This window comes from Mustelus asterias, chromosome 7, assembly GCF_964213995.1.
Source record: "Mustelus asterias chromosome 7, sMusAst1.hap1.1, whole genome shotgun sequence".
Lineage (NCBI taxonomy): Eukaryota > Metazoa > Chordata > Chondrichthyes > Carcharhiniformes > Triakidae > Mustelus > Mustelus asterias.
The window spans coordinates 111,209,679-111,498,036 of NC_135807.1; the positions used below are offsets into that span (position 1 = coordinate 111,209,679).

Below are 288,358 nucleotides of genomic sequence, written 5' to 3' on the forward strand. Positions count from 1 at the left end.
CCTCCCTTGCTGACAGGAAACAGATCTTGTATTATTTTTTCACAGAGTGAGGTAAGATTTGATTTTTGACTCGCCCCCCCCAAAAAAGTGTGATTCTCTTCTGTTTTCACGCTTGTTCGGTTCTTAGAAATTTTTTGGTAAGCTCACATCCTCCCGCCCCTCCAGGACTATGCAATGGAAAACAGTTTGCTCATCTGGAACATGTTCAAATCCCACCTAGTCAACAATAAAGTCTGTAATATGATATCAACCAACACCGACATGGCAGTTATTCCCAATCGTCTTACAAGTGTTGGATGTGTGTATAAATAAACCTCTCAAGGACAGTATCCAGGAGATATGCAACAATTAGATGTTGGAATGTGAATTAACATTCATTAAAGGTGGAAACATGCCAGCACCTTCACTCGCACCATTATGCAATGGAATCATGAAATTAACTTGATCCCAATATTGTCAAGAAACACATTTTTAAAATGTGGAATAGTGAATGCGCCCAACAGCACCAAAGACAATTACTTGTGGAATGATTATGTTGAAGTTACTGGTGTTACAATGATGATGTTGAAGATGAGGAAGATCCATAAAATATTATATTGTGATTGATTTTGAAGGATTTCAATATGAAATTCTATAGTTAATTTGTTATGGTATATATTTATGCTCTGTTGGATGAAATGCATTTAGTTTGTAATGTTAGAAAATTAATGCAAATCCTTTCGTGTTGTTGATTTATGCTTTATTCCATTGTGATGAGCTTTTTTTTAGGCCCAAATCATGCACATATACCAATATCTCAAAACATTAAATTAATTAATAGCACAGGTAGAAATAAATGTGTTTTATTTAATAACTATTACTGAGATGTGGACACATTGGGAAGACCATAAATCAGGAAATAAAAGCAATCATTTTCATTTAGACTGGACAAACTATATTTGCAGCACTCCTTTGGAGGACAAAGATAGTTATCTGGAATACTACACCAAGGAACCAAATAGGGATCAAGCTATTATAGATCTGATATTGTGCAGAGATAGGGGATTAATTATTAATCTTATAGTAAAGAAACATCCAGGAAGCATGATCATAGTATGATGGACCTCCAAATTGAGTTTGAGAGTGATTTAGTTAAGCCTGAAATGAGGGTCTTAATTTTGAATAAACCAAGCAAATATGAGGGTAACTAGCTTTCTAGTGGCTTTTGCTACCAAATAAACCTGTTGGACTTTAACCTGGTGTTGTGAGACTTCTTACTGTGTGAATAGAACTCCCACTCACCTGACGAAGGGGCAGCGCTCCGAAAGCTAGTGGCTTTTGCTACCAAATAAACCTGTTGGACTTTAATCTGGTGTTGTGAGACTTCTTTATGTGATGAGTCCAGTTGAGTTTCTGGTCAATGGTAACCCCAAGGATGTTGATAGTGGGGGTTTCAGTGATGGTTACACCACTGAATGTCAAGGGGCAGTAGTTAGAGTGTCTCTTATTGGTGATGGTCCTTGCCTGGCATTTGTGTGGCGCAAATGTTACTTGCCAGTTGTCAGCCCAAGCCTGGATATTGTCCAGATCTTTATGCATTTGAACATGGACTGCTTCAGTATCTGAGGAGTCGTGAATAATGCTGATCATTGTGCAATCATCGGCGAACATCCCCACTTCTGACCTTATGATAGAGGGAAGGTCATTGATGAAGATTGTTGGGCCTAGGACACTACCCTGAGGGACTCCTGCAGAGATGTCCTGGAGCTGAGATGACTGATTCTCCACAACCACAGCCATCTTCCTATGTGCTAGGTATGACTCCAACCAGCAGGGAGTTTGCCCCCAATACCCATTGATTCCAGTTTCGCCAGGGCGCCTTGATGCCACACTCGGTCGAATGCGGCCTTGATGTCAAGGGCAGTCACTCTCCCCTCACCTCTGGAATTCAGCTCTTTTGTCCATGTTTGAACCAAGGCTGTAATGAGGATCAGGAGGTGAGTGACCCTGGCGAAACCCAAACTGGGTGTCACTGAGCAGGTTATTGCTGAGCAGGTGCTGCTTGACAGCACTGTTGATGACCCCTTCCATCACTTTACTGATGATCGAGAGTAGACTGGGCGGTAATTGACCAGGTTGGATTTGTCCTTTTTTTTGTGTACAGGACATAACTGGGCAATTTTCCACATTGTTGGATAGATGCTAGTGTTGTAACTGTACTGGAAGAGCTTGGCTAGGGGAGCGGCAAGTTCTGGAGCACAAGTCTTCAGTACTATTGCCGGAATTGCCCATTGCCTTTGCAGTATCTAGTGCCTCCAACCATTTCTTGATATCACATGGAGTGAATCGAATTGACTGGAGACTGTCATCTGAGATGCTGGGGACCACTGGAGGAGGCCGAGATGGATCATCCACTCGGCACTTCTGGCTGAAGAATGCTGTGAATACTTCAGCCTTATCTTTTGCACTGATGTGCTGGGCTCCTCCACCATTGAGGATGGGGATATTTGTGGAGCCTCCTCCTCCAGTGAGTTGTTTAATTGTCCACCACCATTCTCGACTGGATGTGGAAGGACTGCAGAGCTTAGATCTGATCCGTTGGTTGTGGGATCGCTTAACTCTATCGCTTGCTGTTTTTGCCCTCTGGCATATAAGTAGTCCTGTTTGGTAGCTTTACCAGGTTGACCCCTCATTTTTCAGTATACTCTCCATTGAACCAGGGTTGATCCCCTGGCTTGATGGTAATGGTTGAGTGGGGGATATGCCGGGCCATGAGGTTGCAGATTGTGCTGGAGTACAATTCCGCTGCTGTTGATGGCCCACAGCGCCTCATGGATGCCCAGTCTTGAGCTGCTAGGTCAGTGTGAAGTCTGTCCCATTTAGCACGGTGATAGTGTCACACAACACGATGGAGGTTATTCTCAATGTGAAGGCGGGACTTTGTCTCCACAACGACTGTGCGGTGGTCACTTTTACTGATATTGTCATGAACAGATGCATCTGCAGCCAGCAGATTGGTAAAGATGAGGTCAAGTAAGTTATTTGGTTCCTTCACCACCTGCTGCAGACCCAGTCTAGCAGTTATATCCTTTAGGACCTGACCAGTTCGATCAGTAGTGCTGCTGCCGAGCCACTCTTGGTGGTGGACATTGAAATCCCCCACCCAATACATTTTACACCCTTGCCACCCTCAGTGCTTCCTCCAAATGTTGTTCAACATGGAGGAATACTGATTCATCAGCCGAAGGAGGACGGTACGTGGTAACCAGTAAGAGGTTTCCTTGCCCATGTTTAACCTGAAGCCTTCATGGGGTCCAGAGTCAATGATACGGACTCGCAGAGCAACTCCCTCCTGACTGTATACAACTGTGCTGCCACCTCTGCTGGGTCAGTCCTGCCGGTGGAACAAGACATATCCAGGGATGGTAATGATGGTGTCTGGGATGTTATCTGTAAGGTATGATTCCGTGAGAATGACTCTGTCAGGCTGTTGCTTGACTAGTCAATGAGACAGCTCTCCCAATTTTGGTACTAGCCCCCAGATGTCAGTAAGGAGGACTTTGCAGTGTCGACAGGGCTGTTTGTTTTGCCGTTGTCTTTTCTGGTGCCTAGGTCGATGCCAGGTGGTCCATCTGGTTTCATTCCTTTATTGAGACTTTGTAGCGATTGATACAACTGAGTGCCTTGCTGGGCCATTTAAGAGTCAACCACATTGCTGTGGCTCTGGAGTCACATGCAGGCCAAACTAAGTAAGGACGGCAGATTTCCTTCCCTAAAGGACATTAGTGAACCAGATGGGTTTTTCTGACAATCGACAATGGTTTCATGGTCATCAGTAGACTCTTAATTCCAGATATTTTTTATTGAATTCAAGTTCCACCATCTGCCGTGATGAGATTCAAACCCAGGTCCCCAGAACATTATCTGGGTTTCTGGATTAATAGTTGAGCGATAATATCACTAGGCCATTGCCTCCCCTGCTTCAGTACCTGAGGAGTCATTGTGTAGTCATCAGCGAACATCCCCACTTCTGACCTTACGATGGATGGTTGGGCCTAGTTCCCTGAGGAACTCCTGCAATGATGTCCTGGAACTCAGATGATTACTATTACAATCATATTCCTTTGTGCCAGGTATGACTCTAACCAATGGGGGATTGCCTCCTGTTTCCCATTGGCTCCAGCTTTGCTCGGTGTGGTAGTGTGCCCTTTTAAGGGGCAAGCTCTCAGATGGTCATGTGATCAGTTTGACCAATTGGGCCGAAGCCCACGACCTGGAGCTAGGCATGGGTTTTCCTTGCCAGTTAGGAGTCTGGAGCCATGGCATACAGCAGCTTTTATACCACTTTCTACATAATTATTTACATTAATAAACTGTTCATTCGTTAATCTACTTGATCTTTGCAAGATACTACGTTTGGTGACCAGGATCAATCGGAGTGCCTTCCTACTGCTGCAGAAATCAGGAAGCAGACCCCGTATGGAAGTCCTTTTGAAACAAACTTGTTCAACAGTCTGTGAGAGTCAAAATGCCGCTTTTTGGGTAATTAGAGCCATTTGACCCTAACACAAAGCAGTGGGTGCAAGATGCGAAATGGCTGAGCAATTTCTGTAAGGCCACTGAAAGTGGCATTCATGGTGCACCTAAGACAAACAGCTGAAGAGTGCGTGTTCGGGTCTGCCCACAACGACATGTTGAGAAACAGGCCAGTCTGTGGTGTTAACAAGGCTACTATACAAAAGTAATTATTAGCAGAGGCAAAAATTACTTTAAAAAAGGCATCAGAGGTTACCCAGGCGATAGAAAGTGCTGAAAGGGTGGCAATGGAACTGCATGGCAAGCAGGCGAGGTCCACCAAGGTTGGTGGATATCCACTGGTAGTTGTGGTGACAGGGAGGAGGGTGCAGAAAGTATTGAGCAAAGAGGCTCAGAGCAAAAGAGAATGCAGAGGTATAGAGAATTTGGTCCACAGACCATGAGATATGAAGAATGCTACCGATGCAGAGGAGATTACCCCCTGGAGAGATGTAAATTGAGGGAAGCTACATGTTATGCCTGCATAGGAGGGGGCACATTAGGAACAATGCAAAATTAAGCAGAGCCTACAGGAGAAAGAAATTCAAACGCCAGTACACTGTGAATAACCTGAAAACGATTCTGAAGTTACAGGTCAAACAACATTGAGGTAGACAAGACAATCCCAGTTATGATTGTATTGATGGTAAATGGTCAGCCACTTAAGTGTGGTAGCATGCCCCTTTAAGGGGCAAGCTCTGTCGGAGAGTCAATGTACTCTCAATGGGCCAAATGACCTCCTTCTGCATTATAGAGATTCAATGATTCTATGAATTCTATGAAAGGGCGGCACGGTAGCACAGTGGTTAGGGCGGCACGGTAGCACAGTGGTTAGCACTGCTGCTTCACAGCTCCAGGGTCCCGGGTTCGATTCCCGGCTCGGGTCACTGTCTGTGTGGAGTTTGCACATTCTCCTCGTGTCTGCGTGGGTTTCCTCCGGGTGCTCCGGTTTCCTCCCACAGTCCAAAGATGTGCGGGTTAGGTTGATTGGCCAGGTTAAAAATTGCCCCTTAGAGTCCTGGGATGCGTAGGTTAGAGGGATTAGTGGGTAAATATGTGGGGGTAGGGCCTGGGTGGGATTGTGGTCGGTGCAGACTCGATGGGCCGAATGGCCTCCTTCTGCACTGTAGGGTTTCTATGATTCTATGATTTCTATGAATAAATACCCACAAAGATTTACACCAATATACTCAGCTACTCTTCGGAGTCACATTGGTGTGTGCAATTTTCCAGTGCACGATGGAAAATTTATGACAGAACGTACCAAATTTGGTCATCTATTTAGATGAGGTACTGATTACAAGAGCATCCAAAGAGGAGATCTGGCAAATTCAAAGAAGTTTTAAGGAGAGTTAAGGGCCAGAGTGAGAATACAAAGGGAGAAATGTATATTCCAGGCTCATACAGTAACATACTTAGGGTTCAAAGTGGACATAAAAGTGTTGCACCCTGTGGAGGAGAAGATAAAAGCGATTAAGGAAGCATCGTTCCCCTCCAGAATTGAAATCATTTTTTTAGGAAAACTGAATGACTATGGAAAATTTATTCCTAATCTTTCTACAGTGTTGGCACTCTGACAGACACTGCTCAAGAAGCACAGATGTGGCATTGAAAAGAACATGAGAAAGAAGCATTGCTTGAGAAAGCTTATTCTCAAATCGAAAAACATCTTCAGAGTGCAGAAGTTCCATCAGTGTGTTTATGGACGGCATTTCATAATAGTTACTAACCACAAACCACAAACTTGGGCCTATTTAAGGAGGGTCCAATGTTGGACTCTGTTGCTGGCAGCCTACTAGTACACTTTCCAATGTAGGCCAGGCATACATATTACCTTAAAAACCATTCATTTTTTAAATCTACTTGTTGGTCACCCTTCTTGGCTACATACTACAAGATATTACTGTTGTAGGGAAAAATCCCTTGTACCAGTGCATTCAAAGAAGTCGAGTCGCAAGGCAACGTTCAAAGTGTTTTTCTTTATTGTACAATTACTGGGAACCCAGGGAGAACCAACGTAACCAGCTCCGAAACAGTGGCTTGGCCACGTTGATCTCAATCCTTTCACATCAGCTCTGGATCTTTATAGGGATCCAAATTCGAGCGGGAACATTTGATTATGCATTTTTACAATATGTATAAAGTGGTCTGTCGGGTCAGGAAGTTCTCTGGGAGGCTTGTCAATTTGCATTTGTATGGTGTGTGTTTGTGTTAATGGGACTACCTGTTCTTGCCCCGGTGTTTTAATGTGTTTCCCATTATCCCCTCTATGTGTCCCCTTATCTGAATTGACCTCATTGTTTTGTGTCTGTGTTCCCTGCTTGCGAGATTAGGTGTTAATGTCATTTTGTCCTGCTGTGTGTAGGGAGATTTAATCTAACCTTTTATTCCTTTAACCCTAGTTTGTGAAGTTTCTTTGCCTGCCTTGGCCATTTTATTCCTGTAATATTTTATTGATAGTCTGGTTATGCCATATAGCCCACTCTCGGTCTTGACTCGCAGATATCCCGATCTTCCTTGGCCAAAGGCCGGTTTAAAATGCAGCTTCGCGCTGTTGCTGGGCAGAATAAGGATCTTTCGTTGGCTTTGAAATTTAAAGGTCTCTCAGCTGTGCAGAGGGGGTTTGAACAAATATCCATCCGGGTGTTCCCCTCTGCATTGTAGGCACGTTATGAATGGTGCCAATATGGCTTTTGGAAAATTGCCTACTTCATTACAATAGGGCTCTTTAATGCCATGATCAATCAAATGTGGTCTTGATGTCAAGGGCAGTCATCTCACCTCACCTCTGGCATTAAGCTCTTTTGTCCACGTTTCAACCAAGGCTGTAATGAGATTAGGAGTTGAGTCACCCTGACGGAACCCAAACTGAGCATCCGTGAGCAAATTATTGTTGCTGCTCAATAGCTCTGTTGATGACCCCTTCCATAACTTTGCTGATGATTGAGAGTAGACTGATGGGTACGTAATTGACCAGGTTGTATTTGTCCTGATTCTTATGTATAGGACATACCTGGGACATTTTCCACATTACTGGGTAGCTGCCAATGTTGTTGCTGCACTGAAACAGCTTGGCTCAGGGCACAGTGAGTTCTGGAGCATGAGTCTTCAGTATTATTGCTGGAATATTGTAAGGGCTCATAACCTTTGCAGTATCCAGTGTCTTCATCCATTTCTTGTTATCCCATGGAGTGAATCAAATTGACTGAAGACTGACATCTGTGATGCTGGAGACTGTCGGGGGAGGCCAAGATAGATCATTCACTGAGCAATTCTGGCTGAATGTTGTTGCAAATGCTTCAGCCTTATCTTTTGCACTGATGTTCTGGGCTCCTCCATCATCGAAGATGGATCCCTCACCATTCTGCTTCAATGCCAGTCTAGTAGCTATGTCCTTTAGGTCCCACCCAGCTCAGTCTGTGGTGGTACTATAGAATATTACAGTGCAGAAGGAGGCCATTCAGCCCATCAAGTCTGCACTGACTATAATCCCAACCAGGCCCCACCCCCATAACCCCATGCATTTACCCCAGCCAGTCCCCCTGACACTGAGGGGCAATTTAAGCATGGCCTATTCCTCACATGCTTGGAGTGTCTCCTCCAAAGAGTTGTTTCATTGTCCATCACCATTCACAGTTGGATGTGGCAGGACTGCAGAGTTTAGATCTGATCTGTTGGTTGTGGAATTGCTTATCACTGTCGTTACTTGCTGTTTTTAGGTGTGCTTGATATTGTTCCTAACATGGCCTCCTACACTCTTCATTGAACCAAGGTTGATCCCCTGGTTTGGTGGTAATAGTAGAGTGGGAGATATGCCAGACCATGATGTTACAGATTGTGAAATACAATTCTTGCAGGTGCTGAAGGTCCACAGCACCTCATGGATGCCTAGTCCGAGTTGCTAGATTTGTTCCAAGTCCATCCCATTTAGTATGGTGGTAATGCCACACAACACATTGGAGAATATCCTCAATGCGAAGAAAGGGCTCTGTCTCCACAAGGAGACACTGTGCATTGACAGATGCATCTGTAGCAGGCAGGTTAGTGGGAGTAATGTCAAATCTGTTTTTCCCTTTGTTGGATCCCTCACCATTCTGCTTCAATGCCAGTCTGGTAGCTATGTCCTTTAGGTCCCACCCAGCTCAGTCTGTGGTGGTACTATAGAATATTACAGTGCAGAAGGAGGCCATTCAGCCCATCGAGTCTGCACTGACTATAATCCCAATCAGGCCCCACCCCCATAACCGCATGCATTTACCCCAGCCAGTCCCCCTGACACTAAGGGGCAATTTAAGCATGGCCTATTCCTCACATGCTTGGACTGTAGGAGGAAACCGGAGCACCCGGAGGAAACCCACGGAGACATGGGGAGAATGTGCAAACTTCACACAGACAGTGACCCACGGCCGGGAATCGAATCCAGGTCCCTGGTGCTGTGAGACAGCAGTGTTAACCATTGTGCCACTGACTGAGGCACTCTTGGTGATGGACATTGAAGTTGCCCACACAGAGTACATTATGTGCCCTTGTCATCCTCAATGCTCCCTCCAAGTGATGTTCAACATGGAGGGATACTGATTCATCAGCCGAGGGGGGACAGTACATGGTAATCAGCAGAATGTTTCTTGCCCTTGTTTGACCTGGTGCAATGAAACTTCATGGGATCTAGAATCAATGTTGATTCTCAGGGCAACTCCCTCCCAACTGATGTACAAAGGGACCTGGTGTCCTTGTCCATAAGTCACTGAAGGTAACATGCAGATGCAGCAAGGTGTTAGGAATGCTATTAGAATGTTAGACTTTATCACAAGAGGATTTGAGTACAGGAGTAGGGAAATCTTGCTTCAATTATACAGAAGTTTGGTTAGATCACACCTGGAGTACTCTGCGCTGTTTTTGTCCCCTTTCCTCAGTAAGGATCTTATTGCCATAGAGGGAGTACAACAAAGATTCACCAGAATTGTTCTGGGAATGGCAGACCTGTCACATGAAGAGACATGGCGGCACGGTAGCACAGTGGTTAGCACTGCTGCTTCACAGCTCCAGGGTCCCGGGTTCGATTCCCGGCTCGGGTCACTGTCTGTGTGGAGTTTGCACATTCTCCTCGTGTCTGCGTGGGTTTCCTCCGGGTGCTCCGGTTTCCTCCCACAGTCCAAAGATGTGCGTGTTAGGTTGATTGGCCAGGTTAAAAATTGCCCCTTAGAGTCCTGGGATGCGTACGTTAGAGGGATTAGCGGGTAAATATGTGGGGTTAGGGCCTGGGTGGGATTGTGGTCGGTGCAGACTCGATGGGCCGAATGGCCTCCTTCTGCACTGTAGGGTTTCTATGATTTCTATGATTGGGCAAACTGGGCCTGTATCCTCTAGAGTTTTGGGGAATGAAAGGTGATCTCACTGAAACCTACAAAATACTTAAAGGAATAAACAGAGTAGATGCAGGTAAGATGTTTCCTTTGTTTAGAACTAGGAACAAAGGAGACACAATTTCAAAATAAGGGGGAAACCAATTAGGATCGCGATGAGAATTTTCTTTCCACAGAGTATTGTAAATCTTTGGAAATCTCTGACCCAGAGAGCTCCGTAATTGAGGATGTTTAAGGCAGAGGTTGATATTTCTGATTAACAATAATGTAAAAGGTTAGGGTTTGTGAATAAAAGGCAGTGAGGCGTTCAATCAGCCATTATTGTGTTGAATATAAGAGCACTCGACGGGCCCAATGGCCCACTATTGTTTCTATAGAGGAGGTTTATAATGTTGCCAAAAATCTGAGGATTGGGAGGATTTTGCATTCAGCAAAGGACGAGCACAAAATCGATAAAGAAAACAGAATGAGAATAATCAAAATTAGACAAAAAACACTTTTTAAAAATTCCACTTAATGCATATAAAGTCATGTGGCACAAGCGTACACACGTTGTAATGCATTATAAAAGGGACTCTGCAGAAGGGTCATCAAGATTCGAAACATTGACTCTGTTCTCTCGATGTGGAGATGCCGGCGTTGGACTGGGGTAAACACAGTAAGAGTTTTAACACCAGGTTAAAGTCCAACAGGTGTATTTGGTAGCAAATGCCATTAGCTTTTGGAGCGCTACCCCTTCGTCAGATGGAGTGGATATCTGCTCTCAAACAGGGCACAGAGACACAAAATCAAGTTACAGAATACTGATTAGAATGCGAATCTCTACAGCCAACCAGGTCTTAAAGATACAGACAACGTGAGTGGAGAGAGGGTTAAGCACAGGTTAAAGAGATGTGTATTGTCTCCAGACAGGACAGCCAGTGAGATTCTGCAAGTCCAGGAGGCAAGCTGTGGGGGTTACTGATAGTGTGACATAAACCCAAGATCCCGGTTTAGGCCGTCCCATCTTAGATCTCTACTGCCTTCCGAAGATACACAAGGCAAACACACCCGGCCGTCCCATCGTATCATAGAAATCATAGAAACCCTACAGTGCAGAAGGAGGCCATTCGGCCCATCGAGTCTGCACCGGCCACAATCCCACCCAGGCCCTACCCCCACACATTTTACCCACTAATCTACACATCTCAGGACACTAAGGGACAATTTTTAACCTGGCCAATCAACCTAACCCGCACATCTTTGGACTGTGGGAGGAAACCAGAGCACCCGGAGGAAACCCACGCAGACACGAGGAGAATGTGCAAACTCCGGGCAATGGGACCCTGTGCGAGAACCTCTCCGGCTATGTCGAGGGCATCCTGAAACCCATTGTACAAAGAACCCCCAGCTTTTGTCGCGACACTATAGACTTCCTACAGAAACTCAACACACATGGAGCAGTTGAACCAGGAGCACTCCTCATCACAATGGATGTCTCGGCACTCTACACCAGCATTCCCCACGATGATGGTATTGCTGCAACGGCCTCAGTACTCAATGCCGACAACTGCCAGTTTCCAGATGCAATTTTACAACTCATCCACTTCATCCTGTACCACAATGCCTTCACCTTCAACAACCAGTTCTTCATCCAGACACATGGAACAGCCATGGGGACCAAATTCGCACCTCAATATGCCAACATTTTCATGCACAGGTTCGAACAAGACTTCTTCACCGCACAGGACCTTCAACCGATGCTATACACTAGATACATCGATGACATTTTCTTCCTTTGAACTCATGGCGAACAATCACTGAAACAACTATATGATGACATCAACAAGTTCCATCCCACCATCAGACTCACCATGGACTACTCTCCGGAATCGGTTGCATTCTTGGACACACGCATCTCCATTAAGGATGGTCACCTCAGCACCTCACTGTACCGCAAGCCCACGGATAACCTCACGATGCTCCACTTCTCCAGCTTCCATCCTAAACACGTTAAAGAAGCCATCCTCTACGGACAAGCCCTCCGTATACACAGGATCTGCTCGGATGAGGAGGATCGCAACAGACACCTCCAGACGCTGAAAGGTGCCCTCATAAGAACAGGATATGGCGCTTGACTCATCGATTGACAGTTCCGACGCACCACAGCGAAAAACCGCACCGACCTCCTCAGAAGACAAACACGGGACACGTGGACAGAGTACCCTTCGTCGTCCAGTACTTCCCCGGAGCGGAGAAGCTACGGCATCTCCTCCGGAGCCTTCAACATGTCATTGATGAAGACGAACATCTCGCCGAGGCCATCCCACACCCCCACTTCTTGCCTTCAAACAACCGCACAATCTCAAAAGGATCATTGTCCACAGCAAACTACCCAGCCTTCACGAGAACAGTGACCACGACACCACACAACCCTGCCACAGCAACCTCTGCAAGACGTGCCGGATCATCGACACGGATGCCATCATCTCACATGAGAACACCATCCACCAGGTACATGGTACCTACTCTTGCAACTCGGCCAACGTTGTCTACCTGATACGCTGCAGGAAAGGATGTCCCGGGGCATGGTACATTGGGGAAACCATGCAGACGCTACGACAACGGATGAATGAACACCGCTCGACAATCACCAGGCAAGACTGTTCTCTTCCTGTGGGGGAGCACTTCAGCGGTCCACGGGCATTCAGCGGGTGCTTCAGGTAAGCGTTCTCCAAGGTGGCCTTCACGACACACGACAGCGCAGAGTCGCTGAGTAGAAACTGATAGCCAAGTTCTGCACACATGAGGACGGCCTAAACCGGGATCTTGGGTTTATATCACACTATCAGTAACACCCACAGCTTGCCTCCTGGACTTGCAGAATCTCACTGGCTGTCCTGTCTGGAGACAATACACATCTCTTTAACCTGTGCTTAACCCTCTCTCCACTCACGTTGTCTGTATCTTTAAGACCTGGTTGGCTGTAGAGATTCGCATTCTAATCAGTATTCTGTAACTTGATTTTGTGTCTCTGTGCCCTGTTTGAGAGCAGATTTCCACTCCATCTGACGAAGGAGCAGCGCTCCGAAAGCTTATGGCATTTGCTACCAAATAAACCTGTTGGACTTTAACCTGGTGTTGTTAAAACTCTTACTCTGTTCTCTCTCCACAGATGCTTTCAGACCGGCGGAGAGTTTCCAGCATTTTCTGTTTGTGCTCGAAGGCATGGTAAGAAGTCACAAAACACCATGTTGATGCATGGCGCCCTCATGCAAAGTCCTACAAGTGTGCACATGCGTATTGTCAGTCAGAACGGCAGAGGTGGAGCAGGGCACATGCGCATTGGAACCACTGGCGTCTGCAACCCTCATGCAGGCAATGGGGCGTGTGCTGCAATGAGGGTGCGTGAATGCATGCGTGAGCACGCGCAGTCTACACTTTCACTGTTGACATCGTCGCGAAGGCGGGACCGTTTTAAAAGGGGCTAAGTGGAGTCAGGGGAGCAAGTTCAACTGTCACCAGTGCGTCCGTGAGGATAGACGTGGCAATGAGTGCCGGCAATAGGATCCTGATTCGTGGCGGAAAGGTGGTGAATGAGGACAGCTCGTTCCTAGCTGATGTTTATGTTGAAGACGGGCTGATCCAGGCTGTGGGCAGCGACCTGTCGCTCCCTCAACTGGGGAGAGTGATTGATGCTACTGGCAAACTGGTGCTGCCAGGGGGCATCGACACCCACACTCACATGCAGTTCCCCTTCATGGGCTATCAAGCTGTGGATGATTTTTATCATGGAACCAAGGTACAACACTTTTTCCTCGCAGCCTCCCACCCTCAAAAAAGATAAACTTTGTTATAAAAAAAATAAAGTCACATTGCACAACACTTCATATTACCGAAGGTGCAATATAATGGTTCAAGTTCTTGGTGCCTCAATATAATTACCCGTGAAACTAAAGTACAATTCTACATGTGAAGATTTTTCTGTGCTCTTTGACATTGTCTTTCACAGTTATTCATTTGCATGACTCACTCGTCCTTTTTAATCTTGTTGATGGATTAATCTTGAGATATCTTCTTCTTGAAAATGTCACCTCTTAATTCTTAAAGATTTTAGTGTTAGGAAATGAGTGAGATCAGCACAAAGTTCCTGCGCTCCAAAATTGCGCTGCAATAATTTCCTAATTTTCTGCTGAATATGTAAGCATATTTACAAACTTAAATCCTTTATACACCAGCACAATCTCTTGCAATATAATGACAGTTTGTATTTAATGAGTTATTCTTTGGTGTATTTGGGAGTTAACCAGGTACAGCTTTATTCATTTAGCTGAAAATTAATTTGCCACCAAAAGTAATTAAAAGCAAAATACTGAGAATGCTGGAAATCTGAAATGGGAACAGCTGGAAAAACTCAGCAGTTCTGGCAGCGCTTGTGAAGAGAGAAACAGTTAGCAAAAATAATAAATCCACAAATGACTGACCTGATTAAAATGATTGAAAATGGCTTTAAAATGTATACACACGTATTTAAGAGTTTCATTGATGTATGCTATTTGTTGATATGAAGAAACTTTTTGGTGGTTAATGAAAATAAATGCCTTCTCCAACTGGCCGAATCTCTCAATTTCCACCTGGGGTGTGAATTTTGTGGCAAATTGAATCTTGAATCTCCACTCCAGCAGTGGTCCTTGATGTAGGGGGGTTAAATTAGGCTAATAGAAAACAGAATCATGGTTTGAGAACACTAACACAATACTGATTTAAGAGTGGATAATCTTAGACGATAGAAAATGCTGACAAGAGGCTGTCGCTGTAAAAGACAGATCTGACTGAATAAGTATTTCTCATTTAAACATGTATGTAAAATGGATGCAGTTTGCTTTTAGAATACATTTTGTAAACTTCAGCTGACAGCAAGATTCAGCAGGGCTTGATGAGATGAGGTAGAAGACGGAGCATTCATTCCATAGGTCAATGGTTTTACTGAATGTGGCCACTTTATCAGCAGTTGTCGGGAACAAAATGGCTGCCAATGCCAACTTGATGAATAGAACTGTACAGCTCAAAGCTGATAACACAAGTGCAAGACAGACATAAAAAGTCACCTGGGTTTGAGTCTGTGGGAATATTAACTTTAACCTTTGCTGTTTTGCTAGGCGACCAAGGGAGTTAACATCCAAAATTAAGGACAAATAAGCTCCCATGAGATCAGGATGTAAATTGTTATTGGTTGGAGTTGGTGACAGGGATAATGATTGATTTGTATTAATGTTTACTGAAGTATGCCTACCAGAAGGATGGGAAAATGATTTTGAAAATGCATAATTGCCCTTGCAGAGGCATTGTATTTCAGAATCTTAGAATCAGTACACTGAGTTTGTGAGTCTTTGTGTTTAGCTTAAGTTTTAGCAACACACTACCTCAAGAAAAAAAAACTCCCGTCAAAAGTCCTTATCACATGTTGCCATGCCCCTTTATTGCCCTCTCAATCATCTAACTGATAATGGGGCGAAGTAGAAAAGATCGAGAGCTTCAGGTTTTTAGGTGTCCAGATCACCAACAACCTGTCCTGGTGCCCCCCATGCCGACACTATAGTTAAGAAAGCCCTCCAATGCCTCTACTTTCTCAGAAGACTAAGGAAATTTGGCATGTCAGCTACGACTCTCATCAACTTGTACAGATTCCACGTAGAAAGCATTCTTTCTGGTTGTATCACAGCTCGGCATGGCATCTGCTCTGCCCAAGACCGCAATAAAATGCAAAGGGTCATGAATGTAGCCCAGTCCATCACGTAAACTAGCCTCCCATCCATTGACTCTGTCTCGGAAAAGCAGCCAGCATAATTAAGGACCACACGTTCCCTGGACATACTCTCTTCCACCTTCTTCCGTCAGGAAAAAGATACAAAAGTCTGAGGACATGTACCGACCAACTCGAGAACAGCTTCTTCCCTGCTGTCAGACTTTTGAATAGACCTACCTCGCACTAAGTTGATCTTTCTCTACATCCTAGCTATGACTGTAACACTACATTCTGTACTCTCTCCTTTCCTTCTCTATGAACGGTATGCTTTGTATAGCATGCAGGAAACAATACTTTTCACTGTATACTAATACACGTGACAATAATAAATCAAATCAAGATATATAAATGTTGACCTTTGCTCAGTCACTAACTCTGATGATGCATTTTACAGTATCACAACCATATATAGAAAAAGTTTCTCCTGCTCTCTGTTGTCCTATCTGTTGTTCTAGATTTCACTCTAAGGAAATCATCTGTTTCTGCCCACAGTTCCATCTTTTCATAATTTGAAGCACCACTTAATCTCCTCTGTTCTAACAAAAATAGCCTTTCTTTCAACTATTTCTTTGTATTTCCATTTCCTGATATTATGGTTGTGAATCTCTCTATTGTCTCAACATGTTGATCCCAAAACTATGCACAATTTCTTTCATGAAAGAAGGTGGTTAATTTGTGCCATCTTGTCCATTCATCCAGGAAGATACTATGGATCTGCCTATCTTAGTTGGTCTATCTATTTAGGTATTAACAAGTACAGAGCCGGAACATGGTATTTGGTTTGGCGGCCAGGCCAGGTCTCTCAAAAGTAATTGAAAGAAATTATATTGAGATGTATCACATGTACAGTTCACAGACTGGAATCAAAAATCACTCGTGATCTTTTCCTACAAGGCCATGGAAACACCTATATATGGATTTATTTGAGTATGGAGGGAAAACGTCCTCCAGAGTGGAAAACGTCCATAGTAATAGATAACTACTCGAGGTGAATTGAAGTGAAACAGTTATATGGTCACACATCAGAGGTAGTGATACTGTCATTCGAAGAAATTTTTGCAGGTCCACAGTTCATGAACAGTTTCAGGAGTTTACAAAATTATTTGGATTTGTCCACTCAGGTTTCCTGAAGCTAATGGAGAAATAAAGAGGTGTCAGTGTGGTAAAGACATAACTGAAAAAGAATGAGGATTTTTAACTAGCGCTCTCAGTTGTAGATTCTCATCCTTGCAGAATGGATTGGCTCCACGTGAGTTACTCCTACCCTTCCACATACATTGATGTCATAAATGTTACGATCCAAGTTGCTATTACTACTGGATGGGAAGGTTCAGGAATGGCACCTTGGTTCAAAAGGTTGTAACTTTTACTTTAAATAAAATGTTGAGTAACAGAGTCACAAGACCACTAATTAGTTTTAACAAGAAAAACATGAAACATTAAATATGAAAAGTTTGATTACTCCTCCTTAATTTCACAAATGTATTTCTATTTTTAAAAAAAACCCAACCTGAAATCAAATGGCTAATTCATTCAACCAATCTTCTGTGGATTCCTCTCACATCATTGTCATGAGAGTTTCCAAATTCCACAACTAAAAAGACATGCTTTATAAATGTTTTTCAAACAATGCTTTCAATCAGTTGTTTATATTAAAAATTCCACTCCAGCTTTTTCAAATTATTCTTTTAAACAAAACTTCTGCTCCACTTTTAACAATGAGTCAAGCATTCAGGTTTTCCATCACTCCTTTCAGGTTTCCTTTGTCCTAAATGGTTTCACGCAAACTCCAATATCCAGCCACTGATTTCCACAATTATTTGAACTCGCGTTCTACCAGCTGTCGTAAAATCTCACAAACCTTGAAATCAGTTCCAATATCTTTTGGACTTTTCACTAGTCAACTTCTCAGCTCTGTCTGTCTTTACTGAACAGTTCTCTGTTCTAGTACCTTTAATCACAGACTTCTTGGAAACTTCTCTTCATTTCTTTAGTTTCCTTAATTAGGTGCTCTTTGTTTTTATGGTTTTTATGGTTTTTTATGGTTTTTCTTCCAGCAAAATTGAGAGAAATATTCCCTCTCTAGCCTTCTAAACCACTGTTTTTAGCAGGGCTGCCTTCTCTTTCTCTACCTATCTCCAACTGCTATATCCAGCTAAAACTAAACTCCAAAAAGCTTTCTTACCCTAAAGTTGTCCCAGTTGCTAAGCAACAACTTTTACTTCTCCAACCTTTTGTCTACCATTAATCTAACTCGAGGTTTGCTCTTCCTTACACAGAAGCATTCAATTAAACCTGCTTAAAACTATACCTTATTTCTAATATTTAACAATACAAATATAGATCACTTAAAATTATCTCTATTTCCTTGACACCATGAAGATCTCTTTACACTGGTGTTGCAACCATTTTACATGAACTTAACATCGTAAATATCTAACCACGTAACTTATCGCATAGGATCATAATCACAGAATACCTACAGTGCAGAAGGAAGCCATTTGGCCCATCAAGTCTGCACCGACACCAATCTCACCCAGGCCCTATCCCCACTTAATTACCCTGCTAATCCCTCTAACCTATCACATCCCGGGACACTAAGGGTTAATGTAGCATGTCCAATCAACCTAACCTACACATCTTTGGAGTGTGGGAAGAAACCAGAGCACCCGGAGGAAACCCACGCAAACACGGGGAGAATGTGCAAACTCTACACAGACAGTGAACCAAGCTGGGAATTGAACCTGGGTCCCTAGAGCTGTGAGGCAGCAGTGCTAACCACTGTGCTACCGTGCAGCATCATTCAAGTAGACTTTCCTTGGTTCACAATTACACCTGTCATCTTAAATAATTACAATGATTTAAGCAAAAACAACTTTCACAGCATCATCAGAATCCATACATGGTAACATTATCACAACTCAAGTCTTGTCTCCTTTTCTTCTGATTTCCAGTTTTCAACGCGGAAAATGTTTTATTTAAGTCTACAATGCAATTGTCCTTTTCATCATTTTGAAGGCATAGTTCCATTCTCATGTCCACTTTCCAAATTCACTTGTGCTAAATTCTCATCTCAATTCCGTTATGCATCAACAACTGATTTCTTCTCTTGTCAAAATCTCTTTGCTGTTTCAAGAACGTTGATGAGATGCTTGTTATGTTCACTTAAAATGGTTTTGTATTCTTGCTTTCCTTGTTCTTTGAACTTTTGAACACAGTGACGTGGTGGCATAGTGGTTAGCAATGGTGACTGTGTGAAGTTTGCACAATCTCCCCGTGTCTATGTGGGTTTCCTCCCACGTTCCAAAGATGTGCAGGTTAGGTTGATTGGCCATGCTAAATTGCCCCTTAGTGTCCCAAGGTTTGCGAGATAAATGTGTGGGATTATGATAGGGTCTGGGTAAGATGCTCTGTTGGAGGGTCGGTGCAGGCTCAATGGACCAAATGGACTCCTTCTGCACTGTAGGGATTCTTTTTCTGATCATGTTGTTTCTCCCAGTTCCATTTCAAACAAGTTCTTTTTAATTTTGTTTGAACAATCTCAAACATTTCCTCTCTTTGAAGTTTCATAAGTTCGTTCTAACCCTTCAGCTTTCTTGCAGTTTCTGAACTATCTCAGACCAGTTCTTAACAGATTTTGAAAGTCTTTGGCAAACTGTTCACTTGCCTTCCTTCCAGCTACTACATCTGGTGTAGTATCATTAACAAGCATTTTAAAATCAGTGTCTCTGGTCTTTGACTCAAAGAACATTTTTGCAATTTCTGTACTCATGGTTGACAATTCATAATTTCTAATTTTTCAGGTAATTGAGTTGTTTTCTTACTGTCCATTGCTCACTTTGATTCATCAGTAATATTACTTGGGTCCGTTCTTTGCTCAAATGTATCCATATTCAACAATGAGTTTTTATTCACAGGAACAACTTTAATAATTATGACATTCCATAACAACCCATCTTCTTAATTTCCTCCATTTCACTTTTAAGTTTAAAAAGTCTCATTGTTCTTCTCATAACAAAGTTCTAACAGTTCATTAGTTTTCTTTTTAATTCCGTATTCAGCCAATTATTGGCGACCAGGGGATTTTCACAGTAACTTCATAGCAGTGTCAATGTAAACCTACTTGTGACACCAATAAATAAACTAAACTTAAAATAAGTTTAATTATTCATCAGAACCTCCTTTACTTGTTCAAGGCATTTTCACAATACTTAATAAAAATTTCTGATGCTTGAAGTTCACCATATTTTAACTGAAGACCAACTTTTGTTAGATTTCTCTTTTCAAGTTTATCTTTTAGACAGTTCAAGTCTCCAGTCAAATATTCCACTTTCCCTCACTGATTCTCAATTGTTCTCGAGTCTTCCTACCCTAAAGGTGCCCCAGTTGATGAAGCAACTACTTCTGCTTCTCCAAACTTTTACTTACATTTTTCATGTCAACCTCTCCAAGCACAGTTTGAATTGAAACCAAAACCCCACATATACATACACCTTTGTCCAGCATGAATCTAACTCCACTTTTATCCTCCCTTACACAGAAACACTCAATTAAACCCACTTAAAGCGATACCATTTTCCTAACACAAGTCAAAGACCCAGACTTTGAGAAAGAGAGGAGATTTGCCGAATTAAGCAGTTGAAAAACTAAGAGTCATGACAGAACAAAGACATGATCAGATCTTCAACAGATAGAACAAGTCTGGATGAGTGATCGAAGTCTGGAGAGATCATCACATCAAGGACCTTTAATATCCAGACAAAACAGGGCACAGTAAGCAGAAACAGAAGATGTTTGATTGGAATTGGGCAACAGTGTGAAAATCAGAGACTGAGGGTTGCAATAATCAGAAATGAAAGAACATTGTGTAACAGGTGATCTCAAACCAATCCATTAGTTCAAATTCTGTTCAATATCCAGAGACCAACGGCAGAACGAGAAGGCCTTATTCCCGACAGACAAGGGGAGAATGGGGTACCTTGAACTAGTGAAGGCACCACAACTTATATGGTGTAAGAGAAAAAAATGGAGGAAGGAGAGAGAAAAAGACATTTACCTATGAGAGAAAACATAGCTACAAGTCTTGTGAAGACTTCAAAGCACTGAAATGGCCAGGAAACTGGATCATTGGGATACCAGGAACTTCAGAGAATGTTCATAGAATCATCATAGAAACCCTGCAGTACAGAAAGAGGCCATTCAGCCCATTGCATCTGCGTCAACCACAATCCCACCCAGGCCCTACCCCCATATCCCTACATATTTACCCACTAATCCACACATCTCAGGACACTAAGGGCAATTTTTAGCATGGCCAATCAACCTAACCTGCACATCTTTGGACCGTGGGAGGAAACTGGAGCACCCGGAGGAAACCCACGCAGACACGAGGAGAATGTGCAAACTCCACACAGACAGTGACCCAAGCCAGGAATCGAACCCAGGTCCCTGGAGCTGTGAAGCAGCAGTGCTAACCACTGTGCTACCGTGCCGCCCTGTTGAAGACTGAACAGAAACTTTGGGGGAGATGTAGTGTAATGGAGTATGTTGGACTATGTCCCACAAAGGGTTAACTGTAATAGTCTGTGGTATAGAAAGAAGCGGTGTGATCTGCGTCTAGGAGAAAACAGCATGGAAAGAAGCTAGCTTAAGAAATATTCTTAACTGTAAATATGTTATAATGAAGTTAGTCCTTGCAGCTGGCAGTCTTTGAGTTATTGAGACTTCTCCAACCCAATAACACAATATTATACTGCGAACAGGGGGAGAATTTGTAAGGTTAAAGCTGAAGGTCTCTGAAGTGGGAGTGAAAATGTACTTTATGAAGGATAAGGTTGACTAGTGGGAATTGAAATTTTGAAATATGGATGTGTTCAAATATTTATTTTCTGTGCAATATTTTTTGATTTGAAAACAATTATGGAAAAAGTTTTTAAAATTAAAAAGCAGCATCAATTTTAATGCAAGGTTCCTGATTTTTGTGACTGCACACCTCAAATCCATCTTTTGTCAAGAATGTTTGCACCAGTGGGTGTTTGGCGGAGTTGTGACACTATGAGAAGGAGTTAGTATATTGAATCATAGAGTCATAGAGGTTTACAGCATGGAAACAGGTCCTTCGACCCAACTTGTCCATGCCGCCCTTTTTTAAAACCCCTAAGCTAATCCCAATTGCCCACATTTGGCCCATATCCCTCTATACCCATCTTACCAATGTAACTGTCTAATGCTTTCTGAAAGACAAAATTGTACCCGCCTCTACTACTACCTCTGGCAGCTTGTTCCAGAAACTCACTACCCTCTGTGTGAAAAAATTGCCCCTCTGGACACTTTTGTATCTCTACCCTCTCACCTTAAACCTATGCCCTCTAGTTTTAGACTCCCCTACTTTGGGAAAAGATATTGACTCGCTGATCTGTGTCCCTCATTATTTTATAGACCTCTACAAGATCACCCCTCAGCCTCCTACTCAGCTCCAGAGAAAAAAGTCCCAGTCTATCAAGCCTCTCTTTATAACTCAAACCATCAAGTCCCGGTAGCATCCTAGTAAATCTTTTCTGCGCTCTTTCTAGTTTAATAATATCCTTTCTATAATAGGGTGACCAGAACTGTACACAGTATTCCAAGTGTGGCCTTACCAATGTCTTGTACAACTTCAACAAGACGTCCCAACTCCTGTATTCAATGTTCTGACCGATTGAAACCAAGCATGCTGAATGCCTTCTTCACCACTCTGTCCACCTGTGACTCCACTTTCAAGGAGCTATGAACATATACCCTAGATCTCTTTGTTCTGTAACTCTCCCCAGATTTAGTAAAAGTAAGAGCATATACTGGTCAAATGCTTATACCCCATCGTGACCCTGACACACCCTCAAGGACCTGAGATCAGCAAAAACCCTCCAGCAAGACCGTGGTTGTTTGCTGTTAGAAGGACAGACACTGAGTTAGAGCGGAGTCCATCTCTAGTTAAAGATAGGTAAAAACAAATAGTCTCTAACTGGGAGGAGATAACCCTTCTTGAGTGCAAGTTTTAATAAACCTATATGTGGACTGTGCAAGTGATTAATGGTGTATAAACATAGTGGAAATCTGTGACTTGGTGAGAGTGTTGTATTAGGTACCTCTAAGACATACTTGAATCTTGAATAAAATATTGTAACCCGAGTCTCCTGTGGTTAGTTTGCAGAGGTCCACCACAACAGCAATATTCAATATTTCCTGCTTAGGACTTCGTTTCTTGGATCTGTGGATTCGTACATGACTAATCTTTGAAACTACTGTCTAAGTCTGAACGACGGTGTTGTATTTGATGCTGAGTTGAGCTTCCAACTACACTGACTCCATCATCAAGATTACTTACTTCCAGCTTTGTAGCATCCATCCCGACTCATCTCACCTCTGCTGCTGTATCTTGTATCCATGCTATTTCTATATGTAAATACTTCATGCAAGTTCAAATCTTTTAATTTTTTTTATTGTTACCTCTTGATTTGACCATGCTATTGCAATCCTGTAAGAAGTCTCACAACACCAGGTTAAAGTCCAACAGGTTTATTTGGTGGCAAAAGCCACTATCTTTCGGAACAGGCTGTTCCTTCATCAGGTGGGTGGGAGTTCCCACCCACCTGACGAAGGAACAGCCTGTTCCGAAAGCTAGTAGCTTTTGCTACCAAATAAACCTGTTGGACTTTAACCTGGTGTTGTGAGACTTCTTACTGTGTTTACCCCAGTCCAACGCCGGCATCTCCACATCATTGCAATCCTGGCCAGCTTCCCATCATCTTTAAGTCATCTAAAACTCTGCTGTTTGTATGCAAGTCCCATTCACCCAGCTGGCTGACTTAAATGGGCTCTCATTCCAGCCTTGGTTTTTATCCTTGTTTCTCACCCTTGTTGTCAAATCTCCCCCATACCTGCTGTGGCCCCACTCCTTCCTATCTCTAACCTCCTCCAGCCCCCAAATCCCTGCTGCCTTGATCTCAGTCTCCTGTCATGCTCGCCCCTCCAGGCTGGCCCTGACCCCGACCAACTAGGGGGCCTTCAATGGCCTCTGATCCCCCTGGCGAGGCCATGACGTCTGGAACCAATTGGTAGGGACCATACGTGATTCTCGCTGATGAGGACCTCGACTGGCGAAGGGGTAAGTCCAAGTCACTTTCTGGACGTGAAACCGATTTCACCCGTAATATTGAGATGCAAAAAAAACAGGCGTTGTCCTGATTTGTAGCCTGTCGCGCTATCTTACCAGCATGTCTCGCCGATAGGCGGCAATCTACCGGCTCGTCCTGTCAGACTAAGTGTCATAAAAGTCTGAAAACAGAGTATTCCGCACCTGTTTTTTGGGGAGTTTGGCACTTAGAAAAACTAACAGCAGGGAGATTTGCAGAGGAAAGAGGGGGTTGGAAGGAGACTAAGTGAAGCTAGCTTCAGACATCTCAGGGTGCCATTGCGCAGTACGTACATCAACACAGGTCGCCAGCATCGGGGAATCAGGACCCTCCTGATGAGCACCCTCCTGCCTCCCTCATATGTACCCTGTCATGTGCCCCACCCCCATTCAGGCCACACACCTTGGCAGGATGCCAGGTGGACAATACCAAGTGTGCACGGCTCAATAGGCACTGCTCAGCCATGCCCCTGACCACCCGGGGGCTTCAATGGCCTCCGATTTCGCCCCCCCCCCGCCACCGGTGTGGTGATGGCACCTGGCCTCAACTGGTGGCGACCAACACTGATTCTTGCCGGCGTGACAGGAGAAGATTTCTGGAGACTGGAGGATGCAGTTCCGGATACGCTATTGGGATTGAAATACATTCAATCCCATGCAAAATCTCACCAGCAAAATAGAGCTGGGAAGATTGCATGCAGGGCCAGATTTCTGGCTTCGCATGCAATCTTGCTGGCGGTGCAGTGAGCTGGTGCGATCGCACCTTGTGTTTTAGATTTATCATGTTCCATATGGGCAACACTCTGCAAACATTTACCAGGAATTGCAGAAAGGCATCGTCATTAGGCAAGAAAATGCAGTGTTATTTTATTTCAAGGCCGCAGACTATGTATGATCTTTTCTATTATGGTGTGCTATACTTTAGGTGGTACTGCCTGAAAAAAGGCATCCTACCAACAGTTAGCATGACTCAGCTGGTCATAATCTTCCAAGATATCATGAACCATTCTTTCAGGTATTGGAACTACCATGTGACATCTCTTCACAAGACCTGAGTCAGCAAAACGTGAGAAGAAAACTATGCCATCTGCTGCAAGCACAGCTGTAGTTATGTTACATCGAGCTTCACGTACACTGATATTAATAATAATATTTAATTTATTAGTCACAAGCAGGCTTACATTAACACTGCAATGAAGTTATTGTGAAATTCCCCGAGTCGCCACAGTCCGGGTTCGGGTCAATGCACCTAACCAGCTTGTTTTTCAGACTGTGGGAGGAAACCCATGCATACACGGGGAGAATCTGCAAACTTCACTCAGACAGTGACTCGAGCCGGGAATCGAACCCAGGTCCCTGGTGCTGTGAGGCAGCAGTGCTAACCACTGTGCCTCCGTGCCACTTATGGTCAGCTGTGGCTTGCAACTTAACTGTTGGTATGTTGAAATACTGATATATGGGAGCTCACTGTGGAATGGCAAAGAATGCGATCATTCTCATAGTTTTCCATTCTAATGCAGCACTGTCTTGACTTTAACAACCATCAAACCAGTTGCTCCATCACTTACAAACTAATGCCTGTCGTTGGGTTCCCTTTGTTGCCTGCCACATATGCCCCACTCCCTTTCAGTCTTTGCAATAGTTAACAATGTCTTTAGAGATTCTTTAAAGACTTTCAGAATTTTGCTCTTAATATAAATCTATGAATAACTGAATGCCTTTTAGTGCTTTTCTATTTTTGCAGGAATTAGACCTGTTCTTGGCTGTTTAGAACTGACTTGTACTTGTGGTTGCAAATTAGCTTCTTTTAATCCCTGAGAAAAAGTTTTACAAAGTTTCTCCTTCCACACTATTGTACAAAACACTGAAAATGTTTTTCACTTTCCATTTTGAATTACGTTTTGTTGGTCCCAAAAGTTCAGGATTCATCATATCCTAAACAGTATTCAATTATCTCTGTTTTCGTCCCCCGCTTCTATCTGATCCTAAGTTGATATTTGTCCACTCCTTTTCAAAGCAGATCATTAATGCAATGTAAGCTGCTTTGCCTTTCCACAGGTCGATGACTCTGGTGGCAAAAAACATTCCTCTTATGTACCTCTTAAGAGATATTGATTCTGGGCTGATGTCCATCAGTTAGGCAATCACAGCTCAAGTTAAATGACCTGTTTACAATTATGTTCTAATGCCTCTCAGCATTTGAAACATTTCAATAACATTCACTTTCTTCTGATAAAAACAGTTCCTCACAATTACACACATTTGGGCAAATGTTACAAGTAAGCACACCCAGTATAAAGCTTTGTTCAACAGGATGCAAGATTGGACAGTTAGGTACAGAGGACAGCATGTCCCATTTCCAATTAGTTTGAGAGAGTTGCTAGTTGCATTCACAGGCCTCTGTGTCCCATTGTGTTACCTTCAAAGAGCTGGCATGGACATGATGGGCTGAATAGTCTGCTGTGCTGTATGATTTTCTGATCTACCTTCCCATCAAGTGAGAAATTTGCTGTGGCTGTAACTTATAAAATTAGTGCTGCTATTCACTGCTGATTTTTCAAATAGAGTTGACATTAGAACAGTGCAGTATTACAGCGGAAAACATGCATAAAATTGGCGATTAAAAATGCCCCTGAAATGAAAGATGCAAACGTGTACGAATTAGGAGTAGGCCACTCAGCTCCTCAAGCCTGCTCTGCCATTCAATAAGATCAGGGCTGATTTGCTTATAACTTCAACCCCCTTGTTAATCAAGAATCTATCTAGCTTTGCCTTAAACATGTTCAAAGACTCTGATTAGGTGGATTAGTGGGGGTAAATGTGAGGTTATGAGGATAGGGCCTGGGTAAGATGCCCTGAAGAATTCGTGCAAACTCAATGGGCCGAATGGCCTCCTTCTGCACTGTAGGGATTCTATGATAAAGATGCATTGCAGCAAATCACCAATGTAGCATAACAGCACTTCTCCTGCTACCAGTGAGAAGGACAAGAAGAGCAATATAATGGGGAAACATCATTTCCAAGTTCCCCTTCAAGCCATGTATCACCCTGACTTGGTTGTGCCATTTCCTATTATCACCTGGTATATATCTGGAAATTCCTTACCTGACACCATTATGGTAGCACCATCACCAAAAATGTTACAGTAATTCAAAGAGAAGGCCCTGCACCATCTTTTAAACATAGCTAGGAATGAGAAATATATGTAGTTATCCCAACATGATCCGTATCTTGATAATAATGCAAAATCACTCAAATCGCCATTTGGGCTGTTCTTGACAATATTAAGAAGTTTCACAACACCAGGTTGACAATATTGATGAAGGAAAAATTCTGTTTAGGAAGATTCCCATTCTACAAACAGGGCCTTGGAATAGTGCAGAAATAAATAACGAGGCCTAGTATTTCCATGTTTTTTTTGATTGGGTTGCTTGAAAGGGGAGGTAGGAATTCCACCACTTTGAAGATGTCACCCTGTACTAGACAACTTCTATCCTTGTCTTCAGCTGGTCATTCAAGTTCTTTGAATTTTGGGACTGTTTGAGTCAATCAATCCTTTTACCCTTTCACGCCTGACTTCAAAAATGATTCAAAGTGATACCTTTATCTTACATGACAATGTTTGAATAGTAGTATCAAAGCACTACAGCTTTACATTATGCCTTGGGTAGAAATACGATCTCCAAGAAACTACTCCCTGCCGTACCTCGGGCACTGTGACATCAGTCAATGTGACACGTAATACCTCTACAATTTGTGCTTGGAGGACCCATTCTTATACTCATGCTAGCGAAGCCAGTGGAGACTGATTTAACATGTTCATTACCTTGCTACTATTTGTTTAGCCCAACTATGGCTATCACAACTGATCAAAACTGTTTGTTTAAACGAGTTTAAAAAGGCACTGATATAGTCAGTTTCACTTAAATCCACACATTGTTAGGTTAAGTGAACTGCAAGGATCTTGCTTGCAGAAGGTCATGATGAGAAAAGATGGTAATGGTTGAATCTTTACTCCCAAAGATGTTGACGTCGTGTCAGAAGTTTAAAAATTGGGAACATGAACCCAATCTGTTGACTCCAGTTTTAATGACAGACTGCCTATCCCTCAACAGGCAATCACTGGTGGAAGCCTGTTGGTCATTTAAATATTGTGATGAGGTTGCCTACCTTTATTTTAACAGTAGCTTTATTTTTAAGCACAGCTGAATGGGTTTTCTGTACCTCAGCAAAGCCAACAGCATAAAAAGAAAGTGAATATAAGTGAAGTGACAGCAAGGCCTGTGGGCCAACAAGTGCTTTCTCCTGGCCCAGCAGACTACCTATAAACAACTTAGTGGATCAGCAACAGACCCTGACGCCCACTGAAACCCTGCCAGATGACCATTGGATACCTGCTGCTTGAACTCCAGGAACACCACTGGACCCATTGTTTTCACTATAGGGGACCTTTTGAGCACTTTGAACATCCTCCCTCTCCATAATCAGGGTTCACAGAGGTGCCATTGGATCCTACTCAACTCTCACACCCCTACTGCCTCTGCAATCTACTTCTCCCACTCCCTCCTCCCCCAGCGATTTGGACTCCTTGTAATCCCATTCTCCCCTGCAGTTAGACCTCAAACTCACAACCCACCTTTGCTACCTGCTCATGATCTCTCATTTCCTCAAAGCAAATACCTGTTCTCATAGAACCATAGAATCCCGAACATGTAGAAAGAGGCCATTTGGCCCATCCAGTCTCCTTTCGTCGACTTTCCAAAAAAGCATCTTGCCCAATACCCCACACACACAAACATACAATATCCCTATAACTCTGTGCATTTACAATGGCTAATCCACCTAACCTACAAATCTTTGGACTGAGAGGAAACCAGAGCACCCGGAGATAACCTACGCAGACACGGGAAAAACGTGCAAACTCCAAGGCCGGAATCAAGCTGTGAGGCAGCAGTGCTAACCACCGTGCCACCCTATAGCCTGTAAATCCACCTGTAAATCAGATTGCCCGGGACCTCCACTGAAAGTTGTTTAAGTTGCTGTCAAAGTTTGCAAGACATTTTAGAAACATGTTCTGCAGCTTTCCTGTCCTCCCAATCACACCCTCCATTTTCGTAACAGAACTTGCCTCCCCTCTAAAATGCAGCCCTAACTGGAAGTAGGTTGCAGCCAGTGATCAATAGGATTTATTTTGAACACCACTAAATCCTGCAAATGAACCGACTTTGTTTAAAACAGCAATTGCTTACATCAGCCAAAATTTGATAACCATTAGGCATTTGTATAATGTCAATTTCAAAGTTACCGGTTCTATCATTTTTGGTGATCCATTCATTTTGGGCAGTAACAGCTGGACTGATGAATGAGCAGGGTTCGCATTCAGCTGTTGGCGAGAGTCATCACATTGCTGAAGTAGTATTGGGATATTGTTTGAAGTACACATGGAAAAACTGCTGCATGCACAATAAAATATATTGAACAAAAGTAGCACTCATTGCCCAAGATTGATAAGGTTCCCCATGGTCGGCTTATGAAAGTGAGGAGGTGTGGGATAGAGGGAAAGTTGGCCGATTGGATAGGTAACTGGCTGTCTGATCGAAGACAGAGGGTGGTGGTCGATGGAAAATTTTCAGATTGGAGGCAGGTTGCTAGCGGAGTGCCACAGGGATCAGTGCTTGGTCCTCTGCTCTTTGTGATTTTTATTAATGACTTAGAGGAGGGGGCTGAAGGGTGGATCAGTAAATTTGCTGATGACACCAAGATTGGTGGAGTAGTGGATGAGGTGGAGGGCTGTTGTAGACTGCAAAGAGACATAGATAGGATGCAAAGCTGGGCTGAAAAATGGCAAATGGAGTTTAACCCTGATAAATGTGAGGTGATTCATTTTGGTAGGACTAATTTAAATGTGGATTGCAGGGTCAAAGGTAGGGTTCTGAAGACTGTGGAGGAACAGAGAGATCTTGGGGTTCATATCCACAGATCTCTAAAGGTTGCCACTCATGTGGAAAGAGCTGTGAAGAAGGCCTATAGTGTGTTAGCTTTTATTAACAGGGGGTTGGAGTTTAAGAGCCGTGGGGTTATGCTGCAACTGTACAGGACCTTGGTGAGACCACATTTGGAATATTGTGTGCAGTTCTGGTCACCTCACTATAAGAAGGATGTGGAAGCGCTGGAAAGAGTGCAAAGGAGATTTACCAGGATGCTGCCTGGTTTGGAGGGTAGGTCTTATGAGGAAAGGTTGAGGGAGCTAGGGCTGTTCTATCTGGAGCGGAGGAGGCTGAGGGGAGACTTAATAGAGGTTTATAAAATGATGAAGGGGATAGATAGAGTGAACGTTCAAAGACTATTTCCTCGGGTGGATGGAGCTATTACAAGGGGGCATAACTATAGGGTTCGTGGTGGGAGATACAGGAAGGATATCAGAGGTAGGTTCTTTACGCAGAGAGTGGTTGGGGTGTGGAATGGACTGCCTGCAGTGATAGTGGAGTCAGACACTTTAGGAACATTTAAGCGGTTATTGGATAGGCACACGGAGCGCACCAGGATGATAGGGAGTGGGATAGCTTGATCTTGGTTTCAGATAAAGTTCAGCACAACATCGTGGGCCGAAGGGCCTGTTCTGTGCTGTACTGTTCTATGTTCTATGTAAGATGTTTAGCAACTGAAATGTAATACCCTGCCTTGGCATTTGGATTGTTTTAAGTCATCTTTGAATTAAAAAGTTGAAATTTGTGTGTTTCATACATAACAAATCTTGCATATTGATTGTGGGAGAAGCAATTTCAACGTAAAAATTAAGCCTCACTTGAGACAAAGAACAAAGAAAATTACAGCACAGGAACAGGCCCTTCGGCCCTCCAAACCTGCACCGACCATGCTGCCCGTGTGAACTAAAATCCCCTACCCTTCCGAGGACCATATCCTTCGATTCCCATCCTATTCATGTATTTGTCCAGCCGCCCCTTAAAAGTCAGTATTGTAGCTGCTTCCACTACCTCCCCCGGCAGCGAGTTCCAGGCACCCACCATTGCCTCATACATCTCCTTTAAATCTTGCCCCTAGCACCTTAAACCCACGCCCCCTAGTAGTTGATTCTTCCAACCTGGGGAAATAGCTTCTGACTATCCACTCTGTCCATGCCTCTCATAACCTTGTAGACTTCTAGCAGGTCACCCCTCAACCTCCATCGTTCCAGTGAGAACAAACCAAGTTTCTCCAACCTCTCCTCATAGCTCATGCCCTCCAGACCAGGCAACATCCTTGTAAATCTTTTCTGTACCCTCTCCAAAGCCTCCACATCCTCCTGGTAGTGTGGTGACCAGAATTGAACACTATATTCCAAGTGCGGCCTAACTAAGGTTCTATAAAGCTGTAACATGACTTGCCAATTTTTAAACTCAATGCCCTGACCGATGAAGGCAAGCATGCCGTATGCCTTTATTGACTACCTTCTCCACTTGTGTTGCCACTTTGTGACCTGTGTACCTGTATACCCAGATCCCTCTGCCTATCAATACTCTTAAGGCTTCTGCCATTTACTGTACACTTCCCATCTGTATTGGACCTTCCAGAGTGCATTACCTCACATTTGTCTGGATTAAACTCTAACCTACATCTCTCCGCCCAAGTCTCCAACCGATCTATATCCTGCTGTATCCTCTGACAGGCCTCATCGCTATCTGCAAATCCACCAACCTTTGCATCGTCCGTAAACTTACTAATCAAACCAGTTATATTTTCCTCCAAATCATTTTATATATATATACATTACAAACAGCAAAGGGCCCAGCACGGATCCCTGAGGAATGCCACTGGTCACAGCCCTCCATTCAGAAACGCGCCCTTCCATTGCTACCCTCTGTCTTCTATGACTGAGCCAGTTCTGTATCCATCTTGCCATCTCACCTCTGATCCCGTGCAACTTCACCTTTTGTACCAGTTAGTGAGACAAGACCTCCCCTTCACAAAACCATGTTGCCTCTCGCTAATATGTCCACTTATTTCCAAGTGGGAGTAAATCCTGTCCGAAGAATGCACTCCAATAATTACCCGACTACTGATTTAAGGCTTACCAGCCTGTAATTACCTAGATTATCCTTGCTACCCTTCTTAAACAAAGGAACAACATTGGCTATTCTCAAATCCTCTGGGAACTACCCTGTAGCCAGTGAAGGTACAAAGATTTCTCTCAAGTCCCCAGCAATTTCCTCCCTTGCCTCTCTCAGTATTCAAGGGTATACCCCATCAGGCCCTGGGGACTTGTCTACCTTAATGTTTTTCAAGGCCCCCAATTCCTCCTCCTTGTTGACCTCAACATGACCCAAACTACCTGCACACCCTTCCCCAGACTCATCATCCATCAAGTCCTTCTCTTTGGTGAATATTGACGCAAAGTACTCATTTAATGCTTCGCCCATTTCCTCTGGCTCCATGCATAGATTCTTTCCCCTGTCCTTAAGAGGGCCAACCTTCTTCCTGGCTATCCTCTTGCTCTTTATATAAGTATAAAAAGTCTTGGGATTTTCCATAATCCTGCTGGCTTACTTTTTGTGACACATTTTAGCCCTCCTGATTCCTTGCTTAAATTTCTTTCTACTTTCCTTGTATTCCACACTCGCTTCGTGTGTTCCTATCTTTGACAAATCCTTCCTTTTTAACCAGGCTCGCAATATCTCTTGTTATCCAAGTTTCTTGAAACTTGCCATACTTATCCTTCATCCATACAGGAATGTGCCGGTCCTGAATTCCTATCAACTTACACTTGAAAGCCTCCCACATGCCAGATGTTGATTTGCCCCCAATCTCCATTCTTCAGTTCCTGCCTAATATTGTTGTAATTAGCCGTCCCCCAATTTAGCACCTTCACCTGAGGACTACACTTATCTTTATCCATCAGTAGCTTAAAGCTTACTGAATTGTGGTCACTGTTCCCAATGGTTCTGAAATCTCAGGATCTTTATCAGCCCTGTTTCACTAGGCTGACTAGACGTCCTGGTTTGGCTGGGATAATCTGGGTTTTTCACAATGCATCCCAGTATCCCTACAGTTTTCTCCAGAATACTCAAAAATCCAGGTTTTCAGCTCTGCCAAGGCCCTCCCGTTTAATTCACGTCTCTTGTTCAGTTTCCTATCCATTGGTATCATACTGGTAGAATCAAACATAACCTTTTTATGAATAGATTCCTTTTAAATTGTAAACCAATGAAAGGGCTGGTTGATGACTGGAAATTGACTAATCAGAAGGCCTCCAGCAGAAATCTTCGATGAATCTTCATTCAGTCAGAAGTGTGTGCGCTGATTGGTGCATTGGAGTTGCAGCAGTTTCAAACCTGGGGGCGCGATTAGTGATTGGTGGCTACAAACAGACAAACACCAGCACCGTTGAGCCAGGTCCCACTGACAGAGAAAGAGATCAGGAGGTCACCAATCAAGAAGAAATTCTTCATGCCTCCCAGCAGCATCCTGGAGCTGGTGGATAGTAGCAGTTGGTGAATGAGTGACAGCTGGGAGGAGGAGCAGCAGTTGCTTCCAGGCACAAAGGACGCAGCAAAGGCTTGGACAGGGCTGTACCGCCATTGAATATATCTTGTGTAGAGGGAGAGCTAAAGTACACTCCCATTGGGAAAGTGCAGAGCCATTTACACGCATACTGTGGTCTCGGTGGGTGGCACAGTGGTTAGCACTGCTGCCTCACAGCACCAGGGACCTGGGTTCAATTCCAGCCTCGGGTCTGTGTGGAGTTTGCACATTCTCCCTGTGTCTGCGTGAGTTTCCTCCGGGTGCTCCGGTTTCCTCCCACAGTCCAAAGATGTGCAGGTTAGTTTCATTGGCCATGATAAATTGACCCTAGTGTTGGTGATTAGCAAGGTAAATAGGTGGGGTTGCAGGAATAGGGCCTGGGTGGGCTTGTGGTCGGTGCAGACTCGATATTCCAAATGGCCTCCTTCTGCACTGTAGGGAATCTATGATTCTATGACCTGTGTAACTTATCACTACATATAATGTGATTTTGATAATGGAGGGCTGTTATCTCTAAGGTGTAGAAATAAGCATGCAGAGAAAATGCTGATGTCTGCTTAGAAGATACCGATTTGCTATAATGCTTTGAGGGCCAGAAGAATGTTACAGAGTGAAGCAAAGATCCACAGGTATTAGGGCCTTTTAATGTTTGTGTTAAAGTTTGTTGTTTGTGATTTTCATTTGAACAACAGCAGACCTTTTTAAAACCATTATGACAGAAACTCACTGAAAGCTTTTCATTACGATGCATTATGGTATATATGCACAATGAATCTTTTATGGGCAAATAGAGGAATGATGGATTGGGAGGAGGGTAGGGGATAAAGTTACCTTTTTACGGTTCACATCAAGAATACACCTTTCACTGATTTTCCGCTCCATCCCCTTTGAAGTCCCTCACTTTAAATACAATTACATTGATACCAACCTCATAATAAAACTACACCCGAAATTATAATAGCTAAATTCAGCAAAAATTAATGTAAGCAGAAACAATTATGCCAATTTGATCATAAGCTTTTTTCACTCTTTATTGATTATTTTGAGCAGCATGTATGTATGTAAGTAAATGCTTTGTGAGTGTGTTACTGGTGGGATGAGAGATTGTAACAATTTTTTTGTTATGGGCGGCACGGTAGCACAGTGGTTAGCACTGCTGTTTCACAGCTCCAGGGACCTGGGTTCGATTCCCGGCTTGGGTCACTGTCTGTGTGGAGTTTGCACATTGTCTGCGTGGGTTTTCTCCGGGTGCTCCGGTTTCCTCCCACAGTCCAAAGATGTGCGGGTTAGGTTGATTGGCCATGCTAAAATTGCCCCTTAGTGTCCTGAGATGCATAGGTTAGAGGGATTAGTGGGTAAATATATAGGGATATGGGGTAGGGCCTGGGTGGGATTGTGGTCAGTGCAGACTCGATGGGCTGAATGGCCTCTTTCTGTGCTGTAGGGTTTCTATGATTCTATGGGTAACAATATAATTTTTAACACTTAGTATGCCAGCCCCTGCTGACACAACTCAGTTCTTTTTCTAAATTGACATCAGCAACATTTGCATGCTTTTTAAAGACTGGACATCCATGGCATGCAATTGCTTATTATTTGGCCACAATTGAAATCAAGTATTGCTGGCAACTTAGAGCCAGGAAAATCCTGAAATGCAATGAAACATGTGTGTGCAATGTTTCGTGACACATTCCCTAAATTCCACAGTGGGATGGGTGAAACTACAAGATCATTGAGAATTGTCTAAGGTTTTAACTTTGCAAAAGAAGCTAAATGTTAACAATAGGAGTTGTGATTTTGCAAGTTTAACACTAGCTTGTTGTGAATAGAGGCAGTAATACCATTCTAACACTGACAATGCGGTGTGGACTGACAGCAAGCATATCTATTGCTGTTGAAGATTGCAAAGTACGAATGATCCTTTCTCTGTTAGGATACCAGATCAGAAACCCCAAGGTACATTATGAAGTCAGACCAGACCCCAACCATTTGCTATTTTGGCATTAATGTGAGGATATGAAGTTTCACTCCAGGCACAATTCTACTGAGACACTGGGAAGCTTTTATCAAAACAAATTTTATTTAACAACACAGTTTAACTATAACATTAATTAGCTTAATTGACGAGGAACATCTCTTCCCATTAACTGTTGGGTCAAAGATTAAGACGTTTTAAGATTTCGGGTGGAGAATGTGGATGTGAGGAAATACTTTTATTCGGCAAGTGGTAATTTCCTGCCTGGATCTCGCTGTCCACGAGGGTGATGGAAGCGGAGATGATTATTAATTTCAAAAGGAAGTTGGATGAGTGCTTGAAGGAAATAAACATGTATGGATATAGTGGTGAAACAGGGCAAGAGCTGCCCTATATTATTAGTGATCCTCTGGCTACCATTTGATTAATAAGACTGGAACCAAGTGAGAGTCATTCCATCCAGTGGGGAGGAGTTGGAGGAAGGTGATGTGGTCAGCCACGTCAAAGGAGCAGAAGGAGAAGAGAGAATGATTTACAATATCAGGTAATGTGGAGGCCAGGAAGGGAAGTTGAGTGATCAGGTTTAGTGGGAATAGAATGGTGGGAACAGGAGGTGGGTCTCATGGACATGGATCTTGAAGGGCTGAATGGCCTCCTCCTGTTCCTATCTTATATGTTTCTATGACATGAGCTCAGGTAAGGTATGAGGGGAGGTAGGAGAGAAACTAACGAAAGGTGCAGGATCAGGGCTAGGGCATAGGACGTTTGGTTAGGTAGTGGAAAAAAGAGATATGACGGGCTGACTGGATTGTCTCGATCTTTGTTACAAAATTGATGAGTTCCTCACACTGTTGCTGGCAGTGAGGATAGAAGTGAGCAGGTTTTAAGAAAACTGTTTTCAGAAGAGAAAGGAAGCCAAGGATTATCATTGCATTCTAGAATATTTTTCAAATAGGTGAAATCTTAACAGACAAGAGCATCTTCAATAGTTTTTTAAGTGGCCCAAGCAGAGCAGGTGGTCTAAACCAATTGTCTGGCAGAATCTTTCCAGTCTGCTTCCCTTGGACTTGAGGGATGATGGCTGTACCTGGATGAGAGAGAGTAATGGTTTTATTGGGGCATTGAAGGTTGACATAGGGATGTGATTGTGTAAATCAGCTGCAAAAATGCTGTGATAACCAGAGGGCCAAGGGCTAAATAGTTAGGATTTTGAAAGTGCAGTTGAGTGAATTGGGGACAGCGTGTTTTCCAGGAACGGATACAGAAAGGTTAAAGGTGAGGCCTGTGTAGCTTTATGGGTATTTATAAAGACACCAGCAAAATCTGATGGTTAAAAAGGCTAACTCTGTATCAGGCTAAGGACTGCGGGAGCAGCAAAGAACAGGATGTGCTATGGGACAAACAAGGGAATTGATTGGACAGTGGCTGTTGCCATGCCTTGAGCAGACTGATAAAACACAGATCCCTGCGTGTCGTGTTCCTGAGGGACTTACAACCCCCCCTCTCAGTATTCATGACCAGGAAGACAATGATTAATGCCTGTCCTTGGTGTACATGACTGGAAGCATGATCAGTGCCAGTAGGATCTCTATAAGGAGAAGAGAGATGGAGACATCGGCAGCAATAACCTGGGATCAATCACTGTAGAAGCAAGACTACTAGTCTGGGACTTGGAGACATCGGAACAAAACCCATCAGCAGGGAATCTGATCAGTTTGCCTCGCCACAGATAGTATCTCTGAGTCCAATTCGTGAGTTTGGATATTTTATGAATTTTTGATACCTTTTCAATATTTGTGTGTATAACGGAGTAGGTCGGAGGTTAGTTACTTTGTGTGTAACAAAGTCAGTGTTTAAATACTTTGTGTTTAATGCCTGGTGTAATTTTGTGATAACTTGGTACACTAATTATACTATATGAACTATAGTAAAGGAGATTTGTTGTACAATTATTCAAGAGTTTGAGTGTCTTTATCCATGACGTCAGTTGACCCGAGTTCGAGAGCAACACTTGGAAGTGGGATATGGATGCTAAGGGAGTCATCAGAGATGGTCTTACCTATAACTGATGCGTTGGGACTAGCAAGACCATTTGAGATGGCACGATCAAGGGGTGAATGTGAATATGGGTTGGGGTGTTTACATAACTGGAAAGATTTAGGGAGGGTTAGAGGACAAAGAGAGAGGGAGCACGATGAGCTGAAATTCAGGTTCAAATCACTGAGGATGAGAAGTTAAGTGCAAAGGTTGAGGGAGAAAGCAGTGAAGAACCCACAGTGAGAAAATTTATATTGTATCTAGACCAGTGGCTCCTAACCTTTTCAGTAACATGGCACACTTCAATGAGACAAACAATTACACAGCACACCCACTTTTTTTCAGCTGAAATGTTTGCTCATAAATGTCCCACGGTGAGCTTTAATGAAACATGGTTTGCATTGGCATCACAAGTTTCACTCTAACTCTGTTACATATCCCTGCTCTGTGTCAAATGATAAACAATATATTTAATATTGGATAATGACCACATACTTTACAAAGATTGTTTTGGGTACTTGAGTGGGATATAGTATCAACATAAAGTTTTACTGTCGCTTTTAGATTGAAACGTTTGTTTTTGACAATTTATGAAGCTTAAATGTAACACTCTCAACATTATACCACAGGGTAATCGTGAACTGGGTTCTCCGTTGCTTCACGGAGATAGATTGAGACTGCAATGTTCAGCAGATCTATGAAGCGCTCCATACCTAAAATTAACCTTTATACGTGAGATAACTTGCAGCAGGCAGTACAGGCCATAAAAAGGTCAACGTTTATTATATTTGATATTGCGCAGAGGGGAAATGAGGCTGCGTGAGGGGCAAACTTACCTTATTGTATTGTTTTTCCTGGTCATATCCCAGAGTGAAAATAACAGACAAAGACTCCCAGGAAGCAGAGGAGTAGCTGTAGTTTCTTGCTGAGTATTTTCTCCAAGTTGAAGATTTGGCTGCCTCGCCTGGCGCCTCTGACTCCATGACAGCAACCAAGGCCGATCCTTTCCCTCCTCCCCAGGACACCTCACTTACCCCAGCTGGCTCCAATTGGACCGTGAGCACGTTCACCTTTTCAAAATTAATGATTCAGCTCGGTAGTGAGCTGCACCCATATTCTTTTCCCCACACCAGTCTAACTTTTACACAGCAGATCCACACTCTGAAAACTTGTTAGAACCATAGAAAATTACAGCTCAGAAACAGGCCTTTTGGCCCTTCTTGTCTGTGCCGAACCATTCTTTGCCTAGTCCCACTTGCCTGCACTTGGACCATATCCCTCCACACCCTTCTCATCCATGAACCCGTCCAAGTTTTTCTTAAATGTTAAAAGTGACCCCGCATTTACCACTTTATCCGGCAGCTCATTCCACACTCCCACCACTCTCTGCGTGAAGAAGACCCCCCTAATATTCCCTTTAAACTTTTCTCCTTTCACCCTTAACCCATGCCCTCTGGTTTTTTTCTCCCCTAGCCTCAGTGGAAAAAACCTGCTTGCATTCACTCTATCTATACCCATCAAAATCTTATACACCTCTATCAAATCTCCCCTCATTCTTCTACGCTCCAGGGAATAAAGTCCCAACCTATTCAATCTCTCTCTGTAACTCAGCTTCTCAAGTCCCGGCAACATCCTTGTGAACCTTCTCTGCACTCTTTCAACCTTATTTACATCCTTCCTGTAACTAGGTGACCAAAACTGTACACAATACTCCAAATTCGGCCTCACCAATGCCTTATATAACCTTACCATAACACTCCAACTTTTATACTCGATACTCCGATTTATAAAGGCCAATGTACAAAAGGCACTCTTTACGACCCTATCCACCTGTGACGTCACTTTTAGGGAATTCTGTACCTGTATTCCCAGATCCCTCTGTTCAACTGCACTTTTCAGAGTCCTACCATTTACCCTGTACGTTCTACTTTGGTTTGTCCTTCCAAAGTGCAATATCTCACACTTGTCTGTGTTAAATTCCATTTGCCATTTTTCAGCCCATTTTTCTAGTTGGTCCAAATCTCTCTGCAAGCTTTGAAAACCTTCCTCACTACACCTCGAATCTTTGTATCATCAGCAAATGTGCTGATCCAAATTACCACATTATCATCCAGATCATTGATATAGATGACAAACAACAATGGACCCAACACCGATCCCTGCGGCACACCACTAGTCATGATGTGGAGATGCCGGCGTTGGACTGAGGTAAGCACAGTAAGAAGTCTCACAACACCACGTTAAAGTCCAACAGGTTTATTTGGTAGCAAATACCATAAGCTTTCGGAGCACTGCTCCTTCGTCATCGGACACCACTAGTCACAGGCCTCCACTCAGAGAAGCAATCTTCCACAACCACTCTCTGGCTTCTTCCATTAAGCCAGTGTCTAATCCAATTTACTACCTCCCCATGTATACCCAGCGACTGAACCTTCCTAACTAACCTCCCATGAGGGACCTTGTCAAAGGCCTTGCTGAAATCCAGGTAGACAACATCCACTGCCTTCCCTTCATCCACTTTCCTGGTAACCTCCTCGAAAAACTCTAATGGATTGGTCAAACATGACCTACCACGCACAAAGCCATGTTGACTCTCCCTAATAAGTCCCTGTCTATCCAAATATTTGTAGATCCTATCCCTTATCACACCTTCCAATAACTTGCCCACCACCGACGTCAAATTTACTGGCCTATAATTTTTCGGATTTCTTTTGGAATCTTTTTTAAACAACGGAACAACATGAGCCACCCTCCAATCATCCAGCACCTCCCCCGTGAATACTGACATTTTAAATATGTCTGCCAGGGCCCCTGCAAGTTCAACACTAGCTTCCCTCAAGATCCCTGGGAATACCCTGCCCAGTCCTGGGGATTTATCCACTCTGATTTGCCTCAAGGCAGTAAGCACCTCCTCCCCTTTAATCTGTAAAGGTTCCATGACCTCCCAACCTGTTTGCCCTATTTCAATAGACTCCATGCCCGTTTCCTCAGTAAATACGGATGCAAAAAAACCATTTAGTATCTCCCCCATCTCTTTTGGTTCCATACATAGTCTACCACTCTGGTCTTCAAGAGGACCAATTTTATCCCTCACCAACATAGAAGCTCTTTGGATTTTCCTTCACTCTGTCTGCCAAAGCAACCTCATGTCTTCTTTTAGCCCTCCTGATTTCCCTCTTGAGTAGCTTCTTGCACTTTTTATACTCCTCGAGCATCTGATCTGTTCCTTGCTGCCTGTACATTTCATACAACTCTCTCTTCCTCTTAATCAGTGTTGCAATCTCCCTCGAAAACCAAAGTTCCTTATTCCTATTTACTTTGCCTTTAATCCTGACAGGAACATACAAACTCTGCACTCTCAAAATTTCTCCTTTGAAGGCCTCCCACTTTCCATTTACATCCTTACCAGAGAACAGCCTGTGCCAATCCACACTTCCCAGATTCCTTCTCATTTCATCAAATTTGGCCTTTTTCCAGTTCAGAACTTCAACCCAAGGACCAGATCTAACCTTATCCATGATCAGATTGAACCTAATGGCATTATGATCACTGGATCCAAAGTGTTCCCTCACACTCACTTCCATCACTTGCCCTAACTCATTTCCCAATAAGAGATCCAATATCGCCTCCTCTCTAGTTGGCACCTCTATATACTGATGTAGAAAATTCTCCTGAACACATTTTACAAACTCTACTCCGTCTAAACCTTTAACAGTATGCGAGTCCCAATCTATATGTGAAAAATTAAAATCCCCTACTATCACAACTTTGTGTTTCTTGCAGTTGTCAGCTATCTCTCCGCTGATTTGCTCCTCCAATTCTCGCTGACTATTGGGTGGTCTATAATACAACCCCATTAATGTGGTCATACCTTTCCTGTTTCTCAGCTCCACCCATAGGGCCCCTGTAGACAAGCTCCCTAATCTATCCTGCCTGAGTACCGCTGTAACATTTTCCCTGACCAACAATGCCACCCCCCCCCCCACCTTTTATCCCTCTGCCTCTATCCCGCCTGAAACATTGGAACCCTGGAACATTGAGCTGCTAGTCCTGCCCCTCCTGTAGCCAAGTTTCACGAATGGCTATAATGTCATATTTCCATGTGTCTATCCACGCCTTCAGCTCATCTGCCTTCCCCACAATACTCCTGGCATTGAAATAGACACAACTCAAAAGGTTATTTCCACCGCACTCAACCCTTCCATTTGTGATTTTGCTTGAACTAACCTGTCTTTTTACCCCTGCTCCACTATCTGCTCTGGCATTCTTGTTCCCATCCCCCTGCAAATCTAGTTTAAACGCTCCCCAATAACACTAGCAAACCTCCTTGCAAGTATATTTGTCCCCTTGTAGTTTAGGTGTAACCCGTCTCTCTTGTACAGGCCCCACCTGCCCCAGAAGAGGTCCCAATGATCCAAGAATCAGAAACCCTGCCCCCTGCACCAGTTCCTCAGCCACGTGTTCATCCGCCCAAGCATCCTACTCTTACCCTCACTGGCACATGGTACTATCCTGAGATTACTACCCTCGGGGTCCTGCTTTTTAACTTCCTTCCAAGCTCTTTGTACTCGCTCTTTAGGACCTCCTCACTCTTCCTACCTACGTCATTTGTACCGATGTGTACCACGACATCTGGCTGATCACCTTCCCACTTTAGAACGCTGTGCACGCGATCAGAGACATCCCTGACCTAGGCACCCGGGAGGCAACAAACCATGCGGGAGTCTCTGACCCAACCACAGAACCTCCTGTCCGTACTTCTGACCATTGAGTCCCCTATCATTACTGCTCTCCTCTTCTTCCTCCCACCCTTTTGCGCTGTAGAACCAGACTCAGTATCAGAGTTCCGGCTGTCGCAGCTTGTCCCAGATAAAGCATCTCCCACAACAGTATCTAATTTAGTGTACCTGTTGTGGAGGGGTATGGCCACAGGGGAACCCTGCTTTGCCTGTCCTCTCACATTTCCATTTCCTCTCCTTACAGTAATCCAATTTCCTGTGCTCTGCTGCTTAGGTGTAACTACCTCCCTAAAGCTACTGTCTATATACTCCTCATTCTCTCGAATTAGATGGAGGTCATCAAGCTCCTTCTCCAGTTCACTAACACGCTTTGCTAGCAGCTGCAGCTGGATGCATCTTTTGCAGGTATTGTCGTCAGGGATACCGGAGGTCTCCCTGATCTCCCACATCCTACAAGAGGAGCATTCCAACATCTTGCCTGGCATTTTTTTTTACTCTAAACAAGATAACATTCTGTCCAGTGCAAACCACCAGCTGCATCATTCCTCACCATCATATCGTTGGGAAGTTATGCAGAGTTTGCACCGTACCCTCATGGCAGGAGCAGTGACGAAGGGTCATCCTGACTCGAAACATTGGCTCAGTTCTCTCTCCACAGATGCTATCAGACCTGCTGAGATTTTCCAGCATTTTCTGTTTTGGTTTCAGATTCTACCAGTATTTTGCCTTGATCTTAGTGCATATTGCCCATTCAGAATTACTTTTTAGGAGTCTTTCCCCTCGTATAGAATAAAGCTCATTCAAAGCACCGAAAATAAAGCATGGTGTGAAAATGTTGCTTTATTTCAGTGTGTTGCAAGTGAAGCATGTTTTTTTTTTTAAAAGGCTGCAGCATCGGAATTGGTTGTTAACTGTCTGGCTTTCAATCATAAATTATTTTATGCTTATAGCAAAAATTGTTGCAGTGCTAACTGTGGGGGGAGGGGAAGGGGGGTGCAGGGTGTGCAGCAACTACAGTGGGAGCCAGGTAGTCGCTGAGAGAAACTTCTCAGGTGGCTTGCTGCAAGGACATCTGTGTGGGAGTGTAGTGGCTGCACTCGCACCCTCCTCACAGCACACCAGTATACAGTGGCTGGGAGCCACTGCTCCAGAGCACAATACAGAACGATGATTTGAGGTGACAAATGCGAGGTGATGCATTTTGGAAGGTCTAATACAGGAGCAAAGTATACAGTAAATGCCAGAATAGTTAGCATACAGAGGGATCTAGGCATACAGGTCCACTGTTTCCTGAAAGTGAAAACACAAGTGGATAAGTTGGTCAAGGCGAATGGCATTCTGGCCTTCATCAGTTGGGGCATAGAATGTAAAAATTGGCAAGTCATGTTGCAGATGTAGAGAACATTACTTAGGCCACATTTGGAATATTGCATACTTTTCCGGTTGCCACACTGCCAGAAGGATCTGGAGGCTTTGGAACAGGGTACAGAAAAGTTTTACCAGGATGTTGCCTGGTTTGGAGAGTACTAGCTATGAGGAGAGATTGGACAAATTTGGTTTGATTTCACTTGAACGTTGGAGGCTGAGGGGTGACCTGATAAAAGTTTACAAAATTGAGAGGCATGGATAGAGTGGCTAGTTGAAATCTTTTTCCTGGGGTAGAAATGTCAATTACTTGGGAGCATAGATTTAAGGTAAGAAGGGGAAAGTTTAAAGGAGATGTGAGAAGCAAGTTTTTTACACAAAAGGGTGGTAAGTGCCTGGAATGCGCTGCCAGAGGAGGAGGTAGAAGCAGATGCAATAGCAACATTTAAGAGGGATCTTGACAAATACATGAATGGGCAGGTGATGCGCGTTATCACACACGAGGCTTGAGATGCTCAAGGAAATAAAGGCTTTTATTTACTGTTACAACGAAGCTACCATGTATAGTACACGATCCCAGACTGAGGGGTCCCAGACAGAGCAGTGACCTTTATACCTCTCCCAGGAGGCGGAGCCCGACTGGGATGTACCATAATAACTATAATACAGGTGTAACAGCCCAACCCTAACCCCAACAGCAACAAGTAGAACAACCCATCCCTAACCCCAACAGTAACATATATACATACTCGTAGTACTGGCCAGACCCTGGCTCAGTACTATCTAGTGGGAACCAACGATGGTTCACCACATTCACCCCTCCTTTGAAGACAAAGGCCGGCGGGGTACAAAAAAAACCAGAATAATTTGTCATCAGTCTATAAGTTCAGACGGTCAGGGGGACCGCATTGTCGTTGTGACCTCCTCAACACCGGTGATGACACCGGAGTAGGCACTCGCGGTGGCGTTCACCCCAAGGTGATGTCCAACGGTTCCTCCACAGTCTCACGGGCCGGTTGACCCCGAGGTGATGATAATCCGTTGAGTTCCGACACGCCCTGAAGTGGTGACCATCTCCTGGACTCAGGCAAGCTGTACACGGGAGTAAAAGGGTTAAGTAATGGTCCCGATGCTGCCCGCGCCGTGTCAGGAGGGGAAACAATAGTTGGGGGGTTTCTAACAGGAGGTATGGGAACGACAGGGGTTTCTACGTCCCCTGCTGGCGCCAGGTCTCGGATCGAGTCCGTGTCCTCTCGCCCGTCAGGGTATGCCACATAGGCATACTGAGGGTTGGCGTGGAGGAGATGGACCTGTTCGACCAACGGGTCGGACTTGCGGGCCCTTACATGTCGCCGCAGGAGGACAGGTCCTGAGTACGTCAACCAAGACGGTAATGAGGTCCCAGAGGAAGACTTCCGAGGGAATGAAAACAGCCTCTCATGGGGAGTAGCGTTGGTTGCCGTACACGGGAGTGAGCGTATGGAATGGAGCGCATCAGGGAGCACCTTTGCCAACGGGAGACTGGAAGGCTTTTTGACTTCAACGCCAGTAAGACAGCCTTCCAGACTGTAGCATTCTCACGTTCCACCTGTCCGTTACCCCTAGGGTTGTAGCTCGTGGTTCTACTAGAGGCAATCCCGTATGAGAGCAGGTATTGCCTCAAGTCATCGTTCATGAACGACGAGCCCCTATCGCTGTGAATGTAGCAGGGGTACCCGAACAGAGTAAAAAGATCACGGAATGCCTTGATAACCGTGGCAGCGGATGTATCAGAGCAGGGAATAACAAAAGGGAATCTCGGGTACTCATCAATGATGTTGAGGAAGTACACATTCCGATCTGTCGAGGGAAGGGGGCCCTTAAAGTCGACACTCAGTCTTTCGAAGGGACGAGTGGCCTTGACTAGTTGTGCCCAGTCAGGTCGGTAAAAGTGCGGTTTGCATTCCGCGCATACCCGACAGCTTCTCGTTATGGACCTGACATCTTCCACCGAGTAGGGCAGATTGTGGGCTTTTACGAAGTGGTAGAGCCGAGTGACCCCAGGATGGCAGAGGTCATTATGGAGAGCCTGCAAACGGCCCTCCTGTATACTGGCGCATGTTCCACGCGACAGGGCATCCGAGGGCTCGTTGAGTTTCCCTGGACGATACATGATGTCATAATTATAGGTGGAGAGTTCGATTCTCCACCTCAAGATCTTGTCGTTCTTGATCTTGCCCCGCAGCGTGTTATTGAACATGAACGGCACGGACCGCTGGTCCGTGATCAGGGTGAACCGTTTTCCCGCCAAGTAATGGCGCCAATGCCTGATGGCCTCCACAATGGCCTGGGCCTCCTTTTCCACCGCTGAATGTCGAATTTCGGGGCCTTGGAGGGTGCGGGAAAAAAAGGCGACGGGCCTGCCCGCCTGGTTAAGTGTGGCGGCCAGGGCGAAATCAGATGCATCGCTCTCCACCTGAAAGGGGATGGACTCATCAACAGCGTGCATCGTGGCTTTCGCGATGTTGGCTTTTAGTTTATCAAAGGCCAATTGAGCCTCTGGTGTTAGGGGAAAAAAGGTGGACTTGATGAGTGGACGGGCTTTGTCCGCGTAATTGGGAACCCACTGTGCATAGTAAGAGAAGAAGCCTAAGCATCTTCTCAGTGCTTTTGCGCTAGTGGGCAGGGGAAGTTCAAGGAGGGGACGCATACGGTCTGGATCAGGGCCAATGACCCCGTTTTCCACCACGTATCCAAGGATGACTAAACGGCGCGTACGAAATACACACTTCTCCCTGTTGTAGGTCAGATTCAGGCGAGATGCAGTGCGTAGGAACTTAAGGACATTTGTGTCGTGGTCCTGCTGGTCATGGCCGCAGATGGTGACGTTATCCAGGTACGGGTAGGTAGCCCGCAGCCCGTTCTGGTCCACCATTCGGTCCATAGCACGCTGGAAGACCGAGACCCCATTGGTGACACCAAAAGGAACCCTGAGAAAGTGATACAAGCGACCATCCGCCTCAAAAGCCGTGTATTGTCGGTCCTCTGGGCGAATGGGGAGTTGAGGTCTATGGTGGAGAACACCCGGTACTGCGCAATCTGGTTGACCATGTCAGATATGCGCGGGAGGGGATACGGATCCAGCTGCGTGTATCTATTAATGGTCTGACTATAGTCAATGACCATCCGGGGTTTGTTCCCACTCTTGACCACCACGACCTGCACTCTCCATGGACTAGCGCTAGCTTGTATGATCCCTTCCTTGAGGAGCCGCTGAACTTCAGATCGAATGAAGATCCGATCCTCAGCGCTGTAACGCCTACTCTTAGTCGCAATGGGCTTGCAGCCTGGCACAAGATTCTGGAACAGGGAGGGTGTGGTAATCTTCAGCGTCGAGAGGCTACAGGCGGGGCGCGTTGGGCAATTTGGAAGCTGCTGTTCTCCCACTGAAAGCGGAGGGAGTGGCCCACCGTACTGTAGGGTTACACTCTTCAAGTGGACCATGAAATTTAGTCCGAGGAGTATTGGCGCGCAAAGGTGCGGCAACACCAGGAGCTTGAAGCACTCGTAAACCATGCCCTGCACCGTTAAATTTACCACGCAACTCCCTAGTGACAGACCGGGACCTTGATGCCATCGAAATTGTCTGTTTGACAGGTTGGATCTGGAGGCCACACCGCTTCACAGCGTCTGGGTGAATAAAACTCTCAGTGCTCCCGCTGTCAAACAGACAATAAATCAAGTGTTTGTTCACCTGAATGTCCATCATAGACTTGTCGAGTCTGTGAGGCTTGGCCTGGTCCAGGATGATCGACGCCACCGTTGGTTCGTGAGCGCCACTGCAGGCAGCTGAGATAGACGAAGATGACCCCTGCTGATCGTTCGCGGTCGGTGCCGACCAACATGGCCGCTCCCATAGGTCGCACGTGGGTGATGGCGCCACAATCAGCGACCCCTGGTAGTCACGCATCTCCGACTCCGTCGACTGTAATGGCGTCGTCCTGGCCTCGCACGTGGACGAAACCCTTGACGATGCCGACGATGAAGAACCGGGCTCTGGGGAGTCGCAGGCCGCACTGCTGTTCCTGGAAGTAAGATTGGATCGGCATACCTTCGAATAGTGCCCCTTCTTACCGCAGGCGGAGCACAACACAGCTTTAGCGGGACACCGCTGCCGAGTATGCTTCGCTCCCCCACAGAAGTAACACCGCGGGCCGCCCGGAGCTGCTGCCGTCGTCAGGCCCGACTGAGGGCACGCCATCACGCAGCTTTTCGAACCCAAGGGACGAGGAGGGATCAGCGACTGCTCCTGCCACGTTGTCTCCACGTGGTCTTCGGGGATACAATACTAGGCTTTTGGAGGCCGTCTCCAACGTATCCGCTAGTTCTATCGACTTAGTGAGATCAAGATTACCTTGCTCCAACAGTCTGAGTCGGATATAAGATGATCCGATTCCCGCCACAAACGCATCTCGAGCGAGGTCGTTCATGTTCTGGTCTGCCGACACTGCTTTGCAGTTACAGCCCCTGGCTAGCTGTAGGAGCTCGTTCGCATATTCTTCCGTCGTTTCGCCGGGCTGCCGTCGTCGAGTGGCTAAGAGGTATCGAGCATGCATCTCGTTTGGCGGTTTAATGTAACGCTTCTTAAGAAGCTCGAGGGCCCTTGTGTAGTCGGTGGCCGCACGGATCGCGAGATATACGGTGTCGCTTACCCTCGCGTGGAGGACCCGGAGTCTGTCGTCGTCTGTGGTGACCGCTGCGGAGGCTGCAAGGTAGTCCTCAAAACATTTCAATCAGTGGTCGAAGGTGTTAGAGGCGCCCGCCGCACGTGGATCCAGTGTAAGACGTTCGGGTTTTAACATTTGCTCCATACTCTCTGTATCGTTTTCTTTTTTTTTAACGACGAGAGTTTAATTAACAGTAAATAAAATTGATGCGCGTTATCACACACGAGGCTTGAGATGCTCAAGGAAATAAAGGCTTTTATTTACTGTTACAACGAAGCTACCATGTATAGTACACGATCCCAGACTGAGGGGTCCCAGACAGAGCAGTGACCTTTATACCTCTCCCAGGAGGCGGAGCCCGACTGGGATGTACCATAATAACTATAATACAGGTGTAACAGCCCAACCCTAACCCCAACAGCAATAAGTAGAACAACCCATCCCTAACCCCAACAGCAACATATATACATACTCGTAGTACTGGCCAGACCCTGACTCAGTACTATCTAGTGGGAACCAACGATGGTTCACCACAGCAGGGAATAGAAGGATATGGACCACGTGGAGCAACAGTCTTTAGTTTAGAAAGGTGTCATGTGTTGGCACAGGCTTGGTGGGCTGAAGGTGTTCCTGTGCTGGACTGTTTTATGTTTCTTTGAGTAGGGGGTCAGGCCGAGATCCGCTCCAGTAACGAGTGCCAAATTGCCACTGTGATGCTCTTGGTGGGGCAAGTGGTGGAAAATGTATCAAGGCAGGCTGACTTCATTAAGTAACAAGGCATCCTGTCTTTTCAGCCAATTTTCCATTAAGCCCACAGTGTTGATGCAATCGTCCAGAATAAGACAGATGCAGTTTTCTATTGATTGACCTGATCCACATGTTTGTTTTTATATTTTATTTGTTCTGGGCATATGAGAATTGCTTAGATGGCCAGTATTTATCGTCTGTCCCTAATTGACCTTGAAGGCAGTGGTAAGCCACCTTCTTGAACTGTTGCAGTCCATGTGCTATAGGTACACCCATCATGTTTTGGGGAGTTAGTTGCAGCTTTTTGATCCAGCGACAGTGAAGGATTGGCCATATAGTTCCAAGTGGTGGTGGTATGCTTTGAAATTTAAGATCAGTCCATATTGGAAGAATGAGGTGATATAAACTGGAAAGTACAATTCTAAAAGTGGTGCATGAATCAGGGGACATCTTATCAAATCATGAAATGTGGCAGGGCAGGTTGTGAAGGCAGTTAAAAAGGCATGTAGGATCATGGACTTTTAAATAAGGGGCATAGAGTACAAAAGCAAGGAAGTTGTGATGAGTCTCTATAGTACTGGTTCAGACTTGTGTCCAGTATGAGCACTGCACTTTATTGAAAGAATATACAGGCTTTAGAAAGGGTGCAAAAAGGATTGATGAGAATTGTTCCAGCAATGAGACTTAAGTTGTGTGAATAGGTTGAAGAAGCTGGGGCTCTTTAGAGAAGAGACGATGTAACTTAATAGAGATGCTTAAAATTATGAGAATTCTAGATGAGATAGCTGGAGAAAAATTGTTCACATTGGTAGAAGGGTTGACAACCAGAGGACAGATTTAAAGTGATTGACAATAAAAAAGGCGACCTGAGGAAAAATATTTTTTATGTAGCAGTTGCAACCTGGATGCACTGTCTGAACGGGTGGTGGAGGTGAATTATGTCATGGCTTTCAAAAGTGAGATGGGTAAGGAAAGAGAGTGCAAGGCTATGGGGCAAGTGCAGGGAAATGTGACCACCTAATTTACCCTTGCAGAGAACTGGTAAACGAGCTACTCTATAATTTTATGATTCAATGATTCAAAAGGCCTTTTGATTGTGACTGGTCTTTTAGATATAATAGTGTTAAATTTATTTGCTTATTCCAGCAGACAAGTTCTGTTAATATTTAAATGGGCTCCAGATATTTACCCTTTTGTTCATTCTAAACACAAGCCAAGCCAATTCAAACTATTGCATGTCAATGAGTCCGTTATTGGGAAAGAATAGTTAGGAGGGCCAGAATTCAGACCACATTTGGGATATTGTGAGGAATTCTGGGCCCCATATCTAAGGAAGGATCTGCTGGCCTTGGACAGGGTCCAGAGGAGGTTTGCGAGAATAATCCTGGGAATGAAAGGCTTGACGTATGAGGAGCATCTGAGAACTCTGGGTCTGTATGTGATGGAGTTTAGAAGGACAAAGCGGGATCTCATTGAAACTTACAGAATACTGAAAGGTGTGTATAGAGTAGTCGTGGGAAAGATGTTTCCATCAGTAGGTGAGACTAGGATCCGAGGGCACAGCCTCAGAGTAGAATCATAGAATCCCTACAGTGCAGAAGGAGGCCATTCGGCCCACCGACCACAATCCTACCCAGTCCGTATCCCCGTTACCTCTCATATTTACCCTGCTAATCCCCTTGACACTAGGGTTAATTTAGCATGGCCAATCAACCTAACTCGCATATCTTTGGCAAGTAAAGGGACAATCCTTTAGAACCAAGATGAGGAGGAATTTCTTCAGCCAGGGGGTACTGAATCTGTGGAATGCATTGCCACAGAAGGCTGAGGAGGTCAAGTAATTGAGTATATTTAAGACAGATAGATGAGTTCTTGATTGGTAAGGGGATCAAAGGTTACGGGGAAAAGGCGAGAGATTGGGTTGAGAAACATATATCACCCATGATCAAATGGCGGAGCAGACACTCTGGGCCGAATGGCCTAATTAGAATAGAATAGAAACCATACAGTGCAGAAGGAGGCCATTTGGCCCATCGAGTCCGCACCGACCACAATCCCACCCAGGCCCTACCCCCATACAATTCTGCACCTATATCTTATGGAAGTGTCTGAAATCGCAATAAGAAGTATGAAGGAGATCTCGTTTGAAACAGTCCCGCAGAAGTCCACTTGGGGTCCACCATGTGTGAGGAAATCAGCAACATGCCTATCTTTGGCACAATAACCATAAGAATCTTAGTGATAGAGGAGTAGGAAGTTTAAGAATAAGTCTGATAGAATTGTCTATTAATTCTGATCTAAGTCATTAATTATAAATTTAAGAGATGTCAGGAGAGGCCAGCCAAGCAGATTGTGTAGCCTGTTGTATGTGGAGAGTCCTGGATGCTGCCAGTGTTCTAGATGTGACCACATGTGCAGGAAGTGCTCCGAGCTGCAGAAGCTGGAGCTCTGGGTTTCGAATCTTGAGCAGCGGCTGGAGACACTGTGGCGCATCCATGAGGCTGAGAATTATGTGGATAGCATGTTTAGAGAGGTGGTCACACCACAGCTCAAGGGACTAGAGAAAATAAGGGGATGGGTGACCACCAGACAATCCAGAAAGAACAGGCATGTATTGCAGGAGTCCCCTGAGGCCCCACTCACTAACCGGTATTCCATTTTGGAAGTTGATGAGGGCATTGGTACCTCAGAGGAGTGCAGTCAGAGCCAAGCTTCTGGCACCACTTCTGGCTTGACTGTACAGGGAGGGGGAAGTGGAAGAAAGGAAGAATAATTGTGATAGAGGGTTCTTTCGTCAGGGGAGCAGACAGGCATTTCTGTGGCCGAAGACATGACTTCAGGATGGTGTGTAACCTCTTTGGTACCAGGGTCAGGGATGTCCTGAATGGCTGCAGGGCATCCTGAGAGGGGAGGGTGATGAGTTAGAGGTCATAGTTCATGTTGGTACCAACGACATAGGTAGAAAAAGGGATGAGGTCCTGCAGAGTGAATATAAGGAATTAGGCAGGAGGTTAAAAAGCAGGACCTCAAGGGTAGTAATCTCTGCATTACTCACGGTGACACGTGCTAGTGAGAGTAGGAATAGAATAGGTGGGGGGGGACCAATATACTGGGGGGGGGGGGGGGGGGGGCGGGGGGTCCAATATACAGGGGGGTAGATTTGCTAAAACAACTCGGGAGGGTTTAAACTGGTTTGGCAGGCGGGTGCGACCCTAAGCAGTAGTGAGACAAAAGGGGATGTTGAGGCTAATACAGAATTTAAAGAGAGCAACTTAAATAGACGAGGCAGGCATTAGCATGGTATGGAACGCTGGAAAACTGATTAATTGAATTGCATTTATGCAAGAAGCCTGACAGGTAAGGCAGATAAACTCAGGGCATGGGTGTGTACATAGGACTGGGATATCATAGCTATTACAGAAACAAGACTGAGGGAGGGACAGGAATAGCGGCTCAATGTTCTGTGGTACAGATGCGATAGGAAGGATAGAAGGGTAGGCAAGAGAGGAGAGGGATTTGTGTTTTTGATGAGGTGAAATGTCACGGCAGTACTTAGGATATTCCTGAGGGAATCGTCCAGCGGGGTTATATGGGTGGAACTGAGAATCATAGAATCCCTACACTGCAGAAGGAGGCCATTTGCCCCATCAAACCTGCACCGACAACAATCCCACCTAGGCCCTATCTCTGTCACCCTGTATGTACCCTGCCAGTCCCCACTAAGGGGCAATTTAGATGGCCAATCAACCTAACCTGCACGCATGTCATTGGAATATGGGAGGAAACCAGAGCACCCGGAGGAAACCCATGCAGACACTGGGAGAATATCTGTGTGGAGTTTGCACAGTGACCCGAGACTGGAATTGAACCTGGGTCCCTGGCATTGAGGCAGCAATGCTAATCACTGTGCCACCGTGCCACCTCAAAATTGAATTCAAACTTCACCAGCTGTTATGGTGGAATTTGAACCCAGGTCTCCAGTTGTTGCTCTTGGTTTCAGGATTGATAGTCCAGTGACATTACCACTACGTCACTGCCTCCCCTACATAAGAAATAAGAAGGGAATGATCACTTTGAGGGGATTGTACTATAGGCCCCTTAATAGTCAGCAGCAAGTTGTAGGGAGATCGCAGATAGCTGCAAGAATAATAGGGTTGTAATCATGGGCGATTTTAACTTTCCAAGCATAGACTGGGACTGCCATAGTGTTAAAGGCTTAGATGGGGAGGAATTTTAAAAATGTGTTCAGGAAAAATTTCTCAATCAATATGTGGATGACCCTACTAGAGAGAGGGCAAAACTCTACTTCCTCTTTGGAATTGATGTGGAGATACCGGTGTTGGACTGGGGTGGACAAGCTGAGAGGTCACACAACATAGATTTATTTGAAATCACAAGCTTTCAGAGCGTGAAGGAGCAGTGTGCCAAAATCTTGTGATTTCGAATAAACCTGTTGGACTAAATCTTGATGTCGTGTGACCTCTCCTCGTGGGAATTAAGGCAGGGCATGTGACTGAAGTCTTAGTGGAGAGCAATTTGGGATCAGTGACTATAATTCTATTAGTTTTAAAATAGTCATGGAAAAAGATAGGTCTGGTCCACAAGTTAAAGTTCTAAATTGGGGCTGGCCAAGTTTGATGGTATTAGACGGGAACTTTTGAAAGTTGATTGGAGGAGGTTGCTCGCAGGAAATGAATCATCTGGCAAGTGGCAGGCTTTCAAAAATGAGATAACGAGAGTTCAGGGCCAGTATGTTCCTGTTAATGTGAAGGGCAAGGTAGGAGTAGGGAACGCTGGATGATAGAGATATTGAGGCTCTGGTCAATAAAAAGAAAGCAGCTGGGTTAAGTGAATCCCTGGAGGAGTGTAGGAGTACAAAGGGAAATCAGGAAGGCAAAAAGGGGACATGAGATAGTTTTAGCAGTTAGGGTAAAGGAGAATCCAAAGAGATTCTACAAGTATATTAAGGGTAAAAGAGTAACTAGGGAGAGTATAGGGCCCCTTAAAGATCATCAAGGTCATCTGTGTGGAACCACAAGAGACGAGTGAGATCCTAAACAAATATTTCTCGTCCGTATTTACCATGGAGAAAGACATGGAAGCTAGGGAACACGGTCATAAATAGTGATGTCTTGAAAAGCGTTCACATTACAAAAGAGAAGGTGCTGGAGGTCTTAAAACGCAAAGATAGATAAATCCCAAGGACCTGATCAATTGCATCCCAGGACATTGTGGGGAGCTAGGGAAGAAACTGTGGGGCCCCTAGCAGTGATATTTGTATCTTCAACAGCCATGGATGAAGTGCCGGAAAACTGGAGGGAGGCAAATGTTGTGCCAATATTTAAGAAAGGCAACAGGGAAACAACAGACCAATGAACGTAACATCAGTGGTGGATAAGTTGTTGGAGGGGATTCCAGAGACAGGATCTACATGCATTTGGAAAGGCAAGGACTAATTATGGATACTCAGCATGGCTTTGTGCATGGGAATTCATGTCTTACAAATTTGATAGTTTTTTGAAGGGGTATGACACTACTGTACCTTTAAGAATTTAAATTTTAATAATGTTTTCTGCTGCTTTTTTAAGTAGACCTGGCATTTTTGGTTTTGGCATTGTGTTGTCTGTACTGGTGTCCTCTAAAAATAAACAAGATGCCCATTATATTGCCCCAGCAACAATTAATTTGGTCTAATGCGGTGTCCTGGAGTTTTATGACCCTTTTTGAATTGTTGGGTGAAGAATGATTGACAGGTCAGGTGGTTCCTTGGGGTAGTTTATTTTAACACAGGAGAAATCCAAAGTTTTACTTTCATTTTGGCAGAAGCTGTTGGGACTGCAGACTTAAAGCAGAGTTCTCTGTCTCTCTGGAGTGAAAATTTTGCTGTCTGTGAGGTGAAGCTAGAAACTATAGGCAAGCAATATCTCTGTGTATCTCAAGGTGTGCAAAAATTTCAAGACTGAGAAGGCCTTGGCGTTTTCAATTCAACATCCAAATGAGTAATTCATAGCAGGGGTTGGAAAGCTGTAAGGTCCAGCATCATGTGAACATACTTGCTTTCTCTGCAGTGGTTGTTTAGCTTGGAACAGTAAATTTAGCTGGCAGGGTTTATAACAATATTGTAGTTATGTTTTTGTAATTGGTAAAAATTATTGCTGATTTTTCTTTATTACATGTTCATAGAATCATAGAATCCTACAGTGCAGAAGGAGGCCATTTGGCCTATCGAGTTTGCACCGACCACAATCCCACCCAGGCCCTACCCCATAACCCCATGCATTTACCCTAGCTAGTCCTCTGACACTAAGGGGCAATTTAGCATAGCCAATCCACCTAACCCACACATCTTTGGACTGTGGGAGGAAACCCATGCAGACATGGGGATAATGTGCAAACTCCACACAGACAGTGACCCAAACCAGGAAACGAACCCAGGTCCTTGGTGCTGTGAGGCAGCAGTGCTAACCACTGTGCCATGTTAACTGTGTTCTTAAATAAACTTTAAAAGCCGCCTCACTGTGGGTCACTTGAATCATACTTGTAGTGAAACATCTTATGCTTATGTAAAACTTATGGTTTAGGCTGACTTCATAAAACATCTTGGAGTTTCTGGCACGGATTGTAATATCCTTGTAAATCTTTTTGACACCCTTTCCAGTTTAATAACATCCTTCCTATAGCAGGGTTACTAGAATTGTATGCAGTATTCCAAATGTGGCCATACCAATGTCTTGTACAGTTATGACATAACGTCCTTGGTAAGACAATCCAGAACAGGACTTACACAATTAATGGTAGGACCTTGGGGAGTGTTGTCGAACAGAGACCGAAGGGGTGCAGGTACATAGTTCCTTGAAATTGGCGTCACAGGTAGACAGGGTGGTGAAGAAGGCATTTGGCACACTTGCCTTCATTGATCAGAGCATTGAGTACAGGAGTTGGGGTGTTATGTTACAACTCTAGAAGACATTGGTAAGGTCACATTTGGAGTACTGCGTACAATTCTGGTTGCCCTCCTATAGGAAGGATGTTATTAAACTGGAAAGAGTGCAAAAAAGATTTATAAGGATGTTACAGGACTGGAAGGTTTGATTTAAAAGGAGAGGCTGAATAGGCTGGGACTTTTTTCCCTGGAGCGTGCAAGGATGAGGAGTGACCTTATAGAGGTTTATAAAATCATGAGAGGCATAGATAAGGTGAATGGGTTCCCCAAGTAGGGGAACCCAAAACTAGAGGGCATGAGTTTAAGGTGAGAGGGGAATGATTTAAAAGGGACCTGAGGGGCAATGTTTTCACAGAGGGTGGTGCATATATGGAATGAATTGTCAGAGGAGGTGGTAGAGGCAGGAACGATTTACGATATTTAAAATACATTTAGACAGGTACATGGATGGGAAAGGTTTAGAGGGATATGGACCAAATGCAAGCAAATAAGACTAGTTCAATTTAGGAAACCTGGTTGGCATGGACTGGTTGGGCTGAAGGGCCTGCTTCTGTGCTGTATATCTCTATCATTCTAAGAAGTTGGGGTTGTTCTCTTTAGAGCAGAGAAGACGAAGGAGGTTTGATAGACATGCTTAAAATGATGCAAGGTTTAGGTAGAGGAACTGTTTTCAATGGCTGAAGAGTTGATAATTGGTGATCAAGGATTTAAGGTGGTTGGCAAAAGAACCAGAGGCAACATATGGTGATTTTTTTTTCAACACACAAGTGGTTAGGATTTGGCGTGCACTGCTTAATGAGATGGTAGATACAGATGTACTAATAGTTTTCAGAAGGGAATTGGATAAATATTGAAGGGAAAGAAATTGCAGGGATTTGAGGAAAGAACTGGAGAATGAGGTTAACTGGATCGCTTTTCAAAATAGCCAGTACAGATGGGATGCACTGAATTATTGAATGAAAAATAATAGTTATGTTTAAGAGAAAATCCTTTGTAGGTGTTAGCCATTGCTTAGTGGTAGCACTCTCGCCTCTGAGTCAGAAAATTGTATGTTCGAATCCTATTTTAAGAGACTCAACCACATAATCCAGGCTGATGCCCCAGTTTAGCACTGAGGGAGTGCTGCATTGTTGAAGTGCTATCCTTTGGATGAGACTTTAATCTGAAGCTGTCTCTGTCCTGTATGCCCTTTCAGGCGGAAATAAACAATCCCACAGCACTATTTGAACAAGAGTGGAGAATTCTCTGGGTGTCCTGGCCACCATGTGGTCTTCAACCAACATTATTGGAACAGATTCTCTGCCAATTATCACATTGCTTTTTGTAGGAGGTTGTTGTGTGCAAATTAGGTAACTTAATTGGCTGCAAAATATTTTCCAGAAATAATGAAAGACAGCATGTAAATCTAACTCCTTCCTTTTCTTCTGTGGAGTCAGAGTGCTGAGAGCCCACCTAAACTTGCCAAGGGCAAGTTTTCGTTAGAGAGAAGAAGGTTAAGAGGTGGCTTAATAGAGGCATACAAGATGATCAGAGGATTAGACAGGGTGGATAGTGAGAGCCTTTTTCCTCAGATGGTGATAGCTAGCACGAGGGGACATAGATTTAAATTGAGGGGTGATAGATATAGGACAGATGTCAGAGATGGGTTCTTCACTCAGAGAGTGTTAAGGGCGTGGAATGCCCTGCCTGCAGCAGTAGTGGACTCGCCAACATTAAGGGCATTTAAATGGTCATTGGATAAACATATGGATAATATTGGAATAGTGTAGGTTAGATGGGCTTTAGATTGGTTTCACTGGTCGGTGCAACATCGAGGGCCGAAGGGCCTGTACTGTGCTGTAATGTTCTATGTTCTAAGGGCATCACCTGGTGGGGCAGATAGCCTGAAGCTGAAAAAAGTAAATTACTGCAGATGCTGGAATCTGAAACAAAAACAGAAAATGCTGGAAAATCTCAGCAGGTCTGACAGCACTTGTGGAGAGAGAATAGAGCTAGCGTTTCGAGTTTACCTGAAGTTGATGTTGATGTAGATCAGCTGTGTGTGGAGATACAACCAGCAACAACTGCTAGATTGACCATTATAATGAGGCCAGAGGATCTGTTTCTATCGAATCGCAGGCCTCTAGGTCTTGTGTGTGCAAGGCAGAGTCTTGCCCACACAAATTTGTACCACCCATATGTGTACAAAACGCCACACTTCAGATGCTTGCCACCAAAGGAGTGACAGAGCTTCACGTAGTTTGGCTTAGAATTATTTTTTCAACGTATTTCCAAATTTGTGTAATTCAGGTGGGCGAGAATTTTTAAAACGTGTGAACAGATCTGTATCTCATTTTATTGGTTTGAATTCAATGGGATGGAGATCATAATGAATCACCCATCACCTGAGTCACCCATTTTATACCATCGTAAAAGGTTGCAGTTAACACCCCCTCCACCATCATCAATGTCCCCGTATTTGAAATGACCTATCCTTGGCATCTCTGTATAAATAAGGATAGAAAATGTCTTGATAATTTAATTATATTTCTTCATCTAATTTTCCTACTACATTGTGCAGCAAAAATTATACTAACTGAAACAAAGGCCGCGATTCTCCCATTGCGACCCGCAACTTTTCTGTCGGGTCGCAGTGGGAGACACGCATCTCCGGCTTTGAACAGTGATTTACACATGCACTGGGAATGCATGCGCATCTCCCAGAGCCAGAGAACAGTCGCTGGTCAGACCACACTGGAAACCAGCGGGAAGGCAGGTAAATAATTTAAATCTTTTCTGCATGTATTTTAAATATGTTTAATAGTTCATTATTGGGACCTTTCTGGAATGAAGAGGGGGGCAATCGGGGCCTCCCAGGGGGTCGGGCGGTGGGGAGGGTAGTGCCCCCTGGGCATGGGCACCCTGGCAGTGCCAGTCTGTGCCCCTTGGCACTGCCCATTGGACATTGGGCACCTTGGCACTGCCCATTGGGCATTGGGCAGTGCCAAGGGGGCAGGGCCTATTGTGGGCAGGGTCAAGAGGTGATTGGTGGGGGTGGGAGGTCCCATTGCCACTCTGCATGGTGATCGGTCTGGAATGAAGGGAGGGCAGAGATTTGGCGGGGGGGGGGGGTGGGTCAGTGGGGGAGGGTTTGCCGGGGTGAGGGGGATGGGGGGATCGCCACTGCTGGGGGGAGGGGCCTAGACATCGGGGCGCTCGGGATGGGGGGTTGGTGGTCAGGGCTGGCCTGAGAATTGCTGTGGGGACCACGATCGGGCCATGAGGGGGGCTGGAGGAGCAGCACTGAGGGGGTCCCGGGCTAGCCAGCGATCGAGCTGGCCAGCAAACAGGAGGTTAACAGTTTGGGGCCACTGCACATGCGCAGAGCTCCAGAACTGTCAAACTCCGGCGCGAATTGGTTTCTAATTAGTTTAATTAGCTCCTGGGTTTCTAATTAGATTCCCGACTGGGACCTCTGCAGTGCACAAAGTGCGGAGATTCAGGTAAGAAGCTGAACTGACAGAACAGTCAGGATTTAGAACAGTTCTCCCACCAGTTCAGCATTTTTGGGAGAATCGCGGTCAAAATGTGGTTAAAAGAGGTTTACTAGAGGACTAGTTGTATCTAAATGTGTTCAATAAAGGTAACTACTATTTCATTCTTTCCAGGCTGCTGTGGCTGGAGGCACCACCATGATATTAGATTTTGTGGTGCCCCATAAAGGTGACTCTTTGTTAGAAAACTATAACAAATGGAGAAACTGGGCAGATCCTAAAGTCTGTTGTGATTACTCATTCCATGTGGCTGTAACCTGGTGGAGTGCAAAGGTAAAGTGAAAAGTGCTGATTAACAAATTTGTTTCACTCGTAACAAAATTCTGCTGGTTATAATGATTTGCTGTCTATTTTAACAAGAATAATCGGGACTTTCTAAAGCAGTTCTCAACAGCTAAGTATCCCAGTGTTCAATGAGAGTGGGACATCCAAGGGTTTAAAACCTAGGCAGTGGCTTGCTGCCACTGCCACATCCTCACCAACAACGATTTTAATCCTGGGTTTCAGTGGGTATAAATCAGACAGCTAGATTCACCATGAGCACCCAGAAGAAGCTATTAAGGTTTTAGTATTTAATTTTAATTCAAGTTTACATACGGCGAGGAAGAGTAAGAGGACTCCAGTTCAATTTTTAGAAGATATGTACGAGCTTAAATTTTAAAACAATAAAATTCAATTATATTACCATAGCTGAATCCCCCACTATCAACATCCTGGGGGCTACCATTGAGCAGAAACTGAACTGGGCTAGTCACGTAAACAGTGTGGCTACCAGAGCAGGTCAAAAGCTAGGAATCCAGCAGAGAGTAGCACACCTCCTGACACCCCACTTGATTAGTACCCCTTCCACGAATATTCAATCCCTCCAATGCTGATGAACACCGTCAGCTGTGTGTACTCTCTACAAAATGCACTGCAAGAACTCTCAAACATTTCTTAGGCAGCACCTTCCAAATACACGACCGCTTCCATCTAGAAGGACAAGAACAGCAGATACGTGGTAACACCACTACCTGGAGGTTCCTCTCCAAGTCACATCCCGTCCTGACTTGGAAATATTCCTTCACTGTTGCTGAATCAAAATCCTGGAATTCATCCTGTGAATGTGGAGATGTGGAGATGCCGGCGTTGGACTGGGGTAAACACAGTAAGAAGTCTAACAACACCAGGTTAAAGTCCAACAGGTTTATTTGGTAGCAAAAGCCACTAGCTTTCGGAACAGGCTGTTCCTTCGTCAGGTGGGTGGGAGTTCTGATCACAAACAGGGCACAAAGACACAAACTCGGCCAACGTTGTCTACCTGTTACGCTGCAGGAAAGGATGTCCCAAGACATGGTACATTGGGGAAACTATGCAGACGCTACGACAACGGATGAATGAACACCGCTCGACAATCACCAGGCAAGACTGTTCTCTTCCTGTTGGGGAGCACTTCAGCGGTCACGGGCATTCAGCCTCTGATCTCTGGGTAAGCGTTCTCCAAGGCGGCCTTCACGACACTCGACAGCGCAGAGTCGCTGAGCAGAGACTGATAGCCAGGTTCCGCACATGTGAGGACGGCCTCAACCGGGATATTGGGTTCATGTCACACTATCTGTAACCCCCACAACCTGCCTGGATGTGCAAAATCTCACCTAGCTGTCCTGTCTGGAGACAATACACATCTCTTTAACCTGTGCTTAATGCTCCCTCCACTCACATTGTCTGTACCTTTACCTTTAAGACTTGATTAGCTGTAAAGACTCACATTCCAATCATTATTCATGTAAATTGAGTTTGTGTCTTTGTGCCCTGTTTGTGATCAGAACTCCCACCCACCTGACGAAGGAACAGCCTGTTCTGAAAGCTCGTGGCTTTTGCTACCAAATAAACCTGTTGGACTTTAACCTGGTGTTGTTAGACTTCTTACGGTGTACCTATATCTCAGGGACTACAGCGATTCAGGAAGTCAGCTTACCATAACCTTCTGCAGGGCAATAAGGGATGGGCAATAAATGCTAGCCAGTGATGCCCACATACCATACAATGAATTTAAAAAAACAAAATTCAAAACTGCACTCCTAGTATCTGCTTCCATTACTGAATTGGTAAGCAATGGGGATAATTTTCCTCTTGTTCCCACCTCCCCATCCTCACTTCTTCCCTGCACCCTACGCCTAGATAAGGGCGGGTGCATTCAGGCAGTATTTGTCTGACATAACTGACATAATTTGTCTGGCGGCACGGTAGCACAGTGGTTAGCACTGCTGCTTCACAGCTCCAGGGTCCCGGGTTCGATTCCCGGCTCGGGTCACTGTCTGTGTGGAGTTTGCACATTCTCCTTGTGTCTGCGTGGGTTTCCTCCGGGTGCTCCGGTTTCCTCCCACAGTCCAAAGATGTGCGGGTTAGGTTGATTGGCCAGGTTAAAAATTGCCCCTTAGAGTCCTGAGATGCATAGGTTAGAGGGATTAGCGGGTAAAATATGTGGGGGTAGGGCCTGGGTGGGATTGTGGTCGGTGCAGACTCGATGGGCCGAATGGCCTCCTTCTGCACTGTAGGGTTTCTATGATTTCTATGATAACTTGAACCAATCCAGGGAATAACATGATTGTATATAGCCCTGAAGATAAAAGGGGGCAGTTTCCATTGTAGCCTCTTCCTCCTCCTTGTGCTTCCACTCCTCAGCTTTTCATTTGATAGATGATTAAAATGATTTCCTTCTGGTGCTCTGGTTTTCTCCCACAGTCCAAAGATGTGCAGGTGGATTGGCCATGCTAAATTGTCCCTTAGTGTCCCAGAATGTGTAGGTTAGGTAGGTTAGGTGGATTAGCCATGGTAAATGTGTAAGGTTACTAGGATAGGGGGAGGGTGGGCCTATGTAAGATGCTCTTTCAGAGAGTTGGTGCAGACCCAATGAGCTGACTGGCCTCCTTCTGTCCAGTAGGGATTCTATGATTATTCCCTCATAATATCCAAATAGTGTAGCATGCAGCACACTACCAGAAATCTTGATACTCAGCTGGGTACTACAAGGATCCTCCAGAGCAATCCAGACAGTGAAAGCATTGCTTGAGGAAGTCAATGGTCGGTTCTATAATGTTCCTTGTGGCTGCATGGCACTTGTTGTAGGTCTGCTGCGCTTGCATATGTGTGTGCGCATGCATGCTTGTGTGCATATGCGTGGTTTCCTTACTGGATATGAACCATATCATGAGTGCTTAACTCTTGTTGACGGATTCATTAGAATTGTTTGAGGTGGTAATGAGCAGGATAGATTAAGGGGAACCAGTAGATCTAATATTCTTGGATTCCAAAAAACGTTTGATAAGGGACCATATAAAAGGCTACTTAATAAGATAAGAGCCCATGGTGCCAAGGGTAGTATATTCACATGGATAGAGAATTGGCTAACTGATAGAAGTCAGAGAGTTGGGGTAAATGGGGCATTTTCAGGATGGCAACCTGCAACTAGTGGCATGCCACAGGGATCAGTGCTGGGGCCACAATTATTTAAAACATATATAAATGACTTGGATGAGGGAAGTGAATGTACTATTGTTAAGTTTGCCGAGGAACAAAAATAGGTGGGAAGGTAAGTGAAGAAAATGACAGTCTATAGAGGGATATAGACAGGTTAAGTGAGTGGACAAAAACCTGGAAGATGGAATATAATGTGGGAAAATGTGAAGTTATGCACTTTGGTAGGGAGAATAAAGGAACTGAATATTATTTAAATAGAGAAAGACTGCAGGAAGCTGCAACACAAGAAGAATTTGGGGGTCCTCCTGCATAAATTACAAAAAGCTTGCATGCAAGTTCAAGGTGTTAGGGAAGGGAAATGGAATGTTGGCCTTTATTTCAAAAGGAAACTTTCGTGGGTGGCACGGTAGCACAGTGGTTAGCACTGCTGCTTCACAGCTCCAGGGACCTGGGTTCCATTCCCGACTTGGGTCACTGTCTGTGTGGAGTTTGCACATTCTCCTCGTGTCTGCGTGGGTTTCCTCTGGGTGCTCCGGTTTCCTCCCACAGTCCAAAGATGTGCGGGTTAGGTCGATTGGCCATGCTAAAAATTGCCCCTTAGTGTCCTGAGATGCGTAGGTTAGAGGGATTAGCGGGTAAATATGTAGGCATATGGGGTAGGGCCTGGGTGGGGTTGTGGTCGGTGCAGACTCGATCGGCTGAATGGCCTCTTTCTGCACTGTAGGGTTTCTATGATAATTCTATGAAAGGAATGGAGTATAAAAATAGGGAAGTCTTGCTAAAACTATCACGAGGTGCTAGTTATATCGTGAACAGTTTTGGTCCCCTTATCTAAGGAAATATATACCGGCATTGGAGGCATTCCAAAGAAGATTCACATTGAGGAGAGGTTGAGTAGGTTGAGGCTGTAGTTGAAGTTTAGAAGAATGAGAGGCGACCTTTATTGAGACATATAGGATTCTTAAGGGTCTTGACAGGGTAGATGCTGAGAGGTAATTTTGTCTTGTGGGAGAGTCCAGAACGAGAGAGCATAATCTCAGAGTAAAGGGTCAGTTCATTTAAGACTGTGATGAATAGGAATTTCTTTTCTGGGGGTAGTGAATATGTGGAATTCTCTACTAAGACTGAGAGACAGATTTTTAATTTGTAAAGGAATCAAGGATTATGGGGATAGCGCTGGAAAGTGGAGTTGGGGCTGATCTCCTTGACTGGCAGAGCAGACTTGATGGGCCAAATGGCCGACTTCTACTCCTATGTCTTATGGTATTATTTGTCACCTGGTAGCCAGCTTCGGACTTGCTGCGCTGGTTGGAATAGAGCTGGCAGTGAGATAGGTGCCTTCACTGCTGCCAGAATACCTGGCATTGACCTGTATCATTCCCTGTATGTGATCAGACACCAGATGGGTGTCAAGGGAATGGAATTCCTTTTTGTTCTTGGAACTGGACGAGTTCAAATGAGCCACATGCATGGCAGTGTGAATACAGTCCATGGCACTTGGCACCAGGCACCATGGCAAAGTCTACAACCCATGTAGCTCATCCTTATTGATGGAACAGATCCAGAGAACGTTTAGTTTAACATCAGTGGTGGGAAACATAATTTAATCTTTACTGAAAGTGGCATGCCTTATGAGGATAGGCTGAGGGAGCTCGGTCTTTTCTCCTTAGAGAGACGTAGGATGAGAGGAGACCTAATAGAGGTATATAAGATGTTGAGAGGCATAGATCGGGTGGACTCTCAGAGGCTTTTTCCCAGAGTGGAAATGGCTGCTACGAGAGGACACAGGTTTAAGGTGCTGGGGGGTAGGTACAGGGGAAATGTTAGGGGGAAGTTTTTCACACAGAGGGTGGTGGGCGAGTGGAATCGGCTGCCGTCAGTGGTGGTGGAGGCAAACTGAATAGGGTCTTTTAAGGAACTCCTGGATGAGTACATGGGACTTAATAGGATGGAGGGTTATAGGTAGGCCTAAAAGGTAGGGATATGTTCGGCACAACTTGTAGGGCCGAAGGGCCTGTTTTGTGCTGTAGTTTTCTATGTTTCTATGAAAGATGTAATTAAAAACTTCAAAACTGAAAATGTTAATGAAGTAGTCAGCACAGATTCCAAATGTGAAGGTCACACATGATTAATCTTTCTGAAATTTTTGAAAAGTAATAAAGAGCAATATACATGATGTAACATATTGGAATTTTTCAAAAGACTTATAATAAGGTACCACATAAGAGACAAATGATTAAGGATAGGGCCAATGGAATTGGGGTGCAGCTAGCAGAATGGATAGGAAACTGACTACAACACAGAAAACAGAGAAGGATTTAAATAGCTACTTGGCTTGACAAAAGTTAGGAAGTGGTGTTCTGTGGGGATTGGTGCTGGGACCGCTGTTGTTCACAATTTATAATCAAGATTTGTTTACCGACTCAATACTTTTTCTGACACAGCTTAGTAGAAGTTTTACATCTCAGGTGATTTCAACCTGACATTTTATACATTATTTTTCCTCTCCCCATCCCAGTTCATGTTGTGTATGGTTTTCATTTGACAAGGTTCGCGGTCAACCTGTTTTACTGCCAATTTTCTTTTTATTCTGCTTTCAAGAAGGTGTGGGTGCGTTCTGTGAGCGTTCTCTTTCCCATTCCTGATAGGGTGTTCCTTCTATCGGGAGCTTTATTATGAATTTGACCTGCATCAACCATATCCCTGTAACAATTGAAGTTGGGAGCTGCTCCCTTTTGAAGGAGGAATGGTCAGAGGATGAATCAAATCCAGACCAAGAGTGGTCTCGAACAGCTTCAAGAGTCAGTTTAAACTAGCTTTAGAACCACGTCTCACTTGATAAATTAGAGAATTAAGAGGAAGGGGGAGAGCTGGAAAACAACCAAAAACGGGCAATAAGCCGTGCTTTAAAAAATATGATGAAAGCAATAGTTAACTCAGTTGCCATCTCCATAACAGATCTTACATTTGAGATTTTTCAGCTCTTGCTATTCTTTCACTGAGTGAACTCTCTAATTTATTCTGCCTTTTCACAGGTGAAAGATGAAATGGAAATTCTAGTCAAAGAGAAGGGTGTGAATTCCTTTAAGATGTTCATGGCATATAAAGATGTCTTCATGCTTTCGGATGACGAGCTATACTATGCTTTCTGCCGTTGTAAGGAATTGGGAGCAATTGCTCAGGTTCATGCTGAAAACGGACACTTAATAGCAGAGGTGAGTTGTAACCAAACTGTGGCCTTGTTTGAATAATAATCTATGTCTATGTGTAGGAAAAATGCTGCATTTTTCTTTTTCACATTAAAGTGATTTTAGTTACAAGTTAAGGAATTCAAATGAAAATTTGACACTTTTCACATTAGAAAAAATATTAGTTTGAACAAAGAGCAAAGAACAATACAGCACAGGAACAGGCCCTTCGGCCCTCCAAGACCGCGCCGCTCCCTGTTCCAAACTAGACCATTCTTTTGTATCCCTCCATTCCCACGCCATTCATGTGGCTATCTAGATAAGTCTTAAACGTTCCCAGTGTGTCCGCCTCCACCACCTTGCCCGGCAGCGCATTCCAGGCCCCCACCACCCTCTGTGTAAAATACGTCCTTCTGATATCCGTGTTAAACCTCCCCCCCTCACCTTGAACCTATGACCCCTCGTGAACGTCACCACCGACCTGGGAAAAAGCTTCCCACCGTTCACCCTATCTATGCCTTTCATAATTTTATACACCTCTATTAGGTCACCCCTCATCCTCCGTCTTTCCAGTGAGAACAACCCCAGTTTACCCAATCTCTCCTCATAACTAAGCCCTTCCATACCAGGCAACATCCTGGTAAACCGCCTCTGCACTCTCTCTAAAGCCTCCACGTCCTGCTGGTAGTGTGGCGACCAGAACTGGGCGCAGTATTCCAAATGCAGCCGAACCAACGTTCTATACAACTGCAACATCGGACCCCAACTTTTATACTCTATGCCCTGTCCTATAAAGGCAAGCATGCCATATGCCTTATTCACTACCTTCTCCACCTGAGACGTCACCTTCAAGGATCTGTGGACTTGCACACCCAGGTCCCTCTGCGTATCTACACCCTTTATGGTTCTGCCATTTATCGTATAGCTCCCCCCTACGTTAGTTCTACCAAAATGCATCACTTCGCATTTATCCGGATTGAACTCCATCTGCCATTTCTTTGCCCAAATTTCCAGCCTATCTATATCCTTCTGTAGCCTCTGACAATGTTTGCTATATTTGCAATTGTAGAGCATGAATCATTTCATGTTTTTTATTCTCTATTCCTACCAATTCAGTTGTTAAGTAGTTAAACAGAGGAAAATAGAAGATAATGGGGGAAGAAGTAGGATTATCATAAAAACACAGAAATCATAGAAACCCTACAGTGCAGAAGGAGGCCATTCAGCCCATCGAGTCTGCACTGACAAAAATCCCACCCACGCCCTATCCCCTGTAATCCCACATATTTACCCTGCTATCCCTCTAACCTATGCATCCCGGCATGCTAAGGGACAATTTAGCATGGCCAATGCACCTAACCCGCACAACTTTGGAATGTGGGAGGAAACCGGAGCACCAGGAGGAAACCCACACAGGGAGAACATGCAAACTCCACACAGACAGTGACCTAAGCTGGTAATCGAACCCAGGTCCCTGGAGCTGTAAGACAGCAGTGTCAACCACTGTGCCACTGTGCCGCCCTATTATTCGTTTGAGTTACTGTGGTAAAGAGGCAGCACACACACACATCGAGGTTAATGACTTCCTTTTGTGCTGTACTTGATGAGCCAAATAAATAACTATTGGGAGGGTAGACCAAATCCTTTGAGGAGGTGAGTTTTAAAGAAAAAATAAACGTGTAGACGTTTAGGAAAGGCACCCAGAACTTGGAGCCTAGGTTGCAAGCATGGCTACCAATGGTGCTATGGAGGAAAGGGCATAAGAGGCCAAAGTCAAAGAACCAGAGAGTTTGTGGAGAGGGCTAGTTAGCCTGGTGGAAGTTACAGAGATGGGAAGGACAAAGCCATGGTGAGATATGCTTTAAAAGTGTAATGTATTTGGGAACTGCAAGCCAATATAGATCAGCATGAAAATAATACAAGGAAGATTGTAGGCTACAGAGTTTTAAATGAACTGAAGCCAATGGAAGGCAGAGGATGGGAAGGCAGATGAGGAAACATTTAATAGTTGAGTTGTAGGAGTGATGTAAATATGAATGAGGATTTCAACAGTATATGAGCTAAGTTGCCATTTTGTGGTATTTGGTAGTCAATACAGTGGAGAGGTAATAGGTTAGGAAACACAACCTCAGGTTGAATAGGATAATGCAGTTGCAAATGGTGTAGTTCATTCTTAGTCACCAGCTGGGATAGGAATTGAATTAGTAGCAAGGGTATGGACCTTGTGTAAGGAGCCAAAGATGGAAGAGTTAGCGATTAGCAAGAGGAAAATTGGTCAATCAGTCTAAAAACATAGAGACAGTGGAACAGGAGAGGTAGTGGAAAACCTATATATTTTTTATTTGTTCCTTGCACGTGGAAATTGCTGGCTAGGTTGGCATTTAGTCCGATACCTAATTTATTTTAAGAAGGTATAGTGAGCTGCAGTCCCTGTCGTATATCAGTCAAGGAGGAACTACATATGGTCCTTGTGCACCCATCACAAAATAAATACTGACACTGAAACAAGTAAAATGATGCAACACATCTGCTGTATTTCTCATTGTCCAGTTTATTCAGTAAAATATGAAGTGAATTGCAGAGCCGTTGCCAAAATTATAATAAGTCATTCAGAGCAAAGTGTGCTAGCAAAAGTACATTAAATCATGGTTCAAAATCTTGTTCCAAAAATACATACACCCACAGAGCTGTTAGGAAAGGAGTTCCAGGATTCTGATCCATTGAGAGCGAAGGAATGGAGATTTAGCTTTTACATAGGATGGTGTGTAGCTTGGAGGGGAACCTGCAGGTGACGGTGCTCTCATACATCTGCTGCCTTTGTCTTCTAGGTGCTGGAGGTCGTTGGTTTAGAAGGTAATGTTGCAGGAGCTTTGGCAAGTTGCTGCGGTACATCTTATAGATGGAATGCACTGCTGCCACTATGTTGCTTGCGGAGAGAATAAATGTTTATGGTGGTGGATGGGATGTCAGTCTAGTGGGCAGTTTTGTCCTGGACACTCTCAAGCTTCTTAAGTTGGAGCTACACACATCCAGCAAAATGGAGAGCATTTCATCACACTTCTGACTTGTGCCTTGTAGATGGTGGACAGGCTTTGGAGCCAGGGCAAGAATTATTCACCATAGGATTCCCAATCTCTAACCTGCATTTGTATCCTCAATATTTATATGGCTGAACCAATGGTTTATAGCCAATAGTACCCCTATGATGATATATGGACTTTAACCTTGTGATGATGTCACCATGAAGCAGCATGAGGTTGCATAAGAGGAAAAAGTTTATTTATTCGTCACAAGTAGGCTTATGTTAACACTGCAATGAAGTTACTGTGAAAATCCCCAAGTCGCCACACTGAGGCGCCTGTTCGGGTACACAGAGGGAGAATTTAGCATGGCCAATTCACCTAACCAGCATGTCTTTCAGACTGTGGGAGGAAACCAGAGTACCCGGAGGAAACCCATGCAAGCATGGGGAGAACATGCAGACTTCGCACAGACAGTGACCCAAGCCGGGAATTGAACCCAAGAAGGACTCAACCATGGATCCCTGGAGAATCCCAGAGAAAAGAGTGAAAATGTTGCATTACTATGCACATGGAACTCACTGTCTGTAATGTCCTAATTGTGTTAGGGGTTGTGGGTTTTAAAGAAAAAGACTTGTTTGTACACACAGATTCAAAGCAACATGCATGGAGACAGAGGGTAGCAGTGGAAGGGTGCGTTTCTGAATGGAGGGCTGTGACAAGTGGTGTTCCTCAGGGATCAGTGCTGGGACCTTTGCTGTTTGTAATATATATAAATGATTTGGAGGAAATGTAACTGGATTGATTAGTAAGTTTGCGGACGACACAAAGGTTGGTGGATTTGTGGATAGCAATGAGGACCATCAGAGGATAGAGCAGGATATAGATCAGTTGGAGACTTGGGCGGAGAGATGGCAGATGGAGTTTAATCCGGACAAATGTGAGGTAATGCATTTTGGAAGGTCTTAGTTAAGTCAGGCAGCATGGTCGGTGCAGGCTTGGAGGGCCGAAAGGCCTGTTTCTGTCATGTTGACACTTTATAGAACCTTAGTGAGGCCGCACTTGGAATATAGTGTTCAATTCTGGTCGCCACACTACCAGAAGGATGTGGAGGCTTTGGAGAGGGTACAGAAAAGATTTACCAGGATGTTGCCTGGAATGGAGGGCATTAGCTATGAGGAGAGGTTGGAGAAACTTGGTCTGTTCTCACTGGAGCGACGGAGGTTGAGGGGAGACCTGATAGAAGTCTACAAGATTATGAGAGGCATAGGCAGAGTGGATAATCAGAAGCTTTTTCCCAGGGTGGAAGAGTCAATTACTAGGGGGCATAGATTTAAGGTGCGAGGGGCAAGTTTTAAAAGAGATGTACGAGGCAGATTTTTTACACAGAGAGTGGTGGGTGCCTGGAACTCGTTGCCGAGGGAGGTAGTGGAAGCGGATACGGTAGTGACTTTTAAGGGGCGTCTTGACGAGTACATGAATGAGATAGGAATAGAGGGATATAGAGGGAATAGGCGGATTGGAAAACGGCCAATGTTACGCCGCTGTTTAAAAAAGGAAATAGACAAAAGGCGGGTAACTACAGGCTGGTTAGCATAACGTCTGTAGTTGGGAAAATGCTGGAACCCATCATTAAAGAAGAAATAGCAGGCCATCTGGATAAGAATGGTTCGATTAAGCAGACGCAGCATGGATTCATGAGGGGAAAGTCGTGCTTGACGAACTTGTTGGATTTTTATGAAGATGTGACTAGTGCGGTTGACGGAGGGGAACCGGTGGATGCGGTGTTTTTGGATTTCCAAAAGGCGTTTGATAAGGTGCCTCACAAAAGGTTGCTGAAGAAGATTGGGTCACACGGAGCTGGGGGTAGGGTGTTAGCGTGGATTGGGGATTGGCTATCCGACAGGAAGCAGAGAGTCGGAATAAATGGGTGCTTTTCTGGTTGGCAGATGGTAACTAGTGGCGTGCCGCAGGGATCAGTACTGGGGCCTCAACTATTTACCATTTATATAGACGATCTGGAGGAGGGGACTGAGTAGGGTAACAAAGTTTGCAGACGACACAAAGATAAGTGGAAAAGTGAATCGTGTGGAGGGCGTAGAAGGTCTGCAGAGAGATTTGGACAGGCCGAGTGAGTGGGCGAGGATCTGGCAGATGGAGTATAACGTTGACAAATGCGAGGTTATTCACTTTGGAGGAAATTGGATTATTATCTAAATGGAAAGAAATTACAACATGCTACTGTGCAAAGGGACCTGGGGGTCCTTGTGCATGAGACGCAAAAACCCAGTCTGCAGGTGCAACAGGTGATCAAGAAGGCAAATGGGGTGTTGGCCTATATCGCAAGGGGGATAGAATATAAAAGCAGAGATGTCTTGCTGCATCTGTACAGGGCATTGGTGAGGCCGCAGCTGGAATACTGTGTGCAGTATTGGTCCCCTTATTTGCGAAGGATATATTGGCCTTGGAGGGAGTGCAGAGAAGGTTCACCAGGTTGATACCAGAGATGAGGGGTATTGATTATGAGGAGAGACTGAGCAGATTGGGTTTGTACTCATTGGAATTTAGAAGGCTGAGGGGGGATCTTATAGAGACCTATAAGATAATGAAGGGGCTGGATAGGGTAGAGGTGGAGAGATTCTTTCCACTTAGAAAGGAAGCTAGAACTAGAGGGCACAGCCTCAAAATAAAGGGGGGTCAGTTTAGGACCGAGTTGAGGAGGAACTTCTTCTCTCAGAGGGTGGTGAATCTCTGGAATTCTCTGCCCACTGAAGTAGTGGAGGCTACCTCGTTGAATATGTTTAAATCACGGATAGATGGATTCCTGATTGGTAAGGGAATTAGGGGTTATAGGGATCAGGCGGGTAAGTGGAACTGATCCACTTCAGATCAGCCATGATCTTATTGAGTGGCGGGGCAGGCTCGAGGGGCTAGATGGCCTATTCCTGCTCCTATTTCTTATGTTCTTATGTTCTTATAATATGGTCCCCGGAAGCGTAGGGGTTTTAGTTAAGTCAGGCAGCATGGTCGGTGCAGGCTTGGAGGGCCGAAGGGCCTGTTCCTGTGCTGTAATTTTCTTTGTTCTTTGTTCTTTATTGGAAGAGATGTCTGTACAGAATACAAACTAAAACCAAAAGTCGGAGCGTCTGAAATACACCAGTGATATCGCCATCAAATCATGTGACCTGCTCTTAAAGCAATCATACAACTACTTAAATAAAGAACACTGTCCACCTCTTAATAGAACATAGAACATAGAAAGCCACAGCACAAACAGGCCCTTCGGCCCACAAGTTGCGCCGATCACATCCCCACCTCTAGGCCTATCTATAGCCCTCAATCCCATTAAATCCCATGTACTCATCCAGAAGTCTCTTAAAAGACCCCAACGAGTTTGCCTCCACCACCACCGACGTCAGCCGATTCCACTCACCCACCACCCTCTGAGTGAAAAACTTACCTCTGACATCCCCCCTGTACCTACCCCCCAGCACCTTAAACCTGTGTCCTCTCGTAGCAACCATTTCAGCCCTTGGAAATAGCCTCTGAGAGTCCACCCTATCCAGACCCCTCAACATCTTGTAAACCTCTATCAGGTCACCTCTCATCCTTCGTCTCTCCAGGGAGAAGAGACCAAGCTCCCTCAACCTATCCTCATAAGGCATGCCCCCCAATCCAGGCAACATCCTTGTAAATCTCCTCTGCACCCTTTCAATGGCTTCAACATCTTTCCTGTAATGAGGTGACCAGAACTGCGCGCAGTACTCCAAGTGGGGTCTAACCAGGGTCCTATAAAGCTGCAGCATTATCTCCCGACTCCTAAACTCAATCCCTCGATTAATGAAGGCTAGTACGCCATACGCCTTCTTGACCGCATCCTCCACCTGCGAGGCCGATTTAAGAGTCCTATGGACCCGGACCCCAAGGTCCTTCTGATCCTCTACACTGCTAAGAATGGTACCCTTCATTTTATACTGCTGCTCCATCCCATTGGATCTGCCAAAATGGATCACTACACACTTATCCGGGTTGAAGTCCATCTGCCACTTCTCCGCCCAGTCTTGCATTCTATCTATGTCTCGCTGCAACTTCTGACATCCCTCCAAACTATCCACAACACCACCTACCTTGGTGTCATCAGCAAACTTACCAACCCATCCCTCCACTTCCTCATCCAGGTCATTTATGAAAATGACAAACAGCAAGGGTCCCAGAACAGATCCCTGGGGCACTCCACTGGTCACTGACCTCCATGCAGAGAAAGACCCCTCCACAGCCACTCTCTGCCTTCTGCAGGCAAGCCAGTTCTGGATCCACAAGGCAACAGCCCCTTGGATCCCATGCCCTCTCACTTTCTCAAGAAGTCTTGCATGGGGGACCTTATCGAACGCTTTGCTGAAGTCCATATAGACCACATCCACCGCTCTTCCTTCGTCAATGTGCTTGGTCACATTTTCAAAGAACTCAACCAGGCTCGTAAGGCACGACCTGCCCCTGACAAAGCCGTGCTGACTACTTTTGATCATACTAAACTTCTCTAGATGATCATAAATCCTGTCTCTCAGGATCCTCTCCATCAACTTACCAACCACTGAGGTTAGACTCACCGGTCGGTAATTTCCCGGGCTGTCCCTGTTCCCTTTCTTGAATATAGGGACCACATCCGCAATCCTCCAATCCTCCGGAACCTCTCCCGTCTCCATCGACGATGCAAAGATCATCGCCAAAGGCTCCGCAATCTCCTCCCTCGCCTCCCACAGTAACCTGGGGTACATCCCATCCGGTCCCGGCGACTTACCAACCTTGATGCCATTCAATAGTTCCAACACATCCTCTTTCTTTATGTCCACATGCTCGATCCTTTCTGTCCTCCGCAATCCAGCAGTACAACCACCCAGATCCCTTTCCACCGTGAATACCGAGGTAAAGTATTCATTAAGCACCTCCGCCATTTCTAACGGTTCCGCACAAACTTTTCCCCCTTCACCTTTTAAGGGTCCTATGCCTTCACATCTCATCCTTTTACTCTTGACATATTTGTAGAAAGCCTTGGGATTCTCCTTAATCTTACCCGCCAAGGTCTTCTCATGACCCCTTCTCGCTCTCCTAATTTCCTTCTTAAGCTCCTTCCTACATCGCGTATACTCCTCTAAATCCTTAACACCTCCTAGCTCTCTGAACCTTCTGTACGCCTCTCTTTTCTTATTCACCAGGTTCATCACAACCTTCGTGCACCACGGTTCCCGTACCCTACCAACACCCCCCTGTCTCATCGGAACGTTGTCATGCAGAGCTCCAGACAAACATTCCTTGAAAATCCTCCACTTTCCTTCGGTACTTTTCCCCAAGAATGCCTCCTTCCAATTTACCCGTCTAATTTCCTCCCTGATGACACTGTATTTCCCTTTACTCCAGAGAAACACTTTCCTAGCCTGCCTGACCCTATCTCTTTCCAATGCTATCGTGAAGGAGATAGAATTATGATCGCTATCCCCAAGATGCTCACCCACCGAGAGATCCTCCACCTGTCCAGGTTCATTAGCCAGCACCAGATCAAGAACAGCCTCTCCTCTAGTAGGCTTATCCACATACTGTGTCAGGAAACTCTCCTGGACACACCTAACAAACTCCTCTCCATCCAAACCCCTAGCCCTAGGGATATTCCAATCTATGTTTGGGAAATTAAAATCTCCCATCACGACAACTCTGTTATTCCTACATCTCTCCAGGATCTGTTTCCCCATCTGCTCCTCAACATCTCTGTTACTATTGGGCGGCCTATAGAAAACACCCAGCAAAGTTACCGACCCCTTCCTGTTCCTAACCTCCACCCACAGAGATTCCGTAGTCAGTCCCTCCACGGCGTCCACCTTCTCTACAGCCGTGACACTATCCCTGATCAACAGTGCCACTCCCCCCCCTCTCTTGCCTCCCTCCCTGTCCTTCCTGAAACATTTAAAACCCGGCACCTGAAGCACCCAGTCCTGTCCCTGAGACATCCAAGTCTCCGTAATGGCCACCACATCACAATTCGAAGCAGCAATCCACGCTCCAAGCTCATCCACTTTATTCACTACACTCCTGGCATTAAAATAGACACATCTCAGACCTTCAGCCTGAGCACTTCCCTTCTCCCTCACTCGTCTAACCTCCCTCTTACCCTGTCTACATTCCTTATCTATTTGCGAGCTAACCTCCTCGCTCTCAGTCCCCTCATTTCGATTCCCTCCCCCCAACCTTTCTAGTTTAAAGTCTCACCAGTAGCCTTAGCCAACCTTCCCGCCAGGATATTGGTCCCCCTGGGATTCAAGTGCCACCCGTCTTTTTTAAACAGGTATAATGCTGTATAAAAGTGACATTGCTCTACACTACAGTACATTGCTGCATCTGCATACCTGTATTTCTCATGGTATCCCAAAACACATCTTACTGCCTGTATGCAAAGGGTTAAAAGAGTGGATAGGCTAATCTATGGGATGCATGGTGATGTGGCATTGACGTCAGGTGGTACCCTGGTCCTCGGTATTTTAGGGAGCTGATGGGCAAACCTGAGGGGCAATTTGCCTTCCTGATAACTCACTTTGTACATACTGTAATATACCAGCCGTGGGCCGTGCTGTATTGCTCTATATAAGGAAACTCATTTTAATGGATACCTTCATGTGCCAGTGGTTCCCCTTGCTAGAATCCAGACCGAGCACCTTTGACAGCTTATCCAGAATTTAGAAATTTCCACTTGGAATTTTCTGCTTACCTTCTCTTAATCAAATAAGTATCAGGGAAAGATCCAGGGGTCTGCCTATCATTGCATATGTGGAGCTAACTGTGGAGAACTGTGGATAAATGTGGATAAATGTGGAGAAGACTGCTCTCTTCCTGTTGGGGAGCACTTTAGCGGTCACGGGCATTCGGCCTCTGATATTCGGATAAGTGTTCTCCAAGGCGGCCTGCACAACACACGACAGCGCAGAGTCGCTGAGCAGAAACTGATAGCCAAGTTCCGCACACATGAGGACGGCCTCAACCTGGATATTGGGTTCATGTCACACTATCTGGAATCCCCACAGCTTGCCTGGACCTGCAGAGTCTCACTGGCTGTCCTGTCTGGAGACAGTACACATCTCTTTAACCTGTCTTAATGCTCTCTCCACTCACATTGTTTGTATCTTAAAGACTTGATTAGCTGTAAGTATTCGCATTCCAACCATTATTCTGTAAATTGAGTTTGTGTCTTTATATGCCCTGTTTGTGAACAGAATTCCCACTCACCTGAAGAAGGGGCTTTTGCTACCAAATAAACCTGTTGGACTTTAACCTGGTGTTGTTAAACTTCTTACTGTATCATTGCATGTACCCTTGGGGTTTCCTAGGAAATTTTAAGTCCCATATTTTGGGAATTTAACAGTAATAAGCGATGAGCTGGAGTACTAAGGTGCAAATTCATTGTTGCACTTGATAAGGGCATCATGTTGATTGGTTCTAATATAAAAACAGAAAATGCTGGAATACTCAGCAGGTCAAGCAGCATCTGTGGAGAGAAAAACCATGTTACCATTTCAGATTTGTGACCTTTCCTCAGAATATTTTTGCAAAACCGATCAGTTTTATCGATAGTCCTTTGGGTAAGCAGAATTCTGCTTCCATACGGAAAGTCAAGTAATGTGAGCACCTACCTGATCTTGTGTTCATTGTAGCAGTTGGATACAGAGCACTGTTAGTAAGGGGCTTCAGACTGGTACTTGCCTGGTCAGGTGGTCAGGAAATGGTGCATGGTTCAGGGAAATGAAAGCAAAGTATAATTTTTTTTTTAAAATTTGAAGGGGAAAAAGATACAAATTTGTTTCCATCGAACTGAGTGTATATTTCTCTCCTCAAATTGAACAATTCTTTGCAAAATAAATTGTTATATTACTTAGAGGTTTTAATGTCTAGAATTTGAAGAATATGAAGACATTCACAGACTCAAGAGCTGTTGGAAAAGCATGACATGAGCTGGCAATGGTCTTTAATTAGTGGAATTGTAGGAAATCAGATGCCTGAGCAATTCCAGTACCCTTTAATTTCTAATTAATATCTTCAGATAGAACATAAAATGTGTGGGAGAGTAAATCATAGAAGGCTTTCACAGTAGTAACAGAGAAAATCCTTATAAGTTACACACAGTACAATGTTTTTTGCAGGGTGCAAAGAAGATACTCTCAAAGGGAATCACTGGACCTGAAGGTCATGAACTTTGTCGACCTGAAGAAGTGGAGGCTGAAGCCACCCAAAGGGCAATTACTATAGCCAGTTGTATTAACTGCCCACTCTATATAGTCCACGTGATGAGTAAATCTGCTGCTAATGTGATAGCCAGTGCACGGAGAGAAGGTGAGAAACTTAGACATTTAATCTTTTTTCCTTCGCAGACAGCTGGTCGATAAATAATAAATGGTAACTTTTATACCCAATTTTCTCCCCATCTCTCTTGATGACAGTGTCTTATAGTGCAATGTCAAGTTAATTCACGGAGGCCTTAATTGCTTCCAGTGGGACCTGCACTTAAGGAAACAATCAGTGTTAGTAGCTGATCTCTGATCACACATCCTTGATTAGAATCTTCCCTCATTTGGAGCTAGAGGGTAAATTCTTGGAATTATGAATTCACCCTTTGGCTCCATAGACAACAATCCTATATTCCCGTTCATCTCTAGACTGCAATTATTGACACACAGTTCAACTGTGGGGGGAGGAAGTGATCATAGTCACATAAGATGAAAACATATGACTGCAGATGCTGGAATCTGAAACAAAGAAAAAAATGGTGCAAAATCTCAGCAGGTCTGATAGCATCTGGAGAGGGAACAGAGCTAACATTTTGCTTGTGAATGACTCTTTGTTACTGCCATATAAGATCTTGTCTTCACATAATGTTCACATACTTACTTAAAAGAAGGAGCTCAGCAGATTGTGAACTGGAGCAGGAATCCTGGAAGATTTGTTTCAACTCTGCTGCTCCACATTGAGGAACCTTCACACCAATTATATTCAACCTCATCTTGGAGCTCAAATTTGTGTATGATTCAGTTTATGATGGGCAGAAGTCATCAGTACCCTTCTAAATAACTACATGTTAATCTGTAATCCTAATTTAAATTTCAAATCATTTCAATATTTGATTTTTCATTATTAAGCATAATTAATGGTTTCATTCATTTTGCATACACTGAACAATTTTTGTAAGTGATTAGGACTGATGTTGAGGTTAATTTTATACGAACCATGTAAAAGGGTAGTGTTATATTCCAGTGGGGATCTGTAAATCAAAAGAAGCAAGTTTCTTGAATGATCCCCAAATCAGAAATAACCAACAAGATTTCACTTTTTGTAACTTAAATGTAAGTGAACAGGCTAATCACGGTCTGTATGAACTATAAATTATATGTAGGTTAGCAGATTTAATAAAGATACATTTTGCAGGCTATTCTGGGCAGTCCATTCTGCCACAAGTTCAGCCACAAACATCTTCCAAGCTTGGTCTTCCTTTTGGCAGAATTCACTTCCCTTTTAGTACTGAGCTGATTCTCTCTGCAGGTGGAAATTTCCATGTAAACAGGGTTCCACCCATCAATCTTCTACATTTGTGTATGAAACCTTCTCAACTCCTGTCGATCATAGTAGCGTGAACTGATTCTGGGTATTCAATCACTCAGAACTGAAAGAAACAATGGCAACAATCCTAAAACTATGAGTGATGTTACTCAATGCCGATGTGTAACCTCCTGCTGTGACCTTCTGCAACTTTAATGCCGAGTTGTGGAGGAGCGAGGGATGGGTGTGGGCAGTTCATATTTTGCCATCTGCAGTAGGACATTTTCCTGTTGGATCTCTCATATAAACAGCTTTTCCATACGTTGCTGGAGAATTCAAGACAAGCCTCGTTGGGTGCACTGTGCTTGTGTGTGAGCACCTCAAAATAGCTTGTTGTATTCTGGAGCTTATAGGACTCTGCTGGAATAGTCCCTTGGAGTTACAAAGGCCAGCAAAGACAGTGTGCTAATGTTATATGATTATGGGTGAGGCACTCTTGGGCTTGAAATTGTGACACCCAAGTCCAGGTAAATATCTGAAAAAGCAGTCCTAACAGCACAATGAGTGTACCTACACTGCATTAACTGCAGCAGTTCAAGAAGGTAGCGCATCACCACTTCAGGGCAATTAGGGATAGGCAGTAAATTTTGGCCCAGCCAGCTATGTGCCCATCTCGTGAACGAATGAAAAATGTGAAAGGGCATGTGGTGTAACATGAAGGATCTGCAAGTGGGTTCCTGAGACCAACCTATGAGTTACCATGCCAATTTCACCTGCTGCCCAGTGTTGTTACTTGCTGCATCTGCAAAGGTGCAGACATCTACATGGCTGGATGTGGTAGAACATTGGCAACAGTGAATGACTGCTGTGTGAACACTCTTTACAAATTTCTAATAATTAGACCACCCACTGCTCTTTTTGATATTAACCCAAACATGGATCTAAAGGTTATTCTTTATGTGGGTATTCTTTATCTTCTCATGTTTATCCAGTTTCCTCTTAAATGCATCTAAGCTGTTTGCTTCAACAACTCGTGATACTGAATTCCATGAAACCAAAGAGGTTTTCCTGAATTCCCCATATAATTTATCTTATTTATGATCCCACTTCTAGTCTCTTCTCACAAATGGAAACATTTTTACATCTACCCTATCAAATCCTTTCATAATTTTAAAACCTCTAACTGGCCACTCTTCCATCTTCTTCAGAGAAGGAGCCCAGCCTGTTCAGTTTTTCCTGATCAGTTCTGGTATCATTCTTGTAAATCTGTTGTGTGCCTTCCTCAGTGCCTCTAATCCTTTCTGTAATATGGACGTCAAAACGGTTATGAGCTTAACTGACTTTTATACAAGTTTAACATGGTTTCTCTGCTTTTCAATTTTAAGCCCCTAATAATGAACCCCAGCTTTTTTTTAATGATCCTATTAGCCTGTGTTGTTACTTCTAATTATCTATGCCCTCCTATCCCTCTGTTCCTCTATCCCATTTAGACACTAAATTGTCAAAGAGTATATAACCTCATTCTTCCTACAAAAATCTACCACCTCACACTTATGTAATGTCTTATTCTGCAAGTGTACTGCTGTCTTCCTGTATCTGTTATAATCTTCCTCTGTATTAATTATACTTCCCAATTTGGTAGAAAAAACAGGAAATTCTGGAAACACTCAGGTCTGACAGCATTTGTTTTATTTATTTGTGCCACAAGTAGGCTTACATTAACACTGCAATGAAGTTACTGTGAAAATTCTCCAGTCGCCACACCCCGGCGCCTGTTCAGGTACACTGAAGGAGAATTTAGCATGGCCAATGCACCTAACCAGCACGTCTTTCGGACTGTCGGAGGAAACCCAAGCAGACATGGGGAAATTGTGCAAACTCCACACAGACAGTGACCCAAGCCAGGAATCGAACCCGGGTCCCTGGCACTGAGGCAGCAGTTGCTAACCACTATGCCACTGTCCCGCCCACAGAGATCTTCTGGGTCAAATATTCTGATCAGCAGGAATGCTGCATGCTTCACTGCTGACTGCAGACATCATTGTGCCTTATCCATTTGCACACTTTCAGCCGGGACTTCGATCCCAGTTGGAACAAGGAAGCTTTGATGCAGCCATCCAGGAGAAGATTGGCCAAGAGGCGCAGCACAGAGGATGTGCCTCCCCCATTTTTTTTTACAACAACTGCCATATTCAGGTAAGTTTTTAAAGGTCTCAAGTCTTTCAGTGGAGTGAGTGGGTGAGTGTGTAAGTGGATTGATGAGTGAATGGAATGGAAGTGGATAGTCGGGTCAGGTGGGTTCGGGCAGGGGAGTAGGTGGTTGGGGGTCAAGGGGTGTGTGTGGGAGTGGTGGGTTGGGTTACATGGGTTAATCGGTGAATTACACTAATGATTAAACAGTGTAACCAATCTAATGTAAGTATCCCGATAAGCAGCATTTATCTAGCCTGTCTCTGACACAGACCAGTGTAAGAGACATTCACAGAAGGTTCAGGATAGTGCAAATCAGCCTGTTGGATGATCAAACTTTCTGGGTAATTACAGCACCTGTGAGGGTGTCAGGACCTCTGCTGGGCCCTTAGCCACAGCAGCAACTTTTAGTGCATCACTGTAATTTTTTTTATTGTGTTTTACTTTAATTTGATTGAATCATTCAAAGTTAGTTGATTCAAGATTAATTAATTAATCATCAAGTTACATCTATTCTGGAATTGGAAAAAAATTGCTTCCAATTTCCACCCTTCTCTCATTTTCACATGGTCCAACGCCACTTCCACGTTGCATCTGTTCAGATGATGCCATTTTCCATTTCTGATATGTCTTCCTTTTTCCTCAGCCAAGGATTCTCTTCCCCCAACCCCCTGCTCACTATGGTTGACAGGGCACTCAACCTGTCCAGCCCTCTTCCCTCCCTTCACAACCACAATAGGGTGCCCTTGTTCTCACTTTCCACTTCACCAGCTTCCTCATTCAAAGGATCATCCTCTGCCATTTCAGTCAACTCTAGCATGATGCCATCACCAAACACATCTTCCCCTCACCTTCAGTGACACCTTGGTCTATTCCTCTCTCGTCCCCAACAGCTCATCCCCTTCTGAGGACACTTTCATATACAATCGCAGGAGGTATAATACCTTCCTTCCCCTTTATCACTTCCCTCCTCACTGTCCAAGATCCCGAACCCTTTTTCCAGATGAAGTAGCAAATTACTTGTACTTTTTTCAAGTTAGTCCACTGTATTTGCTGCTCACAATGCAGTCTCCTCTACATTGGGAAGACCAAATGCCTTCTGTTCATTTGGCATTTCAATTCGCTAGCTTCCTCTCGTGCTCACATCTCTGGCCTTGGTCTGCCATGGTATTCCCAAGTGCAAGTTGGAGGAACAGCCCCTCAACTTCCAAATAGACACTTTACAGCCTTCTAGACTCAACATTTTGTATGACAACATCAGACCATGAGCTCTGTGCCCTGTTTTGAACTCTTTCCCCCCAAAGTGCCTATGTGTATCTTACCCTCGTGTTTTTGCTTTCAGATAGTGTTAACCTTAATTCTGCTATTAACCCTGAGCCACTGCTTTAGTCTTTAATGCTATCATTACCACTCCCTTCACCTTTTGTTCCATGACATCTTTGTCATTTAATTTCCCCCGCCCTCTAATCTATCCCTGACCACTTTTGCCCACCTCCCCCGCCCCCTTTTAATGGCATAAAACCTATCATCTTCCTACCTCCAGTTCTGAAGGAAGGACATATCGGTAAAGCCCGACCGACGTTGGGCAGAAAAAGCAGCATTGAACCTAGTAATGGTGGCTTTTTCTGCTAACTTTTTTTTCTAACTGGCACTTAAAGGAAAATTGGCGGGGATGGGTTCTAAACCATATCGCTGGTGGGCAGCCTCTGGTTTGCTCGCCTGTCATCACCTCAGCACTTTGATGATTAGGGTGCCAAATTTGAAGGCCACCCCTGCACACAGCTAGCACTTTAGCTTTAGCTGGAAATCATGGCTGGCAGACCCAGGAAACATTCTGCACCCATGTTCATCCCCTGCCCACCACTACCCACAGTAAGAAGCTTAACAACACCAGGTTACAGTCCAACAGGTGTATTTGGTAGCAAAAGCCACAAGCTTTCGGAGTCTTAAGCCCCTTCTTCAGGTGTTGTTAAACTTCTTACTGTGTTTACCCCAGTCCAACGCCGGCATCTCCACATCATGACCACCACTACCCAACAAGACCCCCAAAGATGCAGAGTCGCTCCATGATTGCTGTGCCAGCTTGAGTGAACTCACTCCTTAGATCTCTCAGAGCTTTGCTCGGCAGATGCACACCTGTTGAAACCAGTCATGCATCACAATGTTCTGCCATCACACCGCTGTGGATGCAGTATTTGACGTGGGCTATGATTCCAGCGTATGGGCCTGATAATGAAATGTTAATGTGTTATAATGAGGTTCCTGATGTTGAATAGCAGGAAACGTGGTCCACCATTGATGGGGAAGGGGCCGATCGCTTCCTGCTTTTACTTCAACATGAAACGTGACTGAGGCCTTCTTGCAATATTTTCTGCTCTCGCCGCAAAACCTGTCCAACGTGAATGGGAGCCCAGAAAATCCCAGCCTACGTTTCTCTTTGCGGATACTGCCAGACCTGATGAGTTTTTCCAACATTCACGGTTTTGCAGATTTCCGGCATCAATAGGACTTTGCTTTTATTCAAAATTAATGATTCAGTCCCAAAATAACTTAATAAAACATCTTGTTTGGACAAGACTTTAACCATATGTCAAGGCAGGATTGTTGAATAGCAAATATAAAGAAGTTTATTGAAAGGCAAAAGATATATTGTTTTTGTTCAAAGCGTGCAGGAAGGTTTTTTGACTCAGTATGTAGACAGGCCAACTAGAGGTGAGGCTATATTGGATCTGGTGCTGGGAAATGAGCCAGACCAGGTGCTAGACTTGGAAGTTGGTGTGCATTTTGGTGATAGTGACCACAATTCGGTTACGTTCACCTTAGTGATGGAAAGGGATAGGCATGAACCTCGGGCCAGTGGTTTTAGCTGGGGGAAGGGTAATTATGAGGCTATTAGGAGAGAATTAGGAAACATAGGTTGGACTAGGAGATTACAGGGACTGGGAACGTCCGACATGTGGAGTTTTTTCAAGGAGCAGCTACTGCGAGTCTGTGATAGGTATGTCCCTGTCAGGCAAGGAGGAATTGGTAGGGCTAGGGAACCGTGGTGCACCAAAAAAGTTTCTTTGTTGGTTAAAAAGAAAAAGGAGGCTTATGTTCGGATGAGACGTGAGCACTCGGGTAGTGCTCTAGAAAGCTTTAGATTGGCTAAGAGGGAGTTGAAGAGCGAGCTTAGAAGGGCTAAAAGGGGACATGAGAAGACTTTGGCGGATAGGGTTAAAGAGAATCCTAAGGCGTTCTATAGGTATGTCAAGAACAGAAGGTTGGTTAGGGCAAGTTTAGGGCCAGTTATAGATGGCAGAGGGAAGTTATGTGTGGAACCGGAGGAGATTGGTGAAGCATTGAACCAATATTTCTCTTCGGTGTTCACGCAAGGGGACATGAATATAGCTGAGGAGGACACTGGGTTGCAGGGGAGTAGAATAGACAGTATTACAGTTGATAAGGAGGATGTGCAGGATATTCTGGAGGGTCTGAAAATAGATAAATCCCCTGGTCCGGATGGGATTTATCCAAGGATTCTCTGGGAGGCAAGAGAAGTGATTGCAGAGCCTCTGGCTCTGATCTTCAGGTCGTCGTTGGCCTCTGGTATAGTACCAGAAGATTGGAGGTTAGCGAATGTTGTCCCATTGTTTAAGAAGGGGAACAGAGACTTCCCCGGGAATTATAGACCGGTGAGTCTCACTTCTGTTGTCGGCAAGATGTTGGAAAAAATTATAAGGGATAGGATTTATAGTTATTTGGAGAGTAATGAATTGATAGGTGATAGTCAGCATGGTTTTGTGGCAGGTAGGTCGTGCCTTACTAACCTTATTGAGTTTTTTGAGAAAGTGACCAAGGAGGTGGATGGGGGCAAGGCAGTGGACGTGGTATATATGGATTTTAGTAAGGCGTTTGATAAGGTTCACCATGGTAGGCTTCTGCAGAAAATGCAGATGTATGGGATTGGGGGTGATCTAGGAAATTGGATCAGGAATTGGCTAGCGGATAGGAAACAGAGGGCGGTGGTTGATAGTAAATATTCATCATGGAGTGCGGTTACAAGTGGTGTACCTCAGGGATCTGTTTTGGGGCCACTGCTGTTTGTAATATTTATTAATGATCTGGATGAGGGTATAGTTGGGTGGATTAGCAAATTTGCTGATGACACCAAAGTCGGTGGTGTGGTAGACAGTGAGGAAGGGTGTCGTAGTTTGCAGGAAGACTTAGACAGGTTGCAAAGTTGGGCCGAGAGGTGGCGGATGGAGTTTAATGCGGAGAAGTGTGAGGTAATTCACTTTGGTAGGAATAACAGATGTGTTGAGTATAGGGCTAACGGGAGGACTATGAATAGTGTGGAGGAGCAGAGGGATCTAGGTGTATGTGTGCATAGATCCCTGAAAGTTGGGAATCAAGTAGATAAGGTTGTTAAGAAGGCATATGGTGTCTTGGCGTTTATTGGTAGGGGGATTGAATTTAGGAGTCGTAGCGTTATGTTGCAACTGTACACAACTCTGGTGCGGCCGCACTTGGAGTACTGTGTGCAGTTCTGGTCCCCACATTACAGGAAGGATGTGGAGGCTTTGGAGAGGGTGCAGAGGAGGTTTACCAGGATGTTGCCTGGTATGGAGGGGAGATCCTATGAGGAGAGGCTGAGGGATTTGGGATTGTTTTCGCTGGAAAGGCGGCGGCTAAGAGGGGATCTTATTGAAACATATAAGATGATTAGAGGTTTAGATAGGGTGGATAGTGATAGCCTTTTTCCTCTGATGGAGAAATCCAGCACGAGGGGGCATGGCTTTAAATTGAGGGGGGGTAGTTATAGAACGGATGTCAGGGGTAGGTTCTTTACCCAGAGGGTGGTGAGGGATTGGAATGCCCTGCCAGCATCAGTTGTAAATGCGCCTAGTTTGGGGGCGTTTAAGAGATCCGTAGATAGGTTCATGGACGAAAAGAAATTGGTTTAGGTTGGAGGGTCACAGTTTTTTTTTTAACTGGTCGGTGCAACATCGTGGGCCGAAGGGCCTGTTCTGCGCTGTAATGTTCTATGTTCTATATCTAATAATACAAGACAGACTTTTATAACTTCAATCGGTTGATCAGGCCAGAGAATGTAATTCCCATTAGAACATAGAACAGTACAGCACAGTACAGGCCCTTCGGCCCACGATGTTGTGCCGAACCTTTTCCGAAACCAAGATCAAGCTATCCCACTCCCTATCATTTTGGTGTGCTCCATGTGCATATCCAATAACCGCTTGAAAGTTCCTAAAGTGTCCGACTCCACTATCACAGCCGGCAGTCCATTCCACACCCCAACCACTCTCTGAGTCAAGAACCTACCTCGTACATCCCTCCTATATCTTCCACCACGAACCTTATAGTTCGTGGTGGAAGATATAGGAGGGCGGCACGGTAGCACAGTGGTTAGCACTGCTGCTTCACAGCTCCAGGGTCCCGGGTTCGATTTCCGGCTCGGGTCACTGTCTGTGTGGAGTTTGCGCATTCTCCTCGTGTCTGCGTGGGTTTCCTCCGGGTGCTCCGGTTTCCTCCCACAGTCCAAAGATGTGCGGGTTAGGTTGATTGGCCAGGTTAAAAATTGCCCCTTAGAGTCCTGGGATGCGTAGGTTAGAGGGATTAGCGGGTAAATTAGCGGGTAAAAAAAAAAGGGATTAGTGGGTAGGGCCTGGGTGGGATTGTGGTCGGTGCAGACTCGATGGGCCGAATGGCCTCCTTCTGCACTGTAGGGTTTCTATGATTCCACGCCCCCTAGTAACAGCTACATCCACCCGAGGAAATAGTCTCTGAACGTCCACTCTATCTATCCCCCTCATCATCTTATAAACCTCTAGTAAGTTGCCTCTCAACCTCCTCCGCTCTAAAGAGAAAGGCCCTCGCTCCCTCAACCTTTCCTCATAAGACCTACCCTCCAAACCAGGCAGCATCCTGGTAAATCTCCTTTGCACTCTTTCCAGTGCTTCCACATCCTTCTTATAGTGAGTTGACCGGAACTGCACACAGTGTTCCAAATGTGGTCTCACCAAGGTTGCAGCATAACCCCACGGCTCTTAAACTCAAACCCCTGTTAATAAACGCTAACACACTATAGGTCTTCTTCACGGCTCTATCCACTTGAGTGGCAACCTTCAGAGATCTGTGGATATGAACCCCAAGATCTCTCTGTTCCTCCAGATTTCTCAGAACGCTACCTTTGACCCTGTAATCCGCATTCAAATTTGTCCTACCAAAATGAATCACCTCGCACTTATCGGGGTTAAACTCCATCTGCCATTTTTCGGCCCAGCTCTGCATCCTGTCAATGTCTCTTTGCAGCCTACAACAGCCCTCCACCTCATCCACTACTCCACCAATCTTGGTGTCATCTGCAAATTTACTGATACACCCTTCAGCCCCCTCCTCCAAGTCATTTATAAAAATCACAAATAGCAGAGGACCCAGCACTGATCGTTGTGGTACACCGCTGGTAACTGGTCTCCAGTCTGAAAATTTTCCATCCACCACCACCCTCTGTCTTCTATGAGATAGCCAGTTACTTATCTAATTGGCCAAATTTCCCTCTATCCCACACCTCCTTACTTTCTTCATGAGCTGACCATGGGAGACCTTATCAAACGCCTTATTAAAATCCATGTATATGATATCAACTGCTCTACCTTCATCGACACACTTAGTTACCTCCTCAAAAAATTCAATCAAATTTGTGAGGCAAGACTTACCCTTCACGAATCCGTGTTGACTATCCTGGATTAAGCTGTATCTTTCTAAATGGTCATAAATCCTATCCCTCAGGACCTTTTCCATTAACTTGCCGACCACCGATGTAAGACTAATCGGCCTATAATTACCAGCGTCATTCCTATTTCCTTTCTTGAACAGAGGAACAACATTCGCCACTCTCCAGTCCTCTGGCACTATCCCCGTGGACGGTGAGGGCCCAAAGATCAAAGCCAAAGGCTCTGCAATCTCATCCCTTGCTCCCAAAGAATCCTAGGATATATCTCATCTGGCCCAGGGGACTTCTCGAACTTCAGGTTTTTCAAAATTGCTAATATATCTTCCCTCAGAACATCTGCCTCCTCCAGCCTATCAGCCTGTATCACACTCTCATCCTCAAAAACATGGCCCCTCTCCTTGGTGAACACTGAAGAAAAGTATTCATTCATCGCCTCTCCTATCTCTTCTGATTCCATGCACAAGTTCCCACTACTGTGCTTGACCGGCCCTAACCTCACCCTGGTCATTCTTTTATCCTCACATAAGAGTAAAATGCCTTGGGGTTTTCCTTGATCCGACCCGCCAAGGACTTCTCATGCCCCCCTCCTAGCTCTCCTAAGCCCTTTTTTCAGCTCATTCCTTGCTCACTTGTAACCCTCAATGGACCCAACTGAACCTTGTTTTCTCATCCTTACATACGCTTCCTTCTTCCTCTTGACAAAACATTCAACCTCTTTTGTGAACCATGGTTCCCTCACTTGGCCATTTCCTCCCTGCCTGACAGGGACATACCTATCAAGGACGCGCAGTATTTGTTCCTTGAACAAGCTCCACTTTTCATTTGTGCCTTTCCCTGATAGTTTCTGTTCCCATCTTATGCTCCCTAATTCTTGCCTAATTGCATCATAATTACCCCTCCCCCAATTATAAACCTTGCCCTGCCGTAAGGCCCTATCCCTCTCCATTGCAATAATGAAAGACACCGAATTATGATCACTATCTCCAAAGTGCTCTCCCACAACCAAATCTAACATTTGGCCCGGTTCATTACCAAGTCCAATGTGGCCCCACCTTTTGTCGGCCTATCCACATATTGTGTCAGGAAACCCTCCTGCACACACTGTACAAAAACTGTCCCATCCGAACTATTCGACCTATAACGGTTCCAATCAATGTTTGACAACTGCCCTGTGACCTCCACACCTATCCATAATCTGCTTTGGTTAGATTAGGTTTTTTTCCCATTAGGTTCCTTTGTTGACAGCAATTCTTCTGGAATTTTGCTTCGGGAGATTTGAGTATACGACTAGGCAGCAAAGAAGTCCCTTGGAACTTTTACTTTGAACCCCTAAATTACCATTAGCTCATCTCGAACTGAACCCCATTGTATTTTAACAGTTGGTCAATTTCATTATCTATCTACCTGTGTACATTGTCTCATTGGAAGAAATAATGGAACTGTTTACACTGTCTCTTCTACCTGATCTTGTACAAATCTCCATTCATTACCAAGTTCTCATAGCTTTATCATGGACAGAGAGGTTTCAGGCTATCATACAGTATTGGATCACATGTTGTTCCCACAGACAGAATCTCAACAGCTAATTTGTACTTTTCAAACAAAATACAGATTTTTGAATATAACCCCGCTTCAATAATATAACTACTTGATTAATTACAAATTTTTCAATTATACCTTAAATGAGGTACACTACATAGTCAATCAACTCTTTCTGGCTGGTTAAGAATTGTGCAGTAATTCTTCATTAATGCATGTAGCTGATTATGAATTACAGACTACAGAATGATGTCTTTAGCCCAATGTTAGTACAAAATGGTATCTTGACCATGTTATCTTATTACAGTAAACATAATAAAAGAATAATCTAGAAACGGTCAAAAAGCTACCTGTCCAGGCCTACTTGCATCTGCTATGAAGATCTGGCCCAGTATCTTGGGTCTATGGCCTTTTATTAGAATTGCAAAAAGTTCAATTTTAAAGCAAGCACAGTGACAGGGAAATGGGGGAAGGGAGGAGGAATCAAAAGGGACGGCTTATGATAGGCTGGAAGGCAGGAGATGTTAATTGGCAAAAAAGATGATCGTGCAAGGCAAAAGGTGGGTAGGAAAGCGATGAATAAAGAAACGAGGAAGTGTGAATGGAAAATGTAGAATTGTTGCCCATAGCTGCCATCCACAGCAAAAGAAAGAGCAGAAGTTATAATCTGTAATTGTTAACTTCATGTTAAGTCCTGAAGACTGTGAAGTGCCTAGCCGAGAGGTGAATTACTGTTCTGTGAGTTTTTATTGAATTTCATTGGAATTGTGCAGGAGGTCAAGTGGTCAGAATGTGAGTGGAGCAGAGTATTAAAATGATAGGTGGCCTGAAACTTGAGATCACACTTAGGAACTTAAATGAAACTGTTCTGCAAAGCAGTTAGCCAATCTATGCTTGGTATCCCCAATACAGAGGAGTCACATCATGAGCAGCAAATGTATAATAATAATTGAAGTAAATACTAATAAGTTGCTGTTTCACTTGCAAGAAGTGCTTTGAGCAATGGACAGTGAGAAGGAAGTGAAAGACAAGGTGTAGCAGCTCCTGCCCTTCTTAAAAATGTATTTGTTTGTTGAATGTGAGCTTTGCTGACAAGGCCAGTGTCTGTTGCCTATCCCTAACTGCCCTTGACTGAGTGATTTGCATGGGAAGGCGGAGAAAAGTCATAGACTCAGAGGTATACAGCACAGAAATGCCCTTCGGCCCATCGCGTCTGTGCCGATCAAAGACCAACCACCCAACTATTTTAATCCTATTTTGCAACATTTGGCCTATAGCCTCACATGCCTTGACATCGCTAGTGCACATCTGAATACTTATCTAAATGCCTTATAGAGTCACAGAGCAATACAACACAAAAACAGGCCCTTCGGTCCAACCAGTCCATGCCAACAATGGTGCCCTCCCAGCTCATCCCAATTGCCCGTGTTTGGCCCATATCCCTCTAATCCTTTCCTAGCCATGTACTTCTTCAATATTATGAGGGTCTCTGCCTCCACCCTCCTTTCAGGCAGTGAGTTCCAGACTCTCTCCACCTTTTGGGTGAAAAAGATTTTCCTCAGATTCCCCAAACCCTCCTGCCTCTTACCTTAACACTCTGCCCCTAGTCATTGATCCCTCCACCAAGGGAAAAAGTTCCTTCCTGCCTGCTCGATCTATGTCCCTCATAATTTTATACACCTTAATCATATCGCCTCTCTTGTCTGCTCTGCTTCAAGGAAAACAACCGCAGTCTATCCAATCTCTACATGACTAAAACTCTCTAGCCCAGGCAACATCCTGGTAAGTCTCCTCTTCACCCTTTCCAGTGCTATCACATCCCTCCTATAATGTGGGTTCCAGAAATGCACACAATACTCTGGCTGTGGCCTAACCAACATTTTATATATTTGATTTGATTTATTATTGTCACATGTATTAACATATAGTGAAAAGTATTGTTTCTTGCATGCTATACAGACAAATCATACCATTCATAGAGAAGGAAATGAGAGAGTGCAGAATGTAGTGTTACAGTCATAGCTAAGGTGTAGAGAAAGTCAATTTAATGCAAGGTAAGTCCATTCAAACGTTTGACAGCAGTAGGGAAGAAGCTGTTCTTGAGTCGGTTGGTACGTGATCTCAGATTTTTGTATTTTTTTCCTGAAGGAAGAAGGTATAAGAGAGAATGTCCGGAGTGCATGGGGTCCTTAATTATGCTGGCTGCTTTGCCAAGGCAGTGGGAAGTGTAGACAGAGTCAATGGATGGGAGGCTGGTTTGCGTGATGGATTGGACTACATTCACGACCTTTTGTAGTTCCTTGCAGTCTTGGGCAGAGCAGGAGCCATACAAAGCTGTGATACAACCAGAAAGAATGCTTTCTGTGGTGCATCTGTAAAAGTTGTTAGAGTCGTAGCTGACATGCCAAATTTCCTTAGTCTTCTGAGAAAGTAGAGGCGTTAGTGGGCTTTCTTAACTATAGTGTCGGCATGGAGAGACCAGGACAAGTTTTTGGTGATCTGGTCACCTAAAAGCTTGAAGCTGTCGACCCTTCCTACTTCATCCCCGTTGATGTAGACAGGGGCATGTTCTCCTTTATGCTTCCTGAAGTTGATGACAATCTCCTTCATTTTGTTGACATTGAGGGAGAGATTATTGTCATCGCACCAGTTCACTAGATTCTCTACTTCATTCCTGTACTCTGTCTCATTACTGTTTGAGATCCGACCCACTACGGTGGTGTCATCAGCAAAGTTGAAAATTGAATTGGAGGGGAATTTGGCCACACAGTCATAGGTGTATAAGGAGTATAGTAGGGGGCTGAGAACACAGCCTTGTGGTGCACCGGTGTTGAGGATGATCGTGGAGGAGGTGTTGTTGCCTATCCTTACTGATTGTGGTCTGTGAGTTAGGAAGTTCAGGATCCAGTCGCAGAGGGAGTTGCCAAAGCCCAGGCCACGGAGTTTGGAGATGAGTTTCGTGGGAATAATGGTGTTGAAGGCTGAGCTGTAGTCAATAAATAGGAGTCTGACATAGGTGTCCTTGTTATCTAGGTGTTCCAGGTTTGAGTGCAGGGCCAGTGAGATGGCGTCTGCTGTGGACCTGTTGCGGCGGTAGGCAAACTAGAGGATCCAGGTAGACCAGGAGGCTGGAATTGATTCATACCATGACTGGCTTTTTGAAGCACTTCATAATGATGGATGTCAGAGTCACCGGTCGATAGTCATTAAGGCACGCTGCTTGGTTTTTCTTAGGTGCCGGGATGATGGTCATCTTCTTGAAGCAAATAGGGACTTCAGATTGTTGTAAAGAGAGGTTGAAGATGTCTGTGAATACCCCCGCCAGCTGATCCAGCTGAGTGCTCGTCCGGGTACCCCATCCAGGCCAGTCACTTTCCATGGGTTGACCTTCGAGAAAGCTGCTCTGACATCTGCAGTTATGACCCCAGATACAAGTTCTTCCACGGTGGAGGGCATGTTTCCGCTGATCTCTTGCTCAAAACGGGCATAGAATGCATTGAGCTTATCAGGGATGGGTGCGTTGGAGCTGGCAATTTTACATACCTTCATCTTGTAGCCTGTTATGTCTTGCAGAACTTGCCATAATCGGCGGGGGTTGGTGTGGCTAGCTTGGGACTCTAACTTGGTCCAGTACTATGTTTTGGCATCTTTGATGGATCTCCTTGGATCGTATCTGGCTTTCTTGTATAGGTCGGTGTTGCCTAACTTGAACGCCTCAGACGTGGACTTCTGCAAGCAGTGGATATCCCTGTTCATCCATGGTTTCTGGTTGGGGAATGAAGTCAGTTACCGTAGTGGCGTACTCATTCAGGCTGGTTGCAAAGTTTTTAAATACTGACCAGCCCACTGACTCCACGTGAGAGATCATCCGATTCCTTCGACCAACATTGCACTATTTTCTTTGATGGATTCCCCCACTTCAGTTTTGCTTGTATGCCGGGAGCAGGAGCATAGCCTTGTGGTCTGATTTGCCAAAGTGTGGGCAGGCAATAGAATGGTAGGCATGTTTGATATTTGTGCAGCAGTGGTCTAGGATGTTTGGGCCTTTGGTGGAACAGGAGATGTGTTGGTGGTAACTTGGTAGTACACTCTTGAGCTTGGCCTGATTGAAGTCTCCGGCCATTTTAGTGTTGTAGGGAAAAATCCCTTGTACCAGTGCATTCAAAGAAGTCGAGTCGCAAGGCAACATTCAAAGTGTTTTTCTTTATTGTACAATTACTGGGAACCCAGGGAGAACCGACGTAACCAGCTCCGAAACAGTGGCTTGGCCACGTTGATCTCAATCCTTTCACATCAGCTCTGGATCTTTATAGGGATCCAAATTCGAGCGGGAACATTTGATTATGCATTTTTACAATATGTATAAAGTGGTCTGTCGGGTCAGGAAGTTCTCTGGGAGGCTTGTCAATTTGCATTTGTATGGTGTGTGTTTGTGTTAATGGGATACCTGTTCTTGCCCCGGTGTTTTAATGTGTTTCCCATTATCCCCTCTATGTGTCCCCTTATCTGAATTGACCTCATTGTTTTGTGTCTGTGTTCCCTGCTTGCGAGATTAGGTGTTAATGTCATTTTGTCCTGCTGTGTGTAGGGAGATTTAATCTAATCTTTTATTCCTTTTACCCTAGTTTGTTAAGTTTCTTTGCCTGCCTTGGCCATTTTATTCCTGTAATATTTTATTGATAGTCTGGTTATGCCATATAGCCCACTCTCGGTCTTGACTCGCAGATATCCCGATCTTCCTTGGCCAAAGGCCGGTTTAAAATGCAGCTTCGCGCTGTTGCTGGGCAGAATAAGGATCTTTCGTTGGCTTTGAAATTTAAAGGTCTCTCAGCTGTGCAGAGGGGGTTTGAACGAATATCCATCCGGGTGTTCCCCTCTGCATTGTAGGCACGTTATGAATGGTGCCAATATGGCTTTTGGAAAATTGCCTACTTCATTAGCGTCAGGTATTCTAGGTCTGGGGGAGCAGAAAGTTGTCAGTGTTGCTACGTCTAGGCACCACAAAGTGTTGATTAGGAAGTAGACCCCACCTCCCCTAGCCTTGCCTGAGGCCGCCACACGGTCCATTCCACGGATTGAGAAGCCCTCTGGTTGTAGGGCACTGTCTGGTGAAGCAGGAGTGAGCCACGTCTCCGTGAAACAGAGTACACAGCAGTCCCTCAGTTCTCTTTGGAAAGTGAGTCTGGCTTTAAGTTTGTTCAGCTTGTTTTCCAGAGATTGGACATTTGCAAGCAGTAAGCTGGGGAGGGAGGCCTTGGGACCGCATTGTTTCACTCTCACCTGCAGGCCTGCACATTATCCATGCTCCCTGGAGTGACTGCTTCTTTTCGAGCTTGGAAGACGGTAAGAACAGTTTGCAATGTTAAGGGTATGGTTGTGTCCAATGAGGTTCTTCGCTCTGATCGGTGTGTGGATGGAGGATTTGTTGCCTTGCTTGCAGTTCCTGCGTCAGTAGTTGGGGCTGCGCGGTCGGGTTGCTATCGGGCTGTGTTTTGGTTTCACTGGTCGTTCGATATCCAGACCACGCTCCGGAGTGGATGGTTCGAAGGCCGGTATGTGAATGATGTCCCTGGGGTCACGGTCGCGGATGAGCCAGTGGTCGAGTCCGTATATCTGCGTTACTGCCAGGTCAGAGGATCTCTAAGACCTGCAAGTAAATTTAAAAGAGCAGTGTTAGTGATTGTGAGGCTGTGAGAGTTTATTTTTAGGAGTGTGGGGCGGGTGTAGAAGTAGGAGTGGAGGGAGTGCTTAGAGCCTCCAGGTGGTCGTAGCTCTCTGGGTCAGAGGGGCTGGGGCTGGTGGGGAGAGGGCTCCAGCTTTCCCAGCTCTTAAATTCCATGCCTCGGCGAATAAAGGTAAGAATACCATATGCCTTCGAAACCATGTTATCCACCTGTCTTACTTATCTTAAGGGATTGGTGTATTTACATACCAAAGTCCCTCTGATCCTCGGTGCTTCCCAGGGTCCTGCTGATCATCATGTATTCCCTTGTTCTGTTTTTCCTGTCCAAGCGCATCATCTCACACTTATTCGGAATGAATTCCATTTACCATTGATCAGCCCATTTGACCAGCCCATCTATATCCTCCTGCAATCTAAGGCTGTCCTCCTCACTATTTACCATCCTACCAATTTTCATATCATCTGCAAATTTACTGATCAGCCCTCCCACATTCAAGTCTAATTCATTTATATAAACCACAAACAGCAAGGCCCCAACACTAACCCCTACGGAATCCTCTGGAAACAGTCTTCCAGTCCGAAAAACACCTCTCAGTCATCACCTGCTGCTTCCTACCACTCAGCCAATCCGGGATCCAATTTGGCAAATTTATTTGGATCCCATGGGCTCTTACCTTTGCTTTCAGTCTCCCATGTGGGACCTCATCAAAAGCCTTGCTGAAGTCTAAGAAGACTACATTAAATGCATTTCCCTCATCTGGTCACCTCTTCGAAGAATTCAATCAAGTTGGTCAGAAATGATCTTCCCTTAAAATCATGTTGCCTGTTCTTGATTGATGCCTCCTCCTCCAAAGTAAGAAGTCTCACAACACCAGGTTAAAGTCCAACAGGTTTATTTGGTAGCAAATACCATAAGCTTTCGGAGCACTGCTCCTTCGTCAGATGGAGTGGATATCTGCTCAGATATCAGCAGATATCCACTCCATCTGACGAAGGAGCATTGCTCCGAAAGCTTATGGTATTTGCTACCAAATAAACCTGTTGGACTTTAACCTGGTGTTGTGAGACTTCTTACTGTGCTTACCCCAGTCCAACGCCGGCATCTCCACATCCTTCTCCAAATGCAGATTAATTCTGCTTCCAATAGTTTCTCCGCCACTGATGTTTGATTGACTGGCTTGTATTTTCTGATTTTTCCCTTCTTGAATAATGGTACCCTAATGTCTGTCCTCCAGTCCTCCGACACCTCTCCAGTGGCCGGAGAGAAATTGAAAATTATTGCCAGTGCCTTGTTATTTCCTCCCTTGCCTCACTCAAGAGCCTGGGATACATTTCTCCAGTCCTGAAGATCTATCTACTTTTAAGCCTGCCAGACTATCTCCGTCTATGTTAATTTATTTAATTGTCTCTCAGTTCTTTCCCCTGATTTCTATACCCACATTGTCTCTCTCACTAGTGAACACCGACACAAAGTATTAATTTAGAAGCCTACCTATATCCTCTGATCCACACGCAAATTGCCACTGTGGTCCTTAAGTCCCGAGTTACCCTTTTACCTTTACTGTATTTGTAAAACAATTTAGGATTTTCCTTGATTCTACCTGCCAGTATTCTTTCTTGTTCCCCTTTTGCTCTCCTAATGTCCCTTTTATGTTTCCTCTTAAACATTCTATGCTGCTCTAGAGCTTCTCCTGTTTTGAGACCTTGATGTCTGCCATAAGCCTCCCTTTTCTATTTATCCAATGCTGTATATCCCTCGATATCCAGGTTCGCTGGACTTGTTGGTGCCACCCTTTTTCTTGATTGGAACATGTTGACCCTTTACTGTCCCTATGTTCCTCTTGAATGCGTCCCACCGTTCTGTCACAGATTTACTTCAAAGTGTCTGCTCCCATCTACTCCAGCCAAATTAAATCTGATTTTATTAAAATCAGCGTTCCCAGGTTTAGGACTTTGATTTCAGGCCCATTCTTGTCCTTTTCCATAAAAGTCTTGAATCTAAAAGAGTTATGATCACACTGTCTGCAAAATGCACTCCCATTGATACTTCAACCACTTGCTTGGCTTTGTTACCTAAAATTAAGTCTAGGACCACCCCCTCTTTTGTCAGAACTTCTCCATGCTGGCTTAAAAAGTTCCCCTGAATGCATTTTAAGAATTCTGCACTCTCTAAACCTTTCACACTATGACTATCCGAGGTGATGTTGGGGAAGGTGAAATCCTCCATTATCACTACCCTATGACTTCTAATAGTCTCTGAAATTTGTCTATGTGTCTACGCTTCATTTGAAGAGCTTTCTAAGACTCTTTCTGCTCTAATTGATTCCCTGATCAAAATTGCAACATCCCTCCTCTTTTACTTCCTTTCCTGTCTCGCCTAAAGATCCTATATCTTTGACCATTGAGCTGCCAACCTAGCCCCTCACTCAACCATGCTTCAGAGACAGCAATGACAACATACCCCCGCGTTTTAATTTGTCCTTGTTCTTGAAGTGTTTTGAAGGTGTTGGGGAACTAGACCAAGATATTACTGAGGAAATGGTGCCTTTGGAATGGGGAAAAGAAAGCGAAAGATGTGGGTATTGAGTCTTTGGAACTCCCTTCCTCAAAAGACAGTAAAAGCAGAGTACCTGAAAGTTTCTGAGGCAAAAGTAGATAGATTCTTGATAAACAAGGGGGTGAAAGGTTATTGGGGGTAGGCAGGAGGTTACAATCAGATCATTGATGATCTTATTGAATGGTGGAGCAGGCTGGAGGGGCCAACTGGCCTACTCCTGCTCCAATTCTGATGTTTGCTATCCCTTTTTCCAATGTCATGTCCACCATAATAGTCTCCCTGGTAATTATTTAACATTTCTGCTATTCACTGTCGTTATCTGGGCACATTATTGTGTGTATTCCTTAGTGGCCTTATTCTTGTTCTGATTTTTGTTTATTTATGTGACTGCCGAATATCTATGTCTTTTTATATTCATTAATAATTTACTTTCACAATTTCTCTTTGCTTTTTTTAACTTTTACCCTAACCTTTTCATTTTTTTGTATATAAATATAAACAAATACCATTGACAGAAGGCTTAGTATCCAGAGGACACGATTTAAAGTGATAGGTAAAAGAACTAGAGACAACATACAAGATTTTTTCTGTGCAGCGAATTGTTATAAACTAGATTGTATTGCTTGAAAGGATGGTGGAAGCACTCTGCATTAGGGATCGGTGGAAGAGGGAGAAGAACGATCGGGTATACACATGGGGAGGGGATAATCAGGGCTGAACATTGGGGGTGGGGCAGGGGGGTGTTCGGGGAGGCCGACGATTAGTGTGGGGGGAGGGTGGTTGAGAAGCTGGCGATGGAGTGGGGGGGGTGGTGGTGTGGGGAAGCAATCGGGAGGCCGGTGATGGGGGAACCAGTGCACGTTCACTGATCTCCACACTGACAGATCGGTGCATGCACGGTGACCTGCTCAGCACACTGATTCTGTGATGCACAGAGTGCTGGAGATTCATTCAACTGTACCCCCAAAAAACAGCAGGATAGACTCTTGTTTTCCTGCCCGTTGGGCACTAACAGTTGTAATAGCACAAATGGCCTCCTTCTGTGCTGTGTCACTTTCTAATTCTATGTGGTACTAATGAACTGTCAAAATGCCACTTTCTCCTTCATTTGATGTAAGCCACTACCAACAGCAAATTAAGCAGCCAACAGAACATATAAAAAATATTGCAGAGAATGTGGCTAAATGATCCTTTAATAAGTGCACATCAATAATAATAAACTGGTCAAAGTTCTTACTAAACTCACGATAAAATGTAAAAAAAATCCAAAAATGCGCTGCTGTTCTGTCAGTTGGATAGAATTAAAATGAGGAAAATGTCTTAAGTGAAAGGGTTGTGGATCTTTGTAATTGTCTACTCCGGTGATAGAGTAAAGGAAATACTTGCATTTATATTGTATTTTCCATGACCACCAGGTGTCTCAAAGCCTTTACAGCCAATGAAGCATTTTTTGAAGTGTAATCTCTCTTGAAATGTAGGAAAAGTAACAGCCAATTTATGTTCAGCAAATGTCCACAAACAGCAATGTGATCATGACCAGATGACCAGGGGCAGCACGGTAGCACAGTGGTTAGCACTGCTGCTTCACAGCTCCAGGGACCTGGGTTCGATTCCCGGCTTGGGTCACTGTCTGTGTGGAGTTTGCACATTCTCCTCGTGTTTGCGTGGGTTTCCTCCGGGTGCTCCGGTTTCCTCCCACAGTCCAAAAATGTGCGGGTTAGGTTGATTGGCCGTGCTAAAAATTGCCCTTAGTGTCCTGAAATGCGTAGGTTAGCAGGATTAGTGGGTAAATATGTAAGGATATGGGGGTAGGGCCTGGGTGGGATTGTGGTCGGTGCAGACTCGATGGGCCGAATGGCCTCTTTCTGTACTGTAGGGTTTCTATGTTTATGTTTAGATCATCTGTTTTTGGGGATGTTGATTGAGGGATAAATATTGGCCAAAACATTGCGTGAGGGGAGAGGCCGCTGCTGAGCTCTTGTTTGAACTTTGTATGCGGACTTTCTTGAAGGCAGATTTTATTAGCCAGATCCCAAGATGTAACTGCTGTGTTTCTTCCATTGGTGGTTAATTGCTCTTAGAAAATACCATACTAGGGTCAGTCAGAAGTCGTACTGGCTTGCACACTTTTACCCATATGCTATATAATTTATTAAGTTGGCTGAATAATTGTAGTTGTTATAAAGCATTGTGGAATTGTTTGCTGTATTCCGATTCAAATTGTGATCACAATTTTATAGACATTTAAAACAAAACTCCCCTGTTTTTCTTTGAAACCGTGCCATGGAATCTTTTACATCCATCCAAGTAGTCAGCTGAGGCCTGGTTTTAACATTTCATCTGAAAGGTGGCACCTCCGACAGATGCAGGGAATGTGGCTAAATGGTCATTTTATAAGTACACAGTCAATAATAATAAACTGGTTCTTACTAAACCAGCTATAAAATATAAAAATTCTAAAAATATGCTGCTGATCTAAAAGGGGTGATTGTTGGATATGTTTTGGATAGAACTGAGAAGAGAAAAAATGTCTTAGGTGAAAAGGTTTTGAATCTTTGTAATCACCTACTCCAATGTTAGAGAAAAAGTAAGACTTGCATTTGTATAATATTTTCCACAACCACCAGATATCCCAAAGCCTTTATAGCCAGTGAAATGCTTTTTGAAGTGTAATGTTATCTCAGTACTACATTAGAGTATCAGCCATGATCTTTGTGTTCAAATCTGGAATGGGAGTTAAATTCAGAACCTTGTGATTCAGAGGCAAGTGTTCTACCAACCGAGCCATGGCTGACACAGTTGCAGAATTATATTGCTAGTTTTTTTGGATACTAAGGGTGTTGAGCTCCATAGAGAGTGGTTGAATTGAGCCAGGATCATATTTAATGGTATGGTAGAACAGGCTCAAAGGGGAAAATGGCCTACTTCTGCATATATTTCATATGTTCTTATAGGGATCCTTGTTAAAATAGCATGTAAATTAATATGTATAATGCTAAATATTAACTTTGAATTGAATTTGATCAGAAATTAACTTTCAGCATGTCAGATCTTAAACACTAATTATAGAATGAATCTACCCTACTATGTTTATTACAGTAAACATTATGTCCTGTTTGTGACCTCATGGGACACTGGACACCTATCTGCCAGTCAAGCGCTTCACATCTTAATTGAAAATGCATCTAGTGACTGCTGTTTAAAAGTTGAAAGCTATTCTGTTATGAATGACACTATTCTAACCAGTCATATAGAGCCAGTTGGATGTCAATGGTTTTGCCACAGGGTGATGTATTGCATCAAGTACAGTTGCATTAGCCATTACCACTGGCTTAGCATACTGCATATAAGGGAGCAGCACAGTGGGCTCAGATAATCGTCCCTATTGCATTGTTTCCCATCATAGGTCATAGTTGTATATAGAAACACAGGTATCTGTAGAATTTCACACACTATTCTTGATGCCTACCTTTACATGACATGTTTTATTTATCAGGAATTAACTCATGATCAAGAATGGAATCATCCAGGCCAGCGTTTACGGTCCCGCCACAGCCCGTCTCCCACTGGTGGATGTGGCGGGACATTTAAATTACCATTTACTTCAGCGGGTCGTCATATCCCACCAGGCAGGAGGGCCGTAAAATCCTGGCCCCAGTTTCTCCCTGTTAAATCCCCTCGCTAACAAATTCAGTGAATCCTGGATATTGAGGGATAGCACAGTAAGAAGTCTCACAACACCAGGTTAAAGTCCAACAGGTTTATTTGGTAGCAAATACCATAAGCTTTCGGAGCGCTGCCCCTTCGTCAGATCGTCCATCTGACGAAGGGGCAGCGCTCCGAAAGCTTATGGTATTTGCTACCAAATAAACCTGTTGAACTTTAACCTGGTGTTGTGAGACTTCTTACTGTTCTTACCCCAGTCCAACGCCGGCATCTCCACATATTGAGGGATATACAGTATTGGATAAAGAGAAAAAGGGAGGCATATGGCAGACATCGTGGTCTCAACAGCAGAAGCTCTAGAGCAGTATGGAATGTTCAAAAGGGAACCTAAAAAGGAAATTAGGAGAGCAAAAGGAGAACATGAATGGATACTGGCATGCAGAATAAAGGAAAATCCTAAATTGTTTTACAAGTACATTACGGTAATTAGGGAAAGAGTAAGGCCCATTAAGGATCACACTGGCAATTTGTGTATGGAACTGGAGGATAAAAGTAGGGTTCTAAATGAACACCTTGTGTCGGTGTTCATGAGTGACTGGGTCGATGTAAAAATAATTAAAGAAATTAATATAGAGAGGAGATTCTAAGTGATCTGGCAGACTTAAAAGTAGATAAATCTCCAGAGCCAGCTGAAATGTATCCCAGGTTATTGAATGAGGCAAGGGAGGAAATAGCAGGAGCACTGGCAATAATTGTCAATTCCTCGCTGCCAGCAGGAGAGGTGCTGGAGGACTGGAAGACAGCCAAAGTGGTAGCATTATTCAAGAAGAGAGGAAAGAAAAAACCAGGAAACTACAGACAGTCAGTCTAACCTCAGTGGTGAGGAAACTATTGGGAGCAATTCTCAGAAACCAAATTAATCTGCATTGGGGAGGCAGGCATTAAGGAAGAGTCAGCATGGTTTTGTTAGGGGGAGGTCATGTCTGACCAACTTGATTGAATTTGTCGAAGAGGTGACCAGGTGTGTAGATGAGGGCAACACATTTGACAGTCTTCTTGGACTATATCAAGGTTTTTGATGAGGTCCCACATGGGAGACTGATAGTGAAGGCAAGTGCCCATGAGATCCAAGGAAATTTGGCAAATTGGATTCAGAATTGGCTGAGTGGGAGGAAGCAGAGGTTGATGGTCAAGGGATGTTTTTTGGACTGGAAGACTGTATCCCGCAGGGATCAGTATTGGAGCCTTTGCTGTTTGTAGTTTTATATAAATGATTGAGACTTGAATATTGGAGAGTTCATCAGTAAATTTGCAGATGACATGAAAATTGGTAGGATGGTAATCCTGAGGAGGATAAACTTAGATTACAGGAGGATATAGATGGGCTGATCAGTGGCAAATGGAATTCAATCTGGAAATGTGAGGTGATGCACTTGGGCAGGACAAACAAGGCAAGGCAATGAATACATGATGAATAGTAGGACCCTGGGAAGCACTGAGGATCAGAGAGACCTTTATGCATGTTCACTGGTCTCTTAAGGGCTTAGGATAGGTGGATAAAAGGTTAAGAAGGCATGTGGTATACCTGCGTTTATTAACCAAAGCATGAGTTTAAGAGCAGAGAGGTTATGTTGGAACTGAACATTGGTTAGGCCACAACTAGAGTACTGTGTGCAGTTCTGGAATCCACGTTATAAGAGGAACGTGATAGCACTGGAAAGGGTGCAGAGAAGGTTGCCTGGGCTGGAGAATTTTAGTTATAAAAACAGATTGGATAGACTGGGGTTGTTTTCCTTGGTGCAGAGGAGACTGATGGGGGACATGATTGAGATGTATAAACTATGAGGGGCATAGATAGAATAGACAGGAAGAAACTTTTCCATTTGGTGGAGGAATCAATGACCAGGGAGCATAGAGTTAAGATAAGGGGCAGGAGTTTGAGAGGGGCTGTGAGGACCTCATTGCCTGAAAGGGTGGTGGAGGCGGAGACCCTGACAACATTTAAGAAGTATTTAGATGTGCACTTGCGATGTCAAGGCATAGAAGGCTATGGAACTAAAATAGGTAGTTGTTTATGATTGGCGCAGACGCAATGGGCCGAAGGGCCTTTTTCTGATCTGCAGACCTCGTTCTTTTTGGAGACCTCTATGACTCTGACTCGTCGTAACCTTTTTAACTCTAAGAAGAACAGTTTCAACATCCCGAGAACCATAGGAATACAGCAAGAAGGAGGTCATTGAGCCCATCATGCCTGGGACAGCTATTTGAAAGAACTATCCAGTTATTTGCGCTCCTGTCTGCATTTGCCATAGCTCAAAGAACGTTTTGCTTCAAGTATTCATTCATTTCCCTTTTGCAAATAATTATTGAATCTATTTCCAGTACCCATCAAAGTGGTACATTTCAGACTGGAACAACTTGCTACTTCAAGAAAAATGCTTCTGATCCCACATCCTGTTCTTTTCTCTTGATTCTCTGTCCTCTAATTGCCAACACTTCTGCCACTGGAAATACTTTATCCTCTTTTATCCTATCAAAGTCATTCAGTAGTTTGAATACCTTTGTTAAATCTCTGCTACTTCGCCCATGCATTATTTACTGCATTTCCAAGTTTTTTATCTTCTGAAATTTTGAAATAACCTGTCAGGGTCATTAATGTTTATCAAACGTCCAGTGGCTTTAATACTGACCCCTTGTCCAAGAAACAATGATGCTCTACAAATCTGTCAATTTTGTATCAACATTACCACTCTCCATTTATTTCTGCTAACATGTTGAGTGTTGCACTATATCAGATGTCTTTTTGAAAGTCCATGTTCATATCAACAGCAATACCTTCATCAAACATCCTTGTTACTTCGTAGCACAAATCGTTTTGCATTGTTTTAAACTCTATGCTTTAATTAAAATTTTCTTCGATCAAAATTTTTATTTCTAGGGAAGGTTGTTTTTGGGGAACCCATTGCAGCTGGTCTTGGGACAGATGGGACTCACTACTGGGACGAAGATTGGCGCAAAGCCGCAGGATATGTCATGGGACCTCCACTTAGACCTGATCCCACAACACCAGGATATCTCATGGACCTGCTGGCAAAGTGAGTACTGTGAAATCACACCTCATTGTTGGGTGACACTGAATGTCAACTTTACTTGAAGAATTAATAAATGGACTATAGCACTTTAATATCAACAATTTGAATCACTTCAGCACAAACTGTGGCTCATTGTCATTCACGACTTGATCAGGGCTTCCAAATTGAACAAGCAACTCGTCGAGTCGATCTATAGTTGCCTCTGCGAACACCGACTTCATAATTGCTACTTCTAGCCATTTTGAGTGAGCATCGACCACCACCAATTGCACTTCTCCTTCCACTGCACCTGCAAAGTCTATATGGATCCTTTGCCTAGGAGCTTTAGGTTATTTCCATGGATGGAGATGCGACAACAGCGGTGCTTTCTGCAATACAGCGCCTGCCTTCTGCTTGATCTGGGAGTCAACACTTGGCCACCAATAATCGCTCCTAACAATCTCTTTCATTCGCACTGCACTTGGGTGTCCTTGGTGCACTTGATCCAGCATCTTCCTTCGTAGCGTGAGAGGAATGACCACTTTCATATCAATGAAAGACATCCGTCTATTACGACAACTCTCACCTCCTGGACAGGAAGGGATGCAAATCAGACTGATTTCTATGAGTAGTCTTTCCTCGGAAGACTAAATCCATTACTTGATTTAAGATTGGATCGTTTCTTGTGGCTTTTCGTAATTGGGCTGTGGATACTGGTGTCTTATTGTGTAGATGAAAATACATTATTTTCAAATGCTAATCAGTAACCTCCAGTGAGAGGCAGCCATGCTGTTCAGATTGTCTGTATTGAATGTCGTAGGAGTATTCTGATAAAAGTAGTGCCCATCGTTGTAAGCGTGCTGCTGCCATACATGGTGTAGGGTATGTTTTCTTCTTAGAATAAATGTAGGCACAACTGGTCAGAAGTAAAACTTCATTTATTAAGCATCATTTAAAATTAGCATTTACAGAAAGCAAAAGATATTAATTTACTAGTAAGAGAGAGAGACAGACAATACAGACTTGATCCAGAAGCTTGTACAGGATTCAGCACATAGCTATTATTAACAATATATGAATTTATTATTATGTGTTATTAAAGAGCTGGGTACAAGCAATCTCCAGCTCTCAAAAACAATTCACAGGTGTTTGACCATGGAAGCTTCTGTTTATGCAAAACTTTGCTTAACATTGCATTTTCAAATGTAGTCAATTTCTAAGCTCAAAACCCAGAATTCCAAGCTGAGTTTTAAAATGTGGCCAAGTTAGCTTTAAAGCAACACATGATGAATTACATTAGGCAGAAATACCTTAAAATGAAGCTTTTTAACTGAGGCAAACCATGCAGAGGATCCCACACATGGCATTCTGATATATGGGCCAAAAGGGTAGTAAGGGGCCTGTGGTCAGTTAACAGCATAAAATGCTGGCCGTATAGGAGATAGGAGAATTTCTTCACCTCAAATTCAATACTCAACCTTTCCTTCTCGACCTGAGCATATTTTTCCTCTGTTTTTGTCAAAACCTTGATGAAAAGGCAATGGGCCTTTTTTCTCCATTTGGACAATACATGTGACAATATAGTACCAACCCCATAAGGCGAGGCATCGTAGGCTAATTGCAGTGGCAATTTGGATCGAAATGGGTGAGCACTTCAGACCTTCGTAAGGCATTTTATCTTTTGGTTTCAGATTCCAGCATCCGCAGTAAGGCATGTTTTACCTCCCTGGTAAGCCTCTTCACACCCCTGGGTTTATCTCCATGGATGGCCTTAACCAAGCAGTAGGTGTAACGGTTTCAGTATGGTAGCTAGATCTGGTGTGAACTTGCCATAATAATTACCAATCCCAGGAACAGTAACAATTGCAATACATTCTATGTTCTAGGAGTTTTTATAATATCCATTTTCTTGGGTGCTTTGTGTAGTCACTCAATATCAATGACATGGTCTGGGTATTCAATCGAATCTTTAAAGAATTTGCATTTATCTTTCTTTACTTGCAGGCCACGCTCCTGCAACCTTTTGAAGGGCTCTTCAAGGTTCTTCAAATGCTCCTCCTTGGTGGAGCCCATCACCAAACTATCATCCAGGTAACACTGGACCCCGGTAACCCACTTAGAATTTGATCCATTGCCCTCTGGAAGAGGGATGGTGCCGACATGATGCCAGAAGGAAGCTCTTATAGCGGAAAAGGCCCCTGATGAGTTATTATCATCAGGGGTAGTTGGGACTCTTCCGCGACTTCCATTTGGTGATAGGCCTGAGACAAGTCCATCTTTGAAAATTTCTTCCTCCCTGCCAATCCGCTAAACAGGTTTCCGATCTGAGGAAATGGGTAATGATCCACACACACAGCTGGGTTGTTGGTTACCGTGAAACCCTCACAGATTCTCACCATGCCATTTGTCTTCGAGACTGGCACAATTGAGGTGCCCCATTTGCTGGTAGTGACTGATTCCAGCACCCCTATACTCAACAGTCATTCTAATTCGCCGCCTTCTTCAGTCAAATGGCATATGGCACTGGACATGTCTTTCGACTCCTTGGACGAATCTGAGTTTAGTTGAATTTTAATCTCGACCCCTTTGATCTCACTCAGGGTCTCCTTGAAGACTTCCTTATGTTCTGTAAACCTGTTCACGAATCTGCCAGCCTATTTACCACGCCCCAGTTTAATTTTAATTTTTGCAGTCAGGAATGTCCAAACAAGGTAGCTTGACCACATACAACAATAACGTTGCATATGGTCCCTCAGTTGTAACTTAACCAGTGCATATTCTCTCAGTGGCACCACTTGCTCTGAATAAGTACGGAAAGTGATTTTGGAAGGCTTCAAGGCAGTGTTTACAACTTGTCTCTATACTGAGTCCGGAATCAGTGATAACCGCTGCCCCATACATTACTTCCTTTTTGATTATCTCCCTTTCTAGCTTGGGAAGGATCCAGAATCTATCAGCTTCTCCTCAAACCGATAATATATTCAGTCTGAAATCCAACGATTTGGGTACTTCCTCTTCCTCCACAGATTCAGCAGACTCCCTGTCCCCTTCTTGGCTGGTGACATGTATCGTGTGCCTAGTCTTCAGGTTTGTCTCTCTCCAACTCCCCTTTTCCTCTTTCAATTGTGCCCTACAATTTGGGGTATTATGCCCCACTCACTAACTCTGGCAGCACTGGGCTTCGTGAGTCCAGCATGTGGACTCTTTGTGGCCAGACTTGCCACAACAGCGGCATTCTATGGTTGACGCCATGTTTTGTTTATTTGCATTATGTAAACTCAAAAGGAATTAAAAGTTTATGAAAGATTAAAAATAATTTTTAAAAAATGTTTACAAATTTTTTTTCAAAACTTGCCATAACACTGCACTCTGCTGGACCTTAAGGAGTCCTCCTTTGCTGTTGACATCAAAGGAGACCTGGCCTTAGTACTTCTGCCCCCTGCCACTACTCCTTCATAGTAGACTGTGTCTTCACCCAGGACAGGACGTCTCAACTGTAACATTGTAAAAAGGTACGGCTTCAGTTTCAATCGTGGTTAGCAAGAACTTGCTGCTGACAAGATCTGGGTTCAGGCCGTTATGATTGTGTTGTCACTTTGTCTCTCTTTCTTTATAGTGGTGACCTTACTTTGACAGGAACAGACAACTGCACATTCAATGCCTGTCAGAAAGCCGCTGGAAAAGATGATTTTACAAAGATTCCAAATGGGGTAAATGGTGTGGAGGACAGGATGTCCATCATTTGGGAGAAAGGAGTGGTAAGTTTGATTCAAATTGTCGGAACCAATATTTCTGATATATAGTTATGAATCCTTAGAATTGTTTACCAGTTTGGGTTGCAAAGGAATTAGCATGAGGAGTAAATGCACCAGTCTTGAGGCCAGGATTTGGATCAACCAATTCAAAATGTATCTAATTACATTCACATTCACACAAATTATATACTGGATAATGCTGTAAAGGATGGCCTACACACTTTGTCAAGTCATTCTGTTAAACACTTCAATGTGACCAACAGTACTCTAATTCGGTTACGTTTACTTTAGCGTTTACGGTTACAATTCGGTTACGTTTACTTTAGCGATGGAAAGGGATAGGTATATACCGAAGGGCAAGAGTTATAGCTGGGGGAAAGGAAATTATGATGCAATTAGGAGAGATTTAGGATGCATAAGTTGGGGAAGGAAACTGCAGGGGATGGGCACAATCGAAATGTGGAGCTTGTTCAAGGAACAGCTACTGGATGTCCTTGATAAGTATGTACCTGTCAGGCAGGGAGGAAATGGTCGAGTGAGGGAACCGTGGTTTACTAAAGAAGTTGAATCTCTTGTGAAGAGGAAGAAGGAGACTTATGTAAAGATGAGATGTGAAGGCTCAGTTAGGGCGCTTGAGAGTTACAAGTTAGCCAGGAAGGACCTAAAGAGAGAGTTAAGAAGAGCCAAGAGGGGACATAAGAGGTCTTTGGCAGGTAGGATCAAGGAAAACCCTAAAGCTTTCTATAGGTATGTCAGGAATAAAAGAATGACTAGGGTAAGGTTAGGGCCAGTCAAGCACAGCAGTGGGAAGTTGTGCGTGGAGCCTGAAGAGATAGGAGAGGCGCTAAATGAATATTTTTCGTCCGTATTCACACAGGAAAAAGACAATGTTGTCGAGGAGAATACTGAGATACAGGCTATTGGACTAGATGGGATTGAGATTAATAAGGAGGAGGTGTTAGCAATTCTGGAAAGTGTGAAAATAGATAAGTCCCCTGGGCTGGATGGGATTTATCCCAGGATTCTCTGGGAGGCTAGGGAGGAGATTGCAGAGCCTTCGGCTTTGATCTTTATGTTGTCATTGTCTACAGGAATAGTACCAGAAGACTGGAGGATAGTAAATGTTGTCCCCTTGTTCAAGAAGGGGAGTAGAGACAACCCTGGTAATTATAGACCAGTGAGCCTTACTTCTGTTGTGGGCAAAGTTTTGGAAAGGATTATAAGAGATAGGACTTATAATCATCTAGAAAGGAATAATTTGATTAGGGATAGTCAACACGGTTTTGTGAAGGGTAGGTCGTGCCTCACAAACCTTATTGAGTTCTTTGAGAAGGTGACCAAAGAGGTGGATGAGGGTAAAGCAGTTGATGTAATGTATATGGATTTCAGTAAAGCGTTTGACAAGGTTCCCCACGGTAAGCTATTGCAGAAGATACGGAGGCATGGGATTGACGGTGATTTAGCAGTTTGGATCAGGAATTGGCTAGCTGTAAGAAGACAGAGGGTGGTGGTTGATGGGAAATGTTCATCCTGGAGTTGAGTTGCTAGTGGTGTACCACAAGGATCTGTTTTGGGGCCACTGCTGTTTGTCATTTTTATAAATGACCTGGATGAGGGCGTAGAAGGATGGGTTAGTAGATTTGCGGATGACACTAAAGTCGGTGGAGTTGTGGACAGTACGGAAGGTTGTTGCAGGTTACAGAGCGACATAGATAAGCTGCAGTGCTGGGCTGAGAGGTGGCAAATGGAGTTCAATGCGGAAAAGTGTGAGGTGATTCACTTTGGAAGGAGTAACAGGATTACAGAGTACTGGGCTAATGGTAAGATACTTGATAGTGTGGATGAACAGAGAGATCTCGGTGTCCATGTGCATAGATCCCTGAAAGTTGGCACCCAGGTTGATAGGGTTGTTAAGAAGGCGTACGGAGTGTTAGCTTTTATTGGTAGAGGGATTGAGTTTCGGAGCCATGATGTCATGTTGCAGCTGTACAAAACTCTGGTGCGGCCGCACTTGGAGTATTGCGTACAGTTCTGGTCACCACATTATAGGAAGGATGTGGATGCATTGGAAAGGGTGCAGAGGAGATTTACCAGGATGTTGCCTGGTATGGTGGGAAGGTCTTATGAGGAAAGGCTGAGGGACTTGAGGTTGTTTTCGTTAGAGAGAAGAAGGTTAAGAGGTGACTTAATAGAGGCATACAAGATGATCAGAGGATTAGATAGGGTGAATAGTGAGAGCCTTTTTCCTCGGATGGTGATAGCTAGCACGAGGGGACATAGCTTTAAATTGAGGGGTGATAGATATAGGACAGATGTCAGAGGTAGGTTCTTCACTCAGAGAGTAGTAAGGGCGTGGAATGCCCCTGCCTGCAGCAGTAGTGGACTCGCCAACATTAAGGGCATTTAAATGGTCATTGGATAAACATATGGATGATATTGGAATAGTGTAGGTTAGATGGGCTTTAGATTGGTTTCACTGGTCGGCGCAACATCGAGGGCCGAAGGGCCTGTACTGCGCTGTAATGTTCTATGTTCTAAGTGAGTGCCGACAATGCATTCAGATGTCATTTTCATGCCTCATTGTTAGGAACATGCTTTGCTCTTTTGCCCATGATTCTGTTGGATAACTATTAAATCTCACTATATTCCATGCCATTCATATTGAAGGAAGAAAATGCTGTCACTTTCCAAGACACACTCCCAGTGCGTGCAGGAGTGAAATCAGCTCATATATGCATTTAAATAATGTCATTCAGAACGTGTAAGAAGAAAGTTGCTTCCCCAAGGGTTTATAGATGAGACCATGGAATAACTTTGTGGAAGGGAAGGGCCTGTTTAAAACAATTGTTATTTGTTTAAAAAGGAACACTTGGTCATGTCATCCCTGTTATGTTGATTCAAAGTAATTTAAATAGCATCATTGGTGGATGACTTAGAGTCACAGCTGTTATGTGAAATCAAGTTAACTTTGGTTTTCTGTTTGGGCTCCAGATAGTGTTGGCTACCTGAAATAATGTTCCATTGCAGATGCATTGCATAGTCAAACCATAAAAGTTTGTGTTTTTATTTGAAGGTCTTAAGAGAACTGGCAAACTTCTGTACCTTTCTCCTTTCAGCACAGTGGTAAAATGGATGAGAATAGATTTGTGGCTGTGACCAGTACCAATGCAGCCAAGATTTTTAACCTTTATCCCAGGAAAGGAAAAATAGCCCAAGGCTCTGATGCTGATATTGTAATCTGGGACCCATCTGCTGTCAGGTAAGGTAGATGAAAACTGCAGTTATTTTTGCTGAAACCATTGGGCTAGAAATTGGCATGCACTACACCCATTTTGGTGGGTGCAAACCATATCACTTAGCAATGAGATGGCCTTCACCCTCTCTGCACAGATGTTGGCTGCAGCGCTAAGTTGGTGTGGCCCATTTTTAAGTAGCTGCCTAAAACAGGTCTTAGGCCCTTTGAATCTGGCCCTAATACCTTTTGAAGGACCCCTTGAATTCTGAGCAGGCTCCCCTGCTCAGAATTCTTCTGTGGCTACCAATTAAAACAAGTATAACAGCATACAAATTTTCAGTACAGAAGGATGCCGTTCAGCCCATTATGCCCATACTGGTGCGTTGAAAGAGAAGTCGGGCTTAGTTCCACACTTCCAGCTCTGTGTGCATAACCCTGTTAAGCTCAACATTCTCAAGTACCTTGGCTAATTCCGAATTACAGTTATTTATGGAATCAATGTTCCAGATTCTGACAGCTTTGAGTGAAAGAATTTGTGCTCATCTCTTGAGATTATTATTTTAAATCTATGACCTCTGGTTATTGAAACATAGTCTTTCATTACCTACTCTATCAAAACCTCTCATTATCTTGTGAATCATTTTTAGGTCACCTCTTGACAGTTCTTTCAAGAAGCCATCAGGCACCTATCTGTTCTAATCCCATTTTCCAGCACTTGGCCATAGCCTTGTATGCTGTGGCATTTCAAGTACTCATCCATTTCAGGCCATGATTTCCAGATTCCCACCATCCTCTGGGTGAAAATGTTTTCCATCACATTTCCAATAAACCTCCTATCCTTAACTTAAATCTATTTATGCCCCTCATAATCTATCAATGCCCCTCTTAATCTTGTCAGTTTTTTGTCACTTTTGTCACTTTTTTGGATAGAGGTGCAATTCTCGCCAGTAGGGGTCCGAGCCTAAGCTCGCTGGTGAAGCTGGCTGGGAGACCTCCTGCCCCCGCGCCCCCCACCACCATCGGTGGCTGTGTACTCCCCCGTGGCAACATGGGTTGCTGGTATCGGGTCCCTCCCGACAGGTTCCCCGTCATGACCCCTCCATGGCCCACCCTACACATACCCTGTGTTCCAGTCACACCCCCCCAGCCCCGTGTCAACAACTTCCTGTGCCAGTCACCCCACCCGCTCACACACACCTGCTACGATCACCTGCCTCCTCCCAGTCATAGCCCCACCCCCACTCAGTCCCCATCCCTTTGGCACTGCCCTTGCACAGTTATGGTGCCTGGTGGGCACCAGGCACTGCCAGGCTGGTACAGCCCCATGGGCTCCGTCTGGCCAGGCTTCCGAGCACCTGGCGGCTTCAAAGGCCTCCAATATCCCAGGCAAGGCCATCACGTCTGGTCTCTGCTGATGGAGGCCAGCTGTCATTTTTGCCAGTGAGAGCACCGACCGGCCAGGAAGTAAGTTGAAGTGAGCCCGGACAATGCCATCTGGGTCTTGTTAATGACATGATAATCACATCATTAATATTTAAATTGGCTTTGCGCCCTTTCTGGGTGCGAAGCCGATTTTGCTGGCAAAACAGGGCCGGTACGATTGCATGTGGCGAGAAACCGGGTGCAAACCCAATTTATCGCCTCTCTCAATGTTACTGGCTCCTCACACCAATCGATCGGTGTAAGTTCACTTCCATTATCAATTTTCTCTGCAGTTTTAAGTATCAGTATTCCACATGACCATCTCCATTCCTTATACATAGAGTCATACAGAAAGAGGCCCTTTGGCCCATTGTGTCCTTCCCAGCCATCAAGCACCTATCTGTTCTAATCCCATTTTCCAGCACTTGGCCATAGCCTTGTATGCTATGGCATTTCAAATACTCATCCATTTCAGGCCATGATTTCCAGATTCCCACCATCCACTGGGTGAAAATATTTTCCTTCACATTTCCAATAAACCTCCTATCCTGAACTTAAATCTATGCCCCTTTGATATTGACCCCTCCTGTAAGGGGACAAGTTCCTTTCTACCAACTCTATCAATGCCCCTCATAATCTTGTACACCTCTATCAGGTCCCCCCTCAACCTTCTGTGCTCCAAGGAAAACAACCCCAGTCTATCCAGTCTCCCTTGATAGCTGAAACGCTTCAGCCCAGGTAACATCTCTCTTACTTCCTTCCTATAATGTGGCGACCAGAGCTGCACACTGTACTCCATCTGTGGCTGAGTTAGATTGGCTGTGTTAGACAGATTTTTGATCAACAAGTGAGTCAAGGGTTATGGGGGGCAAGCAGGAAAGTGGAGTTATGGCCACAGTCAGACCAGCCATGATCTTACTGAATGGTGGAGAAGGCCAAATGGTCCACACCTGCTCCTACTTATCTCATTTTGCATGATATTTGGTAGATTGGGCACATGCTTCAATGAAAACTCATTATGGTTACCAGCAGGTATTTTCCATGATTATGTTGTAAATATTTTAATGTTCATAGAATCCCTACAGTACAGGAAGAGGCCATTTGGCCAATTGAGCCTGCACCAACAACATCCACCCAGGCCCTATCCCAGTAATCCCATGTATTTACCCTGCTAGTCCCCCTGACACTGAGGCATTTTCTTTTTAGCACCTAACCCGCACATCTTTGGACTGTGGAAGGAACCCAAAGCACCCAGAGAAAACCCAAGCAGACACAGGGAGAATGTGCAAACTCCACGCAGACAGTCGCTCGAGGCCAGAAGTAAACCCATGTCCTTGGCACTGTGATTTTGATATGCTTGCAAGATTATTTTCATACTCCCTTTTTGTAGCTCTTACTATCTATTTTATCACCCTTTGTAAAAGGAAGTAGGGATTAACTTCCTACCAGAGGTTGAGGGGAGACCTGATAGAAATCTACAAGATTATGAGAGGCATGGACAGTATGGATAGTCAGAAGCTTTTTCCCAGGGTGGAAGAGTCAATTACTAGGGGGCATAGGTTTAAGGTGCGAGAGGCAAGGTTTAAAGGAGATGTACGAGGCAGATTTTTTACACAGAGAGTAGTGGGTGCTTGGAACCCGTTGCCGGGGGAGGTAGTGGAATCGGATACGGTAGTGACTTTTAAGGGGCGTCTTGACAAGTACATGAATAGGATGGGAATAGAGGGATATGGTCCCCGGAAGGGTAGGGGGTTTTAGTTAAATCAGGCAGCATGGTCAGTACAGGCTTGGAGGGCCGAAGGGCCTGTTCCTGTGCTGTAATTTTCTTTGTTCTTTGTTCTAACTCAACACTCAAAGAAGGTTGAAGAATTTAGAGAGAGGTTTTAAGAAGGAATTGGGAATGATGAGGTCAAAATATATATAGAATGATGAGAATGATTGGTCATCAGATGTTCAGGATGGGATAGGATACGGGAAGCAGAGGTTTTCCTGACCTGTGGTTTTGAGGGAGGAAAAGGGGAGGCAGGGCAGAAATCCAAGGCATGGATGATTGTTACAGTGGAACATGGGATTAGATGGGGCAGAAGAGGGTCATATTATGGTATTTAAAATAAGTGATCTTTGTGATGGAGAGAATTTGGAATTTAAAGTTGAGGTCAGTTTCAAATAGAAAAATAAAATAGTCAAAAATCTGGGTCACCCTGAAACAATCCAATTGAGTCTAAAGATGTATAGGTTAGGTTGGTTGGCCATGCTAAATTGACCCTAGTGTCAGGGGGATTAGCAAGGTAAAAATGTGGGGTTACAGAAATAGGGCCGAGGTGGGATTATGGTCAGTGCAGACTCAATAGGCCAAATGGTCTCCTTCTGCACTGTAGGAATTCTATAATTCTATAACAGGCTGAATTTTATGCCACCTGTGCAACCTGGCAAAGTGCAGCCACGCTTCGTCCCTCCAGGCCTCACCTCCAAGTTCCCGCCCTCCCCTCCCTCCAAGTTCCCGCCCCCCTCCCCCCAATCCCTCTCCATAGGGTTCCCTCCTTTCCTGCTCTAAAACCCAGGGATTTGCCTCACTCTGAGTGCCATCAATCATTCTTGTGGACCTTTTTGCAATCCCAGCAACTGGCCAATCAGATCAGCCAACAGCTCTTGAGGGTGGCACTTCCTGTCATTTCAGGAGCAGTGTGCAACTCTGTGTGTTTGTGCTGCCCCCAGCATGTTATCGCTGCAGGGCAGACTTTTTAAAAGTCAATCTGGGGTTGATTTTTCTTCCAGGGTGGGCAGGGGGAAAGGTTGGTGAGCGGTAGACCTCCTGTAAAATCCAGTCCAGGAGCTGGGGAGGGAAAATAATTGATAATAAGAGTTTTAGTGGGTTCCGAAGACAATGGATCCCTTTTTCTGCTCTTAAACTGGGGATTGTGGCTGTCCTATAAACATCCCGACATCAGTCAGTGGACGGATCTAGACCAATGGTAAAGAGGTGGAACTAGGTGTTGCCAGCCAATGACTGACATTTTCCAATGTTACTAAGTGGCAGCACAGATGAGGAAGAACAGAGAACCAAGAATAAATGCTTAAGAAATTGAAGACAATAGTGTTGGGATGGGAAGAAAAGCTATTACTGGAGATACTTTGTTCACAATTGACGAGGTACAGGAATTGGCTAGGTACAGAGTACAGGAATGAGATAGACAATCTGGTGAACTGGTGCGGCAACAATAATCTCCCCCTTAATGTCAACAAAACGAAGGAGACTGTCATCGACTTCAGGAAGCATAAAGGAGAACATGCCCCTGTCTACATCAATGGGGATGAAATAGAGAGGGTCGAGAGCTTCAAGTTTTTAGGTGTCTAGATCACCAACAACCTGTCCTGGTCCCCCCATGCTGACACTATAGTTACGAAAGCCCACCAGCACCTCTCTTTCTCAGAAGACTAAGGGAATTTGGCATGTCAGCTATGACTCTCAACAACTTTTACAGATGCACCAGAGAAAGCATTCTTTCTGGTTGAATCACAGCTTGGTATGGCTCCTGCTCTGCCCAAGACTGCAAGGAATTATAAAAGGTTGTGAATGTAGCCCAATCCATCACGCAAACCCGCCTCCCATCCATTGACTCTGTCTATACTTCCTGCTGCTTCGGCAAAGCAGCCAGCATAATTAAGGATCCCATGCACCCCAGACATTCTCTCTTCCACCTTCTTCCTTCAGGGAAAAAGATACAAAAGTCTGAGGTCACATACCAACCAACTCAAGAACAGCTTCTTCCCTGCTGGTGTCAGACTTTTGAATGGACTTACCTTGCATTAAGTTGATATTTCTCCACACCCTAGCTATGACTGTAACACTACATTCTGCATTCTCTCGTTTCCTTCTCTATGAACAGTACGTTTTATCTGTATAGCGCGCAAGAAACAATACTTTTCACTACGTTAATACATGTGACTAATAAATCAAATCAATCTTGCTGATACTGTCTCTCTATTCAGCAATAATTAGCTCGGTAAGAGTTCAATCTATTGCTAACTCAACAGGCTATTTTGATTTCTTGCTTGTATTAACGGTGCAGGTTTCACCTGCCTTTCAGTTTACTGTAGTTTTTATTTGATCTTTCAATTACAAACAGGACTATTTCAGCCAAAACACATCACCAGGCTGTTGACTTCAACATTTTTGAAGGTATGGTCTGCCATGGAGTCCCTGTGGTTACCATTTCACGAGGTAAAGTAGTGTATGAAGATGGAATTCTACATGTTGTACCAGGGGACGGGAAGCATATTCCACGGAAACCTTTTGCAGAGTATGTCTTCAAACGAATTAGACAACGTGATGAGGTCAGTGATTGCTTTAAAATAAAATCTTTACTCACCTTGTTGCTGAGTCAATTCCCAGATGTTGATTCTTCCAGCTTGCTGTTAACATACAAATTTATAAATTATGAGCAGGAATAGGCCACTTGGCACTTCGAGCCCACTTCATCATTCAATAAGATCATAGCTAATCTGATAACCTGAACTCCACATTCTGCCCACTTATCCCTGATAGCCTTTGACTTCCTTGTTAGTCACAAGTCTACCTACCTCTACCTTAAAAGCATTCAATGACCCTGCCTCCACTGCCAGCTGGGAGAAGAACATACTGCACCTTAAATGGGAGAGCCTTTATTTTTAAACTGCGTCCCCTATTTCTAATCTCCCACAATGGGAAACATCCTTTCAGTATCCATCTTGTCATGTCCCCTCAGGACCTTGTATAGGTTCAGTAAAGTCACCCCTTGTTCTTCTCAACCAGTCAGTTTTCTGAACTGCTTCAAACACATTTATATCCTTTCTTAAATAAGGAGGCCAAACTGTACACAGTACTCCAGATGAGGTGTCGCCAACAACCTATTCAACTGCAGCAAAACATCCCTGCTTTTATATTCCATTCCTCTTGCAATGAGCGATAACAATCCATTTGCCTTCCTTAATCACTTTCTGTACCTGCAAAGTTATCTTTTGTGATTCATATACCAGGACACCCAGATCCCTCTGTACCTCCTAGTACCACAATTGCTCTCCATTTAAATAATATGTCCCTTTTCCGTTCTTCCTGCTAAAGTGGACAAGTTCACATTTGCCCATATTATACTCCATTTGCCAAATTTATTCCACTCTAACTTCAATCTTTCATTCCTTTTTATGCTGCATATATTGCCTTGAACTCGAGAGGCTTTTGCATGCTCATGAATGGCTCAAATTATTTAGTATTGTTTTGAAATTGATTGCTTCTGGCTGTTGGAGAACTGGGATGCCACTGAAACCTTTCCCCAATGAAAGCTAACACCTTGAGAGGAAGGGAGCAAAAGAAGGCAAGACACTGCCACAGCATTGGAGTAACAAAATGCTAGTGATTGCTAAGATTTGCCAATCCTAGTCTTGCATCACTGGGAGAGGTGTGGAATAAATAATGCGTTCTTCCTCTATCAGGAAAATATGATTCAGTTTCCACGGAAGGAGGTGTAAAGAAAATACTGAGCATTGCCTAAAATACTGGGAATAGGATGCCTATTGCCAGCTCATCAAGTTGACTGTGTTGATCCATATGCAAACAATTACCACAGAGGGAGAAATGTGCAAAAATGAAGTAAATATTGCCAGTGCAAAAAATGAAACTATTGAACTAATAGTCAAAAACCAATTTTTTTAACTTTACACAGAGTTGATAAAAAGGTGAAAAAGTTACCAGTGAAGTTTGTGTATCGAAGTTTGCATTATGCTCCTATTTGCACCATTTATAGATTTCTAATGTCTGAGAGCTCTCCACTTTTTCCTCGAGTTGAGACCCAAACAATCCCTGTCCACCACCACTTTCCTCTGCCTGGAAACTAATTTCTCCTTTAACTTGTCTCACTTCTTGCAAATAAAAAATGTGGTTATGGGTATTTGCATGGATGTCCCGAGGCATGGTACATTGGGGAGACCATGCGGACGCTACGACAATGGATGAATGAATACCGCTCAACAATCACCAGGAGTGTTCTCTTCCTGTTGGGGAACACTTCAGCAGTCACGGGCATTCAGCCTCTGATCTTCGGTAAGCGTTCTCCAAGGCGGCCTTCACGACACACGACAGCGCAGAATCACTGAACAGAAACTGATAGCCAAGTTCCGCACACGTGAGGACGGCCTCAACCGGGATCTAGGTTCATGTCACACGATCTGTAACCCCCATGACTTGCCTGGGCTTGCAAAATCTCACTAACTGTCCTGACTAGAGACAATACACACCTCTTTAACCTGTGCTTAACCCTCTCTCCACTCACATTGTCTGTACCTTTAAGACTTGACTACTTTGTAAAGACTCGCATTCCAACCATTATCTTGTAAATTGAGTTTGTGTCTATATATGCCTTGTTTGTGAACACAACTCCTCACTCAACTGAAGAAGGAGCAACACTCCGAAAGCTTGTGCTACCAAATAAACCTGTTGGACTTTAACCTGGCGTTGTGAGACTTCTATCTGCATGGGCACAGTGTTACCTATCTTTTTGTGGGTTTTGTGGAACACTCCTTGTTCCAGTCTTACTCCGGCCGCCTCCTATAACTCTCTTTTTCGGTTACATCAATGACTATATTGGTGCCACTTCATGCCTTTGTCTGGACCTGGAAAAATTTATCAATTTTGCGTCCAATTTCCACCCTCTAACATCTTCACTTGGTTCATCTCTGATACTTCCCTTCTCTTTCTTGATCGCCCTGTCTCCATTTCTGGTGATAGACCAATATTCATTACAAACACCCACTGATTCCGACAACTACCTCGACTCCAGTTGCTCACACCCCGCTCCCTGTAAGGACTCCATCCCATTCCCCCAGTTTCTTCAGCTCCATTGCATCTGTTCTTGATGCCACCACGGGGCACTCAACCAGGTTTGACCCTTTTCCTGCACCTTTTCCCTCACCCCTCCCCTCTCTCCTAGAATCATGATAGGGTCGCCTTTGTTCTCATTTGTCAACCCATCAGCCTCCACATTCAAAGAATCATTCTCCTCCATTTCTGCCAACTCCAGCATCATGTTACCACAAACAACCTCCCCTCCCGCAGTCAGCATTCCATGGGGACCATTCCCTTTGTGACACCACGGTTCATCCTCTATCACACCTAACTCCCTACCCATGACACCTTCCCTTGCATTGCAAGAGGCGCAACACCTGCCCCTCACTATATTTATTTGCACAAGATAAAGAGACCTCAAGTGCTTGCAGTTTTAGCTTTTGAAACCTTAAAGGGTCTGGATCATTGACACTTTTATTGGGCTGTATTAAAAAGTGTTTTTTAACAAGGTGGAAAGTTATTAATGAATGACACTTCTTTTACACATCCTGCTGTCATAGAGTTCGTAGGTTCGATACAGTGTATAGTGGGTCAGTGGGCATGGAAGTGCCATAGCATAACTTGACGTGGAGGACACAAGGGGCCACAGGGTGTGGGTGGTGGAGCATACCTTGACATGGGAATATGCGTGACTATAGGTGTTGTTTGGGGAGGTATACTTTGCCATGGGGGTAGAGGCGGGGGCATGAGAAGGAACTTTTGAACTTATCTTTTAACAGGTTCTCCCATGTACCAATGGTCCATGACACCTCAGGTGCTGTGAACCACAACTCTGAAAAGCTGACCCGACTGCAGAGGATTAGGGCATGTCTATCCCTGCAATGGAGCCAGCAAGATCAGGAGTGCAGGGTGAGGGCTTAAAGTCACCCTGACTCAGTGAAAATGCAACCCAAAATGAGAACTGATTAGGACATATCCTTTCATTTTCGTGTTTATATCTACCTGCCAGCTGTTAACATCCTGTGTAGTTATGAATTTACAGCCCATAAATGTCCCTAACTTGCACAAATTGGCTATCTTAGGCCCTGACTTTTAACTTTAACCCCCTACCTCTGTCCCCATCACCCTGCCTGGCTGAAATTGAGCAGTGATGTAATTAAAATGGGGCCAGCCACTTACCACCTCTGATGTTGCTGCCTTCTTATTGTGTTCCAATCTTAAATTGCCCTTTTGAGTAGATGATCAAAACACATGCAAGAGGGAAACCGAATACATTGATGACCAAAGGTTGGGGAGGTGGGTGCTCTCAAACAGTGTGCCCTGTTTGAGAGCACAAGGTGTGCCCTGTTTGAGAGCACATTTCCATTCCATCTGACGAAGGAGCAGCGCTCCGAAAGCTAATGGTGTTTGCAACCAAATAAGCATGTTGGACTTTAACCTGGTGTTGTTAAAACTCTTACTGAGGTGGGTGAAAGCCAGAAAAGGCCCAGCATGTAGATTTAAGAAAAAAATATTTTTAAGTTTCCTGATGGGTCAGGAGGAGCAGGCCTTGAACCTCCTTTGCTTCCTACTTCCTCCCCCAGACTTATTGCAGAACTCTCCCCTCATTCCTCTCCAAGATGCCTCCAGAGATCCTTCAACTGAGGGCCAGAGTACATTCCTTTGGGACCAAGTGGTAAATTTGCCTATTTTCAGCAGGAACTCTGGAAACATTTATTTAAATTGGGCTAAGATTGGCGAAGCCTCTTCATCCTCAAGTGTACTGCTTATATTGAGGCTTGCATACACCAAATCTACCTTCACACAGCATTAAAATCAGAACTTTAGAGACATTGCAAGGATGGCTAATGTGACTGTGCTACATTTCATTTAGAAGTGCTTGATGCTACAAAACAGTAAATAATGTTTCACTCTCCAGAACTAACATCCTTCATCTTAATGAGCATAAAATTCCCCCCTCCTTTCAAATAATGCTTTAAAAATAGCAGTATATGTGCTTCCATCAACATTAAGTCAAATTAATCAGTATTGTTAAAATATAGGTTTGTCAGCCTACACCAGTGCAGAGAAAGCCATACCAAGGAAAAGTTATGCCGCAATGTTCAACCGCCACACCTCCCCATGATGGAAGAGACTTGCATCAGTAAACATTTTCCCTTTCTGGTATGTAATATCTATTTATAGTTTGAATGGTTACCGTTGCAATTATCCAAACTGTTCACTGTTTGGATCACAAAGAACTCATGTCAAAGTAATCGTTTTATATTGTCTATTATCATATTGGAACATGCACCAGGGAAGTGTTAGGTGTATTCAAAAGCTTTAAGGTAGACAAATCCCCAGGGCCAGATGGCATCTATCCCAGATTACTGAGGGAGACAAGAGAGGAAATTGCTGGGCCTCTAACAGAAATCTTTGTTTCCTCGTTGGCCACAGCTGAGGTCCCAGAGGATTGGAGGATAGCCAATGTTGTCCCGTTATTTAAGAAGGGTAGCAAGGATAACCCGGGTAATTATAGGTTAGTGAGCTTGACATCAGTGATAGTGAAATTGTTGGAGAAGATTCTTAGGGATAGGATCTATACACATGTGGGACTGAGTGGTCTTATTAGCGACAGACAACATGGTTTTGTACGAGGGAGGTCACGTCTCACGAATTTGATTGAGTGAGGTCTTTGAGGAGGTGACAAAAATGATTGACGAGGGAAGGGCCGTGGATGTTGTCTACATGGACTTTACTAAAGCATTTGACAAGGTCCCTGGCAGGCTGGTGCAAAAGGTTAAGTCACACAGGATCAAGGGTGAACTAGCTAGATGGATTCTGAATTGCCTTGACCATTGAGACAGAGGGTAGTGGTGGAAGGATGTTTTTCTGAATGGAGGTCTGTAACTAATGGTGTTCTGCAGGGATCAGCCTTGTTTGTAATATATATAAGTGACTTAGAAGAAAACGTAGCTGGTCTGATTAGTAAGTTTGCAGATGATACTAAGATTACTGGAGTTGCGAATAGTGATGAAGATTTTCAGAGAACACAGCAGGATATAGATAGGCTGGAAAATTGGCAGATGGAATTTAATCCGGACAAATGCAAGGTGATGCATTTTGGTAGATCCAATTCAGATGGGAGCTATAAAATAAATGGCAGAACCATCAGGAGCATAGACACACAGAGAGATCTGGGAGTCCAAGTCCATAGGTCCTTAAAATTGGCAGCACAGGTGGAAAAGGTGGTGAAGAAAGCATATGACATGCTTGCGTTCATCGACCAAGGCATTGAGTATAAAAGTTGGCAAATTATGTTACAGTTATATAAAAGGTTGGTTAGGCCACATTTGGAATACTGTGTCCAATTCTGGTCACCACACTACCAGAAGGACATGGAGGTTTTGGAGGGAGTACAGGAAAGGTTTACCAGGATGTTGCCTGGTATGGAGGGTATTAGCTATAAGGAGAGATTGAATAAACTGGGATTGTTCTTGCTGAAAGACAGAGGCTGAGGGGTGACCTAATAGAAGTTTATAAAATTATGATGGGCATAGATAAGGTGAACTTATCTATAAGGCTTTCTTCCCAGGGCAGAAATGACAATTACAAGGGGGCACAAGTTCAAGGTAAGGGGGGAAAAGGTTCAGTAGAGATGTGCACGGGAAGTTTTTTTACACAGAGAGTGGTGTGCAGATGGTTGAGGCAGACACGTTAACGACATTTTAAGACTTATCTGGATAGACACATGAACAGGCAGGGAATAGAGGGATACAGGCGGTTGGTCTAGATAGGGCAATGTGATAGTGCAGACTTGGTGTGCCGGAGGGCCTGTTCCTGTGCTAGACTGTTCTTTGTTCTTTGAGTTAGTGGTTGGAAGGAGACAGACTGCACAAGGGTGCTTCATAGATGAGCTTTTAATCAGGAACTTCTATAGCCCCAAATGGCCTGGATCTTGTGTTCAGAGGAAAGTGGAAGTATACAGAGGTTTTGACACTCTGACAATTTAATGATCTGTACTCCTGACCAGGCCCTATGCCTGCTAAGAGCATCCCTCAAAGAATCAGTGCCTTGCACTTCAACAAATATTTGCAAGCAGCCCAAATATACATGCTGACAGCTGCTGGTGGGATCATTAGTATGAGCTCTCCCTGATCCTGCAAACTGCAACTTCTAAATTCGAGCGTAAGTTCCCCACCAATTGGGGTGGCCTGGTCCTTTGCAGGCCTCAGTAGCAAACTTCTCTGGGTTCACCACTATTGAGGCCACAAAATCTAGGCTGAAGTGTATTCATTTGTGTGCTTGTAAAACATATTTCCAATATTATTTTTGTTAGGTCAGGGTATCGAGATCAGCTGTGCAAAAGCAGTTAAATGAAGTGAAGTACAGATCAGTTATCATCTAATTAAAGTATGACAGCAAGAAATGATCTTGGATCAGAAGATGTAGAAACCATATGGATGGAGTTAAGAAGTAACAAGGGGAAGAAAAAGAAAATGTTTGTGGAAGTAGTCTGTAGCACCCCCCGCCCCCCCCCCACCCCTGCAAACAATAGTTATTCTGTAGGATGGAGAATAAATTTGGAGATAATGACGGCATGTAAAAAGGCAATATGTTGATCATGGGTGACTTTAATCTTCTTGGACATTGGGAAAATTTAAATGGCAGAGGTAGGCATGAGGAAGAATTCATAGAGTGCGATCCTAAGAAAAGAATTCTAAGTGCCGAACGAGCAAGAAAACAAAAGAGAATCGTGCAGGGAGGTGCCTGCTTGAGACCATGGAGGCTGGCTGAGAGCAGCAGAGGCTGAGTGACAGGACTCTGCTCTCATAGCAGAGGGACCTGCTCATGCGCAATTGTGCCCCTCTGCTGCTCTCAGCCAGCGTTTGCCCCCTCCCCTACAGGCAAGATACGGCTTTTGCTGTTATTTTTTCACTCTAAGTGCATAAGATCGCAGATTTGGCTCTCCCAAAATTGATCAGAAACTCTCCTGTTGTCACGTGTGTTCTGGACTTAAAATTATTTTTGTAAGATCGCCTCCAGAGTCTGCAGAGGGTTATATAGAGATTAAGTGTGTGGGCAAAAACTTGGCACATGGAATATAATGTAGGAAAATGTAAAGTTGTGTGCTTTGGTAAGAAGAATAAAAGAGCTGAATATTATTTAAATGGAGAATCATAGAATCCTACAGTGCAGAAAGAGGCCATTCGGCACATCGAGTCTGCCCCAACCACAATCCCACCCAGGCCCTATCCACATATCCCTACATATTTACCCACTAACCCCTCTAACCTATGCATCCCGGAACACTAAGGGGCAATTTAGAATGGCCAATCAACCTAGCCCGCATATCTTTGGAGAAAGACTGCAGAAAACTATAGCACAAGAGGGATTTAGGGGTCCTCGTACATAAATCACAAAAAGCTAGCATGCAAGTTCAGTAGGTAATTGGGAAGGCAAATAGAAGGTTGGCCTTTATTTCAAAGGGAATGGATTATCAAAATCGGGAAGTGTTGCTAAAACTGCACAAGGCACTAGTTAGACTACAGCTGGAATATTGTGAACAATTTTAGTCCCCTTATCAAAGGAAAGATACATTAGCATTGACAGCTGTCCAGAGAAGTTTCACTAGTTAATCCCGGGTGTGGAGGGATTTTCTTATGAGGAGAGGTTGGGCCTGTACTCAATGGTGTTTAGAAGAATAAGAGGTAACCTTATTGAGATATATAGATTCCTCAGGGGGCTTGACAGGGTAGACACTGAGAGGTTCTTTCCCCTTGTGGGAGAGTCTAGGACCAGAGGGCATAATCTCAGAGTAAGGGTCCATCCATTTAAGACATAGGTGAGGAAGGATTTCTATTCTCAAGAGGGTAGTGAATATGCGAAATGTAGAAGCTAGGTTGTTAAGTATACTCAAAGCGGAGAAGGACAGATATTTAATCTGTAAGGGAATCAAGGGTCATGAGGATAAAGCAGGAAAGTGGAGTTATAGATTATAATATCAGATCAGTCATGATCTCATTGAAATGGTGGAGCAGACTCAATGGGCCGAATAGCCTACTTCTGCTCCTACGTCTTATGGTTTTATGAATGGAGGAGTAGGCTCAAGGGGTTGAATAGCTTGTCCCTGTTCATGTCATTTTCCTCCATTTTTGACTTCAAATGTCAATTCATACACTGGTCTTGTTCCATACGATCCTGTATAGTATTCATCATACTTGTCTAGGCAGTTATGTAGGACAAATAGCCAAACACAGGGGACATCATAGCCAAGCCCACTGCAGTTGCGGTGAGTGGTATCGTGGTTATATATTTTTTTCCTTGCAAATCCTAATGTATTGAGGTCAATTATATTGTCCAAAATGCTATTCCAAAGAAAACCAGTTAACTGTACAAACCAGAAGTTGAATCTGGAATTTTTCTGGTCTGTATGCCTTGAGGCTAAAATGCACATTACCTTAAAGGTTAGTTTCTCTTTCTGTGAATGACACCTGCAAACATAGACACTAACATGTCTGTGAGGTGAATTGGGCACTGTGATATCTAAAACAATCAATGGAACAGTTTTTATCTCATTTTTCTATCTTATCCATTAAATATTTGTTATATTTAGTGAAGGCGGGATTACAACGGACAGTCATTGGATGTGAGTGTCACTGGCTAGGCCAATCCCATCCCAAATTGCCCTTGAGTGGAATGGCTTGCTAGGCCATTTCAGAAAGCTGTCAGGAGTCAACCACATTGACTCATTGGTGTGGGTCTGGACACACCTGTAGACCAGACCAGGTAAGGAAGGCAGATTCCTTCTTTAAAGGACATTAGTCAACCAGATATGTTCTTGTGACAATCAACAAAGATTTTATTAGATTTTTAATTCCAGATTTTTAAAATTAATTCAAATTTCACCATTTGCCTTGGTGGATTTGAACCCGAGTCTTCACAGCATTACCCTAGTCCAGTGACAAACCACTAAGCCATCACCTCCCAGGGATGCACCAGAGCCATTACAAAATGTTTATCTTATTTTCATTTAAAATTAAACTTATACTTATCTTTGAACTGCATTCATGCATACTGATGTGCAGTATAAGCAGAGTGTATCCATTGGCTTTGAGCAAGGCTTACAAATCAATGGCTTCAAAACGTCTTAACATTTTACATAATACATCATGCAAACTACATTGAATGCTGAGCATCTCTGAAGATCATCAAAGAGCCTTTTTTCTGCTTCCTGTTATTCCTAGGTGAGCATGGTTCAAAAGAATCATCCAAACTAGCAGAGAAGACATGATGTTACACCACTGATTGTCAAGCCAAACATTTTTTTCAGAGCAACTTGCTTAATCTGAAGAGGGCATACTCTCCAATCAAAAATGTTATCCAATTATATGAGAAGTACAGATATGAGAAACATATATCGGCTTTGGATAGGTTGCAGCACACTTTTACCAGAATAATACTAGGGCTTTAAGGGTTAAATTTAAGGTTTAAATTATGGTTATTTGTATAAACCAGGTTTGTATTCTCTACAGTGCAAAACATTAAAGGTAATTTACTTCGAGGTGTTTGAAATAGAATCATAGAAAACTACAGCACGAAACAGGCCCTTCGGCCCCACAAGTTGTGCCGAACATATCCCTACCTTTTAGGCCTACCTATAACCCTCCATCCTATTAAGTCCCATGTACTCATCCAGGAGTCTCTTAAAAGACCCTATTGAGTTTGCCTCCACCACCACTGACGGCAGCCGATTCCACTCGCCCACCACCCTGTGTGTGAACAACTTCCCCCTAACATTTCCCCTGTACCTACCCCCCAGCACCTTAAACCTGTGTCCTCTCGTAGCAGCCATTTCCACCCTGGGAAAAAGTCTCTGAGAGTCCACCCGATCTATGCCTCTCAACACCTTATATACCTCTATTAGGTCTCCTCTCATCCTACGTCTCTCCAAGGAGAAAAGACCGAGCTCCCTCAGCCTATCCTCATAAGGCATGCCACTCAATCCAGGCAACATCCTTGTAAATCTCCTCTGTACCCTTTCAATCTTTTCCACATCCTTCCTGTAATGAGGCAACCAGAACTGAGCACAGTACTCCCAAGTGGGGTCTGACGAGGGTCTTATATAGCTGCATCATTATCCCCGGACTCCTAAACTCAATCCCTCGATCGATAAAGGCTAGCACACCATACGCCTTCTTAACCACCTCCTCCACCTGCGGGGCCGATTTTAGAGTCCTATGGACCGGGACCCCAAGGTCCTTCTGATCCTCCACAGTACTAAGAGTCTTTCCCTTTATGTTGTACTCCTTCATCCCATTTGACCTGCCAAAATGGACCACTACGCATTTATCTGGGTTGAAGTCCATCTGCCACTTCTCCGCCCAGTCTTGCATCCTATCAATGTCCCTCTGTATCTTCTGATGATTAAATAATGGACAGATAGCAATAGTGGCAGTGCCAAGCATAAGAGGGCATAACCTCAAAATTAGAGCTAAGCTGTTGCAGGATGATGTTAGAATCCTTTCTTTATAAAAGTAGAAATCTCCCTACTCATGCCCATCCACTACCAAACCCCTGCCCAGAAAAAAAACTGTTTTAGCTAGGCCAACCAATTGAAAGATTGGCAATGGTATTATCATTACAGAACCAAAACAGGTATCAACTGTAATCCCATTGAATGGCAGAACTGACTCGAGGAGTCTTATTTCCTAAGCCCATTGAAGGTATCGAATCTAGGGATGCACCATATCATTTTTATAGCATTTTATGGATGTAATAACATTGGTCTAGAATTTGCTGAGTGAGCCATTTCATAGTATGCCCAAGACTTTCAGCTGAGTTAAATCCCTTTCCCTTGTGTCGAAATCTCGACTTCCGAGTTTGACTTTAACAAACACACATTAATACAAGATACTTAACCGACAGGTTGTCTTTATTTTACTTGCTAGCAAGAGGGGTAATCTCTTGACACAATGGGTCAGAGATACCACTCCAACGGACAAAGAAAATCATCATGGTTTATACAATTCTGCAGCTCACAATCAGTTGGACACAATCCAATCAAAAGTGTTTCAAATGACATACTTTACGTATTGATCCAATAGAAAAAAGCACTGAACCACCCTGATCTATGAGATCACGATACTTCGTGGGATACCCAATATATCATCCCTAAGCCTGTCCTCTAATCTCTTAGTCAGACATCATGTCTCTATTTTTGATAGCAGTCTCACAAAGCATTTTCACTAAAACAGTCTCACATGGGCATCCTTTAATTGATAAAGGGGGCCTACAAAAGGGGCCTACAAAAGCCATTAATATTTTATGGCCTTGTCAGTGAAGTTAACTGAATCTCTAAGGGATGTGGTCAACTTATCTTGCCTTCAGGATATTTCCCAATTATGACCCTGATAAGTTTTGTTTATTGCCAACTTAATGAAATATATGTATATATTGCTTATCAATTCAATGACTGAGCTTTTTATCACTACCTACAAATTCAAGGGGGTATCATTATGCTACCATTAATTTTTGTCAGCTCCCACTGAGTCCCCTACCATAACTCTTTTGTTAGCTAAGACAATAATATCTTTCTGACTCTGCTTTGATTAGAAACTGTAAAGGCAGTTTCATTAAAACTCACTCTTGTATCAGTTGTTTCTGATAAGGTGTCTGGTGAGGCAATTAAGTCTCCTTTATGGCTTTGTGATTCCAACAGTTGGGTGCTTTAAAGGAATGTATCTCACATATGTTTGGTATCAAAGGGGCACTCTGTAACTGTGCATCTAAGTTTCTTTGTTTAACTTCTAAAATGTATAGAAGATATATTTATGTGTATGGATTAATTAAAGGTATTACACATACCTTTAAAACTACAAAGTATTTAAACACCTTATTACAATTACTAGCAAACTTGCTGCCCATTGATAAAGTGAATTCTGCATCTAAGTTGATTAAACAAAAACCCTAGCAGAGTCTGCCAATATTTCTTTTCTATCTTTCTACACTTGCCTATAGTTTGCCATGCTTGTGAGCCATTGTGGATCTTGGTGAATGATGGGACCAACAATCTAGCTCCTTAACAATGAGATTGAAGGATTGAGAGAATAGAGAGAGAAAGGCAAGACTTCAATTAAGAGCGAGAGGCGAGACCTCAATAAAAAACAAAGAGTGACATCACAGGAAAACTAAAAAAGAGTTGCAGTTTTGGTAAGTAGGACCTGGTGAATAGTTCTATTGTCACTAAACTAATTTAAGGGCAGGTCATGGCAGGGCAGCTAGGCCATGTGTGATTGGGACATCAGGGACACTTTAAATGCCCAAGTGACCATGTAGGCAGGAAGTGTCTCCAGCTGCAGCAACTCAAAATCTGTGTTTCAAAGCTGAACTGGAGTCACTGTGGTGCATCCAGAAGTATATGATATTTGTGGCTAGCATGTACAATGAACTAGTCACACTGCTGTAAAAGAGTGCACAGACAAAAGGGGAATGGGTAACTGCCAGATAGAACAAAAGCACAAGGCAGATAGTGCAGGGGCCCCTGGGTCCATATCCCCCTCTCACAGGTTTGCTGTTTTGGATACTGTTGGGGAAGGTGGTTTTTCAGCAGAATGCAGAAAGAGCCAGATCCGTGGCACCACGTGTGACCCGGCTGCATGGGAATGGAGAGAAAATAGTGATAGGGGATTCTAATGCAAGGGGAACAGGTAGATTCTAATGCAAGGGGAACAGCTGCAGACGATACACCAGGATGGTATGTTGCCTCCCTAGTGCCTGGGTCAAGGTTGGCACTGAGTTCCTGGAGAATATTCTGAAGGGGTAGGGTGAACAGTCAGAAGTTGTGGCCCATGTCAGGACCAACTGCGTAGGTAAGAAGAGGGATGCAGAACATTGGGAGCTAGAAAATAAATTTAAAAAACAGAACCTCAAAGATAGTAATCTCAGGAGTACTCCCAGTGCCACATGCCAGCGTAGTCATGAATAAGAGAATAGACTAGATGAATGCATGGCTGGAGCGATAGTGTAGGAAGGAGGGATTTGGATTCCAGAGGCATTGGAACCAATTCTGGGGAAGGTGGAACCTGTACACGAGGGGCGGGTTCACCCCATCAGGTCTGGGAGCAGTATCCTCACAGGGGTATTTGCTAGTGCTGTTGGGGAGGGTTTAAACTTGAATAGCAGGGGCTTGAGTGGGGAGATGCAAGATAAAGAAATAAAGATAGAAATGAAAGACAGAAAAGTAGAAAGCAAAAGTGGAAGGCAAAGGAAACAAGGATTAGTAACAAATAGGGCCATAGTCCAAAACAAATTGTGTAAAAATGTTAAAAAGACAAGTCTAAAGGCACTGTTTCTGAATACCTGGAGTGTTCACAACAAGGTAGACAAATTAACAGCATAAAATGGTTACTATATAATTGAAATTATGGGGTCATGGCTGCAGGGTGACCAAGGCTGAATGTCCAAGGGTACTTGATATTTAGGAAGGACAGATAGGTAGAGGAGGTGGGTTAGCGTTATTAGTTAAAGATGAAATCAGTGCAATAGCGAGAGATGATATTGGCTCACAAAATCTAGATATAGAATCAGTCTGGGTGGAACTAGGAAGCAACAAGGGGTGTGAAACGTTGGTGGGAGTTGTCTATGGGTCTCAAAACAGTAGTGGTAAAGGATGGCATTTAACAAGAAATTAAAGATGCATGTAACAAGGGTGACTTTAATCCACATATAGATTGGACAAACCAAATTAGCAATAATACTGTGGCAGATGAATTCCTGGATTGTGTACGAGATGGTATTTTAGTCCAGTATGTCAAGGAACCAACTATTTGCTGGGAACATGCTATTCTAGATTTGGTATTATGTAATGAAGAAAGGTTAATTACTAATCTTGTTGTGCGGGGTCTGTTGTAGGGAAAAATCCCTTACCAGCACAGAATAGAAGCCGAGTCGCAAATCAAGGTTCAAAGCGTGTCTTTATTGTACAATTTACTAGGATCCTAGGGAGACCCCCGTAGCCAGCTCAGAAACAGTGGCTTGGCCACGTTGATCTCAATTGGATTACATCAGCCCTGGATCTTTATAGGGCTCCAAATTTGAGCGGGAACATTTGATTATGCATCTTTTTACAATATGTATAAAGTGGTCTGTCAGGTCAGGAAGTTCTCTGGGAGGCTTGTCAATTTGCATTTGTATGGTGTGTGTTCGTGTTAATGGGATTACTTGGTCCTGCCCCGGTGTCTAAATGCGTTTCCCATTATCATCTCTATGTGTCCCCTTATTTGAATTTGATCCTATTGTCCCGTGTCTGTGTTTCCTGCTTGTGAGATTGAGTGTTAATGTTATCCTGTCTTGTTGGATGTCTGGAGTACTTCATTCTAACCTTTTATTCTTATATCTTGGTTTATCAGATTTTTATGTCTGCCTTGGCCGAATTAGTAATGTTTCAGTGATAGCTTGGTTTTGATAACCCACTCTATGGCTCGTTTCATAGGGGTCTTGATCGTCCTTGACCAGTTTAAAATGCAGCTACAGGCTGTTGCTAGGCAGATTAGGGATCTCCCGCAGTTTCTGAAATTCGTGAGTCTCTCAGCTGTACAGGGGGGAACCCGATCGAATATCCATCCGGGGGTGCCCCTCTGCATTGTTGGCCCGTTATGAGTGGTGCCAATTAGTCCAATATGTAAATATGTTTGACGATGTAAAATATGGTTTTCTGTAAGATTTTCTCCTTCAGTCCCTCCTCTCGTCCAGGGGGTGCCATTCATGGCTGACCCCCCATGGACGACCTTCAGAGGAACAGTGATTTGTACAGCTGTTGTCCTTGTCGTTGCTCCTCTTCTTCTGTATCGTTGTTAAGTTCTTGCATCTGGATACTGGCAGTGGGTAGCATTCTTGATGTAATATTTGCACATATCACTTTAATACAGGTTAGGCCAAGGCAGACTGTGAACAGGATGGCTACTACTAGGATTAATCCCTTCATAATATATGCTCCCCAAACGGTGTTAAACAGCCATCCTAACCACCCATCAGTCCCTGTTAACCCCTGTTTAAAGTTATCCAATTGCTTTTGTATCCCGGACATGGCTGCTGTTATGTTTAGTGTCTCGTCGTGTACGTATGTGATGCATTTGTCCTTGATGATGGTGCATACCCCCCCTTGTCTGGCTAGCTGATAGTCCACCGCATATCTTGTTTGTTGTGTGTATAGTCTGAGTTCTGCGAGTTCTTGGTCAATTGCGCCTAATGCTTGTAGGGTGTTGTTTCCTAAAATGGTCAGTCCACATATGAAGAAGTTCCTATTACTGGCACTGATCACCCCTGCGGCGCCTCCCAGGGATAGTGTCCCCAGAAATCCATATCCTAAAGAAGACCCTAGTGTGACAGGGGCCTGCCAGTCGGAGCAAAATTCTGCGCTGATGGCCCTGGTCACTATGCGTTTCTGGACATGCCCCTCACTTGGGCATGGAACCGTGAGAGGTCTGATTGTCCCTACGGAAAAGAACCTTGGAGGCCTGTCTGTGGCCGTCATGTATACATTTTTAAATAAAAACACGTACCCGTCTTTAACCCGATAACATGCATTACCCCGGGGTCGTTTGACCGCATGGCCCCATCTTGTGGGACCTTCCCTCCCCCTGGACTGTCCACTTGATTGTACTTCTTGGTGAGAATCAAATGGATATGTCCCTGAGGCTGAGCTTACGTGGGTGCCGTTGCACTTGCCACACATAAGCTGCCTACCCGCGGTGACTGCAATGCATTTCTGTTGCTTGCAGTCACAGGTGAAGTGTCCTTCCCGGACCCGGCACTCCTGGAGAGCACAATGTGCCTCAGCGCACGAATCATTTTTAGGGACAAAGGCATGCACGCACCCCCATCCCTCTCCCTTAAAACATTGTGGGTAGTTCCCATGTGTCTCCTCCGGTTGGGGTCCCGTCCCCCTTAGAATTCCCGGCTCAGTGAGCTCTACACACCTTCCTTGTATCCCTTGCTTAAAGTACCCAATATGTTCTTTGCAGGGTGCCCCCGATGTGTCAATAGTGAATAACTCTTGTGGGAGCCACCCTGGTGTTGCTATGAATAGGGAGTTTACTGATCGCGCTGAGGGGTAACAAGCGGTCCTATTCCCATAGATCTGGATGTGTGTTCTCAGGAATAGGTTTCCTTCCATGATTGGTGGTTCTGCTCCCCTAACCCTCGTATGCTGGAGTGTATTTACAATGGTCAGGGTTATTATCAGATATGTCCCTGTTCCCATATCGCTCTTTTTTTTTTTTTCAACAGTATTTTACAATTACAGTATATACAAAAAATAAACAGGCAATCAAATTAAAGGTAGTTGGTTCCGACGTCTTGATAGTGGATCTGGTCCTGGTTCCTGTGGAAGTTGAATGAGCAAAACGGTATTTTTTTTAGTTTATTTGTCCTCATATAGTTTTAATTGGGTCCAGTGTTTCCAGACCCCTTGTCCCCTTATATCTATACAGGCACAGGTATCTCCGCTAATAATGACCTCGTAAGGTCCGTGCCATCTTGGGGCAAATCCTGGTTTTGCAGGAAGCACTTTTGTTAATACCCGGCTCCCGGCTTTTGGGACTTCTGGTAATATTTCTGAGTCCCCCTCTGCGTCGACCTGTGCCTGATTAGAAATTACGGACCGGCGCATCCCCTTCAATTGGGTGCTAAGGTCTCGGATGTATTGTCGGATCCTATCTTTTATCGGACCCACATCTGTCCAGCCTGTAATAATGTTTTCGGGTAAGTGCATTGCTCGCCCGGTCATCAGCTCGTATGGAGTCAAGCCGGTAGTTCGATTTGTGGTCGCCCTAAGCCTCATCAGAACTGCAGGTAGGACTTCTGTCCAATTTCTACCTGAGGATTGCATTGCTTTTGCCATTGTTATTTTTAGAGTCCGATTCATCCTCTCCACCATCCCGGAACTTTGTGGGTGATAGGGGATGTGAAATTTTTTGTTTTATTCCTAATAGTTGGCAAATGTTTTTCAGAACCTTTCCTGTGAAATGTGTTCCCTGGTCCGAATCAACTTGAATTGGCATCCCCCATCCATAGCAAGCTTAGTGTGAATTAAATAACACTTTGTACTGGCCCTTTTTGGCTGCAATTGGACATCCATTCATTTGTCTGTAATCTTATCAAAAGACATCGCTTTCCCCATTAAAATCACATGCCATACAGCTCCGATCTTTATATGATGTACTCCTACACCATCTCTAATTTGATCATTTGTTTGCGTGCAAGTGCCGCACCACAGTACTTCACAAAATAATTATGTCTTTATCAATATTCAATATAGTATATGAATATATCATACAAAGTTGGTTAAGGCTTTTCAGGATTTGATGTTATTCTTGTGTCTCTATGGCAGTGCTATACTGTATAATAAAAATAATCAAGCGGCAGTTGTATCATACCACTTTACACATCGTACCCGTGATATCCAAACCCTTTTAATTTAAGCCGTTTCTTTTTTTAAACTGAGCTCCAGATCGAAACCCCCGCACTCTAGGAAAAGTAACAGGCGCCGAATCAAAATCAAAGCAGGTACAATACATACCAGTTATTTGATTAGGAACATTTTGGTTTCTTAACTGGCTAGGTTTTAAGCTTTGCAGTGCTTTTATATTTGGCAAACCTTGAACCTTGATGGCTCATGAAATTCCGACGGCAGTACATAATTTTAACTAGTTCAGAATACTAAACTATCTGACGTTCGCAAATCGCGATATTCTGCGATTAATACTGTATTTCACTGACTTGATACACTTTAAACTGATTCATAGACCTCAGTCTTTTGTTCCTGCTTTTCTACCTTTCCACAAAATAACTTATTTTCTTCTCTTAACTCCTCAACTAACTCTTATAATTTCTACTTCAAGACAAAGGAAAGAGCACATGCTTCCTTCCAAGGTTTAAATCCTTTCTTAACATTAAAACAAACAACAACAAAGCATCCACGCAACCACTTTGTTTAAACACACACAGACACACACATGGAAGCTTCCAAAAGTCATTCCACAGTACATCCTTTTTCATTCAAACTTATCATTTCAGACTGGGATGAGTGTAAAACATTCAAAGAGAATACTGAACATTGATTAAGACAATCGCTTTTATTCTTCTTTTTTCCAAACTGTAATTGACTCAAAGCAGAAGTAAATTCAAGAAATCCTATCACTTGAATCTTTACAGTTTTAACACTCTCCCAGCCCCCCTGAGGCTAAACCAAGGTGCAATGTACTGCACCTACTGCCTGTAGCAAACATTCCACAGGAACAAAGAGCTTCCTGCTCTCAATCTAATTACAACAACAACCACCTACATTCGACAAGCTACCAGATCTCACAAACACACTGAAATACAAAAACTAAGATCTCTCCTATCCATCTGCTGCCTTTCCCCTGGCGTAAAAGGCTTATAGGTTGCCTTTGGTTGTGCTAACGTCCCTCCTCTCGTGACTGGCGCTAGATTATAATTGTCTATGTTTTCTTTTGATGCTGGAGTGGCTGTATGTTTCTGCACTGACTCGTATGGGCGCCGAGGGTCCGTTTCCTCTGATCTCTGCGTTATCTCCGCAGTGTGGTTTCTGTATTCTAATTCCCTCACTCTCTCCTGTAATACTTTAATTTGCTCTGTCTCTTTGTGTCTCTCCTCCATAGAGGCATTTACTTCCTCAATTAGTCCAGCTAACTGGGTCACTAATATTACTCCCATTACTTTTGTTTTGTCCCGTTTAACTCCGTCTACCCACTTTCTTTGATCTTCTAAAGTTTGTGATGCGTTCCACCCATTCCGTTTCATCTTTGCAACAATCGCTTCTCTGGCTAACAGATACTTCAAAATGAGAGCTACTGCAGTTTCTCCCTTAACAACGTGGTCTGCCATTTTTCTGTCTAGCAGTCCTGCAACCCCCGTATGCTGGCTGCTACAGTAAAAGTGCCTCAACTCTCTCCCTTATCTCCTGTCACTGATACTGCCCCAGCACCGTCTGTATTGCTGTAGGTTCTCGTAGTGAGGTTCCAGTGGGTCTCTTTCCCCTGGGCTCCCCCAACTATTCCTGACACCTCACGCTTGGACTATTTTGTGTTGTCTTATTGGGATGTGTGCTGGTTGTTTAGTGGGTTTGTCCGCCCCTGTTCCCAGCCCCTCTAAGTACAACGCCTCCCGCTCGGCCACCACCCCCACTAGCAGGGTTGATCCGTTACCCCCCAAAACCGGGTATCCTGCTATGGGCTGTGGTGTTCCCTACAGACGAACAAGGTTATCAAACTCCGCCCGGGTCCCTAATGGATCCTCCGTCGTCGTGTCTCTTGGTCAGGATGGATCGGGTCCACTTTTCCTCAACACTTACACACCTGTACTCTGTTATCAAAGCCCCTGTTATAGTTAGTAACTGTATCGACTCTGAGGTTGTTCGTCCCTTCAGAGTCAGTGTTGTTACCCGATTTACACTGTCCGTGCCTTGCACCCTGAGTGCCTGTCTCTCTTAGCGCCCGCTTCAAAACCCAACCTTAGCGTGGGAGATTTCTCCTCTTAACGTCCAGTTTAGGGTAGGGCACCTTGAGTCAAGCACTCCCTTGTCCTATTGCCTTGGCACAGACAGTGGTTTCATTTACAATCCTGGGTTAGTTACACCAATTAGTTCTGCATGCGGTACTTATCTTTATATTAGTCTTAATTCCTGTTATCAAATAGCCCAAAACCTGTTATCTTTACCTCTGGTCCTTTACTCCTATTAAAGTTAAAAGTTACTTACCTTTTTCCACGCGGTCGTTCTGACCTGTACCTCTTTAGTGCGGACTTCTGTTTCAATTTAAAAACTTAGGCAAGATTATACAGTTCTACAAGACAACAATACTTAAAACAGACAAACCCTAACCCTTAAAGGTACCTCACTTTGAACGGAGACCTGCACTCGCCTTTGACTGCTCTGGATTTGTATCAGATTCGTTTAAATTTGATCCCGACTTTCAAACTGTGGCCATCAGTCAGAAGTCAGATATCAAATCCTGCCGTGACTACGCCATTTTGTTGTAGGGAAAAATCCCTTACCAGCACAGAATAGAAGCCGAGTCGCAAATCAAGGTTCAAAGCGTGTCTTTATTGTACAATTTACTAGGATCCTAGGGAGACCCCCGTAGCCAGCTCAGAAACAGTGGCTTGGCCACGTTGATCTCAATTGGATTACATCAGCCCTGGATCTTTATAGGGCTCCAAATTTGAGCGGGAACATTTGATTATGCATCTTTTTACAATATGTATAAAGTGGTCTGTCAGGTCAGGAAGTTCTCTGGGAGGCTTGTCAATTTGCATTTGTATGGTGTGTGTTCGTGTTAATGGGATTACTTGGTCCTGCCCCGGTGTCTAAATGCGTTTCCCATTATCATCTCTATGTGTCCCCTTATTTGAATTTGATCCTATTGTCCCGTGTCTGTGTTTCCTGCTTGTGAGATTGAGTGTTAATGTTATCCTGTCTTGTTGGATGTCTGGAGTACTTCATTCTAACCTTTTATTCTTATATCTTGGTTTATCAGATTTTTATGTCTGCCTTGGCCGAATTAGTAATGTTTCAGTGATAGCTTGGTTTTGATAACCCACTCTATGGCTCGTTTCATAGGGGTCTTGATCGTCCTTGACCAGTTTAAAATGCAGCTACAGGCTGTTGCTAGGCAGATTAGGGATCTCCCGCAGTTTCTGAAATTCGTGAGTCTCTCAGCTGTACAGGGGGGAACCCGATCGAATATCCATCCGGGGGTGCCCCTCTGCATTGTTGGCCCGTTATGAGTGGTGCCAATTAGTCCAATATGTAAATATGTTTGACGATGTAAAATATGGTTTTCTGTAAGATTTTCTCCTTCAGGTCCTTTAGAGAACAGTGACCATAAGATGATAGAATTTTTCATTCGGGTGGTAAATGAAAAAGTCCAATCTGAAACTAGGGTCCTAAACCTAAACAAAGGAAACTACAAAGGTATGAGGCATAAGTTTTCTAAGATAGATTGGGGAACTTCATTAAAAGGCATGATGGTGGATAGGCAATGGCCATTATTTAAGGAACAAATGTATGCATTGCAACAGTTATACAGAAAACGGCCTAACCATGGCTAACAAAATAAATGAAGGAGAGTGTTGGATCCAAAGAGGAGTCATATAAAATTGCTAGAAAAACTAGTACAGCTGAGGATTGGGAACAATTCAGAATTCAGCGAAGGAGGACAAGGAGATTGATTAAGAGGGGAAAAGTAGAGCATAAGAGAAGAAATAAATTTTGAATACCCCAACAAATCTCTTCTCAACATTCTCTTTTCCAAAGAAAACAGTCCCAAATTCTCCAATTGTTCTACGTATCTGAAGTTCCTTATCTCTGGAACCATTCTGGTGAATCTTTACTGCACCCTCTCGAAAGCCTTCCTTTCCTTCCTAAAGTGTGGTTCCCAGAACTGGACATACCAGTGTTTTATACAGGTTTAGAGTAACTTTCTTAATAAAAGCAAAATACGTTGAATGCTGGAAACAGAAAGTGCTGGAAATACTCAGCAGACGCAACAGCTTGCTACCGAACCTGCTGAGTATGTCTCAGCACTTTGTACTCCTTGCTTCTGTAATCTGTGCCCTTATTGATAAAGCCTCGGATGCTTTATTAACCACTCTCAACTTGTCCTGCCACCTTCAATGACTTACACACCCAGGTCCCTCTACTCCTTTTGAAATTGTATCCTTTAGAACATAGAACATAGAACAGTACAGCACAGAACAGGGCCTTCGGCCCACGATGTTGTGCCGAGCTTTATCTGAAACCAAGATCAAGCTATCCCACTCCCTATCATCCTGGTGTGCTCCATGTGCCTATCCAATAACCGCTTAAATGTTCCTAAAGTGTCTGACTCCACTATCACTGCAGGCAGTCCATTCCACACCCAAACCACTCTCTGCGTAAAGAACCTACCTCTGATATCCTCCCTGTATCTCCCACCACGAACCCTATAGTTATGCCCCCTTGTAATAGCTCCATCCACCCGATTTTCCAATCGGGTGGATGGTGTTATATTGTCTCTGCATTCTTACTACTAAAAAAAATCGCTTCACATTTCTTTGCATTAAACTTAATCTGCCACTTGTTTGCCCATTCCACCAATCTACCTGTGACCTTCTGAAGTTTTATAATCTCCTCATGGTTCACAATACATCCAAGTTTCATATCCAACGCAAATTTTTGAAATTTTGTTCGGTACACAATGGTCATTAATAAATATCATGAAAAGCAGGCTTCCTAACTCTAATCCCAAGGGAACTCCGCTCACTGAAGGTTGACTTCCTTCAGTCTGAGAAACAACCATTAGCCACTATTCTTTGTTTCCTATCATTCAGCCAATTTCATATCCATGTTGCTAGTCCCTTTCATTCCATGAGGTCTAACTTTGCTAATAGGTCTTCTGTGCGGTACTTTATCAAATGTCTCTTGGAAGTCTATGTACACTACATTAATAGCATTATTCTCATCAACCCTCTCTGTTACCTCATCAAAAAACTCAAGGAAGTCAGTTAAACCTAACTTGTCATTAACAAATCCATAATAGCTTAACCAACATTTGCTCAAGTGACTATTAATTTTCTTCCAAATTATAATTTCTATAGGTTGCCTTACCATCGTGGGGAAACTAACAAGCCTGTAGTTATTTGACTTATCTTTACACCTGTTTTGAACAAGGAGTAGGTAACATTTGCAATTCTCCACTCCTTTGACACCTCCCTAAGTTTAAGGAAGATTGGAAAATTGTGTCCAGTGCCTTCACAATTTCCACTCACTTCCCTCAGAATTCCTGGATATATTCATTCAGTCCTGGTGTCTTATCAACTTTAATTACAGACAGCCACTTAGATACCTCCTCCTTAGCAGTTTTTAAGTGTCAACATGATCTGGGCAGCATCTTCTTCTTTGTTAAAGACAGATGCCAAGTGTACATTAAGTATCTCAGCCATACCCTCTGCCTCTATATCTTTGTTTTGGTCTCTAACTCATCACACTCTTTTAACACCATTTTACTATTAGTGTGCCTCTAGAGGACATTTGGATTCTGTTTTATTTTAACTGCTGGTCTCTTCTCATACACTTTCTTTGCTTTTTCAGTTCCCCTCTGAACCTTCTATATTCAGCCTGGATTTTGCTTTTACTGTTCCTCTGTCATAAGTAAAGATTTTCTGCTTCATCTTTATCCCTATCTCTTTCGTTAGCCAGGGAGCTCTGGATTTGTTTGCCCTACCTAATTGGAAATACACTATGACTGTACACCAACAATCTCTTCTTTAACAGTTGCCCGTTGTGGGCAGCAGAGGTGGTGGCACAGTGATATTGTCGCTGGACTAGTAATCCAGAGACCCAGGGTAATGCTCTGGGGATTCAAGTTCAAATCCCATCATGGCAGATGGTGGAATTTGAATTCAATAAAACAGCTGGAATTGAAATTCTTAATGATGACCATGAAACCATTGACTATTGTCATAGGTTCATTAATGTCCTTCAGAGAAGGAAATCTGCCATTGTTACCTGGTCAGGCCTACATGTGACACAGAGTAAGGTGGTTGACTCTCAAAATACCCTCTGAAATGGCCTAACAAGCTATTCAGTTGTGTCCAGTCACTACAAAGAAAATAATAAGGAATGAAACTGGATGAACCACCCAGCATCAACCTAGGCACCAGAAATTACAATGGCAAACCTTGCTATGTCGACCCTGCAAAGTCCTCTTTACTAACATCTGGGGGCTTGTGACAAAATTGGGAGAGCTGTCTTACAGACTAGTCAAGCAACACCCTCATATAATCATACTCACAGAATCATAGCTTACAGATAATGTCCAAGATATTGATCCTATCACTATCCAGAGGTGGCAGCAGCCCCAGGATCGTCAACCATCCCCTTCAATTGATAAATCAGTAGTCTTCCATGTTGAACACCACTTGGAGGAAGCATTGAGGGTGGAAAGAGCACAGAATGTACTCTAGGTGGGGGGCTTCAATGCCCATCACCAAGAGTGGCTCGGTAGTACCACCACAGATCGAGCTGGCAGGATCCTAAAGAATTTAGCTGCTAGACTGGGACTGTGACAGGTGGTGAGGGAACCGACAAGAGGGAAAAATGTACTTGATCTCATCCTCACCAACCTCCCTGCTGCAGATGCATCAGTCTATGACCATATCAGTAGGAGTTACCGCCACACAGTCCTTTGGGGACAAAGTCCCGTCTTAACATTGAGGTATGTGGCATACCACTGTTTTAAATGGGACAGAAGGCAGCTCACCACCACCTTCTCAAGGACAACAAGGGATGGGTAATAAATACTGGCTTAGCCAGTGACACCCACATCCCATAAACTAATTGAAAAAGTTACAGTTTTGTCTGTCTGCTGATCTTTGATTCCAGTTTATCTAGGTCGGAATAATTTAACCCATTGAAGTTGTCTTTCCCCCTACTTAATTATTCTTACTCTAGATTATTCTCTGTCCTTTTCCATTGCCAACCTGAAATTTATGATACAATGATCACTGCTGAATGTTTTTCAACTGACACTTGATCCACAGAGGTAGGTCCAGCGATACCTTTCTTGGACTGGAAACATACTGCTGTAGAAAATTCTCCTGAACACACTTTAAGAACTCTTTCTCCCCCAACCCCACCTCTAGCTGCTGGGTTATGTCCATGGTAGGAGCATTCACAATATAATCCAACAGCTTTTTAATCAGCCTGTGAATCCTTCCACGGCTTGACAATATTTTCTATCGGAAGAGGATGAAAATATGAAAAACAATATTGGAAATAGCAACAAATTTCACAAACTTAATATGAATTTAGCAGTTTCTTAATGTTTTTCTGCCATATAACTCCTGTAAAATCAGTTTATGGGATTCAGCAGATCATATAATGAGATTGCAAGCACTTTTACCACAATTTTCCATTCATAATTGTTGCAGGATTGTAAACCTGTAAGTCCCAACCTGGATTCTCATGGAGGAGAATCTGCATCAACAGTGCACATTTGTAGAATCTTCCCACAAACCCACTCTCTCCAAGAAACTGTTGAGGCTAGGTCACTTTACAAGTTTCAAAACTGAAATTGATCATTTTTTGTTAGGGATGGGTAATGAGGATTACAGAACCACTTGGAAAAAAGATACAAACCAGGCATGATCTAACTCAACGAGAGGAACACACTCAAAAGTATAGAATGGCCGACTCTCTTGTTTCTGTGTTACTATCTTTCAGTTACACCTGGTACAGAAAGAATCTTAAATGAGTTGATAATTTTCATAAAATTAATTATCTAGAATTACTTCACTTGCTACCATCATACCCCACTTTTCTCCACCCCTGCCCCACCAGCCGCTTGAGAGCACTGACTTCACCAATGCCCTGGGTAAGAGCAGCTAAATCAGCACGCAAGTTATCCAGGCTTGGGCTTGCCTGCTTTTCATAGTGAAATACCATACCAAGCAGTACACTCACTCACAGAACCACCAGTAGAGGCCTTTGACTCATTTGTTAATGCATGTAAAACATGGACACCTTCATTTTAGACAGAGTAGATTTATTCAGTTGATAAATTTACACCTCAATTTATAAATCCCAATGAGTAGGCTCTCACGGAATTTGATTCCTGACATATGCCTATTTATTCTCGGTAACCTTGGACCTGTGTGTTAAAATATTTTTCAATGGAATTATTAAAAATATTACAATGACTACAACTTTGTGTTTAAAGAAGGATGTATGTTCTGCAGGCTCAGGGGTGTTAAAGTAAATGAATAACTTGCCTCTTTCTGATCACTTATCTCAAGTGCCTCATGAAGTTTAATTATATGATGCATGATTTGGATTATGGATTATATTTGCTGTTCTTAAAATGCTAATAAAAGATTTGAAGCGGTGTAAAGCTCATTTAGCTGTCCTTGCTTTTATTTTGTAAATGTTAATGGAAAACAACATCATGTGGCAGACTTAACTACTTAGCCAACTAGTCCCACTAGGTATGTAAATACAAAGTGGTGAGCTGTGGAAAATTAATTTGTCACCTTTCTAGCCTGAAACCCACTGTCATCCTACACTTTTCTGCTACAATTTTAACTATGTCCTAACCCTTTGTATTCATAACCGGTTGTGGTTTCCGTGGGGAATCTTTGTTCCCTATTAATGTGAACCAACAATTTTAGCAGCAAGTTGTGAACAGAACAGATGCCGACCCGTTAATAAACTAATTTACGACAATGATACGGCCTTTTAATTCCATGAATTAATTCCATTTCTGCCACAGTTTTAGATGATCGATAATCTCAGCCACAGCAAACATTTTTGATAACAGGCTAATTTACTAATCAGATTTCTATACAAATGAGCATTGCTGACGGCAGTGGTTCCCAGCTGCTGCACACTGGTGTGCAGTGAGGAGGAAGTGAGTGTACAGTGGCTGCCGGCACTCCTACACACACACCCTTGCAGCAAGCCACCCGAGGAGCAGTTGCTCTCAGCCCGGCTCCCGCTCGGATGTGGCATTCAAAATCCCTTCTCTTCCCAACATGAGCCCCAGTTAACATAGCAACATTTTTTTGCTATAAGCACAGAAGAATTTATGATTGAAAGCCAGATAGAAAGATTTTTCATTTCTCAGTCCTTGCAACTGTGCCCAATTCGAAAGGACCGTCAGTGCAGCCAGTTGATTTTTCGCTCATTCACTGGTCACAGGTTTGTCTGACAGTGAACAACGTATTCGGTTGTTGCCAATTTTATAAAACATGCTTCACTTGCAACACATCGCGATAAAGCAATGTTTCCACAACATGTTTCCGAGTGGAAAAGTAATTCTGAGTGGGCAATATACACTAAGATTAAGGCAAAATACTGTAGATGGTGGAATTTGAAACCAAAACAGAAAATGTTGGAAAATCTCAGCAGGTCTGATAGCATCTGTGGAGAGAGAACAGGGCCAACGTTTCGAGTCAGGATGACCCTTCGTCACTGCTCCCGCCATGAGGGTACGGCGCAAACTCTGCACAACTTCCCAACGATATGATGGTGAGGAATGATGCAGCTGGTTGTTTGCACTGGACAGAATGTTATCAAGAAGTTTTCAGAGTGTGGATCTGCTGTGTAAAAGTTAGACTGGTGTGGGGAAAAGAATATGGGTGCAGCTCACTACTGAGCTGAATCATTAATTTTGAAAAGGTGAACATGCTCACGGTCCAATTTGGCGGGGGGGGGGGGTGGGGGAGGGGTCATCGTCCAGGGTTATTGTCATGGAGCCGGAGGCGCCAGGCGAGGCGGCCAAATGTTCAACTTGGAGAAAATACCCAGCGAGAAGCTACAGCAGCTCCGCTGCTTCCTGCGAGTCTTTGTTATTTTCACTCTGGGATATGACCAGGAAAAACAATACAATAAGGTAAGTTTGCCCCTCGCGCAGCCTCATTTCCCCTCTGCGTAATATCAAATATAATAAACGTTGACCTTTTTATGTCCTGCAAGTTATCTCACGTATAAAAGGTTAATTGTAAGTCTCAATTGTCAGTCTCAATCTACCTCCATGAATCCAGTTCACCATTACCCTGTGGTATAATGTTGACAGTGTTACATTTAAGCTTCATAAATTGTCAAAAAGAAACATTTCCATCTAAAAACGACAGTAAAACTTTATGTTGATACTATCGCCCCTCAAGTGGCCAAAATAATCTTTGTATAGTATGTAGTCATTATCTGATATTAAATATATTGTTTATCATTTGGCACACAGCAGGGATATGCAACAGTTACAGAATGGAACATTGGATGATACCAATGCCAGAGGTCGTGGTACATATTGGTACCGCTGACATAGGTAGGAAGACGGAAGGGGTCATGAAAAGAGAATATAGGGAGTTAGATAGACAGTTGGGAAGGAGGAACGCAAAGGTAGTAATCTCAGGATTGCTGCCTGTGCCACGGGAAAGTGAGAGCAGGAGTGGAGTGAGGTGGAGGATGAATGCGCGGCTGAGGGACTGGAGCGGGGGGCAGGGATTCAGGTTCCTGGATCATTGGGACCTCTTTAGGGGAAGGCGTGACCTGTACAAAAAAGACAGGTGGCACTTGAATCCCAGGGGGACCAATATCCTGGCAGGAAGGTTGGCTAAGGCTACTGGGGAGACTTTAAACTAGAAAGGTTGGGGGGAGGGAATCGTGATGAGGTGACTGAGAGCGAGGAGGTTAGCCCGCAAATAGAGAAGGATTGTAGACAGTGTAACAGGGAGAATAGACGGGTGATGGAGAAGGGGAGAGCTCAGACCAAAGGTTTGAGATGTGTCTATTTTAACGCCAGGAGTGTAGTGAATAAAGTGGATGAGCTTAGAGTGTGGATTGATGCTTGGAAGTGTGATGTGGTGGCCATTACGGAGACTTGGGGACAGGGACAGGACTGGCTACTTTAGGTGCCGGGTTTCAGATGTTTCAGAAAGGACAGAGAGGGAGGCAAAAGAGGGGGGGGGGAGTGGCACTGCTGATCAGGGGTAGTGTCACCGCTGTAGAGAAGGTGGAAGCCGTGGAGGGATTGTCTACGGAGTCTTTGTGGGTGGAAGTTCGGAGCGGGAAGGGGTCTATAACTTTGCTGGGTGTTTTCTACAGGCCGCCCAATAGTAACAGGGATGTTGAGGAGCAGGTAGGGAAACAGATCCTGGAGAGATGTAGGAATAACAGGGTTGTCGTGATGGGAGACTTTAATTTCCCAAACATCGATTGGAATATCCCTAGGGTAAGGGGTTTGGATGGGGAGGAGTTTGTTAGGTGTGTTCAGGAGGGTTTCCTGACACAGCATGTGGATAAGCCTACAAGAGGAGAGGCTGTACTCGATCTGGTACTGGCTAATGAGCCTAGACAGGTGTCAGATCTCTCAGTGGGGGAGCATCTTGGGGATAGTGATCATAACTCTATCTCCTTTACGCTAGCATTGGAAAGACATAGGATCAGGCAAGCTAGGAAAGTGTTTATCTGGAGTAAGGGGAAATATGAAGCCATCAGGCAGGAGATTAGAGGCGTAAATTGGAAGGTGGCATTCTCGAGGAAAAGTACTGAAGTAAGGTGGCAGATTTTCAAGGAATGTTTGTCTGGAGTTCTGCATGACAACGTTCTGATGAGACAGAGAGGTGTTGGTAGGTTACGGGAACCGTGGTGCACGAAAGCTGCGCTGAACCTAGTGAGAAAGAAAAGGAAAGCGTACAAAAGGTTCAGAGAGCTAGGCGATGATAGGGATCTAGATGAGTATACGGCTTGTAGGAAGGGATTTAAGAAAGAAATTAGGAGAGCCAGAAGGGGTCACGAGAAGGCCTTGGCAGGTAAGATTAAGGAGAACCCTAAGGCGTTCTATAAATATGTGAAGAGTAAAAGGATGAGATGTGAAGGAATAGGACCTATAAAAGGTGAAGGCGAGAAAGTCTGTACAGAACCGGAATAGCAGAGGTGCTTAATGAATATTTTACCTCTATTCACAGTGGAAAAAGACCTGGGTGGTTGTACTACAGGATTGATGCGGACTGAAAAGATTGAGTATGTGGACATTAAGAAAGAGGATGTGTTGGAAATTTTGAATAGCATCAAGATAGATAAGTCGCCGGGACCGGATGAGATGTACCCCAGGTTACTGTGGGAGGCGAGGGAAGAGATTGCAGAGCCTCTGGCGATGATCTTTGCGTCGTCGATGGAGACGGGAGAGGTTCCGGAGGATTGGAGGATTGCGGATGTGGTTCCTATATTCAAGAAAGGGAATAGGGATAGCCCAGGAAATTACCGACCAGTGAGTCTAACCTCAGTGGTTGGTAAGTTGATGGAGAAGATCCTGAGGGACAGGATTTATGAACATTTAGAGAAGTTTAGTATGCTCAAAGGTAGTCAGCACGGCTTTGTCAAAGGCAAATCGTGCCTTACAAGCCTGGTGGAGTTCTTTGAAAATGTGACTAAACACATTGACAAAGGAAAAGCGGTAGATGTGGTTTACATGGACTTCAGCAAGGCGTTCGATAAGGTCCCCCATGCAAGACTTCTCGAGAAAGTGAGAGGGCCTTGTGGATTCAGAACTGACTTGCCTGCAGAAGGCAGAGAGTGGTTGTAGATGGGTCTTTTTCTAAATGGAGGTCGGTCACCAGTGGAGTGCCCCAGGGATCTGTTCTGGGACCCTTGCTGTTTGTCATTTTCAGAAATGACCTGGATGAGGAAGTGGAGGGATGGGTTGGTAAGTTTGCCGACAACATGAAGGTTGGTGGTGTTGTGGATAGGTTGGAGGGATGTCAGAAGCTGCAGCGTGACATAGATAGGATGCAAGACTGGGCGGAGAAGTGGCAGATGGACTTCAACCCGGATAAATGTGTAGTGGTACATTTTGGCAGGTCAAATGGGATGAAGGAGTATAATATAAAGGGTAAGACTCTTAGCAGTGTAGAGGATCAGAAGGACCTTGGGGTCCGGGTCCATAGGGCTCTTAAATCGGCCTTGCAGGTAGAGGAGGTGGTTAAGAAGGCGTCTGGTGTGCTGGCCTTCATCAGTCGAGGGATTGAGTTTAGGAGTCGGGAGATAATGATGCAGCTTTATAAGACCCTCGTCAGACCCCACTTGGACTACTGTGCTCAGTTCTGGTCGCCTCATTACAGGAGGGATGTGGAAATGATTGAAAGGGTGCAGAGAAGATTTACAAGGATGTTGCCTGGATTGGTTGGCGTGCCTTATGAGGATAGGCTGAGGGAGCTCTGTCTTCTCTCCTTGGCGAGACGAAGGATGAGAGGTGACCTGATAGAGGTGTACAAGATGTTGAGAGGTATAGATTGGGTGGATTCTCGGAGGCTTTTTCCCAGGGCTGAAATGGCTGCTACGAGAGGACACAGGTTTAAGGTGCTGGGTAGTAGGTACAGAGGAGATGTCAGGGGTACGTTTTTCACTCAGGGTGGTGGGTGAGTGGAATCGGCTGCCGTCAGTGGTGGTGGAGGCAAACTCGATAGGGTCTTTTAAGAGACTTCTGGATGAGTACATGGGACTGAATAGGATTGAGGGTTATAGGTAAGCCTATATATAAGCCTAGGTAGGTAGGGACATGACCGGCGCAACTTGTGGGCCGAAGAGCCTGTTTGTGCTGTATTTTTTCTATGTTCTATATAATGCAAGCCATGTGTTGTTAAAGGTCAGTGTGGGGCATTTATGAGCAATCAATTCAGCTGAAAAAAGGTGGGTACAATTGTTTGTCTCATTGAAGTTTGCTCTGTTACTGAAAAGGGTGGGAACCACTAGTTTATAGGACAGACAGTACAGATGAGTTATTAAACAGCTCCCAAAGGTCGAGAGATAGTTTACAAGAGTTTAAGCAATGAGTCTTGTAACCCTTATAGAATCATTGGACTAAAAAGTAATTTCCCTCCCTTTTGGCCCCCAGCGTCACTATTTGCAATCTGCAAACATGCAAGAGTGGTTTGGTAACACCATTTCTGACTGAGCTGCCCAAAAACTAATGGACACAGCTGCTAGACTCGGTCTGTGGCAGGTAGTGAGGGAGCCAACAAGAGAGAAAAAACTAGTTGACCTCATCCTGTCACTGATGCATCTATCCATGGCCGTATCAGGAGGAGTGACCACTGCCCAGGCCTTGTGGAGACAAAATCCTATCTTCACATTGAGGATACCCTCCATGATACTGTGTGGCAGTACCACCATGATAAATTTTGAACTGATCTACCAACTCCAAACTGGGTATCCATGAAGCACTGTGGGCCATCAATAGCAGCAGAATTGGAGACAGTTACAATCTATATACCTACAATCTAAGCTCTGTAGTCCTGTTACATCCAGTCATGAATGGTGGTGAACAATTAAAAAACTAATTGGAGGAGGGGGCTCCCAAATATGCCCATCAAAGACAAGACAGAAGCATTTGCAACCATCTTCTGCCAGAAGTGGCTCTTCCTGAGGTCAGTGGCATCACAGGTACCATTCTTCAGCAAATTTGATTCACTCCATCTGATGTGAAGCAATAGCTGAACCACTGGATACTGCAAAGGCTACGGGTTTGTACAATATTTCAGAAATAGTATTGAACACTTGGGCTCCAGAACCAAACAGGTCACTAGCCAAGCTATTCCAGTACATCCAAACCAGCGGCATCTATCTGGTAATGTGGAAAATTGTCCAGGTATGTCATGCCCACAAAAAGCAGGACCAAACCAACCTTGCCAATTACTGCAATTACTCTCAATCGTCAGCAAAATGTTGCAAGGGATCATCAACAGTGTTGTCAAGTGCACCTATTCAACAATAACTTGCTCACTGACCCTCAGTTTGGGTTACGCTAGGCCCACTGAAATCCAAACGTGGCCCAACATTCTTAACCTTTCTGAATGCTGAGTGACGACTTTAGGATTCCCTTTTATGTTAGTTTCCAGATTCTTTGAATACTCTCTTTGCTTCTCTTATTTGCTTTATCAAGTCCCCTCTGAAATTTCTATATCCTGCCTGGCTCTTGGTTGTATTATCTGTCATGAACACATTTTTTCTTCTTTTTAAACTCGCTAGCATTATCTCCTGGTTCCCATACCCTTGTCAGGGGTTAGTGTAAATTCTCTCAAAGCACTAGCAAATCACCCTGTGAACAAATTGGTCCTGGCTCTGTTTAGGTGTAACACATCTGTCCTTGTACATCTTCCATCTCTGAACGAGACCCAATGCCCCAGAAATCTAAAGTCCTCCCTCCTACACCATATTTGCAGCTTCACATTCATCTATTCTATTCTCCTATTTCTATACACATTGCACATGATATCAGGAGCAATTTGGAGATTACTACTTTTGACTTTCCACTTGCTAATTTCCCACCTAACTCCCTAAATTCTGACTCCAGGACTACATCCCTCTTTCTCCCATGTCATTAGTACTGATGTAGACCATGACCACTGGCTGTTCGTCCTCCCCACTTCTGGTGCCCTGTATACATTCAGTGACACTCATGACCCTGGCACCAGGGAGACAACATACCATCTGGGATTTACATCTACACCTCCAGGAGCACCTGTCGCCCGCCCCTCCAGAAATTCCTGTTGTCTTGTGAGTGGAAAGGATCTAGTTATTCGAGTGCACATGGTATAATGCCATATGATGGAATAGGTCGAACTAAGAAATCTCAGAACAGCAAGGTGCTTAATTAAAAAGCAGAACCGCAAAGTAAGTAGTCTCACAACACCAGGTTATAGTCATCAGGGGCAACGCTCCGAAAGCTCGTGCTACCAAATAAACTTGTTGGACTTTAACCTGGTGTTGTGAGACTACTTACTGTACCTACTCCAGTCCAACGCCGGCAACTCCACATCATCAAAACCACAAAGGTAGTGATCTCCGAATTGCTACCTGAACCATGAGCAAATCGATGTATGGTAATGGTAGCCAGAATTTTGCAGAAAGAGCAGAGCATACAAACATAAGAATGCACCAGCAAAAATGGTCAGAATAGGGAAAAATGGCTTTAATATAACAGTGAGGAAGGAGGGTTAGGGTGAAGGGAGGTTTAGTTATCAGAAAATAAAAATTAAGGCAATAGAAAAGTATATTGATGTTGGTGAAGTCAGGTTGAGTTTGGTGGGAAGGGACAGAGAATTTAGTAGTAATACTGCATCAGAGAATGAGGTCCATGCAGGGAATAGCAGTAAGAAATTAAAATTCATGTTACTTTATTGAATGTGTGAAACATCCACAATAAGATAGATGAACTAGTGGCACAAATAGATTGTTTAGATGATGTAATCAATATGGCAGAGACTTGAGGCTGGATTTATGCCCCTGTCCCTACCATAATGCAGTTGGTGTGGGCAGCCATTTTTTGAGATCAAGTTGAAGAAAAGCAGGAAGGAGGAGGGGACATATAATTCAGAGGGATACCATGTGCTAATTGCGGGACTCCTCCCTCCCAACAAGATGTTGGCCCGCCCTCACTTGTTGGCATGGTGGCACAGTGGCTAACACTGCTGCCTCACAGCCCCAGGGAAGCAATTCTGGCTTTGGGTGACTGTCTGTGTGGAGTTTGTCCATTCTCCCCATGTATGCGTGGCTTTCCTCCAGGTGCTCTGATTTCCTCCCACAGTCCAAAAATATGCAGGTTAGGTGGATTGGCCATGTTAAATTGCCCCTTAGTGTCCCAAGATGTGTAGGTTAGGTGGATTAGCTATGGTAAATGTGCAGGGGTAGGGCAGGGGTGATGGGCCTGTGTAAGATGCTCTTTTGGAGAATCGATGTGGACATGATGGGCTGAATGGCCTCCTTCTGCATGGTAAGGATTCTATGGGATTCCACCTGCTTTTCAAAACCATCTCCCTCACCCCTTTCAATCCCCTCACTAGGCTGCCCAATCACTTCCCACCCAAAAAAGGCTTAAAAGTACCAGCCAGTAGTGCCACAAGAGAACTAATGATCTGCTGCATCCTACTATGGTAAGTACACCATCCACTCATTGCAAACTGATACTCAGAGGGATATCACACATGACAAGCAGATATCAGCACAGAATACATACCAGCCACTTTAAGCTCTCAGTCTCCTTTCAATTGCAGGACAAACGATTTCTTAATCATTTACTGGGGTGGGCTCAGTTGTTGCAATGGGAATGCATGCTCCTGAACTGTTTGTGCATCTATTGGGATCACAATCAAACCTCCTGTTGACTTGTCAACACATCAGCACCCTTTTCTCCTGTGGTATAAATTGTTGTAAGGATTTGAAAAGTTTTGGCAACATATCCCTCTTTTCAGAAAGATTGTCTTTTCTTTGTTTAATGCTCTGTCCATTGGTATAACTACTGTTAGGGGGCTCATAAGCTACCCCCCCCCCCCCCCCCCCGCCCACTATTGTATTATCTCTTTCTAGCTTAATACAAATGAAGCTGAAGGCAGACAGAGAGATTGAACACACAGATTTAATGGAAACTTGTTGCTTCAGCTTACATGTGCTAACTGCCTATGAACTGGTACATGATTTTGATTTGATTTATTATTGTCACATACTGAGGTTGATAAATTAAATATAATAAAAGTGGATAAAACCCCAGTTCTAGATGGTATGCTATCGCAGATACTCAAAGAAACAAGGGACAAGATAGCAGAGATTTTATATATATAAGACCATATAAGTAGTTTAGTGCCAGAGACGGATGGGTATTTAATGTTGTTTCCATAAGGAAAAGGGGAGATTGAACAAAACCTGGGAACTCTAGACAGACTGTCAGTGATAGAAACGTTGGTGGAATCCATACTAAAAGAAGTGAGAGCATTTAGGAACAGCATGCATTTTGAAAAGTAAATTCAGCTTAACAAACCTGAAATAATTTTTTGAAGAGGAAATGCCTCAAGTATATAAGGTGGTGTAGTAGATGTCATATACATGGATTTTCAAAAGGTTTTTGATAAGGTATTGCATAATAGATTTGTAACTAATGTGGAGTTAGGGAATAAATAGCTGAACGGATAACAAAATGAGCTAAAAAATCGAAATGGAGTGGGCGGGGGTGGGGGCATTGAGTAAAGGGTAGCTATGCAAATTTGAGGAAGGTAGAAAGCAGTGCTCCAGAAGGGTCAGTACCAGGGTCACTATTCCTTGTAATTTACTTGGATGCTTTGAACTTAGAAATAGGAATGAGCCCCTCAGTGGCTCAATTTTCAATGGTATGGTACATTGGGGAAACTATGCAGACGCTGCGACAACGGATGAATGAACACCGCTCGACAATCACCAGGCAAGACTGTTCTCTTCCTGTTGGGGAGCACTTCAGCGGTCACGGGCATTCGGCCTCTGATATTCGGGTAAGCGTTCTCCAAGGCGGCCTTCGCGACACACGACAGCGCAGAGTCGCGGAGCAGAAACTGATAGCCAGGTTCCGCACACACAAGGACGGCCTCAACCGGGATATTGGGTTTATGTCACACTATTTCACATAAATATTTCTGCTTTTTTCCTCCTGAGTCTTTATCATGCGATCCTAGAATCAGAATTTATGTCACACTATTTGTAACTCCCACAGTTGCGTGGACCTGCAGAGTTTCACTGGCTGTCTTGTCTGGAGACAATACACATCTTTTTAGCCTGTCTTGATGCTCTCTCCACTCCCATTGTTTTGTTTCTTGAAGACTGGATTAGTTGTAAGTATTCGCATTCCAACCATTATTCATGTAAATTGAGTCTGTGTCTTATAAGTTCTGTTTGTGAACAGAATTCCCACTCACCTGAAGAAGGGGCTCAGAGCCTCGAAAGCTTGTGTGGCTTTTGCTACCAAATAAACCTGTTGGACTTTAACCTGGTGTTGTTAAACTTCTTACTCAATTTTCAATGCCAGGCTGGGTGCATAGAGATGGGAGAATTCCCAACTCTGTGAACCCAGCCTTTCAAAATGGAGGCTTGCTGTTCTGATTTTCATTCCAGGCCCCCCATGGTCCTTTGTAGGCCTTATGCCAACTTAGTGTCAACCAATGCCAACCCATGCTCCCACCCAACATACTTTGCCCTTACCCTGTCCATGCTCAATTACCATAAAATAAAGTTATGTGTCTATTGATGATCTCACTATTTAAAAAAAACACATTGAAAACATGGAAACACCTTTATCGAATCAATAAAATACCAGAAGACCTTAGAAAACTTTCAGATGTCTGGTTAAGTGGCACGATCAATGGTTAGCACTGCTGCCTCACAATGCCAGAGACCCAGGTTCAATTCCAGTTTTGGGTGACTGTGGAGTTTGCATATTCTCCTCGTGTCTCTGTGGGTTTCCTCTGGGTGCTCCAGTTTCCTCCCAAAGTTGTGCAGCTTAGGTTGATTAGTCACGCTAAATTTACCCTTAGTGTCCAATGATGTGCATGTTATGGGGATTAACGGGGAAAATACATAGGCTATGGGGATAGGGCCTTGGTAAGAAGCTCTGTTGGAGAGTCGGTGCAGACTCAATGGGCCAAATGGACACCTTCTGCACTGTAGGGATTCTATGAATCTATGATTCTAAGTGGCAAATGAACTTTAACGTAGATAAATGTGAGGAAAGTCAGAAACATCACCTGTGCCTTAGAAACTGAATGAAGAGCAAAGTGATCAGTATTTTTAAAAGCAGTATCACAGCTACTTTTCTCACATTCAGCCATTGGTTGTGACATCACTGGCAAGGCCATCATACATTGACCAGCTAATTACCTTTGAGCAGATGATGGTGAACCACTTTCTTGAACTGCTGCAGTATTGTAGGTTTACCTGCAGTGCTGACATGGAGGGAGTTCCAGAATTTTGACCGAGTGACGGTGAAGGAACAGCAATATATTTCCAAGTCATGATGATGTGTAAATTGGAAGGAGATTTAGAGATTGTAGCCTGTCAGCTGACCTTTTTCTTATAGGTGGTTTACAATGTGGGTTTGGAAGGTGCTGTTAATGGAACCATGGCACTGCATCTTGTAGATGGTACTGTCTGCCAGTGTGGAGCGAGTGAATATCCTAGATGGTGTTAAATTTCCTGAGTTATGTTGGAGCTGCACTCATTCAGGCAAGCGGCCAGTTTTCCATCACATTCCCGACTTGTGCGTTGTAGATGGACAGGCTTTCGAGAGTCACCACAGAATCCTTAACCACTATATTTACATGGCCGGTCCAGTTAAGCTTCTGGTCAATGTTGAGGGTGGGGATGTTCGGCAATGGTAATGCAGTTTAACATCCAGTAAATCATTCTTACCTGTTACCTTTGCTTTTTTTACTTATTTAGTTTACGTATTGAAGAGTACTAATTGCAAAGACACTCACATAACTACTGCTGTAGAAATTAAAATTGTATTTTAGATTTAAACAAGTATTTTTGAATGTATTGTGTTCCAATGCAACAAAAAGGGTCATTGACAAGCATGGCGTAGAGTAAAACTGTCAGGACAGAATGTGCAAAAAAAACCTCACAGCGATTAGTTTAATTTCTGTGAAGAAACTGGCTGAGCAGCTCGACAAGGGACCAGTAACATTTATCCTAAACTAGGTCCACATGAGTAAAGTGCCCCCTATAGGGATAGCCTTGATGGTAAATGGTAGACCTCTTAAAATGGAAGTCAACATGGCTGCGGTTACAGTCACAGGGGAACAGGCATTTCATTACCTTCAGAAAGGCCTCAGACCATTGCAATTAAACAAGTCTGAAGGTGAAGGCATGTAAAATCACTGGCACCAATGCACCCCTCCCCAGTGAGCTCAACATTGTCTATGCCCGTTTTGAGCAAAAGGTCAGCAAGAGCACGGCCTGCACCCCTGAAGCCTCGGCTGAACCCATATCCGAGGTCACCATTGCAGATGTCAGAGCAGCCTTCTCGACAGTCAATCCACGGAAAGCGAATGTCTCGGATGGGGTACCAGACAAGCATAGAGATCCTGCGTGGACCAGCTGGCAGGGGTATTTGCAGACATCTTTAACCTCTCTTTACACTAATCTGAGGTCCCTATCTGCTTCAAGAAGATGACCATCATTCTGGTACCAAAGAAAAGCCAAGGAGCTTGCCTTAATGCCTATCATCCAGTGGCTCTGACTTTCATCATTATGAAGTTCTTCGAAAGGTTAGTCATGGCACGTATCAATTCCGGCCTCCCAGATTGCCTGGATCCACTTCAGTTCGCCTATCGCTGCAACAGGTCCACAGCAGACCCCATCTCCCTGGCCCTACACTCAACTCTGGAACACCTAGATACCAAAGACACCTATGTCAGACTTCTATTTATTGACTACAGCTCAACCTTCAACACCATTATTCCTACAGATCTCATCTCAAAACTCCATAGCCTGGGGCCTGGCTCCTCCCTCTGCGACTGGATCCTAGACTTCAAAACCCACAGACTGCAATCAATAAGGATAGGCAATAACGCTTCTTCCACGATCATCCTCAACACCTGTACCCCACAAGGCTGTGTCCTCAGCCCCCTACTATACTCCTTATACACCTATGACTGTGTGGTCAAATTCCCCTCCAACTTGATTTTCAAGTTTGCTGATGACACCACCGTCTGGGTCGGATCTCAAAAAATGATGAGATGGATTACAGGAAAGAGATAGAGAATGTGGTGAATGGTGCAACAACAATCTTTCCTCAATGTCAACAAAACGAAGGAGATAGTCATCAATTTCAGGAAACGTAGTGGAGGACATGCCCCTGGTTGCATCGCAGTTTAATATGGCTCCTACTCTATCCATGACCGCAAAAAACTGCAAAGGGTCATGAATGAAGCCCAGTTCATCACTCAAACCAGCCTCCCATCCATTGACTCTGTCTGCACTTCCGGTTGCCTCGGAAAAGCAGCCAGCATAATCAAGGATCACACACACCCTGGACATACTCTCTTCAACATTCTTCCGTCGGGAAAAAGATCAAAATTCTGAGGGCATGTACCAACCGACTCAAGAACAGCTTCTTCCTTGCTGCCATCAGACTTTTGAATGGATCTACCTTGTATTAAACTGATCTTTCTCTATACCCTAGCTATGAATGTAACATTACATTCTGCACTCTCTCCTTCCCTATGTACAGTATGCTTTGTCTGTATAGAGTGCAAGAAACAACTGTATATTAATACATGTGACAATTCTAAATCAAATCAAAAGATATTGTCTACCTATATCGAAGAGACACTGTAGACTTTAGGGGCAGCAACAGTGTCCTATAAGGATCAGGTGGCACCGTTATCCATTTTGGCAATTAAGGGGCAGTTGCCTTCTTTAATGGGCGTGATTGGCTTAAGCAGATTAAGCTAAATTGATTAGAGATATTAAATCTGTGAGGTCAAAAAAATGATATTAAATCTGAGTTGAAGGTATTCAGGAGCTGCTATTGTGATAATATGTGCAATATATACATATTTGTATATATTGTTTTTTCCTGCTTGAGGGGAATGTTTAAAATTCAGCTTTTTTCTGCAAGCAGTTGGTATGTCTGGGAGTGCAACCCAGATGCTGGGAGAGCAAGATAATTATTCCTTAAGTTCCCCTGGAATTTCTGATTAGAGTGATTGACAGGGTCATGTGATGATGTGGTTTATGTGGGTCCTGGGCCTGTAGCAGAGAAACGCAGATTTTGCAGAATGCAGTTTAGTTCACAGCTGAAGCCTAGTTGAAGTTAGAAAGAATTTCACGCTTCTGGAACTCTGTCTACGCTCACTATAGCAAGTATAGCAATAGGATGGGGATGGAAGGATACGGACTCCGTATCCTTTTGTTTTAGTTTAGGCAGGCATCATGATCGCGCAGGCTTGGTGGACAGAAGAGCCTGTGCTGTACTGCTCTTTGTTCTTTGTATATTCATGATTGCTAACTGTATTTCAAGTGGCATCTAAGAGGAATGTTGCATTTTGGAACCGAAACAGTGATAAGTTAGAAATTAAAGTTGTTTCCTTCTCATTTTTAAATATTGTTCAACTGTTAATAATTAAGTTGTTTCATTTGTTTACATTACGTTTAAACTGTGTTATTGAATGAAGTTTGTTTTACTATTAAAGATTCCTACTCTGTCAGTGGAATAATTCCTGGAAGGAAGTATCCTTTCCTCACATTTATGCCAAAATAGAAAATTGTTTGGGTCTAGTCTGGCTTCATAATATACCTCCGAAATCCTAACACTATATAAATACTTTGAGGTCTTCCAGAATGAATTAGGATGTATAAGGGAACCTAAAACCACAATATATCTGAATCTGGAGGAAACACTAAAACATTTCAGGGCTTGTCCTGTGCTTTATGCACTTCGTCATAAGGTTGAAATTGAACTCAAGAGACTTGAAGATTTGGATATCATAAAGCCTGTTCAATTTTCAGAATGGGCCTCACCCATAGTCCCTATTCTAAAACCGGACCGGACTGTAAGAATTTGTGGGGAGTATAAAATTAATGGTTAACAGAGGAGCTCAAATAGACAATACCCCATTCCTTAATTTGAAGACCTCTACCCAAAACTGGCAGGAGGTTTAAAATATGCCAAATTGGACCTCAGTCATGCCGACAAACAGTTGGAATTGGACACAGACACACACAGATTGGTAACCATCAGTACTCACAAGGGTTTAATAACCATCAATACTCATAAGGGTTTATATCAATATACATGCCTGTCTTTCAGAGTGTCATCAGCCTGCACTATTTTCAAACGTATAATGGAAAGTCTATTACAAGGCATCCCAAATGTAGCGGTTTACCTCAACGACGTTTTAATTACAGGAGCCACGCCTGAAGCAGTATGTAGATAGTCCAACTAGGGAAGGGGCTATACTGGACCTGGTATTGGGGAATGAACCCGGCCAGGTGGTCGATGTTTCAGTAGGGGAGCAGTTCAGGAACAGTGACCACAATTCAGTAAGCTTTAAGGTACTGATGGATAAAGATAAGTGTAGTCCTCAAGTTAAGGTGCTAAATTGGGTGAAGGCTAATGACAACAATATTAGGCAGGAACTGAAGAATGTAGCTTGAGGGCAGATGTTTGAGGGCAAATCAACATCTGGCATGTGGGAGGCTTTCAAGTGTAAGTTGATAGGGATTCAGGACCGGCACATTCCTGTAAGGATGAAGGATAAGTATGGCAAGTTTTGGGAATGTTGGATAACAAAAGGTATTGTGAGCCTAGTCAAAGAGAAAAAGGAAGCATTTGTCAAAGCTAGGAGGCTGGGAACACACGAAGCAAGTGTGGAATACAAGGAAAGTAGAAAGAAACTTAAGCAAGGAGTAAGAAGAGCTAAAAGGGGTCATGAAAAAGGATTAAGGAAAATCCCAAGGCTTTTTACATATATATAAAGAGCAAGAGGGTAGCCAGGGAGGACAAGGGAGGGAATCTATGTGTGGAGCCAGAGGAAATGGGCGAGGTATTAAATGAGTACTTTGCGTCAGTATTCACCAAAGAGAAGGACTTGGCGGATGATGAGTCTGGGAAAGGATGTGTAGATAGTTTGAGTCATGTTGAGATCAAAAAGGAGGAGGTATTGGGGTTCTTGAGAAACATCAAGGTAGACAAGTCTCCAGGACCTGATGGGATATACCCCAGAATACTGAGAGAGGCAAGAGAGGAAATTGCTGGGGCCTTGAGAGAAATCTTTGTATCCTCACTGGCTACAGGGGAGGTATTTGCTACCAAATAAACCTGTTGGACTTTAACCTGGTGTTGTGAGACTTCTTACTGTGCTTACCCCAGTCCAACACCGGCATCTCCACATACAGGGGAGGTCCCAGAGGATTGGAGAATAGCCAATGTTGTTCCTTTGTTTAAGAAGGGTAGCAAGAATAATCCAGGTAATTACAGGCCGGTGAGCCTTACATCAGTGGTAGGGAAATTATTGGAGAGGATTCTTCGAGACAGGATTTATTCCCACTTGGAAATAAGTGGACGTATTAGTGAGAGGCAACATGGTTTTGTGAAGGGGAGGTCGTGTCTCACGAACTTGATTGAGTTTTTTGAGGAAGTGACGAAGGTGATTGATGAGGGTAGGGCAGCGGATGTTGTCTACATGGACTTCAGGAAGGCCTTTAACAAGGTCCCTTATGGCAGACTGGTGCAGAAGGTGAAGTCGCATGGGATCAGAGGTGAGCTGGCAAGGTGGATACAAAACTGGCTCGGTCAAAGAAGTCAGAGGGTAGCAGTGGAAGGGTGCGTTTCTGAATGGAGGGCTGTGACAAGTGGTGTTCCTCAGTTATCAGTGCTGGGACCTTTGCTGTTTGTAATATATATAAATGATTTGAAGGAAAATGTAACTGGATTGATTAGTAAGTTTGCGGATGACACAAAGGTTGGTGGATTTGCGGATAGCGATGAGGACCCTCAGAGGACACAGCAGGATATAGATCAGTTGGAGACTTGGGCGGAGAGATGTTGATGGAGTTTAATCCAGACAAATGTGAAGTAATGCATTTTGGAAGGTGTAATACAGATAGAAAATATACAGTAAATGGCAGAACCCTTCAGAATATTGATAGGCAAAGGGATCTGGGTGTACAGGTACGCAGGTCACTGAAAGTGGCAATGCAGGTGGAGAAGGTAGTCAAGAAGGCATACGGCATGCTTGCCTTCATCGGCCGGGGTATTGAGTTTAAAAATTGGCAAGTCATGTTGACACTTTATAGAACCTTAGTGAGGCCGCACTTGGAATATAGTGTTCAATTCTGGTCGCCACACTACCAGAAGGATGTGGAGGCTTTGGAGAGGGTACAGAAAAGATTTACCAGGATGTTGCCTGGTATGGAGGGCATTAGCTACGAGGAGAGGTTGGAGAAAATTGGTTTGTTCTCACTGGAGCGACGGAGGTTGAGGGGAGACCTGATAGAAGTCTACAAGGTTATGAGGGGCATGGACAGAGTGGATAGTCAGAAGCTTTTTTCCAGGGTGGAAGAGTCAATTACTAGGGGGCATAGGTTTAAGGTGCGAGGGGCAAGTTTTAAAAGAGATGTACGAGGCAGATTTTTTACACAGAGTGGTGGGTGTCTGGAACTCGTTGCCGGGGGAGGTAGTGGAAGTGGATACGGTAGTGACTTTTAAGGGGCGTCTTGACAAGTACATGAATGAGATGGGAATAGAGGGATATGGACCCCGGAAGCGTAGGGGGTTTTAGTTAAGTCGCATAGCATGGTCGGTGCAGGCTTGGAGGGCCAAAGGGCATGTGGGAGGCTTTCAAGTGTAAGTTGATAGGGATTAAGGACTGGCACATTCCTGTAAGGATGAAGGATAAGTATGGCAAGTTTTGGGAACGTTGGATAACAAAAGTTATTGTGAGCCTAGTCAAAGAGAAAAAGGAAGCATTTGTCAAAGCTAGGAGGCTGGGAACACATGAAGCAAGTGTGGAATACAAGGAAAGTAGAAAGAAACTTAAGCAAGGAGTAAGAAGAGCTAAAAGGGGTCATGAAAAAGCGTAGGGGGTTTTAGTTAAGTCAGGCAGCATGGTCGTTGCAGGCTTGGAGGGCCAAAGGGCCTGTTCCTGTGCTGTAATTTTCTTTGTTCTTTGAAGAACACAGCTCAACCTTGGAGGAAGTTTTGAAATGATTTAAAAAGCAGGGATTAGGCTTAAACAGGGGAAATGTATCTTCCAAACAGATGAAGTTACTTATTTAGGCTTTAGAGTGGAAGCAAAAGGCTTGCACCCTTTGGAATACAAAGTAAAAGCCATAAAAGAGGTTCCACAGCCAATCAAAGTCTCTGAGCTAAAATTATTTCTCGGAATGGTGAACTATTATGGTAGGTTTCTACAAAATATATATATCACCTTCGCCCCACTCCACCAATTGTCAAAGAAACATCAATATTGGATGTTTAGAGAAGACCAGAAAGAGACATTCACAAAAATCAAACATGCTCTGCAGTTGTTGGCATTATTGCTGCACTACGATCCACCAAAGCCCTTGATGGTGACTTGAGATATGTCACTGTATGGAGTGAGAGCAGTTTTCTCCAACAGAATGCCTGATGGAGCAGAAAGGCTTTGCCTCAAGGATATTTTCTGAGGCAGAAAAGAAATGTTCCCAAATCTAAAAAGAAAGCTTGGCAGTTATATATGGTTGGCATTTTACAATAATGGCAGAACCCTTAAGAATATTGATAGGCAGAGGAATCTGGGTGTACAACAGTGACCTGTGTACCTGTGACCTTCCAAAATGCATTACCTCACATTTGTCTGGATTAAACTCCATCAAGAGTGTAGAGGTGGGTTCTCTTACTTGCCACGTACAATTATACTTTTCAGCATCGTGCAGGAACACAGATATCTAATGCGGATGCACTCAGCAGGATGCCATCACCACCGACAGTGGCATCACCACCCATTCTGCAAGAAATAGAGCTGGCATTGAGTATGATAGAGTCCTTGCTAGTCTAAGTGAAGCACATAAGAATGTGCACAGAAAGAGATGCAGTATTATCAAAGGTTAAAAAATGGTATTGCAAGGGTGGAGATATGAGAAGTCTGAGCTGTTTAAAGTCCTACCAAAAAAAGAATGGGGATAACTTGTGAAGATGGGGTGTTGTGGGGAGTTAGGGTTATAGTCCCACCCTAAGGAAGATGGGATGGCATGGTGGCACAGTCCCAGCTTGGATGACTGTCTGTGTGGAGTTTGCACATTTTCCCCAGGTCTGCATGGGTTTCCTCCGGATGATCCGGTTTCCTCTCATAGTCCAAAAATGTGCGGGATAGGTTGATTGGCCATGCTAAATGGCTCCTTCATGTCGGAGGATTAGTAGGGTAAATATGTGGGGTTACAGGAATAGGGCCTTGGTGGGATCGTTGTTGGTGCAGGCTAGATGGGCCGAATGGCCTCCTTTAGCACAGTAGGGATTCTATGATTATTGTTGCAAGAGCTGAATGACTCAGATCTGGGTCAAAGCAGAAGCTATGTGTGGCCTTGATGCACAGATAGAGAGAATAGTTAGTTCATGCCCAGTTCTCAAGCTCAACCGGCCCTGCCACGGCCGGGATACACTTGGGAGTGGCCCAGTAGACCTTAGGCAAAAATACATATCGACTTTGCAGGACCCTTTATGTGCCATCTGTTTCTGATTATGGTGGACAGACACTCAAAGTAGTTTGATGTCCAGTTCATAAAATCCTGACAGTGCAGAAGGAGGCCGTTAGGCCCATCGCGTCTGCACCAACCACAATCCCACCCAGGCCCTATTCCCGTAAACCCACATATTTACCCTGCTAATCCCCTGACATTAGGTCAATTTAACCTGGCCAATCAACCTAACCCGCACATCTTTGGACTGTGGGAGGAAACTGGAGCATCCGGAGGAAACCCACGCAGACACGGGAAGAACGTGCAGACTCCACACAGACAGTGACCCAAGGCCGGAATTGAACCCGGGTCCCTGGCGCTGTGAGGCAGCAGTGCTAACCACTGTGCCACCGTGCCACCCCAGTTAATGAAGTCCACAACGTCTGCTCTCACTATTGATAAATTGAGAAAATCTTTGCCATTCATGGGATCCTGGAGGTCTTAATATCAGACAATGGCACATCCTTCATAGCAGAGGAGTTTCAGAAATTCGTAAAATCAAATGGCATTCGTCATTTTAGGTCAGTACCTTACCACCCAGCATCAAACAGGCTAGTGGAACATGCCGCACAATCTTTCAAGATCCCAATGAAGAAACAGGTAAATAGGCCTCTACATTTAGGTATCGCTAGCTTTCTGTTGTCTTCCACAGGGGTCATGCCTTCCGAACTACTAATGGGACACCGTTTAAGGACATGCTTAGATATATTTACAAATGTGGCTGGGAGGGTGGAGATGAGGCAAATCTGTCAAAGAAAATCACAACTCAAGGAAGACAACACAGTCTTGATAAAAGAACAAAGAACAATACAGCACAGGAACAGGCCCTTCGGCCCTCCAAGCCCGCGCCGCTCCCTGGTCCAAACTAGACCATTCTTTTGTATCCCTCCATTCCCACTCCGTTCATATGGCTGTCTAGATAAGTCTCAAACGTTCCCAGTGTGTCCGCCTCCACCACCTTGCCTGGCAGCGCATTCCAGGCCCCCACCACCCTCTGTGTAAAATATGTCCGTCTGATATCTGTGTTAAACCTCCCCCCCTTCACCTTGAACCTATGACCCCTCGTGAACGTCACCACCGACCTGGGGAAAAGCTTCCCACCGTTCACCCTATCTATGCCTTTCATAATTTTATACACCTCTATTAAGTCTCCCCTCATCCTCCGTCTTTCCAGGGAGAACAACCCCAGTTTACCCAATCTCTCATAACTAAGCCCCTCCATACCAGGTAACATCCTGGTAAACCTCCTCTGTACTCTCTCCAAAGCCTCCACGTCCTTCTGGTAGTGTGGCGACCAGAACTGGACGCAGTATTCCAGATGCGGCCGAACCAACGTTCTATACATCTGCAACATCAGACCCCAACTTTTATACTCTATGCCCCGTCCTATAAAGGCAAGCATGCCATATGCCTTCTTCACCACCTTCTCCACCTGTGACGTCACTTGTTCAGAGATGGGATTTAGTCATGGTCAGAAATTTCGCAGCTAGACCAGCATGGGTGGTTGGTAAGATCCTAGAAAGGACAGGGCCGGTCTCCTATATTGTAGAGATACAAAGATGTTGCATCAAGAAGCATGTGGATCACCTCAGGAGGAGATTAATGCCTGATATAAGAGATCAACAGGTGACTCCAGCAGCACATGTAGATCCACCTGGATTGGGAGTGGGGATCCCACTTGTAGAGGTGGACCCAGAACACTCAGTTGCTGCAGTAATGGAGAATACAGCCAGTCAGTTAATGAGGACGATCTAGACATTGGATTGATGAGTTTGCCATTTACCCTGAACTGACCTGATTTTTCATCTCCAAATGAAAAGTTGGAGTTCAGAAGTTGCCAATTCAATTCAACTTATGACAAGTTGTCATCGGGTGATTTTTTTGCAATTTGTTTGTGTTAACAATACTTGTTTTCTCCTGAGGTGACTTCAGGAGTAAGGGGGGGGGAGTGGTAAGGGCTAGGTAGCGTGGCCCCTTTAAGGAGGCATTCGCTGAGGACCATGTGGTTGGGCCACACCCTATGGAGTGCCAAGGTGGGAAGCTGAGCCAATCGTATGCGAGGGTGCGTATCCTGGGTCAGGAAGGATTGGCGGTTGGAGCCAGGGAGAAGTAATGTACAGTCGCATTGTTTTTCTGTCAGACTCTATTTGTATATGTAGTTAATCCTTGTTTTAGCAATAGAGCCATTTTGTGCTGAAGCCTCATCAAATTGCCCTCGATTTATTATATACCCTGAGCATCTGTTCAATATACTGATCGTGAAATGAATGGCTTGTAAACAGATGGCATGTCCCTGATGAATGGTTAGAGATGAGATGGCATGAGATAGCATATTTCTGGTGGAAGACTTGGATTTGTTGTACTAACAATAATGGCACAACCACAAGGGGAGAGCAGCATTTTGTCTTCTGGGACAATGGTGACTTTACCTTTACACTCAGCACCCCTCCCTCAGCTCCCTAGCCTGGCAGACATTGCTCCTCCACATACCTACTCGTCTGCATCACCCCAAAAAAAGATAGAAAAAGTTCACAATGCCGTTTTCATGCTGATCTATTCAAGGTACAGCTCCCATCAAGAAGTCTGATCTGGAAAAACCTTTCCACACAGGAGTTCAATGTAAATCAAATTCCATTTGGTCAAATGAATGGGAATCATTGGACATGACCATCAAGTACCGGGTCTCAAATTCAACCCAACGCAAAAACTGCCTGGCTTCAACCTTTCAAGGAAAGGATGGTCCACCCTCAACAGTTTCTGAACTGGCCATGGTCTCTGTTTGGCCAACCTCCACAGATGGGGCATTAGTGCCAGCCCCTATGTGAGAGCAAACTATACACCACATCATAGAAGAGTGCCCAATCCACAGACTCAGCAGAGGCCTATCCACACTCAATGCAGCAGGACCGGAACAAACTGCTTGGCTTAGGAACTTTGCACTCGGTAAATAAATAAATGCAAAATGAATTATGATGCTGTTCTTAGTGGGAATTGGTCTATGCCATTAAATGACAATACCATTTAGATTAGTCTCAGGCTGTTTGTTGTGGGAATGGTACTGTACACCAGAGTGCACGCATCTGAAGTTCAAGGGGAGGCTGAATACTGAAATGGAGTACATCTCACTGTGTTACTTGCTGAATAATTAATCAACTGTTTGGCAAAGTTCAAACAACAATGAAATAGAATAACAACAAAGAAATAATAGAATATAAAATTGGTGCTTTGGCAAAAGAATAAAGCATGAGCATTTATTGATTGAAATACAAAATAATACAATTACAAAGTAAATATTAAAATATTTATGTGTAAGCATAAATGTTATTCTGTATGAAAAGTGAAATTAATCTAAAACTTAAGGTCAAATGAGGAGGGCCAGAGCAAATGGTGTAAACTAGTTAACAAGAATTTGTTTTTCCCCAGGCAATAGAGATAGGGACAAAACATGAACTGCCTGATCAATTCTCTGTCTACATAGACCGCTCAGAATTTGGATGCTTGGTCACATTCCTTCATGTACTTCTTTCTTTAACTTCAGGATAATCCCTTCCCAGCCTTTCCCATGTTAAACTTTTAAAAATCATTTCCTCCACCATATCTTGATTTATACCTGGACATAGTTCCATGGACATCAGCAATCCTCTGGCACATTGACCAAGTGGTCAAGTAGTCACAAACGATATCCTATATGACTGTGACAAATCTAAGCTATCCCTTCTGACCCTACCTGCAGAACTTTGAAATTATTAATTATACCATCTTCCTCCAAGGCCTCTCCTATCATGTCCAACTGGGTAGCCTGCACTCGCCTAGTTCCATTCTTATCTATGCAGATATAGCCATGCAATGTCTTCTCTTCCTGCTCCCACATCCTTACACCTGGTGTTCCCCAAGGTTCTATCCTTGGCCCTCTTCTATTTTTCATCCACATCTCTAGTCTTGACTATTCCAATGCAATCCTAACGGACTTCCCACTTATTACCCTCCAAAAACTTGAGATCATTCAAAACACGAACACAAAAAACACAGTGGATGCAGGAGTAGACCATATGACCTGTCAAGCCTGCTCTACCATTCAATACAATCATGGCTGATATTGGGTTTCGATTCCACTTTCTTGCCTATTCCCCAAATCTGTTAATTCCCGGAGAGACCAAATTCTGTCAATTCTGGGATTTTAAATGTATTCAACAATGGAGGATCTACAACCCTCTGGGCTCGAGAATTCCAAAGATTCATAACCTTTTGAGTGAATTAACTTGTCCATATCTCAGAACTAAATTATTAACCCTTTATCCTGAGACTGTGACCGTGTTTTAGATTCTCTGAAAAGCACAAAGAATCTCTCATCTTCTACCCTATCAGGCCCCTTCAGAACCTTATATGTTGCATAAGAACATAAGAGTAGGAGCAGGAGTAGGTCATCTGGCCGCTCGAGCCTACTCTGTCATTCAATGAGATAATGGCTGATCTTTTTGTGGACTCAGCTCCACTTACCCGCCTGCACACCATAACCCTCAATTCCTTTACTGTTCAAAAATGTATCTATCTTTACCTTAAAAACATTCAATGAGGTAGCCTCAGCTGCTTCACTGGGCAGGGAGTGCCACAGATTCACAACCCTTTGGGTGAAGATGTTCCTCCTCAACTCAGTCCTAAATCTGCTCCCCCTTATTTTGAGGCCATGCTGTTCTAGTTTCACCTGCCAGTGGAAACAACCTCCCTACTTCTATCTTATCTATTCCCTTCATAATCTTATACATTTCTATAAGATGTCCCCCCATTCTTCTGAATTCCAATGAGTATAGTCCCAGTCTACTCAGTCTCTCCTCATAAGCCAACCCTCTCAACTCTGGAATCAACCTAGTGAATCTCCTCTACACCCCCTCCAGTGCCAGTATATCCTTTCTCAAGCAAGGAGACCAAAACTGTACACAGTACTCCAGGTGTGGCCTCACCAGCCCCTTATACAGCTGCAGCATAACTCCCTGTTTTTAAATTCCATCCCTCTAGCAATGAAGGACAAAATTCCATTTGCCTTCTTAATTACTGCTGCACCTGCAAACCAACTTTTTGTGATTCATGCACAAGGATACCCAGGTCCCTCTGCACAGCTGCACTGTTTAACCATTTAAATAATAGTCCATTTTGCTGCTATTCTTACCAAAATGGTGAGATAGTCTCTCACTTCCTAAATGCCAGCGGATATAGGCTTAATTTACTCAGCCTTTCATCATAGGCCAACCTTCTCATCCTTGGGGAGATGGTAGTATAGTGGTGTTATGCTGTACATGGACTTTCAGAAGGCATTCGATACAGTGCCACACAACAGATCTGTGAGAAAAGTTATAGCTTGTGGAATAAAAGGGACAGTAGCAATGTGGATAGGAAGCAGAGCATAACGGTCAATAGATATTGTTCAGGCTGGAGGATAGTCTGTAGTGGTGATTTCCGGAGGTCGCAATGCATGCACAATGCCCCCCCACCCCACACCATCGCCAGCCCCACCTCATATAATGGGAACCCCAATGAGATCAACCCTCGTGCAGATCCCATTATGGCCTTCTTGTGAGAGTTTGTGACCATAATGGGATATGTGTCTGTGGTGAATGGGCCCTGAAAATCCCCCCCATTGCCTCAGCATATTCACCTCTACTGATGGGGCTGCCAAGGTGTTGTCCAGCAGCATCAACGAGGACGGTGAGCTCATAGACACCCAGTTAGGATATTCTGGGAATATCCATCATGCTATTCTCCCTCCTGACATGTATCTGAAAAGTAAACCTGGAAAGTTAGCGAAACCATCGCTTACAAGGGAAATTAGAGATACTATTAGATCCAAAGGAAGAGGCATACAAATTGGCCAGAAAAATTACAGACCTGCGGATTGGGAGCAATTTAGAATTCAGCAAAGCAGGACAAAGGGATTGATTAAGAAGAGAAAAATAAGAGTATGAGAGTAGACTTGCTTGGAACATAAAAACTGATTGTAAAAGCTTCTATAGATATGTGAAGAGAAAAAAGATTGGTGAAGACGAATGTAGGTCCCTTGCAGTCTGAAACAGGGGAATTTATAATGGGGAGCAAAGAAATGGCTAACCAACCAGATACATACTTTGGTTCTGTCTTCACAAAGGAGGTCACAAATCACATATCAGAAATTGAAAGAGATTGAAAGAGTGCAGAGAAGGTTCACAAGGATGTTGCCGGGACTTGAGAAGCTGAGTTACAGAGAGAGATTGAATAGGTTGGGACTTTATTCCCTGGAGCGTAGAAGATTGAGGGGAGATTTGATAGAGGTGTATAAGATTTTGATGGGTATAGATAGAGTGAATGCAAGCAGGCTTTTTCCGCTGAGGCGAGGGGAGAAAAAAAACCAGAGGGCATGGGTTAAGGGTGAAAGGAGAAAAGTTTAAAGGGAATATTAGGGGGGGGCTTCTTCACGCAGAGAGTGGTGGGAGTGTGGAATGAGCTGCCGGATAAAGTGGTAAATGCGGGGTCACTTTTAACATTTAAGAAAAACTTGGACGGGTTCTTGGATGAGAGGGGTGTGGAGGGATATGGTCCAAGTGCAGGTCAGTGGGACTAGGCATAAAATCATAAAATGGTTCGGCACAGACAAGAAGGGCCAAAAGGCCTGTTTCTGAGCTGTAATTTTCTATGGTTCTATGGTTCTAAATGTTGGCAAACACAGGATTTAGTGAGAGGGAGGAACTGAAGAAAATCGGTATTAGTAGAAAAATGGTATTGGGGAAATTGATGGGATTGAAGGCCAATAAATCCACAGGGCCTTAAACTCTACATCCCAGTGCACTTTAGAAAATGGCCCTAGAAATAGTGGATGCATTGGCAGTCATCTTCAAAGATTCTATAGACTCTGAAACAGTTACTACATATTGGAGGGTAGCGAATGTAATTCCACTATTTAAAAAGGGAGGTAGAGAGAAATCAGGGAATTATGGACCAGTCAGCCTGATGTCAGTAGTGGGAAAAATTCTAGAGTCTGTTATAAAAGATTTAATAGCAGGGCACTTGGTGAAGAGTGGTAGAATTGGACAGAGTCAGCATGAATTTATGAATGGGATTTGCTTGACAAATCTACTGGAATTCTTCGAGGATGTAACTAGTAGACTTGATGAGGGGGAGCCAGTGGATGTAGTTATTTTGGACTTGGACAAGGTCCCACATAAAATTAAAGCACAGGGACTGGGGGCAGTATATTGAGATTGATAGAGAACTGCTTGGCAGACAGGAAACAAAGAATAGGAATAAACGGGTCATTTTCCGAATGGCAGGCAATGAGTAATGGGGTGCTAGGACCCCAGCTATTCACATAATATATTAACAATTTATAAGAGGTAACTAAATGTAATATCTCCTAATTTGCAGATGACACAGATCATTATGGGAGGGTGAGCTGTGAGGAGGATGCAGCGATGCTTCAGCGTGATTTAGACTGGCTGAGTGAGTAGGCAAATGCATGGCAGATGCAGTATAATGTGGATAATTTTGAGATTATCCACTTTGGTAGCAAAAACAGGAAGGCAAATGATATGTTGGCCTTCATCGTGATTCGAGTACAGGAGCAGGGATGAGTTGCTGCAATTATACAGGGCCTTGGTGAGACCACCTCGGGAATATTGTGTGCAGTTTTGGTCTCCTTATCTGAGGAAGGATGTTCTTGCCATAGATGGAGTGCAGAGAAGGTTTACCAGATTGATTCCTGGGATGGCGGGACAGACGTATGAGGAGAGATTGAGTTGGTTAGGATTATATTCGCTGGAGTTTTGAAGAATGATGGAGGTTCTCATAGAAACCTATAGATTTCTTACAGGATTAGATAGGATAGATGCAGGAAGAATGTTCCTGATGTCAGGGGGGTTCCAGACCAGAGGTCATAGTCTACGTTTAGGGTAAATGTTTTAGGACTGAAATGAAGAGAAATTTCTTCACCCAGAGAGTGGTGAGCCTATGGAATTTGCTACCACAGAAAGCAGTTAAGGCCAAAATATTTTATGTTTTCAAGAATGAATTAGATATAGCTCTTGGGCTAGAGGGATCAAAGAATATGGAAGGAAAGTGGAATCAGGCTATTGAGTTGAATGATCAGCCATGATCATAATGAATAGTGGAGCAGGCCTACTCCTGTTCCTATTTTCAATGCTTCTATGTGCCGGCTTGTGACCCCTATTTTGTCTTGAAGTCTGGGTCCCAAAGCCCTTGGGAAAGTCCAGACCTAACTGCCAGCAGAATCCGATCTTGTTCTTAGACACCTTCTAGAAATATCAACTTGCAACAGGACTACTGGACCCCAGTCAGGAATGGAGATCCTGCCTGGGTTTTTCTCTCCCTAGAGAAAGGGAACACTGAAATGAAATTGTAATTTTTTTGGTTTGAAATTAGTTCACTCAAGGTAGATTAGGTATTAAACAGGGTAATCTTTTGATCTGAGCCATCAGCCAATGATTTCACCATTGTTGTCTTCAGAGCTGGAATGAGGACCTTTGACAATTTCTCAGGGTACGTTATAGATTTCCAAATTGTTTCAATCACATTTTTGGTGGAAACGTTTAAATGGAAGAGAAAAATTGAAAGTGTGCATAACCAAAGGATGTGCAGGGTTATAGGGAGCAGGTGGAGGAATGGAACTTAGTTGAGTCGCTCATTCATAGGGTCGGTACAGCCACAATGTATCAAATGGCCTCTTGCGCCATAACAGTTCTGTGAAAGATGAATAGTTTGATATTTTGTCACCTGTGCGAAAAATGTTTGATGTTTTCATTAAGCAGATGAATTTATGGTCATAAAAGCATTATCGTTGCTTCTAAAAAATAATCAGTTTGTTCTCTGCATTTAAACGATTTGTATTATTTAAACACAAAACAAACGCAAATATTTATCACTTACAATTATGCAGAAATCACATGACTTCACATCTAAATACAATGCATGAAATGCTTTTCACATCAAAAGAAGACATTACTCAGCTTGCAAATTTTGCAATAGTGACCAGTGCCACTACTTCATAACTCTGGACTTCAAATGTGGCATCTTGACTAAACCACTTATGCAAAATTAAGTATGGTATTTAAACAAACTCATTAATCTAACGGGGCAATAACTTTTTAAATAGCATATGTAGGAAGTTTACACAATAGCTTGAACCGAGAGGTTAAAATTGAAGCTTGATCGTATGTTTTAATGACTCTCAGTGCTTTCCATTCAAAAGCTGACAGTTGCTTTATTGCCTGATATGTAAGCTTCCATCAGTGGGCTGATCCCTTCATCCTTGCAGTCCTCTTGATTATTTTCTGTCTCTTCAATTTTTTGCTTCATTTTGAAGATGGGAAACCAGAAGGAGACCTGTTGTGGATTTTTAAGTAGTCCACAGATTTGATTGGAGCACTGTTTGTAGTGTTTAGACATTAATACACCATTACAATCCAACATTACCAATCAGACAGCGAAACATATAGGCCGGGATTTTAAGACCTCGCTCGGGCAAGGCTCGTAAAATCCTGCCCGAGGCCAACTGAAAGTTCCGTTCTGTCAGCCTTGCCCGTCCTGGCGGTAAAATTCCAGCCATAGAACGTGATGCTCCCAAAACATTCTAAGTGCCCAAGAAAGGTTTTCCCACCCATTTTTTGGGCAAGCTTAGTTAAATGAATTTACAGCACTCTGCACCACAGAGGCCGTCAGCCGATTCATGCCAGTGGGGGTGGGGGGGGGGGGGGGGGCAGGGCAGCATCAGACTGCTGAGGAGGCCACTGCGCATGTGCCGATCTCCCAGTATACTGGTGGGATGGATAAAGGGGAATCGCTGTATGCAATATACTTGTATTTCAAAAAGGCATTTGATGAGGTGATACACAAAAGGTAAGAAAGAGTTCATGGAGTTAGGGGTAATTTATTAGCATGGTTAGAGGATTGTCTGTGTGGAGTTTGCACATTCTCCCCGTGTCTGCATGGGTTTCCTCCGGGTGCTCCGGTTTCTTCCCACAGTCCAAAGATGTGCGGGTTAGGTGAATTAGTCATGGTAAATGTATGGGGTTATGGGGTAAGGCAGGGAGAGGGCTTGGGTAAGATACTTTGTCAGATTTTGGTGCAGACTAGATGGGTCAGATGGCCTCTTCTGCACTGTAGGGATTCTATGATTGGTTAACATACAGAAAGCAACAAGTATGGGTAAATGGTATATTTTCAAGTTGGCAGGCTGTGATGATTGGACTACTGCAAGGATCAGTGCTGGGGCCTCTGATATTTATAATCTTTATCAATTTGTATCAGAGTTTGCTGGTGACACAGAGCTAAATTGTAATATATGCAATGATAGTAAGAATAAAAAAGCAGAATATTTTTAAAAAGGATGTAACTTCAGAATGTTGATGTCTACACATAGAACACAGTTAATATGCAGATGCAGCAAGAAGTTAGGAAGGCAAACAGCATGTTGGCCTTTATTTATTGCAAGTGAATTGGAATACAAGAATAAGGAAGTCTTGTTACGATTGTACAGAGCTTTGGTGAGACCACATCAGGAATACTGTGGGCAGTTTTGGTCTCCAAATCTAAGGAAGGAGGCAGTACAGCAAATGTTCATGAAATTAGTTCCTGAAATGAGAGGATTGTCCCATGATGAGCGGTTGACCAAATTAGGCCTATATTCCCTGAAGTTTAGAAGTATGAGAGGTGATCTCATTGAAATATACAAGATCCTGAAAGGGGTTGACAAGGTAGAAACTGAAAGGTTGTTTTCTCTGGCTGGGGAGTCTTGAACATGGGTGCACAGTCTCAGGATAAGTGGTTGACCGTTTAGGACAAAGGAGGGGATTTTCCAGTCCTGTGTGGACTTTGCCACAGGTGGGGTGGGAAAATTTGGAGTGCGGCCAAAAGGTCAGTTGATTGCTTCACTCAAAGGATTGTGAATCTTTGGAATTTTCTATCCCAGAAGGTTGTGGGCACTTCATCATGAGTATATTTAAGGCTGAGGTAGACAGATCTCTGGTCTCCGAGATATGGGAATGGGTGGAAAAGTGGAGTTGGTACAGAAGATGAACCATGATTGTATAGAATGATGGAGCAGCCTCAAGGGGCTGATTGGTCTGCTCCTAATCCTATTTCTTATGCCCTAATGTTGAATAGCCTACTGACCCATTGCCAATGCTGATGTATGAGTAACATTCATTGAGAATCAGTTATTGATGACCATTGTCCAATTACCCTTTATATCATCAAAAAGGTAGCAGGCAAGATTCTTCTGACTCCCTTCAGCATTTTACTTGGCAGGCAGGAGGTGGTATGCCATTTGCTGGCAGCAGGATCTTCTGGTCCCACCACTGTCAATTGGAATTCCCATTGAAGCCACTCCATGCTGCTGGGAACCCGCAGCAGGGGGTGAACCACTGGCATGAATGGCCGGAAAATTCCAGCCAACATTTCAAGAAAAGGAGGAAAAGATTGCTGGAGTAAGAGAGGGGAGAAGAGAAAGAAAATAAATCACACAGCAAAGTACAAGGAAGAAAAATAAAGCAGTGATTAAAAAGTAATAAATGGCAACTTTGCATTTTTATTATTTTCTTACCGAGTTAACTGCAGCAGTCAATGACTTCTTGATATTGCATTTTAATTTTCCTGAAGATCTTTTCCTTATTATTCTATCATACAAAAAGTATACCCGATCCCTTTGAGCTTCTGGGTAAAATGATGATAAGACCATTATTTTTAACGTTGTAAGTTTCGAAGAAAGCAAAGTGAGTAATACAAGGGCCAAGCTTATCCCAGCAAGTGGGATCCAGATGCCATTAATAGTCAGGGTCGCTTGGGGAAAGCACTCACTCTTGAACAAAGATACTTCATAAGAAATATTTGCCTGTCGAAAACAAGAGAACAAATCAGTGCATTAGTTTATAAATATCTCCGTGTAGCCTCAGAAGGAAATAGGTGAAAGCTTTGGAGAGGGTACAGAAGAGATTTATTGGATGGTTCCAGAGATGATGAGTTACAAAGGAAGACTGGATGAGCTGAAAGAAAGCTAAGAGGCGATTTGAGAGAAGTGATTGCGTTTCCAATGGCCATAATGAAAGGACGCAGATTTAATGTGATTGGCAAAAAAAAACATGACACAAGGTAAAATTTCTTAATGCAACAAGTAGTTTGGATTTGGAATGCACTACTAATAGGGTGGAAGTTACAGATTCAATAATAGCTTACAAAAGGAAACTGCATGAATATTTGAAGCAGGCAGAATTTCAGGCTTAATGGCAAAGAATAGGGAATGGAACTAACTGGTTGGTCTTCAAAAGAGCTGGCACAGACGCAACAAGTCAAATGGCTTCTTTCTGTGCTGAACTGTTCTATGATTGTTTGATTTTATATAGAGCAGTTACAATATAACATATATCCTGTGCATAAGTAGATTATATCCAGACAGTGTACTCAGATGTGACCTGGTATTCTGTATTCAGTTGCTCCTCATCACTTTGTACCAATCATATGCAATGACAACAGATGGTTTTAGAGTCAGAGGTTTACAGCATGGAAACAGGCCTTTCGGCCCAACTTGTCCATGCCGCCCAGTTTTTAACCTTTAAGTCAGTCCCAATTGCCCACATTTAGCCCATTGTCCTCTATACCCATCTTACCCATGTAACTGTCTAAATGCTTTTTAAAAGACAAAATTGTACCTACCCCTACTACTACCTCTGGCAGCTCGTTCCAGACACTACCATCCTCTGTGAAAAGAATTGCCCCTCTGGAGCCTTTTGTATCTCTCATGTCTCACCTTAAACCTATGCCCTCTAGTTTTAGACTCCCCTACCTTTGGGAAAAGATGTTGACTCTCTAGCTTATCTATGCCCCTCATTAGAGACCCCTATAGGATCTCACCTAAGCCTCCTACGCTCCAGGAAAAAAGTCCCAGTCTATCCAGCTTCTCCTTATAACTCAAACCATTAAGTCCTAGTAAATCTTTTCTGCACTCTTTCTAGTTTAATAATATCCTTTTTATAATAGGGTGACTAGAATTGTATTCCAAGTGTGGCCTTACTAATGTCTTGTACAACTTCAACAAGGTGTCCCAACTCCTGTACGCAGTGTTCTGACCAATGACACTAAGCATGCCAAATGCCTTCTTCACCACCCTGTCCATCTGTGACTTCACTTTCAAGGAGCTATGAACCTGTACCCCTAGATGTCTTTGTTCTATAACTCTCCACAATGCCCTACCATTAACTGAGTAAATCCTGCCCTGGTTTGATCTACCAAAACCTCGCATTTATTTAAATTAAACTTCATCTGCCACTCATCAGCCCACTGGCCCAATTGACCAAGATCACTTTGCAATCCTAGATAACCCTTTTCACTGTCCACTATACCACCAATCCTGGTGTCATCTGCAAACTTACTAACCATGCCTCCTAAATTCTCATCCAAATCATTAATATAAATGACAAACAACAGTGGACCCAGCACTGATCCCTGAGGCACACCACTGGTCACAGGCCTCCAGTTTGAATAACAACCCTCTACAACCACCCTCTGGCTTCTGTCGTTAACACAGTAAGAGTTTTAACAACACCAGGTTAAAGTCCAACAGGTTTATTTGGTAGCAAATGCCATTAGCTTTCGGAGCGCTGCTCCGTCATCAGATGGAGTGGATATCTGCTCTCAAACAGGGCATACAGAGACACAAAATCAAGTTACAGAATACAGTATTCTGTAACTTGATTTTGTGTCTCTGTATGCCCTGTTTGAGAGCAGATATCCACTCCATCTGACGAAGGAGCAGCGCTCCGAAAGCTAATGGCATTTGCTATCAAATAAACCTGTTGGACTTTAACCTGGTGTTGTTAAAACTCTTACTGTGTTTACCCCAGTCCAATGCCGGCATCTCCACATTCAGTCGTCAAGCCAATTCTCTATCCATTTGACTACCTCACCCTGGATCACATGAGATTTAACCTTATGCAGCAACCTACCATGTGATACCTTGACAAAGGCATTGCTAAAGTCAATATAGACAATGTATGCTGCACTGCCCTCATCTACTTCCTTGGTTACCCTTTCAAAAAAACTCAATCGAATTTGAGAGACATGATTTTCCACTCACAAAGCCATGCTGACTGTCTCTAATCAGTCCTTGCCTCCCTAAATGCCTGTAGATCCTGACTCTCAGAGAACTTTCGAACAACTTGCCCACTACAGATGTTAGGCTCATCGACTTGTAGTACCTAGGCTTTTCCCTGCAGCCCTTCTTAAACAAAGGCACAACATTTGCCACCCTCCAATCTTCAGGCACCTCACTTGTGGTTGTCGATTATTCAAATATCTCTGCTAGGGGATTCGCAATTTTCTCCCTAGCCTCCCACAATGTCCTGGGATACACTTCGCTAGGTCCCAGGGATTTATCTACCTTGACTTTCAGCACCTCCTTCTCTGTAATATGTACACTCCTCAAGACATCACTAATTATTTCCCCAAGTTCCCTAACATCCATGCCTTTCTCAACAGTAAATACTGATGAGAAATATTCATTTAGGATCGCACCCATCTCTTGTGGATCCGCACATAGATGACTTTGTTGATCCTTAAGAGGCCCTATTCTCTCCCTAGTTACTCTTTTGCCCTTTATGTATTCGCAGAAGTTCTTTGGATTCTCCTTTGCTTTATCTCCCAAAGCAATCTGGTGTCCCTTTTTGTCCTCCCGATTTCTTTCTTAACTCTACTTTGATAACATCTATACATAGAGCACCCAGAGAAAACTCACACAGATACGGGGAGAAAGTGCAAACTCCACACAGACAGTGACCCAAGCCGGAATCGAACCCAGGTCCTTGGCGCTGTGAGGCAGCAGTGCTAACCACTGTGTCACCATGTCACCCCTTTTTTGTGGAATCCCTACAGTGCAGAAGGAGGCCATTCGGCCCATCTAGTCTGCATCAACCACGAACCCAGCCAGGTGCTATCCCCGTAACCCTACGTATTTACCCTGCTTATTCCTTGACACTGGGGTCAATTTAGCATGGCAAATCAACCTAAACCGCACATCTTTGGACTGTGGGAGGAAACCAGAGTATCCGGAGGAAACCTATGCAGACACGGGAGAATGTGCAATCTCCACTCAGACAGTGACCCGAGGCCGGAATTGAAACCGGGTCCCTGGCGCTGTGAAGCAGCAGTGCTAACCACTGTGCTGCCATGCCGCCTCAACTGCCTATGCATGTCATATGCTTCTTCCTTCTTCTTCTTGAGCAGGGCCTCAATATCCCGAGTCATCCAGGGTTCCCTACTTCTACCAGCCTTGCCCTTTACTCTAAAAAAGATGTATTTACCCTCAACACTGGGTAACACACTTTTGAAAGTCTCCCACTTTTAAGATGTCCCTTTGCCTTCCCACAGATTCCCCCAATCAACTTTTGAAAGTTCCTGTCTAATGTCATCAAAATTGGCCTTGCCATATTTATTTCACTTTTCCAGGTTTTTATAGAAAGCAACTTCCCAATCCTCAGACGAAACTATCTGTCAACTCGTGGGGAACGGAAGTCATACCGAGTGGGTAGTTCTGGACCCATTAATGTTTAAAGGAGTAGAGTTTAACTTTGTGTGATAGTAAATTGACAATCTGTACCAACTGGAAATAAAAATCACAAGGAGATTCAGACCACTACATTTTAGAAATAACATTGACCTCTTCGAGACAGTGCACAGGAAAATTACTACAATTATACCAGAGATAATGGACTTCTTTTACTTGGAGGGAGTGGAGAAGCTGGGGTCATTCTCCTACAGAGGCATTCAAAATCAAAGAGAAAGTGAAGAGAAACTGTTTCCATTGATGTAATAATGATTGTTAGCTACAGGTCATAAATTTAAAGTAATTGCCAAAAGAGGAAGAGATGAGATGCGGAGAATATATTTACACCGTGCGTTATTATGATCTGAGATGTAATGCCTGAAAAGTGACAGAAGTAAATTAAATAGTGGACTGGATTCTCCAACCTCCCCCACAGCTGGGACTCACCAGTCCCACGATATTGAACGGAGATTTGGCTGGTTCCACCATTGAAAATGGGACTTATCAATTAATGGTACCTTTGCCACTGTGAAAACCGCACTAGATATGTGCCGTCAGGATCAGAAGATTCCACAGGCGTGAGCGGCTGGAAAGTTCTGGCCAATGTGGCCAACAGGATTTAAAAGATGTACAACTGACTCACCCTGGGGTAAGTTTGCATACCTTTCACCATGCAGCACGTGCCAGGCTTCACCACATTGGTTTCAGAGGGGTCTCAAAGCAATTCTCGATAGATACAACAACGTGGTTAAGGTGAGGACGGCTTTTACTATGCTGCAGGGCAAGGTAGAAGGGGCTAGGTAGGACTAAGGAAGAAAGGGCTACAATTTAAGGGCTTCATTGGGGACAATGAATAGGGCCATCTGTACTGAGACACATGATTGGTGGTGGGGGTGAGGAAAGGGGAGGCAACAAAAGGGCGACCCACCTGAATTGAGGGCAGAGGCACAGCTAAGACAGTGAAGCAATAATGTCCATTTGAGCAGCACTGATCCCTCAAAGTGGCGATGATTGTGCAATTAACCCCTCATTCGCAGCCTTTAAATTCACCAGAGTATTATGGAACTGCAGAACTATTGAGTAACTGAACAAGCTTGAGCACACCCTTGGAAATGTGGCCAAGCAGCACTCAGAGGAGAAGCCCCTGGAACCCCTGAATTAATCTCATGTATCCAATGGACATTTACCCTTATAATTGGTCCAAACAGTGCAGCCTTTGAGTGCAGGTAATGATGATCCCAGTGCCTGGGCTGATAGTAGAACATCCAGTCACCTAGCCGATGCTACCACTAGTCAGTCATATAAGTTGGGGAGGGATTAGGGTCTGTGGTGAATGTTCATGCACACCCTGCACTGGGCATCATTTTAGGGGCCAAAACACTCCAGGATGCATCAAAAGACCTTGAGCCCACAATCACAGATAGAAAGGCAACTAATGCTGACTCTTGCATGTTTCACATTGACACTGCAGGGAGGTGACCATTAGGAAGATGGAGCATGGTGTTATTGCTGCCTGCATTATTGCTTATAGGCAGGAGAGAGGAATGTGACACCTGGCTCACCAAAGAGAGGAGCAGAACCTTCAGGACCAAGGGGAAGCAAATCCTCCTCCAGACGCAGAGGATAATCCTCGGGGAGCTTTAATGTGGATATCGGCTTTTGCTGACATACAGGAAAATTCTGCCCATGGAATTGAAATCGAATCTTTCAGATTTGTTTGGCTCCCTTTCACAAAGCATGAGCCCATAGAACTATTGGATCAGCTTTTTTGGCAAGTGTTGGCCTCATTGTAAAAATTAAATACATTCTTATTTTCATAATACATATTTGAAATAATTGCCACTCAGCAAGCTATTTGGATTTTCTACTTGTTCTAGATGTACTTACTTCTGAAGACAAGCCAAGGGTCATTTTGGGTAGAGATACAAAATGCAATCTTATTGAAGAAATGAGCATGTACAGTCCATAATCTATCACAATTATTATTGCCCAAAAAAGTGAGTTTGCAAAAATAGGAGTCAAGAATTTCAAGGTAATTTTCTGTTCTTTTGTTGTTAATCGCAATGATGGGAGCTTTATGAAACATTTCTTCTCCTTTTTAGTTAGCGGAAGCAAAGGAGACTTCCCTTGGTTAATTTTCTTTTCATCCAGCTGCAAAAACTGTTTCGTAATGAATATATTTTCAAACTCAATATTGTGCACATACTTTCTGATATAGAGGCCTGTGCCTACTAAAACGAGCAAAATACCAAGTGCGGTCACAGAAACTTTGGAAACCATAAGCACAGTGTCAAAAGTCGATATCATACTACGACTGAGGTTCTCCAAGTAATGTCTGGTTACATTGAGATGGTTTTGTAACTCCTCATCTATTCCCTGTGTTACAACAGGGAAGGGAATTTCAACAAGGATTTTTTTTCCATTGTCCCTTAGAAATTTGGGTAACCATTCAATTATTTCAATATATTTTTTCAAAAGACATTTGGTAGATGAGAGCTTATTCTCCAGGTAGCAGACGATGCACTGTCCCAATCCTTTTAAATTGAGAAAGCTGTTTAGAGCACAATTATAAAACACCACACTAGTGCCAGCCGTTACCAGAACATTGCGACCTTGTTGTGTCCCACATGAAATGAGGAATATTAGAATGAAGCATCTGAGATACTTTGAAAAAAACAAAGCTCCAGGAGTGACGGCGGCAAAGGTTCCACACGCTGCCAGAGTCACCAATAGGCTGCATTGTAATGCCTGCAAAGACACGTAGAGGATGCCGCTGGCCCCCAGTCCCATCAGAAGGCAAAGTGAGAGCAGACACAGAATGTTCTTCAAACCAGATTTTCGTTCTGATGCAAACAGGTCCCAAAGAACTTCTAACTGTTGTTTTATTATCTTGAGCAGAGTCATTTTTGTTCAAATAGTGTTCTCTGTAAATTCAACAGAATCCACATTAGAAAAGGCATAAAATAAAAATTAAGTATGGTAGTGTGATTTATTTTTGTGGGTTTTGTGAATACTCTTCTAGTTCCAAATTGGCATCCACGGGGGCACAGTCTGACGTGAAGCATGTTGAAGTTTTATTAATAAAGGGTTAACTACTCTTGTAATTCATATCACTCAAAAGTTCGCTGAGCAGGCAAACCATGATGTCAATCAGTGTGCAATGCCAATTTGATGCCAGTGTTGCCATTTTGGAGCTCCATGCTCCAATCTACTCTCTCCTAACCCCATAAAGCTGAACATGCATTAACACAGCATAAGGACTTACAATCGCACTATTTAAAAGGATCATTAACGACTTATAGTCAGTTACTGGTTGATTTCTTTTGGTTTCTATAATTCTACATGCTTTTGTTGCTTTCCATTCTTATTTCCAGTTTCAAAAATAAACAGGGAACAGTGATGCTGATTTCAAGGTTTCTGCAAAAACCTGTTGCTGCTGCACAAGGGTGCAATTGTAACCTTTCCTTTTGGAATAATGCATGACTGCGACAATGAGACTGAGGTCACACAGAGCAGGACAAGCTACTTGAAGAGGGAGGAGGAGGGGAGATGGGCTCTCAGCACATGGTCATATATAGTGAGGTTGTTCAGAGAGCACTTCTACAAGTCCTTTAGCAGTCACTAAGGCTTGAAGTATCTGCATTTCACTAATGAAATCATCAGTGAAATTTGTCACCTATTGTAGAGCAGTGTTCATGTTAACAGTAGTTGTGAATGTGACCATGGCTCTGAAATTTGATGTGTTTGGTGCCTTCCAGCTTGCTCCTGGAGATAGTAGCATCATCTCACAATTTGCAGTCTACTATTGCAGAAGGAAAGTCATCAGAGCTTTCTATTCAAAAATATATAAAAGGGGGACTGAAGGGGTTACATAGAAACACAGAAATATAGAAGATAGGAGTGCGATGAGGCCATTTGGCTCTTCGAGCCTGCTCCGCCATTCATTAAGGTCATGGCTTATCATCCAACTCAATAGCCTAATCCTGCTTTTTCCCCCCTAACCTCTGATCCCGTTTGCCCCAAGTGCCATATCCAGCCGCCTCTTGAATGCATTCAATGTTTTGGCATCAACTACTTCCTGTGATAATGAATTCCACAGGCTCACCACTCTTTGGGTGAAGAAATATCTCTTTACCTCCGTCCTAAATCGTCTACCTCGAATGTTCAGACTGTGACCCCTGGTTCTGGACTCCCCCACCATAGCCATAACCACCATGATTTCCCCTTCATAAATCCATGCTGATTGTCTGATCCTGCCACTGCTTTCTAAATGCTCTGCTATAAAGTCCTTGATAATGGATTCGAGAATTTTTCTCACTACTGATGTTAAGCTTACTGGTCTATAATCCCCTGTTTTCTCTCTACCTCCCTTTTTGAATATTGGAGTGACATTCGCTACCCTCCAATCTGCAGGGACTGTTCCAGAGTCCATAGAATCCTGGAAGATGACCACCAATGCATCCACTATTTCTAGAGCCACTTCCTTAAGTACTCTGGGATGTAGATTATCAGGCCCTGGGGATTTATCTGCCTTCAATCCCAACAACTTTCCCAGTACCATTTCTCTACTAATATTGATCTCCCTCAGTTCTTCCCTCTCACTAAATCTTGCATTCTCCAACATTTCTGGCATCTGATTTGTGTCCTCTTTATGAAGACAGAACCAAAGTATGTATTTAGTTGCTCGGCCATTTCTTTATCCACTATTATACATCCCCTCGTTTCTGACTGCAGGGGACCTAAATTTGTCTTCACCAACTTCTTTCTCTTCACATATCTATAGTAACTCTTAGTATCAGTCTTTATGTTCCCTGCAAGCTTACTTTCGTACTGTATTTTCCCCTTCTTAAATCAATCCCTTGGTCCTCCTTTGCTCAATTCTAAACTGCACCCAATCCTCAGACCTATTATTTTTCTTGGCCAATCTGTATGCTTCTTCCTTAGATCGGATGCTCTCTCTAATTTCCTTTGTAAGCCATGGATTGGCTCTCTTACCCATTTTGCTTTTGTGCCAGACAAGAATAAACAGTTTCTGCAGTTCCCCCATGCGTTCCTTAAATGTTTGCCATTGTCAATCCACTGTCATCTCTTTAAGTAATTCTCCCCAATCTATCAAGGCCAACTCGTGCCTCATATCCTCATAGTTTCCTTTATTAAGATTCAGCATCCTAGTCTCCAAATCAACTACTTCACTCTCCATCTTGATAAAAATTTTTTATCATGTTATGGTCGCTCATTCCCAAGGGGTCTCATACAGCTAGATTGGCAATGATTCCCTTCTCATTACACAGTACCCAGTCTAAGATGGTCTGCTCTCTAGTTGATTCCTCCACATATTGGTCAAGAAAACTATCCCGTATACATGCCAAAAATTCCTCCTCTACGGCATTGTGGCTAATTTGATTTGCGCTATGTGCAGATTAAAATCAGTAAGAGTTTTATACTGAACAGATTAAAATCACCAATGATGACCGATATTCCCTTATCACATGCATCACTAATTTCATGTTTAATGCCATTCCCAACATCACCACTGTGGTTTGGGGATTTATATATGACACCCACTAATGTTTTTTGCCCCTTGGTATTTCTCAACTCTACCCTTACAAACTCCACGTTATCAGAGCCAATATCCTTTCGCACTATTGTGTTAATTTCCTCTTCAATCAGCAGTGCCACTCCATCACCATTTCCTTTATGCCTGTTCTTCCTAAATATTTAGGAATATTGAATACCCTGGAACATTCAACTCCCACCCCTGGTCACCCTGCAGCCATGTCTCCATAATCCCAATTATATTGTACCCGTTTATATCTATCTGCGCGATTAGTTCATTCACTTTATTGCAAACATTCCGCGCATTAAGGTACAGAGCCTTTAAGCTTTCTTTTTAACATTGTTTGTCTTGATACCAGTATTTTCCTCTGTAGCCCTGTTTGAACCTTGTCCTTTGTTTTTCTGCCCATCACTTTTCTTATTCCTTTTTCTACCTTTTGTTTTTGTCCTTGCTCCCTTCTTACATAGGTTCCCATCCCCCTAAGCATAAGAAATAGTTGAAGGCAACTCAGCAACAACACACAACAGGATAAGAAATAGTTCAGGCCAGCAAGCCACAAAGATCCGTAGTGGGTATTGAAACAAAGATCCCATACTGCATCACTAGCAGGATGTGGCCTGGCAGATGTGAAACTGAGAGATAAGGAACTGAGGCCAAAGACATCTGCTAAGCATGTAATTGTGAACTGATAATAGAACTGTGTAATCATTAGGCTATATGACAAACTGCACATCTTATATTGTCATCTCTGTTTAAGCAACCAACCTAAATGAAAGGGTGGCTTCTGGTTGACAAGAGCTATTTGCTCACAACATGGCTAACGACTCTAGATCACAACCCACGTGCATGTGCCCAGAATGTGTACAGTGACAGCCATGTCCCACAAGAAATATTATAGAGCAGACCAATGATATGTTGAAGCAACAATTTATCAGCTTTGGACACTGGAAGAGCCCTGCATTATTTGACATCTTATCATCATAAGGGAACAGCATAAACTTACCATCATAAGGGAACAGCCCTTGTTACTAACTACAGGTGAGAAGATGAGGTGCAGGAGCATGAGGAGAAGAGGAGGGGGTTGATGAAAAGGAAGGGAAGCTGCAACTTAGTCAGACTCAGACTGCTCAACCTGTACGTGAAGAACGGATTCAAGTGAGATACCAGTACTCTCAACCTCAGTTCTCCACGCACAGTCTCACATTCGCTCCCTTCACTCTGTCATTGACCGTCACACGGTCCTCTCGACCACAATGTAAAAATAAAGCCAACACAAAATAAACATTCAAAATTAAACTTACAAATTGAATTATGCCACATTGTGTAGACAATGAAACCAATCACCACAATGCATTCTCTGTGTGCCTGCCTTTCCTTTGGATGTGTATATTTGACATTTGGCAATGGTATTAAATGGCTGATAATATATTGGCAACCTCCTGATTTTCACTTCTGTTGATGGCCTACCAGCTCACCACGCTCATCAGCCAATTTCCCTTGTACAGCCGGCTTAGTGCCCAGAGCTTTGAGTAAGTTCCATGGTCATTATACCAGAATTGCACCCATTTCAAGCATTTACCACAAACCAAGAGAAAGACACAGAATGGGAGGAATTTTATGACCTCTCCACAGGGTGTGTTTTCAGTGGGGGCATGTAAAATATGTTGGGTAATCTGCCCACCTCTTTCCTGCCTACACGCTGTTTCCCATAATACAGGGAGTGGATAAGTTGCCCACTCGGCAGCTCGCCCTTAGGCCTGTTGAGACTTTTTACTGCTCAATTAAGTGAGAATTGAGGGTCTCAATCTGCCTGCGCTGCCACAATGGGCAGTAGCAGGTGGACCAGAGTGCAAAGGTTGTTTTTAAAATTGCTTTTTTGGAAGGCCAGAAGGAAGGGTGGGGGCGCATCAATTGTAGGTTCACTATGTGCGTGGGGGGCTCCCCACACCAAGATGCAATCTCCCCACTTGGTCCTCCCAGCCTGGCCTCCAAAATCTGACCCTCACCCCACTCTTGCCCCTTCCCAGCGTGCACAATCCCTTCCTGCCCTAAAAGCTTGAACTCACTGCACTCCCGTCACCACTTCTCTTTGTGGAGAGACTTGCAGACCCAACACTGCAGCTTTATAGAACCTTAGTTAGGCCGCACTTGGAATATAGTGTTCAATTCTGGTCGCTACACTACCAGAAGGATGTGGAGGTTTTGGCGAGGGTACAGAAATGATTTACCAGGATATTGCCTGGTATGGAGGGCATTAGCTATGAGGAGAGGTTGGAGAAACTTGGTTTGTTCTCACTGGAGCGACAGAGGTTGAGGTAGATAGAAGTCTACAAGATTATGAGAGGCATGGACAGAGTGGATAATCAGAAGCATTTTCCCAGGGTGGAAGAGTCAATTACGAGGGGGCATAGGTTTAAGGTGCGAGGGGCAAGGTTTAAAGGAGATGTACAAGGCAGATTTTTTACACAGAGAGTAGTAGGTGCCTGGAACTCGTTGCCGGGGGAGGTGGTGGAAGCGGATACGGTAGTGACTTTTAAGGGGCGTCTTGACAAGTACATGAATAGGATGGGAATAGAGGGATATGGTCCCCGGAAGGGTAGGGGGTTTTAGTTAAGTCGGACAGCATGGTCGGTGCAGGCTTGGAGGGCCGAAGGGCCTGTTCCTGTGCTGTAATTTTCTTTGTTCTTTGTTCTGGTGCTGCTGGGACTGATAGAGCATCCCGCCAATCAGATTGGCCAGCAGTTCTCCAGGCTGGAACTTCCTGTCCATTGAGGGGCAGAGGAGGACCCCTCAAACTGTTTATGCTGCCCTCAACCCATTACCACTGTGGGTAGGCTTTTTAACATAGAACATTACAGCGCAGTACAGGCCCTTCGGCCCTCAATGTTGCGCCGACCTGTGAAACCAATCTAAAGCCCATCTAACCTACACTATTCCAATATCATCCATATGTTTATCCAATGACCCTTTAAATGCCCTTAATGTTGACGAGTCCACTACTGTTGCAGGCAGGGCATTCCACGCCCTTACTACTCTCTGAGTAAAGAACCTACCTCTGACATCTGTCCTATATCTATCACCCCCCAATTTAAAGCTATGTCCCCTCATGCTAGCCATCACCATCTGAGGAAAAAGGCTCTCACTGTCTAATCCTCTGATCATCTTGTATGCCTCTATTAAGTCACCTCTTAACCTTCTTCTCTCTAACGAAAACAGCCTGAAGTCACTCAGCCTTTCCTCATAAGACCTTCCCACCATACCAGGCAACATCCTGGTAAATCTCCTCTGCACCCTTTCCAATGCTTCCACATCCTTCCTATAATGCGGCGACCAGAACTGTACGCAATACTCCAAGTGCGGCCGCACCAGAGTTTTGTACAGCTGCAACATGACATCATGGCTCCAAAACTCAATCCCTCTACCAATAAAAGCTAACACACTGTACGCCTTCTTAACAACCCTATCAACCTGGGTGCCAACTTTCAAGGATCTATGCACATGGACACCGAGATCTCTCTGCTCATCCATACTACCAAGTATCTTACCATTAGCCCAGTACTCTGTATTCTTGTTACTCTTTCCAAAGCGAATCAGTTCAGGACTAACTTTTCTTCTGGTGGGGTTGGTGAGGCCCTCATAAAATGTGGCTTGACAGGGTGGATGTGGAGAGGATGTTTCCTCTTGTGGGAGAATCTAGTATTCGGGGGCCACTTTTTTAAAAAGGGTTGCGCATTTAAGACAGAGATGGGGAGATTTTTTTCACTCAGTGGTGAGACTTTGGAACTCTTCCTCAACAGGCAGTGGAAGCAGAATATTTGAATATGTTTTAGACAGAGCTAGATAGATTCTTGATAAGCAAGAGGCTGCTGAAAAGTTATCTGGGTATGTGGGAAAGTGGAGTTGAGGTTCAGATTGGCTCATTAATGAACCTAATTGACATTCCACTGCCAGTGGGTAAGATTCAAGGAGTTGGTTTGCAGGTGATTAAGAAGTCAAATGGAATTTTGTCCTTTATTGCTGGAGGGATGGTGTTTAAAAACAGCAAAGTTATGTTGCAGCTGTATAAGGTGCTGGTGAGGCCACACCTGGAGTACTGTGTACAGTTTTGGTCTCCTTACTTGAGAAAGGATATACTGGCACTGGAGGGGGTGCAGAGGAGATTCACTAGGTTTATTCCGGAATTGAGAGGGTTGGCTCATGAGGAGAGACTGAGTAGACTGGGGCTATACCCATTGGAATTCAGAAGAATGAGGGGAGATCTTATAGAAACATATAAGATTATGAAGGGAATAGATAAGATAGAAGCAGGGAAGTTGTTTCCACTGGCAGGTGAAATTAGAACGAGGGGGCATAGCCTCAAAATAAAGGGAAGCAGATTTAGGACTGAGTTGAGGAGGAACTTCTTCACACAAAGGGTTGTGAATCTGTGGAATTTCCTGCTGAGTGAAGCAGTTGAGGCTACCTCATTGAATGTTTTTAAGGCAAGGATAGATAAATTTTTGAACAGTAAAGGAATTAAGAGTTATGGTGAGCGGGCGGGTAAGTGGAGCTGAGTCCATGAAAAGATCGGCCATGATCTTATTGAATGGCAGAGCAGGCTCGAGGGGCCAGATGGCCTACTCCTGCTCCGAGTTCTTATTCGCACATTTGGGCCCTTCCTGCACCCAATTTAATTGGGAATAGTTTTCCAGAGGCTGGGAATCCGATGCAGATGTCCCCGCCTGATTCTCCCAGACCCTCTGCCATCTCATGCTCGCTCTATCAGGCTCCACTAAATTCAGACCCCGAGCACCAATATTGCTACAATTCTCTATGGCCTTAAGTACAGGTCTAGTTACAAATGGAGGTAACACAGGAGAATTTTAGGTTTTCATTTTATGTTGATAAAATCAAAACTAAAAGTTGATTTTCAGTTATGATTGTCATTTTCAAAGAAAGTTTACTTACTAGCTGCTCTGAAGAAACGCTCTTGGTATTACTTGTGACTTGATATTGCTTGACTTTTAGCGAAGTATCAGAGTCAATGCCACAGTTGCTCTGCTCTGGGTTTGACTGAGATCATAGCTGTACAAATATATGCAAAGCACCTTTAATATGTGCTATTTACAGAGAGGGAGAGAGCAAAGTTTTCTCATTGGATAAAGAAAGACAGCCAATCACCTCTTGAGAATCAAGAAATATGCAAATAGGCAAAGACATGTTGCCGGAACAGATATTGAAGGGAGGTTGAAACAGGAGGCAGATAGGCAGTAGGAAGTTGAAAATTATAGCACTATTAAAAATAGCCAACTTATCTAGAATTACAGATGACAATTGACAGTTTTAGGGCAGCACAGTGGTTAGCACTGCTGACTCACAGTGCCAGAGACTTGGATTTGATTCCCAGATTGGGTCACTGTCAGTGTGGAGTTTGTATGTTCTCCCTGTATCTGTGGGGTTTCCTCCGGATGCTCCGGTTTCTTCCCACAGTCCAAAGATGTCTAGGTTAGGTTGATTAGCCATGCTAAGTTAATGTCCCAGGACGTGTAGGTTAGGGGAATTAGGGGGGTAAATATGTGGGGTTACGGGGATAGGGCATGGGGGAAGTGGGGGAGCTGGATGAGATCCTCTGTCACAGAGTCGGTGTGGACTCAATGGGCCGAATGGCCTCCTTCTGCACTGTAGGGATCCTATGATTTATAAGAATAAAAATATTGTTTTTGAAATATTTTCAATCTAATCACTCTTAATTATTTTTCTGTATTCTGCCCTTGCATGCCAGCAGGTAAAAATGAAAGCAAAATGAAAATAGTAGAAAATATCTTCTGTTATTTAGCAGATTATCGCTAAATTGTCTTTTCTGTGAATTCATTAAGTCCGTTTTAATTAAATTTTACAATATATATTTATAAATATTAGATATTAAATAAATATGTTTAATATAAATATTTTAAATACATATATAGAACCATAGAAAATTACAGCTCAGAAACAGGCCTTTTGGCCCTTCTTGTCTGTGCCGAACCATTTTATGCCTAGTCCCACTGACCTGCACTTGGACCATATCCCTCCACACCCCTCTCCTCCATGAACCCGTCCAAGTTTTTCTTAAATGTTAAAAGTGACCCCGCATTTACCACTTTATCCGGCAGCTCATTCCACACTCCCACCACTCTCTGCGTGAAGAAGCCCCCCCTAATATTCCCTTTAAACTTTTCTCCTTTCACCCTTAACCCATGCCCTCTGGTTTTTTTCTCCCCTAGCCTCAGCGGAAAAAGCCTGCTCGCATTCACTCTATCTATACCCAACAAAATCTTATACACCTCTATCAAATCTCCCCTCAATCTTCTACGCTCCAGGGAATAAAGTCCCAACCTATTCAATCTCGCTCTGTAACTCAGCTTCTCAAGTCCCGGCAACATCCTTGTGAACCTTCTCTGCACTCTTTCAATCTTATTTACATCCTTCCTGTAACTAGGTGACCAAAACTGTACACAATACTCCAAATTCGGCCTCACCAATGCCTTATATAACCTTACCATAACACTCCAACTTTTATACTCGATACTCCGATTTATAAAGGCCAATGTACCAAAGGCACTCTTTATGACATATAAATATATATTTATAATAAATTTCTAGGAATGCTTTCTCTCGTTTTATGTTCTTGCACAATCATTTGTCAGAAGAAATTAGGCTAACAAATGCTTTAGATTGCTATTATTAAGTATGTTTGTTGGAGCTTTATTTTCACCTACTTTATACTGGCAAATAAATAGGTTGAAGAGTTGAGGAATGGGTAAATCTAACACTGCCATCTGGTGGTTCAAGTTTTAATTCCACTTATCACTGAAATTCACTAACAGAACGATACAAATCCCAACAAATGTCCTCCTCCATTCAGAGACAAAACTGATTCTTTTGGGTGCAACAGAATTCAAAAAACACAGGTAGATTATATTATACTATCTTTAGACTAAAATATCACAGCTTCAGTTCGGGATACCCAGTAATGAAGAATCAGGTTTACACAATCTTTAACCACAACGTAGCTTGCTTCAATTTTGTCAAGCAAACTGTTTTGTCCTGGATGGTTTTGAGCTTCTTGAGTGTTGTTGGAACAGCACTCATCCACACAAGTGAACAGTATTCCTGAATTGTGCCTTGTAGACAAGCTGAGGAGCAAGAGGTAAATCACTTGAGTAGAATATAAGAACAGTATAACAACTTGCACTTTTTTTGTGCCTTTAACACAGCTATTATATTATACTTTTTTTCATTCGTTCTTGGGATGTGGACATCACTGGCTGGGCCACCATATATTGCCCATTGCTAAGTGCTCTTGAGAAGGTGGTGGTGAGCTCTCTTGAACCGCCGCAGTCCATGTGGTGGAGGTACACCCACAGTGCTGTGAGGGAGGGAATTCTAGGATTTTCACCCAGCGACGGTGAAGGGACGGCAACATGTTTCCAAGGTAGGATGGTGTTATTATTAATATAATAACATTAATACAATATCATTAAACCATTATATTATACCAGTATAATGTCCCAAGGAAGTTCACAAGAGTGTTAGCAAGAAAACTTGATACCAGGATTCATAAGGAAATATTGATATTATGAATCTTTAGAATTTTCTTCTCCAAAGAGTACTGGAGGCCAGGCCTTAAATATATTCAGGGCTGAGTTCGACATAATTTTGATCTATAAGGGAGTGAAGCATTATGGGGGGTTGGTAGGGGGCGAGGCAAGCGAATTGGAGTTAAGGCTTAAATCAGATCAGCTATGGTGTTTTTCAATAGCAGAGGAGACCTCAGAGTTGAAATGGCCTTCTCCTGTTCCTATTTCTTATGTTCTTATATTGAGGCAGATTGGGCAGAATAGTTCCAGGGCTGGGGGCGTTTTACCTACAAGTTTAGGCGTGAACAGATTTATTATCTGGGGAGTTATGAATGGTACTGAACATTGTGCAATCATCGATGTGTAATCATCGGTGACCATCCCCACAGCTGACCTTATAATGGAGGGAAGGTAATTGATGAAACAGCTGAAGATGGTTGGGTCTAGGCGAGCATCCTGAGGAACTTCTGCAGTGATTTCCTGGAGCTGAGAGGATTGGCCTCCAACAATCAGGATAATGTTGATTTAGAGAGACATGGATGAAGCAGACAGTCAGCACAGATGTATTAAGAGAAGATTATGTCTGACAACATGATTGAATTTTTTCCAGAATTAACGAGAAGGATAGTGAATTTACTGCAGTCTATATGAATTTAGCAAGGCCTTCAATAAAGCCCCACATGGCAGATTGGTCATGAAAATAAAAGCCCATGAGTGTCCAAGGCAAACTGGCAAATTGGATGCAAAATTATTCCAGTGGTAAAAAACAAAGATTAACAGGTATTTTTGTGACTGGAAGATTATTTGCCGTTGAGTTCTACAGAGCTTAGTACTGGATGCTTTGCTTTTTGTGGTTTTGCATCAATGGTATGGACTTGAACCGAAGAGGTTTTGAGATGATACAAAAATTGGCCAAGTGGTTGATAATGAAAAAGAGTGCTGCAGACTTCAGGAAGACAGCAATGGACTGGTCAAATGGGCAGAGGGAACAGAGGGATCTTGGAGTGAATGTCCACTGACCCTGAAGATGGCTGGATATGTCGGTAAGGTGAGCAAGAAAGCATAGTGGATAGTTGCTTTCATGAGGCAACTTTATGAAGCATAGAATATAAGAGCAGGAGGCTGATGCTGTAACTGTATAAAACACTAGTTAAGCTAGCTGAAGTACTGCTCACATAAGTTCTGGTCACCACACTATAGGGCTTACCTAATTGCACGAGAGAAAGTAGAGAGGAGATTTATTGCCTTGACTGGAGATTTTTAATTGTATAAGGCTAGGGTTCTTTTATTTGGAACAGAGGAAGCTGAGGGGAAATGTAATTAAAGTGTATAAAATTATGAGGGATCTAGATAGAGTTGATGGGAGGATCTTATTCTCCTTGCTTGAGGGATCCATAACCGGGGGAACATTGATTTAGGGTCAGAGCTAGGATGTTTAGAGTAGAGGAGATTTAAGGAGACATTCCTTTCACCCATGAGGTGCTGCGGATCTGGAACTCATCGCCTCATAGGGTGGTAGAGGCAGAAGTCCTCATGTCAAGTAAAAAGTACTTGGATATGCAACTTGAAGTGCTGTAACGCCGCAAAGGTTACAAGAGCCGGAATGTGGGATTACTGGATGCTCCTTGTCAGACAGGATGGGCCAAATGATCCCATTCAATGCAGTAATTTTCAATGATTCTATAGTTGAATGGTACCTAAACATGCATCTGTTCCCAGTATGACAGTGAGCAGTAATAGTTGACACCACTGCACCTGCGTTTACATCAAAACAGACCACTTAAATTTAGCTGGTTAATATATTCATGGTACACTCTTCTGAGAAAGATGAATTATTCATGTGCTTAGTCTGTCATATAATTATCATTCCTTTACCTAAATCACAGAGCTATTAAATGAATTAACATAATTAACCAGATCTATTTTACCTCACATACTAAGTTTTAAAAAAAGCCTCAGTGTTCACATTTAATTTTCACTTTTGGAGCACCAATCATTGCTTCTATAAAAGGCCCTGACTGTGTCCCAAAATGAAGCACAGGCATCCTCCATTCACCCAGTTCATACCCTTATGTTCCAAGTGTTGAATTATGAGGGAATTTGGAGAGAGGACCTAAAGACTGTTCATTGACGTTGGTCTCAAATTGCTTTGTTCACTGACCTCCCAATGTTAATGAACTTTGCAGTGATAAAAAAGGGGCTAATGGGACAGGGAACATTTTCCTGCCACTTGGACGTAAGCCACTAAAATATCAGAAAGCCAATGTAGGTCAGCTCTGATGGATTTACATTATTGTTTTGAGGGCTGGTGGGTGTTGTTGATGTCTTGTTAGAGTTGCAGCATGGCATTTAGAAAACCCCATTGGATTCCAGTACCTCTGCTTTTCTCCTCCCACTGGCATTTTTGTCACTAGAATGGTGCATTTTCTTCCACATCTGATCATTTAAAAAAAAAATTATGTTGTGCAAAACAAAATAGAAACATAGAAAAACTACAGCACAAAACAGGCTCTTCGGCCCCACAAGTTTTGCCGAACATATCCCTACCTTTTAGGCCTACCTATAACCCTCCATCCTATTAAGTCCCATGTACTCATCCAGGAGTCTCTTAAAAGACCCTATTGAGTTTGCCTCCACCACCACTGACGGCAGCCAATTCCACTCGCCCACCACCCTCTGTGTGAAAAACTTCCCCCTGACATTTCCTCTGTACCTACCCCCCAGCACCTTAAACCTGTGTCCTCTCGTAGCAGCCATTTCCACCCTGGGAAAAAGCCTCTGAGAGTCCACCCGATCTATGCCTCTCAACATCTTATATACCTCTATTAGGTCTTCTCTCATCCTACGTCTCTCCAAGGAGAAAAGACCGAGCTCCCTCAGCCTATCCTCATAAGGCATGCCACTCAATCCAGGCAACATCCTTGTAAATCCTGTCTGCACCCTTTCAATCTTTTCCACATCCTTCCTGTAATGAGGCGACCAGAACTGAGCACAGTACTCCAAGTGGGGTCTGACGAGGGTCTTGTATAGCTGCATCATTATCTCCGGACTCCTAAACTCAATCCCTCGATTGATAAAGGCCAGCACACCATACGCCTTCTTAACCACCTCCTCTACCTGCGGGGCCGATTTTAGAGTCCTATGGATCCGGACTCCAAGGTCCTTCTGATCCTCTACAGTACTAAGAGTCTTTCCCTTTGACAATGAAAAAGTTGAAGAGTATCATACCTAAACAGATACCTGGGTAAAAAGTGCTCCTAACCCATTTAAGTTTCTGAAATTCTAAAATACCACCCAACCAACATTGTAACTCATTCGTCCTATGAAGAATTTTGAAAAGCCTTGCTAATACAGGTTCCTGTAAACAGTTTAATGTGTACCATAGTAAGACTTCTCCAACCCCACTTTAGATCCCTGCCGTTTCATAGTTTCATCAAGCAGCAGTTACCACTTCCTCCTTCAGCTGGCTGAGGAATATGTAGATTTTGAATACAGAATAAATTAGTATATAGGAATTGAACTATTTTGGGATCTTTGTGGTTGGTTTTACTCCTACAGGCATAATAACACATATGGTCACTGTTATGTTCATATTAACAATCTAAAATCTTGGTTCAAAGTTACTGTAGAGCTTGACTGAACTTCAGAAGCATCGAGAGCTACACCTACTTTAGTTTTATTATAGGAGTCAATTTTACTGCTGACCATCTTTTGCTCACAGCTCTGCTTGGAGCCATTGTTTATTCTGTCAGCATTTGTGATCTTCAGTAAGCAAATTCAAATTCCTTTAGCTGGCCTCTGGCCATATCAGAACTGAGGCGAGTGAGGTTTGAAAATGTCAGCTGGGGCCTGAATCCAGGATTTCTGCCCCATTCCTGTCATTGGCAATTATTAGCAGCATGGGATAAAGGTGCATGTCACAAGCCATCATGCAGCACACCCAACATTACTGGCTCCAATTTGGGACTGGACATTTCAAACCATCCATGGATGTTTACATTTTAATGACTTTCCTGAATCATGAGTTAGTTTTTTGTCTATTACAAAAGTCACTGGACCCTCTGTACTCCACCTTGGATCAGGATAATTTGTCTATTATTTTTTATCAAAAGTAAAAATGTCCTTTGTCTTCATATGCTTGTGGGTAAGATGTTTCTAACTTTTAATCATGAAGAAAATGGTGCCTGTTCCGGGGCACACATGGTGAACTCAAAGGATGGTTATTGTGCAGGGAAGGTTTACAGAGACAGCAAGGGTCAAGATTATGCAGGGATTTAAACTCAAGGACCAGAATCTCAGCTGCTTAGCCAAGGAAGGATTGGAGTGATGGAAGAGTGGATTCAGCATGGAATAACATATGATTAGCAGAGTTTATTGAGGGTGATGAACTGGCTAGGAAAGTATTAAAATAGTTAAATCTGAAAGTGACAGAAGCATGGATGAGGGTTTCAATAACAAGAGGGCTGAGACAGGAGTAAAAGAGAGAGTTGTTACAGAGTCCAGCATTCCATCTTGGATAAACCATCAATTCCACTAACTAGACAATGGCACAACCAAAACAATCAGCGTACCACCACAGTCTGTGTGCTTCTCACCACAGGTTCAATCCCTCTGCACTGCATTGTGTGTTTCTCACCACAGGTTCAATCCCTCTGCACTGCAGTCTGTTTCCCACCACAGGTTCAATCCCTCTGCACTGCAGTCTGTTTCCCACCACAGGTTCAATCCCTCTGCACTGCATTGTGTGTTTCTCACCACAGGTTCAATCCCTCTGCACTGCAGTCTGTTTCCCACCACAGGTTCAATCCGTCTGCACCGCAGTCTGTTTCCCACCACAGGTTCAATCCCTCTCCACCACAGTCTGTTTCTCACCACAGGTTCAATTCCTCTCCACCACAGTCTCAGACCGAACCAGACAGTTTGTATCTTAACCATCCATATATTCCTGTTTCTAATGTCCATTCTGTTACAAAGGTCACCAGAATGAGGCCCTGGAGCACATTGTTCACTAAGGGATTGTGGTCTTCATAATGAAATATTTGAAAACTGTCTTTTTTTAGTGGGATAAGAGATAGAAAAATTCTGTTATTCTCCCAATGACATTGTGCATATGTGACACAATGATTTGTTGTGATTTGATTCTTTCTCTCTATTTCAAAGTGTGTGAAAAAATGTTTGCAAAACACTTGATGATGGGAACTGTCATTTCTTTCATATATTTAAAGAGTTTTTTTTGTATAACCCGATAGCATCAACAATAGTTTGGACTTGTATAGCACCTTTAGTGAGGCCTCCCATCAGACCTCATTGAGGCATTACCAAGCACAATTTGATCCCAGACATGATGGGCTGAATGGGCTCCTTCAGTGCTGTAACCATTTATTGATTCTATAATTAGGATGAAAAGAAATATATTTAAAAGAGCATCTTAATGGAGGGGAAAGATAGAAATATTTAGGGAGGGAATCCCAAAGCTTGGGGCCAATGCATGGCTAGCAATGGTTATAACTTTAGACAGCTATTCTTTTACAGGATTTTTACACATTCTGATACATCAATAACTTAGTGGGATTTATTGACATACATGAAGGCTACATTTGTTACTGTGCTTCACCTGTCTTTAGATACTCAGCAGATTTTCCCCAGCCTTAAACCTAATCCGGTAAATTCTCTATTTCCCTGACCCCAGCCTCTGTTCATCCTCCCCCTCCCACCACCCCGCTCCCCGACTGCCACTATGAACAATCTGCTAGAAATGCCTCCCAAACCACCCAGCTTCTTTATTACTCTCTGCTCCTTGAAAAGTTTCCCTCATGCCCATCCCTTTTGGTCACATTTTCTAATCATAGAATCATAGAAACCTACAGTACAGAAAGAGGCCATTCGGCCCATCAAGTCTGCACCAACCACAATCCCACCCAGGCCCTACCCCCATATCCCTACATATTTACCCACTAATCCCTCTAACCTACGGATCTCAGGACACTAAGGGCAATTTTGAGCATGGCCAATCAACCTAACCTCCACATCTTTGGACTGTGGGAGGAAACCGGAGCACCCGGAGGAAACCCACGCAGACATGAGGAGAATGTGCAAACTCCACACAGACAGTGACCCAAGCCGGGAATCGAACCTAGGTCCCTGGAGCTGTGAAGCAGCCTTGCTAACCACTGTGCTACCGTGCCGCCCTCTTCTTTCTTGGTTCACTATCTGTTCTTTCTTGGTTCACTATCTGTTCTTTTCCCCTCACCTCTCTCTGTGAAGTGCTTTGGAACACATCCTCTGTTAAGGCTGCAATATAAGTGCTAATAATTATTCAGTGGGCTAGATGAAGCTGTTCATTTGAGACTAACTCACAAAATCCAGTGAGTCTGTACACCTGGAGCTCTGACTGTTATGACGCAAACATTAATGAGAAATATGTAGATAAAAATGCCTCTCAGTAATACAACCCAAAGTTGTTTTAATAGAAGCTTTTCATTTTGCAGAAAATGAACTAGCAATTTTAATGAATAAGCCAAGGAAAAAGGAATATTCTGTTTCAAGTTAATGCTGTCTATTTACTCTCCAATACTCAGTGATCAAAATTATGGAAATCCAAAGGCAGGAAGCAGTGCAAGTTGCTGAAAAACATTCCTCTGTAGGAAGCTAAGTGTGGATAAGTGGCACCATGGCACAGCGATTAGCACTGCTGCCTCACAACATCGGGGACCCAGGTTCAATTCCAACCTTGGGTGACTGTCTGTGTGGAATTTGCATGTTCTCCCCATGTCTGATTGGGTTTCCTCTGGGACTTTCAGTTTCCTCCCACGCTACAAAGGTGTGCAGGTTAGATGGATTAGCCTTGCTAAATTGCCAGTTAGTGTCCAACGATGTGTCAGCTAGGTGGATTAGCCATGGTAAACGCACAGGGTTAGGGTAGAGGGGAGGGCCTAGGTAAGGTGCTCTTTCAGAGTATCGGTGCAGACTTGCTGGGCTGAATGGTCTCCTTCAGCACTGTAGGGATTCTATGGTTCTATGATTGGAGGAATAACAGGCAATCTTCCCTATAAGCTGCATGTGGGCAGGGTTATCTAGCAGTTCAGACCTTGGGCGGGATTCTCCGGCTACGCTTGCCTCAGAACCGGAGAACCCTGCCTGAGGTCAATGGACCTTTGCATGATTCGCTACAATTCCCACGGTGGGTGGGGCGGGAGAATTCCCTTACCTTGCAGGAACAAGCAGATCGCACATGAGAAGCAGTGTGCATATGTGTAACCATGCGGCAATCTTAAAGGGACAGCACAGTGCAGCAAATGTACAATGAAGAGAATTAAGAAGGAACATTGAGAAGTGGCCTCACCCTCCACTAATGGACCTCAAGATCACCACAATTTCCCAGTCCTTACTGCCATGTTTGATGGTCTGGAGAATCAGCAGTAACACAGTTAGATGGTGGGGGAATCAGAGACCTTGGGAATATACCACTGTTGACTTTTCTGCAATTTACGTCAGGTAGTTGGGAAAAGGGAGGTCAGGGTGTGGTTATGCTGGGATCAGAGGAAAGGAAACCTAGGTGTTTTCCCAACATACACATTTTTTGCTATGATCCTGCCCAGTTTCAGAGGAGAATCCCAGCCAGAGTGCGGCAGATTCAACAGAATAAAATTAAATAAACTTTCAAGAAAGAAGAAGTGCCAATCAAATTAAAAATCATCCTGGTATCAGTTTGGAGTTAATTTATGTTTACTGTTTTTTGGCTGAAGAAATTCATTTCTTGTGAAGTATTGAATCCAGAAAGTTAATTAAAGTTTATTTTAATGTTTGAGTTAAATGGATACGGATCCATTTTGGAGTAAATTCTGTCGTATAAGTCAGGCTTCTTCTGCTGTGGATGTTTGTGAATCAGAGTAATGGATGTTAATCCTGTGAAATGGAGAATTCTTATTTAATAATATTCAACACAGAATCATGCGCTCCTTGGTTAGTGTAATTAGAGTAAATGCATTAATAATATATCAAAGTATTCCCAGCAAAAAAACACACATTGCAATACAGTGACATGTGAACCTCAGCAGTACCCTACTAAGCATACCGACGGCTCATGGTCACCAAGGCAAAGTACCTGAAGAGAGAATAGACAGGACACAGTAAAAAATTTCATATCATGCTGGCATAGAAATGATTAACTAGGATATGATTAGTTATGTTACCACTTATGGTACTAGACTCCAACAAAAGTGAATCCTTAACATTTGATGGCATTACTTTTGCTACTCCCCCACTAGCAACATCCTAGAGGTTACCATTGACCAGAATCTGAACTGGTTTAGCTATATAAACACTGTGACTACAGGAGCAAGTCCGAGACTGGGAACTCTTGAGGTGCTTAATTCCCCTCCTGACTCCCCAAACCCTGTCCACCATCTAAAAGGTATAGTCAGGAATGTGATGGAATATGCTCCACTTGCCTGGGTGAGTGTGGCTCCAACAACATTCAAGAAGTTTAACCATCCAGGACAAAACAACTCATCTGATCAGCACCCCATTCACCAAATTGAACATTAATTCCCTCCATCAACGACATACAATGGCAGCAGCAACACTGTAAACAAGATGCACTGCGATAATCCACCAAGGCTTCTTCATCAGCATTTTCCAAACTCAGATTCCCGAAGGTGACTCACTACATCCCATAAAAGAAAAAGAAAAAAATACTAACAACTTAAAAGCCACGAATTCAAATCCGGCAGTGAAACCAGACATTTACATAAATAAATTCTAAACTAATATCCTTCAGGGAAATATACCTACCACCTCCGTTTAATCTGACTTGCATGTGACTACGTGGCTGATGTTTAATACTCATGGTGTAAGTCGGAAGTCACTCAATTCTTAGAATAGTGGTTCCCAAACCTTTTTCACTGGGCCGCACTTTCGGAATAAAAATTTGCTCGTGCCACACCAAATTTTTTATTGATAAGAAATACATTCAAAAACACAAAAAAACAACTCCTAGCCGTGCTTGATTCATAACATAGAACACAACTACTTTATAACATGATCATGGGACATCCAGAAAGTATAAAACAATGCATCACTTGATGCTCTTGCTCTCACTTTGGAAAAATATCTATCCATGTTTAAATGTTTCTTTGATTGTCCTTGAATCTTCCTGCCACACTTGCCATCCTCTCTCACCGCACCAGTGTGGCGCGCCGCACCCTTTGGGAACCACTGTCTTAGAAGAATTACTCAAAAAGAAGGTCCACCATTCTCATTGATTTCCCAGGCAACTAGGGAGCGACAATGAATGTGCCTACAACAGAGCACAATTTTTTGAAAAAAGACAATGGAGTACGTTGTTTTTCTTTGACATACACTGTCTTTGTGAAAGCACTATTAAAATATGCCAGAAATGATGATCGGTGATACTGGTGGACAAAATAAACAGGTTACCATTAAAATAGATGTCACACGAATGCCAGTGCAAGGCACTCTCTCTTCGGGGACACTATGCCCTAAGAGGACATGGTGACCATGGACCTCCATCTTAATCTTGCTGTGGAATTCTGGTCCATCTTCATTGATGAAACATCATCCAATTTGTGAGGCTGTTTAGAAATATTGATATTTGACTACCTCCATCTTCTTTATCATTGATCTTTCCCATCAGCAACAGACTTCCTAAATCAGGATTTTTTAAAATTTGATTTATTATTGTCACTTGTATTATATACAGTGAAAAATATTGTTTCTTGCGTGCTATACAGACAAAGTATACCGTTCATAGAGAAGGAAACGAGAGAGTGCAGAATGTAGTGTTACAGTCATAGTTAAGGTGTAGTGAAAGATCAACTTAATGCAAGGTAGGTCCATTCAAAAGTCTGGCAGCAGGGAAGAAGCTGTGCTTGAGTTGGTTGGTGCGTGACCTCAGACTTTTGTATCTTTTTCCCGACGGAAGAAGAATTTTTTAATGACTTGTGTTATGAGCCGGGGGGGGGGTTAATTTGAAACAGCCTTAATTTCTTCTCTCAGCACACATTTATGAATTAAAGTTTTCTTTTGATTTTTGAATTCCCCTTTATAAGTGGTGCTTTTTCTCCAACCCCTCAGTTTTGGAGTGATCCAATCCTTTATTAATAACCCCATAGGAAACTTGAAAAGGGGTAAAATTAGAGGGCTGGTTTATTTTCCGCACACTCAAAACATGGGAAGAGGGTTTGCAACATAGCTCCCGCTACATTCACAAATTGAAAGAGGGACAACAAGAAGAAAAAGGTGCGGGGAAAGATGACAGACAAAAATAAGAATAATTGTTTCACATGAGTCCTTGATCCAGACTTAAAAGTCCAATGGTATAAGCAGGCTGAAGCTGATGCGGGGTAATCTACTTTTCCAATTGCGCTGACTTCTATAATGGGAGGAGCACATAAAGATGAATTAGTCTTGTACAGAGTTCAGATGTTCTAGGAGAAACAGTTAAGATGAGAACCCTGCAATAAAATTCAGTCCATCAACTCCATCTGCCAGTGCTCTACTAGAGAAATACACATAGGGGATGACCTTACTGGCTCATCCCACTGGTCGATTGACATGGCGAGCCAGTAAGATTGTGCCCTTCCTGAGTGCGGGGCTGATTTAAATATTCATTAGTTAATTTCAATGTGATTAGTGAGTCCTAGATGCTATCGTCCAGGCTCACCTGTCCTTATGCCATAGCATGCCATATGCCTTCTTCACCACCTTCTCCACCTGTGACGTCACCTTCAAAGATCTGTGGACTTGCACACCCAGGTCCCTCTGCGTCTCTACACCCTTTATGGTTCTTCCATTTATCGTGTAGCTCCTCCCTACATTATTCCCACCAAAATGCATCACTTCGCATTCTATGATCATCTTGCTGGTGCCAGTACAGAGCGAGACTGCGGATAGTTGGGAACCTGTCTCGGGGGCAGGGAATTCAGATGGTGTTCGTAAAGCAGAAGTGGAAATGAATAGGGTTGGGAAGCATTTTCCGATCAGGGCCAGTGTGATCTCCTGGACTCGTTTCGATCACCTCAGGGGGTCGGAGAGGAATTTCCCAGATTTTTTTTCCCCATATTGGCCCTGGGGTTTTCACTCTGGGTTTTCGCCTCTCCCTGGAGATCACATGGTCTGGAATGGGGGGGTGGGGGTGAGTTAATAGGTTGTGATGAACAAAGCATCGTAGCTGTGAGGGACAGCTCGGTGGATAGGATATTAGGATGTAGATAGGCTGGAAAATTGGGCGGGGATCCTGGATTCAGGATTCAATCCTGGACCGGGGAGCGGCGCGGGCTTGGAGGGCCGAAGGGCCTGTTCCTGTGCTGTATTGTTCTTTGTTCTTTGTATTTGCTCACTGGTGGATGGCCTAAATAGGTGAGGATCACCTATGGTCCCCACCAAAGGGGACCTGATGTAATGACTCCTCCTGTGGCACTAGAGGCCTTATAGGCCTGGATGCTTAGGTGCAGGGCCGGGCTGTGCTTCTTGGGTAGTGCCACCCTGGCACTATCCACTGGGCACTGGCAGTGCCAAGGAGGGTGGGGTTTGAGGTCATGATGTGGAGATGCCGGTGTTGGACTGGGGTAAACAGAGTAAGAAGTTTCACAACACCAGGTTAAAGTCTAACAGGTTTATTTGGTAGCAAAAGCCACTAGCTTTCGGGGTTTGAGGTGGCAGGGCCTGAAGAGGGTGGACCCATGACAGGGGGCGGGCCATGATGGGGGGAAAAGGGGGAGCTCCACAGGGGAGGGGTACTCTGCATGGTGAGGTGGGGATCAGCCAGGGCAGCGATTGACCGGGAAGGGAGTGGGGCGTTGGGATGGCGATCAGCCGGGGGCAGAGATGGGATCAGCTGGGGCTGCGATCAGTTGGGAAGGGATAGGGGGAGGTGATTGGCTGGGGAGGCCCTTAGAGCCCAGCAATAGTGTGAATAGGCTCCGTCCACTTCCCCTACTGGTGAGAATCACATTTTGCCTCTTTTTTCAAACTGGATGGCAATGTGTGAAGTAAAAAAATGCTGGATCTAGAGGAGGTCTAATAGAACAGAATGAATACCAGCAACTGCCACCTGAAAGAAGTTATGATCTAAAATTGTTGACCTCAATGTTGATTCTGGAAGGCTGTAAAGTGTCCATTCAAAAGCTGAGCTGCTGTTGCTCAAATTCCCAAACTGAAAGCTCCTGAGCAGTTTTGTACAATGTGAGATACTGAGGCATGCAAATCAGGAAGCTGTCTGGTTTGATCCCTACAAAAGTAAAATACTGCAGATGCTGAAAATGTGAAATAAAGTCAGAAGAAGCTGGAAACACTCAGCAGGTATCTGGCAGCTTCTGTGGAGAGACTTGCAGATTAAATTGGCAGGATCTAATGTGAGCATCCAAAAACTGGTGGGAATTCCATGCCACAGCTCCAAGAGGCTAAACACTATCCCAGGGTAATCAGAAACTTACCTAAGCAGTGTTGGGGTTCCTGCCAACCTGAGTCCAGCAGCTTTTCAGGAGCAGTAATGCCACCCGGTGCAGTGGCTCTGCTGTGGGACCTCCTTTGCGGATCACCGATGGATCCCCAGATTGAAGTGAGCATGGGTAAGGTAGGGATTGAGGGGAGGGGTTTGCCAGCAAGGGCAGAAAAGGCGATGTCAGAAGCAAGGATTCATAGAATCCCTACAGTACAGAAGGAGGCCATTCGGCCCATTGAGTCTGTACCGACCACAATCCCACCCAGACCCTATTCCCATAACCCCACATGTTTACTCTGCTTATCCCCCTGACACTAGGGTCAATTTTAACCTGGCCAATCAACCTAACCCACATATCTTTGGACTGTGGGAGGAAGCCGGAGCACCCGGAGGAAACCCACGCAGACACGGGGAAAACATGCAAACTCCACACAGACAGTGACCCGAGGCCGGAATTGAACCCGGGTCCCTGGCGCTATGAGGCAGCGGTGCTAACCACTGTGCCACCGTGCTGCCCAGAATGTGGGGTGGCTGCCTGCAGGACATCCCTTCCCAATGTTGAGCCTCTCAGTCGGGCACAGAGTACCCATGAACAAGGGAATTCCCTGGTAGGTAGCTGGGAAACCCGACAAGGTTTGCTGGCTGGTCTCCTTAGATGGCAAGTCGCCCGCCTGGTGCTGGTTAAATATCAACTGCAGTGGGATGAAGCCCTCCAAGTGGCCATGCCATCATGCTACAAGACTTGGTTGGTCAGGCAGGAGGACAGTGGGATCAGCTCACTACATATACCACGTCACACAATCACACAAAGCCCCACCCCTACTTTTGACTTGTCCCCAGGGAGGCCACCAAATTCCATTCAATATTGCAGGGGTCTGTGATCTTTCTTTGGAACTGGGATTATTAATGGTTCTGCTATCTTTACCTCCCCAGCTAGGTAAATATACCCAGTCAAATCTAACAATCTAAAACCTCAACTAAGAAAATTAGATCATTAAAGGAACTTATTCAACTTTGAGTTACAGATTAGGTCTTGAAATGAAATTTCCTCCTAGGAGTTTAAGCTAGCAAAATTATCTCAGGGTAGAATATGTCCACAGATATATTATAGCCAAAAAACATTTTTAAGTTTGCCAAAATCAGCACTTAGAATCCTACCTGAAGTATTACAGAATATTGTTATCTAATTGTGGGCTAGTGAAGATATAAATATGAGAACATAACTCTTTTCTGCTTGTTTATAAATATTTATTTAAGCATCAATTATAGATTGCATTATAGTAATGAAGACTATATCATAGAATAGATGGTAATTAAAGCTAGTTATAATGTGACAATTCTACTTAAGATTACCTGCAGTTTTGAATCCACCTTAATAAATAATTTGGATATTCAAAAGAAATAACGATGTGAAGAAGCTTATACTTACAATCCAGTATGATTTCTTAGTCTTTGTCTCAAAATCTTTTAGGGGAATTATTTGCGGAACTTATTGTGTCCTAAAGATGACTCTGTAAGCAGTATGTTTGTATGTTTTTTTTAAGGACACATGTCTTGTCATTGTAGTTCATTGTACAGACTGGCACTGTTCATTAAATTTGACAAAACCAATTTTTAAAATAAGTCATTAATCTTTTTAATTGTGAATACTTCAAGGTCGGTTGTCTACTGTCTCGGGTCTACAAGTGTTTGGTTGCCCTCCAGCAGCAAGGCATTTCAGGTTATTTTATGAGTTCCTGTGCTTTCTGTGACTTGTGCTGACTAGTCATGGGCAATGGTTCAAATAGGAACATAAGAATTAGGAGCAGAAGTAGGCAAATTCAGCCCTTCGAGCCTGCTCCGCCATTTAATCAAATCATGGCTGATCTCTCCCTGGTCTCAAATATACCTCCCCACCTGTTCCACCATCTCTTTCCATTTTTTATTCGAAATATATCTATCTCCCTCTTGAAACCATTCAATGATTCAGACTCCAGCCCGCTATGGGACAGTGAGTTCCACAAATTCACCACCCTCTGCGAGAAGTAATTCTTCCTCATCTCAGTTTTAAATCTACCATCTCGCAACCTATACCTGTGACCCCTTGTTCTAGATTGCCCCATAAGAGGAAACATTTGGTCTACATTTACTTTATCAATCCCTTTTAAAATTTCACATATCTCGATCAGATACCCCCTCATGCTTCTAAACTGCAGTGAGTACAAGCCCAAGCTGTTTAATCTCTTCTCGTGTGTCAACCCCCTCATCCTTGTAATCAATCTGGTGAACCTCCTCTGAACTGCCTCCAATGTCACCACATCCTTCCTCAAATAAGGAGACCAAAACTGGACACAATACTCCAGATCTGGTCTCACCAACACCCTATACAATTGCAACAACGCTTCTCTACTTTTATACTCCAGTCCTTTTGCAATAAATGACAACATCCCATTTGCCTTTTTTATTACATGCTGCACCTGCATATCGACTTTCTGTGATTCATGAACATCGACACCCAGATCCCTCTGCATTTTGAATCTGCTTTCCATTTAGGTGGTAATTTGCCTTTTTATTTTTTCTGCCAAAATGGACAACCTCACACTTATCCACATTAAACTCCATCTGCCCAATTTTGGCCCATTCTCCTAGACTATCTATACCTGTAGAATTTTTATATCCTCTTCACTGCCTGCTTTCCCACCTATTTTAGTGTCATCTGCAAATTTTGCTGTTACACACTCTCCCTGCTTGCAGATCATTTATATAGATTGTGAAGAGTTGAGATCTGAGAACTGACCTCTGCGGCACCCCGCTAGTTACATTTCGCCAGCCAGAGAAGGACCCATTTATCCTGACCCTCTGCTTTCTGTCAGTCAGCCAGTCCTCAATCCAATCCAGTACTCTACCCCCTATCCTTTGCGATCTCACCTTCTGGATCAGTCTTTTTTTTGTGGCACCTTGTCAAATGCCTTCTGGAAGTCTAGATAAACCACATCCATAGGCTCCCCACTATCCACCTTGCTGGTTACGCCCTCAAAGAACTCAAGCAAGTTTGTCAAGCATGTCTTACCCTTCATAAAACCATGCTGACAATGGTGGATTGAGCTTTGTCTTTCCAAATGCTCAGTCATCTCCTCAACGATTGATTCCAGCAACTTCCCCACTACAAAGCTCAAGCTAATTGGCCTGTAGTTTCCTACTTTTTGCCTCTCTCCCTTTATTGAATAGGAGCGTCACATTAGCACGTTTCCAATCTACCGGAACCTTACCAAGGAATTTTGAAATATCACAGCCAATGCATCCACGATCTCTGCTGCCACCTCCTTTAATACCCTAGGGTGCATGCCATCAGGTCCTGGAGACGTACGCTGCACAATGTGTTTTTTTTCCTTCATTAATCCAATTACCATCTCAATTTCTACATTAAGTGGGTCACTTCCTTTGCAGGATAAATTTTAAATGTAATGGTTTGATCTCTGCTATATTAATTGATTTTAGCCTGTGCGATGCAAGGAACACAATCGCTTACCTTAGTATTCTTTGATTTGCAGAGACAAATGGAACTAACATTCTCACTTCTGCTGATAATTATCCAGTCATATCTGCTTAATATGGGGTGCGTGTGAATTTTGGTTTTGGATTGTATCTCCTTCTAAAGCTGATCTTTAGATTCTTGTTGAGGGTTATTCGCATCCTGGGAAGCATGTTTTTAAAGTATAGTCATTGTCGTAATGTATAAGGAAAATAAATCCCTAAAGCCACATATATAAAGTTTTGCAGAACACCTCAACCCCTCAATCAGATTTGTTGCTTGTTACTCATTCCAGTCTACTACACATCAGCAGTTCATCCTAACAGTTTCTGTAGAAATCAGAGAAGCAAATCAATAAGAATTCCATTTCAATTTGGATTAGTCATGCACCAAAAGTGTACGGTCAGCCTTTTATGAAATGTGCACCGCTCATCAAATGCAAAAGCAGTACGGCTTTATTTTTAAATTGATATTTCATGATGAAGCATCATAAATGCAGTTTTCATATATTGGTGTCTGTTTCGATTTACACATTGTAAACACACAATACCTGTTCCATATTTGTGCATCGACACCAAAAATAAACATTTTGAAAGTTTCATAGTGCTTTGTAGGCAGCAGATTTTTCAGATGAGGTAGAGAGGGAATGTAAAGTGATTGACATAAATAGTCCTTCGACTGACAGTCACATCTGTGTTTCGTAAATAAGCCGCATTTGAAGAGGCATTAATAACTTTATTTAAATATTAGCTTTATCTTTTGTTATATTTGTAACCACGGTGTTTATAATTTGCAAACCCTTTGTTTCAATATATAGGGTGGGTTGCGATCTTACAAAATAAATTCTAAGTGTTGAAGAGAGTTATGTGCGTTTGTTTATTTGGTGCGTCACACACTGGAATTTTTCGACAGTGCAATGAAAGGCCTGCCAGGCAATTCTTGCCAGAATGGACCCTCCGGGCGCATGACGTGCCCAAAGTGGCTGCAGTTGTACGTTGTTAACAAGGGAGAACTGTATATAAGTGCTAACAATGGACTCACAGGCAGTCACGCCAGGAAGATAGCACTGCAATAGTTGCGTCAAGATTCATAGAAGGAGAGCTGGGCCATCTTTTAGATGCCGTGGAGGAGAAGAGGGCCACTTTCTACCCTGCAGTTGGGCGACGACCAGTCAGGCTGCCAATGTGGCCTGGGAAGCAGTGGCACGGAGGGCCGGCGACCAGTGCCGGAAGAAAATGACCGACCACCTTCGGGCAGGAAGGGTGAGTGTCCATCCAGTCTTGGCATTGGTCCCATATGTTGCACCTAGAATGTCCACATCAATCCACCCCCTGACACCTGTGGCCTTCCAGATCCCAAACCCTCAGCACCTTCCTCCAACACCCCCCAAGTCACAAATCCTGTCTGCCGAGGCACAGTCCTGACATTTAACCCCCACATCGCCCCCACCCCAGCACTCCCAACACTCTGCAACCTTCCAGCCATCAAGCTTTTGAGCCCCCTTCTGGTCTCACAGGATAAGATGGCCCATAACCACCAGGAATGGGAGAAGATTGGAGATGGAGCTGCGTTGCCTTTCCCCGCTTGAGGAACGTGCACTGGAGTTGGCGGGGCAGGGAGAGGAACAGAATGTCAACGGCGTGCGACATGGAAGTGAACATCCACAAAACCTTCATTCGTATGATACATATCAAGTAAATGGCATGCTGCCCAGACACTGTCCCTCCCTTGCACTGAACCTTGTATCCTTTGTTGCAGGAAATGACTCTGATGTGCCCACCCCAACTAGAGTCATTCCTCCCCCCCCTCCCCGCTGCTCTGCTGAGACACCCTATAACAGCAGTGACAACACCTCAGGAAGGCCCCGAAGAATCCTCCGAAGCCAGCGCCATTCACTTGACACGGGCATCAACCACACTGAAGCAGATATGGTTACCACAGTCGGATATGTTAGCGGTGAGGCTTCTGAGTCACTGGTGCGCACGACACAGCCTGACCTCCTGCGGCGCCCTCTGGCCGGGTTGGCCTTGTAGTGGGTGGACTTCTCCCTTCTCCTCAGCAGCTGCAAGAATGACTGCCACCTCTCTTGCTCAGACATGAGTGCTCTCACCTGGAAGTCTGGTGCAGTGTACTTCCAGAAATGGATAACAGTTCAGACAGATGGGGGAGGGGCACCTCGTGACTATCATGAGATGGGTTCCCATTGAAGGCAGCATTGCAGAGTCCATGCAGTGTCAGCAGCCGTGTTAATATCTGCAGGACGCCCTTGATTGGAGAAACAGCTGCCAAACCTGGTTCTTGTCACTGTAAGTAGGGCTTGGGATTGGAATGACTGCAGCCAGCCACAGAGCCTGTCCAGTAGACAGCTGGCAGGACCACTAGAACGACATCAATGGGGTTGGTAGTCAACCTCATGTGAAACCGCTTGGGTGTCTGCCAGTGGCCGGGTGAATGCACGCAACACGAGCACCAAGCCAGCAGTGACTCCTGACCTGAGGATCCCCCAGACTGACATGAGCACCCCCCCCCCAACCCTCTGCATCCATGCAAGTCCCGACCCCACCCTGCAACTTGGTAGTGGCTGAGAACCCCCCGTCCGCAATCTGGAGGTTGGTGCTCAGTGGTACTCACTTCTGTGTTTCACTTCATTACCGTTGCACCTGGCCCACACTTTATAGACCACATGCTGATGTGACATCACACTGGAGAGATGGGAAACATCCAGGAGGGGGGAAACGGCAGTGCCAAACTCACTAATGATATTGAAATCCATTCATGTGCATACTAATAGTTTTTGCACGATTTTGGGCACAAAGTGGTTCGCACCAGAGAAAAGTGGCTGGGAAGATAACAAACCACTTGATGCCCGGCCTGAATCTGATTTTTTGCATTGCACGCTATTTTCCGGCCTCGCTACGCTAATCAACCAGCGCAGTGGGCTGGTAAGATCGCGCCCATAGTCCCGTAGGACTCAAAAATATCCCAGAAAGTAAGGTGGTATTCTTTGACATCATTCAGTGGTAGGTAATTGGGGGTGACATAGATAAGGAAATGGAAAGTTAACAGTTAGCTAGCTGAGTACGGCCTCAATTATAATCCCCAATGGGCTGTTAACAATTGGGTGAGGGGTTAAAATCTTGTCAAATTAAAATCTAGTCTCCAACTTGCTCCCTTTCTGCCACTATTAACAGTGGTGATTCTGGACATTGACAAAACTCCCAAGAGCAAGTGACGGCGTAGTTAAGATGCAAACATCAACACCCGTGATGTCATTGCCACCAAGATGTAATCACTGTCAGTAGAACCATGGCAGCAGGAGCTGGCTGGCCAGGAGAGGCCAAGGTAAACTTCAACCATGTTCTTTTCTTTGAAGGCCATTTAAGACAGGAGAAGAATACTTCCTCTCATTGCCTGTCAGGGACCATTTCCATGGGTCCTCAGCTACAGCCCACAGCAGTCAAGCTTTCACTAACTAGCCAGCCAGGTAGTGAAGTGGGTCAGGTGTTGGCTTGGGAAATTGTACTTAAATCAGGTCCCACCCAGAAAGAAAAAAACCCAGTAAAACCTGGAAATGACTGGTACTGGTCTGAACACCTTAAACTGGAACTCCAGTTCAGGCCAGCACCATTCATATCCAAGTTTTACTGTTTTATCCTGCAGCAGAACCTGGATCATTGCCCACTACTAGCTCCTCCACACCCTTCGCGATTGCATACTGCTCCTTCCACCTTACCACCAACCTGCACTCACCCTCCCCCAAACCCAGTAACAATTGAGGTCAGTCCTTGTCAATCATTGGGATGGTTTCAGGACAATTGTGATGGACTGCACCAAAAATGGACAGGTTTGCCATGAAAACAGAAACATCTATTGAACACTACTCAAATTAGCTCGGGGGGGGGGGGGGGCACACTGGATTGGTACCTTTCCTTCAGAATTTGCTTTCTCCCTTGTCTCCAAGGGCTTGTGAAAATTCAGCCCCAAGTCTATAACGTCGCCCTGCATTGTTTAAATTAAGACAACCATGAACATTTCCCAGAACAGGAGAAAAAAGCCCAAATTCAGGGCAATTTTCAAAATAGGATCTTGAGACCATAGGCCCTGCACCCACATAGGCATAAGAGCTTGTAACTGGTATAGTAGGTATTTTGTATACCCAAGAGTTCAGTAAGAGTTCCAGAATCACAAAATTTCTCATCTTTCCCCAAGCTTCCATATAAAAGGTTCCTCTGGAGTTGATGGGATATAACATCTCCATACCACGTCATCTCAGAGTGAAAGCAACATTTTGGAAATCAGAAAGCTGCACATGTGACCTCCCAATTATTACTGAAGCAAATTGAAATCAGTTCTATCCAAGTCACAATGATGAGGAGCTGTGGGAAGTCAGGTTTTTTTGCCATTAAGGAAGCAATCTTGGGAAAACTAAACTAAACCACAAAATGTAGTTTGAGCAGTAAACAACTGAACATCTCTGCATTGAAGACCCAATAGAAAAAACCACTGGGGCAGACATTTTACAGGGTCACTCTGCCAATCCTCCCCAAAAGCAAGCATCCTAGTAAATCGTTTCTGCACGCTTTCTAGTTTAATAATATCCTTTCTATAATAGGGTATTATATATTAGTCTAATCAGTTTGTAGTGTTCTCCCTGCCTAACTCTTACTGTGATAACACTGAAGACCTTTTTGACAATATTTTTAAGCTGCTGTTACGTTCCTTTGATTTTCTTTTGACACTTCTGATCTCATTCTGACCCACTTCAGCGTGATCAGCCCAGTGGGCACTTTTCCACTTCACTAACTTGTAGGTATTTGTCCTCAGTTCTCACCAACTGCAAGAAAGCTGCATTGTCCAACTTTGATGTGGAGATGCCGGCGTTGGACTGGGGTAAACACAGTAAGAAGTTTAACAACACCAGGTTAAAGTCCAACAGGTTTATTTGGTAGCAAAAGCCACACAAGCTTTCGGAGCTGCAAGCCCCTTCTTCAGGTTAGTGGGAATTCTGTTCACAAACAGAGCATATAAAGACACAAACTCAATTTACATGAATAATGGTTGGAATGCGAATACTTACAACTAATCAAGTCTTTAAGAAACAAAACAACGTGCCACAACGTCCAACTTTGCCACAGTGAAAGCATGTGTACACAAAGGATGTGTGCAATGCTCCAAGCGGGACATGCCAGAGGATGCGGCCTTTCTCACCTTAGACATATATGCTTGCTGCCCCTTTAAAAGAAATTTAAAAAAAAATCTTACAGTGCAGGAGGCCATTTGACCCATCGAGTCTGCACCGACCACAATCCCACCCAGGCCCTATCCTCATAACCCCAAGCATTTATCCTAGCTAGTCCTCCTAACACTAAGGTGCAATTTAGCATGGCCAATTCACCTAACCCGCACATCTTTGGACTGTGGGAGGAAACCGGAGCACCCGGAGGAAACCCACGCGGACATGGGGAGAACGTGCAAACTCCACATAGATAGTGACCTGAGCCGTGAATGGAACCCAGGTCCCCGACGTTGAGAGGCATCAGTGCTAACCACTGTGCTGCACTAAATGTGAGGAGTACTCACCTTCTTAATCCTAGAAAAACAATTTTATATTTACAACTATGAATGAAAAAGCAGGATAATTTCATTAGTGTTGTCTGGTGGCTCCATCCTGTTAGAACCATCTTGATTAATCTTTGCTGGAGAGTGATGCAGCAAGTGAGCCATTGATCTTGATTTAACTGTGCACCCAACTGTTCAGTACAGTAGCATTGCATTTGTAACAATTGGTGCAATGTACTGAGAGCTTTGAGTGCAGGAGCAGAGGACATGAGTGTATATTGCAGAAACAAAGAGCTTTTTGTTTCTGCTTCAGTGAACAACCTGTGAAAAAAGCAGGAACTCAGTCTTCATCTTTCTGTGTGGGATTTTACAAAACTAAAACAATTCTATTTCAAAATGTTGAGTATTATCAGTGTCAACTTGTTTCAATGTATTGCTCTTACCTCAGCCAGTTGGGGGTAGATCCACGTCCCACAGCAGGACTTAGGCACATAATCTAGGCAATGTTTGCAGGAACTTATTAATAGCGTCTTAAAGTGCGGAAAGAGGTTGTTCAGTCCATCGTGCCTGTTATTGATCCCACATCCTTACTTTTTGTCTGTAAGCTTGTAAATTCCTGTCCCCAAGTACCTGTCTAGCTTCCTTTTAAAATTATTGATGGAATCAGCCTCCACCTCCTTTTCAAGTACAACGTTCCAGATTTCAACCACTCTGAGTAAAATGCTTCTTCTCATATTGCCTATATATCATTTACTAATTACTTTACATCTATGACCTCTAGCCATTGATCTACTCACTAGAAGGAACAACCTTTATCTACGCTAGCAAAACCTCTCATCATGATGAAAACCCAATTAAGTCAGCTCTTAACCTTCTGCTTCAAGGATAAGAGACGTAATAATTCTACCAAGGCCAGTCTTAGAAACATAGAATCCCTACAGTGCAGGAGGAGGGTGGGATTGTCATCAGTGCAGGTCGATGGGCCAAATGGCCTCCTTCTACACTGTAGAAGATGTGCGGGTTAGGTTGATTGTCCAAAGATGTGCGGGTTAGGTTGATTGTCCAAAGATGTGCGGGTTAGGTTGATTGGCCAGGTTAAAAATTGCCCCTTAGAGTCCTGGGATGCGTAGGTTAGAGGGATTAGTGGGTAAATATGTGGGGATAGGGCTTGGGTGGGATTGTGGTCGGTGCAGACTCGATGGGCCGAATGGCCTCCTTCTGCACTGTAGGGTTTCTATGATTTCCATGATAGGGATTCTATGATTCCATATCTAGCCTGCATTGACAACAATCCCACCAAGGCCCCTATCCCTGTAACCCCACGCTTTTACCCGACTAATCCCGCTGACTAACCCGCACATCTTTGGGCCGTGGGAGGAAACCGGAGCATCCGGAGGAAACCCATGCAGACACAGGGTGAATGCGCAAACTCCACACAGCCAGTAACACAAGACCGGAATCGAACCTGGATCCCTGGCATTGCAAGGTGGCAGTGTTAACCAGTGTGCCACCATGCCACCCTTCATCCCATCGTCCATCACCAAATCTCTTTAATCATAACACAAGAAAGAGCTGCACCTGCGGCTTACAGCAAGTCAATACCTGGGACCTACAGAATACTGGTCCGGTTTGAAGCAACGTTTTAACCCTTCGCTTCTCACTTCCCATTGGGCAAGCCTCCACTCGCTCATTCAGGGAGTTTGTACTCCACAGAGCCCAAGGGGAGATCTATTGCAATCCCCATGCCCTTCGTGGCAGTCATAACACAGATCCAACTTTTCTATCCTATTTAAATAATTGAAGCTTCTAATCTCTGGTAAACCTGCTCTTTATCCTTTATTAGACTTCTACATCTTTCCTGAAGTGCTGTGTCCAGAATAGTCCACAATACTCCAGCTGACACTCAGCTAGTGATTTATAAAGTGCGAGCATGATTTCTTTGCTTTTATATTCCAATTCTCAGTAATAAATCCTTATTTTTCAACATCTTATTAACTAGCCCTGCCATCTTTAAAGACTTAAAGAAGGTCACTCCGTTCATTGACATTTTTACAAAATTATACCATTATAGTATGCTCTTTTTCCGTATTATCAGAGAATCATAGAATCCCTACAGTGCAGAAGGAGGCCATTCGGCCCATCGAGTCTGCACCGACCACAATCCCACCCAGGCCCTACCCCCACATATTTACCCGTTAATCCCTCTAACCTACGCATTTTAGGATTCTAAGGGGCAATTTTTAACCTGGCCAATCAGCCTAATCCGCACATCTTTGGACAGTGGGAGGAAACCGGAGCACCCGGAGGAAACCCACGCAGACACGAGGAGAATGTGCAAACTCCACACAGACAGAGACCCGAGCCGGGAATCGAACCCGGGACCCTGGAGCTGTGAAGCAGCAGTGCTAACCACTGTGCTACCGTGCCGCCACACTTCTCCACATTGAACTCTGTTATGCTTCTACCCATTTCACCATGCTATGTCATCCTGAAACCTATGTACTGATCACGGTCTATTATATGACCAAGTTTGGTATCAATTACATTTTATAATGCTGGTCCCTACATCTGCGTGTGGTTTGTTTATAAAATCTGTAAAGAATAATGGACTAAATGCTGACCCTTGAGGAACATCACTGCAAATCATCACCCAATATGAGTACTACCACCATCGAGTACTACCACCAATTTTTCTTTTCACCAAGCCAATTATGTATCCATATTACCACTCTCCCTTTCATGGGTCTCCATCTTCTTAATAAGCCCTTGTCTGTGTGGCAGTTTGTCAAATGCCTTCCAAAAGTCTATACATATAGACAATGCCTACTGTGCTACCTTGATCAATCCTCTCTGTACTTCACCAAAGAATTCAGTCAAGTTAGTCAGACAAGGTTTGCCTTTAACAAAGCCATAGTGGTGCCCCTTGTTTAACCCTTATCTTTCAAAGTGTTGCTTTGTTTGATTGTACTTCAAAACCAACAGTTTGTAAAGCACTTTGCAATATCCTAAGGACATGGAAAGTTTTATATTTCATCCCAGGTCTCTACAGGCTATTCAGAGCCAGTTTTCTCTCCTTTGGTCATCCAATCATTCCACTTTTTTCTCATTCTATCCTTGATGGGTTTTGCTCAGGGAGACATCCAGTGGTTGAACACATCTGGTTCGACCTCCAGGAAACACTGCACCATCCCTGTTTTGTGATCTAACTTAAAACAGGGTCATTGCTAAGGTGTGATCTGAACATGTCCCAACTGAGAAAACATTTTCTTTACATAATCCTTGTCAGAAACTGAAAACTTTCCTCAGCCATACTTTCAAGCCAGCTTCATCCATTCATCTTCTATTGTGAATTTGGGTGACATGGGAATTGCAGTTTTGAGAGGATTTTTCACTTGAATATCACCATTGACTTAAGCTTCATTGTGTTGGACATACACAACAGCACAACTGTGAATCTATGGGCGGCATGGTGGCACACTCGTTAGCACTGCAGCCTCAAAACATCAGGGACTAGGTTTGATTTTGGCCTTGGAAGACTGTCTCTGTAGCGTTTGCATGTTCTCCCCGTGTCTGCATGTGTTTCCTCCAGGTGCTCCAGTTTCCTCCCACAGTCCAAAGATGTGTAGGTTAGGTGGATTAACCATGGTAAATGCATTGGGTTACGGGGATAAGGCAGAGGGTAGAGACTGGATGAGCTGCTCTTATGGAGAGTTGATGCAGATTCGATGAGCCGAAGGGCCTGTTTCTGCACTGTAGGGATGCTATGGTTCCATACACTTTTCACGGCCATTTGTCTTCACGAACATGGTTTTCTCTCCAACTTTGCTTGCTGTTTAATATGTTGGCATGTCAAAATTCATGCTAGCATATTAAACTTGTTGATCCAAGATGGCACCGGAGCGTGGCAACTTCTTGCAAGCTGTGCCCAGCATATCCTCTAATTCAATCTTTTACTTTCATTTATAAACTCAACTCTAACTCATGTACACCCTAGCTATGATTGTAACACTACATTCTGCACCCTCTCCTTTCCTTCTCTATGAACGGTATGCTTTGTCTGTATAGCACACAAGAAATAATACTTTTCACTGTATAAGAACATAATAACTAGGAGCAGGAAGGAGTAGGCTATCTGGCCCCTCGAGCCTGCTCAGCTATTCAATAAGATCATGGCTGATCTTTTCGTGTCTCAGCTCCACTTACCCGCCCGCTCACCATAACCCTTAATTCCTTTACTGTTCAAAAATGTATCCTTGCCTTAAAAACATTCAATGAGTTAGCTTCAAATGCTTCATTGGGCAGGGAATTCCACAGATTCACAACCCTTTGTGTGAAGAAGTTCCTCCTCAACTCAGTCCTAAATCTGCTTCCTCTTATTTTGAGGCTATGCCCCCGAGTTCTAGTTTCACCTGCCAGTGGAAACAACTTCCCTGCTTCTATCTTATCTATTCCCTTCATAATCTTATATGTTTCTATAAGATCTCCCCTCATTCTTCTGAATTCCAATGAGTATAGCCCCAGTCTACTCAGTCTCTCCTCATAAGCCAACCCTCTCAACTCCAGCACCAACCTAGTGAATCTCCTCTGCACCCGCTCCAGTGCCAGTATATCCTTTCTCAAGTAAGGAGACCAAACCTCCAGTACTCCAGCACCTATACAACTGCAACATAACCTCACTGTTTTTAAACTCCATCCCTCTAGCAATAAAGGACAAAATTCCATTTGCCTTCTTAATTACCTGCTGCACCTGCAATCCAACTACTTGAGATTCCTGCACAAGGACACCCATGTCCCTCTGCACAGCAGCATGCTGCAACTTTTTATCATTTAAATAATAGTCCATTATGCTGTTATTCTTACCTAAACAAAGAACAAAGAACAATACAGCACAGGAACAGGCCCTTCGGCCTTCCAAGCCCGCGCCGCTCCCTGATCCAAACTAGACCATTCTTTTGTATCCCTCCATTCCCACTCCGTTCATATGGCTATCTAGATAAGTCTTAAACGTTCCCAGTGTGTCTGCCTCCGCCACCCTGCCTGGCAGCGCATTCCAGGCCCCCACCACTCTGTGTAAAATATGTCCTTCTGATATCTGTGTTAAACCTCCCCCCCTTCACCTTGAACCTATGACCCCTCGTGAACGTCACCACCGACCTGGGGAAAAGCTTCCCACCGTTCACCCTATCTATGCCTTTCATAATTTTATACACCTCTATTAAGTCTCCCCTCATCCTCCGTCTTTCCAGGGAGAACAACCCCAGTTTACCCAATCTCTCCTCATAACTAAGCTCCTCCATACCAGGTAACATCCTGGTAAACCTCCTCTGTACTCTCTCCAAAGCCTCCACGTCCTTCTGGTAGTGTGGCGACCAGAACTGGACGCAGTATTCCAAATGCGGCCGAACCAACGTTCTATACATCTGCAACATCAGACCCCAACTTTTATACTCTATGCCCCGTCCTATAAAGGCAATCATGCCATATGCCTTCTTCACCACCTTCTCCACCTGTGACGTCACCTTCAAGGATCTGTGGACTTGCACACCCAGGTCCCTCTGCGTATCTACACCCTTTATGGTTCTGCCATTTATCGTATAGCTGCTCCCTACATTATTTCTACCAAAATGCATCACTTCGCATTTATCAGGATTGAACTCCATCTGCCATTTCTTTGCCCAAATTTCCAGCCTATCTATATCCTTCTGTAGCTTCTGACAATGCTCCTCACTATCTGCAAGTCCTGCCAATTTTGTGTCGTCCGCAAACTTACTGATCACCCCAGTTACACCTTCTTCCAGATCATTTATATAAATCACAAACAGCAGAGGTCCCAATACAGAGCCCTGCGGAACACCACTAGTCACAGGCCTCCAGCCGGAAAAAGACCCTTCCACTACCACCCTCTGTCTTCTGTGACCAAGCTAGTTCTCCACCCATCTAGCCACCTCCCCCTTTATCCCATGAGATCCAACCTTTTTCACCAGCCTACCATGAGGGACTTTGTCAAACGCTTTACTAAAGTCCATATAGATGACATCCACGGCCCTTCCCTCGTCAACCATTCTGGTCACTTCTTCAAAAAACTCCACCAGGTTAGTGAGGCATGACCTCCCTCTCACAAAACCATGCTGACTATCGTTAATGAGTTTATTCCTTTCTAAATGCGCATACATCCTATCTCTAAGAATCTTCTCCAACAACTTCCCCACCATGGACGTCAGGCTCACCGGCCTATAATTACCCGGGTTATCCTTCCTACCCTTCTTAAATAACGGGACCTCAGCGACAAAAGTGGGGAATTATGCTTGGAGCCCAAAGAAGTAGGGGAGATCCTAAATGAATACTTTGCGATGGTATTCACAAAGGAGAGGGATGTGTTGACTGGGAGTGTCTCGGAGGGGAGAAAAAATGGATGACCTCACATTTATTCCATCTGCTAGACCCTTGCCCACTCATTTAGACTATTTATATCCCTTTGCAGACTTTCAGCGTCTGCTGCACACTTTGCTCTGCCACCCATCTTAGTGTCATCTGTGAATTTTGACACACTACACTTGGTCTCCAACTCCAAATCATCTATGTAAATCGTAAACAATTGTGGTCCCAACACTCATCCCTGAGACACACTACTAGTATACTAATACATGTGACAATAAATCAAATCAAATACAGTCAATCCATTCTTTGTTGATGTTTGATTGTAAACTGCTGAAATGTGATAAGCCTGTCATCAGATTCTTGGAAACCATCCTGGCTTTTGGTCACAGTACAAAATTATAACTCTTCATGAACCCTGGTACACCAGCCAGGACTGGCTTTGAAATCTGCAATGTCTAATAGTTTTGCTTGTTCAAGGATGAAGATTTGGATAGATCCTTGAGAAACTGAGAGTCCATTCTGGTGATTTTCATTGCTGTCATTTGCAACTTTGTTTTTCAACTGCGGCCACATGTTAATCTTTCCTCTGTTTGCACGTTTATTCTTAGACATGTGCCAAAGCTGTATGTAGAGAGCATCCTCCTAACTCTATCCTCCCTCTTCGATATCTTGAATTCTCTAGCTTCTGCACAATTATTTGTCTGCTTGACAATCTCAATGATAAGTTTGAATTGGGCTGTGTATCTGCCTTTGATGGTGTGCCATTCTATGATTCGTCCATGAATGGGTTCACATCAGGGTGAGTTTGACTTCAGTGACAGGTAGATGGCAAGTGCATGTAGTTTAGATTTTTTAGCTAAATGTCACAGGTCAACGTATGCACAAGAAAAATGAATGATATTTTTGGCCAAAGGTTGGGGGTCCACTTTTATATGACATTGACCAGAACACAAGTATATATGGTAGCTTGATTGAGTTTTCTGATAAGGTAACAGAGGTAGTTGATGAGGACAATTCTGTTGATGTGGTGGATATGAATTTCCAAAAGGCATTTGACACAGTGTCGTACAACTGACTTGTGAGGAAAGTTATAGCTCATGGAATAAAGGGGACAGCAGCAATATGGATATGAAATTGGCCGAGTGACAGGAAACAGATAGCAGTAATTAACAGATGTTTTTCAGGCTGGAGGAAGGTTTGTAGTGAAGTTCCCCCGGAATAAGCATTGGGACCCTTGTTCTTGCAGATATATATTAATAACCTAGATCCCAACGTTCAGGGCACAATTAAAAAATTTGTGAATGATACAAATATGGAAGCTGTGTGAACGGTAGGAAGATAGAACTTCAAAAGGATACAGACAATTTAGTGGAACGGGCGGACATTTGACAGATGAAGTTCAATGAGGAGAAATGTGAACGGTTTTAATTTGGCTGGAGGGACAATATAAAACAAAGGTGACAACTCTTAAGAGGATGCAGGAGCAGAGGAACCTGGTGTATATGTGCGTAAGTCATTGAAGGTGAGAGAACAAGTTGGGAGCACAGTTAATAAAGCATAGAGTATCCTCAGCTTTATTAACAGGGGCGTAGAATACAAGAACTCATGTAAGACACTAGTTCAGCCTCAGCTGGAGTATTGTGTCCAGTTCTGGTGGTCAGGGCAAGGCAGGGGGGGAGAAGCTTCTTCCTGATGAAGGCATTAGAAGACCCTGCTGTCTGACCAAGGAGGTCATAGAGGAGTGAGCAATCGCAGGGTGATAAATTAAACCTGGACAAAATGGATCAATGACCTGCTTCAATCCACGATGGTAAATCCCAGTGTCTCATCTTCAAAAAGAGTCTCTTCTGGGGTCATCAATAATATATACGTGTGAGTGGGCAGCTATGCCAGAAGAATGAACGCAAGATCAGCCATTATGCCACTTGGCAATTGAGACCAAAGCATTAGGAAGTTTGACTTGTGTCTGTGCTTGGTTTCGGCATGTGACTAGCTGACCCGTATGTGTGCTGGGGATGCATGCAGAGGTTAGGTGTCATTCAACATGTCACTAAATCTGCACTTTGTCATACAGGACAATCAGATCCACAACACCAGGGAGAGGAGATGGACAACAGGAGGAGTTCCTCACCTCAGAGTCCTGATAGCCACACAGCCACAGAGGTAGAGGCAATTCAGGACACAGATAAAGAAAGGGGGGGGGGAGGGGGGGCATGATCCATCGCAAATGGCGAGGCCGGACTGGCCACGTGAAAGGAAAAAAAATGGCAAATGTGCTCACAGCATTGACACAATAAAATGTGACTTTTTAAAACTGTGATCATTATTAATGTGTGGGGAAGACTGGCCTAGAACACATCAATCCTGGAAAATTGTGTGCAGGCCTAAAAACTGGTTTCACGCCTGGCACCAAACGGTTAACCGTTATTCCGGTCCCTTTCTCCTGGTGCAAAGCGGATTGAACCCAGAATGGGTGCGAGGCTGATTTGCATATTTAAAGTAGCATTTAAATATGCATAGCCTACTTGACGCCGGATTCTACCAGCTCCCGGGATCTTCCAACTTTCGGGCTCGGCGAGAATCGCTATTGGTCTCCACTAGCGGGAACCAGGTGTGATGGCCTCACCCGGGGGATTGGAGGCCATTGACGCCACCAGATGGTTGGGGACATGGCTGTACAGTGCCCATCTGGCAGTGCCCACTTAGCACACTAGCAGTGCCAACCTGGCACACAGGCAATACCAAGGAGGGCCTGAATGGGGGCTATTCAGCGGAGATCATGAAAGGGGGGGGGGCATGTCAGGGGTCATGAAGGGGGACCCATTGGGAGGGCTACAATGTCCAATCTGTGTCGAGGAGGGGATGGGGAAACAATCCACCGCTGAGGGTGGAATCTCATGTCTAATGGGGCGAGGGGATGGGGGTTCTCCCAGTGCACTGTGAGATCAGGACACCCTTCCAACATGTTGCAAATAATTTTACAGCCAGGCTTACTGGCATGTTTAGGCTCTGCCCCTCCGGGAACCTTCGCACAACTCACCACTCCCTCAAAAAAATGATTAATTGTGGGCTGAATGCGGTCCGGTCTGCACCGGTCTCTCGGAGTTATGACATTTAGTCATTTTTTGGGAAAATCACAGCTGTGATTCTTTTTGTCCTCCACAAGTCACCTGCAACCAGGGACCAAGTCACAGTCACATGAGGAGCCCAAAAACCACACCGCTGGGGATGAAGAAGCCAATGCCTCAGAGGATACACAGTGACTTGCCTCATTAGCAATGTCCGCTGTGCAGATACAACCACACAGTCCAAAGAGACTTTGTTGAGTTTCAGGAGGACAATCTGGTGAACAGAGACACTCCAGCAGCTGGAGGAAGTTGTCATTAGCTGCATCCCTAGATGATTAGAGGACTGCTGAGGACCAGGCCCCATGCGGATGAAAAATGCCTGGCTGTGGCCACAGCAAACCTGTTACACATGCAGTAGAGGCAAGGGGAAAATATGGTGTCGATGCCAGTGATTATGTACAGCTTTGCATGGACATTGTTTCTGCCATGTCCATGGGCGGCACGGTGGCACATGGTTAGCACTATTGCCTCACAGCGCCAGGGACCCAGGTTTGATTCCTGGCTTCGGTCAGTGTGGAGTTTGCACGTTCTCCCCGTATCTGCGTGGGTTTCTTCCAGGTGCTGCTGTTTCCTCCCACTGTCCAAAGATATGCGGGTTAGGTGCACAGGAAGGGGCAATGCTAAATTGCCACTTCATGTCCTTGGATGTGTAGGTTAGAGGGATTAGCGGGGTAAAGATATGTGGGGTTATGGGGATAGGGCTTGTGTAGGATTGCTGTGGGTGCAGACTCGATGGGCCGAATGGCCTCTTCCTGCACTGTAGGGATTCTATGATTCTACGTCTCAAGAATTTGATACATGGTGTCCTCCATGGATACCTAGGTTGAGCATTTTGTCCATATGTGCTGCATTCCACTGCTCTAACCATGGGCTCAATGCTGCAGTCACTAGGTGTGATGGGGTCAGTGTACCTTGACCTCCCTTTGGGAGCCCTCCCCTTAGGGAGACAAGGAGGTGCTTTCACGCACTGAGATGGAAGAGGAGCATGTGTTTGCTGCCTCAGGAACTTCCTCTCAGAATACCCCCAGTGTTCGCAGCCTCTCATCTTTATCTCTGCCATTGATTCCAATAACTCCATCAGCTAATGCTAAGGTGGCACCTCTGCACCATTGCAAGAGACCCTCAAGGCCTCAGACCTCCAGAGTACACCTGTCACGGGTCATCCAAACCAACAGAGCATTATCCTGAGCAGACAGCTTCCACCTCAGCTACTGATGTCAGGGTTGCAGGAAAAATAAAACTTTCTGAGCACAAAGGTGGCATGGGTGATTTATCCATCTGCTTTGCACTTGTAAGAAGATAATGTAATTTATCTAATCGTATATACTTATTGAGAAGTGTTGGGGCTTGTCATAATATCAGATCCAGTGGTCATGCTCCATATTTGTCATAATTTGATGGCTCGAGAGGAGATAGAGACATAAACATTAGTCATGAATGAGATGGGGAGGCTATGGCCTAATGGTATTATCACTAAACAATTAATTCAGAAACTCAGCTAATGCTCTGGGGACCTGGGTTCGAATCCCACCATGGCAGATGGTGGAATTTGAATTCAATAAAAAATATCTGGAATTAAGAATCTACTGATGACCATGAACCATTGTCGAATGTTAGAAAAGCCCATCTGGTTCGCTGATATCCTTTAGGGAAGGAAATCTGTCCTCCTTACCTGGTCTGGCCTACATGTGACTCCGGAGCCACAGTAATGTGATTGATTCTCAACTGCCCTCAGGCAACTAGGGATGGGCAATAAATGCTGGCCAGCTAGTGTGACCCATGAATTCATAAAAAAATGTATTGGATTTTCTCCCTCAGAGTGAAAAGAATGACATGCACTTTTCACCTGTAGAGGGTCCTATCAGGTCCTCTCAGGTTCCCTAGATGGTGAATTGGAACATGTTGTCAATGTCACCAGCTCCTGCCTGGAAGGAACAACTGTGAAGAATTAAAAGGTGTTGGTGTCCTTGGCAAGCAATGAGAGAGCTGTTCTCACTCTCATAGAATCTCTACAGTGCAGAAGGAGGCCATTCGGCCTATCGAGTCTGCACCGGCCACAATCCCACCCAGGTCCTATTCCCGTAACCCCACATATTTACCCCGCTAATCCCCTGACACTAGGGTCAATTTACAATGGCCAATCAAACTACCCGACACACCTTTGGACTGTGGGAGGAAACCGGAGCACCCAGAGGAAACCCACGCAGACACGGAAGTCTGTCTGTCTGTCTCCCCGGATCGGAGAAGCTACGGCATCTCCTCTGGAGCCTTCAACATGTCATTGATGAAGACGAACATCTCACCAAGGCTATCCCCACACCCCCACTTCTTGCCTTCAAACAACCGCGCAACCTCAAACAGACCATTGTCCGCAGCAAACTACCCAGCCTTCAGGAGAACAGTGACCACGACACCACACAACCCTGCCACAGCAATCTCTGCAAGACGTGCCGGATCATCGACACGGATGCCATCATCTCCCGTGAGAACACCATCTACCAGGTACACGGTACCTACTCTTGCAACTCGGCCAGCATTGTCTACGTGATACGCTGCAGGAAAGGATGTCCCGAGGCATGGTACATTGGGGAAACCATGCAGAAGCTACGACAACGGATGAATGAGCACCGCTCGACAATCACCAGGCAAGACTATTCTCTTCCTGTGGGGGAGCACTTCAGCAGTCATGGGCATTCAGCCTTGGATCTTCAGGTAAGCGTTCTCCAAGGCGGCCTTCACGACACACAGCGCAGAGTCGCTGAGCAGAAACTGATAGCCAGGTTCCGCACACATGAGGACGGCCTAAACCGGGATGTTGGATTTATGTCACATTATCAGTAACCCCCACAGCTTGCCTCCTGGACTTGCAGGCTGTTCTGTCTGGAGACAATACACATCTCTTTAACTTGTGTTTAATGCTCCCTCCACCCACATTGTCTGTACCTTTAAGACCTGGCTGGTTGTAGGGATTCGCATTCTAATCAGTATTCTGTAACTTGATTTTGTGTTTCTGTGCACTGTTTGAGAGCACATTTCCACTCCATCTGACGAAGGAGCAGCGCTCCGAAAGCTTATGGTATTTGCTACCAAATAAACCTGTTGGACTTTAACCTGGTGTTGTGAGACTTCTTACTGTGTCAGACTTCACACAGGCAGTGACCCGAGGCCAGAATTGAACCCAGGTCCCTAGCGCTGTGAGGCAGCAGTGCTAACCACTGCGCCGCCTCTGGTTTGAGAATCCAGGAAGGAAGTGATACACATCTGTTACTTTCTTCTTAGTGAAATGTAGTCGCTTGACATATTTCTCCTAGTTCATTCCAGCATAGGGCTGGTTCCTGGAAGATGCTTTCAGGGTTGGGTCTTTTAAGAGGAGTTTACTGCTTCCCCTTCTCGCAGGTTCCCTCTACCTCCTCGTCTGCATGTCCTGTTCTTGTTGCAAAGCAAGTGACAGTGCAAATAAAAAAACACTTCAGCTGCAACTTGCCGCTTTAAATAGTCCCAGACAGGATCTATCCTGCTTCCTGATGTTTATAGTTTCAGGAATGAATAAAGCATTCTCTGAACATTCATTGGCCAGTGTTAGTATTCATGCATTAAATTATCTGTTTATGTCAGTGACATCAAAATCTTCAAGTGTAGACATGGCAATGCTCCACATGTGCCACTCTAGTTACCTCACACTGTGCAGAAAGTAACCAGTTTACCTCTACTCTGAACATAGCTCCGTGCAACACTGTTCGAACTGGAGCTACACGAATGACCTGCATTCCACTGCTCTAACTATGGGCTCAGTGCAGCAGTCACCAGGAGTGAAGGGGACAATGTACCTTGACCTCGCTTTGGGAACCCTTCCCTCAGGGAGACAAGAAGGTGCCTTCATGCACTGAGATGGATAAGGAGCGTGTCTTAGTGGCCCCAGGAACTTTCACTCAATGTATTCCCAGGTGTCTTCTGGAAAGGCAACCACCTTCTGATCTTTACTTGACCCACTATCATCTCCTTTTGCCATATGCCATCATCCTTTTTGTCATTTAATGTTTCCCACCTTCCTTTTAGAAACATAGAAAACTACAGCACAAAACAGGCCCTTCGGCCCCACAAGTTGTGCCAAACATATCCCTACCTTTTAGGCCTACCTATAACCCTCCATCCTATTAAGTCCCATGTACTCATCCAGGAGTCTCTTAAAAGACCCGATTGAGTTTGCCTCCACCACCACTGACGGCAGCCGATTCCACTCGCCCACCACCCTCTGTGAAAAACTTCCCCCTAACATTTCCCCTGTACCTACCCCCCAGCACCTTAAACCTGTGTCCTTTCGTAGCAGCCATTTCCACCCTGGGAAAAAGCCTCTGAGAATCCACCCAATCTATGCCTCTCAACATCTTATATACCTCTATTAGGTCTCCTCTCATCCTACGTCTCTCCAAGGAGAAAAGACCGAGCTCCCTCAGCCTATCTTCATAAGACATGCCACTCAATCCAGGCAACATCCTTGTAAATCTCCTTTGCACCCTTTCAATCTTTTCCACATCCTTCCTGTAATGAGGCGACCAGAACTGAGCACAGTACTCCAAGTGGGGTCTGACAAGGGTCTTGTATAGCTGCATCATTATCCCCGGACTCCTAAACTCAATCCCTCGATTGATAAAGGCCAGCACACCATACGCCTTCTTAACCACCTCCTCCACCTGCGGGGCCGATTTTAGAGTCCTATGGACCCGGACCCCAAGGTCCTTCTGATCCTCCACAGTACTAAGAGTCTTTCCCTTTATATTGTACTCCTTCATCCCATTTGACCTGCCAAAATGGACCACTGCGCATTTATCTGGGTTGAAGTCCATCTGCCACTTCTCCGCCCAGCCTTGCATCCTATCTATGTCCCTCTGTAACTTCTGACATCCCTCCAGACTATCCACAACCCCACCAACCTTCGTGTCGTCGGCAAAGTTACCAATCCATCCCTCCACTTCCTCATCCAGGTCATTTATGAAAATGACAAACAGCTAGGGTCCCAGAACAGATCCCTGGGGCACACCACTGGTGATCGACCTCCATTTAGAAAAAGACCCATCTATACACACTCTCTGCCTCCTTTGGGCAAGCCAGTTCTGGATCCACAGGGCAGCAGCCCCTTGGATCCCATGCCCTCTCACTTTTTCTAGAAGCCTTGCATGGAGGACCTTATCGAACACCTTGCTAAAATCCATACAAACCACATCTACCGCTTTCCCTTCGTCAATGTGTTTAGTCACATTTTCGAAGAACTCCACCAGGCTCGTAAGGCACGATCTGCCTTTGACAAAGCCATGCTGAGTATTCTTGAGCATACTAAACCTCTCTAAATGCTCATAAATCTTGTCCCTCAGGATCTTCTCCATCAGCTTACCAACCACAGAGGTAGACTCACCGGTCGGTAATTTCCTGGGCTATCCATATTCCCCTTCTTGAAAATAGGAACCACATCCGCAATCCTCCAATCCTCTGGCACCTCTCCCGTCTCCATCGACGACACAAAGATCATCGCCAAAGACTCTGCAATCTCTTCCCTCGCCTCCCACAGTAACCTGGGGTACATCCCATTCAGACCCGGCGACTTATCTATCTTGATGCCATTCAAAGATTCCAGCACAACCTCTTTGTTAAAGTCCACATACTCAATCTTTTCAGTCCACCGCAAGCCCGCAGTACATCCACCCAGGTTCTTCTCCTCTGTGAAAACCGAGGCAAAATACTCATTAAGCACCTCTGCCATTTCTACTGGTTCCGTACTGATTTTCCCGCCTTCACCTTTTATAGGCCCTATTCCTTCACGTCTCATCCTTTTACTCTTCACATATTTATAGAACGCCTTAGGATTTTCCTTAATCCTAGCTGCCCAGGCCTTCTCGTGACCCCTTCTGGCTCTCCTAATTTCCTTCTTTAGTCCCTTCCGACACGCCGTATACTCATCTGGATCCCTATCTTCGCCAAGCTCTCTGAACCTTTTGTACGCTTTCCTTTTCTTCTCGACTAGGTCCCGCACAGCTTTCGTGCACCACGGTTCCTTTAACTTACCAACTCCTCCCTCGGAACGTTGTCCTGTAGAACTCTAGGCAGAGATTCCTTGAAAAACTGCCACCTCTCTTCAGTAGATTTCCCTGAGAATACCTCCTTCCAATTTACTCCTCTAATTTGCTGCCTTATGTCTTCATATTTCCCGTTACTCCATATAAACGCTTTCCTAGCTTGCCTGATCCTCTCTTTTTCCAATTCAAGCATAAAGGAGATAGAGTTATGATCGCTATCCCCAAGATGCTCTCCCACCGAGAGATCTGACACCTGTCCAGGTTCATTGGTCAGTATCAGATCAAGTACAGCCTCTCCTCTTGTAGGCTTGTCCACATGCTGTGTCAGGAAACCCTCCTGAACATACCTAACAAACTCCTCCCCATCCAATCCCCTTACCCTAGGGATATTCCAATCTATGTTTGGGAAGTTAAAGTCTCCCATCACAACAACTCTGCTATTATTGCAACTCTCCAGGATCTGTTTCCCTATCTGCTCCTCCACCTCCCTGTTACTATTGGGCGGCCTTTAGAAAACTCCCAGCAAAGTGATCGACCCCTTCCCACTCCGAACTTCCACCCACAGAGACTTTGTAGACAATCCCTCCACAGCATACACCTTCTCTACAGCTGTGACACTATCCCTGATCAGCAGTGCCACTCCACCCCCTCTCTTGCCTCCCTCCCTGTCCTTCCTGAAATACCTGAATCCCGGCATCTGGAGTATCCAGTCCTGTCCGAGACATCCAAGTCTCCGTAATGGCCACCACATCACACTTCCAGGCATCAATCCACGCTCTGAGCTCATCCCCTTTATTCACTATACTCCTGGCATTAAAGTAAATCAAAGGGCGGCACGGTAGCACAATGGTTAGCACTGCTGCTTCACAGCTCCAGGGACCTGGGTTCGATTCCCGACTTGGGTCTCTGTCTGTGTGCTGTTTGCACATTCTCCTCGTGTCTGCGTGGGTTTCCTCCAGGTGCTCCAGTTTCCTCCCACAGTCCAAAGATGTGCGGGTTAGGTTGATTGGCCATGCTAAAAATTGCCCTTAGTGTCCTGAGAGCGTAGGTTAGAGGGATTAGTGGGTAAATATGTAGGGATATGGGGGTAGGGCCTGGGTGGGATTGTAGTCGGTGCAGACTCGATGGGCCAAATGGCCTCTTTCTGTACTGTGGGGTTTCTATGATAAACACATCTCAATCCTTTGGTCTGAGCTCTCCCCTTCTCTATCCCCCGTCCATCCTCCCTCTTGCACTGTCTATAACCCTTCTCGGTTTGCGAGCTAACTTCCTCGCTCCCAGTCACCCTGTCTTGATCCCCTCCCCCCAACCTATCTAGTTTAAACTCTCCCCAGTAGCCTTAGCCAACCTTCCCAGGATATTGGTCCCCCTGGGATTCAAGTGCCACCCGTTTTGTGTGTATAGGTCACACCTGGCCCTAAAGAGGTCCCAATGGTCCAGGAACCTGAATCCCTGCCCCCTGCACCAGTCCCTCAGCCACACATTCATCCTCCACCTCACTCCATTCCTGCTCTCACTTTCCTGTGGCACAGGCAGCAATCCTGAGATTACTACCTTTGCATTCCTCCTTCTCAGCTGTCTCCCTAATTCCCTATATTCTCTTTTCATGACCCCTTCCCTCTCACATCAGCGGTACCAATATGTACCGCTACCTCTGGCTCCTCTCCCTCCCCCCTCAGGATTTCTGGGAGTCGACCAGCGACATCCTGGATCCCGACCCCAGGGAGGCAGACCACCATCCGAGACTCCCGCCTGCCTCCGCAAAAACGCCTGTCCGACCCTCTTACTGTTGAGTCCCCGATTAACACTGCCTTCCTCCTCTTTTCCTTAGCCCTCTGAGTTACAAGGCCGGACTCCACTCCGGAGACACTGCCACTGCTGCTTCCCCCAGGCGGGCTGTCCCCCCCAACAGTACTCAGGCAGCAGTACTTGTTGTGTGGGGGCACATCCACCGGGGTGCTCTCAATCACCTGAGCTTTACCCTTCCTGGCCGTCACCCACTTGGCCTCCTCCCATGGCCCTGGTGTGACCACCTGATAGCTCTTGTCCATCACCTCCTCATTCTCCCTTAACAGCCTAAGATCCTCGAGCTGCAGTTCCAGCTCCTTAACACGGCCCCTCAGGAACCGCAGCTCGACACACCCCTCACAGATGTGGATGTCCGGGAGGCCAGGTGCCTCCAGGACCTCCCACATCCTACACTGGGAACAACACACTGGCTTCACACTCATATTTGACCCTTTATACCAAGGTACACAGAGAAAAGTAAATATGAAAAAACTCACCCCTGCTCATCCTGTCCCCCAAAGCCCTGTGAGCCAAAGCCCTTATAGCTCACACTCTGCTCCCTGCTCACTCCACTGCCCGCTCCCGACACTGTATACTGCAGCCTACCTTTTATACTTCGCGCGCTTAAAAAAACCCTTCCTAGACTCCTTAGCAGCCCACCTCCAGTTTAAAATTAAGAAAAGAAAAAAAACGACTTGAAAAATAAAGGCAAAATACACACTACCTAACTAACTATTTTTGTTATTCTATCACCCATCCCTTACCTAGGTCTGTACTTGCTGAAAATTTGTTACATCCCAAACTTTCCCAGTTCTGTGAAAGGTCGTTTACCTGAAAGGTTAACTTTTTCACTTTCCAAAGATGCTGCCACACAAGTCCAGTACTTTCAGCTTTTATTCCTATTTCCCCAAACTTGCTTTTATTTATTGGTGATAACAAAGAGCTCTGTGGCTTGGTTCATGAACTGCTGAACTTCCACCTTGATGAGGAGCCAATAGTTCCACCCTCTGTAATACATAACAAAATAAAGAAGGGTTTATGATGTTACATACTGTACACTGTAAAACTTCTCAAATGGTGTTTTACTGTGAAGGCCAAGGTAATGAATGAAGCATTTAAATTAACACTGTTCAAAGCAGGATAGTGTTCATTTTTTATGACTTGGAATTTACCATTTTGTCCAATTATAAACTATTGTGTTCGCTGTGAAGATTTAACAGTTTCTGCCTTAGGATATCAAGTACTCATAAGTTCCAACCAGCTGCATTTTATTACAGATATGCCCGTTCATTAGGTTTACACTTACTCAGCATTCTCTCATCACAATGGCATTCAATAGATCTATTTCAGCCACTGGATGCAAGCTGAAGAAATAAGCACCTGTGCTAGATGAATTAGGATCTGTTGCACTACAATTGTTTAATTGGACTTGTTTTACTTCAGATAATTTCTGCACCATCATATTTGAACACCTGATTAGTGTTCATCATGTAAGGCTAGATAGAAACAATGGGGAGAGCACCTGGAATGGAGTGAACATGTGACTCTAATTTAAAAAAGGAGGAAACATGCCACTTCCTTAGGCACACCAGGTAGAGGCTGAATTGCAGCAAGGGTCAAGGAAAAGGGGTAGTGGTTTTGTCATTTAATCCCATTCTTACAGGATCTGAGAAGAGCCAAAAAGCAAGAAAGTAAAACCACGAAAAAAATATCATTTGGCACTATAATAGGAGGAAGAAAATTGTCCCTTGGACACTTTACCCTCTTTCCACAATTAATTAGTACATGTACGTACTATTTTGTACTGGAGCATCCTTTTTATTTTTAGGCGTGTGCTTTTTTTCTCATTTACTGATGCCTGGATTTTGATTGTTTTGACATTTGATTTGCATCCTGGACTCATCCCTGGGCCTAGAATCAACACTGTGCAAGCAGTGCACACCTTAACCGGGAGGTCCCTAACTGGCACAAAAAATAGGCCGCATTTCAGTAAATCAACTCATTCTTTTCAGCAAATGAACTTTGATGCAATGACCCTGCAGGCAGCTGCCCTCAGTTAAGTGTTGGTTCAGCACCTGTGTCAATGTGAAGAATTAACAGAAATCAGTGAAATTTATTTTCCTATATTTTGTTTTAGCTCAGCATTATTACGCACAGTAATTTTGGAACATTCTTGCTGATTCTTTTGTTTCTTAATCTCAGTTTCTTCAATAGCTGCAGCAACTATTGAACAGAATCTAAGACAGACCTGTGCTGAATCAGCTCATCCACCCAGATTGGTGCTAGGGACCACAATTGGTCTTGGTTCTCATAAATTCTGGAGAAAAGACTTACATTTGAATATTGATCACTTCCATGAGATTTTAGAGGGTGAATATGAACATACGGACACCAATAGGCCATTCAGTCTCCTACCTAAGCATCTCCTACCCCTTTTCTTCCAGGTGTTAGAGGTTGTGGATTTGGAAAGTGCTGTTGATGAAACCTTGGTGAGTTGATGTCCTTTATGTTGCAGATTGTACACATTACTGCCGAGTGCCCGTGATGGATGGAGTGAATGAGTAAAGTGACGGATGGGGTGCCAATTATGTTGGTTGCTTTGTTCAAGCTGCATTCATCCTGGGCAGTGGAGAATATTCCATTACACTCTTGACTTCTATCTTGCAGATGGTGGACAGGTTTTGGGGAGTCTGGAACGGAGCTGCTCACTGCAGGATTCCTGGATTCCCTGCTCTTGAAGCCACAGTATTTATTTGGCTGGTCCAGTTAGGTTTCTCATCAATGATCCCACAGAATGTTCCCAGTTTGGGGGATGAATACAGTGGTGGTAGTACCGTTCAATGTCAGGGTGAGGTGATTGGATTCTTTGTTTTTGGAGGTGGTCGTTGTTTGGCATTTGTCTGGTGTGAATGTTACTTGTTACTTACCAACCGACACCCAAATGCTTGCTAAGCCATGCGTTGTTTCATTATCCAAGAAGTCGCGAATAGTGCTGGATATTGTGCAGTCGTCAACAAACATCTGCACTTCTGATTTTATGTTAGAAGGAAAGTCATTGATGAAGTAACTGAAGATGGCTGGGCCTAGAACGCTACCCTGGGAAATTCCTGCAGTGATAGGTGTTCATTGCTCACTTGCTTCTTGTGCCTTAATGTGCTGAGCTAACACAACTTTATCTGTGTCAGTTTTGAATTTTCAATTGCCCTAGCCACATTGAAGTCCTGCATGTGGAAATCTCGCCCCCATTTCTGACAGATCCCAATTTACTAGTAGAGGAAAGGGGATGGGGGTGTGAATCATAAAGGCAGGAAATCGGAACTCAGTACGGCCGTGGAAATTATGTTGAGTTCAAACAGACCCCATATTCACTGTTCCTTAACCTGCATTAGAGTCTCAAATTTATGGAGTAGACTGAAACTATCTTGAAGGATGGATAAGGTTTGTTTAACTATTATGATCTGAAGCTATTTAAATCTCCAAATCTTTAAAAATGGAAAAATAAAACAGGCTGAAGCTGTCAGTTACAAAAACACCAGTTGCTGGACAGCTTTGATTGGCAGGACACCTGGTGTATGTTATCAAAACTGCAGGAAAAATTGTATTTTTTTCTAGAGTTCTTTGTTATTTCTCAAATTTGGTTGCATTTCAAAGACTTCAAATACACTTTCAGCAGGGGTCGAGGGATTGTTGTATTCACATTTTGATCAACTGTTTAAGGAGACTATTAAAGAATTAGTTATCTTTGTGGTTACTGAATTGAAGATTGTTTGGTTTTCTAACAGTTAGAACACAAGGGGATTTAAAATCTTCGAATGGGCTTCAAGAATGACCATATTTTTGTAATATCCAGCTTGTATGAGTGACAGCTCTGAGATTGTTAGGGGTTTAATTTTTTTTTTAGTTTCCACGTGGTTCCTGAGATCTGCCCATAGTTGATGCAGGGGGGGTATTATTCAAGTGACATGAAGGAATAATCTTGCCTGGAAGGTCTGGGAAGTTGATGGGATGGTGTGAGGGCGAGAGGGTTTAACAGCTTCTGAAACATTTGGAACCGTTCCAGGGACCCGAGGTGGGCCTTACAATCAACCCACCTCGATATTCACCAAGCCTTGGTACTTCTGGAATCAATGAGTTCACCAGAATTGAAATTGGGTGTAATGGAGCTCTTTAAATTGAGGCACACCTGCCGAGTCCGGAAAATTCTCAACTAGGGCCACCCAACTTGGTAATGAAAAGATAACCCTAACTTTCTAACATTGGATATTAGTGCACATGGTCCTTGTTGACCAGTAGTTTCTCTTTGTGCTCAGTAGTATAGTAAGCTAGGTTTAATTGATGGTTCTCTGAACTGAATGCATAGCAATGTCATGCGGTCCTCGTTAAGATAGGCCAAGAAAATTGGAGAAGCTTTTATAAATGTTTTCACTGCTGACCTGGAAGTCTTGGATTCAAACTTCAAAATTGCTGATTTAATGTGTTTCCTTACAGATAACCCAGAGGTTAAATTCTTGCTGCTGTGTATCTCAGTTATCATAAGTGTCAAGGAGGCTAGATGGTTACATTCTCTGGACATGCTATCATATATGTAGATAGGGGCTAGCATGGGTAAACACTGGATTGTAAGGAGTGCAAGATCCTCCAATCGGAGGATCTATATATATTAAAAAACCCTACACTGTCTGTGTATTTATGTAGCCCAGAGGGTTAGCATTAACTATAAAAGTAATAAATTCCACAATATTTGTAATCAAATTTGGATCTGCCATTGATATTTTCTTGGGTTCAATGTTGTCAGTTGCTCCGATTGGAGGATCGTGTACTCCTTACAATCCAGAGTTTACTCATGCTGCCCACTATCTACATATATGATAGCATGTCCAGAGAATGTATCCATCTATATTCCTTGACATACATGATAACTGAATTTTGTGCCCCAAACCTCAAGTTGAAAATAACAGCTGAGGCTGACTATGGTGATCGTTATTGTGGAACAAATCAGACTGCAGCTTCTGGAGTACACACATGAACAGGTAAAGGTGAAAATTTGGAAGTTGCAGTTTGACTTACTCTGCTCACCCAGAATCTATGCTATAATAGTATCTCGCTGACGGAGTGAGCACTGAAATCCACAAAAGGACATGACATTGTGATACTTACCCATTATTAATCAACTAAACATTGTAGAAAATGTTACAGCTGGTGCATTTAGGTTTTAGTGAAAATTTAGCTATGTGGTAAGTCATAATTACTGCCAAACCAGCTCTCTGACTGATTGGATTTTACAATTGTGGAGCCTTGTTCCCTCAGAATTTAATTGGTGCTGTAGATTTGAAAAAACAATATAATATGTTTTTTCTATCCGTCACTTGGCTGTCTAAATTCTATATTTCTTTCCTTCTATCTTGTTTTCCATTGTTCTTTAAAATCTACTTTAAACTTCCTGGTGTGGACTCTGCATGCCTCAAGGTAAGGATTCTTTGAACTGATTGGTTGAAGAATCATTCAGTTTCTTACCCTGCACTCATGTCACAGGTCCCTTCTAGAGGATACTGTGTTGGATCCTAAAGACATAAAGTTGCCACTCAAATCTACAAACACCTGTGGAAAGAAACCAGGGTAAAAAATAGTGTGTTTTTGACTGCAAATTGACCCATTGTCTTTTGCACATGCCATTGCAAGTGCCTCCAATATTGCAGCAGATACAGATCAGAACTAGGTAACTCCATCAAGACTCAAATCACAATTTATTCCTGAATAGGGGAATAGTTACATCCATGTCGAGTCAGACTTGCCAGGCGATAATTCACAGAACATAGGGGCAAGTGGATCCCAGCCTCTCAGAGAAGCCTTTGGCCTCCAATAACTCCATTGCCAACTTTTCACTACCTCTCCCAATCATTGGCCTCTTTCTCCCCCACTCCCCACAAAACCAACAGAGCTTCCATGTTGGCCTCACTCTCCCAACCTCTTCATAAAATATTGTTCCCTCTGAGTCTGGCTGAAAGCCTATTCTAGAAATTTGCCTGCTCTCCAATGCCTTGATTGTGCCTCTGCACATGTCTAATGACGTGGTCAGTGTTTTCCCAGAGCATCGGGAATGCAATGCTCTGGGAAAGCACTCTCCATCCTGGTTGATCACAGGCCAGGGTCTTCCATGAGTTGGCTCTTCAGGAATAATTTTAGGGTCTCTTCTTCCCTTAGGAATCTCCTCCTGTGGCAGAGTTCCGAGTAAAGAAGATTCTTTGTGATTTTGGTGTCAAGCACACAAGTGACATGTCCTGCCCAGCACAGCTAGCTTTGACCGATTAGCACCTCAATGCTGGGCAAGTTAGCCTGAGAAAGGATGTTGCATCAACTTTCCTGCCAACAGATTTGGAGAATATTGTGAAGGCACTACCGGTGGTATTTTGAGCTATCTGCAGTAGGTTCACCAAGTTTTTGAAGCATACAGGAGGAAGCACGAGTATTACTGCTGTACAGTAAACCATGACCTTAGTCTTGAGTTTGAGATCCTGGTCCTCAAATATCTTTTTCCTCAATTGGCTGAAGGCTGATCTGACACATTGGTGATCACCTCATCATGATGTTGTAGACACTGAATTGCCTCAAACACCCCTACAGCAACTATTGGAGTTACTGGGGGAATGAATTCCTTTGGCATTTATCTCTTTCCACCGTGCAAACTTTGGCAAAAAGCCTATTTACAATCACAAATGGGGTTTCCTTCAAATATTTGTCAAAACAGTGGTGAGAAACCCTGAGGGAATGTAACCCTATTGTGTAGTGTGAAAGCCATGCATGTAAAAACATATCAAAACCAAATTATAGCTAATAAACAACAAATGGGGAAAAGTCCTAAATTCCACAAACCACATCACCATTTCACTTCTGCAAGTAAAGCAGCTTTTTCTGAAGTAGAATAATTTGCAGAAATAGATGGCAGCAGAACATGTTTGTCAATATATTGTATTTGCAGCAATTGCTGTTTGGTAAAGCTCAGGATGGAAGTAGAGATGCATTTTACATCAAACTGTTAAACGCTGTACTATGCCCTGTTTGTTTGAGGTTTAGATATCGGGATTTTAACTGGGTGGCATCAGGTACCCCTCATCCTCAATGAGAGCGCTGAACCAATTTGTTGGCACGATCTTTTCTCCGTTATGCTAGCTCCTTTGAAACCTGAATAAATAATTGGTACAAAAAAAAGGAGCTGCCTTATCACCCATCACTTGGTATCACCAATTTTACACTAACACATGAAGTCAAGAGGTGGGATTCTCTGCCCCCCGATATGTTTCTTGGTGGCAGGAGGTGGCGCGCTGTTGGCCGACAACGGGATCTTCTGATTCCACCATTCAGTGGGATTTCCCAATAAATGCTGCTGGGAAACCAGTGGCAGAGATGCATCATCAGTGGGAACAGATCTCACCAAAGATCTATCCTTTGTTTTAATTATTTACTCAACTTAAACAATTCATGGATTTTTAAAAAAACTTCATTTTATAAAGCAGTAATTTTCACACTAAAAACTTATTCCTTTAGTTTGTTATAATTCAGGTCAGAAACTCAAGTGTTTTATGAAATCTTCCTGGATCATAAAGTTTGCATTTGGCTAGGGTAAGCATGATATGTTTCACTTCAGGTATGATTCAAATGACCCACTAGGGAGTTTTTATCAAATAAAGTTTATTTAAGAATACAAATGACATATTTAGAAAGAAAATTAGCAATAACTTTTATTAATTACAAACAAAACAACCATGATAATGTATAACTCTTAACAAATACATCTGAAATGTTCCAATCAAACAAAACTTCCCATAGATAAGACCCCTTCCGCAGGTTTAACACAGCAAAGACTAATGCTTACGTGATATTGGAACTGAGTCCATTGGTTGGAGAATTGAAATCTTGACTTCTCAGCCGTGTAACTTCTAGCAGCCCTCTGGATACACCCAGAACAGTTTTGAAGTCAGAACAGCTTCCCAGAACACCAGGGAGAGAGAGAAACACTGCTTTTGGTCTGAAGTCTACTCCCTTCTAAATTAAACTGAAGCCAGTAGCCAAACAGAAAGTGAAACCTTAAATTTATTAAGAAAACAATGTCCAAAATACATGACCTGCCAACCAATCTTGCCCCCAACAATGCAGGTTCATAAAACAATCCCAGAAAGTACCTGAGGCCCAGGGTGAAACAAAACCCTATTTAAGCCCTTGAAACAGTGATAAAAGGACTCCTGGCAGCCGGCCCAGCAACACTGAAACCCAAAAGGCCTGCTTACAACTGCAGAGAACATGATTTTTAAAAAAAATTCTTAAAGGTACACTAACATCACATTATTAACCGAAAGCTTCTGCAATTAATCTATAAAATGTATTCTTTGTGTCTGTCACTAATAGCACATCAACTGTACATTAAACAACCACAATACAATTCCTGTAATCCTTCCCAACTTGGTAAAGAATTTGAAGCCAAATTAGGAACAGCTGTCAGGTCATAAAGGATCTGATTGACAATTAATAGTCTGTTTGCACTCATTAAAGAGGCTGCATGGCATTTTGGTGGCTTCAATGAAATCCTTCTCCTAACAGTGACGAGCTGAGCTGAAGCAAACATTTGCTGTTATGGATTTGAAGCACTTGTTAAAACTGGGATTTCGCTGCGCGTCTGCTGTTGGAAGATTTTTAAGATGCTGGGAGACTTTCTGGGATAGTGTGCCAAGATTTCATCAACATTCTATCAACTGGTAATTTTCTAATGACTTAACCAAACTGTGTGTGTATTTTGTTACTCTGACTATTGGACATCTTAGTGTCATTACAACACAGAGGCCATTTGAACCATGGTGTCAAGGCCTGTAGAGTAATCCGTTCTATACCTCAGCTCTAACCCTGCAGCCTATCCCTGCAGCGCTTCAAACACCCATTCAATTTAGTTTTGAAATCATAAATCATCTCTGCTGCTACCATTCTCATAGGCATCAAGCTCCAGATCATCACCACTCACTGTAAAAAGGTGCCTATTCCTTGTACATGCACTACCAGCTGATGGGACCTGTGTTTACATTATCCAAAGCGGTCATAATCTTGTACATCTCCATCAGATCTCCCCTCAAGCTCCTTTTCTCCAAGAGGACAACCCAGCTTCTCTTACCTAACTTTGGAGCTAAATTCCCTTCTCTTTGGAATCATTCTGGGAAATCTCCTTTGTATTTGCTCAACAATCCTCCTCGCATCCTTTCTAAAGTGTGGCTTAACTAGAGTGTCAGCATAATTTTCCTGCTTTTGTACTCTGAACATAAGTAACCTGCTTTGTCCCTAATAGGCCAGCCTACCCAGCCCCTTACTACCTACTTACTATTTACATGCCAGTAGAAGATTTTTGGGTTTCCCTTTATATTTCCATATTCTTCTCATATTTGCTTTTTGCCAGTCTTATTTTTCCCTTCACTTCCTCGCTTAGTTTACTGTATTTGGCCTGACTCTGAATTTGAAGAATTTGCCTGATATTTTGTTTAATCACACTCCCTATATCCTTCATCAACCCTGGACTGATTTCTCTCCCTTTCCCTCTTGTTGGAATGTACCTATCCTCTACCTGAAACATCCCCTTCTTATCAAACAATCACAGAATCTGCACCGGCAACAATCTCGCCCAGGCCCTATCCCCGCAACCCCACATATTTACCCCGCTAATCTGTCTAACCTACGCTTCCCAAGAGACTAAGGGGCAATTTAGGATGGCCAATTAACCTAACCCATACATCTTTGGACTGTGGGAGGAAACCGGAGTTCTTGGAAAAACCCACGCAGACTTGGGGAGAATGTGCAAACTCCACACACACTGACCCAAGCCGGGAATCAAACCAGGTTCCCGGGGCTGTGAGGCAGCAGTGCCACCTGTGCCACATTTGCTACAGCTCCATATTCTGGAGCAGAAAAGTGCAGGTTCTTCTCTTCTCTGCATGTTTTCACATGGCTGTCAATTGTATCAGGTGCGACAGACCCAATTTTTATAAGACCATTATGCTGGATGAATATGATGTCACAAGTCAGGTTGCCATGGATGATGGGAGGATCACAGGAGTGGAGGTAGCTCAAGACTGACAAAATCTGGGTGCACCATCCCTTCCAAGCCTTTTCATTCATAGTTTTGTGGTTCTTCTTAGTTTGCCACCGTGGCACTGTGCCACCATGCCGTCCTCATTGTCACACATTGTTTTGTTATCATTTTTCCTGTCAGCCTTTGTTTCCATAATGCCCTGCCTAAGTTCCCATTCATCTCATTGAATTTATCACTCTTTTTGGAAATGTTGACTTTAGATTGTTCCTCTCCAAAACCCCAAGATACGATGATCACTCTTGTCCAAGTATTAGGCCACAGGCATTTGGTCCACTTGATCCATTTCATTCTCCAGCACCAACCAGATCCAGCAATGCCTCTTTCCCTAGTTGGACTGAAAACACACCTTTATAGGAGTCAGGGATATATATTGCCATTCCTCCACTGTTGCTGGGTCAAAATCCTGGAACTCTGTCCCTAACAGCACATGTGTGTACCTACACCACATGGCCTGCAACAGTTCAAGAATGCATCTCATCACCAAGGGCAATTGGGATGGACAACAAATGCTGGCCTAGCCAGCAAAGCCTATCCCAAAAGCAATGAGTTGTGGTTAGTCTTTTTAAAAAAACCCAGTTAGAGTATTGTGACCAATTCTGGGTGCCAAACTTAAGAAAGGATGTGAAGGCATTGGAGAGGATGCAGAAAAAGATTTGTGAGAATGTTTCTGAAATGAAAGATTCAGTTGTAAGAATAGCTTTGCAAATCTGAACCTATACTCTTTAGTAGCCATGATATAGAGATGCTGGCATTGGACTGGGGTGGGCACAATAAGAAGTCTCTCAATACCAGGTTAAAATCCAACAGGTTTATTTGGAATCACGAGCTTTCGGAGCGTTGCTCCTTCATTAGGTGAGTGTCCACTCACCTGATGAAGGAGCAGTACTCCAAAAGCTCGTGATTCCAAATAAACCTGTTGGATTTTAACCTGCTGTTGTGAGATTTCTTACTATACTCTTTAGGGCAGAGGAAGTTGAGAGGAGATTGATGGAGATGTTTAAAATCTGGACAGAGTCGACAGGAAGAAACTGTTCCCATTGACAGGAGTGTGAAGAACCAGAGGGCATTGATTTAAGTTGGCTGGCAAAAGAAGTAAGAGTGACATGAGGAAAAGCTTTTACACAGCACCTGGTTAGGATCTAGAATGCATTGCCTGAGAGTGCAGTGGAAGCAACTTCAACCCTGGCTTTCAAAAGGGAATCGGATCAGTGTCTGAAGAGAAAACAAAATTGCGGAGTTACGGGGCAAGGCACATGGGACAAACTGAATAATTCTCCCAGAGAGCTGACAGAGATTGATACAACGTGCCAAATGCTTCCTCCTGTGCTTCAACAATTCCAGATTGGCCAAATGGGATGTTGCATAAAATAACAAGGAGTAAAACAGATGCAATTAGTGAATAGTAATGACATATCCTAATTCATTCAGTACAGGTGCTGCATTTTTGTACCCTATCCTTATCAAATATGACAGCCAATTTATATTTTGATTTCTAAATGATCATCACTTCAGAACATTGTGAAACATTCCAGTTCAAAAGGCAATAAGTTCAAAAAATTGACTGTCTTTCATCCATATATCTTTCAATTGCATCGTAACTTAGTCTTGATAGGACAGATTATGACTTGTAATTGCATACTTCAAGGGTATTATCATTTGTGTGAATTGCACAATCAACTAACATTGCATTACTTAACAATTCAGTCCACGTTTGAAAGAATAAATTGAGTATGAGAATTATGAGCTCCTGAATAATTTTGCTTTCGAGATGGGGAATAATGAATCATAGAGTGGGATTCTCTATTTTTTTGTCTAAGTGCAATGGCGGACAGTCATGGCAGGACCATTCTTGCTGGCCAGAATGGCATAAACTTGTGTACGATTCCATGCTTGAAGCCTCATTAATTGCAAGTATCTCTCCACATCATCTGGCAGGTTGGGAGCTGATTCAACTGCCCGCCATCAGCAGGCAGGTTCAAAGGTCCCGCTGCCATATTTAAACATCAATCTAACACATACGTCTCACTCTCCCCAGCCCAACTGTCACCAAGAGACAATCCACAATTTCTAGAAGCCTCAAGAAGAAGACAGATCCTTGCTTCAGCTACCAGACACTCAATGCTTTGATCCGTGTAGTCCAGGCACACAGGCATGTCCTGTACCTGTGGATTGGTTCCAGGAAGCACCCAAACATCACCTCTCTGGCCTGGAAGGCCGTTACCCAGGAGGTCAACACGGCTGGCAACCACACCCAAAACGCAATGCTTTGCAGGAAGAAGATGAATGATCTCATCCACTTCACCAGGATAAGTCCTCTCTCAGCTCACTCCTCTACCAAACTCTCACCATGGCATCATGCACTGGAACGGCAACTCTCTTCACTGATCTCACACATCCATTAGCGAGGAACTTAAAAACAGAAACAAAGAAAATAGGAGCACGAATAGCACATTTGGCCCTTCGAGCCTGATCTGCCCACCATTCAATATCATCACGGCTGATTCTTCATCTCAACACCATATTCCCCTAGACTGGGGGAGGGGTGGCAGCGATACTTGCATTGACTGAATGTTTGGAGGCTGCAGCCAGCATTGTTGGGGAGGACCGGGTTCACTTCTGTGGCAAAGCAGAGATCGGACTCTCCCAACACCTAACATGGATCACAGCTCCATCACTTTGTCAAATCCTGAGAATGAAAGTGAGTCAAATGTACTCTGATATAGCTTAAGCTCATCGACTAAAACTCTTTTGTCTTTGTAGCAGCAGATTGCCGGTATCCAGGCAGCTGAGAAGCAACCTAAGCTCCAAGAGCACATCTGAGAATGAGAGGTCTTTATGAAGAACCATCACAGTGCTTACCCACACCCTCCTCCAGAGCAGAGACACACACACCTTGGTAGGGCGTAGCTCTAGATTAGACTTGGGAATCACTTTCTGGAGAACACCTTACTGACTTGTCCCCACAGCAGCCAGAGGCAGGGGTAGCCCAGATCTCTCAGCTTCCTGCTCAGTCCTAGTCAGATGATAAGCCTCTGGAAATGGCTGCCAGCTCATTGGTGGAGATGCAATGTAACATCAGAGAGCGATTCGACAGTCACTCAGGAGACTAGACATTCATTGTGATTTTGTGCTTTGGAATCCACCTACCTCGATGTTTTGTCATCCTACCACTCATATAACACTGTTCCATTGAAGGCTTAACATTCAGGTGATGTCAACCTCAGTGCAACTAGTGATTCTCAGGTGTTGTCAGGGAGATGTGTTTAAATCTTTATTAAGAGGGTATGATGGAGAAATTGATAGCGTTGATGGTAGATAAATCTCCAGATCTTGAAACTCTTCACCCCAGAGTACATAAGGAAGTGGGCCTGGAAATAGTAGATCTATTAGTGGTTATTTTCCAAAATTGTTTGGACTCTGGACTGGTTTCTAAGTCTGCAATTCAAAAAGGGAGGTAGAGAGAAAATGGGGAACTATAAACCAGTGAGCCTAATGTCGGTACTGGGGAAGTGGCTCGAGTCTATTATCAAGGATTTCGTAACTCAGCATTTGAAAGGCAGTGGTATAATCAGACAAAGTCAGCATGAATTAGCAAAAGGGAAATCATGCTTGACGAATCTATTGGAATTCTTTGAGGATGTAACTAGCAGAGTTTACCGAGGAGAACCAGTGGATATGATTTATTTGGACTTTCAGAAGGCTTTTGACAAGGTCTCACATAACAGACTATGATGGAAAGTTAAAGCACATGGGATTGCAGGTAATGTCTTGAGATGGATGGAAAGCTGGTTAATAGATAGGAAGCAAAGAGTTGGTAGTCAGTGACTCGTGGGACCCACAGGGATCTGTGCTAGAATTCCCAACTGTTCACATTATACATTAATGATTTGGAAGAGGGAACTGAATGTATTATCTCCAAATTTGCAGATGATACAGAGTTGTGTGAGAGGGAGAGCGGTGAGGAGGATGCAGAAATGCTTCCGCGTGATTTGGACAGGCTGAGTGTGTGGACATATGTTTGGCAGATACAGTATAATTGGATGAATGTGAGATTATCCACTTTGGTAGTAATCATAGAAAGACAGATTCTTTCTTGAATGGGTGTAAATTGAGAGGTGGATACTCAGCGAGACCTTGGTGTCCTTGTGCATCAGTCACTGAAAATAAGTGCGCAGGTACTACCGCAGGCAGTGAAGAAGACAAATGGTATGTTGGCCTTCATAACAAGAGGATTTGAGTATAGGAATTGGGATGTTTTGCTGCAATTGTATGGGGTATTGGTGAGGCCACAGCTGGAGTATTGTGTGTAGTTTTGGTGTCCTTATCTGAGGAAGGATGTCCTTGCTAAAGAGGAAGTACAGCGAAGGTTTACCAGACTGATTCCTGGGATGGCAGGTCTGTCATATGAGGAGAGGCTAAGTCAGTTAGGATTATATCCACTGGAGTTTAGAACAGTGAGAGGAGATCTCATAGAAACTTATAAAATTCTAACGGGGTTAGACAGGGTAGATTCAGAAAGAATGTTTCCAATGATGGGGTAGTGCAGATCTAGGGGTCATATTTTGAGGATAAGGGTTAAACCTTTTAGGACTGAGGCGAGGAGAAATTTCTTCACCCAGAGGGTGGTGAATGTGTAGAATTCACCACCACAGAATATAGGTGAGGCCAAAACTTCTGATTTCATGAAGAAATTAGATATAGCTCTTGGGACTAAAGGGATCAAGGGATGTGGGGAGGGAAGGGGGGGGATCAAGATATTGAATTTAATGATCAGCCATGATCAAAATGAATTTGAGAGCAAGCTCCAAGGGCCAAATGGCCTACTTCTGCTTCTAGTTTCTATGTTTCTATGATGGGAAAGTTTGAACCCTTATTTTTGAGGGGTAGCAATAGTTCAGAGCAGCTTATCAGCAATGATACTGGAGCGGTATCAGGGTCTCCTCAGCATTAGTGTCCAAACCCAAGACTCTTACTTTAGGATGAGATCCCTAGGCTGCTCTACATCTTATTTATGATAGTGTTTGCATCATTAAATGACGGTGAAAGTGTTAAGCCTTGTTTCACATCACTGTCATTTCTCAGTGGATTTTAAATTGACAGTGTGAGTACATTAGCTGGTCATCACTGACCAAAGCTAATGTCAAATCCCAACGAGTCATGCCAAATGTGAAATGTAGAACTTGTTCTCTCAGTGGTTGTGAAAGACACAATTTAACTGCAGGACTTCCTTTATTTTTAAAAATGTAATTAAGTTTCACTCCAGAGAGCTGAATATAAAATCTAGACTAATACTTCAATGCTATACTGAGGAACTGTTGCACTGTGTATTTAATTTTGTTTGTAAAAGTCCCCATTTTCTCTCAGGTAAAAGATTCTATGGAACTATTTGAAATTGAGCAGTGTAGTTTTCCTTGTGTTGTGACTAATCTGCTTATTACCTCAATGCAGTGAATGTTATGTAACCTTCTATAAAGTATAAATTTCTCCTTCAGTTTCTTTGCTCTGATGAGAATAATTCCAGCATCTCTAGTCTCCCCACAGAACTGAAGTCCCTCATTCCTGTTATCATTCTGATATTTCATTCATGTTGCATCAGAACGTTTCACTCCCATCTTCCCCTGTGATGACTATCAATAACTAAACACAATTGTGAATAGAATTCAAATGTGAAACACAGATGCATTGTTTTAGTTTATTGTACAGCATATACATTTCAAGTCATTGTAGCCTATCACACAACAATCTGGTGAAGTGTTGCCTCATTTGCTGCCTAATATCTGACGTTTCTTTATTCAAAGCTCAATACAGAATTCGCCAGAGCTCTGGTAATGTATTTCTGTTCTCTTCGGTAATTCATTTCTGCTTTGCTTCATTCTAAGGATGGGAAACCAGAAGGAGACCTATAGGAATTACAAAGTAAGAACGGTGAAACATAAAATATTTGCTGTTATTCAAATATTTATAAAAAAACAAATGGTCTTAAAAACCTTTAGGCTACATCCCACTGTACTCTTGGTAGGGCTCAAGGGCCAGGAGCTTGTCCAGAACACACAGAAGCCAGTCCCAATTTATTAGGGATCATGCATCACCTGAAGGGTGTCAGAGTCTCCACTAATATGGCTATTAGAGTAAAAGAGAATGGAACCATAAGTGGTGTATCCCTATATCATGATTCTCACTTTTCCAAGTCTTCATTGAGATGAGACTGAATGTACCAATATAAACATTGCATGTGGAGTCTGAACTGTGCGGGGCACCTGAGTGACTATTTTGGTAAACGCAATGGCATTCTGATGCGCAGGATTGGGAGTGAAGTCGGGGGGTGCGGTGGGGGGGGGGGGGGGGGGGGGGGGCGGGGTGCACCTTCCGACATCAGTTTGGTTTCAATATAACTATAGTGTGGAAACAGGTTGGTAAGTGTACCAGTTAGATAGGGTGGAGAGAGTTAAAAGCTACTCATGACATTGGTCATCTCTCCAGAATACTGTTAATCCTTCTATCCTTTTTATTAATTTATTTTCCCTCTGTGTTTCTCCTACTGCTTGTCTATTGACAATTGCTCCCTGTCTCTGCCAGTGGATACTTCACATTTGTACCTCTTGTCCAACATCAATCCCTGGTCAGCCAATTAAACTTTGGGTAAACTGAAATTTACTCTTGCCATTTTGTTGTGTAATGAATATAAATATTTTCAATGTTTATGACTTTTGGTACATATTTTACAGGGTGTGTATAAATGCTCCACATTGTGCCATTCTGGTGGGGAGGGAAAAAGAGAGAATGTCTAGGCACAGTGAGTGAGCAAACATGGACAATAAGAAAATGTAGAGAGAGCAGGGGGAACAGGCTTGTCTGAAGATGACAAAGGTATGGCTGAAGGGCAGAGGTAGCATGAACCTGAGATGGTAACTCGGAAGGCGGTTGGAACTGGTGATGAATAAGTGGAGTTTGCACATGAGTTGAAGACGGTGGTTTTAGTTTTCCAAATGTTTAATTAGTTCATCTAGAACTGAATGCTGGAGAAGAAATCTAAGCACCCAGGATTGGTCGAGACAGCTGGTGAAGAGAAAGAGCTGGGATTCCATATGGAACTTGACCCCATGGTGATGATTTTAAGGGAAGAACTCAGCTGGTTTATAGGGAGGGGGAGGGGGTTGCGGACCAAGCTGGACAGCAGGTTTTTTGCCACTCCACCTAGGACAATCTAAATTGTTGGCTTCATTTGCAATGTTAGTTTTTGCTTGAACCCAGCTGGAAGAATTAGATGGCTGGTGGGGGAGAGAAAGACTTTGGGTAGCAGGGATTCCTCACATAGGCTGATATCAGCGGAGTCTAATTCCAGTGCTCCCAAGACCAGCTTTCCATCCTGTATTCTCACTTAACTCCTCCTCATCTAAAATCTTGCTGATTCTACACTACTCCACTCCAAACCCCACTCACCATTAGTCCTGTCTACATTGACATAAATTGGTTCCTGGTCCCTCAACACCTCCAGTTCAAAATCTCTTCATGGCCTAGCCTTTCCTATTTTTGTAATCATCTACTTGCCATCCATTGGTGATATCATGCAATAACACTGTTAGTTTTCACTGCATGCTGATGCCTAGACACCCCACCACTTCTCTCAAGATCTCTTATGTTACAGAATTATCAGATTGCTTGCCTGACAGCTAAGGCTGGATGAACAAAGATTTACTGGGAAGACCAAAGTCACTACCTTCAGACCCTGCTACAATCTCTGCTTCCTAATTACCGACTCCATTTCTCTCCAGCTGACTGACGCTGAACCAGACTGTTCACAACTATGTTGTCAGCTTTTGATCTTGAGGTGAGCTTTCAACTGAATACCTGTGCCATCACCATTTTCCACCTTTGTAACACCTCTACCTCTCCTATCCTACCCTGCCTCAGCTCATCTGGTGCTTCAAATTTCATCCATGTCTTTGCTACCTCCAACACTCTGCTAGCCAGCCTCCCACAACCCACCCTGAGTAAACCTGAGGTTATTGGGAGGGAAATGGATCTTTATTGGTTGTACAAAACATCCAATATCAAATTGACAACACTCTCCATGATAACTAATGAAAAGAAGTCTTTGGGAGAGAGAGAGTCAGGAAGGGGTGTAAATAATATTAAACAAAGCTCCCTATATAACTGGCATGGCAGGTTTATAAAATTTTACATTGAAGATCTTACTTTCTAATAAACTGAAGTTGTTTTTTAAAAATATATTATAATTGATTCCTTACCCTATTAGCTGTGAAGTTCTGTACTTTGTCTTCACTCATTAATTTGACCCAAGATCTTTTCTGTAGTATTTTTTCATGCAGAAACTCTATTCGCCTCTTCTCCATCTCAGCATAAAATGATGATAAAACCAGTACTTTCAATATTGTAAATTTTGCAGAAAATAAAGTGAGTAGCAATAAGGCAGCAATTAGTGCAACAAGTGGGATCCACACCTTGGTTATCGACAGGGTCGATTGAGTGATGCAGTCACCTTTAGACAAATGAGTTTCATATGAGAATGTTTCTGTTGATGTGTGACTGCCTACACGAACGTTTACGAATTTGGTCTCTGCCTGTAGAAAACAAAGGATGAATAAGAAACACAAACAGGTTCTCAGCTGAATCCTAACATAAAAACCAGTACAACAACCAAGTTAATGAGGAATTTTTACATAGGGTTTCAGGTTACCTATCACATTTGATGATGTTACAACAATAACATCCATTTTCTTTACTTATAAACTTGTCAATCCTAAAAGGCATGTAAATATAAAAGGCATACTAGTTTTTGGCCTAGGCATAGGCCTAGCTGCCCTGACCAGGAAGCCTAAGGGATAAAAACAAATGGTGAGATCTTTGTAAGTGATACCTGTATGATTGGATGATGGGATTTTTGTTGTAAGGAAGTGATTTGATGGTTTGGATCCCTTATAAAAGTTTATAAATGGACGATTGTGTGTTTATGTGATTCTGCAGTCATCTGTGTATGCCAGGTCAATTTTGTATTTAGAAGAAATAGCAACAGCAAAAACGATAAGTATTGTATGAGATGACATTGACACCTTTGATTCAACTTGGAGCAGGGATCATCAGGGAGGTGAGAACTGTCAAGAGTCCTCCCTGTAAGGTAAATGTGGGGAGGGTCTCCAAAAACATTCCAATCTGGGAAGGAGAAGAGGAGAGAGACTCCTTACAGACTTGGAGGAGCAGTGCTGCTCTTCCTTCCAATTCCTGCCCATGGAATCATATGTGGTACTTTTCTTAGTGTCTTTTGGCTGCTATCCTGAGGCCTTGATGATCTGTACACTGTTTGTGTCATCCCACCCGAATTCTCATTAATATCCTGTTGCAGCACTGATAATGCCATTGGGCCATGATATTTTGGAGGAGGTAGGGTAGTTAAATATTGGGGAGCTGCGTAAGGAAAGCTCCTTGACTCATTCACATCAGCGGAGACGTTTCACAGAGGTGGGTGGGGATGTGAATTGGCTGCCCACTGAATGGAGGTGGGGAGAAAATTTAAATAATGTCTTAATTAGGGACAATTTATAGGGCTTGCTGAGCAGCCACTGCTATATGGGGATGCTGCCAGCTTAATGGAGGTAGCCTCTGCAGGGTGTTCGGCAGCTATCAGAGTCAGAGGCTCTATCACCCAAACAGGGGGCCACTAGCAGCAAAAGCCACAGACAGCCTGGGTGTGCTAACAGCTATACTAACCAGCAATTTAAGATCATCAGTCAAGTTCCTAATTTGGATCATTTACAGTTGCTAGAGTGACATCCATTCATACGCAAGGACCTGTTCTCTGCAAACAAAAGATATATGTTCAAACCTTGTGCCTTTCTTGGATGGTGAGGAGGCTTGGAGAGTGAACATTTCTATGATACTGTTATTCCCCAGAAACATTCCAATTGAAATATGATCTGCGTTTCCCATTCATTCCCCAGAACTAGGTCCAGCATTGCTCCTTTTTCATTGGGCTACAAACAAAGTGATCAAGAAGAACTTCTTCCTTTTTTTAAGAATCCTTCCCCCCTTTGCCCTTTCTACTGTTGCCAGTCCAGTCCTTATTAGGACAATTTAAGTCACCCATTTTCACTGCTCTGGAATTCTTGCATCTTTCTGTAAGGTTCTTGCAACAAATTTGCTTTTCTATCTTCTTCCCACTAGTAGGCGACCTAAAACACATACTCAGTGCCATAATAGTTCCTTTATCATTCTGTAGTTTTAACCAAATAGATTCTGTCTTTCGTCCCTGTTAATGCTGCTGTGTTTAGGCAATACTATATGAATCTAATATCACCAGCATTACACTTCATAAGCTTACTTCCTTGGAGAATTGATACTGAGAACTTCCTCCCTCCTTTCCCCTCACTTACAGACTGGAACATGCAGAAGCAGAAAATCCCAATCTATTCTTCCCCACAGGTAGCTCCTTCATAGGAGAATCACACACCCAAGTCATCACACTCATAATTATAAAGTGGCTGCTATGCAGTTTTGCTTGTAAAAGCTAACCAAAAATTGATTTTTATTTCATAGAAAAAATATATACTTACAGAAAATTCAAAATTCATGGTAATATTAAGTGGAGGCAGGCGATCAAGGTGATATTTTATTGAAGAAATAAGCAAGAATAGTCCATAATCCAGCATTATGATTATTGTCCAAATACATATGTTACTGAAGATGGGAGCACTGAATCTTGCCATAGTTTTCCATTCCTTTTCTGATAAATGGAGTGCTGGGATCTTTATAAAACACTTCCTCTCTTTTCTGGTTAGTTGGAGCAGATGAGGCTTCCCTTGTTCTTTCTGTTTCTCATCAAACTTCAGGAACTGATTTGTGACATATATGTTTTCAAACTTTATGTTGGTTAAAAACCTTTTGGTATAGAACCAAGTAAATACTAGGATCAGTAAGATGCCCATTATGAGCATTGCACTTTTACAAATGTGGGAAAACCTGTCCAATCTTGAAATGATGCAGTTAGCCAAGATCTCCAAGTTAATTCTGGTTGCATTGAGGTTTATTTTCAAAGCATCATCTTCTATATTGTGTTCTATCTTTAAATAATCTTCAAACTTCACAAAATAATTTGTTGGTAAATGTTGCATTTGTTCCCGAATCCAATATATAACATGAATGTATTTTTTCAGAAGGTCACTGACTGATGGGAGCATGTTCTCCAGGTTGCATTCTAAACTTTCTACTAATCTTCTTAAATTGAGAAAGCTGTTTAGAGCACAATTATAAAGCACCACACTGGTGCCAGCTGTTATCAGAGCATTACGACCTTGCTGTGTCCCACATGAAATGAGGAATATCAGAATGAAGCATCTGAAATACTTTGAAAGAAACAAAGCTCCAGAAGTGACGACAGCAAAGGTTCCACACACTGCCAGAGTCACCAATAGGCTGCATTGTAATGCCTGCAAACACACGTAGAGGATGCCGCTGGCCCCCAGTCCCATCAGAAAACAAAGTGAGAGCAGACACAGAATGTTCTTCAAACCAGGTTTTTGTTCTGATGCAAACAGCTCGAAGAGGCTTCCAAAAAATTGAGCAACAATCTTGAGAATGGCCATTTTAATTTGGATAACTTTTCCACAGTTGAAAAAACTGAAATCAAATAAAATATTCACAATTATTATTTGAGGAGCAATGGGCCCTGATTAACTAAGAACAGTGCTAGTATACATGAAATTTCAATCTAGAGACATTTCCTTCACATCTCACCTCAGCTATCGGTCATTACACAGCATGAAAATTGGATTAACAGTTAGAACAAACAGGTTGAAAAAATGTTGCTTTGTGTTATGCCTCAACCTGTAAAACTAAAGCAAACCCTAATAATTAGAATAAAGCTCCTGCTCAAACATCTCAAAAATAACAACACAATATAACAAGCATTCAGAAATGAATAAAATAATTAAGCTTGGATATTTTCTTTGTTTTTATTAGTAAGTTATGTTCTGTCTTTTTATTTTTCTATTTCACTTATATGGCTTGAAAATGTGCACTGAATCACATGTACATTTTTTGGTCCAATTATATCTTAACCCCGAGTCCACTTCAGCTGAAGATTGCATATGTTCTTGTTCTGTGACCAGCTATTATGAAATCTCCATTACCAAAATCCAACTACAGGAGTTTTTTTGTCAAAGCTATTGAATTACAGATGTCTAAAGGTTAACATGACCATGTAATTAACACTGCCAAGTCAATATCAAATGTAATTTAACATGCTACACCATTGCACTAAAATTCCACTTGGAGTCTTTTGGACTTTCATCCTGAGGCAAGAAATGCAAGTCAGACCATTTCCCATCACCTGCCTGATAATGCCTGCTCACACTATGTTCACAGTGGGTTTGTGGAGATAGGCTGGAGTCAGACACATGATAGGGAGGGAGGCATGTGAATGTTGAAATCAGCAAGTTAGAACATGCATCTCTAGTCACTGGAGCAATAGCTCAGTTTTGAATAGGATTATTAGGCACCCTGGCCCAAACTCCCCAGCCACACCCCTCCCCCATATACAATAAACAATCAACCATTCGAAAAGCATTAATCCTATTAACTGCTCATAAAACCGTCAGTCAAAACAAAGGGATTGACAGCTGTGTCAACAATCCCTGCTGAGCTAAATTGAGATTGGAACTCAGTTGAGGATTAATCATGGGATTCCACTGCACAACTGTATAAACCATTTCAGATGAGCAGAAAGGGGATTTTCACAGTAATTTCATTGCAGTGTAAAAGTAAGCCTACTTGTGACATTAATAAACTTCAAACTTTTTAAAACTGTCAACAAAGCCTTGAGAACTGAATCTACATTAAATCCTTTAAAGTAGTCCAGTATCTGGACCAAGAAAAGATTAAATCACAGAAGGGAATTGATACATTAAAATCTTGATCTCAAGATTGAATGCAGGATAGCACTTTATTTACTGGATAAAGTACTCAAATGCATTTGAATATTTTCACAGTGCTAGTCAATATAATTGTCATTTATTTTTTCTAAACAAATTCTTGTCATTAATCACTGCATTAAAAATATACTTAACTTATGATACACAATTACAGAATTGAACCTGGGTTCCTGGTGCTGTGAGGCAGCAGTGCCATCCACTGTGCCACCGTGCTGCTCAAAGTTACATGTGAAGTAACTTATTTTACCCTCACTTGTCAAAAGGTTCCCAACTCCAGACTAGGTTTTTTCCCATGGTTCACAACTGCTCTGATGTGCCATGAACCCCATCTCCTCGCAAAATGGACACAAATTCATATATATGGTGTGGGGCCTAAAATGCCAACCCCTGCAAATGGAGGACTATGTTCAGGATTACTACCTGCACCTTTATTCCAGGGCCATAAAAAATCTACATGACGGGAATGGTGGCAGGAACCCAGAAAATAATCCTGCGCATCATTTTTATATCCCACCTGTCTCCATTCTGTCCTGAAAATCCAGCAATATTTCAATTTCAGGGCTGCTTTGTCTTTGGAACTTGTAGCCTAATTTCACCCAGAAACAATAAATGATCTGCAGCATTGCAAGTATTAAATATAAATTGTGTTTGGAATTAATATATTAGAATAAACCAAATATGTTATTTTTTGGTATTAATACATAATTACTACCTGACTCAGTGATTGCATCACATTTGATAATTCTGTACTAAATCATCATGTATTTAGCACATGAACCACCCTGACTTGCACTGATGCCTGCTGCTAGCAAACAATGCAGCAAAACAGAAATGGAACTGTCACCAGAACAGTCATGAGAGTAATTGGTACTTGGAAATGGTTTTGTTGTTCTCGGGCTCCAGATGACAGTTAAGCATCTGCCCCACCAATCATAATGTTGTCTGATGAAATAATGGCTTCTGGTTGAGCAATATTGTTGAAGTACTGAATGAATGATTACAATAATCAGATACAAGTGAGAACAGCCTACAGGGGTAAGCAGATGTTAATAATTAGAAATAGGATCAATGATTTCAGAAATAAATAGGCACGTTCATTCTAGTCTGACACCAAATTCCATCATTTACAAATAAATAGTCTCAAATAGGACTAGGCGTGATTTCAAAGATTTATGTCATATCGTAGTTGATGTTAATGGATTAGTAATCTGGAGGGCAGGAAAAAAATCCTGCCATGGCAATTTTAGAATTTAACTAGATTTTTGATATCTGACAATAAGTGCTAGTATCAACATAGGATGTTGAATTATCGTTAAACATAACTAGTTTACTAATATCCTTTAGGGAAGGACATTTACCATCTTTATTTGGTTGGATCTATATGTGACTCCAATCCCATAACAATTTGATTGACTCTAACTGTTCAGTGAAATGGCCTGCCTAGCCACTCAATGTAGTGGTGATTGTGGTTCCATACAACTGTCAGTCAGGGAAGTTAGAGATAAGCAATAAATACTGCTTTTGTCAACAATGCTTACACCCTGAGGGCAAAAAAGTAAAAATGATAAGTAGTTCAGTTTAGTATATATAGGCCCCAAAAAAACTAAGTGCCCAATGGGCAAGAAAAGGGGATATTTTTCCATCTGTTTTTGTGCATACTTACCTGAATGAATCTCTGGCACTCCGTGCATACAGAGTGCCTCAGAGAGTTTCACGCTGGTAATTGGGCCTAATCCACCCCTAGAGGGCGGCAGCATAGTGCTGAGTGGGCCACTGCGCAAGCGCACTGCCTCCCCCTCCTGATCAATGGCCTCCCGACACCCCCCCCCCCCCCAAAATGGTGGCATTCCCGGGCTGATTACACAGAAAAAAAGAACCTGGGAGACTCGCATTTGGCAGGATGCCGATCAGTAATCCCACTAACGGTCCCGGCTGTTGTCTCCCAGCCCGCTGTGCTACCCGAGCAGTGCAGCAGGCTGGGAGAATCCTGGCCATAATATTGGAACAAAATCTAAATGCCATAATGTTTTTTGAGATTGATAGATATTTTCATATTTTCAGCTAAGAATTGTTATTCATACAGTTTGCATTTAAATAAAACTGGAAATAATGAACTGAAGCAAGACATGAATATGATCAGATGGACTTACTTCATCAGTTCAGACACCTTCCCCTACCATGACTTAGCTACTGGGTACATTGCACTATACGGAACTGAGCCTTATAGAATGGGAAAATCCTACATTAAACACCTACAATTTGTTTGGTTAAGTTAACCGCAACCAGGGTGACCATATTGATTGTTACAGTTAGCCAAAAAAGCTAGCTAACCGCACTAATAAGGAGAAACTAGATGGCAGCAACAATAGCAACTTGCTTTATATATTGCCTTTAAAACCGTAAAATGCTCCAAGGCACATCACAGGAGTGTTATCAAACAAAATTTGATAGCAGCCTCTTTAAATGGCAGAACAAGCTCGAGGATCTATGTTAAATTGACCACGGGAAATTTCAGTAGAGCTCCCAGTGGGCCTCGTAGAATATGAGCTCCACTATTAGGTGAGTTGAGGCTCGTCCAATAAGGAAGGAGCAGCGGGGTATTCAAAACTGGCTGGCTCCACTCAGGCCGGCAGTCAAAAGAGTTTGGGGCTGACCTGTACTCTGTAGCTGCTGAGCGGCACTTTGAGTACATTGTAAATAAAGGGTGATGGAGACAGAAGACTGGCCTTGGTAAGTTTATTACATTGACGATGAAGAATAAAGCAAGTTGTTTTGTTCCCTCCAGACCATCTTTACTGTCGAGGCAAGTAATCCTCTGCTAAGAAAAATGTCTCTTTTTGGTAAATCTGAAGCCTATGATGCAGGCATAGAAGACTGGGCCCAATACGCAGAACACATGGGTTTTTGTGGACCATCAATATTCAGGGGAACAAGAAGCAGCAAGTAGTCCTGTTGGTGACATGCAGGCCTTCAGTGCAATAAAAAGCCTGACCTACCTGGATGCCCCGACTCCAAAACCTTTGATGAATTGGTAGACTTGGTTAAAGGCTATTATCACCCGAAACCTTCCATAATACTCCAGCAATAATAACACAGCAGGGAAAACCCCTAGGGAATCTTGTCACTGCATTTTTCACAGAGCACTGTGAATTCAGGCCACCCCTGAATGGCATGTTGCGAGATAGACTGGTCTGTGCAATTAACAATGTGACAGTCCAAAAAACATTATTGACAGAACCTAATTTGGATCTAAAGAAGGCCATTGAGATAGCTCTATCATTGGAGAATGCAGAAAGAGGAGCTCAGGAACTACAGGGGACATCAGAAAGCAATGTCCTCCAGTTGTGGGGAGGGGCCTCATGTAACGCCCAACCCTCAACTGAGACTGACGGTATTGGCAAAATGTCATAGAATCCCTCACAATGGTGGAGCCCAAGTTGCATCACCAGGCAGTCAAGGTATTTCAGAAGGTGGTAGCTGCCAGATGGAGGACTAGCAAATGTTGCAGAAAACTACAACTGAAGCAGAGATTTAGGGACAATCAAAATGCTATTTTGACGAAAGGCCAAGACTAGTACCAGACCATACTTTTGTAGATAGGCCCACAACCAGGGACAATGCAAGTAAATCACATCTCCACAACAAAAGTTGCCCCATAACGGTGGAGTTGTTAATCTTTATTTATTCATTTGTGGTATATGGGCATCACTGGCTAGCCAGCAATTATTACTTATCCTTAGTTGTCTTTGAGAAGGTGGTGGTGAGCTGCCTTCTTGAAATCCTGCAGCCCACGTGCTGTGAATTGACCCACAATATCTTGAGGGAGGGAATTCCAGGATTTGACCCAGTGACTGCAAAGGAATGGCGATATATTTCCAAGTTAGGATGGTGAGTGGCTTGGAGAGGAACTTGCAGATGGTATTTGCTGCCCTTGTCCTTCTAAATGAAAGTGATCGTGGTTTTGGAAGGTGCTATCTAAGGAACTTAGGTGAATTTCTGCAGTGCGTCTTGTAGGTAATGCATGCACACTGCTGGTAATGAGGGTCGGTGGTGGAGAGATTGGATGTTTGTGGATGTGGTGCCAATCAAGCGTGCTGCTTTGTTCTGGATGGTGTCAAGCTTTTCGAGTGTTGTTGGAGGTGCACCCATTTGTGCAAGTTGGGAATATTCTATCACACTCCTGGCTTATGCCTTGTAGATGGTGGACAGGCTTTGGGGAGTCAGGAGGTGAGTTACTCACCACTATTTCTAGCCTCTGATCTGTTCTTGCAGCCAGTGTTTATGTGGTGAATCCAGTTGAGTTTCTGGTGAATGGTAACCCCAAGAATGTTGACAGTGGGAGATTCAGTGATGGTAACACCATCGAATGTCATGGGGTGGTGGTTAGAGTATCTCTTATTTGTGATGGTCATTGCTTGGCATTTGTGTGGCGTGAATGTTGCTTGCTACTTGTCAGCCCAAGCCTGGATATTTTCCAGACCTTGTTACATTTGAATATGAACTGTGTCAGTATCTGAGGAGTCATGAATAATGCTGAATAATCAGTGAACATCTCCACTTCTGACCTTATGACGGAGGGGGGGTCATTAATGAAGCAGCTGAAGATGGTTGGGCCTAGCACACTACCCTAAGGGACTCCTGCAGAGATGCCCTGGTGCTGGGATGACTGACTCCCCACAACCATAACCATCTTCCTATGTTGGTATGACTCCAACCAATGAAGAACTTGTCTCCCGATATTCATTGATTCCAGTTTTGCTAAGGCTCCTTGATGTCACATTTGGTCAAATGCGGCCTAGATGTCAAGGGCTGTCACTCTCACCTTACCCCTGGAATTCAGCTCTTTTCTCCATGTTTGAACCAAGGCTGTAATGAGGTTAGGAGCTGATTGACCCTGGCGAAACCCAAACTGGGCATCACTGAGCAGGTTATTGCTGAGCAGGTGCTGCTTGATAGTACTGTTGATGAGATGATTCCTTCCATCCCTTTACTGATGATCAAGAGAAGACTGATTGGGTGGTAATTGGCCGGGTTGGATTTGTCCTGCTTTTTGTGCATAGGATTTACCTGGGCAATTTTCCACATTGTTGGGTAGATGCCAGTTGTAACTGTACTGAAAGAGCTTGGCTAGAGGAGCAGCAAGTTCTGGAGTAAATAGCCACCCATTAAAAAAGGAAGTGGATACGGAGGACTGCGGTCTCCATTATCGGTGAGCAGACTTATAATCACTTCTGGGCCGGTATTCAGCTTCTGAATTCAGGATAGGCCCTGGGTGCGAGTGCATATGGGCTTTGCCAAGCCTTTTTTGGGTTCCATGTTCTTAATTATGGTCGGCGCACACTCCAAATGGTTGGAGTTACATCGCATGCGTTCCACCACTTCCCATGCTACCATTGAGAAACTACAATAAAGTTTCTGCATGCATGGGATACCTCACATCCTGGTTTCTGGCACTGCCTTTACTAGCACCAAGTTTCATGCCTTCATGCTTTCCAAACACATTTGGACTGCACCTTATCATCCATCATCGAATGGGTCGGCTGAATGAGTGGTGCAGACTTTTCAGCTCAACTTGTAGTCATTGAGACCAAGATAGTGCAATATTTATTCGACAATTGGACTACCCCTCACTCAATGACAGGAATCGCCCTAGCGGAATCGTTAATGGGATGGAGGCTTTGCACAAGATTTAGCCTACTGGTCCAAAACCTGGCGGGGAAGGTGGAGTTCCAACATGAGACCCTGAAGAAGAACAATGATTCTGCAAGGACAGACAAAACATTCAAATCTGGCGACTCAATCCATGTCAGGAACTTCAAAGACATCTTCAGTTGTGTCCCTGGGGTCATAATAGGAGAAACAGGGCCAGTGTCTGATAAGGTCCAAATGCAGGGCAAAATTGCCAGGAAGTAGGGAACCTGTGCCAGTGTAAGCCTCATTACCAGCCATGGGGATGACCACTGCCAGCATTGAGCCATGACTAGAAGTCAACCCTGTGTCTGCCCCTCCGGGTAATGAGGACACGGGTTCCAAAATAGGGCAGAAGAGATCAGCAACCCAACTGGCGACAAACCTCAGGGAGAACCAGCATCAGTGGCTTAATGGCGCTCCCTTCAGAAGCAAAGGACTCCAATCTGCTTCACATCTCCTGATCCGATGATAAGCAAGGCTGTGGAAGGAATTTTAAATTTGAGATAATGGTGGACTGGAAGCCAATGTAAGTCTGCAAATGTGATGGGTAAATGAAACCTTGTGAGAACTCACTACTTGTAATCCCTAAGTTTGTTCATTATCTGAGAGCTTGCACTCATTAATAGTGAGAATCAGAGCCAGGACTAAACCACTGTCACACCCATTCTCCCACTGCCAGTCTCTTTGAGAACAATTTGAAATGGATGCATTTATCCCCACAGGCACAATCTATCTTGGTAGTGATGCTCCCATGGTAGAAGAGCCTGCCAATGTTTATAGTCGAGGCTCAAATATAAAGGATGTTACTTAATCCAATGGCAGGCTGCAGATGTCTGTTGAGCCATAAGTAGCAGCATCTTCAATAGACAATTGAATGAATTCCTTACAAAAGTACTAGCAAACAATCACCAACGTAGTATTTTGTCAATCCTCATTAAATAATACAGAATCTACACTTGGAATCTATACAGGAATACATACACTGTTGTATCTCAAATCACATTTGTTTAGCTATGATTGAGATTGCATGGATAGCAATCTTCCAGCACAGATGTAAAAGTAGTGCTGGTATATTGAACCAAAGAGGAGGGTAATGGTATTATTTCTGCACATAAGCCTAAAAAAGATTTAATAATATTGTGTGATAGATCAATGTCATTGTTCCAGCTAAAGTTACTTGTTATTGAGCCATATTGAATTTGGGACCATGGTGATCCTGCAAACACTATATAACAAGGATCTTAATATGGGAAGCGCATGTTTGAATGAGAAGTTCTTAGAAATTTCACCTATCATTTAGATATTCTCTTTCGTTTAGCATCATTGGCCTCTTCTGTAAGAAATTTCCAAGTCCCTGATGATCAAGGTTTAGCATTGGAGCCCCGATATATATGGGAGCATACAGACTAAAGTATCAGATTAAATAAACAAAATTCTATAATCTGCCACATGCTTGTGTGTATGCCCTGCCTTCCAAATGTGAACTGATTAACACTTAAATGAGTTCAGGCCAATGAAAAGTTAAGGAGCTGGAATATTCCACCAATTCTGTGACTGAACTGATGAGTGAATTGTAACTCATTCCGTAAAGGTTTTTGAAAACATTTGAATAGCAAAATATGCTGCCTTTGTTAGTGAATTTTCTCTCAAAAGTTCCTGTACTTACATAAAAATCAGTGTAATTTAGGAGAGTAGTGTAGTGGTTTTGTCATTGGACTGGTAATCCAGGGTTATGCTCTACAGTGGTGGTGAAATCTGAATTGAAAAAGTCTATAGATGACCATGAAACCATTGTCGATTATTGTTGCAAAAACCCATCTGGTTCGCTAATGCTCTTTAGGGAAGGAAATCTGCCATTCCTACCTTGTCTCGCCTACATGTGACTCCAGATCCACAGCAATGTGAATGATCCTTAACTGCCCTGTTCCAGGGCAATTAGGGATGGGCAATAATGCTGGCTAAGCTGGCAACACCCACATTCCATAAATTAATATATTTTTAAAAAACTGATGTGGACTTCTGCGCTGAAATTTCCTGTGTTCATTTGCCCACACTAGAATGTAAAGATTTGCATAAAAAGAGCAGAAACACAACATCGCTGATTTCCTGTGAAGACATTCGTGCCTTGAGATTTTGTACAATGCAATCTTTGTCTGAAGAACAGTTTAAAAGTTGAAGAAAATTCTTATCAAACTAAGAAATCTCAAGCATTCTGATATCGGGTGACTTCAAGTCAGATGGTGTCTTAACTTTTTTGATGCAAGTCTACACAAGTGCATTATTCACACAGATCTAGGGATGCAGTTCAGTATATAAACAGCAGATAGTTTTGGTGGATGCTTCTTGGATGTGATGCAAACCCAAGACAATTGCATGTTTCAGTGGAAAATCAACATACATTAGTTACTTGTGCGTTTCCCAATCAAAAAGTTGCAACATTGCTTTCACAACTAAGCTAACATTTTCCAGGAAATTGCAGGTCTATGGCACATATGAATTTGAAATAGGAACTTTTACAAAATGGAAGATTTGAGCTGGTTTAAGGATATTATTTGTAATAACTTCCAAACAATTTATTTTAGAGTCATAAAGGTTTACAGCATGGAAACAGGCCCTTTGGCCCAACTTGTCCATGCCGCCCTTTTTTTTTGTTGAACCCTTTAGCTAGTCCCAATTGCCCGCATTTGGCCCATATCCCTCTTTACCCATTTACCCATGTAACTGTCTAAATGCTTTTTAAAAGACAAAATTGTACCTGCCTCTACTACTACCTCTGGCAGCTTGTTCCAGACACTCACCATCCTCTGTGTAAAAATTGCCCCTCTGGACCCATTTGTATCTCTCCCCTATGCCCTCTAGTTTTAAACTCCCCTACCTTTGGGAACAGATGTTGACTATCTCGCTGATCTATGCCCCTCATTATTTTATAGACCTCTATAAGGTCACCCCTCAGCCTTCTATGCTCCAGAGAAAAAAGTCCCAGCCTCTCCTGATAACTCAAATCATCAAGCCCCGGTAGCATCCTAGTAAATCTCTTCTGCCCTCTTTCTAGTTTAATAATATCCTTTCTATAATAGGGTGACCAGAACTGTACACAGTATTCCAAATGTGGCCTTACCAATGGCTTGTACAACTTCAACAAGACGTCCCAACTCCTGTATTCAATGTTCTGACCAATGAAACCAAGCATGCCGAATGCCGTCTTTACCACTCTATCCACCTGTGACTCCACTTTCAAGGAGCTATGCACCTGTACCCCTAGATCTCTTTGTTCTGTAACTCTCCCCAATACCCTACCATTAATTGAGTAAGTCCTGCCCTGGTTCAATCTACCAAAATGCATCACTTTGCATTTATCTAAATTAAACTCTATTCGTCAGCCCACTGGCCCAGTTGATCAAGATCACGTTGCAATCCAAGATAACCTTCTTCACTGTCCACTATGCCACCAATCTTGGTGTCATCTGCAAACTTACTAACCATGCCTCCTATATTCTCATCCAAATTGTTAATATGGTTGACAAATAACAGTGGACCCAGCACCGATCCCTGAGGCACACTGCTGATCACAGGTCTCCAGTTTGAAAAACAACCCTCGACAATCACCCTCTGGCTTTTGTCATCAAGCCAGTTTTGTATCCATTTAGCTACCTCACCCTGGATCCCATGAGAATTAATCTTAGGCAACAACCTACCATGCGGTACCTTGTCAAAGGCCTTGCTAAAGTCCATGTAGACAACATCAACTGCACTGCCCTCATCTACCTTTTTGGTTACCCCTTCAAAAAACTCAGTCAAATTTGTGAGACATGATTTTCCACTCACAAAGCCAAACTGACTGTCCCTAATCTGTCCTTGCGTCTCTAAATGCCTGTAGATTCTGTCTCTCAAAATACCTTCCAAAAGTTACCCACCACAGATGTGAGGCTTACCAGCCTGTAGTTCCCAGGCTTTTCCCTGCAGCCCTTTTTAAACAAAGGCACAACATTTGCCACCCTCCAATCTTCAGGTACCTCACCTGTGACTATTGATGATTCAAATATCCCTGCTAGGGGACCCGCAATTTCCTCCCCAGCCTTCCACAATGTCCTGGGATGCACTTCATCAGGTCCCGGGGATTTATCTATCTTGATGTGCTTTAAGACTTCCTGTACCTCCTTCTCTATACAGTCCTCAAGACATTTTGTGTCAAATGTCCTTCGATATATTATAGAACATAGAACAGTACAGCACAGTACATGCCCTTCGGTCCTCGATGTTGTGCCGAGCTTTGTCCGAAACCAAGATCATGCTATCCCACTCCCTATCATTCTGGTGTGCTCCATGTGCCTATCTAATAACTGCTTGAAAGTTCCTAAAGTGTCTGACTCCACCATCACAGCAGGCAGTCCATTCCACACCCCAACCACTTTCTGAGTAAAGAACCTACCTCGGACATCCCTCCTATATCTCCCACCATGAACCTTATAGTTATGCCCCCTAGTAACAGCTACATTCACCCAAGGAAATAGTCTCTGAACGTCCACTCTATCTATCCCCCTTATCATCTTATAAACCTCTATTAAGTCGCCTCTCATCCTCCGCTCTAAAGAGAAAAGCCCTAGCTCCCTCAACCTTTCCTCATAAGACCTACCCTCCAAACCAGGCAGCATCCTGGTAAATCTCATTGGATAGCTAATGTGGTCCCGTTATTTAAGAAGGGTAGGAAGGATAACCCGGGTAATTATAGACCGGTGAGCTTGACGTCCGTGGTGGGGAAGTTGTTGGAGAAGATTCTTAGAGATAGGATGTATGCGCATTTAGAAAGGAATAAACTCATTAACGATAGTCAGCATGGCTTTGTGAGAGGGAGGTCATGCCTCACTAACCTGGTGGAGTTTTTTGAAGAAGTGACCAAAATGGTTGACGAGGGAAGGGCCGTGGATGTCGTCTATATGGACTTTAGTAAAGCGTTTGACAAAGTCCCTCATGGTAGGCTGGTGAAAAAGGTTGGATCTCATGGGATAAAGGGGGAGGTGGCTAGATGGGTGGAGAACTGGCTTGGTCACAGAAGACAGAGGGTGGTAGTGGAAGGGTCTTTTTCCGGCTGGAGGCCTGTGACTAGTGGTGTTCCGCAGGGCTCTGTATTGGGACCTCTGCTGTTTGTGATTTATATAAATGATCTGGAAGAAGGTGTAACTAGGGTGATCAGTAAGTTTGCGGACGACACAAAATTGGCAGGACTTGCAGATAGTGAGGAGCATTGTCAGAAGCTACAGAAGGATATGGATAGGCTGGAAATTTGGGCAAAGAAATGGCAGATGGAGTTCAATCCTGATAAATGCGAAGTGATGCATTTTGGTAGAAATAATGTAGGGAGGAGCTATATGATAAATGGCAGAACCATAAAGGGTGTAGATACGCAGAGGGACCTGGGTGTGCAAGTCCACAGATCCTTGAAAGTGACGTCACAGGTGGAGAAGGTGGTGAAGAAGGCATATGGCATGCTTGCCTTTATAGGACAGGGCATAGAGTATAAAAGTTGGGGTCTGTGTTGCAGATGTATAGAACGTTGGTTCGGCCGCATTTGGAATACTGCGTCCAGTTCTGGTCGCCACACTACCAGAAGGACGTGGAGGCTTTGGAGAGAGTACAGAGGAGGTTTACCAGGATGTTACCTGGTATGGAGGGGCTTAGTTATGAGGAGAGATTGGGTAAACTGGGGTTGTTCTCCCTGGAAAGACGGAGGATGAGGGGAGACTTAATAGAGGTGTATAAAATTATGAAAGGCATAGATAGGGTGAACGGTGGGAAGCTTTTCCCCAGGTCGGTGGTGACGTTCACGAGGGGTCATAGGTTCAAGGTGAAGGGGGGGAGGTTTAACACAGATATCAGACGGACATATTTTACACAGAGGGTGGTGGGGGCCTGGAATGCGCTGCCAGGCAAGGTGGTGGAGGCGGACACACTGGGAACGTTTAAGACTTATCTAGACAGCCATATGAACGGAGTGGGAATGGAGGGATACAAAAGAATGGTCTCGTTTGGACCAGGGAGCGGCGCGGGCTTGGAGGGCCGAAGGGCCTGTTCCTGTGCTGTATTGTTCTTTGTTTGTTCTATCTCCTTTGCACTCTCTCCAATGCTTCCACATCCTCCTTATAGTGAGTTGACCAGAACTGCACACAATAATCCAAATGTCATCTCACCAAGGTCCTGTACAGTTGCAGCATAACCCCACGGCTCTTAAACTCAAACCCCCTGTTAATAAACGCTAACACACTATAGGCCTTCTTCACAGCTCTATCCACTTGAGTGGCAACCTTCAGAGATCTGTGGATATGAACCCCAAGATCTCTCTGTTCCTCCACATTCCTCAGAACCCTGCCGTTGACCCTGTAATCCGCATTCAAATTTGTCCTACCAAAATGAATCACCTCGCACTTATCAGTGTTAAACTCCATCTACCATTTTTCGGCCCAGCTCTGCATCCTATCAATGTCTCTTTGCAGCCTACTACAGCCCTCCACCTCATCCACTACTCCACCAATCTTGGTGTCATCAGCAAACCCACTCTTCAGCCCCTTCCTCCAAGTCATTGATAAAAATCAGAAATAGCAGAGGACCCAGCACTGATCCCCATGGTACACCACTGGGAACTGGTCTCCAGTCTGAAAATTTTCCATCCACCACCACCGTCTGTCTTCTATGAGATAGCCAGTTACTTATCCAATCGGCCAAATTTCCCTCTATCCCACACCTCCTTACTTTCTTCATGAGCCTACCATGGGGAACCTTTTCAAATGCCTTACTAAAATCCATGTATACGACAGCAACTGCTCTACCTTTATCTACACACTTAGTTTACCTCCTCAAAGAATTCAATCAAATTTGTCAGGCAAGACTTACCCTTCACGAATCTGTGCTGACTATCACAGATTAAGCTGCATCTTTCCAAATGGTCATAAATCCTATCCCTCAGGACCTTTTCCATTAACTTACCGACCACCGAAGTAAGACTAACAGGCCTATAATTATCAGGGTCATTCCTATTTCGTTTCTTGAACAGAGGAACAACATTCGCCACTCTCCAGTCCTCTGGCACTCCCGTGGACAGTGAGAACCCAAAGATCAAAGCCAAAGGCTCTGCAATCTCATCCCTTGCCTCCCAAAGAATCCTAGGATATATCCCATCTGGCCCAGGGGACTTATCGACCTTCAGGTTTTTCAAAATTGCTAATACACCTTCCCTCAGAACATCTACCTCCTCCAGCCTATCAGCCTGTATCCCATTCTCATCCTCAAAAACATGGTCCCTCTCCTTGGTGAACACTGAAGAAAAGTATTCATTCATCGCCTCTCCTATCTCTTCTGATTCCATGCACAAGTTCCCACTACTATCCTTGACTGGCCCTAACCTCACCCTGGTCATTCTTTTATTTCTCACATAAGAGTAAAAAGCCTTGGGGTTTTCCTTGATCCAACCAGCCAAGGACTTCTCATGCCCCCTCCTAGCTCTCCTAAGCCCTTTTTTTAACCTCATTTCTTGCTATCTTGTAACCCTCAAGCGACCCAACTGAACCTTGTTTTCTCATCCTTACATACGCTTCCTTTTTCCTCTTGACAAGACATTTAACCTCTTTTGTGGACCATGGTTCCCTCACTCGGCCATTTCCTCCCTGCCTGACAGGGACATGCCTATCAAGGACACGTAGTATTTGTTCCTTGAACAAGCTCCACTTTTCATTTGTGCTTTTCCCTGACAGTAATTTGAGTAAATAACTAACCGAGCTGGAATTTCCACCTGCTTTATACCAAGATTCACATGTAATCCAGATGTAAACAGGTCAAACAGCATTAAAATAAATCACAGAAATCCGGGCATAAATGAGTTTTGCCTATGAAACATTACTCTGGTAAAGGTGCTAAAAATTGAAGTTATTGTACTTTCCCAATTTCCCCTCTTTCCCCAAAGGGTCTGAGGTCAACTGCAGCAACCACCTTGTCACCCTGGTATATTAATCATCACAGAAGTATTATGAATCTCGTTATTATCACCACTTCGAGGAGTTGCTTAAGAGGTTGTTTTGGATTCTTCCACTTTCACTATTCCAAATTTTCTTCTCTTAACTTCCTTTCTTTTCTGAAGGCACTGACTCATGTTGGATACAGTTTACATGTGTGCAGCCCTCAAGTACATTGACATGAAGAATGGTATTTTGGCATTGAGTAATTATGGCACAGAACGGGACCATCTGGCCCATTGAGTCTATGCCAGCTCGGTATAGTGCAATTCAGTTCGTCCAATTTCCTCTCTCTATCCCAAGAACCCTCTTTATTTCTCTCAAGTTGCCATCCAATTTCCTTTGAAATTATTGTCACTATTTCGTGTAGGCAGTGAATTTCACATGCTGTGTACACATGATCTTCCTCATATCCCACAGCATCTCATGTCTGAAACATTAAATCTGTGGTCCTTGGTCATCACACCATCAGCTACTTTATCCAAACCTGACATAACCTTGTACACATTTATATAAAATCACTCCTCAACCTCCTTTGCTCCAGAGAGAAAAACCCCAGCTTCTCCAACCTTACTGCCAATGGTTCCTCGGTGGCAGAGCGTGGGAAACCCCATTGACAGTGGCAGGACCAGAAGATCCCACCGCCAACCAATGGCAGGTGCACTTCCGCCATCAGAAAATGGTGGTGGTGGCAGGGGTGTGTGGAAAGTACATCTATATATGAAGCTTCAAATCCCATATGCTTTACAACTTTTAGAACGGATTTAGAATGGAACAATCTCATTAGTGACAGACAGCATGGTTTTGTAAGAGGGAGGTCGTGCCTTACAAATTTGGTGGAGTTTTTTGAGGAAGTGACAAAAACGGTTGATGAAGGAAGGGCCGTGGATGTCGTCTATATGGATTTCAGTAAGGCATTTGACAAAGTCCCACATGGCAGGTTGGTTAAGAAGGTTAAGGCTCATGGGATACAAGGAGAAGTGGCTAGATGGGTGGAGAACTGGCTTGGCCATAGGAGACAGAGGGTAGTGGTCGAAGGGTCTTTTTCCGGCTGGAGGTCTGTGACCAGTGGTGTTCCGCAGGGCTCTGTACTGGGACCTCTGCTATTTGTGATATATATAAATGATTTGGAAGAAGGTGTAACTGGTGTATTCAGCAAGTTTGCGGATGACACGAAGATGGCTGGACTTGTGGATAGCGAAGAGCATTGTCGGGCAATACAGCAGGATATAGATAGGCTGGAAAATTGGGCAGAGAGGTGGCAGATGGAGTTTAATCCGGATAAATGCGAAGTGATGCATTTTGGAAGAAATAATGTAGGGAGGAGTAATACAATAAATGGCAGAGTCATCAGGAGTATAGAAACACAGGGACCTAGGTGTGCAAGTCCACAAATCCTTGAAGGTGGCAACACAGGTGGAGAAGGTGGTGAAGAAGGCATATGGTATGCTTGCCTTTATAGGACGGGGTATAGAGTATAAAAACTGGAGTCTGATGATGTAGCTGTATAGAACGCTGGTTAGGCCACATTTGGAGTACTGCGTCCAGTTCTGGTCGCCGCACTACCAGAAGGATGTGGAGGCGTTAGAGAGAGTGCAGAGAAGGTTTACCAGGATGTTGCCTGGTATGGAGGGTCTTAGCTATGAGGAGGGATTGGGTAAACTGGGGTTGTTCTCCCTGGAAAGACGGAGAATGAGGGGAGGTCTAATAGAGGTGTACAAGATTATGAAGGGGATAGATAGGGTGAACGGTGGAAGCTTTTTCCCAGATCAGAAGTGACGTTCACGAGGGGTCATGGGCTCAAGGTGAGAGGGGCGAAGTATAACTCAGATATTAGAGGGATGTTTTTTACACAGAGGGTGGTGGGGGCCTGGAATGCGCTGCCAAGTAGGGTGGTGGAGGCAGGCACGCTGACATCGTTTAAGACTTACCTGGATAGTCACATGAGCAGCCTGGGAATGGAGGGATACAAACGATTGGTCTCGTTGGACCAAGGAGCGGCACAGGCTTGGAGGGCCGAAGGGACTGTTTCCTGTGCTGTACTGTTCTTTGTTCTTTGTTCTAACTCTTTAAAGATGTTGTGCCACTTTCAAAGACCTGTGTACATGAATCCCGAGGTCCCTCTATCCCTGCACAATCTTTATGATGGTGCCATTAGGTATATACTGTCTCTCCCTATAAAAATATCCTAGCATTGATTCTTGGGGAATGTCACTGTCTACCATTCTCCAGTGTGAAAAACAACCATTTACCACAACAGAATTTTATTTCCTTAAACAATTTATTTTAATCAAATTAATACTTCCTTTCTAGTACTATGCCGCTCTCTGCCTCCTTTTTTGCACCTCTTTTCTACTTCTATGTGCTGTTGCCCAAGTCCAGCTAATTTGGTTTAAACCCTCCCCCCAATCTCATTTAGTGAACTTTCCTACGAGGACATTTGTCCCAGTCCTGTAAAGGTGCAACCTTTCAGTAGGTGCCTCCTGCCCCAGAACTGGTCTCGGTGTCCCATTAATCTGAAGCCATCTCTCCTGCACCAGGCCTCAGGCTATGCAATGATCTTATAGAAATTTATAACATTCTAACAGGATTCGGCAGGGTAGATTCAGAAACAATGTTCCCAATAGTGGGGGAATCCACTTGGAATCACAGTTTGAGGATAAGGAGTAAACCTTTTAGGACTGAGGTGAGGAGAAATTACTTCAGCCAAGTGAATCTTTGGCATGTGCACCCTGACTAATTCCGAGATTATTACCTCAAAGGTCCTGTTTTTTAACATCCTCCCTAGCTCCTCATATGTGACACTATTCTATTAAGAGGTACATCAAGATTATGATCAAGAATAGAAGCTTTGATCCTGGTTTCTGCGGTTCAATAGCACGTTAAATATTGAAATTACCCAATGAGCCATCAGGTGGTCTCTGAACTTTCTTTCTTTTGGCAACAAATTTTCTTTTTCTTCATTGTTAACTAATTCCACCCCCATCCCCCTCAACCACCACCACCCCCACCCATTAAATTGCACAGATGGGACTCCATCTGAGCTCCCACCTGCCCCGATCTCACAGCAATCTTACACTGGGGTAGACAGGGCCTCAGAAGGGAAGCCCCCCTTTGCCTCAGTTAAGGTCTTAAGTGCTCTATTAATTGCTACTTAAGGGCCATTTCCTATCAAGCCTCAAGTTTTAGGCTGACAGGTGGTTGACAGCTCAGGGAGTGAACTCCAGAAATGAAGAAAGGTTGATCTCGAGCAGAAAATTTAGGAGGGAACCTCGATCAGAAGGCCTTTTCCGATTGGAGAACCCTTCCCTTCAGGCCCGGTGACCTCCAAATCTCTCCCCGTTTCCCACCTCTCCTCCCTGTCCTATACGCGGAATTCCCGATTGCCCTCCTTACAAACCTCCAGGCCTTCCCAACCATCGCTGCCCTGGGATGTCTGGCAGTTCCTTAGGCCTCCAGTCGCTGGGTCAGGTGTTCTGGCAGTTCTGTGCAGTGCCTTTCAGCCCATCAGGCCTGCACCAACAACAACCCCACCCACACACTATTCCCTTAACCCCATAAATTTACTCTTCTAGTGCCCCTGACACTAAAGGGCAATTTATCATGGCCAATCATCTTTGGCGTGCGGGAGGAAACTGGAGCACCCACAGAAAGCCCACACAGGCGTGGAGAGAACATGCAAACTCCTCACAGACAGTGACCCGAGGCTGGACTTGAGCCTGTGTTGCTGGCGCTATGAGGCAGCAGCGCTAATCACTGTGCCACCATGCCGTCCAGTCAGCATGCATTTAGGTGTAAAATGGCAGAGGGGCTCTCGGAGTTGGCAGGGATGTGTTTCCTGTTAACTTATCGGATGGCAGGGCAAGCCAAGGATTTCCAATTCAACATTCAAGAGTGCAAAAATAACAAACTATATGTTTATCGCTAAAGATATTTGGGTTTTGAATCTGGATATCATTTCTACATTTCCTAGGATCCTGAAGTAGATCAATGATAGTAACTGCAGCTGGTTTCAGTGTTAGGATTTCTATTTTTTAATTACAACAAATGTCAGTTTGGTTTAATATAGTGCAAAGACTTCACTAATTGACAATTGGCTTGCAGTCCTTTTAACTCCTGTGCGATTTTGCCTTTGTCAATTTGTATTAGGAACTTAATTTGTTCAAATGTATTGTAAGCGATACATTATTGTGTTAGAACATACTAATAATGAAGCTCATAATGAAACCTTGAGGCCATTTGTGACATGTCTTTCTCACCACACATTGCCCTTAGCTCCTTTGATGGTGTTTTTGACTTTAAGTCTGCATTCATTGCTTTATCCAATGTGACATGCACAATTGCCACAACCCTCCAAGTTCATTTGATTAGGATTCTACGGTGCCGCTGCACTAAATGGAGTTTTGGCTGAGCGCCCAATTTTCCATTCTCACTGGCAGCGGTGGCAGGAACGGATGAAATCAGAGAATCCGCCCAGCGTGTCTCTCATGCAGATAGCAAAAGACAGCAAGGAAATGCGACTCATTAATGAGGATGTTTCAGGTTTGGTTGAGAAAGTAAGACAGTCTTATTCAAATAAATATTTAAAGATGTATTGGTCTTTTATCTTCATGCATTTTCTTTCCTTTCCCGTGGGATAGTCTGACTCCCACTTCCCAGAAATGCATAATTGAAATCATCTGAAGGAAACAAAGGTTATTTCCTGTACCTCCCAGTGCAGCATTCCTGAGAGAGGCACTCAATCAATACATCTGATGGGTTGGAGGCCCTCAGCAGAAACTTAATGCACAGCATTAGATAAGAAGATCAAAGCAAGGTACATCATATAGAGTTTTAATTATATGTGGTTAACAAAATACCCTCTCCTGCTTCTTTCTCTGTCATCTTTTTAGTGTTATGAGTGTCTATTTGAACCCAAACTGACATCCACACCATGTGTACATATTTCTAGTGCAGGCTGTGGCAGATACCATTTTGGTAAAGGCATTAAGGGCAGTGGAAGAATGCAGTATAATTATAGGTTGTGATGTCAACCAGTGAGTGTTTAACTCTAGTGCTGCCATTTCCAACCTCTAGACTCTTGCGAATGCTTTCTGTTAACCTCACATGGCTGAACATTAGTTAGCAGCAGACAGGACCCCCACCAATGCTAAAGGTAGCATCAAGTGCATTCAGGTTAGTTGCTAATTGATGCTGAGTTAGTAGAAGTGTTTGATGGCATGTATTGTTATTAAAGTTACAGGGAGTGGTGTTGTTTGCAATGGTTGTTTGCTCAAACCATTTGTTCCGAGTCATGGGGGCTACCCTTACCGGCTGACAGCATTACAGGGAGGATGAGCAACATACAGGAAGATAAGTAGTTCAAAAAGGGAAGAGGAATCTCCCACACGAAGGTCAGGAGATTGAAGTGTGGCAAGAGACACCAAGGGCACTTAGGATTGTGAAGCATAAGTGGCAGAGGTCGGTTAACATCAAACTCTGTAGTGGGAAACAAAGTAAGAAGTTTAACAACACCAGGTTAAAGTCCAACAGGTTTATTTGGTAGCAAAAGCCACACAAGCTTTCGGAGCTGCAAGCCCCTTCTTCAGGTGAGTGGGAATTCTGTTCACAAACAGAGCATATAAAGACACAAACTCAATTTACATGAATAATGGTTGGAATGCGAATACTTACAACTAATCAAGTCTTTAAGAAACAAAACAGCATGAGTGGAGAGGGCATCAAGACAGGCTAAAAAGATGTGTATTGCCTCCAGACAAGACAGCCAGTGAAACCCCAGTCCAACGCCGGCATCTCCACATCGTGGGAAACAAAGGCAGAGTTGCTATCTGATTGCATGAAAGTTTGAAAAGTTGGGAACTGTACTGTCAATGTGAAAGTAAACCGAACAATTGGCAATATGAACAAACTCATAATCAAGACACTAAATGTTACCAGGCTAAGAAGGGATATGTGTTCCTCTTCAATGGTACTTACACCAAACCTCCCAAACCGTTTTGCGGTAGGAACAATCGGACCACTGACTGTTCCATGCCCTCAGAAGGAGCATATTCGGAGGAGAATAGTAACTCGGGCTATCAGCAAAGAATTCTGCGCTGACTGGGAAGCCCCGGGCACAATGGGATCCTCACTGGGATATGGGTTCCTTGGAGCCTTATCCCTTGGGGGGGGGGGGGGGGGGGGGCAGCAGCAGGAGTGATTAGTGCAAAGAATAAGAATCATATTGTTTGTGGACTAACAGTCCTGGGAAACAGCACTTCAAAAGCACTGGAGGCTGTTAACCAAGAAATGGCTGAACTGAGATTATATGCACAACAGACATGACGATACGCAGTGGACTATCAGTTAGCACAACAAGGGGGAGTGTGGACAATTATAGGCAATAAATGCATAATCCATGTCACAGACGAGTCCTATAACATTACACAGGTCATCAGTAGCATCAGAGAACAACTTGATAGTTTCAGACGGGGACCCAAGAAAGGAAGTAACTGACTGTAATGGCTAGTGGGTGGGGGGGGGGGGGGGGTCCTGGGAATCTTACTTATTACATGGATTAGTCATGCTCATTTCAATTGTAATTGTCTGTTGTCTCATTGTTGGATGCCTAAATGTCTGTTGCAAGGTGATGGTGACAAGAATTGTGCCAGGAGCCACTGTATACATCGAAGAAGAAACCCCGATGAAGATCCCCGAAGACATCAGAAGAAACGAAGAAGGAAAGAAGAAGAACAAAGAATTATACATATAAAAATTGTATCGTTGGTCTAAGGATTAGTGAAACTCATAATCCAACCAAAAGTGGGGACTGAAGGAGGAAAAATATACAGATAGGTACACATAAGATGGTTGCCTGGCACACAAACAGTCACCTGAGAAAGAGACATTAAACGGACACTGACTTTCAGTACAAACAGCCACCTGAGATTAAAACACAAAGGACAGACAGCTATCCAAAGTTAAGCAGGCAGGATTCAAATCCTACAAGAAGCCATCCAGGGCTTAAAGATAAGGACAATAGGGATAGATAATGAGATTAACTACAGGTGGGATCAGGAATACATAACTGCAGGAAAACCAATTACTCTAAACTACTGTATGAATAGACCGAAACTAAAGTCATTGATAGTCACTGACGTAAGAAATGTATCCATTCATAGAACAATGCAATGTTAACATGCTTATGTCTGTATCTGCCTGTATTTGTCGATAACGATGTGTTTAACGATCGATCACCTACTTGATTACAATGATGTGACAATGGCTAGATGTCCGGTCCATCTGTTGTGTAAAGGGTATAAAGATGGACCGCTCCTATTGTCTCATTGAGAGAAGGTTTTGCTGCTTGTTAGTGCCTTTTCTCCACGAAGCTTCGTTAAATACAACTGTATTGTTGAAACCTTCAAGCCTGACTCACAAGTGATACTTTTCCCACAACATTGGTAAATAGGAAATTTAGCCTCGCTCAACACCAACTGCTAAGAACTCGGGATCCTGTTAATTGAACTTTTACATAGTAGCCCCTTATAACATGAAGCACATCCCAGGTACAGCTTTACTTAACTCAGCTGGTCAGAGCATATAGTTGTCAGCACGGGGTTACATCCGACGAACCTTATTTAACAATTTTACTAAATTTGTAATGTGTTAAGAAATTTTAAGTCACAGTGTCCTTAATTGGTGACAATAAACACTTACCTATTACTGGAGTAAAACAAAAAGAATAAAACGCAGCACCTCTTTCTCCCTGTATGAGCCAGATTCCCACTTACTCAAAATTCCTGACTTTAGCACTCAGTTAAACAAACCACTTCATTCCTCAATCACACTGTCCATAGCAAACACTCTATTTATATAGAGAGTATATGACTCATCCAAGTTACCACTGCTACATCAGCTTTCTGCTACAGTAACAATTTCAAACAATCCCTTTCATCGTATTGAGAGTTAATTGCCAAATGTCTCTGACAAACAGTTTCTGTTAACTAATTAACTAGGTTCTGTATTTTTGCACTTCAACCTTCACAATGCCTTCCTTAGTTCTTTCAGTCTTTAATTCATAGTCACTTCAAAAATAATTTTCTGCAGTTGGCATTCAACAACAACAATATATTTATATAGTGCCAATAAAGGATCAAAAGCTCCCAATGTGCTTCACAGGAGCATTAGGCACTGGGCCACATAGAGCTTGGTCAAAGAGGCAGGTTTTAAGGAATGCCTTCAAGGAGGAAAGTGAGGTAAAGACAGCGAGAGATATAAGGAGGGAATTCCAGAGCTTGGGGTCGAGGTAACTGAATGGATAGCTGCCAATGGTCGAGCATTTATGATTAAAAATGTATAGAAGGTCGGAAATAGGGGAGCACAGATATTTCGAGGGTTGTGGCATTGGAGGTGATTCCAGTGATAGGGAGTAGGTGAGGCCATAGAGGAATGTGAAAACAAGGATGGGAATTCTAAAATTGAGATATTGTCAAGCAATTATAAAAATATCTGCCTTATTTCAATACTTGTCTATATGTCATGATGCAGCTGCTTCCACAGTTTATACAATGCAGTTTACACAATACAAAAGAACTGATACATCCTGAGGTTAGACTGTTCATGATTAAGGGTCACAGAACCATACAGATTTTTGCACTCATCATGATGTTTTCCCAACTTTTGAACAAAAAATGTATTTTATTCCTCTTTCTATACAGAGTTACTGAGTGTTTCTGAGTACAAATGCTTCATATTGTGTCAGTTAAAATCAGAGATGCTGCAAGATACAAATATGAGCCAACACCGACAAATGATGTCAGATTAAATTCAGCAGAAATATTTAACCATTCAATCCAAGTCTGGGACACAAAATAGCAAATGTGTAGTCCATAAACTGTTATGTAAACTCAACTTGCTTAACTTTGTGGGATAAGTGTCTATGGAATGGGATTTGGATCCTATGATCATAGAATTAAGGAATGGTTACAGAATAGACATTGGCCATTCAGCCCATCGTTTCTGCACTGGCAGAAAGCAAGAGCAACTCACCCAGTCCCACTCCCCTGCCTTTTCCCCCCAGCCCTGCTAATGTTTTGGTCTGGGTTGGGGGTGAGTTAATAGGTTGTAATGAACAAAGCATCGTAGCTGTGAGGGACAGCTCGGTGGATAGGATATTGGTATGTAGATAGGCTGGAAAATTGGGCGGGGATCCTGGATTCAGGATTCAATCCTGGACCGGGGAGCGGCGCGGGCTTGGAGGGCCGAAGGGCCTGTTCCTGTGCTGTATTGTTCTTTGTTCTTTGTTTTCTCTTAAGATAATTATCCAATTCGTTTTTGAAAGCCTTGATCGAATTTGCATCCACCGCACTCTCAGGCAGTGCATCCCACATATCCTAACCACTGACTGCAAAAAAACATTTTTCCTTGAGTTGCTATTACTTCTTTTGCTAACCATCTTTAATCATTTGTTATTAATTTTCCCTATGGAATTAATTTCTCCCTGTCCATTCTGTCCAGACCCCCCATGACTTGGAACACCTGGTTGCTTCCTTGCTAATTTATTTGTATAGTAAATCACATTGGAACTGATTTAAGTACACGAGCAAACAAATTGCTGTGTGAAACCCTAGGTTCTATTTTTCACCGAAATAAGACTGGGAAATATTTTGAAAATTTAATTGGTTAATTGGGAGACTCTGTGGGAAGGCAAAGGGACGTCTGGTAAGTGGAAGGCTTTCAAAAGTGTGTTAACCAGGGTTCAGGATAAGCACATTCCTCTTAGAGTGAAGAGCAAGGCTGGTAGAAGTAGGGAACCCTGGATGACTCAGGATATTGAGGCCCTGGTCAAGAAGAAGAAGGAGGCACATGACATGCATAGGCAGCTGGGATCAAGTGAATCCCTTGAAGGGAATAGAGGGTATAGGAGTAGAGTTAAGAGTGAAATCAGGAGGGTACACTAACTTAAAATGGGGAAAATCTGCCTTTAAGCAAGTTGCTTACAGGAAGACAATTAGTTATCTTAAACATTTATAAATATTTCCCACTGTTCTTTCGAAGCTCACAATACAAAGCCATTAGAACAGCAAAACATTAAAAGTGAAAGTTAAAATTATGACAAACTCAAAGAAACAAATCTAGCTCATTTTTAAACACAAAGGTAAAGACTGCTCTCATTCTGGCAACCTCCTAACTGTAAAAAACTGTTTGGCTTTGATGCCCCAAGGCTACTTTCCTAATCTTTATTCTGTTTGCTATTTTTCTTTTTACACGGTTTAGTTTTCTCACCAAATATCACATTTCTAATTCTTTGTGCATTCCTAAATACAACACCCAGTACTATATGTTATTTAAGACAGAAGATGCTAGAATTACTCGGCAATTTGATTATCTTCAATTTTCTCTCTTCACGGATGCTACCAACATATTTTGTTTTTATTATATTTCCAATATCCACAGTATTTTGCTCTTAGCACTATTTTTTAAGCTAGGTTGATGAGCTGACCTGCCTGAATACCACCCTGTAGCAATCTGCAAGTCCAAGGTGACTTGTCCTCTGCCATTTTCTCACAATGACCAAAGTTACCTGATGAAGTAGGGGCGACACGGTAGCACAGTGGTTAGCACTGCTGCTTCACAGCTCCAGGGTCCCGGGTTCGATTCCCGGCTTGGGTCACTGTCTGTGTGGAGTTTGCACATTCTCCTCGTGTCTGCGTGGGTTTCCTCCGGGTGCTCCGGTTTCCTCCCACAGTCCAAAGATGTGAGGGTTAGGTTGATTGGCCAGGTTAAAAATTGCCCCTTAGAGTCCTGGGATGTGTAGGTTAGAGGGATTAGCAGGTAAATATGTGGGGGTAGGGCCTGGGTGGGATTGTGGTCGGTGCAGACTCGATGGGCCGAATGGCCTCCTTCTGCACTGTAGGGTTTCTATGGTTTCTATGAGGAGGGCAAAAAGAGGACACGAGATTGCTTTGGCAGATAAGGCAAAGGAGAATCCAAAGACCTTCTACAAATACATAAAGGCCAAAAGAGTAACTAGGGAGAGAGTAGGGCCTCTTAAGGATCAACAAGGTCATCTATGTGCGGATCCACAAGAGATAGGTGAGATCCTAAATGAATATTTCTCATCAATATTTAGCATGGATGTTAGGGAACTTGGAGATGTAAATAGTGATGTCTTGAGGAGTGTACATATTACAGAGAAGGAGGTGCTGGAAGTCTTAAAGCACATCAAGGTAGATAAATCCCCGGGACCTGATGAAGTGTATCCCAGGACATTGTGGGAGGCTAGGGAGGAAATTGCGGGTCCCCTAGCAGGGATATTTGAATCATCGATAATCACAAGTGAGGTGCCTGAAGATTGGAGGGTGGCAAATGTTGTGCCTTTGTTTAAAAAGGGCTGCAGGGAAAAGCCTGGGAACTACAGGCCGGTGAACCTCACATCTGTGGTGGGTAAGTTGTTGGAAGGTATTTTGAGAGACAGGATCTGCAGGCATTTAGAGACGCAAGGACTGATTAGGGACAGTCAACATGGCTTTGTGAGTGGAAAATCACGTCTCACAAATTTGATTGAGTTTTTTGAAGAGGTAACCAAGAAGGTAGATGAGGTCAGTGCAATAGATGTTGTCTACATGGACTTTAGCAAGGCCTTTGACAAGGTACCGCATGATAGGTTGTTGCATAAGGTTAAATCTCATGGGATCCAGGGTGAGGTAGCTAAATTGATACAGAACGGGCTTGATGACAGAAGCCAGAGGGTGGTTGTAGAGGGTTGTTTTTCAAACTGGAGACCTGTGAACATCGGTGTGCCTCAGGGATCGGTTCTGGATCCACTTTTATTTATCATTTATATTAATGATTTGGATGAGAATATAGGAGGCATGGTCAGTAAGTTTGAAGATTACACCAAGGTTGGTGGTGTAGTGGAAGTGAAGAAGGTTATCTCGGATTGCAATGGGATCTTGATTAATTGGGCCAATGGGCTGATGAATGGCAGATGGAGTTTAATTTAGATAAATGCGAGTTATTCCCAAAGGTAGTGGAGTCTAAAACCAGAAGGCATAGGTTTAAGGTGAGAGGGGAGAGATACAAAAGTGTCCAGAGGGGCAATTCTTTCACACAGAGGGTGGTGAGTGTCTGGAACGAGTTGCCAGAGGTAGTAGTAGAGGCGGGTACAATTTTGTCTTTTAAAAAGTGTTTAGACAGTTACATGGGTAAGATGGGTATAGAGGGATATGGGCCAAATGAGGGCAATTGGGACTAGCTTCAGGGTTTAAAGAAAAAGGGTGGCATGGACAAGTTGGGCCAAAGGTTGTAAACCTCTATGACTCTGCATCTAATTTCAATTGGTTGTATGCAATTGCTTAATAGAAAAACTTTAGAGAAACAAAATGGTCTTCTGACTCTTCCTTGACATATAGTTAATTCTTACAATGGAATAATTCTTTCTGAGACTTAGGGCCTGATTTCAAAAGGGTGCGAAAACGTGGTGAAGTCAGGCATGAGGCCACTAACGCAATCTGCGCCAGTGTCCACGCAGATGCCCACTTTACCAAGGCCCAGGAATGGCCGCGATCTAATTTGCACCCAAAATGGGCACAACAGCCAGATTTCTGATGGGGGAGGACGGGGGGAGGGGAAACAGGGGGGTCCACTGCCACGCTGCGGGCAATCAGTGGGCGGGAAGGGGGCAGGGAGTCACGATCGGTCTGGGTAGCGGGAGGGTGGCTGGATAAGGGGGACAGTGATGTCTGTGGGGGCCATCGCTCCCGCTTTTTGGTCCCGGGCCGCTTTCTCTGCTTTCTGCGGTCCGAGAGCGATCTGACATGGGTGCGCTTTTTCAAATTTTTCTCTAAATGCGCATGCGCAGTTCAGAGCTCCGATCGTTTCGGGCACACTAAGCCCCACCCACAGCGCAATTCAGACCCGTGATTTTTTTTTCAAGCTAAGTGCGTATGGGGGCGCCTGAAAGCAGATTTCCAGGTGGGATCTGAATTGCGCCCAGATTCAGCACTTAGAATGAAAATGATAAACTCGGGCCCTTAGTGTATGAGAAATTAAGGTCTTTTATGCATTGGTCTCTGTTTGCATTGTTCACAAACTGACAGATTGAGACAAGCCCTTGCCTTAAACATTGATCCAATCCCACAATTTCCACCAACATGTGTTGTTGAAAATGACCCCTAAGTGGGTCACGATTATCCTGCTGCACATGTTGCCCAATACCAGTCTTGATACCACTAAAACATTCATCCCGCTCTATTAACTGAGCTAATCTGTCCATTTGAGCTTTTTCAATGTTTCCTGTGGTGCCACATGCCTTAGTCATGGCATGTTGTCCATTTGATCATTCTTTTTGTGAGCAAAGGCAATGAATATCATAGCTTATTCAATAACGGCACACAACCAAGTCCAGACAGAAGTGCAAACATGTGGAGCTAGTGCAACAAAAACAAAATGCTGGAAAATCTCAGCAGGTCTGATAGCATCTGAGGAGAGAGAACAGAGCCAATGTTTCAAGTCAGGATGATCCTTCATCAGAGCTGAAGACAATTTTATACTGTGAGGGTGCTGGGGGGCTGTAATTTTTAGGGATGGCATAGACAAAAAGTTAATGGCAATGTAAATGGTGATGATAAAGGTGGGAACAGTGCTTAGAGCGTCCATTAAGAGATCAGAATGTGTAAATGGCAGAACAAAGGTGAAGAGTGTAGGAATGTGGCTGTGAGGTGGGGGGGGGGGGGGGGAAACATTTTTATTTTTCCACTTCTGAAGTCTCGCTTTCCATCTTGTTTCACCCCCTTTATCTTCATTGAAGTACTGCTGATAAAAAGAGAATTCTGACATTCCGGAGTTCCGGAAGATTATCCCATGCTGTACTTGTCCTGCAGTTGTTTCTCTTGCTGCTTCTTCCTATCACTAGTGAAAACACTAGTTAATCATCTCAGAGAGAGAGTTGTTCCAGATCCTGCTAGAGGCTAGGCTGTTGGTAAACTTTACCTTTTATTGAACATTCTTTGATATCTCTCTCCATAGTTCTCTTGTCATGTGAACTTAACACTTCATACTACAGCCATAATGCTTTTTAAAAACAAACATACATAGAAAATAGAAGCAGGAGGCCATTCAGCCCTTCAAACCTGTGAAGTAGGCAATTTTCCAAAAGCCATATTGACACCATTCATAATGTGCCTACAATGCAGAGGGGAACACCCGGATGGATATTCGTTCAAACCCCCTCTGCACAGCTGAGAGACCTTTAAATTTCAAAGCCAACGAAAGATCCTTATTCTGCCCAGCAACAGCGCGAAGCTGCATTTTAAACCGGCCTTTGGCCAAGGAAGATCGGGATATCTGCGAGTCAAGACCGAGAGTGGGCTATATGGCATAACCAGACTATCAATAAAATATTACAGGAATAAAATGGCCAAGGCAGGCAAAGAAACTTAACAAACTAGGGTAAAAGGAATAAAAGATTAGATTAAATCTCCCTACACACAGCAGGACAAAATGACATTAACACCTAATCTCGCAAGCAGGGAACACAGACACAAAACAATGAGGTCAGTTCAGATAAGGGGACACATAGAGGGGATAATGGGAAACACATTAAAACACCGGGGCAAGAACAGGTAGTCCCATTAACACAAACACACACCATACAAATGCAAATTGACAAGCCTCCCAGAGAACTTCCTGACCCGACAGACCACTTTATACATATTGTAAAAATGCATAATCAAATGTTCCCGCTCGAATTTGGATCCCTATAAAGATCCAGAGCTGATGTGAAAGGATTGAGATCAACGTGGCCAAGCCACTGTTTCGGAGCTGGTTACGTTGGTTCTCCCTGGGTTCCCAGTAATTGTACAATAAAGAAAAACACTTTGAACTTTGCCTTGCGACTCGACTTCTTTGAATGCACTGGTACAAGGGATTTTTCCCTACAACACCTGCTTCCTTCTCAATTTTCATAACATCACCCAGCATTTTTTTGGATTTTACAGCTGGATTCCTTTCCCATGGCTAACCTTTGCAATTTATCAGGACTGGGAATTGGCACTGATACACCCTGATCTTCCTGCACCGGTGGCCTGGTTCTTCCGTGGCCAACAATTTCTATAGTAGGGTCTCACACTCGGGGCATTCTGGCTCAAAGACAGGGTCCTACTGCCTGAGCCACAAGACTCTGTAATACGTGATACAAACTAAAAAGGTAAAATTAAGCAAAGCAGTCGTGACAATTTAGAAGAAGGATGGTGCTATTATAAAAATATTTGAATTGTTACATAACTTTAAGAATATTCAGTAAATATCGGAAGAGCAACCAAGTGTCAAAGCCTTTGACAAACAATATAAGGAGTATGGTGACAGAATTAGATAGACATGTCACTGTACAATCCCTTTAAAACTAAACATGATGTATAAAAATACAGTATAGTAGCACCGATCAGTTTTGTCCAATCTTCAAGTGATTTGGTAAGCATGCGTTGAATGTGACCTGAAGCAGAAGCTGATTGGGGAAGCATTTTCTTTGGTAAATACACTTGAAGGCCGTACAGCTAATTCATTGACCTCTCAGGTCATGTGGAATTTGTCTCTGTGGCAGCCTTTGGAGGAGTCTGAATCCATTCCCCAGCTCAAACAAGGGTTTGTGTAACTCGTCGTCTTCTTAAAAACAAATTGAATTAGCCACAAGCAGGACTGTGCATTTGTCACCACAGACCCATATTAATCTCCTTGACACTTGCTAAGTTTACAATGCAAAGTTTGTTAAAGTATTAAAAAGTTTATAACAATTTTTGAAAGCCTTCAACTTCTGGATTTCTGATAACATGCACTTTTCCTCTTCCATTTTCTCTGCACAATAATTTTAACCAGTGGCCACACAATGTTCAGACAGGAGGCATTCGAGTGAATAATTCATATGGCTCAATTTGCTGGGGCAGCAACATTGCCAAACTGTAAAGCACAATTCGAAAAATCGACATACACAACCATTCCTATGCAACCTTGAATCAGCATCTTATTGCATTTGGATCAAGTATTTGTTGTCAAATATCCTAGATTTATTTGTTTATAGTTGATATCAAAACACACATTTATACTGTCAATAATAATACTACTGTCATAATCAAAGCAATGTTAAATATTACTTGCTGTAGTATAAAAGGTTTGTTCCACAATATAAATTTAAAAATAAAATTACAGGCTAAATATTAAACCATTACCTGTGACTAATGAGGGTGTTTGTCAGCACAGCAAAGATGAGAGGTAATAAGTGCAGATGGCACAATGCCTGCTTTTATAACAACACAGGCGTTTGTTTTGTTGACCTGTCTATATGCCTTAGTTTCTCTATGATTCATAAATTTTCAACTGACCCCAACATACAATCCCCTGATTTATTTCATAGTGAAATACAACCAAATAGCTGGTGGAGGGGTTTCCCAACACAAAGAGTTCTGCGTCAGATTTGGAAATTTAAAAATCTAGTATCTAATTTGTCACTATCTCCACAGAGACCAATAACTTAAAAATAAATTTAAAAGACCAGTTAATAGTGGAAGGTGTGATTCAATATTTCGCTATTTAAACAGAACAAGTCAGGATGATCCTTCATCAGAGCTGAAGACAACAAAAATAGGAGAATATTTATATTGTGAGGTTGGTGAGGGGCTGTAATTGATAGGGATGGCATAGACAAAAAGACAATGACAACCAGGCTTGTTGACAGGGGAAATTACAGGCACCATCAGCAATGTCCAATGTCAGGCGGGGAAGCAGTTTTGGAACTGTCGACACCAATGGTGAGTTTTTCCATCATATGAGCGCGGTACTCAGTTCAGAAAATGAACAAGCATAGGTGTCATGTGGTATCACTGGTGAGATAGCATCTGATTTGTCCACCCCACCATGAACTTACAAATTCATTAATCTGGACGACATATTTAAAGACCAGCCCAGACACAGCTAGCACTCTCCAAGGGCTAGGAAACTGCTGGCTGCCAGAGCTTGAAAACATGCTGCTCCCAAATTTACCAATGCTCCCGTCATGTACCTACTAGACACAATGAAGGCCCACCACGATGTCCTCTAGCCTGCTCTGTGTGAAGACTCCCTCTGCATCTTTTGTGATTCTGTGATTCATCACTGTCAGCTCACACACTCACAAACCCATCACACATCCCTAGAGAGCTTGAGAAACACCACCACTCACACTCTCTTACACATCTTCACCTCCCCTGCAGGTCGGTCATATCCTCATCCTGTCCATGGCCCCACTCACACATGTCAGGAATCTTTACCATCTGGCCTGACATGCATCCTGCTTACACTCTCTCCATATGTCTTCATACAGGACAAGCTGGCACATAACAAAAGGGAGAGGGTCCAGACTGGTGGAGGGGTGCCCAAATACAAGGTCCTCACAGATTGTGAGAACAGCGTGATTTAGCTGGCTGACAATGATGTGCACTGCTTATGTGCTGACAGCAAGATCGGTGGCACAAACCAACATCCTTCAGACCATCATGCTGAGTGATGTGCCCTGTTTCACAGGCCCCTGCTATGTACTAATGATCTCTCATTTATTTTGCAGGCATATCAGGGAGGCAGCCAAGGAGCTCCACCAGCCAAGTCCTCAACTCCAGGCCCGAAAACTGCACTGACAATCTACAGACACCAAAATTGTTGATTGCCGCAGCACTCACCCACACCCTTCACTAGTGCAGAGACACACACTTCGGTGGGACCTCGTTCCACAATAGCTTCGGGGTGAGCACATCGCACTGTATGATCCCCAGCAGGCAGAGGCAGGGACATCCCAGTGTGCCAGCAGTCAAAGGTTTGCTGGAGGACAGGAATCTGCTGAGCCTGAGTCAGATAAAGAGCCTCTGGACTCAGTCTTGCCTCAGTTGCTGGAGCTCCACAGACAAGCTCGGGAACATTGGGAAGGGTTATCTGCTGCACCCCTCAGATTGCAAGGCTCAATGGAGGAGTCTGAACGCAATCAGACTAAGGTGATGTTGCCAGCATGCTAACACACTGAGATCAGCACTGGTATGGTGGTGATTGCGGCGGAGTCCTTGGTACAGAACATTTGGCCAACACTGCTACAAGAGCTGTACTCAATGGCTGAGGCACCTGCTGGCATTCATCTGTGTCAAGGCCAGAGGGCAGGGCATCTTGAGGTCACCCCACCTGTCCCTCCCTCTCAAGTAGGTGGTCAGGGACCTCATGCATTCATATAAAAGAGGATCAGCTGGTGCACACCCAGGGGCATCCACCGAGATTACTCTGGAAGTGTCCAGCCCATCCGAATCCCCTCTTCCAATGACCCCTTCAGTTCCAGCTCTACAGGCTGAGGAGGATGGCACTGCCACACAGCAGGACCCTGAAAGCGGGCCAGGGCCCCCCAGGTCTCAGACCTCCAGAGGACAACCGCCAAGCTCATCACAGACAACAGGGGATGGCAGTTGGCAGAGTGCCTCCATCTCCACTGTGGATGTTAGGGATACACCAAGCATCAGGGTTAGAGAGGTTAAGAATGTGCAATTGCACAGAGTGGGTGCGAGCGCTAATTTCTTGAACATAACATTCACTTGTGTAAATAACCTCCCACCAGTGTCACCCTGTCTATGGCTCCTTGTTCTGATCAGCAATGTTCTTGCCAGTCTGAAGTGAAAGCTTGGTTCCTGCCTAACTTAAAGGCAAGTGTCTCAGTCCAGACCCCGCACTGTGCTTTGTACAACCTTCCCAGCTCATTGATGGCATGCCTTCATGGTGACTGAACACATCAGTCAAGCCTATATTGTTGTTCTTCCAGCCAAAGTAAAAGTCAGGTCAAGTTTTGATGTATTTGTACGCAATGATGTTGATTGATGGATAGCCAACATCGTCCACTTATGATGTAAATTTTCTTTAATTCTTTCATGGGATAGGAGTATTGTTGACAAGGCTAGCAGTTGTTTTCCATTCCTCCATGCTATTGAGGTGGTAGTGAGTGGCATTCTTGAAATGCTGCAGTCCATTTATATATCTAACATCACTCGTAGCACTATACAGGCCAAGATAAATGATATATTTTAGAACCCTCAGCCTCCTCCGAGATTCATTTTGGGCATTGTCAATGATTTTTGCCATACTGTTTGAGCATTCACTCCTTGTTCTTCAATCTTCTCCACATTGTATTGACTATTGGACCTGATTCCTCCATTTCTCCTGTTTGTCCTGCAATATAGCACTTTTCTGTTGGAAATCAATACCCTTGCTTGTAAACCACAATTCCATCTTCAGAACGGATTCATTTGTGACAACAATATTTTTGCACTGTCTGAACTTCAAAAGTCCCAGGTTGTATCTAGATATATTCCAGGAACAGGAAACCCTTCTTTCAAACGTACAGCCTTAAACCTCCCTGTGTAGCAATAATTGTAACTAGTTAACTAGTTTGACATTTGCAAAGGAATTTATAAAGAATCCTCATGCTACCAAGGAAGAAAGATGCAATGCTGCAGGATATAGGAGCAGAATGGCCCATCGAGGCTGCTCTGCTATTCAATGCACTTGTTTGATGCCTTTCACATCTGTAGGATATCCCATGGAGCTTTCGAACAATTAATTACTTTTGGAGTTATAATTGCTTTTAGGTAATTCCTGCATCAAATTTATACACAATGGGGTTACACAATGTGTTTCTGGTGATTTTGATTGAGGGATAAATATTGGTCTTTTGTTTTATTTATTCATTCATGGGATGGAGATGTCAATGGCTAAGCTAGCACTTGTTGCCCATTTCTTGTGAAAGTAATGGGAGCCACTTTCTTAAACCATTGCTGTGTATGTGCTTTTCTTCAAATTGTACCATGGCTTTGAACCTGATGCTGAAGCTTTTAAAGATCATTTCATTGCATGCTTTTAAATCAAATCCCCAACTCTGATCCAACAGTTAGTTAGAGAGCCATGAACCACACAGACCCGGAAGAACCTAGATTGGAATTCTGCTCTGAACTCAGTTAGCTATTCTCTGCCCCAGCACCAGTTAGATTGCTCTGGACTGGGTGGGGGAGAAGAACCAGCAGAGGAGGATGTCACTGGGGATGAGGATGAGGGGGTCTTCGAAGGTGAAGATGACAGCCATAAGGCCATTGCAATGTCTCGACTAGGCAGGCACACTTGGGATGCACTTATAGCTGCTAAAGCCTCCCGGACATCCATATCTGCGCCAGGCGCGTCGAACTGCAGCTCCTAAGGGACCACGTTAGGGAACTGGAACTGCAGCTCAATGACCTTCGTCTGGTTAGGGAGAATGAGGAGGTGATAGATAGGAGTTACAGGCAGGTGGTCACACCGGGGCCATGGGAGGCAGACAAGTGGGTCACGGTTAGGAATGGGAAGGGGAAGGGTCAGGTACTAGAGAGTACCCCAGTGGCTGTGCCCTTAAAAATATGTACTCCTGTTTGAGTGCTGTTGGGGGGAGCAGCCTACCTGGGGGAAGCAACAGTGGCCGTGCCTCCGGCGCAGAGTCCGGCCCGGCAGCTCAGGAGGGGAGGGAAAGGGAGGATGAGCAAACTGACCACAGCACCAGGGTACAGGGAGCCGTTCAAGTGGGGGGAGAAACAAGAAATGTAGTAGAAATTGGGGATAGTACACTTTTGGATGCTGTTGGGGGGGGGGGCACTTAGCAGGGGTAAGCTATGGTGTACAGGTCACTGGCTCAGAGTCTGTCCTTGTGGCTCAGAAGGGAAGGGGGGAGAGGAGTAGAAGATTAGTCATTGGGGACTCCATAGTTAGAGGGATAGATAGGAGATTCTGCGGGAACGAGAGAGACACGCGGTTGGTGTGTTGCCTCCCAGGAGCCAGAGTCCGAGATGTCTCGGATCGTGTTTTCGAAATCCTTAAGGGGGAGGGGGACCAGCCACAAGTTGTGGTTCACATAGGCACTCAAGCCATAGGTAGGAAAAGGGATGGGGATGTAAGGCAGAAATTCAGGGAATTAGGGTGGAAGCTTAGGGCTAGAACAAAGTTGTTATCTCTGGTTTGTTACCCGTGCCACGGGATAGTGAGGAGAGGAATAGGGAGAGAGAGCAATGGAACACGTGGTTACAGGG

At 43.8% G+C, this 288,358-nt stretch overlaps 3 protein-coding genes across 4 annotated transcripts; 1 reads left to right on the forward strand and 2 right to left on the reverse strand.

The window, feature by feature from the left end:
* The first annotated feature begins 13,385 nt into the window (after positions 1-13,385).
* dpys (dihydropyrimidinase) lies at positions 13,386-239,178 on the forward strand. Of its 2 annotated transcripts, XR_013498353.1 has the most exons (11): positions 13,386-13,698; positions 59,551-59,709; positions 65,931-66,110; positions 77,284-77,473; positions 103,980-104,136; positions 107,729-107,870; positions 110,984-111,126; positions 116,652-116,859; positions 121,384-121,504; positions 236,047-236,130; positions 239,107-239,178. XR_013498353.1 is itself a non-coding variant. In XM_078216692.1 (10 exons), exons 1-9 carry the CDS (start codon positions 13,447-13,449, stop codon positions 121,486-121,488), a joined length of 1,536 nt encoding a protein of 511 aa, XP_078072818.1. In that variant the 5' UTR covers positions 13,386-13,446; the 3' UTR covers positions 121,489-121,504; positions 126,568-127,126. The 2 variants fall into 2 exon arrangements, 1 of the variants encoding a protein (XP_078072818.1); XM_078216692.1 differs by lacking the exons at positions 236,047-236,130; positions 239,107-239,178 and adding an exon at positions 126,568-127,126.
* On the reverse strand, positions 171,743-189,099 carry LOC144496153 (dendritic cell-specific transmembrane protein-like). Its single transcript, XM_078217132.1, has 4 exons — positions 188,969-189,099; positions 180,352-181,388; positions 174,475-174,762; positions 171,743-172,256 (listed from the first exon to the last, which is right to left on the reverse strand). The coding sequence occupies exons 2-4, from the start codon at positions 181,366-181,368 to the stop codon at positions 172,116-172,118; spliced, it is 1,446 nt and encodes a 481-aa protein (XP_078073258.1). The 5' UTR covers positions 181,369-181,388; positions 188,969-189,099; the 3' UTR covers positions 171,743-172,115.
* A 7,138-nt stretch (positions 239,179-246,316) lies between the features above and the next one.
* On the reverse strand, positions 246,317-275,099 carry LOC144496154 (dendritic cell-specific transmembrane protein-like). Its single transcript, XM_078217133.1, has 4 exons — positions 274,971-275,099; positions 251,206-252,268; positions 248,887-249,219; positions 246,317-246,537 (listed from the first exon to the last, which is right to left on the reverse strand). Exons 2-4 carry the CDS (start codon positions 252,232-252,234, stop codon positions 246,430-246,432), a joined length of 1,470 nt encoding a protein of 489 aa, XP_078073259.1. The 5' UTR covers positions 252,235-252,268; positions 274,971-275,099; the 3' UTR covers positions 246,317-246,429.
* Positions 275,100-288,358: the final 13,259 nt, after the last annotated feature.

Bases quoted from the DNA above. Each gene is read 5' to 3' on its own strand.
- dpys (XM_078216692.1), top strand. From the start codon at position 13,447: ATGAGTGCCGGCAATAGGATCCTGATTCGTGGCGGAAAGGTGGTGAAT. The intron at 59,710-65,930 runs GTAAAGTGAAAA...GCCTTTTCACAG, and splicing joins TAACCTGGTGGAGTGCAAAG to GTGAAAGATGAAATGGAAAT. The intron at 104,137-107,728 runs GTGAGTACTGTG...CTTTCTTTATAG, and splicing joins CTCATGGACCTGCTGGCAAA to TGGTGACCTTACTTTGACAG.
- LOC144496153 (XM_078217132.1), bottom strand. From the start codon at position 181,368: ATGACTCTGCTCAAGATAATAAAACAACAGTTAGAAGTTCTTTGGGAC. The intron at 174,763-180,351 runs GTAAGTACATCT...TGTTTTCGACAG, and splicing joins CCCTTGGCTTGTCTTCAGAA to GCAAATATTTCTTATGAAGT. The intron at 172,257-174,474 runs GTAAGAAAATAA...AATCCACAACAG, and splicing joins TGACTGCTGCAGTTAACTCG to GTCTCCTTCTGGTTTCCCAT.
- LOC144496154 (XM_078217133.1), bottom strand. From the start codon at position 252,234: ATGGCCATTCTCAAGATTGTTGCTCAATTTTTTGGAAGCCTCTTCGAG. The intron at 249,220-251,205 runs GTAAGTATATAT...TGTTTTCTACAG, and splicing joins CCATGAATTTTGAATTTTCT to GCAGAGACCAAATTCGTAAA. The intron at 246,538-248,886 runs GTAAGGAATCAA...TAATTCCTATAG, and splicing joins AGAACTTCACAGCTAATAGG to GTCTCCTTCTGGTTTCCCAT.